General features: G+C 41.1%; 1 protein-coding gene across 2 annotated transcripts; it reads right to left on the reverse strand.

The window, feature by feature from the left end:
* Window positions 1-26,923: 26,923 nt before the first annotated feature.
* On the reverse strand, window positions 26,924-184,007 carry MERTK (MER proto-oncogene, tyrosine kinase). Of its 2 annotated transcripts, XR_010317984.1 has the most exons (20): window positions 183,619-184,007; window positions 155,743-156,163; window positions 148,112-148,212; window positions 146,855-147,028; window positions 127,887-127,973; window positions 124,168-124,283; window positions 98,131-98,314; window positions 79,830-79,981; window positions 62,255-62,408; window positions 59,799-59,952; window positions 57,191-57,276; window positions 55,177-55,272; window positions 54,424-54,504; window positions 51,278-51,370; window positions 49,835-49,953; window positions 42,219-42,328; window positions 39,929-40,088; window positions 37,771-37,907; window positions 29,719-30,370; window positions 26,935-27,362 (listed from the first exon to the last, which is right to left on the reverse strand). XR_010317984.1 is itself a non-coding variant. In XM_023557033.2 (19 exons), exons 1-19 carry the CDS (start codon window positions 183,671-183,673, stop codon window positions 29,857-29,859), a joined length of 2,994 nt encoding a protein of 997 aa, XP_023412801.1. In that variant the 5' UTR covers window positions 183,674-184,007; the 3' UTR covers window positions 26,924-29,856. The 2 variants fall into 2 exon arrangements, 1 of the variants encoding a protein (XP_023412801.1); XM_023557033.2 differs by having other exon boundaries at window positions 26,924-30,370.
* Window positions 184,008-202,294: the final 18,287 nt, after the last annotated feature.

The following is a 202,294-nucleotide window of genomic DNA, read 5'->3' on the forward strand; positions in this document are numbered from 1 at the left end:
GTCTGACAGACACTGGAGAAACCCAGAGAGTATGGCCTCCGGACACCCTCTTAGCAGAGTAATGAAGTAACTCCTGAGGTTCACCCTTCAGCCAAAGATTAGATAGGCCCATAAAACAAAATGAGACTAAATGAGCACACCAGGCCAGGGGAAGGATAAGAAGGCAGGAGGGGACAGGAAAGCTGGTAATGGGTAACCCAAGTTTGAGAAGAGGAGAGTGTTGACATGTCATGGGGTTGGCAAATCAAAGTCACAAAACAGTATGTGTATTGTTTAATGAGAAACTAGTCTGCACTGTAAACCTTCATCTAAAATACAATTTAAAAAATCAGAATAAATAAAAAATAAAATATAGTCAGTCCAAAGATACCTGGATTAGATGGACACTACACAGAATTTCACATTGATGACATCTCAGTAAATGCACTGGGTAAGCAACGCACTGGGGAAGCAAGAAGTGGCTAGTACAGGATTTCTCAACCTTAACACTATTGTCATTTTAGGCCAGGTAACTCTTTGTTACCACCACCTATCTATCAGTTTGTTGAACTGTGGTGGCTTGTGTGTTTTTATGATGCTGGAAGCTATGTCACTGGTATTTCAAATGCCAGCAGGGTTATCCATGGTGGACAGGTTTCAGTGGACTATCCAGACTAAGACAGACTAGGAAGAAAGGCCTAGAGATCTACTTCCAAAAATTAGCCAATGAAAGCCCTATGAATCACAACAGAATATTGTCCAACATAGTGCTAGAAGATAGGTGACCTAGGTTAGAAGGCACTCAAACTGTGACCAGGGAAGAGCTGTCTCCTCAAAATACAGTTGACCTTAATGACACAAATACAGTAAAGCCTTCGAGACTTCATTTCCTGATGAGGCATGACTCAAAATGGGAAGCAGCAAACATCCATCATTAATCAGAATGTGGAATGTAGGAAGTACGAATCAAGGAAAACTGGAAGATGTCAAAAATTAAATGGAGAGGCGGGGCCAAGATGGCGGACTAGGTGGACACTACCGCGGATCCCTCTTCCAACAAAGACTTGGAAAAACAAGTGAATCGATCACATACATAACAATCTACGAACCCTGAACAACAAATACAGATTTAGAGACAGAGAACGAACAAATACAGGGAGGCAGCGATTGTTTTCAGAGCCTGGAGCCAGCGTACCAGTCAAGTGACCTTCGGCGCCCGATTTGGGGCAAAGCCCAGGGGGGCAGACGGCACAAACAAGGGGCCTAGCCCCGGCCCCGAACTCATTCCGGGAGGGGGCCCAGCCGCTTAACGCAGGCGGTGTGGCAGCGCAGCCAGTGGGAAAAGTCCCCAGGAGGCAGTGACTGGTCTTGGAGCAGGGAGAGCAGCGTCCCAGCCGGGAAGCCGTCCCACCGGGATTTTGGCGTTCCACGGGCGCAGGGAGCTCCTCCACCGCCCTGAACTAACCCCGGGAGGGGGCCAGCCGGTTCGCACGGGCGGCGTGGTAACACAGCCGGTGGGAGAAGTCCCCGGGAGACAGTGACGGGTCTTGGAGCGGGGAGAGTGGTGTCCCAGCCAGGAGGCACGGTCGCGGCACAGGTGCGGGGAGCTGCTCCCCTCGCCTGGGCTGCGCGGCAACGCGGCAGGCAGGACGGGGAGTCCCCAGGAGGCAGCGACTGATTTTGGAGTCGGGAGTGCACCGTCCCAGGCTGGCAGCGGAGGATCTGACTGTGACTCCAGTGGGCCAGACCCCCCGGGGGCAATCTCCACACAGCCAGCACACATAGGCGACGCGCCCAGCGGAAATCTCAGATATAATAGTCATTCCAAGCAAGACAAGCAACTCTGGCTATATTCTGAGGTGCTACGCTCCTATCTCTCTGATCTCTCCCCCACCCTCCCCAGGCGGCTTCATTAACATCCGAATAGCCTGAGCCAGAGGGAGAACTCTGATAGGGATCTGACTGCATTTTTTTTTTAGCGGATTTTCTGGAAAAACTAGTTTCCCAGTGATGGCTCAGAGACAGCAGTCCATATCAAACCGCATAAAGAAGCAGACCATGACCGCTTCTCCAACCCCCCAAACAAAAGAATCAAAATCTTTCCCAAATGAAGATACAATCCTGGAATTATCAGATACAGAATATAAAAAACTAATTTACAGAATGCTTAAAGACATCACAAACGAAATAAGGCAAACTGCAGAAAAAGCCAAGGAACACACTGATAAAACTGTTCAAGAACTCAAAAAGATTATTCAAGAACATAGTGGAAAAATTAATAAGTTGCAAGAATCCATAGAGAGACAGCATGGAGAAATCCAAAAGATTAACAATAAAATTACAGAATTAGACAACACAATAGGAAGTCAGAGGAGCAGAGTCGAGCAATTAGAATGCAGACTGGGACATCTGGAGGACCAGGGAAACAACACCAACATAGCTGAAAAAAAATCAGATAAAAGAATTAAAAAAAATGAAGAAACCCTAAGAATCATGTGGGACTCTATCAAGAAGGATAACTTGCGGGTGATTGGAGTCCCAGAACAGGGAGGGGGGACAGAAAACACAGAGAAAATAGTTGAAGAACTCCTGACACAAAACTTCCCTGACATCATGAAAGACGAAAGGATATCTATCCAAGATGCTCATTGAACCCCATTTAAGATTGATCCAAAAAGAAAAACACCAAGACATATTATCATCAAACTCACCAAAACCAAAGATAAAGAGAAAATTTTAAAAGCAGCCAGGGAGAAAAGAAAGGTTTCCTTCAAGGGAGAATCAATAAGAATAAGTTCGGACGACTCAGCAGAAACCATGCAGGCAAGAAGGGAATGGGACGACATATACAGAGCACTGAAGGAGAAAAACCGCCAGCCAAGGATCATATATCCAGCAAAACTCTCTCTGAAATATGAAGGCGAAATTAAGATATTTACAGACAAACACAAGTTTAGAGAATTTGCAAAAACCAAACCAAAGCTACAAGAAATACTAAAGGATATTGTTTGGTCAGAAAACCAATAATATCAGATACCAGCACAATACAAGGTCACAAAACAGAATGTCCTGATATCAACTCAAATAGGGAAATCACAAAAACAAACAAATTAAGATTAATTAAAATAATAATAATAATGCACATAACAGGGAATCATGGAAGTCAATAGGAGAAAGATCACAATAATCAAAAAGAGGGACTAAATACAGGAGGCAATGAACTGCCAGATGGAGAGTGATACAAGGCGATATAGAACGATACAAGTTAGGTTTTTACTTAGAAAATAGGGGTAAATAAAAAGGTAACCACAAAAAGGTATAACAACTCCATAACTCAAGATAAAAGCCAAGAAAAACGTAACGACTCAACTAACATAAAGTCGAACACTATGAAAATGAGGATCTCACAATTTACTAAGAAAAACGTCTCAGCACAAAAAAGTATGTGGAAAAATGAAATTGCCAACAACACACATGAAAAGGCATCAAAACGACAACACTAAAAACTTATTTATCTATAATTACCCTGAATGTAAATGGACTAAATGCACCAATAAAGAGACAGAGAGTCACGGACTGGATAAAGAAACACGATCCATCTATATGCTGCCTACAAGAGACACACCTTAGACTTAGAGACACAAACAAACTAAAACTCAAAGGATGGAAAAAAATATATCCAGCAAACAATAAGCAAAAAAGAAGAGGAGTAGCAATATTAATTTCTGACAAAATAGACTTTAGACTTAAATCCACCACAAAGGATAAAGAAGGACACTACAAAATGATAAAAGGGACAATTGATCAGGAAGACATAACCATATTAAATATTTATGCACCCAATGACAGGGCTGCAAGATACATAAATCAAATTTTAACAGAACTGAAAAGTGAGATAGACACCTCCACATTTATAGTAGGAGATTTCAACACACCACTTTCGGAGAAGGACAGGACATCCAGTAAGAAGCTCAATAGAGACACGGAAGACCTAATTACAAAAATCAACCAACTTGACCTCATTGACTTATGCAGAACTCTCCACCCAACTGCTGCAAAGTATACATTTTTTTCTAGCGCACATGAAACATTCTCTAGAATAGACTACATATTAGGTCATAAAACAAACCGTTGCAGAGTCCAAAACATCGAAATATTACAAAGCATCTTCTCAGACCACAAGGCAATAAAACTAGAAATCAATAACAGAAAAACTAGGGAAAAGAAATCAAATACTTGGAAAATGAACAATACCCTCCTGAAAAAAGACTGGGTTATAGAAGACATCAAGGAGGGAATAAGGAAATTCATAGAATGCAACGAGAATGAAAATACTTCCTATCAAAACCTCTGGGACACAGCAAAAGCAGTGCTCAGAGGCCAATTTATATCGATAAATGCACACATACAAAAAGAAGAAAGAGCCAAAATTAGAGAACTGTCCCTACAACTTGAACAAATAGAAAGTGAGCAACAAAAGAACCCATCAGGCACCAGAAGAAAACAAATAATAAAAATTAGAGCTGAACTAAATGAATTAGAGAACAGAAAAACAATTGAAAGAATTAACAAAGTCAAAAGCTGATTCTTTGAAAAAATTAACAAAATTGATAAACCATTGGCTAGACTGACTAAAGAAATACAGGAAAGGAAACAAATAACCCGAATAAGAAACGAGAAGGACCACATCACAACAGAACCAAATGAAATTAAAAGAATCATTTCAGATTACTATGAAAAATTGTACTCTAACAAATTTGAAAACCTAGAAGAAATGGATGAATTCCTGGAAAAACACTACCTACCTAAACTAACACATTCAGAAGTAGAACAACTAAATAGACCCATAACAAAAAAAGAGATTGAAACGGTAATCAAAAAACTTCGACCAAAAAAAAAGCCCTGGCCCGGATGGCTTCACTGCAGAGTTCTACCAAACTTTCAGAGAAGAGTTAACACCACTATTACTGAAGGTATTTCAAAGCATAGAAAATGACGGAATACTACCCAACTCATTCTATGAAGCCACCATCTCCCTGATACCAAAACCAGGTAAAGACATTACAAAAAAAGAAAATTACAGACCTATATCCCTCATGAACATAGATGCAAAAATCCTCAACAAAATTCTAGCCAATAGAATCCAACAACACATCAAAAAAATAATTCACCCTGATCAAGTGGGATTTATACCAGGTATGCGATGCTGGTTTAATATCAGAAAAACCATTAACGTAATCCATCACATAAATAAAACAAAAGATAAAAACCACATGATCTTATCAATTGATGCAGAAAAGGCATTTGACAAAGTCCAACACCCATTTATGATAAAAACTCTTACCAAAATAGGAATTGAAGGAAAATTCCTCAACATAATAAAGGGCATCTATGCAAAGCCAACAGCCAACATCACTCTAAATGGAGAGAACCTGAAAGCATTTCCCTTGAGAACGGGAACCAGACAAGGATGCCCTTTATCACCGCTCTTATTCAACATCGTACTTGAAGTCCTAGCCAGGGCAAATAGGCTAGACAAAGAAATAAAGGGCATCCGGATTGGCAAGGAGGAAGTAAAGTTATCACTATTTGCAGATGACATGATCTTATACACAGAAAACCCTAAGGAAACCTCCAGAAAACTACTGAAACTAATAGAAGAGTTTGGCAGAGTCTCAGGTTATAAAATAAACATACAAAAATCACTTGGATTCCTCTACATCAACAAAAAGAACACCGAAGAGGAAATAACCAAATCAATACCGTTCACAGTAGCCCCCAAGAAGATAAGATACTTAGGAATAAATCTTACCAAGGATGTAAAGACCTATACAAAGAAAACTACAAAGCTCTACTACAAGAAATTCAAAAGGACATACTTAAGTGGAAAAACATACCTTGCTCATGGATAGGAAGACTTAACATAGTAAAAATGTCTATTCTACCAAAAGCCATCTATACCTATAACGCTATTCTGATCCAAATTCCAATGTCGTATTTTAAGGGGATAGAGAAACAAATCACCAATTTCATATGGAAGGGAAAGAAACCCCAGACAAGCAAAGCATTACTGAAAAAGAAGAAGAAAGTGGGAGGCCTCACTCTACCTGATTTCAGAACCTATTATACAGCCACAGTAGTCAAAACAGCCTGGTACTGGTACAACAACAGGCACATAGACCAATGGAACAGAATTGAGAACCCAGATATAAATCCATCCACGTATGAGCAGCTGATATTTGACAAAGGACCAGTGTCAATTAATTGGGGAAAAGATAGTCTTTTTAACAAATGGTGCTGGCATAACTGGATATCCATTTGCAAAAGAATGAAACAGGACCCATACCTCACACCAAGCACAAAAACTAACTCCAAGTGGATCAAAGACCTAAACATAAAGACTAAAACGATAAAGATCATGGAAGAAAAAATAGGGACAACCTTAGGAGCCCTAATACAAGGCATAAACAGAATACAAAACATTACCAAAAATGATGAAGAGAAACCCGATAACTGGGAGCTCCTAAAAATCAAACACCTATGCTCGTCTAAAGACTTCACCAAAAGAGTAAAAAGACCACCTACAGACTGGGAAAGAATTTTCAGCTATGACATCTCAGACCAACGCCTGATCTCTAAAATCTACATGATTCTGTCAAAACTCAACCACAAAAAGACAAACAACCCAATCAAGAAGTGGGCAAAAGATATGAACACACATTTCACTAAAGAAGATATTCAGGCAGCTAACAGATACATGAGAAAATGCTCTCGATCATTAGCCGTTGGAGAAATGCAAATTAAAACGACGATGAGATTCCATCTCACACCAACAAGGCTGGCATTAATCCAAAAAACACAAAATAATAAATGTTGGAGAGGCTACGGAGAGATTGGAACTCTTATACAGTGCTGGTGGGAATGTAAAATGGTACAACCACTTTGGAAATCTATCTGGCGTTATCTTAAACAGTTAGAAATAGAACTACAACCCAGAAATCCCACTCCTCGGAATATACCCTAGAGATACAAGAGCCTTCACACAAACAGATATATGCACACCCATGTTTATTGCAGCTCTGTTTACAATAGCAAAAAGCTGGAAGCAACCAAGGTGTCCATCAATGGATGAATGGGCAAATAAATTGTGGTATATCCACACAATGGAATACTACGCATCGATAAAGAACAGTGACGAATCTGTGAAACATTTCATAACATGGAGGAACCTGGAAGGCATTATGCTGAGTGAAATTAGTCAGAGGCGAAAGGACAAATATTGTATAAGAACAGTATTATAAGATCTTGAGAAATAGTAAAAACTGAGAAGAACACATACTTTTGTGGTTACGAAGGGGGGAGGGAGGGAGGGAGAGGGTTTTTTTTTGATTAATCAGTAGATAAGAACTGCTTTAGGTGAAGGGAAAGACAACACTCAATACATGGAAGGTCAGCTCAATTGGACTGGACCAAAAGCAAAGAAGTTTCTGGGATAAAATGAATGCTTCGAAGGTCAGCGGAGCAGGGGCGGGGGTCTGGGGAACATGGTTTGAGGGTACTTCTAAGTCAATTGGCAAAATAATTCTATTATGAAAACATTCTGCATCCCACTTTGAAATGTGGCGTCTGGGGTCTTAAATGCTAACAAGCGGCCATCTAAGATGCATCAATTGGTCTCAACCCACCTGGAGCAAAGGAAAAGGAAGAACACCAAGGTCACACGACAACTAGGAGCCCAAGAGACAGAAAGGGCCACATGAACCAGAGACCTACATCATCCTGAGACCAGAAGAACTAGTTGGTGCCTGGCCACAACCGATGACTGCCCTGACAGGGAGCACATCAGAGAACTCCTGAGGGAACAGGAGATCAGTGGGATGCAGACCCCAAATTCTCATAAAAAGACCATACTTAATGGTCTGACTGAGACTGGAGGAATCTCGGCGGCCATGCTCCCCAGACCTTCTGTCGGCACAGGACAGGAACCATCCCCAAAGACAACTCATCAGACATGAAAGGGACTGGTCAGTGGGTGGGAGAGAGATGCTGATGAAGAGTGAGCTAATTATATCAGGTGGACACTTGAGAGTGTGTTGGCAGCTCTTGTCTGGAGGGGGGATGGGAGGATAGAGAGAGAGGGAAGCCGGCAAAATTGTCACGAAAGGAGAGACTGAAAGGGCTGACTCATTAGGGGAAGAGCAGGTGGGAGTATGGAGTAAGATGTATGTAAACTTATATGTGACAGACTGATTGGATTTGTAAACGTTCACTTGAAGCTTAATAAAAGTTAATAAAAAAAAATTAAATGGAACACTTGAGATCAGTATCCTAGGCATTAGTGAGCTGAAATGGACTGGTATTGGGTCATTCTGAATTTGAGAATTAAATGATCTACTATGTCAGAAACAAAAAATTGAAGAGGAATGGGAGTGCTCTCACCATCAAAAAATAAAACATTTCAAGATCTATCTGAATGACAACATTACCAATGACAGGATAATGTCCATATGCCTAAAAGCAATACTAGTTAGTATGACTATTATTCAAATTTATGGACCAACCATGAATGCCAAAGACAGAGAAATCCAAGATTTTAATGAAATGCTTCAGTCTCAAATTGATAGAAAGTGCAATCAAGATGCATTGATAATTACCGGTGATTAGAATGTGAAAGAAACAAACAAGAAGGATCCAAAACCAAAACCAAATCCATTGCCACAGATTCAATTCTGACTCATAAACATGACTCATAGCAACCCTATAAGACAAAGTAGAACTGCCCCATAGACTTTTCAAAGGCTGTAATCTTTACAGAAGCAGACTGACACATTTTCTCCTGTGGAGTGGCTGGTGGGCTTGAACCGTCAAACTTTCAGTTAGCAGCTGAGTGCTTTAACCATTGTGCCACCAGGGCTTCTTCAAGAAAAATCAGTAGTTGGAAAATACGGCCTTGATAGTAGTGATGCTGTAGATCGCATGATACAATTTTGCAAGATCAACAACTTATTCATCAGAATACTTTTTTTTCCCCAACAACACGATCAATGACTATATATTGGACCTCAGCGCGTGGACTACACAAGAACCAAATTTACTACCTCTGCGGAAAGAGATGATGGAAAAGTTCCATATCAGCAGTCAAGACAAAACCAGGAGCTGACTACAGAACTGACCATCCATTGCTCACGTACAAGTTTAAGTTGAAGCTGAAGAAAACGAAAGCAAGTCCACGAGAGCCACAGTATGGCCTTGAATACATCCCACCTGAATTTAGAGACCATCTCAAGAATAGATTTGATGCACTGAACATTAATAACTAAACACCAGAAGAACTGTGGGAAGACATCAAGGACACAATACTGAAGAAAGCAAAAGGTCATTAAAAAGACAGGAGAGAAGACCAAAATGGATGTCAGAAGAGATTCTGAAATTTGCTCTTAAGCACAGAGTAGCTAAAGCTAATAGAAAAGACAATGAAGTGAAATATCTGAGCAGAAGATTTCAAAGGGCAGCTCTGTAAGGCAAGGTAAAGTATTACGATGAAATGTGCAAAGACCTGGAGGTAGAAAACCAAAAGGGAAGGGCAGATTGGTACTCCTCAAGCTGCAAGAACTGAAGAGAAATTCAAGCCTTGAGTGCAATATCGGAGGCTTCTATTCTACAGGGAAAAACTAAATGACACAGGAAGCATCAAAAGAAGATAGAAGGAATACAGAGAATCCCTGTACCAAAAAGAACTGGTGGATGTTCAATCACTGCAAACCAAAAACCAAACCAAACCCAGTGCCGTCGAGTCGATTCTGACTCATAGCGACCCTCTAGGACAGAGTAGAACTGCCCCATAGAGTTTCCAAGGAGCGCCTGGTGGATTTGAACTGCTGACCCTTGGGTTAGCAGCCGCAGCACTTAACCACTACGCCACCAGGGTTTCCTCAACCACTGCAGGAGGTGGCATATGATCAAGAACCATTGGCACTGGAGGAAGAAGTTTAAGCTGCACTTAGGTATTGCCGAAAAACAAGGCCCCAGGAATTAATGGAATACCAGTTAGGACGCTTCAACAAACAGACGCAATGCTGGAAACGCTCACTTATCTATGTCAAGACATTTGGAAAACAGTTATATAGCCAAATGGCTAGAAGAGATCCATATTTGTGCCCATTCTAAAAAAGGCAATCAAAAAGAATGCAGAAATTATTAAACAACATCATTAATATACATGCTAGAAAAATTTTGGTGAAGATAATTCAAAAAATGTCTGCAGCTGTACCTCAACAGGGAACTGCCAGAAGTTCAAGCTAGATTCAGAATAGGATGTGGAAAGAGGGATATTATTGCTGATGTCAGGTAAATCTTGGCCCAAAGCAGAGAATACCAGAAAAATGTTTATTTGTGTTTTATCCATTACATGAAGGCATTCAACTCTGTGGATCATAACAAATTATGGGTAACCTTGCAGAGAATGGGAATTCTGGGACACTTAATTGTGCTTATGGGGAACCTGTACATAGATCAGGAGGTAGTCCTTCAAACAGAGCAAGGGGATACAGTGTGGTTCAGAACTGGAAAAGTTGTAGAGCAGGGTTGTATCATTTCACCCTACTTATTCAACCTGTATGATGAATAACTAATCCAAGAAGCCAGACTATATGAAGAAGAACACAGCATCAGGTTTGGAGGAAGACTCATTAACAAACTGTGGTAAGTAGATGTCACAACGTTGCTTGCTCAAAGTGAAATGAAGAGGATTTGAAGCTCTTAACTGATGAAGGTCAAAGATTCCAGCCTTCAGTGTGGTTTACACCTGAATGTGAAGAAAATGAAAATCCTCGTAACTGGACCAATAAACAATGTTATGATAAATGGAAAAGAAATGAAGTTATCAGTGATTTCATTCTACTTTGATCAGCAATCAACTTTCATAGAAGCAGCAGTCAAGAAATCAAATGACAAATTGCATTGGGCAAATCTTCTGCAAAAGACCTTGTTAAGTTTTAAAAAGCAAAGATGCCACTTTGATGACAAAGGTGTGCCTGACCCAAGCCATGAATCATTTCAATCCCTTCACATGCATGTGACAGTTGGATAGTGAGAAAAAGAAAGACAGAAGAGGAGTTGATGTGTTTGAACTGTGATGTGGGCGAAGGTAGTTGAATATACTGTAGTCAGGGGCAGATTATCCAACAGGCAAGATAAGCATGATGCTTACCTCGCTTACGGTATTATCTGTAGTAAATTTACTAATTACATAGATTAGTAAGCAAGCACAAGTAAGCCCATGTTATCTTGCTTACTGAGTCATCCTCCCTCGTCAGGGACTGTAAGTTTGAAAAGAGGCTTTGATTCTGTAGGAAGGTGCTGTGCGGTTGGGAGAGAGACAGATCCAGCCATACCTAAAAGCAGAATCTTTGATGTGGTGGAAAATGTGAAATTATTCACTACAGGTGATTCGGTAAGCAAGGTAAGCACCATGCTTACCTTGCCTATTGAATAATCTGTCCCTGTGTGGACTATTAAAAAAAATGAACAAATCAGTCTTGAGAAGAAATACAACCAGAATGCTCTTTAGAAGCCAGGATAGGAAGGCTTCGACTTTCTAGCTTTGGACCACAAAAAAAAAAAAAAGCTTTGGACACATCATCACAAAAGACCAATCACCAGAAAAGGCCATCGTGATTTGTAAAGCAGATGGCCAACAAAAAGGGAAACCCTCAATGAAAGGGACCGACGCAATAGCTGAAATAGTGGACTCAAACAGTCTAACAATCATAGAAGATGATTCAGAATGAGGCACAACAAATAGAATTGTTTCCAGAACAGTAGCCAATCTTCACCAGTATGTGGCACTAGCAGACTGAAGATATCTTATATAAGATAGTGTCTACCCTAATGGTCTTTTTAATCTTGAGTATTCAGCCTCTAAATTCAAGTGGTGATGCTGCACGTATATTTAATTTAAATCATTAAAATAGTTTATTAAATAAATATCGTGTGCCTTATTAAGTGCTAAATATTGCACATTTGTACAGCTTACTGATAATGGACTCAATAGGAATTTTACATCATCAAAGGGTAATTACCTATGTTATTTAGGGTTTTGTTTTGATTTTCTATTCTATTTAACCTAGTTTTCAAGGAAGATTAGAATTAAAATAATTTACTTAATCAAGTCAAGCATCATTTGGAATCACCTAAATTCAAGAATTGTCCAAAAAAAACCAAACCAAACCTATTGTCGAGTCAATTCTGACTCATAGCAACCCTACAGGACAGAGTAGAACTGCCCCATACGGTTTCCAAGGAGTGGCTGATGGATTGGAACTGCCAACCTTTTGTTTAGCGGCCAAACACTTAACTAAGGATTGTCTAAAAAAGATTGTCTAGATAGGTATAAAGAGAAGTCAAACATAGCTGCTGTCATCACTCTGAGGAGATTCACATGTGAACAGCTAATCATCATACAAGGCAGAATGGGTAATGTCCTGAAACATGGATATTAAGAGTGCTTTAGGAGTAACTTGGTTATTTTTTAAAAGAATTTTGATATTTTAGAGGTTTTCTTATTTTGGGTTCCCTCAGAACCTGAGATAAAGATTTGAGTGCAAATAGTTTATTTGGGAGGAGTCCCTGGCTGGCATGAATGGTTAGGCACTTGACTACTAGCTGAAAGGTTGGTGGTTTGAATCTACCCAGAGGCACCTTGCATGACACGCCTGGTGTTCTCTTTCTGAAAGGTCAGAAGTTTGAAAACCCTATGGAGCAGCTCTGCTCTGCACACAAGGGGTCACCATGAGTCAGAATCAACTTGATGGTAAGTAACAACAACAAAGTTTATTTGGGAGTTGCTGGAAGCACTTGTAGAAGAGTGAGCAAATGAGACAGGGAAGGGAAGGGAAGGCAGACAATAAAGGGAGAGTTATCAAGTCAGCTACTCTGTGGGCAACTGGACAGTACTCACACAGAGAACCTCTGGGAAAGGTGTAGCACACACGGTTCAGCATCATTTCACACAACGAGTGACAGAGCTGAGCCATCTAGACTCCCCTCATATTCCTTGGTTGAAGACTGTCCCTGGGAGGGCATCACTGCCCCCAGCAGTTCCAGCCTGTCATGAGCAGGACAGAGTGGCTATTCCAGGCTTTGGAGAACCTTCAAGTACAGGAGGTGACGGAGTGAAGTCAGCTCAGGCACACCAAAGTGAAAAAACAGAAGGGGTATGTGCTGACATATCCACTCCAGAAACTCACCCTGGAATAGTTACAGATGAACTTAGATGGGATTTACTGCAAAAAATAGTAAGAGGGAGAGTAGTGTGTAGGGGCAGAGGTAAAACAACATCATGAGTTGGTGATTATTTAAAGCTTGGAGATGGATACACAGCAGTCACATGACTGCTCTGCCTACTTATATGTGAGTTTGAAATTTCCCATAATAAAAAGTTTGTAAAAAGTACATTGAGGACTTTTGCTAGATGAAGTAATAGGCACTGGATTTACTCTCTTGCCTAAAGTAACAACAACAACAACAAAATATATGCAACAACAGTTTTCAAAATACTAGACATCAGGAAATGAACAGTTATCTCACAGAGAAATAAAATAAAAGAGGTGAACTCTATCATTGCCCCAGCTTCCTGGCTTGAGGGAGTTTCCAGGCCACAGTGGGGGATAGAAAAACTCAAGCAGAGTTTGGCAGAATCTCTGAGTTAAAAAGACAAAGCTGAGGGTTCAGGGTGAGTAAACCAGCTAGAGTTTGCAGGACAGACTATGGAGAGAAGAGAGCTGTAGAGAGACAGAAATCCTGAAATTTTCAGAAGGTCCCCCTTAAATCTTCAGCAGTGAACTGGTCAGCCTTTGCATGTGAAGACACTGCCCAAGGCTGAAAGAATCACCAAAAATAATAAGAAAGGACAGTACCCATCGGTACTCAAAAAGACAGTATGCATCAGTACGCCAAAGAATAAGGAGGAATGGTACCACAAAGGGCTGGAAAATTTCCTATTCCACAACTCAACCTAGAAAACCTAGTTTTTAACAATGGATTTTTAGATATGATACCAAAATTATAAGCAACAAAAGAAAAATAGATAAATGGAACCGCATCAAAATTAAAAGCTTTTTTTCATCAAAGGACTTTATCAAGAAAGTAAAGAGATAACCTACAGACTGGGAGAAAATGCTTGGAGACCATATTTCAGATAAGGGCTTAATATCCAGAATATATAGAGAACTTTTAGGTTAGGCAAAGAGTTCCTAGACATGACAGCGAAAACATAACCTATAAAAGAAAAGAAAAGATAAATTGTACTTCACCAAAATTAAAAATTTTGCTCTTTGAAAGTGATAGGATTGTTACTAGACAAGCCACAGGATGAGATATAATATTTGGAAAGTGTATATCTGAGAGAGGACTCATTCAGAATATATAAAGAATTCTCAAAATTCAGTAACAAGGAAACAATTCAATAAATAAATGGAAATGGAACAACCAGAGTGGAAATGGGGAGGGTGTTCACATACTGTAACGCGTGTAGCCAATGTCACTGAACAGCTTGCATGGAGGCTGTTGAACGGGAGCCTAGGCTGCTGTGTGGGTCTTCATGAAAACACAGTTACACGTTATTGAAAATAAACAGGAAAAAGGTTTCATCTTTTTGACTACAAAACATATATAGATGATGAATTAGCACTGAAAAGATGCTCCGCATTATTATTCATCAGGGAAATACCAGTTAAAACCAAAATAAGATACTACTACTTTTTTTTTACACAACTACTAGAATGGCTAAAATTAAAAAGTCTGACAATACCAAGCGTTCACAAGGATGTAGAGGAACTGAAACTCTCATACAATGTTAAGAAAAACTTCATTAGGAGCAAATAGTATAAAGAAATTAAATCTAAAATCAAGAATGAAGGAAGGGTTTCTAGGTACGAATTAAAGTATCATAGGATTTTGAGAACAGTTGAAGAAACATCATCCTGGGAAATGGAAACAAAGTGAATGAAGTAAAAGCCTAGTAAAGGGCAGGATGTTTTCTAATAACCCTAAGGTACATAGTGGAAGGCTCTGCATGGCATGTGGTGTTATGTCTGGTAGCATCATGCTGGGGAGAAAAAAGGCTAGAAGTGTGCTAGCTTCATTTTGGGTGCCTATAGTCAACTGTGTTCATGAGAAATTTGTACATAGATCAAGAGGCAGTTGTTCAAAGAGAACAAGAGGATACTGTGTGGTTTAAAGTTGGGAAAGGTGTGCATCAGATTTGCATCCTTTCACTGTACCTATTCAATCTGTATGCTGAGCAAATAATCCGAGAAGCTGGAATATACGAAGAAGAATGGGTCATCAGAACTGGAGGAAGACTCATTAACAACCTGCAACGTGCAGATGACACAACCTTGCTTGCTGAAAGTGAAGAGGACTTGAAGGAATTACTGATGAAGATCAAAGACCACAGCCTTCAGTATGGATTGCACCTCAACATAAAGAAAACAAAAACCCTCATAGCTGGACCAATAAGCAACATAATGAGAAATGGGGAAAAGATTGAAGTTGTCAAGGATTTCATTTTACTTGGACCCACCATCAACTCCACGGCACCAGCCATTAAGAAATCAAATGACGTATCGCATTGGGCAAATCTGCTGCGAAAGATTTCTTCAAAGTGTTCAAAAGCAAAGATGTCACTTTGAGGACTAAGGTGTGCCTGACCCAAGCCATGGTATTTTCAATCTCCTCATATGTATGCAAAAGCTAGACAATGAATAAAAAAGACCAAAGAATTGATGCTTTTGATTATAGAGTTGGTGATGAATATTGAATATACCATGGACTGCTGGAAAAATGAACAAATCTTTCTTGGAAGAAGTACAGCCAGAGTGCTCCTTAGAAGTGAGTATGGTGAGACATTGTACTTCAGGATACGCATATGTCAGTTTGTTGTCCTGTGGGGGCTTGCATGTTGCTGTGATGCTGGAAGCTATGCCATCGGTATTGAAATACCAGCAGGGTCACCTCTGGCGGAAAGGTTTCAGCTGAGCTTCCAGATTAAGATAGACTAGAAACAAGGACCTGGGGTCTACTTCTGAAGAGAATTAGCCTGTGAAAACCTTATGAATAGCAGCAGAACATTGTCTGATATAGTGCTGGAAGATGAGCCCCCCAGGTTGGAAGGCACTCAAAAGACAACTGGGGAAGAGCTGCCTCCTCAACGGAGAGCTGACCTCAATGACATGGGTGGAGTGAAGCTTTCAGGACCTTCATTTGCTGATGTGGCACGACTCAAAATGAGAACAGCTACAAATATCCATTAATAATTGGAATTTGGAATGTACGAAGTATGAATCTAGGAATATTGGAAATCGTCAAAAATGAAATGGAACACATAAACATCAATATCCTAGGCATTAGTGAACTGAAATGGACTGGTATTGGCCACTCTGAATCGGATAATCATATGGTCTTGCCAGGAATGACAACTCAAAGAGGAATGGCATTGCATTCATCATCAAAAAGAACATTTCAAGATCTATCCTGAGGTACAGTACTGCCAGTGAGGATAATATCCATATGCCTACAAGGAAGACCAGTTAATACAACTATATGGGGGGATAGTTCAGATAATATATTGTAGCAACTCTGGATTCTGATTCGCTCCTCCCCCCGGGGATGGTTGTAATTGCTTTCTGCTTGTTTGGTGACTTGCCGGCACTAAATCCGTAGATTGTGTTTCTCAGTCAATGTGTGGCTACTTATGTTTCTGCTCAGTTGCTTTTTAAGAATTATTTTTTTTAATGGTATTCTCACCCCTGATTCAGCACAGCTTAGTAGTAAATCAGTGACTGGTCACGTGTTGCACTTAAGCATCTTGAGCCAGTAAGGCTTCTACCTTTTGCTGATGGATCTGTCTGTGACTTGGAGAATATATTGGGAGTTCAGGCACTTTACGAGTATGCCCCAGCTTTTACCCTCTGCATTCACAAAGCATGAGTACCAGTTTACTAGGACCCCCTCTGGTCCTTTCTGTACATATGTACAGCTTTGTGCATGCGTACAACATTTCAAATGACCAGGCGTATGTTGGATCTTACTAAGGCCCACTTTGGCTGTTAAATTCCTGACTGGTTGCTACTGTCATTTGCTTCAACCAGTACTGTGACCTTAGGATATCTTCAATGTTAGCCTACCCTGATTGTTTGTCCCTGAGGTTGGTATTGTTTTCAGCTAAGCCCCTGGGGATGGAATTTTCTGTGCTCTGATCTAAAAAACGGGCGTTGCCTGTGTCAGTGGCTCCGTGAATCTTCAAAGTCTGTCATGCCCGATAGAATTTCTGTGCAATGAAGCTTCTGAGAAGAAAAAGAAGCAACCCAAGTTAAAATACTGAGACAGGGAAAAGATCGGCCTGGCTGAATTAAATAAAGGCTATATTTCAAGGCCCTGTGTGCTTGCCCAGCTATAATTAAGTAGTCTCTGAATCTAAACCTAAGTACAACCCACCATATAACTTTTGCTGCTGGCACCCGAAAACTACTTATAATTAACAAACTAAGTGCTTAGACAAGATAACCCACCCAGTGCCATCGAGTCGATTCCGACTCACAATGATCCTATAGGACAGAGTAGAACTGCCCAAGATAAGGGGCTACATTTCAAGGCCCTGTGTGCTTGACTAGCTATAGATTACCGATAATCTTCCTGAGTTGTTTTTGCAAGGCCTCACCAGGTGCAGAGCATACACAGTAAAGATCAATGTGGCCTATAGATGAACTTCCACATGAGACAAACATGAACAGAGACCCCTCACCAGGGCTCGAACCAAGAGCCAGAGACATCATGCATGCACAACATCCCAGAATAGGTCCTGTTCGACATCCTGGCAGGCTTTGTGACAGACTCCATCTTAGTTCCAGCAACCTCTGCGAGGAAGTCCATCTTGAAGTCTGCGTGCGCATGTTATTTCCATAGTCCCTCCCTTCTCCTAGAAATCTCCACCCATCTAATGAGTAAAAGTAATGCGTTTTTCCTGCCTACGAACTTTTATAAGCCCTATGAAATCCTTTATCCGGAGAGAGACTGGAGGCTAGCGTAGGTGGAAACCCCTCTCCCTGTCAGCCTTTTTCTTTGTCTCTAATAAACCTTCGTTCGTGTGGAATCTCTGAGCCTCTCCTGGTCGTTCTCAGTCGGAAGAAGGAAAGAACCTAAGCAGGGCTTGGCCCCGAGCTAGGAAGTCCTATCCTGTAATAATACCACAGACGCCCCTCTTTTTATACTGAGATCTAGTAGATTTTCTTGAATAAAGACTTCTGAATTTATCGTATGCTTTTCGACAATTTCCAGTATCTTTAAATGGTTGCTTTGGACAATTCTGTCGGGTTTTACTATTTTTGGGGGAGGGGAAAGCATTTGCTGATCTCCGTACTGAGCTATTCTAGTAATCCCTCACTTTAATTTTTAAAGAATAGTTTTGCTGGATATAGAAATCTTGCTTTTCTTTTTTTTTTTCTTTTTAACTACTTTGAAGCCTTCTGACCTCTGTTTCAGAAAACAACAACCCTGTTGCCGTGGACTCCATTCTGACTCATAGTGACCCTATAAGACAGAGTAGAACTGCTCCCACAGGGTTTCCAAGGCTATAAATCTTTATAGAAGCAGACTTCCATATTGTTCTCCCACGGAATGGCTGGTGAGTTCAAAGCGCCAGCCTTTTGGTTAGCAGCCGAGCCCTTTAAGCACTGTACCATTAGGGCTCTTGTCAGACAACAATAAAAAAAAAAACCAAATCAACCCCTATAGGCCAGAGTAGAACTGTCTCATAAGGTTTCCAAGAAGCAGCTGGTGGATTTGTACTGCAGAACTTTTGCTTAGCAGCTGAACACTTAGGTGCTGCACCACCAGGGCTCCCTATAACAAGTGAACCACTAATCTCATTGATGCTCCCCTGTATGTGACGAGTCATTTTTCTCTTGCTACTTTCAAGACATTCTCTTCATCTTTCAGTAGTTTGACTATAACACACCTAAGTATGGATTGTTAGATACTTATCCTACTTGGGATTTGCTGAACGTCTTAGATAAGTAGATTAAGGTTTTCATCAAGTTCTTTTTCTCCTCTTTTTCTGAAACTCTCATTACTCCTATATTGGCATACTTGATGTTGTCTGACAAGTCTGAGGCCGTTCATTTTTCGTCAGTCTTTTTTTCCCTCTATTTTTCAGATAGAATAATTCCTATTGATTTATATTCAAGGTCACTGATTCTTCTGCTGTTTCAAATCTGGTCTGGAATCTCCCTACTAAAATTTTGATTTCAACTATTGGACTTCTCAATTCCAAAATTTCAACTTTGTTCTTTTTTAAAATTTCTCTTTATGGAAATTCTCCATATGTTGATTTATATTTTACTTTAATTCTTGGAACATATTTATAATAGTTGCTAAATCGAACATCTGGAGACACCCAGAGATAGTTTCTATTAGCTGCATTTTCTTCTGAGTGAGGGTCATTTTCCTGTTTTGTTCCTCAATTTTTTTTGCTGAAAATGGCATTTTTAGATAACTAGTTTGGATTCTGACTTTCCCTTCCGAATGTTGCTGCTGTTGCTTTGTTGTGTTTTCTTGTTTATCTATTTGCATGGGCTATATCCGTGAAATATGTCTTCCTCACATGTATGGCTGCTGCTGTTTCTGCTCATTAAAAAAATTTAGTCTTTTTACTTTTAAGCCTGGTTTCCTAAGAGTCATCCGTTTCTGCATAGCTTAGTGGTCTGCCAATAACTGGATAGAAGTTGTGCTCAAACGCTGTGAGCCAATAAACCTTTCCTCCTCTGCTGTATGTGTCTGTGTAGGTGACTGCATTCACATTTCAAGCCATTTTCAATTCTTCCCTGGCTTTGACTCCTTTGTACAGTGTGCAACCCCAGGTTTGGCCAGGAGTGTGTGGATATCTTTGGCATTCACCAGTCTCCATTTTACCTGCCTGCAGCCTCAGCCAAGAATATGGTTGCTCCAACAAAGACCACAAACACAGGATGGTAAAGCCATCGCTCCTCCCTTTTTATCTGCCATCAGGGTTGTCACTTCCATAAACAATATCCAGTATTCTTGGGTGCGAACACTGCTCACCACTCCAAATCAAGAAAGTCCCCATATATCATGGCAGAAAAGCAACGGGTTCTGCCCTTGTAGAACCTTCATGCTGACCAATCTGGGGGCTGGGAAAAGGTTGAGTGAAGGCCCAGGCAAGAACACAATGGGCTGCAGCTATTATTAGCCAGAAGAGCTGTTATGGACTGAATTGTGTCCCCAAAAATGTATGTCAATTGGCTAGGCCATGATTCCCAGCATTGTGTGGTTGTCCAACACTTTTTGATCTGAATGTGATTATCCCATGTGTTGTAAATCCCGACCTCTATGATATGAGGTTGGTGCAGGAGTGGGCAGTGTTTTTTTTCTGTTGTGCATTGGGCCTCTATGATTTGGAACCAACTCAAGGGCACCTAAAAACAACAACATGACGTTAATGAGGCAGGATTAGAGGCAGTTATGTTAATGAGGCAGGACTTGATCTTCAGGACTAGTTTGTATCTTGAGTCAATCTCTTATAAGATATAAAAGAGAGAATCAAGCAGAGAGGGGAGAGACCTCATTACCAGCAAGCAAGAAGAGTCAAGAGTGGAGTGCACCCTTGGGACTCAAAGTCCCTGTGCTGAGAAGCTCCTAGAAGGTTGATGACAAGCACCTTCCCCTAGAGCCGACAGAAAGTCTTTCCCTGGAGCTGGCACCCTGAATTTGGACTTCTGGCCTCCTAAACTATGAGAGAACAAATTTCTGTTTTTTAAAGCCATCTGTGGTCTTTCTGTTATAGCAGCACCAGAATAACTAAGACAGGAGCTTGGTGGCACATTGGTTTGGTGCTCGACTGCTAACCAAAAGGTCAGTGGTTTGAATCCACCAGCCACAGGAGAAAATGCAGCAGTCTTCTTCCATAAAAATTACAGCCTTGGAAACTCTGTCTTGTAGGGTCACTATGGGTCAGAAAAAACTCAACAGCAATGGTCCCAAAGCCAGCTATTTTTCAAGCATAAATTCTTCTCAGATTTCGTATGCCTTAGGTTGATTCTCAGAGCACTGAAATGTTTGTTTTTGTCAAGATTTATAGTTGATTTTTGGGAATAGAGAATTTTCCAACCCACTTGTTTGGCCATAGCTGGAAGTTTTAGTCCTCCAATAAAATTAATTTTTTTTCCAAAAAATATGGTTTTAAAAGGACGTTTTGAATTTATATATAACTCTCCTAATAATGATTATGATTACAAAAGTAAAAAATATTGGAGGGGTATAAATTTTTGTCATGAGAAACTATCTTCTTTCTTTGGAAAAGCTGCCATCAGTCCTCACGGAGTTAATGCAGCAGATTGTCTTCCTTTGACCAGCTCAGCCTATCTGTGGTACAATGAAATTTTGGTTTTCAAACCCCAACTAATTGGCCTTTAATTTTAAGCCATTTGGGGCAGACCTTAGAGCTTGCTTCCAGGGAGAGCACTTGATCTCTAGTTCTGAGGCTTGTTACAGAGCCTGACAGCATTCGCAGGCTTGGCTGGTCTGCTTCCCTGGTATTAAGGAACTTCAATGAAATGAGCACGTCAGGGCATTTTAAAAGAAGATGATTCATTTGAAGCCAGCTGTTCCTTCCTCTGAACTGTTATTAAAGACAGCAAGGCCTAGATTGCTGTTCTTTGCATGATTCCAGTGCCCAGAACAGAGCTTTTCCCTCAGTGAACAGTTGTGAATGGGTCAGTTGATTGTGTGTGACCTCATATGGCTGTTCTAAAACACTTTCTGGGCTACAATTTATCATTGTGTAGTCCCTATAAGACCACTATTTAATTAAAAGCTATTATGTCCTTAAAGCATTGTCCTTAGCTGCTGTTGAGTCAGCCCCTGACTCGCGGAGACCCCATGTACAACGGAACAAAATGCTGCCCGGCCCTGTTCCATCCCCATGATCCGTTGCAGATCAGATCATTGTGGTCCACAGGGTTTTCATGGGCTGATGTTCAGAAGTAGATCGCCAGGCTTTTCCTCCTAGTTTATCTTAGTCTGGAAACTCTGCTGAAACCTGTTCAGCGTCATAGCAACATGTAAGCCTCCACTGACAGATGGGTAGTAGCTATGCATGAGGTGAATTGACTGGAAATGAACCCAGGTCTCCTGCATGGGAGATAAGAATTCTACCACTGAACTGCCGATGCCTCATCCTTAACATTAAAAAAAAAAAAAAAAAATTTTTTTTTTTAGGGACCATAAAATACATAATTCTCATGTTTCACTTCCAAATATCCATACATGGGATCCCAGTTTATAAAAATATTGCACATAAAAATATTCTAAAGTAGTGGTCTGTGGGGTACAGTTTCTAGAAATAATTATCACATTTAAATATGAATAAATTAAGTAATTTAGAAACAGATTTTAAAGTTAAATAGAAAGGCAGTTTTGCCACTGTTCCTTCTTAGAGCTTTAAAAAAGAAAAATTAAATCAAAATATAGAAACATTGTACATTACCAAAATGTTCATTAAATAAAACAAAACTTCCCATTTTCCCGTTTGTCACCTGGGGTAACTAAATGTCTTTAGAGACGTTAAGTTACTGTTACAGCTGGTTTATTCTGGGGTCAGTTATTTTCCCATTGATTCAGCAGAAGTACCAATTTGCCTTTGCCATTGGCCAGGAGAAGTTACAGTGGTCTTGGCTTTCATGAATCAGGATTGTCTGGCCAGAATCGGCCTGATTCTTTAAGATAAGACTGTGGTTTGGCTGGTTTCCTGAGTGGGGAACCTCTGCTTAGTCTGGGGAATGTGGAGACAGACAGTGAATTTCCCCCCTCCTGGGTGGCACTGGCTATGAGTCAGAATCAACTTGACGGCACTGGGTTTGGTGTTTTGGGTGGCACTCTGACCGTCTCATGTCCCCAAACCCCATCTATAAAGCCACCACTTCTTGCCATAACCCATATTTGAGGGGAGAGGCACATAATTACTAACCAATTTCCAGGATCTGATCAATAGAATGACTCTTGGGCGTTGGTGTGTAGGGAGCTGCCCACTCTTAAGCCAATGGCTCCTTCCCCTTGCCAACTTAACGGTTTGCAATGCAGGCAAAGACAGACTTCTTTAAAAAAAAAATTTTTTTTTTATTGAGTTTCCAGCAAAAGTTTACACAGAAAATTAGGTTCCCATTTAACATTACTACACAAATTGTTCAGTGACATTGGTTGTATTTTTCACAATGTGTCAACATTCTCATTAATTCCATTCTGGATGTTTTGTTTCCAGTAATATGGTTTCCCTGTCCTCTTACCCTTTCATCTTTGCTTTAGAGTAATTGTTAATCATTTGGTCTCGTATAGATGATTTTTTAAAGGTGCACAGTACTCACTGGTAATATTCTTATTTTACGAGCCAATCTGTTACTTTATCTAATAGGCGGCCTCAGGTAGTTTCGGTTCAAGGTTTAAGGAGTATTTCAGGGCAATAGTCTTGAGGCGTCTTCTAGTCTCAACTGGTCCAGTAAGCTTGAACTTTTAAGAATGTGAATTCTGTTCCACATTTTTCCCCCATTTTATCAGGACCCATCTACTGTGACCCTGGTCAGAATGGTTGTTAGTGGTAGCTAAGCACCATTTCATTCCTCTGGTCTCAGGGTAGATGAGGCTTTGGTTTACATAGACTGTTAGTTCTGTGGACTAGTTTCTTCTCTGAGTCTCTGGTTTTCTCCTTTCTCTTTTACTCTGGACAAGAAAAGACTGTCCTTTTTGAAGTTTGCTTTTTAGTTGTATTATTTTGAAAAGAAGTGATGATACAATTGGGGAAAATATTTCTAATATGACAAAGGTGGGTCGGTTTGGGGGTTTGCACTACATAAGGAATGGCGCTTCAAACTGAGAAAAGCCTCTAATAGAAGCAAGAGGTCATTAAAAAGACAGAAGAGACCAAAATGCATGTTGGAGGGACTCTGAAAGTTGCTCTTGAAAGTAGAGTAGCTAAAGTGAAAGGTAGAAATGATGAAGTCAAAGAGCTGAACAGATGATTTCAAAAGGCAGCTCAAGAAGACAAAGTATTATAAGGAAATGTGCAAAGACCTGGAGAAAGAAAATCAAAAGGGAAGAACACGCTCAGCATTCTCAAGCTGAAAAAACTGGAGCAAAAAAATAAAGTCTTAAGTTGCAATGCTGAAGGATTCTACCAGGAAAATATTAGACAAAGCAGGAACCATCAAAAGAACACAGAGTCACTATACCAAAAAGAATTCCTCGACGTTCAACCGTATCAGGTGGTAGCATATGATCAAGAACTGATGGTACTGAAGGAAGAGGTCCAAGCTGCACTGAAGGCACTGGTGAAAACCTAGGCTCCAAGAATTGAAGGAATACCAACTGAAATGTTTCAACAAACGGATGTAGTGCTCAAAGTGCTCACTTGTCTATGCCAAGAAATTTGGAAGACAGCTACCTGGCCAACTGACCGGAAGAGATCCATGTTTGTACCTATTCCAAAGAAAAGTGATATAATAGAATGTGGAAATTATTGAACAACATCATTAATATCACACACAAGAAAAATTTGGCTGAATATCATTCAAAAGTGGTTGCAGCAGTACATTGACAGGGAACTGCCAGAAATTCAAGCAGATTCAGAAGAGGATGTGGAAGAAGGGATATCATTGCTGATGTCATGTGGATCATGGCCAAAAGCAGAGATTAGCAGAAAGATGTTTATCTGTGATTTATTTGCTATGCAAAGGCATTCGACTGTGTGGGTCATGGCAGATTACACATAACACTGCAAAGAATGGGAGTTCCAGAACACTAGTTGTGCTCATGAGGAACGTGTACTTAGACCAAGAGGCAGTTGTTCAAACAGAACAAAGGGATATTGCGTGGTTTAAAGTTAAGAAAAGTGTGGGTCAGGGTTGTATCCTTTCACCATACTTACTCTGTCTTTAAGCCCTGGTGGTGCAATTGTTAAGAGCTACGGCTGCTAACCAAAAGGTTGGCTGTTCAAATCTACCAGTGGCTCCTTGGAAACCCTATGGGGCAGTTCTACTCTCTCCTTTAGGGTCACTATATGTCAGAATGACTCAACAGCAATGGATATGGGTTTTATTCAATATGAATTATGGCGTTGGTGCAGAATATTGAATATACTATGGACTTCCAGAAGAATGAACAAATCTGTCTTGGAAGAAGTACAGCCCCAGTGGCCCTGTGGTGGTTGGGGGCAAGGGGCGGGCAGTTTCCTTTTAGGTGACTCTCCTCCTGGCTACACTATAGGGACCCTTCTGCAGGAGTTCGTATCAGTCTAGTGGCCAATAGTTACTGGATAGGGGAGGGATTGTCATGCTCTGAATGAGCTCCAAGGAGGTCTGCCTTGTGGCTATCAGAGCCTGCCCTGTAGTGTACTGACTGTGGTTGTAGCCTCCATTCAAGGTGCCTGCTTCCTAGGACATGGAAGGCTTAGTCAGCAGTTCTTGGCACTGACTGGAAGGGGAAGCAGATAAAGCTAAGTTGATCCCCAGGGAGGTCTATGCTGTGGTTTCAGAGGCCTGAGCTATGGGGTGCACAGGGAGACAGGTAGAGTGCTGGATACGGGATCAGACTCCACTGCAGTAGCTTTCTGTAGCAGTTTGCAACACCCTGGCAACGAACAGTTACCAGATGGCAGAGGGGGTGTCATGCTCCGGTTAGATCCTCAGTGAGGTCTGCCTTGTTGCTGTCAGTACCACCTCGCCCTCTCCCCCCCCGCCCCCAGTAGATGTTGGCTGTGAATGTAACTTCCACTCAAGATGCATGCTTCCTAGCACACAGCAGCCTCAGCAGTCCTCAGCACTAACTGGAAGTGGGGGCAGAATAACCCAAACTGACCCTCAGGGAGGTTTGTCCTGTTGGTTACAGAGGCTTGAGCTATGGGGTGCCCAGAGAGGAAGGTAGAGTGTTGACTATGAGAGCAGACTCTACCGCAGGGCACCTTCTGTAGCAATTCACTGCAGTCTCCAGGTGCTAGTGTCTGTGTGGGGGAGGGGCTGTCACACTTGAATGGACCCCAGGGAGACCTGTCTAGTTGTTATCAGAGTCCTCTCACCACCCTGGTACATTGGCTGTGGGTGTAGTCTCCACTCAAGATGCCTGCTTCCTAGTATACAGCAGCCTCAGGCAGCAGTCCTCAGTGCTGACCTGAAGGGAGCAGACAGCCCCAAACTGACTCCCTGAGACCTGTCCTGTTGATTTCAGAGGCCTGAGCAATGGGTGCACAGGGATGCAGGTAGAGTGTTGACTATGAGAGCCAACTCCACTGTAGGGGGCTTTCTGTGGCAAATTCACAGTAGGCTTGTGGTTGACAGTGTCTGGGTGGCGGAGGTACTGGCACACTCCAAATGGACCCCCTGGGAAGGTCTGCCTTGTTGATTTTAGAGCAGAAGCTTGGGGTCCTCTTTGTACAGGCAGGGGGCATGGTGGTTAGGGAAATAGGCTCTTTTTATGGCACAGATTTCCCAGTTCACAGCAGTCAGCGGCCCATGTGGCTAGGGGGAGGGGCAGGCATGATGGGAGAAGTACGTTTCCTACATTTTGTGACTTGTTGATTCATTGATTCTTGCCTGTCTAAAGTTTCTTGCTGCTTTTCTTTGTTCCCCAGTTCAGAGTCCCTCAAAGTCTACTGCCTGTTTCTTTGTTGTATTTGTGGCGGAGGGCGGGAACAATGTTCTGTTTACATCACCATCTTCCACAACTCTATATTAGGTTTTTTTTTTGCTTGAACTGGCCAAAGTCAGTTCCTGATCAAAACGACTGCTTCAAATTCTTGATAGTCACCATCAAGAAGAAACTTTGTTCTCACAATGGGTGATAAAAATTTTTATTTTATTTTTTTTAATCACCAAATTTTTCCAACAGAGGAAATAATTTTTACAGAATCTAACAGCCTTTTCTTTTTCCTCTTTCATTGACAAAACGTAATACTGGCATTTTTTGTAACAATGCAGATTCTTTTCAAACCCTCAGAATTTCTTCATATGAAACATTGCATGGTAATTGTCTTAGGCTGGGTTCTCTAGAGAAGCAAAACTAGTAAAGCGCATAAATATATAGAGAGAGATTTATATCAAGGAAATGGCTCATGCGGTGATAGAGGCTGGAACGTTGGTCAGGCTGGAGGCTTCTCCTGATTCACGTAGCTGCAGGGCCTGGCAAACCCAAGATCAGCAAGTCAGACAGCAGGGTTCTGGCTCACAGGCTGCAAAGACTGATGAATCCCAAGATCAGCAGGCAAGATAGCAGGTAAGCGGCTAGCTCATGTCCCAAGAACCAGAGGTCAGATGAACAGGTGCCAGCTGCAGGATCCAGAGGGAGCAAAAGCCCATGAGATTAACCAGAATGTCCGCTTATATTGGATGCAGGCCACACCCCCAATGAAATTCCCTTTCCACTGACTGGCTAATCACAGCAGATTCTCATTATGGAGGTGATCACATCATTATACAACTGCCAAACTACATCATAACAGCCAAACCACTGAGAATCATGGCACAGTCAAGTTGACACACAACCTTAACAACCACAGTAATGGTGAAGCCAGCACACCTTGGCAACTGGGGTGCCAGAGCTGGCAGCCAAAGATCAGGACTGGGTTGTGCAGGCCCACCTGTGGACCCCACATGGATGTTGCTCCTCACAGGCCAAGAGAGGCTCAGCTCTGCTGAGGAACCCAGGGGTGCTGCTCACGGGTAGGAACAACAGGCCCAAGGATGTCAGTGCCCTGAGGGCCGAGGGATCAACACTTCAACGGATGGGGAGCCCCATACTGCATCAGTCTACTGTCCTGACTATCAGAGTGGCTCTGGGTAAGTTAGCCTCTTCCTGCCTCAGTCTACTCATCTGTGAAATGGAGATAAGAATAGTACCTACCTGAGGATTAAATGAGTGCCACGTCTGGCACATAGTAACTGCTATATGTGTTTATTAAATAAAAAAAAAGGTCGAGGGTCTCTGGTGTAGATCCCCCAAATCACATGCTCAGAAATAGCCAGAATCAAATTGCTTGAGTCTGAATTCTGGCTTTACTACTCTCTAGCTGTGAGCCACAAGCAGCTTACTTAACCTCTCCAAGCTCTGGTTTCTTGGCCTATAATATGATGATGGCACTGGTAAGTGATGTAAGGATTAAATAGGGTAGTTCACATAAAATTCTTGAAACACAACAAGTATTCAACACACGATGGTGAACTAAACAAGAGGTACAGCGGGCAACTCCCACCTTCATTGCCAACTGTGTGGTAAGGATTAGCATTAATACAATCTGCAAAGTGTAGAAATGGGTCCAGTGCTCACCTTCCCACTTCTCCACGCTCATTGCTAGCCACTCGCACAGCACTCTTTTCAGCCCCAGCCACCCAGAGCTGGGTCAGAGCTCACAAGCTAGACTAATACATCTTTCAGACCAGCTGCCCATACAGCATTTTCCTGAAACTAGCCACCTGGAGATGGGTCAGAGCGCACATGTTAGAAGGACACCTTCTTTCAGACTGCCAAACAGGCAGATGCCAGCCCCTGCTGGCTCTCACTGCCCCTGTGAGTTTGTTAATTCGCTGAAATGACTCACAGAATTCACAGAGAGTACACTATACTTATGACTGCAACCAAAAAGGATACAAGAGACACAGGGAGTGAGGTCTGAGAGGGATCCCAGTGTGGAGCTTCTATGTCTCAAGGAGGAATGCGTTACCTTCTCCCATGCATGGTCACCAACCAGGAACTCTTATTGGCCTCCCCAAGTTGCCATGATAGATTACATTATGCCTCGTGAGGCTTAGTCAGCATTGGGCCCCCAGGAAGTACCCCTCAGTCTGTTCAGCCCTAATTCATTAGCCTCAGGTGTTGGTATGGCTAGAAAGAACTGAGAACAAAAAGCCAAATTGCTTTCTGCAAGGTAATATGTCACCTCACAGATGGCTATTAATAAATGGCGGAACAAGGACCTGAACTCAGGCATACCAAGGTCTGTAGCCTGTGCCCTTGCCCACGCCTACCTTCCATGAGTTATCTTCCCAAACAGAAAAGCACGTCACACATCAGACGTTCTTCTCCAATTTATTTTAAAATTTTCAATCTTTTAATATTTTTTCTTATGCATCTTTGGACTCTTTGGAGTGATTTTGCTAAAAGACAATGCCAAGAATGTTCAAAGCAATTGCATTGAAGGCCAAGCATTAATGAAATTCTTTTGCAAATGCACCGAGGCCAGTGACCACTGTCTGTGTAACATATCCTTCCTCATTCATATTTTATTAGGGAGTTATATCAAATAATCAATCAGTTATAAAACCTTAAATATTGAATAATGAATTATTATTGTAAAATAGATAATATAGCAATATCAGATTTTTCAAAAAGACCAGAAGCAAAATCAAATATGGCACTTCATTTTACAAATGTTTTTATATTTAATAGTCATAAAAAAGAAAATAACTTTAAAAACAATTTTGACTCTGTACAAATGTTAACACCATGGAACAGCTATAGAGATGAGTCTGTAAAAGTTTAAATTTTAAGATCTGCAAGATAAGAGAAATTAAATAAGTCACCTTTTGTTAAAATATAAAATTCATCTCTTCCTACCATATACACACAAATTATATATATATGTATATTTTAATAAATATATATTATATATTTCTAATGATGACTTACTTGACAACATTCATCTGGTGCTTTGGGTCTGCGGGGTTTATTCAGTAAGGAACACAAATACAAAAATATCAAGTTTAAGTGGATTCTCCTAAAGCAGAAGGATTTACTCAGTTCTGGAATGTCTTCTCTCAGCTCTCCTCACATTAGGACTTCCGAATCCTCTGAAGAGGTATCAGCAAACAAAAGTTCATCTGGTGATGCGTTCCCCGTGAGCAGAGTGCTAGAATGGGACCAGGTGACTCTGTTCCTCACAAGTCTGTCTTCTGGTAAAACATCATCCTTTCCAGATGTCACCATCGCGGGGGTGGCAGAAGCCAGATCTTCCCATTCCTCACTCCCCCCATTCAGGATGTACCTTCCTTCGTGAGATGTGTTCTCATGAACTTCCGCTGTGACCACGTTTACTGCACAGCTGGGAGTGCAAGAAGCAATTATAGAGTCAGGATCGATGTTCATGTCCAGCTGAGCAAAGGCAGGGCCCTCTGCCATGCCCTCACAGCTGCCCAGCGACTGTGTGTTGATATAAAAGACATCTGCTTTGTCCTGAACATGAGGCAAACTTTCTAAGAATTTCTCCAGCTGCAGTCTCAACACTGAAAAGGTAGGGCGGTCCAAGGGGTCCGCTCTCCAGCAAGAGTACATTATTTCGTACCTAAAAGTAAAAGAGAGTGAGTTATTGCCTGGCACAGGACCCACAGGGCCCAGATCCCTTAGAGACATCCATCCCTTTGTTCTAAACTCATTTTTATTTTTATTCCATCTTAATCAGCATTAGCTCTACTTTTTGGAACTTACTGAGATTTTCTCTGGGGACTAATATTTGTTAAACTTGTTCCATGGGTGTTTGACAAGAAAGCAGTGCTCTCATTACAGGAATGTGACAATTACATCTCCCTTCACAAAGGAGTATTTAAGGGCCTTTACTTTATATCAGCAGTTGGTAAACTGTGGCCTATACACCAAATCTGGCCCTCTGTTTTTGTAAATAACGTTTTATTGGCATGCAGTTATACCTATTCTTTTATGCATTTTTTATGGTTGCTTTGGCTATAATGGCAGAGTAGTTGCTACAAAAACCATATAGCCTGCAAAGCCAAAAATATTTACTATTTTGCTTTTTACAGAAAGAGTTTGCTGACCCCTGCTCTACATTATCAAGGTGGGTTTTCATCAGGACGGCTGAATTAGAAGGGCCTTAGGACTAGGGCTAAGCAGTCTAGGAGTGGGGTGGGGGTGGGGAGGGAACAAAAGATGGGGGCCTCACTGTGCTAGGTGTTTGGTGTGTGTAACTACATGTAATCTGTCACTTTGTAATAAAAAGAGAGTAGGTTCAGGGATGTCACAAAAGTTGCCAAGGCCACATGGGTAGCAGGGGGTAGCATGGGGACCAGACTCACATTGGACAATTTCTAAGCTTAACGCTCTTTAGGACCTTCTGTTGCATCTCTGTAGGGGACTGCTCTCTTCTGGGTGGTTTCTTCATTCCAAGTGTCCAATATAATTAAGAATCACAATGAAGGAACATTTAAATGAGCACAAAAAAATATTGAGAGATGACTGAATTGGCAACTACTAGACTAAGATGGTTTTTTGTTTAGACCGAGATGATAACAATAAAGGGAGAAAATCCTGAAGTTGTCAAGGATTTCATTTTATTGGGATCCACAATCAATGCCCAGGGAAGTAGTAGTCAGAAATCAAACAATATATTGCATTGGGCAAATCGGCTGCAAATTTAAAATGTTGAAAAGCAAGGATATCACTTTGAAGACTAAGGCACACCTGACCCAAGCCATGATATTTTCAATCACCTTGTATGCATGTGAGATAATGGACAATGAATATGAAATAATAGACAATGAATAAAGAAGACCAAGGAAGACCAAATAATGGACAATGAATAAGGAAGACCAAAGAAGGATTGACCTATTTGAATTATGGTATTGGCAAAGACTATTGAATGGACATGGACTTCCAGAACAAGAAAATCTGTCTTGGAAGAAGTATAGCCAGAGTACTCCTTGGAAGCGAGTATGGCGAAACTTCATCTCTCGTACTTTGGACACATTATTAGGAGGGACCAGTCCCTGGAGAAGGCCATCATGCTTGGTAATGTGGAGGGTCAGTGAAAAAGAGGAAGACCCTCAAAGAGATGGACTGACATAATTAATGGCTACAACAATGGGCTCAACCACAACAATAATTGTGGTTTGATCAGGACCAGGCAGTGTTTTGATCAGTTGCACGCAGGGTTGCTATGAGTCGGAACTGACATGACAGTTCCTAACAACATTCATTTTGATTCTCTCCTGTTTTGGGATAATGATTGATATTCATGTCACTGAATAAGAATATGACTCAAATTTAAATAATCTGACATATATAGCAGATTGCTGGTATCTTATAAACTAAATAAATGTGCAATTGCTATATTTACATTTAATCACATCATGTAGATTCTCTGGTGAATTTTACAAAGGCATGATACTTCACACAGAATGTACTGATCTCATTTCATGTAGGTATATAATAATTTCATTTGTCTAAATTTTCAGCCTTTATCAATACTTGCACATGCTTCCAGAAGGTAGAGACTTAAGAAGCTCAATGCATATGAAGGGACTAGTCGTGGACACCTGACACTGAGTTGATGGTGGGGCACATTTCCCGGTCTGACAGTTCTGATGTACATCTTGCTATGGATTCAATTGTGTCCTCCAAAGTGTGTGTCAACTTGGCTAGGTCATGATGTCCAGTATTGTGTGGTTGTCCTCCATTTTGTGATCTGAGGTATTTATCATATATGTTGTAAATCCTAACCTATATGATGTTAATGACACAGGATTAGGGGCATTTATGTTAATGAGGCAGGACACAATCTACAGGATTAGGTTATATCTTGAGTCAATCTCTTCTGAGATATAAAAGAGAGAATTAAGCAGAGTGGAGAGGGACCTCATTACCACCAAGCAAGAAGAGCCAGGAGTGCAGTGCGTCATTTGGACCTGGAGCCCCTGTGCTGAAAGGCTCCTAGACCCAGGGAAGATTGATGATAAGGAAGTTCCCCCAAAGTTGACAAAGAGAGAGAAAGCCTTCCCCTGGAGCTGGTGCCCTGAACTCAGGCTCCTAGCCACCTAGACTGTGAGAGAATAAATTTCTATTTGTTAAAGCCATCCACTTGTGGTATTTCTGTCACAGTAGCACTAGATAACCAAGACATACCTGTACTTCAAGTTTAGGGGCTTTTGTTTCAGTTTCTCTCTTTTTTTTAACCTCCATTAAATGGTCAGTTAGATTTGGAAAATAATTTTTGTTTCTATTTCTGAGGCTTCATGGCATAAATGAATTTTCATGACTCCTTTTTTTCTTCCCCACAAAGCCTGGATTGTTTGCATCCTGAAACGTGCTTTGAGAGAGTCTGTCCTTAGGGGCATAATCTCCCTTTTATTACTTCATCAAGGCACTGTGCTATTTGTTTTTATTTATTCCATGTCTTGGTAAAAAGTGTTTCAAAAATCTTTTTTTTTTTCCATACAGAACAGTAGCAATATCATTTTGAACATTATTTTTCTTTTACTTTCAATCAATTTTGAAATATGACTTTTAAAGGCACAGTAGGCATGTATACTGTCTAACCTATTCCCTTAAAAGGGCAATTTCATAGTAGTGAAACTGAGAATAACGAGAGGCCCTGTGCCTGAAGAGTAATAGGCAGACTGTGATGTTCAGTGATTTAAATTTTATAGTTGTAAAGAAAAAAATAAGTTTAGTAGTTCCCTGGATAAATGGTCATGTTTGTTTTTCTGGGTTTTATAACAATGTAGTCATGTACAATTGCTGAAGGATCTTCTCCCCGTAGTTGTCAGGTCCCTGCTTTGTTCCTGGCTCTGAGGATGGCTGAGGGCAGGATTTGATGTCTCTCAGAGAAAGGACACCTGCCTCCCTCAGCAGTGTGCGTTTCTCTACAGCACTAAGCCAGGGCAGTCCTAGCTCTGTTCCCAGGCCAACTGTGACGCAAATCCCACGCCTTCCTAGGAGAGATGGGTCAGTAAGTAAAGCAGGACTTCTGAGAGGGGAGTGGTGCTATAAGCTGCGGTACTCAAGGGAGATGAGCAGCAGACACGAGCCTGGGCCGGTTCAGCACCTGCTGTCATTTCAGGCCCTGAATGCCACCATGACTCAAAACTCAAGTTTAGTGTGGAGACGGTCGGGTCTATGAAGCCTGATGGGTGCTCTGTCGGATGGAAGGTGATCCCTGGTACTGTGGGAGCCCTGGAAAGGATCCCCTGATTCTGAGTAGCTAACACAGATAGAACATTATCACCACGTGCTGGCAGCATGTGGGGCTGATGTGTCTCAACCATTTACCCCTTACAGCAGCTCTGTGAAGGAAACAGTACAGTCTCACTTACAGATGGAGCAACTGAGACTTGGAGAGGAGAGTGACTGATGTAAGCCACACAGTCAGTGTCCATCTCACACCAGGGCTCCGCTCTCACTCATGACCTCTGTTATGGATTGCATTGTGCCCCCCCCCCAAATATGTGTTAGAATATTAATCCCTATACCTATGGATGGGGCCCTGGTGGTGCACTGGTTTAGCATTTTAGCTCCTCATCCAAAGGTCAGCAGTTCAAATCCACCAGCCACTCCTTGGAAACCTTATGAGGCAGGTCTACTCTGTCCTACAGGGTTGCTATGAGTCAGAATCAACTCAATGGCAATGGGTTTGGTTTTTTGGATACCTAATTTTTTTTTTTTTATGGATATAACCCTATTTGGGAATAGGATTTTCTTTTTTATGTTAATAAGACCATATCAGTGTGGGTGTGTCTTAAACCCAATCATTTTTGAGATATAAAAAGGGCAGATTAGGCACAGAAGCACAGATGGGAGAAGGAAGATGCCATGTCACATGAAGATTACCAAGGAACCGAGAGCAGAAGCTGAAAACAGCCAAGGGCCTTCCCCCAGAGCTGACAAAGCAAAAAGCCTTCCACTAGAGCCTGTGTCCTCAGTTCGTACTTTTAGCCTTGTAGCCGTAAAAGGCACCCATCTGTGGTATTTCTGTTATAGTGTACTAGGAAACTAAGGCAACCTCTATTTCCTTCACTAAAAATAATAATTGTCAACACTTTGTGCTACTATTTGATAGCCATCATGTTAATAAATACTTTTAGAGACATTAGCTTGCTCAATCAGCATAATCCTATCACACAGGTACTACTACTACCTCCATTTAATGAATGAGGAACCTGAGAGGGTAATACTTTGCCCAAAGACAAGGGTGAAGCTAAGTCTCAAATCAACAGAGCCGAGTGCAACTGTCTGTGTTCTTAGCCACTCAGCTACCCTGCCTACCATGGGTAGCCTGAAGGGTTTGGTTTTTACCCTATGAACAATGGGGACCACTGAAAGATTTTCAGGTACAGTGCATCGTTATATTATAATTCCAGAAAGGTTGCCACCCAAAGGGTATACTTAAAACCTGGGGGTGAGGAAAAGAATAAGGCAGGAGAGGAAGAGTTATGTTCTAGCAGGAAACGGTTCAGGCCCTGACCTGATCACCCACTTATTTACTCTTAGTGTTGTCTTATTAGACACGATAAGGAGGTGGGAGCAGATGACCCCAGGCCACATCCATCCTGGGCTTCTGTGATTTGACAGTGTCAGTGATGGCAATGGAAGGGGAGGTAGACTCTAAAGGACATCTGCTGGCTGATGGGGCCCAGTGGAACACAAAAAGGACAAGATGGTTCCTAAGTATACGCTGGAGGACGAGGGAGTGACTGCCAGTGCCATGAGCCACAGGGGTCAACTGGTGGGGGGCTCCTGGGTGCTGCAGCAGGGTAGCCAGGATGAGTGAAGCTGAGGAAACATTCCATGGGAGGCAAAGGTGAAGGGGGGGGGGGTGGGCAGGGGAAAGCAGAGGCATCCCGTAGCTCGGCCTCTGGACAATGGGCAAGGAGCCTGCAGCCTGGTCATTCAGAGGTGGGGCTGACAGGAGAGAAGTGGCAGCCGTCACAGAGGGGCAGGACTGGAAAGCAGGGCACACAGGGCAGTCTGTGTTTCCACCATTATATTTCTTAGCATTGACTTTAAAAAAACGGAGGTGAAATTAACAAAGGTGTGAACTCATCTCAGCTAAGTTGAGATGAGAAGCCCAGAAATATGTTTTGTTTTTAAAAGAAAATGCCTCACAAATGGATACACAGAGGCCTCTTTGGTGGACACCACTGCTGGCCAGAGAAGGCCTGGGAAGAAGGTCAGGTTCCCCAGGCCAGTGAGCAGGCCACAGTAGGCTCTTCAGGCTGGTGCGGTGGTCAGCTGGGCACGCTGGGACCGCAGATTTGTCTACCTCCGCTCAACTTCCCCAGTCTGTGTCCAGAATGTGTGCTGACTCTGCCACTCTTTCCCCTAAACAGCCTTAGAGAAAGCCGACTCAGCGTTCCTCCATGTTTCCCTGAGCTGGCTCTATGTGAAACATCTAAAAACCACAACGTGACACAGCTTAGACCTTGCTAAGGCCCAAGATAATCACCGCAAACGTCAACTTTCTTGGCACACAGAAGAAGCTAAGAAAGAAACAGCAACAAGACTCTTTTTATTCAACATTGAAATGTCTCCTCATTTTAAAAAAGCAAACATTCCATTAATGGGGCCATCTTAAAAACTACCAGGAAACTCCAGATCCTTAATTAGAATTTCATACTTTTTAAAAGGTTTCCTTGTTTTGTTTCTGTTCTTAATATTATACAGTGATGACAACAATAACCACCACCACCACTACCACCCAGCAGGGGGAGTTTCTGATCAAAACGGTTGCCTTCTGTTTGGCTTAGAAGGGACCTGGGAGGCCTGTGTGCAAAGGGACTCGAGGCCCCTCTTACCTGTGTGAGGAATCCGGGCCCCAGAGTGGCGGGTCCTACACTTGCTCACCTGTGCTAGTGCCCAGACTTGGCCTTCCACGAGAGGCCCAAGTTCCTGAAATGCTCCTGCTATGCTTGGTAAAAATGTCCTGTGCAAGCCATCAGCTCTGTTACGTAGGGAGGAGACCGCACATTGGGTAATCCAAACAACCAAGCTAGAGGCAGCACCGCAAGGAAAAAGGCCAGCAAGGAGCTTGGTAGAGATAATTCATCATGATCTACTCATAGTCAGTACCATTATGTGAGCCCTTACCGCCTGTGCCACGTGCAGGCTGACCATTCCACAGGTACTTTCTTATTTAACCCTCACAATAATTCTGTGAAGAAGACACAACTACACATTTTTACCTCCGAAGACACTGAGGCACAGAGTGGTAAGTCAGTTGCCATGGCCATGCAGCAGGCGAGCTAGGAGGCAGAGGCTGGCCTGTTCACGCCAAGGCCCTGGCGTCTTCCTGTCCTGCCCCATCTCGGAGAGGGGCCTAGTGAGACGGGATTCGCACCGTGGTCCTGTGTATGCTGGAGCTGGTGGCTGTCAGGCCTATTTCATGGGCACACTTAGTACCGAGAGAAACACAACCCCCACGTGTAGGGCCGAGGAGTCGCATTGTCAGAATGCTTCCCAAACAGTTCTGATAACCAGCCTGATCTTAAAGTCACTGGCTAAGAATTCTCAATGTCCTGTTTAAGGGTATTACTGCAACTGGTATGTCTGACATGCTATTTATAAAGAGAAGCATACCTGCACTGAAAAAGGGAAGGTGAAACTCTCAAGCTCTTCATGCATTATGAAGTGCCTGCTTATCTACGTTTCTCAGAGGGTCGCGAAGAGCTTCAGGGCAGGAGTTGTCTTCGAAGCACCTCTCTACCAAAGCTGAGGCCAGAAGGTGCAGCTCCCCTTTGGACGAGTGAGCCACTGGCAATGTGCCCACTCTATTTCCCACACCAGAAAAGGTCACAGCCTGTGATAGTTGCGTGTGCCACCTTCTGCATCTGCCTGCCTGGCCAATCCTGGCTCGCCAGCAGGCCTCCCCACCCCCTACCAAGCTGTGCCTCCCAGGTTTCAGCAGAGCCACCTGCCAGGCCCAGCGGAGTACTCAGGGAGACGGGAAAGCTCACTCACAGTTCATCCAGGCAGTCCTCTGGCTGCTTCAGCCGATGGCCATGGAGAAGATAGTCATACATTTCATGGTTCTGAACTCCTGGATAAGGAGTCATTCCCCGTGTCACTATTTCCCACATGGTCACGCCAAATGCCCACTGAAAACAAAGCAACAGCAAGTTAGGATGCAAGTCTTACCAGAAAGGCTGAATGGACTTTTTCACTGGGAAAGGTCATTTCCTTAAGGCCCTGTGGATTGCGCTCAAAGCTGACAATTGTGTCCCAGACACACGGCACTAACATGTGGTTAGAGGGTCACAATTCCCCACTTTTACTAATGCCATTCTGGGAAATTTGACAATGCAGATGTAGCCGCATCTCACATAAATACTCTGCTTAATGCTCTGCTCTGACGTTGTTCTGAAGCATTTTATTTTCCCAATCTCTGGTCAAGGGCATAATCACACAGCACCTTGTATACAGCATCGTGGTTCCAAAGAGTCACTGGACAAAGTCATTCAATTTAATGAGAATCTGAAATACCTTAGTTGTGGCAATAAGTCACCACATCATAGTAAATAAAGTGGGGATAAATTAAGGCCCCATGTAAAACACAGATCTTCTGGATGTCAGGGAGATTTACTAGAATCCAGGAGCCCTGGTTGCACAGTGGTTAAGCACTCGGCTGCTAACTGAAAGGTCAGCGGTTTGAACGAACCAGCCACTCCGCAGGAGAGAGATGTGGCAGTTTGCTTCCATAAAGATTATAGCCTTGGAAATCCTATGGGGGCAGTTCTTATCTGTCCTATAGGGTCGCTATGATTGAGAATTGCCTTGACAGCAACTGGTTTGGTTTTTGGTTTTTTAGTGTTCCACTTGAATTTTCTACCCCTGGATGGTACAAATGGTTAATACACTTGGTTGCTAACCAAAAGGTTGGAGGTTGGAGTCTACCCAGAGGTGCCTCGGAGGAAAGGCCTCGTGACATACTTCTTGAAAAATCAGCCACTGAAAAGCCTATGGAGCACAGTTCTACTCTGACACACGTGGGGTTGCCAAGAGTTGGGATCGACTTGACAGCAACTCGTTTGGTTTGGTTTTTCACAGAAGTAAAAAAGAAGTCTGAGCATGTTCCCCAAACCTCAGTTAATTAAAGAATAAAATGTCTTGGGACACTGTGGTGTAATGAATTGCTTAGTATGGTCTTTCTTAGCTATAGTCTTTGTGATTCACACACAATGATTGAGTGGGACTATGCAAATAAGGTATATGGAACCCTAACAAAGGCACTGGTCAGTTTTGCCATGCTGCTAGGGTTAAAATGAGCCATCCCAGAGGCGGGAAGAGAGGATCTCACCAACATCAAGAAAGAAGAGCCAGGAGTGGAGCACATCCTTTAGGCCTGGGATCCCTGTGCTGAGAAGCTCCAGGGACCGGGGGTGGAGGGTAGAAGGAGCTGTAATGCTGAAGATGGTGAGCTGCGGTGGCAACAGAGGCAGCAGAACCAGGAGACTGGCAGGAAAACGTCAGAAGATGCGACGGGCTTCTGGCGTCAGCGTGAGAAAGCTGAGCGCCTTCAGGCGGGAGGCTTGCTGGAGGAGTAGGTTGCCTCTGGCACTTGGTGGAGCTAGGTTTGCTGGCCCACAGAGCTAGAGCTGAGCACCTTCGGGCCGAGGCTTACTGGTGGAGTGGGGTGCCTCTAGGCACCTATCGGCAGAGCTAAAAGAACTTTGTAACACTTGCCTGAGCAGGGCAGAGGCCAAGAGCCAGGGAGAAGCTTGACTGTGAGCACAGCTGAGAAGATGCTGTTCTGATGGAAGAACCGTGTCCTGACTGTTCCTGAACCTGAACTGTAACCTGTTACTTCCTTAACAAACCCCATAATCGTAAGTATTGTTTGTGAGTTCTGTGTGACAATTACAACGAATTACGAACTCAGCAGAGAAGTAGAGTGTGCCATGGGAGAGACATCTGGTGTCAGAATTGGTAAAAAGTTTGGAGGGTGGAGGCATGTCTGACCTCCACCTCACAGGCATCAGCCTTGGGCTGTGGATCTTGATTTTCCTTCCCTCTTGTAAAGTCGGAGGAGGACAGATGCCTCCACCACGCCATTTTTACAGACACCAACTTAAGTCATTTCTTTTTAATGTGGGGCCCTGAATCAAAACTGTGAACATACCACGTCACTTTTACTTGTGTAGACTCGATCTGCAAGACTCTCTATGGCAATCCATTTCACAGGCATCTTGGCGATACGGCCTTGGCGGTAGTAGTCACCACTGTAGATCTTCTTGGAGAGACCAAAGTCCGCGACACAGACAGTCATGTCATCTCGCAACCTACAGAGAGCGAGTTCATGTCCTCAGCAATCTCAGAGACAGAGCCGTACATCACAAACCTGCTTAAGATACAGCTGAAAACATTTATGATGATAAGAAATGAATGGAGGGACCAATTGCTGGAGAAGGACATCGTGCTTGGTAAAGTCAGCGAAAATGAGAGATCCTCCACGAGACTGATTGACACAGTGGATACAACAATGGACTCAAACATAGCAAGGATTGTAAAGATGGCACAGGACATTTTTTCTGTTATACGTAAGGTCACTATGAGTTGCAACTGACTTGATAGCACGTAACAACCTAACAACAAGTTTCAGAAGTAGACAGTTCTTTCTTCCTAGTCTGTCTTAGTCTGGAAGCTCTTCTGAAACCTGTTCACCACAGGTAACCCTGCTAATATTTGAAATACCAGTGGGATAGCTTCCAGCAGCACCAGAGCTACATTTCAGCCACTACAGTACCACAAACTGAGAGATAGGTGGTTGTTGTTAGTTGCTGCTGGAGTCGATTTTGACTCATTGGTCACCTCGTGTATGCAGAGTTGAACTGCTTCATAGGGTTTTCAAGGCTGTGACGTTTCAGAAGCAGATTGCCAGGTCTGTCTTCTGAGGCACCGCTGAGTGTGTCTGAACCACACAACTGTTTGTGCCATCCAGGGACTCCCGTGTGTGTGTGTGTGTTATTTTCAAGGCTTGGCCTTAATCCTTGCTGAGGCACACCAGCCTAAGGCCCCTAAGGGGCCCCTTTCTTGTGCTTGTATGTGCAGCAGCAGAAAGTATCTAGTCTGTGTGGTTCCCCTTCAGGAGCACTGGAGTTAAGATACCAATCCAGGCTAAACTGCAGTTCAAATGCTGGCTCTGCCACTTATCTGCAGTGTGATCTTAAGCAAGTTACTTAACTTCACTAGATCTCAATTTTCCCAATTTGTAAAATGGGAATAATAGAATCGTTGTGAGAAACCTAAGCAAATAAACACAAGTGGTCATTTACCAAGTTCCACTGGTAAATGGAAAAAAAAAAAAAGAAGAAGATCTGGAATGGCCTAGTGGTGGGATGACTAATGCATCCCTGTGTGCCCATCACTGACTCAGGTTTAAAACTGAAAGTTCTGTGTCCTGGGAAACCTCATTCCTGGGAAAACTGGACACTTGTATACTACTTCAAAGGAAAAAAACATTAAGGAAGCATTAGGGGAAAAAGGTTTTCAGGATTTTCCATCCCTGGTCAAAAAATTATACAAATAAAAAACAAAATCTCTTCTGAGTTTTTCAAAAATGAGGTGAGAGGGGCAGGGGTCAGGTTGTAGGTGGGTTGGGAGAAGTGAGGGGGCAGGCCCACTGTCATATCTCCAACCCAGGAAAATAAACCACAATACATTCAAGGAGCACTCCCTCTTCTTACAATAGCAAAATTAAAAACAAGAAATATCTATTGATTGTGAAGATCTGTAGCAGATAACGGCTCTGCTGAAACAGCCTGAAGAAACGGGGAGAGCTGTCCAAAGTTAACCCCTTGGCTCTCTGCTGTGATAGGAAAGCTCGCATTTAATCAAAATGCATGACTTTTTTCACAAGGAAGCATCAGGAAAACTTAAGGAAAAAACCTTTACAATTTTCATTACTGACTCATACATAATTCTGGATCCCAAGGAAGCTGACGGTAGTAAGGAAAAGTCACACCTAACACTCTTAACTGATGGAAAAAAAAAAAAACCCTTCGCCATCAAGTCGATCCAACTCATAGTGGCCCTATGGGACAGAACAGAATCTCCCCATAGGGTTTCCAAGGAATGGCTGGTGGATTTGAGCTACCCACCTTTTGGTTAGCAGCTGAGCTCTTAACCACTGTGCCCCCAGAGTTCCTCTTAGCTGAGTGAAGGTGTGAAAAACAGATTAAAGTTTCAGAGACCAGTCAGACTCGCAGAGGCTGAGGCAGTGAAAGCCTCAGGCAAAAGCTCATTCATACACTAGAGCTTCAGAAATCCCATCTCCAGTGCCAGTTTCACTGTCCCCTCACAAAGTTAGCACTCCTCCATCTTTTAACAGCAACAGGCAATCCTCCATCCCCTCAACCCCTGCAATCAACCACCACAAGGCCCAACCCTTCCAGGATGGGCCAGGATCTTACATGCAGTTCCGAGCAGCTAAGTCTCGATGAAGAAAATTTCTGTTGCTCAGATACTCCATTCCCAGGGCAATATCCACCATGAATGTCAACAGCGTCTGCAGAGGAATGTGCTGCAGCGGAGGCAACAAGAAGGAAGACTGCTTTAAAAAGGAAAGCTCAAGAAGTTATTTTCATCTGAAGGAGAAATGGTGTTTTCATTTTCTTCAAAGCGTGGGAGTGAAACAAGAAAAAAAACCTTCATTTCCACATCATTAATCACAAATCTCAGCCCTGGTGGCTCAGTGGTTAAGAGCCACAACTGATAACCAAAAGGTCAGCAGTTGATTTCATCAGCTGCTCCTTGGAAACCCTATCAGGCAGTTCTACTCTGTCCTATAGGGTCGCTATGAGTCGGGAATTGACTTGACAGAAATAGTTTTTTGTGTGTGTGTTTAATCACAAATAGGAGCTCTGGTGGTGCAATGGTTAAATGCTCGTCTGCTAACCGAAAGGTCAGCAGTTTAAACCCACCAACTGTTCCACGGGAGAAAAGACCTGGCGATTTCTTCCTGTAAAGGTTATAGCCTATGAATCCTATGGGGCAGTTCTGCTCCGTCCTATAGGGTTGCTATGAGTCAGAACTGACTTGAGGACATACAATAACAACAGCATAAATTAGTGTTAGAAATAATACAACCAGAATGCTCCTTAGAAGCAAGGACGGCAAGATTTCGGCATGCTTGCTTAGACACATCATCAGGACAGACCCATAGCCAGAAAAGGAAAACATGTTTGTAAAGCAGAAGGTCAGCACAAATAAGGGAAACCCTCAATGAGATGGACTGACATAATAGCCTCAAAAATGGACTCGAACATACCAACGATCATGAAGGTGGTATAGGACCTGGCAACGTTTTGTTTCCTTATACATAAGGTTGCCACGAGTCACAGCTGACTTGATGGCAATTAACAACAACAGTACGAAAGAAGCTTTAAAAAAGGAACATAAAAAACAAATAAACAAAAATCCAAGCCTAATATTTCTTGGCAAATATTACATTATTTCCTCCTCATCCTTTAAAAGTATTTACAGTAAATAACATTGTTTTTTTCTTCATATGTTATTAAGTCAAATGGGATCCCCTGTATCCATCTGAGTGGATGTTGGAACAAAACACTGACAAAGGAGGGACAGGAGTGGGGTGTTTAATATTTTGGAGGCAAAAAGCCCTAGAGTAAGAGCTAGTTCTAATTGTGCATCCACATCTGCTATCGCTCTACTTTGAAATGTTCTGAAAAATGTATTTCCTTCTAATAGACAGAAATTAGGACAGTCTTTGCCCCTGCCATAGGACTGAAATACCACAATATTCAGAAATAATTTTCATTTTTGTTTTTCTAGGACCTTTCTGTGAGTTTCTAGTGTTTTCTCTATGTTGTAAAATTCAAACTAGACTACTGTGTTAGAAAACCTGCTGTTAGTATTGATTGTATTGTAAAAATGATCCAACTCAATGATTATGGAAACAATGACTAAATGAAGAACTCTTTTTAGTAACTGAATGTTTTACTGCAGTCACAGTCCTAAAGACATGGGTTTACCACAAGTTCCTGGCAGTCATGAATGGGTCCATTCATGACATGTACTTCCCAAGGCATTGGGTTCTTCATGGCTTGTTTTCCACGGAACATGAATTTTCCAAAATGGTACTCAGGAAGACATTGCATTTTTAATGATTTATATTTCCCAACTAAGACACATGCCAATCACATACTGTGTATATAACAAAATGCATTAATTATCTTTTACCTTTAAGTAATGGAGATTTAAAAAAAAAAAGTAAACAAATCAGGCATGAAAGTCTCTGCCTCTGTTTTGTATATATGGGCATTTGATTTCCTGGGTCAATATGCTAGGCTGCTAACCAAGATGTTGGAGGGTGGAGTTTACCCAGAGACACCTCAGAAGAAAGGTCTGGCAATCTACTTCCAAAAAATCAGCTACTGAAAACCCTGCAGAGCACAATTCTACTCTGACACACACAGGGTCACCATGAGTTAGAATCAACTTGATAGCAACTCGTTTTCTCGGCTTCCTAGATTCTAACTTCTAGGAAACGATCTGGGTGCCAAGAAACATCAAAGTCCATTGTTGTTTACAAGAAGTGTGATGAGTAACAGGTACTATTCATTTGTGTTATTTTCATCCAGAATGATTATGTTATTCTTAGAGAATATGACCAAAAGTTATTCAAAAAGGTAACACAAGTCTACAGCGTGATAAAATTTCACTGAACGATGCACAAGAAACAAAACAACAACAACAGCAACAAAAAAGAGTGCATATAAAACCTGGTGAACTTTGAATAACATCTGTAAATAAGTTAATAGTATTGAACCAGAGTCAGTGTCCTAGTTTTAACAATGCCCTATAGTTAGCGGGTTTATAGTTACATAAGATATTAACATTGGGAGAAGCTGGGTGAAGGGTGCACTCAGAACTCTCTGCACAATTTTCACGAATTCTTGTGTGTCTTAAGCTGTTTCAAAAAAAAAGTTATAAAAAATAATCTCTAGCCTGAAGTAATCTATTTCTCTTCTGAAGTCCCACTATGCTTCAGTTTGCTCTCTCTCTCATGCTACTCGACGATACTTGCTTAACAACAATTTATGTCTATGTCTTGTCTATATTAATAAAACTAAGGCATTACGCAATCCCAATCCAAATTCCAACATTTTTTAATGAGATGGAGAAATAAATCACCGACTTCATATGGAAAGTGAAGAGGCCCCAGATAAGTAAAGCGTTACTGAAGAAGAAGAAGAAGAACAAAGTGGGAGGCCTCATACTACCTCATTTTAGAACCTTGTTTACACCGCTACAGTAGTCAAAACAGCCTGGTACTGGTACAACAGCAGATACAACAGACCAGTGGAACAGAATTGAGAATCCAGATGTAAATTCATCCAACTATGAGCTGCTGATATTTGAAAAAGGTCCAAAGACCATTAAATGAGGAAAAGACAGGCTTTTTAACAAATGATGCTGGCATAACTGGATATTCATCAGCAAAAACGTGAAACAAGACCCATACCTCACACCATGCACAAGAACTAACTCAAAATGGATCAAAGACATAAATATAAAATCTAAAACGATAAAGATCATGGAAGAAAAAATAGGGACAATGCTAGGAGCCCTAATACATGGCATGAATAGTATAAAAACCATAATTAACAATTCACAAACACCAGAAGAGAAACTAGATAACTGGGAGCTCCTAAAAATCAAACACTTATGCTCATCAAAAGACTTCAACAAAAGAATAAAAAGGCAACCTGAAAAAAAAAGAAAAAAGAAAAAAAAAAAACACTTTGCCATCAAGTCTAGGTCTCAAGTTTTAATTTTTTTTCTTCGAGAACCTTCTCAAATTTTAGAGAAATGGCTATTTCTACAGAATGGCTTGTCTCCTGGAGTGAGGGCTGTTTTTTTGCATGTTTACTTTTGCCCTGAAGCCCCAGTCACCATTCTTGTTATCACTGTTTCATTAAAACTCTATAATCACCTGTGACCTGTGTTTGGCATGCCAGAGGGCGTGCAGCTTCAGTCTGGTTCTGTTTGGGTTCTCCGCGTTGTGGGGATTCAGGACAGAGTTTGCTCTGTTGGATCACTGCCCCTCTTAGGTGCACAACTGAAGAAAAGCATGTCACCCTCCCTCCAGTTCCCAACACGTCTGCCAATTCTGAGGATGAGGGGCTCACAATAGAAAGAAAGGTGGAGCCAATCCTCTGTGTCCCCAGAAAACTACTCAATGCAGTCTCCATCCAGGAAGTGAACTAGATCCTGCATCGAGAGATTTCACACCAAAAAGAGGGGACTCAGAAAGAAAGAGGTCACTCTGACAGCATACAGGGCCCACACGCCTGCCAGCAGAACAAGGCCCTGCCTGATCCAGTTCTAAACCAAGATTTCCAATGAGCTGGCGGATGAGTGAGCATTCTTTCTCTGCTCGAAGCCACAGAGCTCAAAAGGGACTTGGTGTTCTGATCAACAAGTGCAATCTTGGACTTTACACTTTCTTCCACAAGGGCAGTGGTTCCTCAGGTGACTGAGCCGGGAATTCCCTGCCACACCACGTGGGTCACAGGAGGTTCTCCACTTGTGAGCGTCAGCAGAAACACTCCACACAGTCAACTCACCCTTGCTGCATTCGCCCGACCTGCTTGGCTTTCTGGGATGCTCTGCATCTTGTCCCCAGCAACCCACCTCTCCTCTTTTACAATGAAGGACCAACTGTTTGCCTCCCTAACCTGGCACCTCGTCAACAGTGGCAGGATGGGAACTGTGTCTGTGGTGTCTCTCCCAGTGTCCACAGAGCTCAGCACCGTACCTGGCTCAGAGTCAGCGCTTGTTGACTGAATGAATCAGTAAACTTCCCTCAGTTGAGTTTAAGAATTTGTGCTTGAGTCCCCTGGCAAGATCCCTGGGCTGCAGAGGAGTCTGCAGAACTTCGCCACCATGTTCACTCTCAAGAACCTTTCCCCTCTTGGGTGTGTCTGTTGAGCCAGTGGGCGTGGGTTTTCAGTGCTCCTGAGAACTAATTTTTCTGCATTTCCTCCTGTGGACTTGTCAGACCATAAAGTGAAAGTATCAAGAAATCTTTCCAGGAGCCATCAGTAAACTGGTGAAGGCAGCTGGAGTTTCTAGTTTCACTAATCAGAGTCCTGTTATTGATGCTAGCTAAGGGGAGAAGAAGGGAAGTATGGCAGGGAACGCTGAAGTGGAGATTTGGTGGTGCAGTTCCTTCCTGCCTTTCATGGCGCTGATTCAGGGCAGTGTTGGCCGGTAATGACTTTTGCCCGAATAAAGAACAACTACTGATTTACTGACAGAGGCCAGCGCCACCATCCCAGCCATGTGTGCCCAACCCTTTCTGTGCTATGAGAACCCTGCAAGGCACTGCTAGCTTCACTGCAGGAAGAGAAGGTAGTGAAGGACAGAAAGAATGGGTGGTCAGCCAGCCACAAAGTCCAAACAACGCGCATCTCACACACGCAGTCCACAGGTCTGACCACAGGCACCCACCACTCTGGCAACATGGCAGAAGGGGTTATCTTTTTAGTTTCAGATAAGAAGGAAGCAGAGGAAATGAAGAATGCAATATGCCCATCAATTATGAGTGCTAAACCCAGCTTTACAAACCTTAAAGTCAGTATCGAAAACCGACCCTGAAGAGGGCAAGCCTCTATTTCTGTGACCCTATATTCTTAGGGTGAACCGAGATTGCCTCTTTCACAGGTACATCCAAAATTACCAGGGCTTTTTTTCATAGCCCTAATTGGCTGATAAGTCAACATAGGGAGTTGTTATGGATTAAATCATGTCCCCCAAAAAGTTATGTTGAAGTCCTAACCCCTGCACCTGTAAATATGACCCTGTTTGGAAATTGAGGTTTGATGTTAATGAGGTCATACCAGAGTATGGTGGGTCCTAAACCTAATCCCTTCTGAGTGGTGTCTTATAAGAAGAGTAGAACAGACACACATAGTGGAGTATACCACATGAAGGCAGTTCAGTCTACAAGCCTACTAATGACAAGGATGCTTGCAGCTACCAGAAGCTCAAAGAGACAAAGAAGGACCTTCCCCTAGAGCCAGTGCCCTGAATTTGGTCTTCTAGCCTCCGGAACTGTGAGGAAATAAACTTCTGTTCTTCAGAAATGTCTAATTGTGGGGGGAGGGGCCCAGACAGCAGAGTAGTCAGACACTTCTGGTGGTCCCTCTTACAACAAAGACCCGAAAAAACAAGTGAAACAATTATATTTGTGACCAGCTAGGAGCCCTGAACATCAAAGGCAAAGTTAGAAAACGGACTGAGGGGCAGGGGGAGGGAGAGACATTTCAAAAGTGGAGAGGAGTTGCTGAACCTGAATCACCGGGAACCCTCAGGCACCATTCCCGGGAGCGACTGTGGCAGGGCTGGTGGTAGCACTCCACACGTGGTTTCCTCAGGGAGAGACAGCCAAACACAGCCTGCTCACACCTCCGGAACCAGAGAAGAACATACTCTCGACACAAGCTAGGTACTTGCATTTTTTCACCGCACCCCCAGCCCCCAAGCCGACTTCAGCGGCTGATTTCCCTGGGCCTGAATTAGGTCTTGCTGCATGCCCTGAGCCATTCTCCTGGCCTTGGAGAAGGAATAAATTCACAATTAGGGGAAAAAAAATAATCCAACAGCCCCACTAACCTGGGGAGCTCAGGACAGAAGCAGCTCCTGTCCAGGCACAAAGGGTCCATGGACTTTGAATACCTTTCACCCCTGCATGGACCTGTGTGGGCCCATTTCATGAGAATAGGCCATTGTTGGCAGGCTGCAACTGTTTCAGCTGTGTGGTGGAGACGTGGGTGTTTGATGTTTGACACCGCTTTGCCTATTAAACAAGGTCCTCACCTACCCACATCAAGGGCCTAAGGATTGGTGGCTCCACCCATGTCACCTTGCCACGTGCAACAGGGGTCCAAGGATAACTGGTACCTCCAAGTCCTTACAACCAAAAGCATTTGGTGCCTGTAGGCTGGCTGCAGAACCCACCCACTTGTGTGTCCTAGGGAACACTGATGAACTTTCATCACAGAAACTTGGAGGACAGTTGTCAGCCCCCTGCCTTGTTCAGAGTGTGACCCCCTGCTCAACCAGATACCTGTACCTACACCAAGTTCCCCTGCCCCTCTAAGACTATAGGACAGAGCCTGTACCACACACTTGATGACCAACTACCTGGACACCTGAGCTGAATTCATACAAGAAAAGTGAATGGACTCCTAGGCTCATGTACCTAGTAATAGCTCTAGCCATCTGGTGACCGGACATTAGAGCTTCAAAGGTGAAAATAAGCTGACTCACTTAAGCAGCCTATTTGGGCATATCAAAACAAAACAAAGCAAGAAGCTAGGATAAGTAAGCAAATATAAAATAAACTAATAACGTATAGATGCCTCAGAAATAACAGTCAATATCAAATCACATAAAGAAATGTCCACTTGTGGTATTTTTGCTGTTGCTGTCACAGCAGCACTAGGAAATGGTGACAGGCGTCAAACATTATAAAGGTTTAAAAATATTTAACTTTTGCTGTGTGGCACTATTTGCTGAACAGGTTTGACTGTGAGTCATCTTAATAGATTAAGACTATAAAAAAAATCTGTTCACAAAGAATAAACAAAGCTCTTCAAAAGACAGAGAGTACCATAAATTCCAGAAGGAGCTCTATAAAATTTCTTTCAGGAGAGGTATTTTTAACGGCTTTTCAATGTCTGTGTGCTTGGGCCACAGGGGTTGTAAAGAGCAGGGACCAATGACCTGGTCCATTGGCCCCATATCCTGTGAGGTTCTGGCCATGAGATTATGCTCCTATCCTATTTCCTCCATCCATAAAATGGGAATGATAATACCTACGAGCAGGCTTGTTGTGAGGGCGGGTACTATATTTCAAACCCTGGGTGCACAGTAAGCATTGAACAAAGGTCAATGTCCTCTCCTCCTCTCCTTTATTTTTAACACTAGACACTAGGGTACTCTGGTTCCTTGTTGGTCACAAAAGTCCTGTGTAGAGGCAATGCAACTGGGCTATTACCTTTGATCCTGTATCCAGTCGGGAATAAAGTAAGTAGGTGTGTAGGTCCCCATATTTCATGTAGGGCAAAATAACCATTGGCTTTGGGATGCCATGAGTACCCATTTCTATACATACACCTAAAAGTAAAAAAAAAATAGAGCAAGTTACCAAGAACCCTTGTTACAGGTTACCAGAAGAAAACACAGGAGGCATGCTGGCCAAATTAAAACCATGTGTATCCTAGTTAACTGTTTAAGAAAACAAAAGCTCATAACTCATACACTGCATTCTAAAATATGGAACATACAAAGTCTTGTTGGTTTTTTTCCCAGAGTGCCAATCTTTGCATGAGAGTTCTCAAAACATCAAACTATAACTAGTTTAGTCATCTAGAAACCTATGGATTTTCTGTTACACTGAGTTTAAGTGAAAAGTGTCCTGCATTGGGATTCAAGGGCAAACTAGTTGGATGTGATAGTTAATGAATCGTATGAAAAATTCTATTGTACTCAAGCGCTTAAATTAATAACAGAATTTTGAGGGACTTATAGGTAAAAATACACGTCCCTAAATTTTAACAGTTATATTTAGGAAAAACTATAACACCATTTATCATAAGGTTCTAGAATGAGGACTTGCCACCTGATTCTAGGTGTTCAAAGTTCTTGTATATTGTGGTGAAATTACAAAGTGCATTTGTTCTCACAGTCTGTTAAAGTCAATAGCTGGAAATGAATAACAGTAGTTTCTTTGATATAATACTGTATCCAAACATTAGTTTTCAATCATACAAAACTATGACAGATTGCAAAAGAATTTACATGTATCAAGTCACAGAATAGCAAAAAAGGGGTCACAGAATATGCAATCATTTGCAGGGATGCCTTCCCTCTTGGAACAGTGTCACCTACACAGTACCCACTCCATACCTCATCTCATCTTTTATATTTTTTTAGCTAATGAAATTGCAAAGCCAAATTCTGGTTGTTAAATTACATCCCATAAAATCATCAACGTACCATGAGCATAAGAAATGAGTACTTTAAAATTGTTTAACTGGTTTTAAAAAGATGATCTACAGAACTTGACTACTTTTATAGCTTTAAACCCTGCTGGTATTTGATTCGTGGATAATCTTAAATCAATAAGAATTATAACATGATCAGCTCTCATGTCTTATCTTTGAGTAACAGGAGGCAATTATAATCCACAGGCATCTAGAACTCTGTGGACACACTAAACCTTTCCTCAGCCCATCTGTATCCAAGAAACGCAAACCCACGTTTACTACCTGTAAATGTAACTGTAAGGATAAATCTTCTCAGTGAAAACCCCAATATAATAAATTAATTTGGGGTTACATAAAGGGTAAATTTATCTGCACCACAGATTTTTTCTTTTGGCACAGACTAGATTAGCTGAGCCCCTTTGGCAAGTCAACCCAGCATTTCTCTGAAGTACCTAGAAGTCTGATGACGTTTGGGTGGCTGAAGTCTTTCATGCATGCTGCCTCACTGAGAAACTCCTCAATCTCTCGCTGCGAAAAGTTGTCCACTAAAGGAAAAGATGGCAAACATGAGACACAAATGATTTACTCAGTTAAGGGGAGAGGAACAAAAGCAATTCTGTTCTCTAAAACTAAAACCAATTTCAAATGACCCATTGCAAATATTTTTGCCTTAATAAAAGGAAGAATACTCTGTTTATTAGCATGAGTTCTCCAAGTCTGGTTGTTCAATCATACCTTGTGAATTGAATGCACTTTCATACCAAATTTTTGGAATTAAACCAACTTTAGAGAGACATTTACAATTCTATACCCGTTGCCACCAAGTCAGTTCTGACTCACAAACATCTGCCAGCTTTGTCCTTCTGACACAGCCAGGCAGGTGGAACAGAAAGGGTTGGAATCTGCTTGCAAACCCTTCCCAAGGGACAGGGCTCCAGGCACATGCAGGTGAACCTGGGAATTCTGAAGTCAGGGACTATTCTCTGAATCATTGATAATTATTGTCGCTGCTGCTATCAAGATGGCTCTGAGTCATGGTGACATTATGCACAACTGAAAGAAATGTTGACTGCTCCTGTTTCATAAAAAAAAAAAGTTTTTTTTTTTGTTTCATGGGCAACGTTAAATCAATAAGAATATAACGTGACTCTTGGTATGCTTGAGTCCACTGTTGCTGCCACTGTATATTGCGAGTGTGTGCATTCCAACCTAGGAGGCTCAGCGTTCAGCGCTATAGTGGACAGTTTTCTATTGTGATCTGTAAGGTTTTCATTGGCCAATTTTCAGAAGTAGATCACCAGGCTTTTCTTCCTAGTGTGTCTTAGTCTGGAAACTCCACTGAAACCTGCCCACCTTGGGAGAACCTGTTAATATCTGGAATACCGATGACACAGACTCCAGTGTCATAGCAATGTGCAAGCCAGTGTAACAAACTGACAGGTGGTGACATTAATAATTAACACGGATATAATTCATATACTGTACAGATGATTCTAACCAAGTTAAAAGAATAATAGAGCCAAGGCCAGAGAAGAAGCAGGGTCCAGGCCCAGCTCTTTACACTAGGCTTCTTAAACCTCTGCTTTATAAACTGTAAGTGGGGATAAAGAAGGAATCTCCTCACAGATACCAAATAATCCAAGAGGTAGAATGGTGTCAGGTCTGGCTCAGCACTCAGACCCCGGCTCCACACTGTTTGAGTACAGCTCGGATGAGCATTCTATAAGTTCAGTGTCTTGGTTTCTGAGGGATAATATTTCAACCTCCTTCCTAGAACTACTGTACAGATGAAATGCAGGAATAATTGTAATGCCCTTTGGTGCACAGGGCCCTGGTGGCATCGCGGTTAAAGAGCTCAGCTGCTAATCAAAAAGTCAGCAGCTCTAATCCAACAGTCACTCCTTGGAAACTCTATGGGGCAGCTCTACTATGAGTCAGAACCGACTCCATGGCAATGGGGGTTTTTTTTTTGGCATACAGTATTATATTAGTATTAGCCATTATTATATATGTAAATTTTATAACTGAATTAAAACATCAGCCTCCAATTTTGGTTAAAAAGTCTCAATATATGCTTGTAATCTAACTTATGCTTTATTTCCCAGTAAACAATGGATTTAAATTTTAGGAAGAAATTAACTTTGCTCCTTTATCAAAACCAGTGTTAAACATATATAGGGGGTTAATGAAGTAGCAACAGTAAAAATATTATCAAACTGAGCAACAGATAATTTTCATCCACATGAATTGTGATAAAGAAGGCAGGCAAAATGCCAACAGGTAAAAAACCACATGATTGCAGATGATGGGCTATAACCAGCTGCACACCTGAAGAAACAAATTTAGGCAGCAGTATGGCCTCAGAACTGGACATGCACTTCCCAAGAAAAAGATGTGGTGAGAAATGCTGCTGTGTTCTGCCACTGCTGCCTGGTCATCTTATGATGACCCTTATACACTCTTCTGGCTGTTTGATTCACACAAGCCGCTATGTTTCTAAGCCTTAGTTTCCTTGTGTGTATAGATAACTGTACAGATTCTGGAGTGTCCTAAATGGCATCTACCACTGTTTTTGTCAATGGTCTAATTTGTTCTTCTCAACACTGGCACCAAAGTGAGCCTTCTAGTATATAATCTTCTCTTGTTCTCCATTTGTTTAAGATCTTTAGTAGCCCTTTACTACTTGCAGCATAAAATAAGACTCTTGCTTCAGCTAACGACTTTCTTCCTGACCTGGCTACTGGCTCTGTCCAGCTTGCTTGGAGGATCTAGCTTGTGATCACAGCTCTCCATATGCCTTTGACTGAATAACATTTCTCTCCTCTTTGAGAAGCTCACATTGGAGGCAGCCCATGGCTTCCGAGGGCCATGCAACAATCCTCAATGAGGAAAGAGCCCCACTGAGTCAACCAGGCCTATCCCTGGAGTCAGGTGCTGCCACCAGTTCACCCTGGCCTCAGTAATTCATGCCATATTTTGGAGTCATTAGCTTTACCATATTATAGATAGAGGGATGGATGGGTGTTGTTGTTAGCTGTCATTGAGATGGCCCCGACTCCTGGTGAACCCAAGATTAGTTGTGAATCAAACTGCTGTGATCCACAGAGTTTTTACTGGCTGGTTCTTTGGGAAGTAGATCACCAGCTCTTTCTTCCTAGTCCATATCAGTCTGAAAGCTCTGCTGAAACCTGTTCAGCATCATAGGAACATGCAAGCCTCTACTGACAGACAGGTGGTGGCTGTGCCTGAGGTTCACTGGATGAGAATCAAATTCAGGTCTCCTGCACGAAAGGAGAGAATTCTACTGTTGAATCCCCAACATCCCCCCAGATAGTCAGACAGATAAATATACATATAGATACACATAGACAGTAAAAGTTACCAGTGCTATTGCCTTGAGTGTAAAGAATATATGACTCAGGTACGAAGGGTTCGTTATAGTAACTTTTCCTCTGTGACCAGGGTGTTCTCAACAGCCTTCTGACCCACCAGTGACTGAGATCACAACATAGAAATGCCACCTCTGGACTTATGGAACACCTGAAACTGAAGCAGCAATCCACCCGCAGAAGAATGGGTTTAATCAGTGATAACTCACACTTCATGGTCTTCACTGCTACTTTCTGAGAGGTCCCATTTGGCTGATTAAGAGTTCCTTCCATGACAGACCCAAACTCTCCTATGAAGTAAAACAACATCTATATTGACCTTGTGCAAAATCTCCCCTGGCCCCAGAAACACTATCATGCCAGAGCTGCTGCTTCCATGTGGTCAGAGAGTGACCAGTGCACAGGCAGCCGGGCTAAGCCTGCCGGGCTGCCCAGGCTGTATAGCAGAAACACCCACCATGCACCGGCCTCCTGTTTGTTATAAGCTTAGCTGGCTCAGCACATCACTTCATTAAGCATGATAACTAATCCAAGAAATTTATAGGACAACATGGAAAATGTTACAGAAGTTCATAAAGCACATACTCTTAATACCATTATCGTCCGTCCAAGATCAATTTAACAAATTACATACATATTTTCACCTTTGTTCCTCTTTATCAGGAAGGTGCCAGGAAAAAAAAAATTTAAGAATTGGAGGAGTAAGTCTCAAGTACAAAGGAGACAGACCAATGAATTGCATACTATTCAAGGAACAAAGGGAATTAATATTAATTATTTTTCAAGGGCCTACTGTATGTGTGAGTCCCTTTTCATATGTCAAATCTGAGTTTCAAAAATCACTGCTGACTTTATCCAACTTTAAATTATAAAGCAACTGTTTGTATTATAACTTGGTCATAAAAATGGTATTCTATTTAAGAAATAAATACATTTTAAAAGAATTACTCTAAATTACTTACCTTCACCCAGAATTTTTCCAAGAATTAAAAGATTTCTGTCAATGACAACATCTTCCAGCTTATTTTGTAGCTCCTCGCTGATGCCCAAGCTATGCACTATAAAAGGAGGAACAGTATGCATAAGAGTTGTCAGTATGCTTTCCTTCATTTGAATATACTTAAAATTATACTTAAAGTCTTGTAAAATAGTGAAAAACATTTTATTTTCATTCTGTACCCATTATTTCTCTATCAAAATTCAATAATAATATATCACACTTAATTCTACTGTGATTAAACTGAGTAAAACAAATCCTTCAGGGCAAGTGTAATTCTGAAGAATTATCGAGATTAGTACCCCTCTTCTTATCTTCTCGTTGTGTGGCAGTGGCAGCAGCGAGCCATCAGATTCACACAGGGGAGGTTTCCCCCTGACTTAAAGGAATAAGGAAGAGAAGTCAATAGGTCCTTTTGCAGATTATTTACTCTTATGTCCTTAACTACGATGGAAAAAACCATGAGGGCACATCCCCCTGTCCTCCCACGCTAAGGAGGCACATAAATCACAGGAAACATTTAGAGAGCTAGCTACTGTTCTATATGTGGTATATTTTTGTGGTTGTGCGCCATCGAGTCAATTCTGACTCATGATGGCTCCACGTGTTGCAGAGTAGAACCACTCCATAGGGTCTTCAATGGCTACAACCTTTCAGAAACAGATCACCAGGCCTGTCTCCCGAGGTGCCCCGAGTAGGTTTGAACAGTCACCCTTTTGGCTAGTAGTCAAGCGCTTAACTCTTTGCGCCATTCAGGTACTCCTACATATGTATGTAAAACCTCTTTACAGTGACATCCCATTGCCATTGAGTCAATTCTAACTCATCGTAAACCTACAGGAGAGAGCAGAACTGCTGCCATAGAGTTTTCAAGGAGCACCTGGTGGATTCGAACTGCCAAACTTGTGGTTAAACAGCCATAACACTTAACCATCACACCACCAGGGTTTCCTACAGTGATACAGATAGTGTTAATTTCAAGCCGAGGAACAGAAGAAAAAGACCTTTCATGATAAGACGCTGATATGAAACACTGACAATAAGTATTGTCAGTAAGAAGAATTCACTGGGAGAGAAAGAGAGACCAATAACTCCTTGGCAAATGACTCTGTTTGGGCCATAGTTAAGACATGAGCAAGACTTTGAAAGAAAAAAAAAATGTGGATAATCAGAACCATTTGTGTTATCCAGGGACTTCAGATAATTAGAAAGGTCACACTGGCTCTTAAAGAAAAAATTTTACCCAAATGGTCCTTTCTCATCGCCAATAAAAAAAGAGAGACAGAGAGAATAGAAATAGGTCTAAGTGACAAATTTTTTAAAATATAAGAACAGAGACATCTAAAAGTCGAAACTTCTAGATCACAAGTAGGATAAGGAAACGAGTAACATTCCACGTCACATAAATTTTTATTTCATGGCAACCTATACTCCATCACTCTTATAGCTTTCTTTTTTTTTTTTGGCAGGGAGGGGAGATAGACATTCATTTGATAATATTTCAACATACTTTCTATATTGTTTCTGAAATTACTCAAGAACACGGTTATCCGTTTAGTTCCACGCTTCAAACTAGTGGGTCCCACTCTCTGATTCAGCAAAGCTCAAACCACAATTGCTATATAGTCCTTTGTCAGCAAACTCTCCTGAGTTGGCTGCCAGGGAAACAAGAGGAAGTGAGGCTGAGACATGAGTTGTCTTACTGTTTCCTTCAAATCCTTGCCCTCTCCCTACATCTCCTGCCACTCCAGAAAGTTCCTTTCCCCTCCTTGTCTCATGGTATTATGAGGACAGTTCTAGATTTCCAGTAAGCCAGCCAGCAGGGATGCCCATGGCATCGCTGGTTGCTGAAGACATTCTGTACATTAAAAATACCCATTCTTTGACTTTTGCTAGAAATCTGTCAATTGGTTTGTTGTTGCTTCTTTGCTCTCAAATATTCTGACCTTTTGCCAAAAAGAAAATGAAAGCCAACTTACAAGTGAGCTCTATGGCTTGCCGACAGAAGGACTTCTTTGCGATATAATTCACGACTAATTCAGAATCCTCCTCTGTGAATGCGTTCCTGGGAGAACGAAGACAAAGACATCTCACATCATAAAAGCAGGGCAAGACAGGAAGGTGTTTCTACAAGGAGACTACATATACAAAGTCAAAGATGCTGCCTTTCAGCAGAGCCTCTTCTACAACAAAAGCATTTCCCATTAGAAGAGATACGTTTCTTTCCTTGCATCTGTTTTAGGCTTGCCCAGCAGTACCAGAACAACTCTGAGTGCCGGCAAAGGCAGCAAGTAACTAATGAGTTAAAGTTCACCTAAACCCAGTAAAAACCCAGTGCCGTTGAGTCGATCCTGACTCACAGCAACCCGGACAGAGTAGAATTGTCCCATACAGTTGGCAAGGAATGCCTGGCGGATTTGAACTGCCGATCCTTTGGTTAGCAGCCTTAACACTTAATTGCTACGCCACCAGGGTTTCCAAAGTTCATCTAGTCACTATTTTAGACTAACTGGTGGTAATATATGTAGAGTTAATGAGTCTAAGTTACAGACTTAAAGATAACTTTATCTTGGGTGCATAGATTATTTTAAAAGAGAAAATACAGCTTTGAAAATAATATGCACTCATGCAAAGTATTTGGAAGACACATGCCTGAAGAGTGAATGAGGCCTTGTGTGAGCTGTGCTATAGATGAGCTTTGCTCTTCATAGTCTGATTTTTTTTAATTATAAGAATGCTACTTTCGTAAGTAGAAAATAAAGCTATTCCTATTAAAAAAATGAACAAATAAAAGGTACCATCACATGGTCTTGTAATGAGGACCCATGGGAATGGACTTCAGTAAATGGATAAAAATAACCTGGGATAAGCCTTTCACCAAGCCACTTCTGCTTGGCTGAAAGACTCCTGTTTGTCTAGTCTCAGATTTTCCCTTCTGTATGCAGCTCCCTGCCACTACAGGGTCTTTGCATGTGCTATTCTTTCTGGACGGAATGCTCTTTCCCATCACCCTTACCTAGTTAACACCTGTTCTTTCTTCAGATCTGAGTCAGGAAAATCTTTCCTGATTTTCTTAAAACAGTCAAATTCTCTCATTTATATACTCTTACAGGCCCCTTTGTAGAGTTGCCATTTTATATTTATTTGTGCAACTGCCTGACTCCTGTTAACTGTGAACCCCATGAGGGCAGGTGCAGGGCCCACTTTTGTTCACTGTTATATCCTAGGCTACCCCACAGTGCCTGCCTGGCACCTAGTAGGCCCTCAATACATATTAATGAGCTAGGCTGGAAACTTCTTCAGAGGTTCTCTGTACTTATTTCATAATATGTCCACATGTCATACCCAAACTTTCATATCAGTGGCTTAACATTTCTGGGATGAATTCTAGTCAACTCTATGTTCAGGATTTAGATCAGATTTTGTCTACTTCTTTAAAATGGTCCTTCTTGGAATTTACGTATAATAGAATTATAGAGAGAGACTTATATTCATATATAATAGTTGCAAAGATAGAGTTGTAAGTACTGAGGGTAACTGACCCCCAAGACTGGGATAGACACTCTCAAGCCCCCTCCCCATGTCTGTGGGAGATCTTGGAGAAAGTTCTAGAATAGAATTCTTATCGTGGAGCAATGAAAGAGATCAGCTCAGCCCCCCAGAAACACAGCCGCCCCCACTCTGTCCCATTCCAAAGTGTCTCTTGACCCTTACAAAACACTTCTTCCTGTCCCATGAGTGATAAACTGATTTCAAGGAAATCCCAACTAGGTGCAGAACCCTGGAGTCAAAAACTGAGTTCTGAAAGAACATTTACACACACCGCCTTATTTTTATAGGCTGCTTTAACATGGTTTCTTATTTTTGTTGATATTTAACTATTGTTTTGCTATAGAAGAAATACAGAAAAGAAGGAAAATAGCTTCTTTTTAATTTGAATTTTAGAGCATAGTGTTTTCTTCTATTAGAAAATAACCAATCATTACAGAAAATGTGTAAAATATAGGAAAAAGGAAAACAGAATCACCCATAGTTATACCACCCAGAACTGCTAATGCTTTGAATTCCCTTCTAGCATTTTTATCTCTCTTTTTTTTTTTTTTTTAAAGTAATTAGGATCATTTTAAGGCTTCTAATAAAAACCTTCATTTTATAGCAACCCAGTTTGAGTAGTGAAGGCCTATTGATCTCTTCTCTGTAAAAGAGGTTTTCAGGCTTGGCTTTCTCCACCGGCACCTTTGTAGGCATTTGCCTAATTAAAGAAACTCCCTGACTCCAGACAAAACAAAAACAAAAACAACCAAACCCGCTGCCGTCAAGTCAATTCTGACTCAGCGACCCTATAGGACAGAGTGGACCTGCCTCAAAGGGTTTTCAAAGAGCACCTGGTGGATTTGAACCGCCGACCTTTTGGTTAGCAGTGAAACTCTTAGACACTATGCCACCAGGGTTTCCCAGGGCTTGCATAAAACAGGGCAACCAGCTGGGTGCAACGTGAGGTGCTGGGTCAACGGGACAGGCATTATTACTTGGCATAATAACCACATCAGTACTACTGGGCAAAACATTTTTAACAGGAAAACTTACCCAAATCTTGTTTCCTGGGCTCTTTTTCTGATGGCCAGAGAGATATAGAAGATCAACCCAATCAAAACGAATCCACAGATGCAGCCAAGGATTATGAGCACAGGATCTGGGTTGCCAGGCGCTGGGGTTGACGAGGGGGCAAAATCTACCCAAGCTAATAAACACCAATAGAAGCAATTCAAAACATCTCTTTTGGATTCAAAATACATAATATTGGCTTATAATCAGGGAGAACAGACAGTCAAAAGCGTCGGGAATCTAGTTAATCCTTTTATCTTTTGTGATCTACAGACAGAGGCAGCCCTCGCTTGAACCCTGCAAGTAGAAACTGAGCAATGTGATCTTAATAACTAACGGGAAATTTTCTTCACGCTGCTTATAATTGTACAGAAATGAAATTAAAATTAAATAAAAATATAATCAAATTAAAACTAAATTTTATTAATAGTAATAAAATGAAATTATAAATTTTAATTAAAAATATATAGTAATATTAATATTTATTTGGTGCACTGCAATCAAAACACTAGAAACCAATGAGAATTAAAGGGTTTTCTTTCTTTGCAAAATGTTTGTCAAGAGTAGTCTGAAAGGTGCTTGCCGCCCTCTTGTCCCGTAACTTTCGACAGAGAGAGAACACCTTTTCTATGCCTTGGTGAATTGTCATATGCCTTTCTAAGCTTGCATCAGCTTCAATGTTTTATCGTTTGTGCTTTCAATATTGTCACATATCTCCAAGAGTTCCTTTAATTCTGAGTTTTTTTTTTCGCCAGTGTCACTTTCTCTGAGGCATCTCCATCCTCTCTGTCACAGCTGCTTTTCTCATTTATGTTGGTAAGCTGGCCTTCACTAAGTTCCTTGGGCTGCATGTTTAGAGTCTCATGAGCAGAAGCAGTGCCGACATTCCCACAGTCAGCTATTTCTTCTCTAATGCCATTTATGTTCAACTGGAATTTCATTTCCAACATAATTACTTTTTGTTTCTTTGCTAAACTTGCATCTTTGTTTGTCAATTCCCTTTTTCAATTACCCATTTTTGTAAGATGTCATGTGGTTTTGCCACTGAGACACAAGGAGGCAACTCCATTGTACAGTTCGCTGTCTTTGTGCGTGAATGAATACCAGATGCACACTGCCTAATTGCGGGTAGACTCTGAAAGAAGGGACACGATTGGTCATGATCATGCTGTGCATCTGTGATTTCTGTAGTGGCTTTGGAATGAACGGTTCATGAAGTTTACACTTTGCGCAATTACTCACAGTTAATATATTAAAAAAAAAATTTTTTTTTTTTAATATATGACGGAAACTATAATTTGAAACGTGCTATTGGAGAACTGGTGTTATTTAACTAAATCGTGGAACCTAAAAATTATGCATATCAGAACTATGCAAAGCAAAGACTATCTGTAAAGTTTTTTAAGATTTTGGAGGGTTTATTGTGTGTGAGATGAAAATTCTGTAGTCTAACTTTTTAACCTGTGCCTTTAGAATTGGAATCTCATTGTCTTTGAATGTCTCCCTAGTAGACACAGACTGCTTATTCCCCCAACACCAGTTACTAATGTTCTCCTGGTACAGAGCCTGTGGCTGCAGAAACCATAACACGGTTCCAATCCAGCACTAAAAAGGAGCCCATGTCTGAGGGTTACTGGTAACAGACAGTTGAGAATTCAGTTGTCCACTCACCAGTCCTGTCTGCTACTGGGTGCGAAGGCCATGCTTGGTAAGAACTTGTAAATGTGTAAGTCATACTGATAAGATGTCTATGCATGGATTTGATGACAGGTGTTTAAACTGAACAATCTAGGGCAGCTCAGAGTCAGATGAAGGTGGTTTTATTGGTCTATGGAAGTCAGCACAGCAGTTAGGCTACCTGGGCCACCACACACAGTGGCATCTGGCTGAGGAAACTTCAATGACAGGCAAGAGCCAGCATGCATGGCTAGGCCTCTAGCTTAGTGAGCCCAGGGCAGTCTGAAAACAGCTTCTGTGGAAATACTTCATGTTATTTACAGATCAAATCACAAAGCATCTTACCCAAGACTGGACTGGATAATAACATGGCAAGTAGCACTGCTTAAAAAAAAGCAAGTGGGATGTCAAAACAAATACTAACAAATAAACAGTGCCCATTAAAGAGAGCAAAGGACTAGTCCTACTGCCTGTACAAAACTGTCACATGTATCAGTTAAACTATATTCAATAAATAAGGCAAATATGGTATTCTGAAAGGATGAATTTTTCTAGCAAGTTATCATCATTAATAGTACTGGGAGAGCAGGGCTCTGGTATCAGTAGCTTTGTCAAGTATGCTATCATATCAACTGTCTTTATCATTGCAAAATCCCTTTGGCCTTATTTTTCATTCTTAAACAGCCACAGATTATTCTTTAATTTGTGCACTGCCTGGACTGACAAGTTCTGTCAGCTGACCAGAGGGCCCCAGCTCTCACCGTGTGCAGGGATGAATATTTTCACTGGGTCACTGAAAGGCCCAATGCCCCCTTCGGTGATAGCTGCAATCCTCACTGTGCACGTGGCGTTATGGACTTGAACAGGAATCTGAGCACAGCTGCCATCCTGGCCAACTTCTTCAGAGAGCTCTTTCTGGGGGCACAGAGGAAAGAGGATGAAATGAAGTATAGAGACACGAAGGCATGTTACTGGCTTGCCCACATTTCTTTCTGAGGAAAGCATTCGCAGCCATACCCACACCCAACGGGGCAGCGGCCGAGTTTCCACAGCACCCCTTCCTCACTCAGGCCATGGCCAATGGAACCAAAGGCGAGCAGAGGGACCCACGACAGGCTGGCAGCAACCTCAGGCTGTAGGGCGTTGGTACACTAGAGCTGTGAGGAATGGCACTTAGAGTGACCAGTAAAGAAGCACCTGGAAGAGCGGGGGCATGTGGCAGGTGCACACAGATGACCAGAGCAAGAGTGGCTCCTCGAGGCTCCTTGCCCTCAGAACCACCCACTGCTGCACAGTGCCCGCCAGTCACACTGGACCTTCACTTGGACCACTTGCCAACCGCCGGTGCACCTGTTCCTTGAAATTACAAGACTTTTGAATAAAACATACGTTTAAGACGGCACTGTGGGGCAAACACACGACTCACTCCATTTTCAAAAATCTGCTTTACTTTTAATTTGTTTTAAAGCCACTTTGATAAAACACTGAGTCATGAACATGAGGCAAAAATGATGTTTCACTGCAGGTGGTTATGTCCAAAAATGATAACCACTGCAGGTGGTTATGTCCAAAAGTCCACTGAAAATATTTTTCACACACAGGAAGGAAACTAAATTCATAGCTGTTCAGATTTGAAAAAAGAAGTGAAAATGCATGATAAGGCATTCTTTTAATAGTGAATACTTAATGGAGCATTGTTTTTAAGGTTAACATAGTGAACACAGTGGGGTTTTTAGGTGTAATGATCCAATTTAGTTTCTCAAAGGGCTGGTTCCTATACCCACAGCATAGGACCTGTTTCTTTAAATTAAACTGCTACTCCATTGAAAAGTTTTACGACTTCCTTTTCAGACTAACCATATGGTTATTTTGAGTTGTTTGATAAGAGGGAACTGAAACACTTAATGTAGCCCCAGGGCAGGTAACGCTTCACTTTGTTCCCAGATATTACTTCCCTGGGAAATGTTCTGTCTCCATGGTCCAGGAGCTTAAAGACTGGCATAGTATTTTACCCTTTAATTTCTAGAAATTCAGTACTGGGAGTCTCAGGGAACAAACCATAATATGAGAATTTAATTATTTTGAACGAATCACAAACAAGTAAAACCTTCTTAGGTTCATACTTCTGTCACTTAGTCCGATCTTTATGTCTTCACTCCCTCTTACTTGGTCACAGTGAGGGACTCTGATAGCCAGCTAGACTCTGGATTCTTTGAGGCAACATCCTTTTTCTATTTGAACTTCATTTCTGTCCTTCAGTCTTGACGGCATGTTTCTTGCACTCTATTCTCAGAAATTCTTTTGGCTTTTATTCCTCGATCTACTTGTCAGTTTTGTCATTTCTCCCCCATCCTTCATGGTCTCCCTTTAAGCAAGGGAAGGTGTGTGATCACTCAGCACATGTGCCTTGTATAATATAATTTATTAGATTCTTTTTTTGCCCAAATATGGGACATGCTTTAATAATACAAAACATTTCATGATTTGGATAGGGATGGGTGCTTTTTCAGCAGGTTAAAAGGGCCTGGTACCTGTCCTATAGGAATGGACAGCCAAAACTTTGATGTGAATTAGCCTAAAGAAAGAAAAATCCGACATAAATCAAGAATAAGAAGGAAAATTTCTAGGGATTTCACTTGATGCACCTTACTTTTAAGAAAAATGTGGCTATTGGAATAAGTGAAGATTTTCCTGGATCCCAGAACTCAAACCATATTTATAAATGTATAATTTAGCTACTTTTAGGCTTAAATAGCCTTCGGCCAGTCTGGGAAATGTTACCATTTTTATTGTTTTCTATAAAGCAAATATTTTCCAGTATATTTATCAAACAATCCAATGGACTTTTAAAATACAACCCATTTTTAAGTTGGAGCTATCTGTACTGCACCTTCTCTACAGTTGTACATAAAATGCAGTGTCTTTACTGTGAAGTTGAGTTAACATAAGATACAGGTTTATGCCATAATAAAGACATTGGTACTATTTAAAAAAAAAAAAAATTAGAACTAAATGTTTATGTGACACTTTCCCTCTTTGTTTCCAAACCTTGACTATAGTGATGTTCTCTGGGGTAAGAAACTGGTTTCGTGTTTGGGGCTGGCTTTGTAAATGAAAAATGCAGGACTGTGAGGGCTGCAATGAAGCCCTAAGAAGATGTCTTTTATCTCTAAACTGTGGAAATTTGATTTGACAGAGAGAAAGTGAGTAACATCAGGTCATCTGGGGGCACAAATGTCATCAATCATCAATAAACAGCAAGGGTGTGGTTTTGGCAATAACTTTATTCCCTGGTCACTTGGTCTCAGGCTGGTCACTTCTCCTAGCAATGGTGCAGATGGAACCAGCTCAGCCCGTGGAGAGAGAGCAGTCCTATCACTCAGGACCAAGGGGCATCTGGGTCAGCCACCCATGGACTGTTTCTAAATATAAATCAACAACAACCACCAGGACTCAGAAATGCCCCAGCAAAGGAAGAAAGATGAAATACAACTTTAAAACCACTGCAGATTTTCTACTCCAAGGGACTCTGAGTCTATGAGACGTACCATAATTTTTTTTGCTAATTAAATGAACAAATTAATAATGAACAATTTTTGGTATATTCTGGCTTTATCTTTTTTAGAAATACAGCATTTTAATTATGACAAACTTAGTTTTGATTATGGGTTGTTCTGTAAAGAGCCCTGGTCGTGCAGTGGTTAACTGCTTGGCTGCTAACTGAAAGGTCAGCAGTTTGAACCAACCAGCCACTCTATGGGAGAAAGATTTGGCAGTCTGCTTCTGTAAAGATTTCCAGGTTTGGAAACTCTATGGGGCAGTTTTAACTCTGTCCTATAGAGTTGCTATGAGTTGGCATCGACTTTACGGCAATAGGTTTGGTTTTTTGGCTTGGTATTCTCTATTTAATTTTTAAGTGGAAAAAAATCATCACGTATAGTAACCCCATAGTCAAACCCACACAGTCATGGAGCCCTGCAGTGAGTCAGACCCACAGCTGAGAAATAATGTGCCTGTTATTAATAATGTGTTTATTAATAATGTGTACTACCCAACAGCTCCTCAAAGTACAATGGACCTAGTGCCTGACAAGGAACACTGTGCCTGTTTCTGGCTGCATACGATTTTCCTACAAAGACTCAAATACAATGCATTATTTATAGGGAAATTATCTAAAAATAAGAGGTAATACATGATTGGGAGAGAATTAAATGCCTAGAAGAACAGAGTTCCTCACAACAACAAAATTAACCTTTTTGGAATAAACATAAAAGAAGTGGATACTAACTATTCGGTAGGGCCTATGAGTCCTCGGGTGGCGCAAAGGGTTAAGCATTTGACTACTAGCCAAAAGCCTGGTGGTTTGAACTCATTAAGAGGCGCTTCGGAAGACAGGCCCGATGATCTGCTTCTGAAAGGTCACGGTCTTGAAAACCCTATGGAGCAGTTTTACTCTGTGCACATGGAATAGCCATGAATCGGAACTGACTCAACAGCAACTAAAAACAATAAAGTGCCCATGAAAACTCAGGGGAGTTACTTTTTATTTTTGCCTACTATTCTTAAGTTGGAGACCTGGTGGCACAGTGGTTGAGAGCTCAGGCTGATAACAAAAACAGGTTGGCAGCTTGAATCGACCAGCCGCTCCTTAGAAACCCTATGGGGCAGTTTTACTCTGTCCTATAAGGTCGCTATGAGTTGAAATCAACTCAACAGCAATGGGTTTTTATTCTTTAAATGAGTTAAGGTATGCAAAGAGCTAATCTGTGTAAAGTACTTGGAACAGTCCCAGGTCCAGATCAAATGTTACTCCAGTGCAGCAGTTGCTGTCCTCAGAGTTGTCATTGTTCTGAACCTTGAAGTATGTCAACAATGCTGGCCAATGCTTACCGGTAATGTATTTTGAAGGTATGTAAAGAATGATCACATTTGAAGTTGTGATTACAGGGATAAAACCAAAAAACCAAACCCACTGCTGTTGAGTCGATTCCGACTCATAGTGACCCTATAGGACAGAGTAGAACTGCCCAATAGAGTTTCCAAGGAGCGCCTGGTGGATTTGAACTGCTGACCTCTTGGTTAGCAGCCATAGCACTTAACCACTATGCCACCAGGGTTTCCGATTACAAGGGATATATGATAAATATTCCAGTGGAAGCTGGACAATTTTCTCTAAGAATATCCTTAAATGGTAATCTCAAATATTGTTTTGAAATAATCCATGTTTAAACAAAAAAAAGATGTAATTCATCCATACTGTCTTGATGCCAAGTATATAAAGAAAGGTGTATCTGTAGCCATATCCTCAAATGTTTATTTTAATTTCGAGAGTTTACAGAGAGATCTATTTAAAATCAGACACGCGTAAGATCTACCCTGCGTGTTTTATCTCCCGTGCTGGCAGGGTGCAGATTGCATACAGGTGGGCTCTTTCTCTGGCAAAAGGTGGTCTGGTCGGTCATAGGGCACACTATGAGCCAAATCCATTATTTCTCATTTAGTGAACTTTCATTTTTCATCAACACCAGGACCATATCCTCAAGGAACTTAAAATCCAAGGCCATTTTCAGGTCATGCAATCACATATATAACACAAAGCCTGATTACAACTTTATTGTCGTTGTTGTTAGGTGTCGTAGAGTCAGTTTTGATTCATAGAGACTCTATGTACAACAGAACTAAACGCTGCCCGGTCCTGTGCCATCCTAACAATCATTGCTATGTCTGAGCCCACTGTTGCAGCCACTGTGTCAATTCAATTCGAGGGTCCTCTTTTTCGAGAACCCTGTACTTTACCAAGCATGATATCCTTCTCCAGGGACTGTTTCCTCCTGGTAACGTTTCCAATATATGTGAGAGGAAGTCTCACCACACTCGCTTGTAAGGTGCATTTCGGCTGCACTTCTTCCAAGACAGATTTACAAGTTTACTTACATGCAAAACATGACATATTGAACTTGTCTGTGAGGAAAGTAATAGCATATCTGTGGGAATATAACTTCTTTTCTCTCATTTTATATGCTATTAGTCAGAACAGCTACAGTGATAATTTGTTTTCAGTTATCAAAAGGGCTGTTGTTAATAACAACCTATAACTCATAACTGTATTTAAGCATATGGCTCATTTTATTGCCTCAGACAGCAGTAATGTTCAGTGAGAAAAAGACTAGCAGATAAAAAGTTTCTGTCACGTTACAGCAACAAAGGTGACTTGTTCAAAAGCCTCCAAATTCATAGGTATCAATATAAAACTCTCATGTCTTACTCTTCAAAATGTGTCCTACTCTCACTTATTTCCACCAAAAGGCCACACGATGGAATCTGAAGTGAGAGTTACTGTATTATGAGAAAAGTTCGTGTCATCTGGGGGAATAATAGTGAAGCTTTGAAAAGCGCTGGCTTTGGAGTCAGCCAAACCTGAGTTCTTACCCAGTTTTGCCAACTGCAAGCTTTGTGACCCTGGGTAAGTTACTGAATATCTCTGAGCTTCAGCTTCCTGAAGTGAAAAATGATTATAATACCCTTCTCATTTTTTTTTTTTTTTAATAGGGTTAAGTGAGTTTCTTTATGTAAGGTGCTTGGCACATGGTTTGCCACACAGCAAATAACCAATGGTGGCTATTATTATTACTATATTGTGTTTAATAAGGTGCTATATTTGGACCTTCTTTTCCTATAAGACCCTCTTACGGAATTGACCTAGTGGTATCTTCTAAGCCCTGGTGCATTAGAGAAAATCATCAATGCTACATAGTGTCCCAAACCAGGAAGTTTATTTGGCCCATTCATAGAGTTTGCCTCCATTGCAGGTTTCTCCTCCAGGCAAAATGTACCCCTCTTTCTTTTTTTTTTTCATTTATTTATTGTGCTGTAGGTGAAAATTTACAAATCAAATCAGCCTCTCATACAAAGTTATATACACCTTGCTGTATACCCCTAGCTGCTCTCCTCTTAATGAGATAGCACACTCCTTCTTTCCACCCTGTATTCCCCCTGTCCATTCAACCAGCTCCTGAACCCTTCTTCCTTCTCATCTTGCCACCAGACAGGAGTTGCCCACATAGTCTCATGTGTCTACTTAGGCCACGAAGTTCACTCCTCACCATAGTCCATGGGCAATCACTGTCTACAGAGTTGGTTTCAGGAATGGTTCCAAGCTTGGGCTATCAAAGGATCTGGGGACCATGACCATCAGGGTCCCTCGGGTCTCAGTCAGACCATTAAGCCTGGTCTTCTTATGAGAATTTGAGATCTGCATCCCATTGTTCTCCTGCTCCCTCAGGGATTCTCTGTTGTGTTCCCTGTCTGGGCAGTGATCGGCGGTAGTCGGGCACCATCTAGTTCTTGCAGTCTCAGGCTGATGGACTCTCTGGTTTATGTGGCCCTTTGTCTCTTTTTAAAAAAAAAAATTTATTTTATTTTATTTTATTTTGTCTCTTAGGGTCGCTATGAGTCGGAATCGGCTCGACGGCAGTGGGTTTGGTTTGGTTTTTGGTTTTGTCTCTTAGCCTCGTATTCACCTTGTGTCTTTGGTGTTCTTCATTCTCCTTTGCTCCAGGTGGGTTGAGACCAATTTATGTATCTTACATGGTTGCTTCCTAGCATTTAAGACCCCAGTCCTGTCTCACCAAAGTTGGATGCAGAATGTTTTCTTAATACATTTTGTTACGCCAATTGACCTAGGTGTCCCCTGAAACCATGGTCCTCAGACCCCCGTCCCTGCTACTCTGCCCTTTGAAGCTTTTGGTCGTATTCAGGAAACTTCTTTGCTTTTGGCTTAGTCCAGTTGTGCTGACTATCCCTGTTATCTGTTGCCCTTCCCTTCACCTAAAATTTTTTGTCTACTATCTAGCTAGTGAATATCCCTCTCCCTCCCTCCCACCCTCATAACCATCAAAGAATATTCTCTTCTGTGTTTAAACCTTATCCAGAGTTCTTATAATAGTGGTCTCATACAATATTTGTCCTTTTGCAATTGACTCATTTCACTCAGCATAATGCCTTCCAGATTCCTCCAAGTTATGAAATATTTCAGATTCATCATTGTTCTTAATCTTTGCATAGTATTCCATTGTATGATATAACATAATTTGTTTATCCATCATCCGTTGATGGGCACCTTGGTTGCTTCCATCTTTTTGCTATTGTAAATAGTGCTGCAATGAACATGGGTGTGCATATATCTTTTTATGTGAAGGGTCTCATTTCTTTAGGGTATATTCCAAGGAGTGGAATTGCTGGGTTGTACGGTAGTTCTATTTCTAACTTTTTAAGGAAATGCCAAATCGATTTCCAAAGTGGCTGTACCATTTTACATTCCCACCAGCAGTGTATAGGTGTTCCAGTCTCTCTACAACCTCTTCAACATTTATTATTTTGTGTTTTTTGGATTAATGCCAGACTTGTTGAGATGAGATGGAATCTCATTGTAGTTTTGATTTGCATTTCTCTATTAGCTAATGATCATGGGCATTTCCTCATGTATCTGTTAGCAGCCTGAATGTCTTCTTTGGTAAAGTGCCTGTTCATATCCTTTGCCCATTTTTTAATTGGGTTATTTGTCTTTTTGCTGTTGAGTTTTTGCAGTATCATGTGGATTTTAGAGATCAGGTGCTGATCAGACATGTCATAGCTAAAAACTTTTTTCCAATCTGTAGGTAATCTTTTTACTCTTTTAGTGAAGTCTTTGGAAGAGCTTAGGTGTTTGACTTTCAGGTGATCCCAGTTATCTAATTTCTCTTCAGGTGTTTGTACATTGTTAGTTATGTTTTGTATACTGTTTTTGTCATGTATTAAGACTCCTAGAATTGTCCCTATTTTTTCTTCCATGATCTTTATCATTTTAGATTTTATATTTAGGTCTTTGATCCATTTTGAGTTGGTTTTTATGCATGGTGTGAGGTTTGAGTCTTTTTTCATTTTTTTGCAGATGGATATCCAGATATGCCAGCACTATTTGTTAAAGAGACTGTCTTTTCCTGTATTCCTCTTTCAAAAGTGTTTCAGACCCGTGGTTAGACTGTCTCACAAGATCCTTTCCTATTCCTCACACCTCAGAATGACACCAGCTCAAATTCTCTACCCCCCTTTGACAGAGCAAGGGAGAAACAAGGAAAGGAAGATCTGATGAGCATGTGCCAGTGTCCAGGCACACAACTCTGCTGCCTGGGAGCTCCAGGCAGGCCATTCCAAGCAGAGCTCTAGGCTCAAGGAGTCCTTCAGGGCACTGCAGCTTCCCTGGGTCTTCAAGGAAGTTGATTCTACATAGCTTGTTGTCTCAGGCCCACGATAATCTCTGCTATGAAACTTTCTTTTAATGTAAGATCTTACCAAATACAGATTTACCAACATTAATGGTACAACTCCAAAACAATAAGCTCCAAGTGAACCACACTTATAAAAATAAGTCTTTCTTTGCCTAATGTTTAGGAATTTCTGAGTCAAAGTTAAACAGGTTCATTTACTGCAGTATATCTAAGACATTTTAATTTGCCAGTGTGCACTGTGACTCTTCAAGAAGAGGGTATAAAACTAGTTGCTGCTGAGTTAATTCCAACCCATGGTGACCCTATGTGTGTCAGATGAGAACTGTGCTGCATAGTGTTTTCAATGGCTTATATTTAGGAAATAGATTACCAGGCCTTTCTTCCAAAATGTCTCTGGGTGAACTTGAACCTCCTAATTTTTTGGTTAGCAGATGAGTGTGTTAAATGTTTGCACCACCCAGGGACTCTAAAACCAAACTCAATGCCATCGAGTCTTTTCTGACTTACAGCGGCCCTATAGGACAGAGTAGAACTGCCCCATAGGGGTCCAAGTAGCTGCTAGTGAATTTGAACTATTGACTTTTGGTTAGCAGCCAAGGTCTTAACCACTGCACCACCAGGGTCTCCAAGAATGAGTTATAATATACAATATTTTATAAGCTTATTTGTTCACTGAATTCTTTTCTCATGGGAGATCTACTGACACTTTATGAGGAAATGTATGGGAATGGGTGGGAAATACTAACCCATACTAATCAAAAACTGTCCCATTCACAACGATAGAATCTCCAGCTGGTTCAGACAGTGTAGCTACTAGGTCCATGCATTGAGTGCGTGGTGCCATAAATGCCTACATAGCAAGTCCAAGGCCTTTTGTTCAGAAACCACATAAATGAGTAAAACAGGGCTCCAACTCAAGGAAAACAGATTGCATTTGCTCCTTATCTTTGGATTTTGAGCTCTAATTTGGAAGACAGGGGACATCAAGAAAAACAGTAGAAAAAAAAGTCAGTATCTTCTTCAAGATACAGGAAATATCCATAGAGTAAATATCAGAAATTTCTTAGTTTGAAAGTGATATAAGAGTCGTGGGATAAAAAGTTGAGGTGTTTGTTATCCAAAAACAGCTTCCAAGAAAGTTCTGAAACTACACACACACACACACACACAAACCCTGATTTGAGCTATCCACGGGAAAATATTTTTCAAAAGTATCCAATTCAATTGCCTTGCAAAAAGATGTAGCTTTAGTAACAGTTTCTAAAAAATGGAAAACGAAAGGACAATATTGAGAGATGACGTTGTGTCTAACTCTTACTCTTTAGGGAATCCATGTGATAGATGCAGAGATTATCTCAAGCTTCACTTTGGGTATGGGTTTCACGTTCCTCCAAACGGTGACCTTTCTTCACTGCTCTTACTCGCCTCCAGTTACAGATCATGAGCTGGAAGCTTAGCTGCATCAGGGAATTTTATCCAAAGTGAGCTACCAAGTCTTTTGTTGTACAAGACTGTCATGATGTAAAGAGTTTAGCGCAAGTACAATGCAAATGACCTTCTCGTGGAGATGGTCCATAGTGGTATTGCTCTTACTGCAGAAGGGACTGTTCTGGACAAAGGGCAGTGAGAAGGCACACCTAACTGGGTGTTAATGGCATTTGACCACCACTTGTGTATTGCTGTGATGCTGGAAGCTTTGCCACTGCCATTTCAAATACCAGCAGAGTCACCCTTGGTGGACAGGTTTCAGTGGAACTTCCAGACTAAGATAGACTGGGAAGAAGGACCTGGCAATCTACTTCTGAGAAACCTGGCCAGAGAAAACCGTATGAATAGCAGCGAAACACTGTCTGATATGCTGCCGGAAAAAGAGCCCCTCAGATTGAAAGGCACTCAAAATACGACTGGTGAAGAACTGCATTCTCAAAGTAGAGTCGACCCGAATGACATGGATGGAGTCAAGCTTTGGGAACTGCATCTGCTTATGTGGCACAACTCAAAATGAGAAGAAATAGCTGCAAACATCTATTAATAATCAGAACGTGGAATGTACGAAGTATGAATCTCGGGAAATTGGAAGTCGTCAAAAATTAAATGGAACATGTAAACATCGATATCCTAGGCATTAGTGAGCTGAAATGGACTGGTACTGGTCATTCTGAATCAGACAACCATATGTTCTACTATGTCAGGAATGACAAATTGAAGAGGAATGGCATCACATTCACTGTCAAAAAAAAATCTCAAAATCTATCCTGAAGTACAATACTGTAATGATAGGATAATATCCATACGCTTACAAGGAAGACCAGTTAATACAACTATTATTCAGATTTACACACCAACCACTAAGGTCAAAGGTGAAGAAACTCAAGATTTTTACCAACTTCTGAAGTATGAAATTGATGAAACATGCAATCAAAATGCATTGATAATTACTGGTGATTGAATATGAAAGTTAAAAACAAAGAAGGAGGATAAGTAGTTGGAAAATATGGCCTTGATGACAGAAATGATGCTGGAGAGTGCATGACAGAATTTTGCAAGACCAACTACTTATTCATTGCAAATACCTTTTTCAACAACATAAATGGCGACTATACCCATGGACCTTGCCCGGTGGAATACATGGGAATCAAATCGACATCTGTGGAAAGACATAATGGAGAAGCTCAGTATCATCAGTGAGAACAAGGCCAGGGGCTGACTGTGGAACTGACCATCAGTCACTTGTATGCAAGTTCAAGATGAAGGTGAAGAAAACCAAAACAAGTTCATAAGAACCAAAGTACAAACATGAGTATATCTCACCTGAATTTGGAGACCATTTCAAGAATAGATTTGATGCACTGAACACTCAGATGAGTTGTGGGATGACATCAAAGACCTCATACATAAAGAAAGGAAAAAGTCATTAAAAAGACAAGAAAAAAAGACAAGACCAAAATGGATGTCAGAAGAGCCCCTGAAACTTGTTCTTGAATGTTGAGTAGCTAAAGCAAATGGAAGAAATGATGACGTTAAAGACCTGAAAGGGGGATTTCAAAGGACAGCCTGAGAAGACAAAGTAAAATATTATAATGAAATGTGCAAAGACGTGGCGTTAGAAAATCAAAAGGGAAGAACATGATTGGCATTTCTCAACAGAAAAAGTTGAAGAAAATATTCAGGCCTTGAGTTGCAATGTTGAAGGATTCTGTGGGCAAAATATTGAGCAACACAGAAAGCCAGCAAAAGAAGATGGAAGGAATACACAGAGTCACTGTACCAAAAAGAACTGGTTGACATTTAACCATTTCAGGAGGTAGACTATGATCAAGAACCAATGGTACTCAAGGAAGAAGTCCAAGCTGCATTGCAGGCACTGGCAAAAAACAAGACTCTAGGATTTGACAGAATACCAGTTGAGATGTTTCAACAAATGGATGCAATGCTGGAAGCACTCACTCATCTGTGGAAGACAGCTGCCTGGCCAACTGACTGGAAGAGATCCACATGTGTACCCATTTCAAAGAAAGGAGATTCAACGAAATGCAGAAATTGTTGAATAATATCATTAATATCACATGCAAATAAAATTATGCTGAAGATAATTTAAAAATGGTTGCAGCAGTACATCGACAGGGAGCTGCCAGAAATTCAAGCCGGATTCAGAAGAGGACGTGGAACCAGGGATATTATTGCTGATGCCAGATGGATCTTGGCTGAAAGCACAGAATACCAGAAAGATGTTTACCTGTGTTTTATCGACTATGCAAAGGCATTTGACTGTGTGGATCATAATAAATTATGGATAACTTTGCAAAGAATAGGAATTCCAGAACACTAATTGTGCTCATGAGGAACCTGTACATAGACCAAGAGGCAGCTGTTCAAACTGAACAAGGGGATACTGCATGGCTTAAAATCAGAAAAGGTGTCTATCAAGGCTATATACTTTCACCACACTTATTCAATCTGTATGCTGAGGAAATAATCTGAGAAACTGGACTATATAAAGAAGAACAAGGCATCAAGCTTGGAGGGAGACTCTTTAACAACCCGTGATATGCAGATGACACAACCTTGCTTGTTTATAGTGAAGAGGACTTACTATTGAAGACCAAAGACTACAGCCTTCAGTATGGATTATAACTCATCATAAAGAAAACAAAAAACCTCACAATTGGATCAATAAACCACAGCATGATAAACAGAAAAGATTGAAGTTGTCAAGGATTTCATTTTACCTGGATCTATAATCAACACATTTGGCAAATCTGCTGCAAAAAAACCTCTTTAAAGTATTAAATAGCAAAGATGTCACCTTGAGAACTACGGTACACCTGACCCAAGGCACAGTATTTTCAATTGCCTCATATGCATGTGAAAGCTGGACAATTAACAAGGAAGACTGAAGAAGAATTGATGCCTTTGAATTATGGCATTGGTGAAGAATATTGAATATACCATGGACTGCTGGAAGAATGAACAAATCTGTCTTGGAAGAAGTACAGCCAGAATGTTCCTTAGAAGTGAGGATGTTAAGACTTTGTCTCATGTACTTTGGACATGTTATCAGGAAGGACCCGTCCTAGGTGAAGGACATCATACTTGGTAAAGTAGAGGGTCAGCGATAAAGAGGAAGACCCTCAACAAAATGGATTGACACAGTGGCCGCAACAGTGGGCTCAAACATTGCAACAACTGTGAAGATGGGGCAGGACAGGCAGTGTTTCCTTCTGTTGTACATAGGGTCACCATGTAACAGACTGAATGGATGGCACCTAATAACAAGAATGGCATCGGGTGCACTGGGCTTTCCACCGCAGCTCCTCATGAGGCTTTCCTCAAGCCTTCCCTTCAGCACGCCTCACAGTTCAAAAGGTCCACTTTAAAAAAGTAGCTTCCATTTAGGCTGAGAGTGGAAGTGGGATGATAACCTGTAGCTCTTTAAACAAACTGGTTTGTTCTTAGACTGTTCTTCTTTCTGCTGGGATTCACTATCTACTGACAACCGGAGAAAAGATAAAAATCCTACTGAAATGGAACATAATTACTGAACCTTCGTGCATGTATACTGAGCATTCGGCATTGTGCAAAACAGCCTTTCTCTAAGAAAAGCATTTGATTCTCCCATCTCAGCAAATGGGCAAATACAGTTCATCCAGACACCTTGTATGTATGCCTTGTAACAAACAACTTGGAAAGGAAAGGCTTCTCCTCTCGGAGCTGCTACTTCTATATGGTTTTTCTTTTTTTTTTTTTTTACTGGAAGAAATAGGAACCTGTTATCGTTTGCTATGAGGCAGAACAAACAGTGAACTTCTAAATTCCTCTTCCTTTCCCTCTACTTCCATCACCTACTGCTTCCAACAGTCTGCTTCCTGACAGGCAAACAAAGGCAGGAAAAGAATAGATCTCAACTGCCCTGTGGGAAAACAGTGCTTTTGGTAAAAGCTGGATGATGTGAGGTTGACAGGGACTGAAATAGGGTTTGGATATCATTAGTAGATTGCAGTTGTTCATTCTGTCTCCTTTTCCCTCCAAGAAACTGTATCACTCTGGTGTGATGGCCTATACAAAAGCTACGAGGATATTGAAATTTGGATCTACACAAAAGAGGCATGCTTCCATGATCAGGGTAAAGAAGAAATAGTCTTGATAATGAAAGCAATGTCCTTCCATGGATGCCTTGTGTCACAAAAGGAGTCAGTGTTACTTCAACCCTCTTCCTTTCTTTCTGGGAGTTGTCCACCCAGCCACACTCAGACATCACCACTCAGCTGCCTCCCTACTTCTATCTTAGGTCAGGTGATCTTTAGGCTTTAGATGGAAGTCAAAATCAGATGGCCCTCTGGGTTTGGCTGCAGTGACACCTAACAAAGTCATTTCCACTGGAAGGGCACTGGCTGGTACCTAGGGACAAAATCACTATTTCACACACAGAAACCTTTGTCATTTGTTTTTGCCACCATGAAATTAAACATTTATACCAAAGAGTCCTCTCTGAATTAAAGATCTTGCCAGCCTTAGGTTATAAAGAAGGAGCCATATCTGACATATGGGGGCATTGATACTTCAATTCTCACCTTCCATGCAGGAGATCTGGGTTCAATTCCTGGCAATCTACTTCAAAAACTCAGCTGACGAAAACCCTACGGGTCACAAAGGTCTGATTTGAAACCAATCATGGGAATAACACAGGACTGGGCTGTGTTTCTTTCTACTGTGCATGGGGTCACCATGAGCCAGGAGTCGACTTGACAGCAGCTAACAACAACATATCTGACATACTGACACACCCCTAGTTCCAAGCGCATGCTGGTATTCAAAGAACATTTGCTGACACTGATGTAGGTGCAGTGGGAAACTACTCTTGACTCTGCAGTGATAGTCCTCCCTCATCTAGTACTAGTGGCTTGATTTTTCTCAGGGAACCCCCCTTCCCCATCACAGCCCAGGTTTTCTGCTGGCAGTCATCTTCGGACCGTGAAGGGTTAATGGCCTAGGAGTGGAGTCCACACAGATAGTGAGCAGGGAGAGGAAGGACGGAGCCTGACTATATCATATGCACACCTGGGTCCATCTGGCCCCAAAGCCGGCCCAACAGTGGGGTTCTCAGTTATGTGAGCCACTCCGTGTATTTATTTCTTTTTGCCTCAGTTGTTTTTGTGGGCGACAGGGAAGTATAGTTTGGTGATGGCAGAACCAGATGACAGTGGTCTGGATTACGATACATGAGGTCTAACCAGAAAGACCCAGGAGATGGCTCATAAATGTAACAAGTTGTTTCTAAATATATCAGACTTAATACTCTAATAGGAACCAGACAAACTTGTCTCAGGTAAGTAGGTCTTTGTGAAAAGAAGAACCAAAAATATGTATTTTAAGGGAACACATGAGCCATTTCTCCTCCATGAACACATTCTTTCTTCTTTACTGTTCAACCAGGAGTCAATCTTTTAAAAAAACAGTCAATTAGTGGATGCAGGTGTTAATTTATCAATTAAACAGGCCTTTGGGAAGGGAGCGCAGTCTTATCAGGCTTTTATAGGAGGATTTATGTTTCAGAGGCAGCTCCCAACCCTTTCAGTTAGAGCACAGTCCCTTTAGAGTTTTTATCACACAGTGTCTGATAGGTCCACTCAGCTGCAGAACCTGGACATTCTACATGAGGTAACTTATTTCCCCATCTGTTATAGAGGTATAAAAGTCTTACTCTCTTTTAAGTGACCATTTCAAATGGCCTTAAAGTGGGGAAGTAAGTTACCTGAGAAAGAACTGAATAAAAAATTCTTGGCTGATTTCTATCAATGATGCCAATGGAAGTTTAGGGGGAGAAAGTGAGTTTCTTTTCAGTGCTGAGTGTGCCCTTCACAATGCCCCTTGCACTTTTCACAACCAGTGGATTGTTTCCAGTATTCTATACATTCTTAAAACACAAACAAAAAAAAAACAACCCGTTGCCATCAAGTCAATTTTGATTCATAGCAACCCATTCTCAGTGTGCAATAGTCTTCCTATAAAGTGGTTGGACAGTCACAGGGTGGTGAAAACGGTTGATGTGCTTGGCTGCTAATCAAAAGGTTGGAGGTTTCAGTCTACTCAGAGATAACTTGGAAGAAAGGCCTGGTGACCTACTTCTGAAAAATCAGCCATTGAAAACCCTACAGGGCAGTTCTCCTCTAAATGAAGTTGCTATGAATGAATGCCATCACTATGAGTTGGAATCAACTTGATAGCAACTCGTTTACTAGAGGGGGTGGCCGAGATGCACGGCTGAGTTACAGTCTTTATAGACCAGAGTTCTTTAATAGAATGTTCTAGAGGCAGATTTAAAGGTTACTTAAATCAATAAACTCAATTATCTTATTTGTAAAAGAATAATAATACAAACCATCTTGATAATATATACCTCTCAAATTGTATTCCTCGTTTTCAAAATTTTCGTCTATACCAAATTCAATCTGCCACCCTGGCCTAACTTTCAGGACTCGTCATACTGGGCTACAACTCCCCAATCCTGCTTTACCTCACACCACACCTTTATAGAAGAATTCATGTTCCAGGCCTTCACACAAATTATGATTCCCCCAAAGCTGTCACACTATGCCTTTCTTCATGTTATTTTTTTCTACCTCAAACTCTCTCTTCAGTCTTCATCTGTCCAAATTATTCCAGACCCAGACCGAGTACCACCTTTGTTGGCAGAGGCAGTCTGCCACGGGCCATGGGTGTCCTTGCATATTCTTGCTGAGCATGCCAAATCATAAGGACTAACGAACTTCTGACCCTGAGCCACTTCTGGGCTGGTCACATGGGCAATAACGTATTTCAAGGTGGTCACAGCATGACTTCTGTGAGGAAGGGGATAGGCTTGTTTGCTGATCGCTACCTAAGGTGCTCAGCCCTCGGCCCTGGGTCCCTCAGCTGTACCACCCACCATCTGCGGCCATTGTATCACCCCATGGTCCTGGGGGCAGAGGACCTGTCCTATCAGGCTGATGCTCCTGCTGTGCGCTGTGCTGTGTGTGATAAACTGCCTTGCTCTGGTCCACTGAATCTCGTGTCTACTTTTGGCTCCTATGGCTAGCCTACTTATGTACTCAATTACGTGTCTTCTTTGAAGTCTGTTCCCTTTGCCATCCTCTGTGAGGCAATCTTCTTCAGAAAAAAGGTTCCATGAAACATCTAAGAAGTTATGAATTGCCTAACTGCTAAGCCTTGTACCTCCTTGATGTTATGCAATGGTTATCTGGGTAGTCCACATTGTCTTCCTACATGATCCTAAACTGCCTAAAAGCAAGAATCAATGGATAGCAGAGGGCCTTGCCCTCAGAATGAGTTCTATGCATCTTTACTGAATAAATGGATGAATGAGCGAGTGAAGACAGCCCCAAAGACTCCTTGGAATTTTCTAACTACTCAGTCATCTCTAATTTTTACTACGCTGTTTATGTCTCACTGAAAGGTGCCTCGCATAACTCAATAAGATCAGGTCTTTCCAAAACAAAATCAAACTTCTAAAACAGTATTAAGTAAGCAAGTCTAAAGGAAACAAGTCCACTGTCTTAGGGTTCATACTTACAGAAGCTTCTGCATTCTGCCATGTGTGGGATATCTGGTAGCCTACCAGTTTTCCATTCTGCCGCCTAATTGGAGGTTTGATCCATCGGACTTCCACTTTATTATTAGATGCATTCAGAAACACTGTGACGTTCAAAGGTGCTACTGATGGTGCTGGAAAAGAAAAAGGAGAGAAAGCGGAAGAGTCACAAAGAAAAGCACAAATTCATTCTCTTAGATTGTGGGAGCTTGGTTTTCAAGTATTCTGTGAAAAGCATTCAAATGATACAGGGCTTTTAAATACAGATCACTGAGTTATAACACAAGTTTTAAAAGTAAGCTTTTTTTTTTTAATTGTAATTTAGGTGAAAGTTTACAGAACAAATTAGATTCTCATTAAACAGTTAATATACAAATCGTTTTGTGACATTGGTTGTCAACCTCGCAATGTCTCAATACTCTCCCCTTCTCCACCCCAGTTTCCCTGTTTCCATTCCTCCAGTTTTCCTGTCCCTTCCTGTATCTCATTTTTGCTTATGGGCTGGTGTGCCCATTAGTTTTGTACACATGATTGAATGATGAAGCACATCCCTCGCATGTGTTATTGTTGGCCCTATACGCCTGTCTAATCTTTGGCTGAAGGGTGAATCTCAGGAGTGACTCCACTGCTGAGTTAAGAGGGTGTCCAGGGTCCATACTCTCAGGGTTTCTCCAGTATCTATCATACAAGCAAGACTGCTTTTTCCCCCTCTTTCTTTTTTTTTCCTGTGTGTGTGAATCTGAATTTGGTTCTAAATTTTTCTCCAGTTTGATCTGGGACCCTCTTTATTATGATCCCTGCCAGAACAGTCGGTGGTGATAACTGGGTACCACCTACTTATTCTAGGCTCAGTATGGTGGAGGTTGTGGTAGTTGAGCTGCATTAGTTCTTTTTTCTAATTGTGCTTTGGGCGAAAGTTTACAAATCAAGTCAGTCTCTAATTCCAAAATTTATATACACCTTGCTATATACTCCTAATTGTTCTCCCCCAATGAGACAGCACACTCCATTCTCTCTTTTCATGTCCATTCCGCCAGTTTCTGACCCCCTTTGTTCTCCCATCTCCCCTCCAGACAGAGATGCCAACATAGTCTCATGTGTCTACTTGATACAAGAAGCCGATTCTTCACTAGTATCATTTTCTATCCCATTGTCCAGTCCAATTCCTGTCTGAAGAGTTGGATTTGGGAATGGTTCCAGTCTTGGGCTAAAAGAAGGTCTAGGAACCATGACCACTGGGGTCCTTCAAGTCTCAGGCAGACCATTAAGTCTGGTCTATTTACAAGAATTGGGGTCTGCATCCCACTGCTCTCCTGCTCCATCAGGGCTTCTCTCTTGCGTACTGTCAGGGCAGTCATCAGTTGTAGCCAGGCACCATCTACTTATTCTGGTCTCAGGCTGATGTAGTCTCTGGTTTATGTGGCCCTTTCTGTCTCCTGGGCTCATAATTACCTTGTGTCCTTGGTGTTCTTCATTCTCCTTTGCTCCAGGTAGGTTGAAACCAATTGATGCATCTTAGATGGCTGCTTGCTAGCGTTTAAGACCACAGGCGCCACTGTCCAAGGTGGGATGCAGAATGTTTTCTTAATAGATTTTATCATGCCAGTTGACACAGATGTCCCCTGAAACCATGGTCCCCAAACCACCGGCTCTGCTACGCTGGCCTTTGAAGCGTTCAGTTTATTCAGGAAACTTCTTTGCTTTTGGTTTAGTCCAGTTGTACTGACCTCTCCTGTACTGTATGTTGTCTTTCGCTTCACCTAAAGTAGTTCTTATCTACTATCTAATTAGTGAATACCCCCTTCCTCCCTCCCTCCCTCTCACCTCTCGTAACCATAAAAGAATATATTCTTCTCTGTTTAAACTATTTCTCGAGTTCTTATACTAGTGGTCTTATACAATATTTGTCCCTTTGCAACTGACTAATATCACTCAGCATAATGCCGTCCAGATTCCTCCATGTTATGAAATGTTTCACAGATCCATCACTGTTCTTAATCGATGCGTAGTATTCCATTGTGTGAATATACCATAATTTATTGATCCATTCATTGGTTGATGGGCACCTTGGTTGCTTCCACTCTTTTTGCTATTGTAAATGGTGCTGCAATGAACATTGGTGTACATACATCTGTTTGTATAAAGGCTCTTACTTCCCTAGGATCTATTCCAAGGAGCGGAATTGCTGGATCGTATAGGAGTTCTATTTCTACCTTTTTAAGGGAGTGCCAAATTGATTTCCAAAGTGGTTGTACCATTTTACATTCCCACCAGCAGTGTAGAAGTGTTTCAGTCTCTCCACAACCTCCCCAACATTTATTGTGTTTTTTGGATTAATGCCAGCCTTGCTGGAGTGAGATAGAATCTCATCGTAGTTTTGATCTGCATTTCTCTAATGGCTAATGATCGTGAACATTTCCTCAAATATCTGTTAAGCTACCTGAATGTCTTCTTTAGTGAAGTGCCTGTTCATATCATTTTCCCATTTTTTAATTGGGTTATTTCTCTTTTCGCTGTTGAGTTTTTGCAGTAAAATGTACATTTTAGAGATCAGGTGCTAACTGGAAATATAGCTAAAAACTTTTTTCCAATCTGTAGGTAATGTTTTGACTATTCTGGTGAAGTCTCTGGATGAGGATAGATGTTTGATTTTTAGGAGCTCCCAGTTATCTAGTTCCTCTTCTGCATTGTTAGTAATGTTTTCTATACTGTTTATGCCATGTATTAGGGCTCCTAATGTTGTCCCTATTTTTTCTTCCATGATCTTTATCATTTTAGATTTTATATTTAGGTCTTTGATCCATTTTGAGTTTGTTTTTGTGCATGGTGTGAGGTATGGGTCTTGTTTCATTTTTTTGCAGATGGATATCCAGTTATGCCAGGACCATGTGTTAAAAAGACTGTTTTTTCCGCATTTAACTGACTTTGGGCCTTTGTCAAGTATCAACTGCTCATATGTGGATGGATTTATGTCTGGGTTCTCAATTCTGTTCCATTGGTCTATGCATTTGTTGATGTACCAGTACCAGGCAGTTTTGACTGTGGTGGTATAAAAGTTTCTAAAATCATGTAGAGAGAGGCCTCCCACGTTGTTCTTTTTCAGTAATGCTTTACTTATCCTGGGCCTCTTTCCCTTCCATATGAAGTTGGTGATTTGTTTCCCCATCTCATTAAAAAATGCTGTTGGATTTTGGATCGGAATTGCATTAAATCTATAGATCACTTTTGGTAGAACAGACATTTTTACAATGTGAAGTCTTTCCATCCATGAGCAAGGTATGTTTTCCATTTATGCAGGTCTCTTTTGCTTTCTTGCAGTAGTGTCTTCAAGTTTTCATCGTACAAGGCTTTTACATCTCTGGTAAGATTTATTCCTAAGTATTTTGTCTTCTTGGGGGCTGCTGTAAATAGTATTGATTTGGTGATTTCCCCTTCGAAGTTCTTTTTGTTGGTGTAGAGGAATCCATCTGATTGTTGTATGTTTATCTCGTATCCTGATGCTCTGCTGAACTCTTCTATTAGTTTCAGTAGTTTTCTTGAGGATTCCTTAGGGTTTTCTGTGTAAAAGATCATGTCATCTGAAAAGAGGTAATTTTACTTCTTCTTTGCCAATCTGGATGCCCTTTATTTCGTTACCTAGCCTGACTGCTCTGGCTAGGACCTCCAGCACAATGTTGAATGAGAGTGGTGAGAAAGGACATCCTTGTCTGGTTTCCGATCTCAAGGGGAATGCTTTGAGACTCTCTCCATTTAGGATGATATTGGCTATTGGCTTTGTATAAATACCCATTATTATGTGCAGGAATTTTCCTTCTGTTCGTATTTTCCTGAGAGTTTTTATCATGAATGGGTGTTGAACTTTGTCAACATAAAAGCATGTGGTTTTGTCTTTTGTTTTATTTATATGATGTATTACATTAATTGTTTTTCTAATGTTGAACCATCCCTGCATACCTGGTATGAATTCCACTTAGTCATGGTGAATTATTTTTTTGATATGTCGTTGAATTCTCCCGGCTACAATTTTGTTGAGGATTTTTGCATCTATGTTTATGAGAGACATAGGTCTGTAATTCTCTTTTTCTGTGGTGTCTTTACCTGGTTTTGGTATCAGGGATATGCTGGCTTTGTAGAATGAGTTTGGGAGTATTCTGTCCTTCTCTACGCTCTGAAATACCTTTAGTAGTAGTGGTGTTAACTCTCTCTGAAAGTTTGGTAGAATTCTGCAGTGAAGTCGTCCAGGCCAGGACTTTTTTTTTGTTGGGAGTTTTTTGATTACCTTTTCAATCTCTGCTTTTGCTATGGGTCTATTTAGTCGTTCCACCTGTTTCAGTTAGTTTACGTAGGTAGTGTGTTTCTAAGAATTCATCCATTTCTTTTAGGTTTTCAAAATTGTTTGAGTACAATTTTTCACAGTAATCTGATTCTTTTAATTTCGGTGGGGTTTGTTGTGAAATTGCCCATCTCATTTCTTATTTGGGTTATTTGCTGCCTCTCCTGTTTTTCTTTTGCAGTTTGGACAATGGCTTATCAATTTAGTTAATTTTTCAAAGAACCAACTTTTGGTCTTGTTAATTCTTTCAGTTGTTTTTCTGTTTTCTATTTCATTTAATCCCGCTTTAATTTTTATTATTTGCTTTCTTCTTGTGGCTGAGGGATTCTTTTGTCGCTCTCTTTCTATTTGTTCAAGTTGTAGGTATAATTCTTTAATTTTAGCCCTTTCTTCTTTTTCTCTGTATGCATTTATTGTATAAATTGACCTCTGAGCACTGCTTTCACTGTGTCCCCATGGTTCTAATAGGAAGTGTTTTCATTCTCATTGGATTCTATGAATTTTTTTATTCCATCCTTAATGACTTCTATAACCCAGTCATTTTTGAGGAGGGTATTGTTCAGCTTCCAAGTATTTGATTTCTTTTCCCTGCTTTTTCTGTTATTGATTTCTACTTTTATGGCCTTACAGTCAGAGAAGATGCTTTGTAATATTTCAATGTTTTGGATTCTGCTAAGGTGTGCTTTATGACCTAATATGTGGTCTATTCTAGAGAATGTTCCATGTGCACTACAAAAGAAAGTATACTTGGGTTGAGTGTTCTGTATATGTCTATAAAGTCAAGCTGGTTGATAGCAGCATTTAGATCTTCCGAACCTTGATGGAGCTTCTTTCTGGATGTCCTGTCCTTCACCGAAAGAGGTGTGTTGAAACCTCCTACTATAATTGTGGAGCTGTCTATCTCACTTTCAATGCTGTTAGAGTTTGTTTTATGTATCTTGCAGCCCTGTCATTGGGTGCATAAATATTTAGTATTATTATATCCTCCTGGTATATTGTCCCTTTAATCATTATATAGTGTCCTTCCTTATCCCTTGTGGTGGATTTAACTTTAAAGTCTATTTTGTCAGAAATTAATACTGCCACTCCTGCTCTTTATTGTTGTTTAATAGATTTTTTTCCATCCTTTGAGTTTTAGTTTGTTTGTGTCTCTAAGTAGTCTAAGGTGTATCTCTTGGATGCAGCATATAGATGGATCATGTTTTTTTTTTTTATCCATTCTGCCACTCTCTGTCTTTTATTGGTACATTTAGTCCATTTACCTTGACCATTATTATGGATAGGGATGAATATTGATCTGTCATTTTGATGTCTTTTTGTGTGTTGTTGACAGTGTCTTTCTTCCACTTAATTTTTTTGCTTAGTAGTTTATCTTTATATATTGTCTTTTCCTCTTATTCGTCATTGTTGATTTTGTTTCTGCTGAGTTTCTATTTTTTTCTTGTATTTTATTTTGATGTGTAGGATAGTTCGTCTCCTTTGTGGTAACCTTAATATTTACTCTTATTTTTCTAAATTTAAACCTAACTTTTATTTCTTTATATTGCCTTGTCTTCCTCTCCATAGGAAAGATCTATGAGTACATTTCTTAATCCCTCTTTACTGTTTTAACGTTGTCTTCTTTTACATAATAACTTTGCTGTTTCCCTGTTTTGAAGTTTTTTGATGTTGATTTATTTTTGAGATTTTGCTGTCTGGGTTGACATCTGATTGCTCTGTCCAGTGTTCTAGTTTTGGGTTGATACCTGATATTATTGATTTTCTAACCAAAGAACTCCTTTTACTATTTCTTGTAGTTTTGGTTTTTTTTTTTACGAATTCACTAAACTTCTGTTTGTCTGGAAATGTCCTGACTTCATCTTCATATTTGTGAGACAGTTTTGTTGGATATATGATTCTTGGCTGGCAATTTTTTTCCTTCAATGCTTTATATAAGTCATCCCATTGCCTTCTTGCTTGCATGGTTTCTGCCAAGTAGTCCAAGCGTGTTCCAAGCGTGTTCTTATTGACTCTCCTTTGTAGGTGACTTTTCATTTACCCTTAGCTACTGTTAAAATTCTTTCTTTATCTTTGGTTTTGGCAAGTTTGATTATAATACGTCTTGGTGATATTCTTTTTAATTACCTTATGTGGAGTTCAATGAGTATCTCGGATAGATATCTTCTAGTCTTTCAGTATAACAGGGAAGTTTTCTGCAACAAATCTTCAACAATTCTCTCTGCATTTTCTGTTATCCGTCCCTGTTGGGGTACTCCAATCACTCATAGGTTATTTCTCTTGATAGAGTCCCACATGATTCTTAAGTTTTCTTCATTTTTTAAAAAATCTTTTATCTGATTTTTTTTCAAATATATTGGTGCCAATTGCTTTATCTTCAAGTTCAACAGTTCTGCCTTGCTGAATTCTGCTCTTCCAACTTTCTATTGAGTTGTCTAGTTCTGTAATTTTGTTAACCTTCTGAATTTCTGGATGCTGAGTGTCTATGGATTTTTCCAGCTAATGAAATTTCTCATTATGTTCCTAAATAACCTTTTTAATTTCTTCAAATGCTTTATCTGTGTGTTCCTTGGCTTGTTCTGTGTATTGCTTGATTTCCTCCCTGATGTCTTAAAGGGTTCTGTATGTTAATCTTTTGTATTCTGCATCCGGTAATTCCGGGAATGCACTTTCATCTAGAAGATCCCTTGATTCTTTGTTTTGAGAGCTTGTTGAAGCAATCATGGTCTGTTTCTTTATGTTACTTGATATTGACTGTTGTCTCCGAGCCATCTATAAGTTATTATGTTAGTTTATTTTATGTTTGCTTACTGTATCCTGGCTTCTTGCTTTGTTTTGTTTTGATATGCCCAAATGAGTGAGCTCGCTTGGTTATTTTCACCTTTGAAGCTCTGATGTCCTGTCACCAGATGGCTAGAGCTGTTATCAGGTATATTAATCTAGGAATCCATTCATTTTTCTTGTACGAATTCGGCTCAGGTGTCCAGGTAGCTGGTCATCAAGTGTGTGGTACGGGCTCTGTCCTACCATCTTAGAGGGGCAGGGGTGATTGGTGTAGGTACCAGTATCTGGTTGCTGCAAGGGGTCACACTCTGAACAAGGCAGAGGTCTGAGAATCGTCCCCCACGGGTGTCTGAGGAAAGCACATCCCTCTTCCCTAGAGCATACAAGTGGGTGGGTTCTGCATATGGACTATGGGCATCCAAAGTTTTTGGTTTTAAGGACTGGGAGGTACCAGTTATCCTTGGAACTCTGTCGCAGGTGGCTGGGTTACCTGAGTGGAGCTAGCAGTCCTTAGGCCCCTGATGTGGGTAGGTGAAGACCCAAACATCAAGAACCCACCTCTCAATTGCACAGCTGAAAGAGTTGTAGTCTGCCGACAAGAGCCTGTTTTGAAATGGGCCCAAACAGGTTCTTGTAGGAGGTAAAGGTACTCAAAGTCCACGGGCCGTTTATGCCTGGACAGAAGCTGTTTTGTCCTGAGCTCCCCAGGTTAGTGCAGCTGACAAATTATCTTTTCCCCAATTGTGAACTTATTCCTTCTACAAGGCTGAGAGGATGGCTCTAGGCGGCCAACAGTGCCCATCTCAGGCCCAGGGAAATCAACAGCCGCTGAAGGCATCATGGTCAAATATACGCGAGTACTTAGCTTTTGTTGAGAGCGCTGTTCTTGTCTTGTTTCAGGGGTGTAAATAGGCTATGTGACTGGCTATTTCTCCCTGTGGAAACTGTGGCTGAATGCTAGTACCAGCCCGCTGTAGCTGCTCCTGGGAATGGTGCCTGAGGGCTCCCGGCGATTCAGGTCCAGTAACTTCTGTTTCTGAACAGACCACTGCCACTGAGTCCATTTTCTAACCTTGCCTTTGATGTTCAGAGCTCCTAGCTTGTTATAAATATAATCGTTTCATTTGCTTTTTAGGGTCTTTGTTGTAAGAGGGCTCGCTGAAAGCATCTGTCTATTCCGCCATCTTGGCCCTGCCTCCTCCATTAGTTCTTTGGGCTAATCTTTCCCTTGTGTCTTTTGTCTTATTCATTCTCCTTTGCTCCAGCTGGAAGGGACCAGTAGATGTATCTTAGATGGCCGTTCACAGGATTTTAAGACCCCAGTTGCTACTCACCACAGTTGGATGTATAACGTTTTCTTTACAGACAATGTTACGCCAACTGAGCTAGATGTCCCCCAAGACGATGGTCCCCAGCTCTCAGCCCACTAGCTCGGTCTGTCAGTGCAATTAGATGTGTCTGTGAAGCTTCTATAACTTTGCCCTGGTCAAGTTTTCCTGACTTTCCCAGTATTGTATACTGTCTTACCCTTCACCAAAGTTATCACTTATCTATTATCTAGTTGGGAAACCCTGGTGGCATAGTGGTTAAGTGCTACAGCTGCCAACCAAACGGTCAGCAGTTCGAATCCGCCAGGTGCTCCTTGGAAACTCTATGGGGCAGTTCTACTCTGTCCTATAGGGTTGCTATGAGTCGGAATCAACTCAATGGCACTGGGTTTGGTTTTTTTGGTTATTATCTAGTTAGTGTTTTTCCCTCCGCACCCCTTTCCCTCCCTCATACCCATGAAAGATTGCTTCTTTCTGTGCGAAAACCTTCTTGTGGTTTTTATAGTAATGGTGTCATACAGTATTTGTCCTTTTGTGACTGACTTATTTCACTCAGCATAATGCCCTCCAGATTCATCCATGGTACGAGATGCTTCACAGATTCATCGTTGTTCTTTATCGTTGCATGGTATTCCATTGTGTGTATGTGCCATAGTTTTTTTATACGTTGAAGGGCATTTAGAGTGTTTCCGTCTCTTTGCTAGTGTGAATAATGGCACAGTGAACATGGGTGTGCATATGTCTATTCATGTAATGGCTCTTGTTTCTTGAGCATATATTCCTAGGAGTGAGATTGCTGGATTGTATAGTATCTCTATTTCTAGCTTTTTAAGGAAGCGCCATATTGTTTTCCATAGTTGTTGTACTAACCCAGACCCAGTGCCGTCGAGTCGATTCCGAGTGGTTGTACTAGCGGTACAAAAAAGTTCCAATCTCCGTGCAACTTCTCCAACATTTGTTATTTCTCATTTTTTGACTTGTGCCATTAATGTCAGGGTGAGATGATATCTCATTATAGTTTTGTTTACAGTTCTCTAATTGCTAGTGATCATAAGCATTTCCTCATATGCCTATGAGCTGCCTGAATGTCTTCATTAGTGAAATGTCTGTTTACCCATTTGTTAATTGTATTATTTGTCTCTTTATTGTAAAGGTGTTGGCTTTTCCTAAAGGTTTTAGAGGTTAAACCTTTGTCTGATATGTAACAGCCAAAAATAGTTTCCCAGTCTGCAGGGACTCTTTTTTCACTTTTGGTGAAGTCTTTTGATGAGCATAATTGTTTAACTTTTAGGAGATCCCATTATCTAGCTGAACTTCTGGTGTTTGTATATTGTTAATTATGGTTTGTATGCTGTTCATGCTGTATATTAGGGTCCCCAGCATTGACTCTATTTCTTCTTCCATGATTTTTATAATTTTCAGTTTTGTATTAAATCTTTGATCCACTTTTTTTGTTGAGATTTTTTTATTATCTTTTCAATTTCTTCTCCTGTTCTGGGTCTGTTCAGATTTTTGACCTTAGTTTGTGTTAGTTTAAGTAGATAATGTGTTTCCAGAAATTTGTCCATTTCATCTAGGTTTTCAAATTTGTTGCAGTACAGTTTTTCATAGTACTCTATGATCCTTTTTATTCAGTTGGATCTGTTGAATGTCCATCATTTCATTTCTTATTGGGTTATTTGCTTCCTCTCCTGTTTTTCTTTTGTTAATTTGGCCAATAGTTTGCAAATTTTGTAGATCCTTTCAAAGAACCAACTTTTGGTTTTTTGGATTCTTTGAACTGTTTTTCTATTCTCTATTTCATTTATTTCTGCTCTGTTCTTTCTTGTTTCTTCTAGTGGCTGTGGGCTACTATTGCTATTCTTTTTGTTTGAGTTGTAGGGCTAATGTTTTGATTTTGTCTCTTTCTTCTTTTTTGATGTATGTGTCTATTGCTATAAATTGACCTCTGAGCACTGCCTTAGCTTGTCCCACTGGTTTGGGTATGATGTGTTTTCATTCTCACTTGATTCTAGAAACATTTTGATTCCATCTTTGATTTCTGCTATTATCCAGTAGTTTTTAAGTAGGCTGTTATTCAGTTTCAATGTATGTGACTTTTTTTCCTTGCTCTTCCCATTATTAATTTCTACATTTATGGTGATGTGATCAGAAAAGATGCATTGTATCATCTCAATGTTTTGGATTTTGTTGAGGGTTGCTTTGTGGCCTAAGCTGTGGTCTATTCTGGAGAATGTGCATTGGAAAAGAATTGATACTTTGCTGTTCGGTGGCGTGTTGTATATATATCTATGAGGTCAAGATGGTTGATTGTGGCCCTCAGATCTTCTGTATCTTTACTGAGTTTCTTTCTAGATGTTCTGTCCTTTACCGAGAGTGGCATCATGAAGTCTCCTACTATTACTGTGGAACTGTCTGTTTCTCTTTTCAGTGCCGTTAGAGTTTGTTTTATGTATTTTGGAGCCCTGTCGTTGGGTGCATAGATATTTATTATGGTTATGTCATCATGGTAGACTGTCCCTTTAATCAGTATATAATGTCCTTCTTTGTCTTTTAGGTTAAATTTTGCCTTAAAATCTATTTTATCTGAGATTAGTATAGCCACACCTATTCTTTTTTGGTTGCTGTTTGTTTGATGTATTTTTTGCATCCTTTGATTTTCAATATATTTATGTTTTTGTTTCTAAGTTATGTCTCTTGTAGATATTAATGGGTCAGGTTTTTTATCCATTCTGTCACTCTCTGTCTCTTTAGGCGTGCATTTAAGCCACTTAAGTTCACTGTGATTATCAATATGTATGAATTTATTGCTGTCACTTTGTAGTGCTTTTTTTCTGGTGTTGACTTTTTTTTTTTTTTGCTTGTTTCTCTTACTCTCCTGTGCTAAGTTCCTTTTATTTCTGGAATTTCTCATCATTTCTTTCATTATTGTAGATTTTGTGTTTACTGAGACTTTGTTTTTCTTCATTTTGATGAGTAACTTTGTTAACTTTCTTTGTGTTTATCTTGAAATTTACTCTTATCTTCCTACGTTTGAACCAGTCTTTTATCACTTGATATTGCCTTGACTTTTTCTCCATTTGAAATTCACTCTTTCATGTGTATTCCCCCTTTTATTGTTCTGGCATTGTCATCATTTTCAGATTGATGTCTCTAGTTCCCTGTTTTGAATCTTTTAGTTTTGTTTTATCCTTGAGAGTTCATTTCCTAGATTGGTATTTGGCTGATACTGACCTGTGTCTTAGATTCACCTTTGTTGTCTGATGTTGCTGGTTCTCTAACTGAAGTACTCACTTTAATAATTCTTGTAAGCTTGGTTTGGTGTTTACAAATTCCTTTAAATTCTGTTTATCTGGAAATGTCCTAATTTCGCCTACTATATTTGAGAGTTTTGCAAGTTTATTATTCTTTATTGGCAATTTTTTCTTTCAAGGTTTTATATATATCCTCCCATTGCCTTCTTGACTGCATAAGGTTTCTGCTGAGTAATTAGAGCTTAGTCTTATTGTTTCCCCTTAGTATGTGATTTTTCATTTTTCTCGAGCTACTTTCAGGATTCTTTCTCTGTCTTTGGTTTTGACAAGTGTGATTATGATATGTTTTCGTGACATTCTTTTGAGATCTTATACGGGGTTCACTGAGCTTCTTGGATGATCAGCTTTTCATCTTTCATGATATTAGAAAAGTTTTCTATCAGCAAATCTTCAATGATCCTCTCTGTTTTCCATTTTCTCCTCCTTCTGGAACTCTGATAACATGCAAGTTTTTGCTCTTGATTGTACTCTACAAGGTTGTTAGGTTTTCTTCACTCTTTTCAGTCATTTTTCCTCAAACAAAGTGGCATCCATGGATTTGTCTTCAATTTCATTTATTCTGTCTTCCAGTGTCTCAAATTTGCTTCTAAAAGCTTCTACTGCATTGTCCATTTCTCAAATTTTGTTTATTGTCATGGATTGAATTGTGTCCCCCCAAAATATGTGTATCAATTTGGCTGGGCCATGATTCCCAATATTGTGTGGTTAGCCTCCATTTTCTGATTGTAATTGTCCTGTGTGTTGTAAATCTGAATCCCTGCCTGTGGTTAGTGAGGCAAGATTAGATTATGTTTAAGAGATTAGGGTGAGATTGTAACATCCCTGATCCAATGTAAAGGGAATTTCCCTGGGGTGTGGCCTGCACCACCTTTTATCTTACAGGATATAAAAGGAAGTGAGCAGAGAATGGGGGACCTCAGACCACCAAGAAAGAAGTGCCAGGAGCAGAGCGGGTCCTTTGGACCTGGGGTTCCTGTGTGGAGAAGCTCCTAGTCCAGGGGAAGATTGATGACAAGGACCTTCCTCCAGTTTTGACAGAAAAAGCCTTCCCCTGGAGCTGATGTACCGAATTTGGACTTGCAGCCTACTAGACTGTGAGAGAATAAATTTCTGTTTGTTAAAACCATCCCTTTGTCGTATTTCTGTTACAACAGCACTAAATGGCTAAGACATTTATCTTCTGGATTTCTGATTGCTGTTTTTGTATAATTTCTAATTTTTTATTTATTTTGACATTTTTTTCTTGTATTATTTTTCCTGAATTCTTCTATTGCTCTGTGTTTTCCTTGATTTTGGCTATGTTTTTACTGGTTTTATCTGTGCTTTCCACGATTTTGTCTGCATTTTCCTTGATCTCATTCCTAGTCTTTTGGAGAGCCCTGAAAATTAGACTTTTGAATTCCCTATCAGGTAGCTCCAGTGTCTTTTCTGCTGGTTTATTCTGGTCACTTACTGGAGCCATCTTGTCCTGTTTTTTTAAATATGTTTTGATGCTGTCTGCTGTCTCCAAAACATTCAGGTATTATTTTCTTTCTTTATTACTTGGAGGTTTGTTTGTATCATACTGCTTTTTCATTTTGTTTGGTTATGTCTGGGCAGGTGGGCCAGGCATGCTTTGTTGCTTCCTCATCTGTGTGCACAACAGTTCTTACACCCCTGTTCTGGTGTGCAGGGCCAGTCACTCAGCTGTGGTGCAGCACGGCAGGTCTAACACGAAGGGAAGGGTAGAGGTGGTCATTTGTCTGCAGCATGAACTGGGCTAGAACAGGGCCACTATGGTCTTTGGTGGGGGGTTCTGAGCCAGCAGGGAAGGGCCTGGGATCCAGGCCATTCCCCTGGTTGCTCAGGCATGCAGCGGAAGGAGTCCAGAGCAGGCAGGAAGGGGCCTTGGTTCGAGGTCGCATCCCTTGGGTACCAAGGTGGGCAGCTGGAGGAGTTTGGAGCTAGTACGATGGGGCCTGGGGTCAAAGCTGGATTCCCTGGTTGCTGCAGCAAGTGCCAAGAGGGGTCCGGAGCCAGTGGGAAGTGGCCTGGAGTCTGGGCCAAGTTACCTGGGTGCCGCCATGGGTGGCAGGAGGGGTCCAGAGCCAGCTGGAAGGGGCCTGGGGCCCTGGCCCAGTCCCCTCGGAGCCTTGGGCAGCAGTGCAGAGGAGAGAGGTGGGGCGAGTGAAGGCGGGGCAGAGGGGGCTAGATGGAGGAGGGCAATAGGGTGGGTTGATATTCTGGTTCTCAGTAGCCGGGGTTGCCACGATGAAACGGTTATAGTCACTGTTCACAGGAGGGGTGGCAGTTGTAGGAGCGTGCTCCTGTGGTTACCGGATGAGAGAGTCTGGGCTTCTCCTTGAGTTTCAGTCAGGAAACGTGGTCTTACTGAGTCCTGGGTATGTCCACAACATACCGCTATCTCCTATCGGGAATTCCTTTCTGTGTGTGGGGTCGTTGGCTTTATTCCAAGATGGAAATGCTGAGTCATGCTGTTTGGTCAGGAACCTCCATTTCGTATCCCTATTCCTTCCATGTTTTCCATTAGTTTCTTCTTCTCCTCAGTGATTTCCAATCTAATACTTTATCCTTTGTTTAAGGTTCAGGGTTCCAGGATTGATGTCTGTACCTGTTTTACTTGGTTTTTCAGGTCTTTGTTGTAGCGAGACAGCTACTATCTGCCTAGTCTGCCATCTTGGCTTTGCCTCTAAAAGTAAGCTCTTAACAGGCTACCTAAATCTTAAGAGTCATCAACTAATAAGTCAATAAATTAAAACTATGTGTGTGAATGTATTATACATATAATAATTTTGGGGGACAACGCTAGGTTATTACTACAGTCTTTTTTGGTTAGATGAACCTTGACTATAGTTATTAAAACAAAATAATATGCCCTTTGACCAAGTATTTTTACTTCCAGGAATTTATCCTAGAACACTCTCTCACGGCTCATGCTATATTAATTGCAGCATAATAAGGACAAAAAAGGAATAAATATAATGCTCAAACAATAGTGATAACACAAGTTTTGATACATTTATCCAATGGAATATTTACTAGGTAGCCACTGAAAAGGGTTAGGTATATCTACGTGTATTGATGGAGTCCCTGGGTGGTACAAATGGTTAATGTGCTCAGCTGCTATCCAAAATATTGGAAGTTCAAGTCAACTAGAGGCTCCTCAGAACAAAGTCCTGGTGATCTACTTCTAAATAATCAGCCATTGAAAACCCTATAGAGCACAGTTCTACTCTGCAAAACATGGGATCACGATGAGTTGGAATTAACAGCAAATGGTACTGGTAGTACAATGTGTATTGAAATGAAAAAACTACACGACGGAGAACAAAATCAAATTACAAAAAAAGTATGTATCAACGATCCATTTTAGAAATAAAAAATAAGTGATATATATAGGAAGAAGAAAAAAACTGGAATGCTACACATCAAACTATGACAGCAGGAGCCCTGGTGGTGCAGTGGCTAACCACTTGGCTGCTAACTAAAAGGCCAGCAGTTTGAACCCACCACCCACGCCACAGGAGAAAGATGTGGCAGTCAGCTTCCATAAAGATATACAACCTTGGAAACCCTATGCAGCAGTTCTACTCTGTCCTATAGGGTTGTTATGACCCAGAATTGACTCGACAGCAAAGGGTTTAAGATGACAGTAACAAATGAAAAAACAAAACAAAACAAAAAATATATAAACTCACAGGCAAAGAGGAGTCAACTATGGAAGAGGAATTTCAATACATTTTTGAAAGTTGCAAAAATGCTGAAGCCAGTGTAATTAACTAAGCAAACTGATTCTCCCGAAAGAATGATGGAGACACCCTAGACTAAGCACTGCTCTGGTCCTGCCTAAAAAAATCCTAAAAGATGCAAAAAGATCAAACTATTTCCAAGTAGCTTAACCGTGTTCCACAACAATACTCAATGCTTAAAGAAAAAAAAAAAAATCTAACACTCAACAAGGTAAAATTCAATGTGTGAAATCCAACCAAAGATTACTAGGCATGCAAAGAAAAACCAAAAAATACTACCTATAATGGGAATATAAATGAATCAATTGAAATCACCCCAGAAATAACACAGATGTTAGAATTAACATACAAGGACATTAAAAGTTATATCTATATTCCTTACAGTCAAGAAGTTAAATATAGGCATGAAAGATACAAAAATGGGTGAAAATTACAATATGAGAAATTAAATAACATATTGCCAGCGAGTCAATTCCAACACAAATGGACCCTACAGAACAGAGTAGAACTGCTCCATAGGGTTTCCAAGGAGCAGCTGGTAGATTCAAACTGTCAACCTTTTGGTTAGCAGCCATAGCTTTTAACCATTGAACCATTAGGACTCCGAGAAATTAAATACAGAGACATAAATAAGTTAAAAGTAAAAATAAACAAAAGATTTACTATGCTAAGATTATTCAAAATAAAACTGAGTGGTTATATTAATATTAGACAAAGTACATTTCAGAGCAAAGAGTATTATCAAGGATAAAGAAGGTCGTTTCATAAAGACAAAAGGGTCAAATTATCAGGAGTATGTAACAATATTAAATATTCATGCACAAAATAACAGAAATTCCAAGATATTTGATGCAGAAAATGGTGGAACTATAGACGCTGTTGGTTTTAGGTGCTATCAAGTTGGTTCCAACTCATAGCCGTATGTATGTACAACAGAAAGAAACATTACCGGGTCCTGTGCCAGCCTAACAATCATTGTTATGCTTGAGCCCATTGTTGCAGCCAGTGTGTCAATCCATCTCCCTGAAGGTCTTGCTCTTTATCATTGACTCTCTACCAAGCATGACGTCCTTCTCCAGGGACTGGTCCCTCCTGATAACATGTCCAAAGTATATGAGACGCAGTCTCACCATCTTTGCTTCCAAGAAGCATTCTGGTTGTACTTGTTCCAAGACAGATTTGCTGGTTCTTTTGGCAGTCCATGGTATATTTCAATATTCTTCTCCAACACCACAATTCAAAGGCATCAATTCTTCTTTGGTCTTCCTTATTCATCATCTAGCTTTCACATGCGTATGAGGCAACTGAAAACCCCATGGCTTGGGTCAGGCGCACCTTAGTCTTCAAGGTGATATCTTTACTTTCTAACACTTTAAAGAGGTCTTTTGGAGCAGATTTGCCGGATGCACTGTGTTGTTTTATTTCTTGACTGCTGCTTCCATGGGCGTTGATTGTGGATCCAAGTAAAATGAAATCTTGACAACTTCAATCTTTTCTCTGTTTATCACGATGTTGCTTATTGGTCCAGTTGTGAGGATTTCTATCCATACTGAAGGCTGTGTTTTTGATCTTCATCAGTAAGTGCTTCAAGTCCTCTTCAGAAAGAAATAGGTAAATCTACAATTTTAGCTGCAAGTTTCAATCCCTAGCTCTAGGTTATGTAATTAATAGAACAAGAATACAGAAAACCAGTAAGAGTACAGATTTGAAAAACACTACCAACCCAACTTGAAGTAACAGAATATATATTCTCTTCAAGTGGACACAAAACATTTTCTGAAATAGACCATTTTTTGAGCTATAAAACAAGCACCAATACATTTAAAAGGATTCAAGTTATACGAAGTGTATTTTCTGACTCTAAAAGAATTAAATTAGAAATCAATAATACACAGATCTTTAAATTCCAAAATATTTGGAAACTAAGCTACACACTTAAATAACTCATGGGTCAAAGGAAAAAATCAAAATAGAAATTAGAAAGTATTTTGAATTGAATAAAAATTAGAACACAGTATATCAGCATTAATTTCCAAAGACCTTCTTGTTATTTTGGAAAGACAAACTAGTTTACAATGTTCTGATCCAGACATACCCTATCCTCTATATTAAGATTTGAGCACTAATCATGAATAGAGATAAGGGCAGGAAAGTGGTTCTGAGTAACCCAAAGCTCCAAGCTGGGAAATGATGGAAACTATGACATTCAAATTGAACAGAACTGCAATTTTCATTCTAACATTATCTTGAAAAGGAAAAATCTCAGAAATCAAAAGCAACTCAGAGAAAATTGTTTAAAGGTTAAAGGTGTAAAAAAAAACTTTTGTGTTGAGCAAGATTATACAGATAATAGTACCAACTTCATAGGGTTGCTGTGAAAATATAATGAAATAATGCATGTAAAGCACCTAATAGGATCCCTGGCACACAGTAGGTGCTTGGTGAAGGTTAGCCATCTTCACCTGCATTAGTTTTCTTGAGTTTGATGCTAGTAGTCAAAACTTTTATATATTTTAATTAAAAAAGAATATATGCTTTAAAAAATATGCTGCTATTAATATCTTCCTATGTAAAAGAAAATAATTACCTATACACAGGAAGTACACTAAACCCTTTTAAAGTATATAAGGAAATAAACTCATTCCTGTTTTCACTGGCCATCTCAATAACATTCTCCTCCAGAGACAAAAACAAAACAGAACAAAGTTCAAATTCTAAATCAGGTGACTAGAAAGAGTCATGCCATCAGGGCAATATTCATTCTGAACTCAGAATTACCTCCTTCAGTTGTGCTGGCCAGAACCCAAGGGCTCACTGCTGACCAGCCTACTTCATTCATGCAGGAAACGCCAATGCTGTAATTAGCCAGGGCTTGCAGCTGCTCGATTTGATACAGATGTGGTGAAGCAGCAGTGTTAAAAATCATGAGTGAGCTATTACTCAGCAGATCAACTTCCTTGACCTGAATGAAGAATAAAAACGCGGAATGAGCATTAGTCAGGTGCTAGGAATAACAGACACGGGCATGCATGCATTGGGCGCACAAGGTCCTTCCTATCCATGGAGGGGATGTACCTGCTTCCTTTCAGGGCACACACAATTTTCCCGCCAGCATTACTGTGTGTTACTCATGCTACTTGAGTATGAGTTAAGGACCTGGGGAAAACGCCTAAGTGTTCTTAACATGGCAGGTAAGAGAGCACATAATCACCGTTATAAAATAAAACAAAGTAGCCCCTCCTCTCTCAGATCCACTTAGTGTGTGCTTCCTTCTTTGACCTGTTTCACAGACCTATCTCCTGACAGGCATCTGCAACATGACATGGTTTTCCATGATAAATCTAGGTTTTGGAACACAATCAAGGATTTGAACGGGCAACGCACACCACGCTTAGAACTCCCAGTCCATGGCAAACTACATCACCCTGCTACCTGTAGCCCATCCAGAAAGGGCTAGAGCTGAGTACCCGGCTGGGCCCTGACACTCTCACAACCCAAGCACTGGAAGCTCACATGGCTGATTTTGCAGACTGAAAGGAAAGAAGCTCCATTGTGCCATTAATGTAAGGTTTTCTGTTCATTTCTCTTTACATTCCCTCCCTCTGGTGATTTTTTCCCTTGTGTTTCATATAAAGCAGATATCTAAATGTAACCATAAACTAGTTTTTTCCTTCTTTTTAAAATGGTATTGCTCAAGCTATGAAACGATTACACTTTAACCTGTTTATAAAATAAATGAGACAGTAGGACAATAATTAGTATGTCATGGCAAGAAATCTTTTCATGACTGAGAAAGAAAATGGTACTGGATACCTAAAAGACCCCAGATTATTTGCAAACTTAAGAGATCGTCAATGAAGCACTTCCTAGTCTTCACTAACCTCCCTAAGAAAATCACCGTGTGTGGGATACACCTGACTCTATGCTGCACTTGCCAACACACACTCAAGAGTGAAGAGGTGTTCAGGGCCCCTCCCCAATTCACTCCCCCGCCCTACGACAGTGTTGAAATATTCAATATTGTTCTCAGCATTTTTTCACATTTAAAATATAGAAGTCTAGAAGAAGGGAATGCAGCTTCATACAAGCTGGAAAAATGCAAAATGGTGTAACATTTGTGAATGGCATGGTAAAATCCTTTTTTTTTTTAATTGTACTTTAGGTAAAATGTTAAAAAAAAAAAGTTAAAGCTCGAGTTAATTTCTCATACAAAAAATTTACACAGATATAGTTAGGTGACATTAGTTGCAATCCCTACAATGTGACAACACACTCCTCCTTTCCATGTTGCGTTTCTTGTGTTCATTCAACCAGTTCCTGTTTCATCCTGCCATTGGACAGGAGCTGTCTATTTTGTCTTGTGTATTTGACTGAATTAAGAAGCACATTCCTCAACAGTGTTATTTTTTATAGTCCTGTCTAATCTTTGTCTGAAGAGTAGGCTTCAGGAATCATTTTAGTTCTGGATTAACAGAACATCTGGGGTCCATCGTTTCGGGGGTTCCCCCAGTCTCTGTCAGATCATTAAGTCTGGTCTTTTTATGTGGATTTGGGTTCTGCTCCACTTTTCTCCCATTCCATCCAGGACTCTGTTGTGTTCCTTGTCAGAGCGCTCACTGCTGGTTTATGTGGACCTTTTGTTTCTTGAACTATTATTTTCCTTGCGTCTTTGGTATTCTTCATCGTCCTTTGCTCCAGGTGGGTTGGGACCAATTGATGTATCTTAGACGAGCACTCGCAAGCTTTTAAGCTCCGAAATGTCACTCACCAAAGGGGGATGCAGAATATTTTCTTAATAAACTTTGTTATGCCAACTGACCTAGATGTCCTCCGAAACTATGGTCCCCAGGCCCCAGCTCCAGCAACTATATCCCTCAAAGTGTTTGGATCTATTCAGGAAACTTCCTGGCTTTTGTGTTGGTAGAGCTGTACTAACTTCCCCCTGTATTATGTGTTGTCCTTCCCTTTACCAAAGATGATTCTTGCCTACTATCTAGTTAGTGAGTACCCCTTCTTATCCCTCCCCACCCTCATAACCATCAAAAAAATGCTTTCTTCTGTGTTTAAACCTTTTCTTGAGTTCTTATAATAGTGGTCTCATACAATACTTGTTCTTTTGTGACTGACTAATTTCACTCAGCATAATGCCCTCCAGATTCATCTATGTTGTGAGATGCTTCATGGATTCATCATTGCTCTTTATTGTTGCCTCGTATTCCGTTGTGTGTATGTACCATAATTGGTTTATCCATTCGTCTGCTGATAGGCACCTAGGGTGTTTCCATTTTTTGCTATTGTGAACATTGGTATAATGAACATGGGTGTGCATGTTCTTTCTCTGGGATATATTCCAAGGAGTGAGACTGCTGGATTGTATGGTATTTCTGTTTCTAGCTTTTTAAGGAAGTGCAAAATTGTATTCCAAAGTTAAAATCTGTTTTTAAATGCTCAGATCCTTTGAACTGTTAAACTTCCTCTTGAACGTAGAGTAGCTAAAGTGAATTGAAGAAATGATAAAGTAAAAGAGCCAAATGAAAGATTTCAAAGGGTGGCTGAAGAAGACAAAGTATAGTATTATAATGAAATGTGCAAAGATAGGGAGTTAGAAAAGCCAAAGGGAAAAACATGCTCGGAATTTCTCAAGCTGAAAGAACTGAAGAAAAAATTCAGGCCTCAAGTTGCAATACTGAAGGATTCTATGGGTAAAATACTGAACAACACAAGAAGTGTCAAAAGAAGATGGAAGGAATACACAAAGTCACTATACCAAAAGAACTGGTCGACATTCAACCATTTCAAGAGGTAGCATATGATCAAGAACCAATGGTATTAAAGGAAGAAGTCCAAGCTGCACTGAAGGCACTGGCAAACAACAAGGCTCCAGGAATTGATGGAATACCACTTGAGATGTTTTAACAAGTGGATGCAACACTGGAAGCATTCATTTATCTATGCCAAAAATTTGGAAGAGAGCTACTTGGCCAACCGACTGGAAGAGGTCTGTATTTGTGCCCATTCCAAAGAAAGGTGATCCAACAGAATGCGGAAATTATCAAACAATATCACTAATATCACACAAAAGTAAAATTATGCTAAAGATAAATAAAAAATGGTTGCAGCAGTACATCAGCAAGCAACTGCCAGAAGTTCAAGCCAGATTCAGAATAGGACATGGAACAAGGGATATCGTTACTGATGTCAAATGGATCTTGGCTCAAAGCAAAGAATACTGGAAAGATATTTACCTGTTTTATTGACTACCCAAAGGCATTCGACTGTATGGCTTACAATAAATCATGGATAACATTGCAAAGTGGGAATTCCAGAACACTAATTGTGCTCATGCAGAACCTGTACATAGACCAAGAGGTAGTCGTTTGAACAGAACGAGGGGATACCATGTGGTTTAAAATCAAGAAAGGTGTATGTCAGGGTTGTATCCTCTCACCATACGTATTCAATCTGTATGCTGAGCAAATAACCTGAGAAGAATGCAGCATCAGGACTGGAGGAAGACTCATTAACAACCTGCAATATGCAAATGACACAACCTTGCTTGCTGAAAGAGAACCTGAAGCACTTACTAATGAAGATCAAAGACTAGAGCCTTCAGTATGGATTACACATCAACATAAAGAAAACAAAAATCCTCACAACTGGACCAATAAGCAACACCATGATAAATGGAGAAGAGATTGAAATTGTCAAGGATTTCATTTTACTTGGTTCCACATCAACGCCCACAGAAGCAGCAGTCAAGAAATCAAAAGATACATCGCATTGGGCAAATCTGCTGCAAAAGAACTTTTTAAGGAGTTGAAAAGCAAAGACGTCACCTTGAGAACTAAGGTGCTTCTGACCCAAGCCATGGTATTTGCAATCACCTCATATGCACGGAACGCTGGACAATGAAGAAGGAAGACCTTTGAATTACGGTGTTGGTGAAGAATATTGAATATACTGTGGAGCCAGAAGAACGAACAAATTTTTCTTGGAAGAAGTACAACCAGAATGCTCCTTGAAGTGTGGATGGTGAGACTTCATCTCAAGTACTTTGGACATATTATTAGGAGGAACCAGTCCCTGGTAAAGGACATAATGCTTGGTAATGTAGAAGGTCAGTGAAAAAGAGGAAGACCCTCAGTAAGATGGACTGATACAGTGGCTGCAACAATGGGCTCAGAAATAACAATGACTGTGAGGATGGTGCAAGACCAGGCAGTGTTTCATTCTGTTTACACAGAGTCACTATGAGTTGCAACCAACTCAACGGCACCTAACAACATAACATCCTTTAAACAGCAATTCTGTTTCTATAAATTCTACAAGTATAGATTGTTATAAAAACAACTGGAGGTGTTTCCAAATTTGGATATAAAACTTGCTCATTCATGTGAAATTTAAAAAAAAAAAAACTTTTTTGTTTTGAAATAATTATAGGTTTACGAGAGGTGGTTAAAAAAAAACAAAAACACAAGGGGTCCCATGCACCTTTCACCCAGCCTCCATCAATGGTAACATCTCTCATAACTATAGCAGGATAGCAAAACTAGGAACCTGACTTTGGTACAATTCATGGCATTTGTTCAGGTTTTTTCAAAAGTACTCATTTGTGTATATAGTTCCATGAAATGTTATCACGTGTATAGCTTTATGTAACCACTTCCACAATCCAGAAATATAACTGGGTGGAAACAACTCAAATGTTAATTAACAGATGAATACATAAACAAAATGTGGTACATAGATATACTAAATATTACTCAGCCAAAAAGAGAAATGAAGTTCTGATACATGCCACCACATGGACGAACTTTGAAAATATGTTAAATAAGTCAGACAGAAAAGAATAAATACTGTTTGATCCTACTTATATGGAATATCTTGTTGTTGGCTCCTGTAGAGTTGGCCTCTGATTCACGGCAAACCCATGCACAACGGAACGAAATGCTGCCCAGGCCTGTGCCATTCCCATGATTGGCTGCGTATTGGACCATTGTGATCCATAGGGTTTTCACTGGCTGATTCACTAGGCCTTTATTCCTAGTCCGTCTTAGTCTGGAAGCTCGGCTGAAACCTGTTCAGCATCACAGCAATACATAAGCATCCAATGACAGACAGGTCGTGGCTGTGCATGAGAGGCACTGGCCAGGAATCGAACCCAGGTCTACCACGAGGAAGGCAAGAATTCTAGCATTCAGCCGCCACTGTCCTCATGTATGAAAAGCCTAGAATATGCAAATTAATTGAGACAACAGATTAGTAGTAGTTACTAGTGTCTGGGGGAAGAAGGGAATGAGGAGTTGGGGGGTGGAAAAAAAGCTGGTCTTTACCTTACTGACTTTGCCTGTACTTGATACAGTTAACCTTAATTTACTTAAATTCTCTCCTCCTCTGTTTCTTAAAAAGAGAGAGATACAGAACTGTCCATCATCACCAAGATGGCCCTCATGCTCCTTCCGTACAGGCACACCCACCTGCCTCCCCCCCACCCCCACTGAACCCCTGGCAATCACTAACCTGTTTTCTTTCTCTATAATTTTGTCATTTTGAGAATATTATATAAATAGAATCATACAGTCTATAGCCTTTTGGGATTGGTTTTTTTCAATCAGCATATAATTCCCTTGAGGTCCACCTAAATTGTTACATGTCTCAGTAGCTCAGTCCTTCCTATTGCTGAATAATATTCCATGGCAGTTCAAACGCACACAGCAGCTCTGGAGGATTAAGACCTGGATATCTGCTCCTATAAAGATTACAGCCTACAGACAGAGCAGGAGAAAAATGCAGAACAGACTTCAAATTCATGAAAAAAGACCAGACTTACTGGTCTGACAGAGACTGCGGGAACCCTTGAAACTATGGCCCCTGAATGCTCTGTTAACCCAGAACTCAAACCATTTCTGAAGCCCACTCTTCACACAAGGATTAGGCAGGACTATAAAACAAAAAATAATACATGTGAGGAACATGCTTCTTAGTTCAATCAGATATACAAGACTAAATGGGCAGCTCCTGTGTAAAGGCAGGGTGAGAAGGCAGGAAGGGACAGGAACAGGATGAATGGGCACAGGGAACCCGGGATGGAAAGCGGAAGAGTGCTATTACATTGTGGGGATTGCAACCAATGTCACAAAACAAAATGTGTATAAATTTTTGAATGAAAAATTAACTTGAGCTGTAAACTTTTACCTAAAGCACAATTTTTAAACACCCCCCCCCCGAAAAAAGAAAGAATTCACAGAAGGAAAACAATACATACCGCAAGTCACCAACCCTCTCAGAATCTCAGTTTTTAAATAAAATTTCACTTTACTCCTTCGGATTATTATATGGGATCACCAATCTATGGATGTTAATGAGTGTACAAACCAGATGTTAAAAAATGACACAAAAAAAAATAACTTCTCTAGGCATCAAAAAAAGTGAAAAAAAATTCCCTTGAAAATAAAATTCACGGTATTCATCAACTCAGTGTGGCTAAACCGGCTACCTGTTGCTGTCAAGTCGATTCCGATTTGTGGCAATCCTGCGGGAGAGGGTAGAACTGCCCCACAGGATTTCTAAGGCTGTAGGGTCATGCTATGAGTTGGAGTTGATTCAACAGCAACAGGTTTGGTTTTTTTGGTTTGAAATCTTCACAGAAAAAAATAAAAAGATTACAGCCTAGAAAACCCTTTGGGGCAGTTCTACTCTGTCACATGGGGCATCTATGAGTCAAAATCGACTAACGGTATCTAACAACAGTGCATGGATTTACCACAGTTTGTTCAGCCATTCACTCTCTGAAGGACATCTAGGTTGTTGCCATTTTTTGGTTATTATAAATAAAGCTGCACTGAACATTCGTGTAGAGGTTTTTTTCTTTTACATTTGGGCATTTTTTTAAATCAGTACTTTGAGTATTCATTCTACAAGCATTTATTGATCCCTAACGATACTATGAGGTAACAGTTGTAGTGCTAGGCTTTATGCTCAATTAAATGCTTTACATGTATTATCTCACTTATCCTCCTCATTTTACAGATTAAAAAAACAAGATTTGGAAGGTTGAGTACTGTGCTGATGCCTCATGATGGAATCAGTATATTAACTCAAGCTGTCAAACTCCAGACTCTTAAACTTCATACATATTATGAGTCAGGCTTGCACTGAGATGGGGGTTGGGGATGCCCACATAGAAGACATGCCCCTGTTCTCAAGAAGCTCACAGTGACTGGGGGAAGAAACACCATAATAAAAACATTTGAGAGCTAACTATGTGCTAGGCGTTGTTCTACGTGCTTGATATATATTAACACATTTAATCCTCATAACAATTTGATAAGATAGGCACTATTACAATTATCTCTAGTTAGCAGGTGAAGAAACTGAGGCACAGAAAGGAGGCTATGTAACTGGTCCAAGATCAGCACTTACCCCAAGCAACAGGACTCTGGAGACTGTGCTGTTCATCATTAACTCACGTACAGGTTTTTGTGTGAACGTAGTTTTCATTTCTCTGGTGTAACTGCCCAAGAGTGTGATTACTAAGTCACGTTGTAATTGGCATGTTTAGCTTTTTAAGGAAGTGTCGCACTGTTTTTGAGAGTGGCTATACAATTTTACATTCCCACCAGTGGTGTCTCAGCAATCCAGTTTTCCATATCCGCATCCTCACCATCACTAAAGGTGCTCCCAAATTTGGATGTACAAGTTGTTCACTTGCATCAATTTTAGGAGTGAAAAACTGGAAACAGCCTAGAAGTCAAATAGTAGGGGAATACTTGGTAGAGCCCTAAGACTACATACCATACAATCATTAAACTGTATGTTACAAAAATATGAACACACAAGTGTGTGTTACAGAAGTATGAACACATAAGTATGTGTCACACTTGGTGACATGGAAATCGTGGAGGTACAGTGCCACGTTTTAAAAAAAAAGCTGGTTACTTACAGTATGTTTAGTATAACTAAGAATTCTGCAAAAATTTTAAACTATATAAAAAAACAATGAATAGAAAAAATACGGAAAGGCTATGTTCCAAAACGTTAAAATGAGTTACCTCCAGATCAGGAGCTGGCAAACCGTGGCCTGTGTTTCAACTGCCTGAACTAAAAATGGTTTTCAAATTTTTTAAGGGCTGTAAACTATAATGAAGAAGAATATGCAACAAAGACAACAGATGCCATACATGGCTAGAAAAGTATAAAATATTTACTACCTGGACCTTTAAAGAAAAAGTTTGCCAACCCTTGCTCTGGAAGATGGGATACCGGATTAAAAAAAAACTGTTCTTTTCATTTTGTAACCTGAGGAACGCTGCTCTTGTCTTAAGGCTAGTTTTAGTAAGTCTTTTATTCTCCCCACCCCCAACAGAAATCCAATTCTAAAAAGATACACAGATAATGTAGATTTTACGACATTTTTTGGTGGGGAGACAAAGAATCATCTGCAGCTTACCCAGGAAACTTTTCTCCAAATCTCTTTTAAACATATTCATTCTTTCCCCTGCATAAATCTCACCAGTCTCGCCTCCATATCTTCTCCAAATCTCCTCTGTATACACAGGCGAGAGAGGGGAATTCGCAGAACAAAATCCAACCCTAAACCAAACTTCTAGAAATAGGGATATGGGCTACTTATTTTTTCAACTACAAGTCCCCCCCTCCAACACTCCCCGAATTTCTACAAGGTATAAGTACTTATGTGATCAGAAGAACAAAATCATATTGGGTAAAACAGAAGCAACAAAAAGCAATTTGGAAAAAAAAATTGTAATTATGGGTATGGATACAAATGCTATTATTCAGAATATGTGTATTTGAAATCTAGGCCAAGAAACCACAAGTAGACATTTTGGTTCCAAATTCCCTACCGGATACCATGAGGGCAGTGTTGGGGGCCGTTACCTCTGACACAGACCTGGCGGACTCAGTGGTTGGCAGGAAGGCATCGATTTGCCTGAAGGGTTCCAGAAGGAAACATAATAAACCACGGGCTTTATCTCAGGGGTGGTTCTTGGTAGAAATTCCTTTTTGTTTTTTTCACTTTAGAGTTTGTACCTACTTCCTGGTGACCAATCACCAAAATAAGCCTGAGGAAATCTCTGGCTCTCTGCCTCCACCTCATTTCCGGAATCACGTGTGGTTCATTTCCAGGCCCGGGAACACTCTTTGAGAGCGTGTTCCCAGAAGAAGATGGGGTTTCTGTAACAGTTCTCAGTGGGTTCTTAGGGAAAAGAGGGCATAATATGGTAAGAAGTACGTGGGGGAGTTAAAAATAGAAATGGAGTATGCAGCCCAAAAATGAGTGAAGAAAGGAAATAACGATAGGACCAAAGGAAGCAAGAGGGTGTGTCCTGCCAGTGCCTGGATTTGAATCTTGTCCAAAGCATTCATTTGTTACCAAGTCAGAGTTTAAAATTGTAATGAACTGGGAACATACTTGGTCCCTTCAGGATTGCCAATGCACTGTAAATCAACAGAATATAAAAGTATAAGTTCTAGAGTCAGTCCTGACTAACACAGCTAGGATTGCTGGAGAAACAAAATATACCCAGTTAAATCTGAATTTCAGATAAACAGCAAATAATTTTTTAGTACAGGTATGTTACAAAATACTTGCTTAATTTAACTGGGTGGCCTGTATTCAAGGAGCCCTAGTGGTGCAGTGGTTAAGTGCTCAGCTGATAACTGAAAAGTCTATGGTTTGAATCTACCAGAGGCTTTGTGGGAGAAAGATAGGCAGCCTGCTTCCATAAAGATTTACAGCCTTGGAAGCCCTATGGGGCAGTTCTACTCTGTCTTATAGGGTCACTAGGAGTTGGAATTGATGCAAAGCAATGGTTAAATGGGTTAATGGGCCTATATTCTTATTTGATGAATTCAGCAACCCTACCAGGGATGAAAAGAAGAATGGATGAAGGGAGGCTGAGCTAGCTGGTGGGGCAAAGGGAGAAAAATCCCATCTAATACCACAGCCTCCACAGAGAACAAGAGGGGCCTGCAATTTCCCTGTATTTGTATGATTTTCATATGTGCCAGGGCCACCCAACCCAAGGCAAAAAGAGAGGGCAGGGGAAGCTTGTGTGTAGTCATTTTCCACACTTAACGGTGGCCTGGTATTTTCAGACCCTCCAACCACCTCATTCCACATTACATCAGCACTGAAACCCACTCTCTCAAGGCTAGGGCAGTACTCGGTTCCCTTAGATTCCCTAAACAGCTCAGTAACTCGGTAACGGTTTTAAATAGGGCTGGTCCATGCTTCAATTGTGTTACACAGATATAAATGTCCACTTCCAGGGATACATGCTGATATAATTTTAAGATATGCCTAGTTCCACCTAACAGCAGAGCATCAAAATACAAGAAGCAAAAATTGACAGAACCAGAACCGAAGGTAGAAATAAATAATTTAATAATAATATTTGGAGACTTCAGGTTCCTGCTTTCTATAATAGATAGAACACCTAGTCAGAAGATTACCAAAGAAACAGAAGATATGAACATATACTATTGCCTTGGTTACCTAGTGCTGCTGTAATAGAAATACCACAAGCGATGGCTTCAACAAACAGAAGTTTATTCTCTCACACTCTCATAGTCTACAAATCTAAATTCAGGGTGTCACCTCCTAGGGAAGGCTTTCTCTCTCTGTCGGCTCTGGAAGAAGGTCATTGTCATCAATCTTCCTCTGAACTAGGAGCTTCTCAGAGCAGGTACCCTGGGTCCAAAGGACACACTCTTCTCCTGGCACTACTTTCTTGGTGGATAAGGTCCCCATCAAATAATAGAGGTCTTAAATCAACTCCAAGTCCAAAATCCAAAAAATTACTCTTCATTTGTGAAATCTAGAATATTAAGTTATCTGCTTCCAAAGTACAATGGTGTAATAGCACAACCTAGACATTTCCATTACTGATTGGAAAAATCGGAGGGAAAGAAGGGAAAAAATGCACCAAGCAAGTCAGCAGAACACATTACATTAGCCCTCAAGGCTTAAAAATAGTCCTCTGAGACCATTTAAGCAATGGCCCTTGCCCTCTAGACTCTGGGTGTTGGCCATACCCTCTGGATTCCCGGTGGAAGCCCCTCACCCTGGGCTCCAGCTCTGCCTTCCAGGCCCACTGGAAGGGCAACTATGCTCCCTCTCATTTGGGCAGCCCCATTCTCCTAGTTCATGTGAGTGGCAACCCTATGCCCTCAGCCTTGGCCATCCCTTTCTTCTGCCCCCTTGGGCATGGCACTCCTACCCCCTCAGCTTTGGGCAGTGGATCCAGCCCCATCCCATTGGCACTCAACTCTATGCTCTCAGCCTCAACAGCCCCTTTCTTCTGCCCCTTCGGCATGGCAGCCCCGCCCCCTCAGCTTTGGGCAGTGGATCCAGCCCCATCCCACTGGCACTTGAGAAAGGCATTCCCACACTCCAGAACTGAGTTGGTAAAGATCTGACTCTCTGAAACCTAGGAAGCTATGGCCCCATCATTTGAAACCCCAGAGGCCATGACTCTACCCTTTGAGCTCTTCTTCCTGTGTTCCTTGTCTCTTCAGTTTCTACTTCCTGGTTCCTTGGGCTCTCAGCCCCTCCGGCCTTGTCACCTGCATACGCCTTGCTGGGCAAGTGTTCCAAAGCTCTTTAGCTCCACCAACAAGTGCCTGGAGGCATCCCACTCTGCCAGTAAACTTTGGCACTCAGCTCTCTTGCTCCATGGGTCAGCAAGCCTAGCTCCACCAATAAGTGCTCAGAGGTACCACTCTGCCAGGAAGCCTCCTGCACAAAGGCATTCAGCTCTCTTGCTCCACTGGGTCAGCTCCAGCCCTGTCTTGAGCTGGTCTCCTGGTTCTGCTGCTTCTTGCCATCTGTGCCGTCTTCAGTGTAACACCCTTCCTCACTTCTTTCTGAGTCCTCACCAGAACTGTCTCTGACATTCATAATTCCAAGAGCCTCTTCAAGGCAATCTAGGCTTTTACTATTAGGTACTTTAAAACTCTTCCAGCCTCTATCCATTCACCATTTCAAGACAACTTACACTTCTCAGCACAGGGACCCCATGTCCAAAGGATGCACTCTTCTCCTGGCACTACTTTCTTGATGGTATGAGGTCAACCTGTCTCTCTGTTCACTTTTCTCTTTTATATCTCAAAAGAGATTGACTTAAGATACAACCTAATCTTGTAGATTGAGTCCTGTCTCATTAACATCATAGAGGTAGGATTTACAACACATAGGAAAATCACATCAGATGACAAAACGGTAGACAGTCACACGATACTGGGAATCATGGCTTAGCGAAGTTGATACACAACCCTGACAATCACTACTATAAACCAACTACACCTAACAGACATCCACACAATGCTTCACCCAAAAAGAGCAGACTATATATCCCTCTCAAGTACATCTGGAACAGTCTATAGATCAGACCATATGTTGAGCCTTAAAACAAGCCTTAATAAATTTAAAAGGATTGAAATCATACTAAGTATGCTCTCCAGCCACCAAAAAAAAAAAAAAAAAAAAACCCAACTCACTGAGTTGATTCCAACTCATAGCAACCCTATAGGAAGAGTTCAACTGCCCCCATGGGGTTCCCTCAGCTGTAAATCTCTACAGAAGCAAACTGCCACATCTTTCTCCAGTGGAAAGAGCTGTTAAAAGATTACCATCTAGAAGCTTGGTAAACAGGAACCACACCCTGTCAGCATGAGATAAGGCTGAAACAAACCTGGTGGCATAGTGGTTAAGTGCTCTGGCTGCTAACCAAAGGGTCGGCAGTTCGAATCCACCAGGTGCTCCTTGGAAACTCTATGGGGCAGTTCTACTCTGTCCTATAGGGCCGCTATGAGTCGGAATCAACTTGACGGCAATGGGATTGGTTTTCATTTTGTCTTAGTGTTTTTCTTAGTGTCTCAGTGTGACCACTGTTTAACCTTCGTTAGCCCTCCAAAGATGGTGACGTAGTGCTGAAGATCAGTGCACTTGTGCTATATCCCATAATAAGTGATGCCAAGGGCTGCCGAGAGGACTCCATCTTGAATATCAGTGGGTTCCATCTTGGATCCCAGATGCAAACGCAACCTAATTAACATGCACCGCCATCCTAAGAAGTACCTACTCCTTGAAAGAAGCCCACTAAATATTCATTACTCTATTGTCTCCATTGAACCCATATAAGCCCTAGCCTTGCTCCCCTTTTTGAGTCAGTCTTTTGGAGAGGCTTAGACCCCTGCTGACTCCTTTTGCTTGACTCAAGCAAGATAAAGCTTGCTGAAGATAAAGTTTGTCTTTCGCGTGTATTCTTCCTCGGGAAAAGACAAGGACCCTTTGTGTCAGATCGGCAATTGGTAACAAACCCTTTGGTTAGCAGCCAAGCACTTAGCCTCTGTGCCACCAGGGCTCCTTTATTCCAACCACAATGGAATACAATCAAAAATCAACCCAATGGAAGAACAGAAACTTACAAGTATGTGGAAATTAAAAAACACATTCCCAAATAACCAATGGGTCAAAGAAGAAATAACAAGGACAATGAGAAAACATTTGACATGAATCAAAACCTCTGGAATGCAGCTAAAGCAGTGCTTAGAGGGAAATATTTAACTGTAAATGCCTACATTAAGAAAGAAGACATCTCCAATCAATAACCTAGCTTTCTACCTTAAGTAATTACAAATTAAGAGCCAGTTAAACCGAAAGCAAATAGAATAAAGGACATAATAAAGATTAAAGCAGAAATGAATAAAGAATAGAAAAACAATAAAGAAAATCAATGCACCAAAAGTTGGTTCTCTGAAAAGATAAAATTGACAGAACTTTATCGAGATTGACAAAAAAAAGACAGAAGTGCCAAATTCCTAAAATCAGAAATGAAAGAGGGACGTTACTATTAATCTTAAAAAAATTAAAAATATTATAATGGAATTTCATGAACAATTTTATATCGACAAGTTAGATAAATAACTTAGAGGAAATGAACAGACTCCTAGAAACATACAAACTACCAAATAAACTCAAGGAGAAACAGAAAATCTGAACAGACCTATACCAGATGTTATGGACTGAACTGTGTCCTCCAAAAGATCTGTTAAAGCCTTAACCACTGATACCCATAAACATGACCTTGTTTGGAAACAGGGTCTTTGCAGATGTTATCAGTTAAGTTGCAATGAGGTCTCATCAGAGTAGGGTGGGTCCTAACCCCAGTTGAGTGCTGTTCTTATAAAAGAGAAGAGACACAGAGACTCAGAGGAAAGATGGCCATATGACAACAGAATTATACTGCAGCCGTAAAACAAGGAACGCCTAGGAAGGACTACCAGAAGCCAGGAAAGACAAGGAAGGATCTTCCCCTTGAACCTTTCAAGCGAACATGGCCCTGCTGACATCCTGAATTTGGACTACTAGCCTCCAACACTATGAAACAATAAATAAGTTATTTAAAGCCACTCACTTTTTGGTATTTTGTTATGGTAGCCATAGGAAACTAATACATCAGGTATAGAGAATGAGTTCATAATCAAAAACATCCCACAAACAAAAACCCAGGACCAAAAGGATTCACTGGTGAATTCAACCCAAAGTTTAAAGAAGAATTAACACTAATTCTTCACACACACAGAGAAAAAAAAATATATATATATATATATGGAGGAAATACTTCCTAACTCATTTTATGAGGCCAGTATTACCCTAACACCAAATCAAATAAAGGCATCACAAGACAAGAACTAAAGACCAATATCCCGTATCAGCCCAGAAGTAAAAATATCCTTAACAACATACTAGTGAACCAAATCCAGCAGCATATAAAAAGGATTATATATCATGACCCAGGAATATAAGATTCAATGTACAAAAACTGATCAATGGAATATACCATATTAATAAAGGATAAAACCACATGATTATAGAAAAACAAAACAAAACCACCACCACAAGATCATTTCAATAGATGTGGAAAAAGCATCTGAAAAAATCCAAAACCTTTTCATGATAAAAACACTCAACAAACTAAAAGTTTTCCTTGGCAAGAAGGCAATGTCTTCAACCTGAAAAAACCCATCTACAAAAGGCACATATACTTCATCAAAATTAAAAACTCTGTGTGTCAAATTATACTATCAATATGGGAGAATAGGAGAAAATATTAGCAAATCACATATCTGAAAAAGGTCAAGTATCAAAAATAAATACAACTCAACAGTAAGAAGACAATACAATTAAAAAATGGGCAAAGAATATGATTAGGTATTTTTCCAAAGAAGATATACAAAGGAACAAGCACATGAAAAGATGCTAACATTGTTAGTCATTGTTTTATTTTATTGTGGTTAGTTGCTGCTGCATTGGCTCTGCATCATGGTGACCTTATGTGCAACAGAAGGAGAAGTTGCCTAGTCCTGTGCCATCTTCATGGTCCTTGATGTCTGAGTCCATCGTTCTGGCTATCGTGTCAATCGATCTCATGGAGGGTTTCCTCCATTTTCACCAACCTACTACTTTACCAAATATGATGACATTTTCTAGCAATTGGTCTTTCCTGATGACATGTTCAAAGTACGTTAGCTGAAGACTTGCCATCCTTGCTTCTAAAGAGCATTCTGGTCATATTTTCACGTAAGACTGATTTGTTCATTCTTCTGGCAGTCCATGGGACAGTCAATACTTGTTGCCAACACTACAATTAGAATGTATCAATTCCTCTTCTGTCTTCTTCATTGTCCAGGTTTTGCATGTACAAGAAGCAATTGAAGAGACAATGGCTTGTGTGAGGTGTACATTAGTCGTCAAAGTGACATATCTGCTTTTGAAAAATTTAAAGAAATCTTTTGCAGCAAATTAGCCCAACATAGTTTATGGTTTGATTTCTTGACTGTTGCTTCCACGGGCATTGATCCAAGTAGAAAGAAATTACTGACAACTTCATTTTCTCTCCATTTATCATGATGTTGTTTATCAGTCTAGTTTTGATGATTTTCTTTTTCCTCACTTTGAAGCATAACCCATACTGACAGCTATAGTCTTCGACTTTCATCAGTAAGTGCTTCAAGCTATCTTCATTTTTGGCAAGAAAAATTGTCATCTGCATATTGCAGGTTATTAATACCTCTTCCTCCAATCCTGATGTAGCATTCTTCTTCATATAGCCTGGCTTCTTGGATTACAGATTGAATAAGTAAGGTGAAAGGATATAACCCTGTCACATGCTTTTTCCAATTTTGAAACATTAGGTTCAAAATGTTAGTCATTAGGGAAATACAAATCAAAACTACAATGAGATACCACCTCATATTCACTAGGGTGGCTATTAAATTTAAGAAATGGGGGATGATAACAAGTGTCGATGAGGATGCGGAAATTGGAACCTTCACGCATTGCTGGCAGGAATGTAAGATGGTGTAGCCTCTGTAGAAAACAGTTTTACAATTCCTCAAAAATATAATAACCATGTAACCCAGCAATTCCACTTCTAGGAAGCAACAGTATTTAAAACTGTGTTCATATAAAAATTTGTACAGAAACATTCACAACAACATTATTCATCAGAGCCAAGAAATGGAAACAACCCAAATGTCTATCAACTGATGAATGGACAAACAAAATATGGCATAACCATACAATAGAATATTATTCAGCCATAAGCAGGATATGAAGTGCAGGTAGTCCCCAACTTAGGACATACTCAAATTACGACGGACCACACTTACGACCATAAGTGGATCCAGAACACTGCATCTTCCTGGGAGGAGGTTATGGGAGAGTACATGCAGGGGATATGAAAAATATTGCTGAGTTATGTGAACATGCTCCAAGCATTTAATCAGAGTAATAGGAAAGAAGAGATTTGTGGGAAAATCATCCATATGGCAACAATGTTGAATTTAGAACTCAATATCACTGGTGTGGAACAGCTCATACATCACCAAGAAAGGACTTGATGGATTTTGAAAAGGAAGGAAATGCTGAAGAAGAAAGAAAGAATGAGGAAGAAAAGGGAGAGAAGTTGTCAAAAAATTTTTTACAGTGGAAGGATTAACTGGAGTTTTTTCCAAACTAAATCCGGGGCTTCAGATACTTGAAAACATGGACACAAATACTGATCGCTTTTCTAAAGTCAATAGGCAGATTCAGAAAGCAGTGAGATGTTACCTCGAAATGTATAAAGGAAAAAAGAAAAGGACCCGCATTAATTTTCTGACTAGAAACACCATTCTCACTCCCAGGAATAATCCAGATGATCCAGAGCCTTCTTCAAGGAATTTTGGAGTTATTACCACAACTGACAAAATGCCAACATCATCCAACTCTTCTTCATTGTCGGAGTAAATGTTTATGATTTGTGTATTTTTTATGTGTGTGTAGGCATGTATTAAAATATATCTGTAAGTTTACCTTTAATGTTTCCAATCCCCAAAGACAAATAAAGATTGGATTTATAAAGATAGTGATAAAAAAAAGGCAATAATAATGAAAACTAAAAAAAAAAAAAGGGTATTAGACTTAACGTCATAACCAACTTATGACAGAGTCATCAGAACGGAACCGTGTCAAAAATTGGGTACTGTCTGTACTGATCTATGCTACAACATGTATGAACCTTGAAAACAGTATGGTTAGTGAAAGAAGGCAGACACATTTATGTGACAGTAAATAGATTAATGGTTGCCAGGGAATGAAGGAGGAGAGGAACAGGAAGTGATTGCCAATGGGTATGGGGTTTCCTTTGGGGGTGATTAAAATATTCTACAATGAGAAGGAGGTTGCTTTAGTTACCTAGTGTTGTTATAACAGAAATACTACAAGTGGGTGGTATTAACAAACAGAAAATTATTTTTTCACAGTTTAGGCAGCTAGAAGTCTGAATTCAGGGTGCTGGCCCTGGGGGAAGGCTTTCTCTCTCTGCCAGCTCTGGAGGAAGATCCTTACCTCCTTGAGCTTCTGCTGCCAGGCTTTCTTCATGTGCCTTGGCATCTCTCTTCAATCATCTCTGCCTGCTAGCTTCAATTTAATCTCTTTTATATCTCAAAAGGTATTGACTTAAGATACACTCTAAACTAATCCTGTCTCATTAACATAACAAAGACCATTCCCAGATGAAATTATAACCGTAAGCATAGAGGTTAGGATTTACAACATGTATTTTGAGGGGATGTAATTCAACCCACAATATTCCACCTTTGGGCCTCCCAAAATTCATGTCCTTGCCACATACAAAACACTTTCACCACCTCACATCATCCTAAAAGTCATAAATCAAATCCAAATCCAAAATCTCATCTTCTGAATCATCTAAATCAAATATGGGTGAGACTTAAGGCGTATTCCATCTTGGGAGAAAATTTCTCTTCATCTGTGAACCTATGAAATCTAGAATACAAGTTATTTGTTTCCAAAACTACAGTGGTAGAACAGGCACAAGGTAGACATTGCCATTACAAATGGGAGAAATAAACCCAGCCAACCCAACCCAGTGCCGTCGAGTTGATTCCGACTCATAGTGACCCTATAGAACAGGGTAGAACTGCCCCACAGAGTTTCTAAGGTGTGCCTGGTGGATTTGAACTGCCGACCCTTTGGTTAGCAGCCATAGCACTTAACCACTACGCCACCAGGGTTTCCATGAGAAATAGGAGGGAAAAAAATTGGAGGGACTTGCATCAATCAAGTCCAAAACCCAGCAGAACAAATTACATTAGCTCTCAAGGCAAAAGAATAATCCTCTGTTCTCTGAGACCATCTACGCAATGGTCTTGCCCTCCAGACTCTGGGTGTTGGCCATGTTCTCTGGATTCTGAGTGGACGTAACTCAGCACTGGGCTTCAGGTCTACCTTACAGGCCCACAGGGATGGCAACTCTGCTCCCTCAGCTTAGGGCAGCCCCATTCTCCTAGTCCATCTGAGTGGCGACCCTGTCCCCTCAACCCAGGCAGGAACCAATCTTCTGTGCTGTGCACATGGCTGTCCTGCCTGCTCAGCTTTGGGTGGCAGTGGCCCTATCCCCCTGGCACACCTTAATGGCAACCCAACACTCTAGAACCAAGGTGGCAAAGGTCCGACTCTTTGAAACCTAGGCGGCTGTGGCCCCACCAATTGAGATCCAGGAGACCATGGCCCCGCTCTTTGAAGCTGAGAAGACCCTACTTCCTGCGCTGCTCCAGGGTTGGTCCTTTTCTTTTCTTGGAGGACAACAGATGTAGCTCCTTTAGCCTGTTTCCTGCCTGTAGAATTCCAAGAGGCAGACAGCATTCTTTCCTTTCATACTTTCTCTGTTCCCATCAGTCTAAACTGATGGTTTTTCTGCTATGGTAGTTGGTTAGATCCATCAGTCATATGCTTAATCTCTTTAACAAAAGATTGTGTAACCATCCTAGGATGTGTGTCCTTAGTTTGCACAAATTTTCCAAATCTGTAAGCTCTGTTTTCATTTTGCACAGTTCATTTTTAAGTCCATCTCTTTCCTCTTGCATTTTACTACAAGTGGCAAGGAGAAATCATGTGGCCCCATTAAGATCTTGCTTAGAAATCTCATCAGCCAGATATCCAAGATCATCACTTACAACTTCTACCCTCCACCAAACATTTGAACATAACTCAGACAAGTTCTTTGCCACTGTATAAAAAGCATCACCCTTTCTCCACTGTGTAATCACATATTCATCATTTCCTTTCAAAGCCTCGCCATAAGCATATTTAATGTCCACACTTCTAGCAACATTCTGTGGCTGAGGCCATAAGTATTCTTTAAGATGATCAAGACTTTCTCTATAGCTCTCCTCACTTCCTTCTGAGCCCCTACCAGAATCGCCTCTGATGTCCAGAACTCTACCAACATTTGCTTCAAGGCAATCTGGGCTTCTACTATTATGCACCTTAAAATTCTTCCAGCTACCTGTTACCCAATTCCAAAACTGCTTCCACATTTTAGGTATCTGTTAGAGCAGCACCCTACTCTTCCAGTACCAAATTCTGCCTTACTTATCTAGTGCTGCTGTATCAAAAATATCACAGTGGGTGGCTTCAAAAAACAGAAATTAATTTTCTCACAGTTTAGGAGGTTAGAAGTCCAAATCCAGGGTGCTGGCTCCAGGGGAAGGCTTTCTCTCTTTGCTGGCTCTGGAGGAAGGTCCATATCTCTTTGAGCTACTGCTCCCTGGTGACCTTCATGTGGCTGGTTTACCATCTCTTTGCCCACCTCTGCTTGCTAGCCTGCATTTAATCTTCTTTATGTCTCAAAAGAGATTGACCAAAGATATACTCTACACTACTTCTGTTTATTAACATAACAAAGACACTGTCTTAGTTATTAGTGCTGCTATAATAGGAATACCACAAGTGGATGGCTTTAACAAAAAGAAATTTACTATCTCAGTCTAGTAAGCTAGAAGTCCTAATTCAGGGTGTTAGCTCCAGGGGAAGGCTTTCTCTCTCTGTTGGCTCCGGAGGAAAGTCCTTTTCATCAATCTCCCTCTGGGACTAGGAGCTTCTCCATGTAGGAATTCCAGGTCCAGAGGACACATTCTGCTCTTGGCACTGCTTTCTTGGTGGTATGAGGTCCCCCCATTTCTCTGCTCGCTTCTCTCTTTTATATCGCAAAAGAAATTGACTCAAGACACAATTCAATCTTATAGATTGAATCCTGTCTCATTAACTTAACTGCCACCTATCCCACCTCATTGATATCATAGAGGTAGGATTTACAACACATAGGAAAATCACATCAGATGACTGGGAATCACGGCCTAGCCAAATTGATATACACATTTTGGGGGACACAATTTAATTCATGACAGAAACCCATTCCCAAATGGGATTATAACTATAACCACAGACACCAAAGTTAGGATTTACAACAAATATTTCTGGGGGACATAATTCAATCCATAACAGTGGTGTTTACACCAGTCCATGAATACACTAAAATAAAAAACAAAAAAACACTATACACTTTAAATGGGTGAATGTTATGATATGTGAAATGTATCTATTTTAGGCATCTAGTGTTGCTATAACAGAAATATCACAAGTAGATGGCTTTAACAAACAGGAGCTTATTCTCTCACAGTTTAGGAGGCTAGAAGTCAGAATTTAGGGTACCAGCTCTACAGGAAGACTTTCTCTCTCTGCTAGATCTGGAGGAAGGCCTTTATCATCAATCTTCCCCTGATCTAGGAGCTTCTCAGCACAGAGACCCTGGGTCCAAAGCGTGTGCTCTGCTCCTGTCTTTTCTTTCTTGGTGGTAATGAGGTCCCTCTTCTTCTCTGTTCACGTCTCTCTTTTATGTCTCAAAAGAAACTGACTCAAGAAACAACCTAATTATGTAGATTGTGTCCTGCCTCATTAAGATAACTGCTTCTAATCATGCCTCATTAACAGCATAGAGGTTAGGATTTACAATACATAGGATACTCACGTCAGATCACAAAATGTTGGAAAACCACACAATAATGGGAATCATGGCCTAGCCAAGTTGACACATATTTTTGGGGAACACAATTTAATCCATAACATTTCACCCTTTGGCCCCTAAATATTCATGTTCTTGCCACATGTGAAACACCTTCACCCTATCATATCAACCCAAAAGTCTTAAATCAACTCCAAGTCCAAATTCTATCCTGGGGCAAAATTCCTCTTCATCTATGAAATCTAGAATACCAGTTATCTGCTTCCAAAGTACAATGATAGAACAAGCAGAAGGTAGACATTTTCATTACAAATGAGAGAAACAGGAGGAAAAGAATGGATAATAGGCATCAAGCAAGTCAGCAGAACACATTATACTAGCTTGCCTTGCTTGAAAATAATCCTCTGTTCTCTGAGACCATTTAGGCAATCCTCTGTTCTCTGCCCTCTAGACTCTGGGTGTTGGCCCCTTGGCCCTAGGCTTCAGTTCCACCTTGCAGGTCCACTGGGATGGCAACTCTGCTTCCTTGGATTTCGGCAGCCCCATTCTCCTACTCTGAGTGGCGACCCTACTCCTCGGCCCCTGCAGGATGGGTTCTTCTGCCTCTTGGGCATGGCAGCTCCGTCCCCTCATCTTTGGGCAGTGGATTCAACCCCATCCCACTGGTACTCAAGAAAGGCAGCCTCACACTGTAGAACCGAGTTGGTAAAGATCTGACACTTTGAAACCTAGGAGGCTGTGGCCCATCCTTTGAGACTTAGCAAGCTGTGGTTCCACACTTTGAGACTCAAGAAATTGTGGCCCTACCCTGTGCTCATTGTTTCTTTAGCTTCTACTTCCCGATTTCTTGGCCTCTGGGCCAGCCTAGCATCTGCCCTGTTTGGGCAAGTGTTCCGAAGCTCTTTGGCTCTACCACTAAATACCTGGAGGCACTCCACTCCTCCAGGAAGCCTCTTGCCCAAGGGCACTCAGCTCTCTAGCTCCCTGGGTAGGCTCCCACACCATCTTGCACCAGTCTCCTGATTCTGCTGCTGTAATTTTGCAGCTGTTGCTTCTTGCTATTTGCACCATCTCTGGTGTTACAGCTCTCCTTGCTTCCTTCTAAGCCCTCAGCAAAATTGTCTTTAATGTCCATAATTCCACCAACGGTCTCTTCAAGGCCATCTAGGGTTTTACTATAGGCACTTTAAAACTCTTGGCCAGCCTCTACCCATTACTCAGTTCCAAAACCGCTTCCACATTGTAGACATCTGTTACAGCAGCACCCCTTCCCGGTACCAAATTCTTTCCTAGTTATCTAGTGCTGCTGTATCAGAAATACCACATGTTGGTGAAGAATGTATCATGGACTGCCAAAGAATGAACAAATCTATTTTGGAAGAAGTACAACCAGAATGCTCCTTAGAAGCAAGGATGGCAAGACTGTATCTTACACAGTTTGGACATGTCGTCAGGAGGGATCAGTCCCTGGAGAAGGACACCATGCTTGGCAAAGTACAGGGTCAGCGTAAAAGAGGAAGACCCTCAACGAGGTGGATTGACACAGTGTCTGCAATGATGAGCTCAAGCATAACAACGATTGTAAGGATGGCAAAGGACCAGGCAGTGTTTCGTTCTCTTGTGCATAGGTTCGCTATGAGTCGGAACCAACTTGACAGCACCTAACAACAACAACAACACTGTGTCATGAGAAGATGTCAAACATGGCAATACTGTCATTTGAAAATGAGATTAGCTAAGAAATATATTTATAAATTATTATTGATGAATTAGCTTCCCAGGAGACCCTGGGTAGTGCAGACAGTTAAGCAGTCAACTACTAGCCAAAAAGTTGGTGGTTCAAATCCACTCATAAGCTCCTGGGAAGACAGTAGTGGAGATCTGCTTCTGAAAGGCGGCAGCCTTGAAAACCCCATGGAGCAGTTCTACTCTGCACACTTGGGGCTGCTCTGAGTAGAAACTGACTCAATGGCAACTAATGACAACCACAAAGCCAGGGAAGTAAAATTGTAAGAAATGGTGGCTTTGGAATAAAACAAGAATTTTTTATTTTTATAATTTTAATTTTTTATTTATAAATTTAAAATAATGTGACTTTTAATATATCTACTTTTAAAGTTTTCACTTTTTAACTACTATAATATTGTAGGAAAGAATAAACATTAAATACTTTAACAAGAAAAAAAGAAATACCACAAGTGGACGGCTTTAACAAACAGAAATTTATTCTCTCACAGTCTAGGAGACTAGAAGTCCAAATTCAGGGCTCCAGCTCCAGGGGAAGGCTTTCTCTCTGTTGGCTCTGGGGTAAGGTCCTCATCTTCAATCTTTCCCTGGTCTAGGAGCTTCTCAGCATAGGGACCCCCAGGTCCAAAGGACACCCTCCGTTCCTGGCTCCTCTTGCTTGGTGGTACTGAAGTCACTTCTCTCTTTTATATCTCAAAAGAGATTGACTCAAGATACAACCTAATCCTGTAGATTGTGTCCTGCTTTATTAACATAACTTCCTTTAATCTTGCCTCATTAACATCATGGAGGTTAGGATTTACAACACATGAAATAATCACATCAGATCACAGAATAGAGGACAACCACTTAAAACTGGGAATCATGGCCTAGCCAAGTTGACACACATTTTAGGGGGACACAATTCAATCCATAGCAATATTTTTAGAAACTCTGTTAAAAAGAAAGCTATCCCTGATGAGGAATTTGTAGACAGCCAAATATAAGAATCCCTAACACTTAACAATAATTGGGAGGTTTACAAATAAAATTGAGGAACAGTTAAACAAGTACGGGCGTGGCAGGCTATTTGTGAATAATGCATGTTTTTATTCATCAGAGAAACAACAGCTGTAGGTCACGGGTGGGAGGCATTAGGAGCAGAGAAGCTAATTCCATCTGGTATTACAAACATGGGTTGTTAACACATAAAATTATTTGGAAGCCACTTCTCTAAGCTGAGGTGGCATCACTGGACTGTGTCAGGTTAAGATGTTTTTAACAGTAAGACCAGACATTTATGAAACTAAGAAAAATTCTCAACCCCATTGTATGATAAAGTGGAAGGTAGAATACATTCATGTTTTCAGTGGACAATCTACACATGTTCCCTTACCTGCTAACACACACAATGTCTCTTCTGAGATACCACAGAGCAGAGAGGTACAAGCACTGTTTTGGTACCAGAATTTCCAGGGCTTAAATTCTGGTTTCGTCATTCTCACTGTGAGCTTACAGTGCTAGTGTGGACTTTAAGATAATATTTGCAAAGTCCCTGGCCCATTGTGGGCAGTCAATAAATGGTAATGTTATTACTGTTGTTTCCACTTTTAAGTAATGAACTTTCAAAGCAGGGTCTACATCACGGCGAGGCGTCACTTTAGGACGTCTAACATATATTTCTATTTTATACCAATGTCAGGTAGTGGTTAAACGTGGCTGATGATCCTACAATGCCCAAAATCCCCACGTTTCCTCAGGGGCCACTGGCTAAGGTGCCACAGCTAACAGTACAGATCACCCATATTGTACCTGCCAGTCCTTCATAGCCACCAGACCAGGAGGAGCCAGCCTAGGGAGTGCTTGGGTTCCCAAACTCCTGGTCCACAAGCTAGTCCTAATTTGTTGTTATTGGTCGATGCTGTCAAGTTGATTTCAACTCATAGCAACCCCATGTGGCAGAGCTGAACTGCCCCATAGGGTTTTCTTGGCTGTAATCTTTACAGAAGCAGATTGTCAGGTCCTCCCAAAGAGCTGCTGGGTGAGTTTGAACCATCAACGTTTCGGTTAGCAGTCAAGCACTTAGCTGTGTGGACAGAATTTTTAATTCTTGTGAAATCCAGACTTTCTGGAGCCTCAGAGGTTTCAATGACCCATACTATCACCTGAGATCATCTATGAACCTTAGACTTAAACCCCAAACTGGTAGAAAGGGGAAGTGTGCTGTCACATTACAGGGACTGCAACTACTGTCACATAACAATATGTATATAAATTTTTGTGTGAGAAATTAACTTGAGCTGTAAACTTTCACCTAAAGCGCAAAACAAAAAAATAAAAAGAATTAATTCTCCCTGGTCTCATGATATTCTCCCTTAAAAACATGTTTCTCTTCTGGTTGGGCCCTGGATATCATGCACAGGAAGGAGGCAGGATTCTGGGGCAGATCACCATGAAATAGGCCCAGGCATGGTGAGCTCTGAGCAGGGTAGAGAGGTCAAGGGACTCTAACAGAGGTGGACAAATGCCCTCAGTGCCCATCCATAGAGCACCCTGCAGAGGCCCTCCCAGAAGGCTCACATTTGCCCCCTGGAGAGCAACAGACATCCCAAGCCCTTTCATCAAGAAAAAAAAAAAAAAAAAAGGTAAATCCACAGAGCACCAAACTACTTCCCACTTCATGTTAGAAGTTTACCTGAATGCTGCAGTTCTGGAAGGGAGAGTATCCATCAAAACCTGGGACCCAGGAGATCAGGATGCTGTGTGCAGTACTGTTATGGACATGGACTGCAGTCGGTGGGGAGGGGATTACTAAGTAAAAAACACACAGTACAGAAGCACAATTACAACCACAGGAGGCCACAACTAGTAAATTAGCACATTAATACCAAATCTTTTTCTAGGTTCTCAAGAGGAAGAAACTAGAAACTAGATAACCAAAAAACAAACCAAACCAGTTGCCATCGAGTAGATTCCCATTCATGGTGACCCCATGTGTCTCAGAGTAGAATTTGTTCCATAGGGTTTTCAGTGGCAGATTTTTCAGAAGTAGATTGCCAGTTCTTTCTTTTGAGGTGCTTCTGGGTGGACTTCAACTGCCAATATGTCGGTTAGAAGCAGCCATGTTAACTGCGCCACCCAGGGACTCCAGAAACTAGATAAGTTTTAAAGAGAATTCACCCTATGCTGGAGGAGTAATCATGTTAGTGCACAGATAAGACTTCTAGTGATAGAATGATCCTGCCTGGGCCAGGAAAATGGAATGAAGACCCGCTGTCCTGTCACTGACAAAGTTAAGCAAACTTTTAGCTGGAAAAATATATGGAAACATTCATTTCCTTTAATGAGCTCATGTTCGCTAGCCCTGCTGTGTGCAGGTGCTTTTGAAGGTATTAAGAGTCATAGCCCCACCCTCGTTGAGTGGAAAAGACCCACATTAACTAAGGATGAGAGCACCCTATCCTAAGAATAATGGGATGCCACAGGAGAGAGAGAGTGTGTGTGTGTGTGTGTGTGTTGGGGAGAGGTGGTGTCTTGATGGAGGAAAGCTTTTCAGATTGAGGAAAACAGGTGAGAGTCAGGTCAACCAGAAGAACCAAATGCACAACTGCAGCTGCTTGAATGATGGTGGGAGGTGGGGTTTGACAATAATCGGTGTGTGTTGACCTGAACCATATGCGGGACCTGGATAGCTACTTCGGTTAGTTTTTAAGAACGATCTGAAATTTGGAGATTTTATTTCTTTGGGCTAAATTTAATTTTTAATTGTTAATAATTACACTCACAATAAAAAGTAATGATGGCTAACATTTTGTGTGGAGGTCACTTTAAGAACTAAGATGCACCTGACCCAAGCCATGGTGTTTTCAATTGCCTCATATGCATTTGAAAGCTGGACAATGAATAAGGAAGATTGAAGAAGAATTGATGCCTTTGAACTATGGTGTTGGCGAAGAATACTGAATATACCATGGACTGCCAAAAGAATGAACAAATCTGCCTTGAAAGAAATACAGCCAGAATGCTCCTTAGAAGCAAGGATGGCGAGACTTCACCTCACATACTTTGGACATGTTATCAGGAGGGCGCAGTCATTGGAGAAGGACATCATGCTTGGTAAAGCAGAGGGTCAACAAAAAAGAGGAAGACCCTCAAGGAGATGGATGGATACAGTGGCTGCAAGGACAGACTGTAGCACAACAATGATCAGGAGGATGGCGCAGGACTGGGCAGTGTTTTGTTCTGTTTTACGTTAACGTCGATATGTTTCGTTCTGTGTTACGTAAGTCGCTATGAGTCAGAGCAGACTTGATGCCACCTGACAATAACAACATTTTACTTACTATTTTGCTACTATTTGTCAAGACACTTTATGGACTTCATACCCTTCAAACACTTGATACCCTATCCGAGAGGTATTCTTACGATCCTCATTCACAGATGAGGAAACTGAAGATCACAGAAGTTAAAAACTTGCCAAAGGTCACAGAGCCTGTAAGCAGTAGAATCAGGACTTAAGCTCAAGTGTGCTTAACCCTAGAGCTGTGTCCTTCAACAGGACACTGGGCGCCAGTTAGTTGCTTGGGACAGTAAGCAGACTCGCCTGAGCATTAGTGGGGACTGGGGAGTCTGGTCTACCACCTAGCCAGTTGTATGGCTCCAGACATACTTACAGGCTCTCTCAGTTTCCTCTTCTATAAATATAATAAGCCTTAGTTCCCTCTTCTATAAATGGAGATAGTAACTGCTCCACGGGGCTTTGGTCTGGATTTAAATGAGATAACACATGTAGAGGCCAATGATAGGTGTGGTGATGATGGAGGTGATAATGGGATGAGCAAGAGTTAAAAGGGGAGGTCCTAAACTCCTAAACTAAAGATATGCAACTGACTGAGTGGGGAAGAATTGGCATTTTGTTTTAATCACTTCCCTAAATAGATTATTTGTAGAACTATCCTAAAATATCTGCCTTTTCCAGATTATAATTTAATCACATATGTCATAGTAATAACAGATTAGAAGGATGTTTTGATTGCTTTACCATAAATTTTAAAATAAGTGAAAACCAAAAAACATCAGTTCTGGAAACAGGATTTACTAAAATAGCTAGGGTTCTGTAAGAAGCATAAAATTAAAGAAATACTTCTCATTTTATGGATTTCTAAATTTTAAAATGGCTTATACTTTATGAAAATGTCTTTATATACTTACTCCCACACAAGAATTCCTGAAATTCCCAACATTTCCTTTGAAAATTGTAATAATAGGATTCGTAATGAAGGAAGGAAGTTATACAGTTCCTCCAGTAATAACTTTTAGTTTGCACATGTTTGTATTCCAGTGAACTTTTAGGAAATGCCCTTTAGTAGCCCTCATCCAGTTGATTTGCTAAAATTAAACATCAGCGCCTTTTCTAACTTATTTCCTAATTTTCAGTTCCCTTCTGTATGATGCCCAGCATTTAGCTCATTATCGAACACTTCCTGTTTTTTCTTCGCACCGTTTCTCCAACGATAAGACTGAAAGGAATATGAACACAGTATTTACTTTTCGACGTCTAAATTCAGAGCAAATACTAAAACATAAAATTTGTTTAACTCCTCTATGAGATGGTAAGGAGGATGACTTGAAAAGAGATATAGTATTTACTTTTATACTTCCTTTCAAGTTTCAGGTTTAAATACCTTTGATCACACAGAAGGAGGACAAAGTTGATGGTTTAGATTAGAATGTCTCCCTTAGTCCAGGAATGTCTCTGAATCTTAGTCATTATAATTCACTGTGAAACAAGCTCAGCTGTAGTGAAATCTCAGCTTAGAGGAACATGAGGGAGAGGGAGGTTGGGAGAAAGAGGGTCAGGAGCAGTGGGCCCAGGCAGAAGACTGAATTCTGACTTGTTCTCTGCACCACTCTCCCTCACAGTAAGCAGTCGGCAGAGACTTAGCTCAGTGCTGGCTGCCCTGGGAAGCACAGAGCTCTTTCTCTGTTTCAATGCCCCCAAGCCACCCCCAACCTCAGGACCTCTCCAAGGCGTAACGAGGACTAGCTTAGGATGAAGAGGAAAAAGTAAAAATAGGAGCTAAGATGATCAAGAGTAAGTATTTTAGCCGTTTTCTTCTTGGGCTAAGCAGAACTAAACTAGCTAAGGTTTAAATCAAAGACTTATGTGCCAGGCATTATCTCATTGAACCCTCAACAATAGGTATGTTGGGTAATTAGCCCTACTTTATAGAGTTTTTTTTTTTTTTTACTTATTGAGAGGGACACTGAAGCCAGAGAGATTAAGTGACTTGTCCAAGGTCACACAGGCCATCCAACTCAAACCCAGGCAGCTGACTATGGAGCTCATGTTGGGCTGTGTGCCACCTACCAGTTCTCAGAACACACCTGAGGGGCCCTGGCCTTACTGCCTACCTTTGATGTTGATCTGCACACCCTTGGACACGGTCAGCCCTTTATCATTGTGAGCCTCACAGCTGAAGATCGCAGTCTCGGTCAGACCTGGAGAGGAAGGAGACTCATGAGACCAGTTGCAAAGAAACAGGTTGCTGTTTACCAGAATCCTACAATTTTCCTCAGTATCTTTTATTTCTTGGTTCATTGCCTCAACCCATAAATGAAAAGTTAATGTATACGTGTGTTGGCAACACACAACCAAGCCTGGGGTTAAACCCTGGGTCGCAGGAGCAAGGCAACCGTCGGTCCAAAAGACGGCTGTTCTTCATTCAGATCCTTATTTTTCCCTGCCAGTGAGGCATTAGATAACAAAGCAGTCTGAGATTTTTTAACTACTGCAAGGAGGTAAGGGAATTGCTGGCCCTAACATCAAAGAAAGTGGATTCTGAGAATCACCCAGACAATACCCTGCTGTTTAGCTCCCAGTTCATATGATGCCACTGTTCTACGAACATACATTTCAGAAAACCAGAAACAGCAGGGAAAAAGTCACATTTTAAAAAAAATTTCAGATGATCTGTTGTCATAATGGATCCTTTTTTAATAGTAAAAAGTGTCCAATTTATAATGAATTATTATAGAAACACAAGGAATTATTACCACGCAAAGAGAACTCACTGATGCTAAATGAAGAAAAGTTTCTATCATTTCAGAGATTTAAAGATGTCTTAGAGATAGAAAAAATACATATATTGGCTCATTAATGTAAATAGGAAAAGAGGTAGCCCAGAGAATTAGAAGCTAAGAGGAAGCAGGCTGGTGATGACCTTCCTCCTTGCCCAACATTCTTCTCTGGAGCTGGGCCATGTGTGGGAGGGATGAGCACATTGTGCTGAGAGGGGTACAATGAACAGAAACCATGGGATTAAGAAGTTGTTGAGGCCCCACAGAAATGTAATCAAAAGATTTCTGACAAAGTACAAAGGCAAGGAGGAAGGATAGTCTTTTCAATAAATAATGTTGGAAAAATTGGACATCCATGTGCTAAAGAGTAAACAAACACAGACCTTACACTTTTCACAAATATTAACTCAAAATAGATCATAGGCTAAACCCCTTTCAAGATCCGAGGAACATATGGTATCTCACCTACTTCTTTTTGCCTCTGGAGTTCTTTGGAAAGGGGGTAGCCCAATTTTAACGTGTTTAGCCTCAAGGTAGGAGCCTTTTGAAATACATGAAAGTCAAAAATCCTGAGCGGGAGCCTCAATTTTTTGTGTAGGTGTATAGCATTGCCTTAGGTGATGCCTCTCACATGTGAGAATTTTCTAAACTTTTGAAAGGTTTGCCTTTATTTCCGTGAGATAGGCCTCTTCACTACGTTTCCCAATTACTAATGTTCTCATGAGAATGTACTTATCTTGAGAATAAGCTATTGCCAGTCTTCATTCACTCATAGTGGCCATTTTCTCCTTTATATTATTGTTTCCAGATGTTACTGGCTCCCTTCTTTTGTAGCTTCTGAATAGTAAATAATGCCTTTGCAACAAGGAACAATGTATTGCAGTGGTACTTTTCAAGATATTGGAATCTCTGTAAGTTATTTTTACCCTGCATTCAAGCTTAGGGCCCAATCATCGCTTCCATGTGTAGCAGGTGAAATGCACCACTGTGAGCAATTCTGCAGTATTCCAGCAAAGGTGTTTCTGCTTTTTAGCTGTTAGTACTGCTTTTGTTATAATGAAGAATACATATTAGTGGTAATTTTCCTGAGGTTCAAATTCCCTTAGTTGGATTTATTTTGTCCTCTAAGCACTGCTTTTGCAGTAATGAAGAAAGCATTGTAGTGGTAATTTTCCTGAGATTAAAAAAAAAAAAAAAAACCCCATGGCTTTATTTGAGCTGTAAGTACTACTTATGCAATAAGGAAGGATGTATTGTACAATGTTCTGAGAATTTCATTAAAAATAATAACAAAGGCTAAAAAGAAGGGGGCTAGAATAATATTTATGTGCAGTCATTGCCAGGTGCCTTCAGGTTTTACTTTATGTTTTGCAAATTTTCAAGAAATAAAATTTAAAAAGCTGATTATATCATTGACTCATATGGGCAAGATTTACATAGTGCAGGGGCCACTGGAACAGATATGATCCCTCCCAGATAATGAGATCAAAATACATAACTCATAGCAAAATTTCTGAATTGGTCTTTTGATCAGCATGTCTTCATTACCGAAAACTCATAGTATCAATAAAAAATTCAAAGGAGAAAATAACTGGACCCTGAAAGGCTTAAGTGAAAAACTGGAAGAAAGCAAATGAGAAAAATCTCCTTGACCTCGGGTTTGATGCTAACTCTTTAGATATAATACTAAAAGCATGATCTATGAAAGAAAAAACTGTTAAGTTAGACTTTACTAAAATTAAAAACTTCCGCCCCACCAAAGACACTATTACGAGAAGACGAGGCATAATAAACTGGAGAAAATATCTGCAAAACATATACCTGATAAAAGATTTGTACCTAAAATATACAAAGAACTACAACTCAAAAATAAGAAAATAAACAACCCAATTTAAAAATGGGCAAAAGATCTGAACAGACACCTCACCAAAGAAGATATATAGGTGGCAAATAAGCACATGAAAGATGCTCACCATCATTTGTCATTGTGATGTTTATTTGGAATAGGCATAAATATGGCTCTCTTCTAGTGGCTTGGCCAGGTAGCTGTCTTTCAAATTGCTTGGCATAGACAAGTGAGCACTTCCAGTGCTGCATCTGTTTGTTGAAATATTTTAATTGGTATTACACCAATTCCTGAAGCCTTGTTTTTCGTCAATGCCTTCAGTGCAGCTTGAACCTCTTCCTTCAGTACCATTGATTCCTGATCATATGCTACCTCCTGAATTGGCTGAATGTTGACCAATTCTTTTTGGTATAGTGACTCTGTGTATTCCTTCCATCTTCTTTTGATGCTTCTTGCATCATTTAATATTTTTCCCATAGAATTCTTCTATATTGCAGCTTGAGGCTTGATTTTTTTCTTCAGTCCTTTCAGCTTGAGAAATGCCAGCATGTTCTTCCCTTTGGCTTTTTTAACTCCAGGTCTTTGCACATGTCATTATAACACTTTACTTTGTCTTCTTGAGCTGCCTTTTGAAATCTTCTGTTCAGCTCTTTTACTTCATCATTTCTTTCTTTTGCTTTAGCTACTCAACATTTAAGAGCAAGTTTCAGAGTCTTTTCTGACATCTGTTTTGGTCTTTTCTCTCTCTTATGTCTTTTTAAATGACTTCTTGCTTTCTTCATGTATGATGGCCTTAATGTCATTCTACAAGTCATCTCTGGTCTTTGGTCATACAGTGTTCAGGGCATCAAATCTGTTCTTGAGATGGTCTCTAAATTCAGGTGGGATACACTCGAGGTTATACTTTGGCTTTTGCGGACTTGTTCTAATTTTCTTCAGTTTCAACTTGAACTTGCATATGAGTAACTGATGGTCTTTTCTACAGGTGGCCCCTGGCCCTGTTCTGACATTAGGGAATTGCAAATTAAAACAACGATGAGATACCACTACATACCTATTAGGATGGCTAAAATCCAAAAAACTGACAACACCAGTTGTTTGTGAGGGTATGGAGCAACAAGAAATTTCATTCATTGCTGGTGGGAAAGCAAAATCATACAATCACTTTGAACAACATCATTAGCCATTAGAGAAACGCAAATCAAAACCACAATGAGATACCATTTCACCCAGACATTACTGGTACTCATCCAAAAAAAAATAAACAAAAAAATAACAAATTTTGGAGAGGTTGCCAGGAGACTGGAACACTTATACACTGATGGTGGGAATATAAAATGGTACAACCACTTTGGAAAATGATACGGCACCTCCTTAAAAAGCTAGAAATAGAAGTACCATATGTTGCAGCAATTTCATTCACTCCTAGGAATATGTCCTAGAAAAGTAAGAGCTGTCACACGAAAAGACATGCACACCCATGTTCACTGCAGCATTATCCACAGTAGCAAAAAGATGGAAATAACCTAAGTACTCAACAACAGATAAATGAATAAACAAATTATGGTACATACAATGGAATACTATGCAATAATAAAGAACAATGATGAATCCACAAAACATCTCACAACATGGATGAATCTGGAAGGCATTATACTGAGTGAAATAAAAGGACAAATATTGTATGATACCACTATTATAAAAACTCATAAAAAGGCTTATACACAGGAAAAAAAAACAATCCTTGATGAGGGGAGGGGTGGGAAGGGGAAGTCACTAACTAGACAGTAGACAATATAAGGGAAGTCAGCACAAGTTGACCACGGAAAAGTCATAGGCATTTCCTAGACATATCCGAACACCTTGAGGCACCAAGTTACTGGGGCTAAGGGGACCATGGTCTCAGGGGACATCTAGGCCAATTGGCATAACACAGTCCATCAAGAAAATTATTTACATCCTACTTAGTGAGTAGTGTCTGGGGTCTTAAAAAGCCTGAGAGGCCATCTAAGATACATCTATTGCCCCCATCCAATGAGGAGTAAAGGAGAATGAAGAATACCAAAGATACAAGGAAAATATTAGTCCAAAGGACTAATGGACCACATGAACCACAGCCTCCACCACCCTAAGCCCAGAAGAACTAGATGATGCCTGGCTACCACCACTGACTGCTCTGACAGGGATCACAATACAGAGTCTTGGACAGAGCAGGAGAAAAATGTAGAACAAAATTCAAATTCACAAAAAAAGACCAGACTTACTGCTCTGACAGAGACTGGAGGAACCTGAGACTATGGCCCCCAGACACCCTGCTAACTCAGAACTGAAGCCACTCCTGAAGTCCACCTTTTAGCCAAAGACTAGACAGTCCTATAAAACAAATAATAACACACACAAGGAAAGTGCTTTTTAGTTCAATCAAGAATAAGAGACCAAAAGAGCAACACTTGCCCAAAAGCAAAGACGAGAAGAAAGGAAGGGACAGGAAATCAGAAGGAATGGACACGGGGAACTCAGGGTGGAAAGGGGGAAGACACTGACACATTGTGAGAATTGCAGCCAGTGTCACAATACAGTTTATCTATAAATTTTTGAATGAGAAACTATTTGCTCTGTAAACTTTCACCTAATGTACAATAAAATTAAAAAATAAAATAAAACTTAGGACAAAACAGTGTCCATATATGCTATACAATTTTAAAGTAATTTGACTGAATTTATTGCAATAGTTGACTTATCCAAGTTTCCTTGATTTTGCCAGTTACCTGGGACTGGAGTTTCCAACAGTTTACCAGGACGTGCACTAAAGCATACCCTTGTGTTCGTATCATGGCAAAGAGAATTGCTGGCCCTCCTGGCTGAAGTAGACATGTATGTACAAGACGGTTCTCTCAAAACTGATCAGCAACCCGTTATCTATTAATATGATCCATCTTTGCCAGGTAACCGCTCTTGTTGGATCCAGTTGCATATTGGGTGAATGTACATGAGTTAGACTAGACAGCCCGCCCTCACCCCTGGTTTGTTAGAAATAGTATATTCCCAAAAGACCCACCAAGATAAGGGTGGGGACAGCAGGAGACAGATGTCGACAAAGGTGCTGAAGCAGTAGGGGCTTCGTACCTTAAAGCGCCTCTTCGTGGGTGACCTTGTGACCCTGAGTGAACTTTATTTCTGGCCAGCACATTCTCACACACTGGAGCTAGTATCAACTTATTTTAGTGCCCCTTCCCTTCCACTGTGGTGTTTGCTTTTCCTTGTGTCCTGTCTGCTTGGCATCTATGGGTCTTTGTTTTAGACAACTGGTGCCCCTGTTTTGTTGATGCCCTAAGTACATGCTTACCTTGCTTACTGGGTAATCTATTCCTGATCATCACGAACTGAAGAAAGACAACTAGCTAGATATAATTCTTGAAAATATTTGCTTCTTATCTGAAAAGCTTATTTTGTTTTCTTCTATCAATCTATTGCATAGGAAATTTTCCAACTGATATTTTTAAATGCAAAGCTTTTCACTAATGGAGTAACTAAATACTTAAAAAATGAAGGGAAGCAAAGCTGCTCTGGGAAGTCCAGTAGGCATCAGCCCACAAAGGCTGTGCCAGGATGTATGCCTGCATGACAAATGCTACACTCAGGCTGGGGCCTCCTCAATAATTTTGAAAACTGGGCTCAAAGGATCTTGAGATCAATGCATCTGAGAACTTCTTCCCGATAGTGATTGCACATAGGTGGGAGAGGTATCTTTTTCCTTTTGTAAAGTGAGGGAAAGATGATAGGGAGACAGGAGGTGAAAAGGAGAACTGGCAAAGCATCTGGACTTCGAGCTTTTTATCAGACACTGATTTTAGAAAAGGTGATGACACATACAGGCTGAGGATCAAGACACTGACCACAAGGACACACACAGATACACGTACACCAATGTTCATTGCAGGACTATTCACAATAACCAAAATGTGGAAACAACCTAAATGCCTATCGAGAGATGAATGGATAAACAAAACACGGTACATGCATATGATGAAATACTACTCAGCTAGTAGGAGAAAAGAAGTCCTGATACATGCTATGATATGGATGAATCTTGAAAACACCATGCCGCATGAAATAAGTCAGACACAAAAGGACAAATATTATATGATCCCACTTACACGAGATATAAAGAACAGGCAAATATAGAGAGATTAAAGTTTATTAGTAGTTCCCAGGGGTAGGTGAGAGGAGAAAATGTGAAGTTATTGCTGAGGGGATACTGAACTTCCGTTATGGATGATGGAAAAACCTTGAAATGGAATAATGGTGATGCTTGCACAACATTGTAAACATAATACCACTGAATTGTACGCATAGAAGTGGTTGAAATGGCAAATGTATTATTATCCATATGTTTTCACCACACTCACAAAAAGACATTGATCCCTGTGCTCAAAGCCCACTTGTGGACCACTGTTTCATAGCAGGGCCTCTGACACTTGGGTTTTCATGCAGCATCGTCACTTTTAACCTTCCAGATCATAAGCTCCCAGAAGAGATGTTTATTTCACCAGACTCCATAAATGTGCAAAATTTGACTTACATCTAGAAAAATCAGCTTTAGCTCAATCAGAAGACAGAGGGAGTTGCTAGATCACTTACGTTTTTTGTATATCTAAGTGGACATTCACAGGTTAAAACCAGTCATTCGAACTCAACTACTCTTGTAAAAACTCTTAGGAAACAGGTGAGGACAAACTACAAATCGAATTTCAAACCAGAAGAGCCAGTCCTATCATAAAACAAGGTTTTTTTTTCATTGAGATCCATTATCCAGTTAAAGATCTTAAAGAAAGACAACTCGCTTCTACTGTACTTCAGGTGGAGGAGAGGTTAAGAGCTGTGGCTACTAACCGAAAGGTCAGCAGTTTGAATCCACCAGGCTGTCCTTGGAAACCCTATGGGGCAGTTCTACTCTGTCCTATAGGGTCACCACAAGTTGGAATCGACTCGTCGGCAGTGGGTTTTTGGTTTGGTACTTCAGGTCTATAAGGTCTATCCATGCTGAGGATGAAACTGGTTATGGTGGGTCATTATTTTAGGTTAAGCAGGAAGTCATTTTTCCTCTTTATGCTTCTTTTCTAAGTGCACACAGGGTCAGGAAAACAATCTGTAACAAATACTATGGCATGATGAGGCACCCATACCAATGCAGGGGTGCCCAAAAGTCACCAAGCCATTCATTATAGCCATTTTTCCCAATGGCCCAAAATGATTAATGCCCACAGGCCAAACGGATGTAAGCAGAGAGAAGGTGAAAACTATTACAATCTTCTAATTTGTTCAAACTAAAAACTTTCTCTAAAACTAGATGGGCAACTAAGAGCAAGTATAGTCTTCTTTGTTTATTCAGTTAAAGGGCCCAACGTACCAGTTTGTTTGTTTAATAATACTATTTTCTTCCCAACTGGAGACTGAAATTTATAAGCCCGGATTGAATACAGCAACTAGCGTGCAGTAGGAAAAGACAGCTCCCTATCACCTTCTGCTCTTCTATGGACGAACAATAACCACCAGACTGAAATAGACCCTGAATTATACAGTTCAACCCCTGTGGCTTTCCAGGGAGAAAATAATCCTACCACCCACTCTATCCTGAATGCCCCTGGCACTGCAGCTCCAGGGTCTTCCTGAGCTGAGTCTTCTCCTAGTGGGCATTCCTCCCACAGTAAACTGTTCTCCTTTTCACCCCACGCAATTATGATTCACAACCTACTTACTTGGTCCTCTGCTTGTTTGAAAAAAGAGAGCCCATGACACAAGGTCTGAAAGATATTTTTAAGGAACATAAAGTAATGGCATGTTCCCTTGAAGGAAGGACGATCAGAATTGCTGAAGAAGTGAATTCTAAGGGCAGTTAGGCCAATCCTTTGAGCTCTGAATTAAGCAATCCTGCAAGTTAACTAGCTAAACAATTCTGTCCTTTTATTTTTGTCTAGTGTCCATCTTTCTACCAAAAAAGGCAACAAATAGAAGGATATTCTGCATAAGCGAAGTAGCTTGCTAACTTGGAACTCAATATTCGTTCACGCAACAAATATTTGCTGTTGTTGTTAGTTGTAATTAAGCTGATACCAACCCACGGTGACCCCATGTGTGCAGAACATAACTGCCCCATAGGGTTTTCAAGGCTGTGACTTTTTGGAAGCAGATCACGAGGCCTGTCTTCCGAGGTGTCTCTGGGTGGGTTCGAACCATGAACCTTTTGGCTAGTAGTTGAGCACTTAAACATTTGTGCCACCCAGGGACTCCTAACAAATATTTACTGAGTAATTATGTGTCAGACACTTTCCCAGGCACCTGGGACATATGCATGAATAAAACAAAGATCCCTGCCCTTATGGAGCTCACATTCTCATGAAGGGAAGAGGACAATTAATAATATCCTTAATAAAAAAGTAAGCTGCATGCTGTATCAGGAGGTACTAAGTACTATGGAAAAATACAAAAGGATCAGGGGTCAGGTGTGCGTGGGGAAGTAGGTTGTAGCTTTAAAGAGGAAGTCAGAGGTGGCTTCTTGAGAAATGCCCCATGAGGAAGGGCTTGGAGAGAAGGAATAGTCCAGGCTGATACTGAGGGGAGCGAGAAGGTTCCAGGCAGAGGAACAGATAGAACTGGACTTGGCCTTTTCCTCTGACTGGGATGGGAAACCTGGAACTTTGGGCAGAGGACTGACACGATCTTACTTGTATGTCATCAAGATTGCTCCAGTTGCCCTGTGAAGAACAGACCTGAAGCAAGTAAGCCCCTTAATTACTCCAAATACTTTCCTGATCTGTAAAATGGATATTAAAAATACCTAACAGTTTGCTATGATGCTCAATGTAAATCTTATAAAAAATACTGTGAGAATTATGAACTGACTTTATATAAATTCTGGATATTATTATTGTTACTGTTATCACTAAAATGAATAATAACTATATCCAACTAACTAAAAAAAAAAGCTTAGCTATTTTCTAAACGTGGCTTTAAATGCAAAATATTTTAAAAAAAATAAAACACAGAAAGATGAGCACAAGTCCACCACAGTTAATAGGAAAGCATCTCAAAATTGATAGTAACTATTGCAAATAAAATAACACAAACAATTTATAACAGGTAACATTCGACTAACTCCTATGTGTTGTCACTGTTCCAAGAACTTTATATGCATCATTTCACTGAATCCTCACGAACACCCTGTAAAGGAGACACTGTTGTTATTTTATATAAAGACACTGAGTAACTTGCCCAGGGACAGACAACAGCCAAGCTGCAGCAGTCTAACACACAGAGGCTGGGGATCCTAACCATTCCCCTCCTAGCGCATTCCACCATTAAACGGCATGCAGCACACTCTATCTGTGGCTCTGCTCTTTATATTGGGATTTGGTTTTGCCCATAACAAAATACTCCGTTTTAACGTTTTATTCTGAAATAATTCTAGAGTCACAAGAAGTTGCAAAAATAGTCCAGAGTTCCTGTGCACCTACACCCAGCTTCCCTCATGATAAATAAGATCTTATGTAACCACAGTACAAGGATCGAGATCAGGAAAGTGACTTTGGTACAATGCTATTTTTTTTATCGTACTTTAGATGGAGGTTTGGAAACCTTGGTGGCGTAGTGGTTAAGTGCTACAGCTGCTAACCAAAAGGCTGGCAGTTTGAATCCGCCAGGCGCTCCTTGGAAACGCTATGGGGCAGTTCTACTCTACAGGGTCACTGTGAGTCGGATTTGACTCGATGGCAGTGGGTTTGGTTTTTTTTGGTTAGATGAAGGTTTACAGAGCAAATTAGTTTCTCATTAAATAATTAGCACACATATTGTTTTGTGACCTTGGTTGCCACCCCACGACATGTCAACACTCTCCCCTTCTCGACCTTGTGTTCCTTGTTACCAGCCTTCCTGTCCCCTCCTGCCTTCTCGTCTTTGCCCCTGGGCTGGTGTGCAAGTTTAGTCTCGTTTTGTTTCGTGGGCCTATCTAATGTTTGACTGAAGGGTGAACCTCAGGATGGTGCAATACTATTAGCTAAGATACAGACCTTATTCAGATTTATTCAGTTTTGGGGGAGGGAGAAGATGGGGAGTGTACAGTTCTACGAAATTTTAACACAGGTAGAGATTTGTGTAACCACCACAGTCAGGATACAGAGCTGTGCCATTACCAAAAAGAAGCTCCCTCCTGCTACCCCTTTGCAGTCACACCCTCCCCCAATCTTAACTCCTGGCAACCACCGATTTGTTCTCTATCACTATAATTTTGCCATTTTGAAAATGTTATGTAATGTTATATAAATGGAATCATACAGCATGTTACCTTTGAAATTGGCTTTTTTCACTCAGAATAATGCCCTTCAAAGGACTTTGCTCATGGCTCTTAAATCAATTCTGGCATCATAGAGGGAAACATCTGTCATCAAAAGGGGAAAAGTTTATGACCTTCCTGTTCAGAAATAAATATGGTTGTTCAAAGTAATCCAAACAATCAGGGCTTTTTAAACCACTTCTTTACTTAGTATTTTCTCAGTAGAAGGGATCATCAGAGAAGTTAACTTCTGGGCTTAATTTCAAGACACTCACTGCTTCACTTCAACATATGAGGGGCCCCACCAGCCACTCCGTAAGAGAAAGATGTAGCAGTCTGCTTCCATAAAGATTTACAGCCTTCGTGGAGATTAACCAGGAAAGCCTAAATTAAGGCCATCAGAGAAATGCAAAGGAATAGATGAACACAATTGACGCTTGAGAAGAACAATGTACAGATCCTCGTGACTAAGTGTTGGATGGAGAAGAGAGAAGAATCTGGATAAATACCAGGTTTCTAGCTTGAACACAATTACATGGCCAGGCATTCACTTCATAGCACCAACTATGCCATTTCTAGAGGCCTGATGGCATAGCAGTTAAGAGCTCAGCTGCTAACCAAAAGGAGCGCAGTTCAAATCCACCAGCTGCTCCTTGGAAACCCTATGGGGCAGTAATACTCTGTCCTGCAGGGTCATTATGAGTCAAAACCAACTCAATGGCATTTAACAACAACAATGCCATCTCTGCCACCAAACAAACATTTAATAAACACTGTTACTAAGAATATATCAAAATTTGAAGCACGCACATCTTTTGATTTTTAACTCCCTTTCAAAAATCTTTCCAAAAGAAATACATGTGGGTACAAAAAATATGTGAGCTAGTACTGGTTGTAACAGAAAAAATTAAAACAACCTAAATGTTCACCAACAAGAGATTGGTTAAATAATTCATGGTCCATTCACACAATGAAGAACTATGAAATTGTCACAAACAATGAAGCAGGCCCCTAAGTACCTATGTGGAAAGATCTATGTTTTTTGGCAATCTGTGTGTATTTACAGGACTAGAAAAGACTTGGAAGAAGTGAACCAATGGTTGGCACTGGTTTCCTCTACACAGAGGAATGAAAGTGCAGAGAATAAAGGAAGACATTCATGTTTTGCTTTAATATGTTTGACTATTTCACAGTGTTTGAATGTTTTACAATGAATATGTAGTCACATATAACTTGTAAAATAAAAGGGTGAAATTAATCTGCACATGTGTTATAATTCTAATTTGAAGAAAAAAATCACATATATGTATATATATATATATACTTTTTTTTATATACTCATAGAAAAAGACTAAAAGGAAACACTAGTGTATCATTGCAACTGGAAATGTGTAATAAGATATAAATATACTTTTCTGAATTTTCTACATTTTTAACCACAAAATAACTTCACAATTATAAAAAAAAAAAAGGTTATTTTTACCTTTTAACTCTGAAATAATAATAGACTCAAAAGAAGTTGCAAAGAGTGTACTAGGAAGTCCCATGTATCCTTCACTCAGTCTCCTCCAATGTTGTTGCCTTGCATAATTATAGTACAATAGCAAAACCAGGAAATTGAGATTAGTACAATCCACAGAGCCTATTCAGATTTCACTAGTTACACATGCAGTCATTTGCAGCTCTATGCAATTTTACCACATGTGTAGCTTTGTGTAACCATTACCACAATAAAGGTTATTTAATAAAAAGTATACTATTGGGCTATGAAACAGCCCAATTCCTATTTTACTTCTATTGTCTCTCCCAAAGGAAAAAATTCTTCAAACTGAGGGAAGTGAAACATAACTTGTAAAGAACTATAAATCTAAAATAGGTCGTTGTTATAAGGTTTCATCAGGTCATTTAGAAAGGAATCAGAACTCTAAGCTGAGAGACAACAGCCCTGGGTATCTTAAAAGAATTTGCAAACCCTATTACAAAAACATGCTTATAACTTTAAGAAAAAAAAAAAAAAGAAAGAAAAACATACTTCTAATTTCTGAGAAAAACAGAAAAATAGGTGGTAGAAAAAATAAAATTAGGCAGATTTACTACTGGTGGAACAAGCGTAGCCAAGAGTGTCGATTTAATGTACTGATGTCCACTCAGAGGTTATCCTTATTAACAGGCCACTACGTTCTGCCTTGGTTAGATTAGAACCCACGTTTCCATCAGTGGCTTGGAAGAGACAAAGAAGGCACTCGGCACAAAACAGGGAGATGACTTGCTAATCCAATGAGAGAATCAAGATTCAAAATGGCATCAGTAGGTTGGAACAATTAACTAAATTTGAGTAAGAATAAATGTCAAATGTTCCACTGACATTCCAAAAATAATTAAGAATACAAGACACAAAAAAATTATTATTTAAGAGAGCCTTAGCTTTGCAGCAGTTAATGAGGAAAAAACCTAGAGATTTCAGTTAACCTCAAGCTCAAGATTAACCAACACATTAACCTTGATCAAAAACATAATGCAAACTTTGACTACATTGCCAGAAATACAGTGTCCAAAACACAAAAGGTGACATCCCTCACTGAACGTTACACATGCCTTTCTAAAATAATACCAATGTTACCAAACTTTTTCTGAAACCAGGAGAAGGAAACACCTACCAACTAGTGTTAGGAGGTCAATGATGCCAGGATACCAAAAACTGACATTACAAGAACAGAAAATTATAAATTAATAGCCTTTGTGAACATATTTAAAAATCATTAAATAAATATTAGTAAATGAACCTACCACCATCCATCATGACCAAGTAAAACTTACCCCAGGAATGCAATGCTGGTTTAATATTTGAAAATCAACCAATTAATTCATCATATTAAGAGAATAAAACAAAAATACATGTATACGATCATGTCAGTAGATGCAGAAAAAGAATCTAACAAAATCTGACAACCATCATGATAAGAAAATAAAACTCTCAGCAAACTAGGACTAGAAGACAACTTCATCCTAATAAAGGGCATCTACAAGATCCACAATTAACGTCATACTCGTTGATCAGGAGCAGAGAGGTATTGCTGCTCTCATGGCTTCTTTTCACTGGTCCTGGCCAGTGAAATAAAAAAAAAAAGAGAGAGAGAAATAAAAGGTTTAAAAAATGGAAACAGTGAAGTAAATCTGTCTCCATTTGCAGATGACATTATTATCTACACAGAAAACCCAAAGGCTCTGGGAAAAAAAAAAAATATTAGAACTGAAAAGTAAACTTAGCAGGTTATAGGGTATAAGATGGACCTCCAAATATCTACCTTTGTGTACTGGTAGTAAATGACTGGAAAATGAAATTGAACATGCTACTAGCATCAAAAACATACATTTTACTTTAAAACAAGTATAATAAATGACATACCAGACCTCTGCACCTAAAATTATAAAATATTGAGAGGGAAATTAAAGAAAAATTAAATAAATGGACAGATATAAAATGTTCATGAATTGAGAGTCTCAATATTGTTAAGATGTCAATTCCCCCTAAATTGAGCTACAGATTCAATAAATTGCAAACTAAACCACAGCAGGCATTTTTCTAGAAATTGACAAGCTGATTCAAAGATATATATGGAAATGGGTAAAAGACCTTAAGAAATACTTCACAAAAAAGGCTATGTGATTGGTCAACAAGCACATAAAAAAATGCTAAAATCACTCACATCCACTAGAACATCTGAAATTAAAAAGACTGATCATACTAGGTGTTGGCAAGCATGTAGATGGAGCAACTGGAGCTCCCACCCAGTGCTGCTGCAAATGTGATATGACAAAACCACTTTGCTAAGCAGCTGGGCGATTTCTGAAAAAGATAAACATGCACCTTCCGCCAAAAAACCAAAACCAAACTCGCTGCCTTTGAGTCGATTCTGACTCGTAGCAACCCTACTCTGGTAGAACTGCCCCATAGGGTTTCCAAGGAACACCTGGTGGATTCCAACTGCCGACCTTTTGGTTAGCAGCTGAGCTCTTAACCACTATACTACCAGGGTTTCTACACCTTCCACGTGACCCAGCAATTCCTCTCCTAGGTATGTATCCAAGACTAAATCAAAATATATGTTCCCAAAATGATCTGCACACAAATATTCATAGCAACTTTACTCATAATAGTCAACAGCCATAAATACCCCAAGTGTTTATCAGACGAGTGAATGGGCAAACTGAGGTACGTTCATAAAACAGAATACTGCTCAGCAATAAAAAAATAATACATCAGTGGTACATACAGCAACATACCAGTAGATGAATATCAAAAACATTATGTTGAGCCAAAGAAGTCTAACTCAAAATAGTTCACACTCCATAATTCCATTTATTTGAAGTTCAACAACAGGCAACACTAATATGAAATAAAACTACAAGTTCTGCGTTATAAAAACAGAAAGAGTTCTCTTATCCATGACGCTAAGGGTTACCTTGTTAAATGTTGTTATAAAAAAAAAAAAAACTACATACTAAAATAATCTTTAATGCCTATACCCAACCCACCCAGCCCATTGCCATCAAGTCAAATCCGACTCCTAGTGACCCTATAGGACAGAGTAGAACTGCCCCATAGGGTTTTCAAAGCAGTAATCTTCATGGAAGTGGGTTCTGTTAGCAGCCAAGCACTTAACCACTGTGCCACTAGAGCTCCTTTTAATGCCTATAGTTATGCCTTAAAATATAACTAACCTTTAGAAGTAGCTTGTCCGGTTTCATATAACTATATCTAGGTGATCAGACTTACTGAAACACTTGAAACTTATTTTTTCAGGAAACAAAGATTACTGAACATGTCCTGTTTCCAAGACTCCAGAGGTCTTGCAACCATGGCTCACTGATCTTGTGCTTCTTATCGACGTTTCTATTTAAGCTTTGATAATGTTTGAGCACATACTGCTCTCGTAAGATTTGTGTATTCTGACATAATCATCAGTTCATCAAAATATTTTTTCAAAGTTTGAGAAAACTGTATATAAGCACTTTGAAAGTTTTAATTAATCAGAGCCCTGATGTACTCTGTAAATGATGTACTGCTCAATTTGCAAACTGAATCTTCTACATAGCAATCAGCTGACGGTATTCTCAGTTGCTTATTTTTTATATTAATCTATAATGTCAGAAATTTTTATATTAGTCTATAATGTCAGAAATCAGAACAGTGTTGCTTGCCTGTAGGAAGTGGAGCCTGACTAGAGGAGAACATGAAGGTATTTTCTGAGGTGACTTTGTATGTTCCATATTTTGATTGAAGTTGTGGTTACATGGGTGTATACGACTATCAAAATTCACTGAATTGCACACTTAAGCTCTATAAATTTAATTATATGTCAGCTTTACCTCAATGAAAAAAAAATCTTTTTTATGGGACTCAGAGCAACCATTCTAGAGAGGGTAGAGTATATTTTTTTAATTGATCAATGAAGTCACTTGATTATCAAATCCTTGGAGAAACTCAAAGAAATCTCAGGTGAAGGCAGAGAAAGCCACAACAATCCTTCTGAAGTCAGGACTTAAAAGAGTGATCCAGAGGCAATACCTCCTGGCTGGCACTACTTGTTTATCCATTCTCTCCACAAACCCTGACTCAGGACTACTGTGAGTCAGGCTGTGCCGCAGGCTCTGAGAATGCAGAAGTGAAGAGGAGAGCCAGGGTGCTTGCCCTTTTTGAGCACATTCTGAAAGAACAGAGTCAAGGAGACTGTCATGGATTGAATTGTGTCCCCCCCAAAAATATGTGTCAACTTGGTTAGGGCATGTGTGCTTGTCTTCCATTTTGGGATTGTAATTTTATGTTGAGAGGATTACGGTGGGGTTGTAACACCAGCCTTGCTCAGGTCACCTCTCTGATCCAAAGTAAAGAGAGTTTCCCTGGAGTGTGGCCTGCACCACCTTTTATCTCTCAAGAGATGAAAGGAAAGGGAAGCAAGCAGAGAATTGGGGACCTCATACCACCAAGAATGTAGCACCAGGAACAGAGTGTGTCCTTTGGACTCGGGGTCCCTGCGCCTGAGAAGCTGCTCGACCAGGGGAAAAGATTGAGGACAAGGACCTTTCTCCAGAGCTGACACAGAGAGAAAGCCTTCCCCTGGAGCCAATGCCCTGAATTTGGACTTGTAACCTACTAGACTGTGAGAAAATAAATTTCTCTTTGTTAAAGCCATCCACTTGTGGTATTTCTGTTTTGGCAGCACTAGGCCATTAGAGACTGTGACAAGTATAATAAAAGAAAAACAAAGGAGCACGTGATTGGGAGTAAACAGAGGGTTTGGGATGACCTAAAACAGCTATCAGTGGTCAGGGGAGCCTTCTCAGAGGAAGTGTCATTTGAGTTGTATCATGGGACAAAAGGCACTTGATGAAGAGCCTTACAGGCAGACAGAAGAGAGAGTGCAAAGGTCCTGCGGCAGGAGTGAGCATGATATTTCTGAGGAAGTGAAGCAACATCAGTGTGACTGCAGCTGAATAAGCAGGAAGGAGAAAGAGTGGGCTGGGACAGGGCTACAGTCAAGTGGGGCCAGGGCATCTGGGCCTGTGGACAAGGGCCGGAGAGACTCTGCGTCACAGTCTAAAGCAATGGGAAGCCACTAATGGGCTTTCAGCATGCAAACGACGTGATCTGCACTGAGGAAAATTGATTAGAGTAGGTACAAGGCTGGAAGCAAAGAGACTAGTTAGAAAGCTACTGCAGTAGTGTTTTCAAGAGTGGGTGGTGACGTGGACCAGGACATTGGCAACAGAGACAGAAAGAAACAGATTTCAGATACATTGTGGACATAGAACTGACAGAACTTGCTGATGAATTCAACGTGAAATACGAGAAAAAGGAAGGATGGGCAAATATTGGCATCACTTGCTAAAATGGGGAATTCTGGGGGTGGAACAAGTCGAAAGGAAAATCAAGAGTTTCATTTTAAGATGCCTTTTTTTTTTTTTTAATGTACCAGCGCTGAGCTCTCAGCCACAGTGGTTTAGAGCTCAGCTGCTAACCAAAAGGTCGACAGTTCGAATCTACCAGGTGCTCCTTGGAAACCCTATGGGGAAGTTCTACTCTGTCCTACTATAGGGTCGCTATGAGTCAGAATCAACTCGACAGCAACGGGTTTCAGGTTAATTACATACCCAGCAAGCGGAAATGTCAAGGAGGTGGCTGGATACATGAATCTGAGTTCATTGGAGAAGTCAAGGCTGGAGATATAAAGTTAGAGGTCATCATCACACGGACGGTATTGAAGCCATGTCCAGAGGAACTCACCCAGCAGCTCAGGGTGAAAAGAAACAGGCCCAGTGTTGTGCCCTAGGTACCCCGACATTCTGAATGTCTACCAAGGACAAAGAAACAGTGAGGGAGGAGCAGTGAAGTGGGAAGAAGGCCAAGATGACAATGTTTTCCTAAGTTCCCACTGTGCTCGCAGTGCCTAGAAGAGCCTCTAGCATACAGCAGTCCCTCCTGAAATACTTGCTGAATGCATGAAGAAAGGAAGGAGGCTAACCATACTAGATGTTGCTGATAGATGCAGTCAGAGGAACCAAAGTGGAGCCCATGTTTTAGCAGCACGGGTGTTAAGAAGAACAGAGTCCCTGGAGTAGCAGAAACAAAGGCAGGATACTTCCATTTGGATAGAAATCAAGACAACCGTGGAATGTCAATTCAGCCACAAACCCACAATGATTCAGTCTTCCCACAATAGCTCCCAGTGACAAACGTACTTTCCTTGCTGTCAAGCCTCACTGAGGTCTTTACATCAACGAGTCCTTAAGTGTAAGAGGGGGAAGGCCAACAAACCCACAGCTGCAATGGGAGGTGCCTGTACATTCCCAGTGCCCAGACTTGGGTATTCTGGCTACTTAACCAACTTAACTGCTGACATCCTTGACAGGCACTTACTGACTACCAAGCCCTGCCATGTGGGGTCCCCTGAGCCTGTGATTCCCAGCTGCCTTTCCATCTACCTGGTCCCCTAACCTCGCTTCCATACCTGTGTTTTCATCCTTCTCTGTTGTCCCCCGGTGGTACAAAGCAGGGGTCCCGAAGCTTTTGATCCCTTCCGTTATCAGCAAAAAAAGAGAAATATTAAGCATACAACATGGACTTACCCGGAACAGTTAGAACAGAGGGGGATTTTTCAGGCCGGTCGTTAACACGGCTGCTATTTTGAACCCAGAAAATGTTGACTGGCTCAGGCGGGCCCACAGCCTGACAGGTGAGGTTGAAGGCTGTGTTTCTGGTGACATTCATGCTCTCCGGCTGCCTCATAAAGTGAGGAAGCCCTGTGGGGAAAGAATTAAAGGAATGAATGTTCAAAGCAAAAGCTAAGTTAGAGCCCAAGGTGAGTGGAAACTGTAACTTTGCAGTTGGATATTTCTTTATGTGTCACCTCCGGTCTGAATGGCCAGATTCCACCTACTAAAAGTCAAGTAAGAAAAAAAACAGAAGCTAATTTCTACCAGTCTAGCTCAAACTCTCTTTCCAGGACACTTTCCCAAAGAGGATGTAAATGGTAACAGAACTGGTTGTACCAGAAGGGTGGTCAGGCAGTTCTTAAGCCAGGGGTTGCTCAAACTCCTAGGACAGGCTGGCAGGTTTTCAGTATTCCTTACCGAAATAAACACAGAGTAAAAACAAAGCTATGTAATAGGTCTGCCCACGTTTGAGGACAATCTACTGTGTGTAAGACTTTCAGACACGTGATAATAAATGCACTCACTGCTAACTGAAAGATTGGAGGGTCGAGTCTACCCAGAAGTACCTCAGAAGAAAGGCCTGGTGACCTAATTCCAAAAAATTAGCCACTAAAAACCCTAAGAAGCACAGCTCTACTCTGACACACATGAGGTGGCCATTGGTTGGAGCTAATGGCAACTGGTTAAACAACTGGGTATGGCTGAATACTTTCACAGCCTGTTCTCATGACAACAGCGTCAACTTGGTGTTACACAGTTATAGCCCTAAGATCTCCTACTGTGATTCCACGATGGAAAAGCTGCTGGATAACAGGCAAGGAACCATTTGGCCAGGTGAGTGATATATGACATCAGCAGTGAGAACGTGAATAATGGAATGCATTTTCTTCCCTAAAAAAGTCTTCAGCCTTTCTGATTGTAAATAACTCGAGGACAAGGAAGTCCACTATCTCCTTTTTTCTCACCCCTTGGCCTAGGATAGTCAAGACTTTTAGAAATAAATTCATTGGTTACCGAAAATCTAAAAAAGAGGACTGCCTTGGAAATTTCAATGCCGATGGATTCGTAAGGTTTGTATACAGAGGTACAAACTCCACAAAAAGCAATTCAAACAGACTTTAGAACAAATGGCCTTGTAGCAACTGGATACCTTGTGGCCTCTGGACTTACCTTGCACCTCGATGTAGATGGGATCGGACACAATTTCTTCATTGTTTATTTTCATCTTACAGATATAGGATCCATTGTCTGAACGCTGCACACTAGTTATGCTTCAAAGAAACACACACAAAGATGTTACCTTTTGGATTAGTTACCCTTTCAAGTTCCTACTATGGGAATACAAAATTCTTCAACTTCTTTGTCACTTGCTGTTACATGTCTTGACTTCCATCTTACGTGCCACACCAATGGTCCTCTGTTTCGGGGTACTGGTCCCTCAGGGCATCCTGGAAACATGCAGGATTGTTTTTGGTGGTCACAATGACAGGGGGCACCATGGCTTTTAGGGGCCAGGGACCACTGTTTCGTATCCCAAGTGATCTTCTGAGACTAGGACCTAACTCCATTTTACATAGACACAAAATACTTTGCATGGTTGTAATAGCCACCAAAAGAGCCCTGGTGGCGCAGTGGTTAAGTGCTCGGCTGCTAACCGAAAGGTTGGTGGTTTGAACCCACACAGCATCTCTGCAGGAGAAAGACCTGGCCATCTGCTCCCATTAAGACTAAAGCCAAGAAAACCCTATGGGACAGTTCTACTCTGTAACATGCGGTGGCTATGAATTGGAATTGAGTCGATGGGCACCCAACAAGAATATTTTCCAGGACTGCAACTACCAGGAAAATGAAGGGCTGGTACCCCTTCATCCTGTTAAGAACTTTCCCGTGACTCAGTCATCACTTTGGAAGACTGACCACTGACAGCACCACTGCTTCTGCAGCTGTCATGTGCACGGGGACTCGCAGGGTACGAGTCCCTGAATACTTCATGATCTCCCCTGGTGTGCTCATGCCCAGCATTCACATGCTGAAATTCCTATTATTTTATTATAAACCACATTTCTCGTGTTTTCTTTATATTAGAGTTAAAACTATTTGATATAAAAAGGTAGCCTTGGCTCTAAGATGTCGAGACCCTGCTTCTTACCTTTCCAAGGTGTCTACAACAGGAAGTTACACAATATATGTAAAACCTGCACTCAGTCAGGGGTGGGAAGAGGAGAGAGACTGAGGAATATTTTGAAATGCTCTAATATGCTCTCCAACATAGGATGCCTTTATTGTCCCAAAGACACTTATTTCTTCTCTACTTATCAGACACAGGAAAGAAGACCATGACTTGGGGGAAAAAAAGAAAAATACAAAGGGGTCTGCCATTCTTCTTAGCAGCTTGCTTCCTTGATTCAACTTATCCGAAAGCAAAATAGAGCCCATCCCCCAATTTGCGAAGGCCTAAGGCTTTTTAAGGCTTAAAGGAGACCAGGAAGCTGTCAAGTTCGGAAGGGGCTCCGTGCTGGCTGAGGGACCCCACAGGCAATGGGTGGCAGTTGCCGGGGGTTAGCACAGCACGATCAGCATCCAGAGCAGACACGAAGCAGTGAGGTGGGTCCCCAGGTACCCAGGAGCCACAGGTCCTGTGACCCGGAGTTCCATTAGGCTTGCGGCCTGACTTAGAGAGGCAGGGATCAGAGAGAAAGTGAAGGCCAGAGAGGGATACAGAGCGCAGTCCCAGGAAGACAGCCCAAGGACCTCTTCACCCAGCTCCCCCACCCAGAGCACAGCTATGCAAAGGCCACCAGAAAGCCTGAGAAAACATTCGGCGCAAAAAGCAGTTTAGCAGAACACCCTTGGACTACAGAAATCTGACTGCACAAAATGTCCAGGAGTGCCTGCCTAAAGGCAATCAATCAGAAGGAAAAGTCAGCCCAGCAATAGAAAGGAGAAAGCAGACCATAAAGGGAATATAATAAAAACTTTGTCTTTAGTCATTAATGTCAGGAGGAGTTTAGCAGTCACCTGATGAGAAGGAATATGTACTTGCATTATAAGTAAGTTAAGTAAAGACCCATTTCACCTGTATTACAGTAAAGATTTCTCCTAAATAATTCCACTGTTGATCTCTAGATATGCAAGTAAAGGCTCCCATTCAGAAGGCTGGGTGTGGGTAGAGCCGGAGACAGGAGGATTGGTTGCCCCTCTTCTAAGCAGAAACAGGAGGTTCCATCTCTGTGGAGGCTCAAGTGGAAAGGCTCTGAGCTCAGAACTGCAGTCTAGGCATTCCAAAAACAGAAAAGGAATCCCAGAAAGAACAAACAAGAAAATGCAGGAAGGTGGAAGTGGGAGGAGAGGAGGAGGAAAAATAATTCAAGAAAATGCGCAGGAACTGAAGATATGGGTCCTTCCTGGCCAGACCTACCACAAAGGGGCTTCATCAATGAATGTCACAACACTAGAGAAAAAGCGAAGATTCCAAAAGCTTCCAGAGAGAAAAAACCAGGTCATTTATGAGACAATCAGAACAGCATCGGACTTCTCAATAGCAACTCTAGAAGCTAAAAGGAAACATATCAATACATTCAAAATTACGACAGGAAATTATTTTCCCGTTGAAACTACCCAGACAAACTGCCTCGAGATGGGTGTTAAAAAAAAAAAAAAAGGGCATTTTTCATACATGCGAGTCCCAGGAAGCTAGTGGAAGATGGGCTCCACACCAAAGTGAGGGAGTAAGCCACCGAGAAAAAAGGAGGGCCCAGCCCCAAGAACTAGAGCCTGGAACTTAAGAGAAGGTGGGTGTTAGTCCCAGACTGACGGTAAAGACAACTTAGCTGGGCTGCAGGCCTAGAGAGCAACCTGTTCAGATTGTAAAAGAGGAAGGGAGAGATCCAAGACCGGAGTCTCCAAGAAAAAAAATCAGTCCTGATGATTTGGCCATTTTGAGAACAGATGTACATTTTAGTATTTAGGAAAGAATGAGTGACCAATGCTTAGAAAATTAAGCAAACTAATACACAAGGGAACTACTAAATTCAGAGAAATTAAGAAGTTATAGAAGAAGTAAAACATAATTAAAATAGACATGATTCAGGCTGAAAACAGTATTTACATAGCCATAAAAATGTGAATTCTGGCTACTGATTTAACCACAGTTGTATCGCTCCATTAGATTAACACATCGATTCCAACTCATAGAGATCCTATAGGATAGAGAAGAACTGCCCCAGAGTTTCCAAGGAGCAGCTGGGGGAGTCAAACTGCCGACCTTTTGGTTAGCAACCAAGCTCTTAACCACTGTGCCACCAGGGCTCCACACACCATACTGGGACCTGGCAAATGCAAATACATGGACACATGCACATGTGTGCACAGACACACATACACACACACACACAACTGCATATGGACTGAATATCTCTGGAAAAATACCCAAGAAATGGGTAATCTCAGCTCTCCCCAGGGAAAAGACCGGAGGCTGGAGTGGGACAGAGAATTTTTGAACAGTTGGAATGTTTTCCCACATGCACGTACTGCTTTTTACATTTTTTTTAAAAAAAGGATAAACATCTCGTCAGATTTTGGTTAAATACAAATGCCTGAACCAAGAAGGACCCACAGAAGCATACAGACTCAGCCTCAGTGTCTAGACAGGAGCCACCTAGACAGAGCTACAAGGTCAGCCTCAGCTAATTACCCTGGGACTCTCTTCAACCATACAGCTGTTCTCCATTTCTAAACCTGTTACAACTAGGCTGGCTTGTACAGAAATGGCTGGTTAAGTATCAGTTAAGCCCTAGAGTTTTCTTTAAAAAATACAAAAATCTACCGATAAACTTGTTTTCACCTGTCAATTAAGGAGCCCTGGTGATTAAGTGATTAAATGCTCAGCTATAGTGTCGCTATGAGTTGGAATCAAATCAGTAGCAATAGATTATCCAAAAGGTTGGTGGTTCGAACCCCCCCAAGCCACTCCCTGGGAGAAAGACCTTCAGTATGATTACAGCCTAGAAAACTCTACTCTGTCACATGAAAAAAAAAAAGGTCACTATAAATCAAAATCAACTAGATGGCACTAACAACATGGCTCAAATGGTGCTGAAAGGATACAGTGGAGACCCAAGTACAGGAATCTTGTATAAACTCTGAGCTGAAAGGAAGTCTTCTGAGAATGAAATAAGCCAGAAAGCGTCAGGCATCTGTGGCTAATAATAACTTTTACAGCTGATGTTTTGTCTAAAGAAATTATGTTATTATTTTCTAGATGATTTATTAATTTCTCATGTACTGTTCCATTTTCTGTGTCACCAACAACAGTAGAAAGAACAACCCCTACCAGGCATCAGTCAGACCCACATAACGCAGGATACGAGTAAGGAGCTGTCCTTCTCCACCTCCACACCAGCACACACAGCCTTCGGGCAGGTGGGCAAAAACTCGGGCATCTCACCACACCAGGAACCTGCATGGGGGCAAGAGGAGGCCTCAAAGGGCACAAGAATCTTAGGAGACCCAAACTACCCACTTAACGTCTTCACAAAGAAAATCTACTAAGAAAGTAAAATCTTAGTAGCTTTAGCTACTGGGAACTATGCCATAATTTAAAGAGCACTGGGAATCCCTAGACTAAACAGAAAAAAGAAGCAACAAACACTTCACCACAAATCACACAATAACTAAATCAACACGGCTTGCCAGCTTATGGAGCCTCAGTCTCTATTTTTGCCTGAGTTGGGCTTCTCAGTCGTCTGTTCTGATGGCCATACCTTTGTGGGGTGCTTTACCTGAGAGATGTAGTGGTTAAGCGCTACGGCATGCTACAGCTGCTAACCAAAAGGTCAGCAGTTTGAATCTACCAGGTCCTCCTTGGAAATCCTACAGGGCAGTTCTACTCTGTCCTATAGGGTCGCTATGAATGGGAATCACTTAGAGGGCAATAGATTTGTTTGTTTGTTTGTTTTGGTTTACCTGATAGGGGAGCTATACCAGACCTTCGAGTTCATTAGAGTTAATTAAACTACCAGTTACCCGAGAGTTAGAGTAGAACTGTACCCCATAGGGGTTTCAATGGCTGACTTTTTGGGAGTAGATCATCAGGTCTTTCTTCCAAGGTTCTTCTGGGTGGACTCAAGCCTCTAACCTTTGCAGTTAGCAGCTGAGCTCATTAACCATTTGTACCACCCAGACACTTCTAGAGTTAATTACACAAATTATACCCTCCTTTTTTGGAGATCCTAGGGAAAGGTCTTGGCCAAGCAGTGCCCCGGGGCCTGGATGTGCTACATTTACAAGCTGCCATCAGATGCTGACAGGGCAGGTTACTTGTTGGGGTGCTAAGGAGGAGGCCCAGCCTGGTGACTCGAGTCCAGAAAGGAGGCCTGGTAAATGTTACATAACTCTAGAGCAATGCAGCCTGAGTCTCACACCATTCAGTATTCACTGGGGGATAGGGGGTGGGGAACACACCATTTTCAGTACTAATCACCTAGCCCTCAATTAGGAATACCGCAATCTGTTGGCAGATACTGAGTGTTTTCTACACCTATTGATGAAAGACAACTCTTTCATCTATCGATAACAGATGCCCAGGTTAAAATTCTGACTTATAGTGACCCTACAGGACAGAGTAGAACCGCTCCACAGCATTTCCTAGGCTATAATCTTTATTGTGGTAGATTGCCAGGTCTTTTCTACCATGGAACGGCTGGTGGGTTCAAACCACTGACCTTTCAATTAGCAGCCAAGCACTTAACCATTGTGCCACCAGGGCTCCTCATGGTCCATATAAGTACTGCAGGCAACTCCAACAAAATTGCAGGCTAATGAATTCCGAATAAAATTGCATATATTGAAAGCCTAGAACTATTTTTTAATTTTTTTGCTCTTCCTCAGAACCAGAGTAGATCTCCTTAGGGCCTCTGAGATGTGAAAAGAGAGGACATTGCAGGTGTGCAAATCAGGCTCCCTGTTTAATTACTGACTAGGTTCCTATGTACTAACCTCAGGTGAGTCACACTGGTCATCTAAAAGATGTCAAGATTAGGTTCTGCAACATACTTCTCACTTGCCAGGAAATTACACCAATATTTATAATCTTAATTAAGTCACTATAATTTATGTCATTGAGTTACTCTATAACCATCCTGAATACTACCTTAATAAAGTTGAAGAATATTATAAAGGTAAGCTGGGTAGTATACTATAAAAAAGCAAAAAACAGAAGTAGTTTCTGCTGTGTCAGTTCCAACTCATGATGACCCCATGTGTACAGAACAGAGCTGTACTCCATAGAGTTATCAAGGCCGTGACCCTTCAGAAGCAGATCACCAGGCCTTTCTCCTGTGGCACCTCTGAGTGGGTTTGAACTGCCAACCTTTTTGTTGGGTTGGCATGTGGTTGTTAAAGGTTCATAATGAGGTCAGAGCCATCAGAGTTGACATGAGAACCTTTTCTCTGTGATCCCTCCCCTCAGGAGTGGAAACCTCTTGGTCTGTTACGCTTTCACTTTCTCTGACCTGATGCTGGGTGCAGTTCCACTCTATGCCAGGCATTCTGGTGAATCACTGTATATTTCATTTACAGAAAACCACCTTGGAGTTACCACAGGCCTAATGACTTGGTTAGAGTTTAGCGTGTCAGCACTTTTACAAGACGTGCCTTCTTTTGTATTTTTTTCCAATTCTAATACTGTACCCATAAAGAAGTACCAACACAAAACAACACAAAGCACACACACAAACAACCTCCTGTCCAAGAGAGGAAACCCTGGCGGTGTAGCAGTTAAGAGCTACGGTTGCTAACCAAAAGGTCGGTGGTTTGAATCAACGAGGCACTCCTTGGAAACCTTATGGGACAGTTCTACTCTGTCCTATAGAGTTGCTGTGAGTTGGAATCGACTTGATGGCAGTGGGTTTGGCAGTGGGTTTGTCCAAGAGGAATGAAGAGGGGAAAAAAAGGTGGTAAAAAAAGAAAATACCTCACTGTCTACAGTACTCTGAAGTATGATGGCTCAATATTTGGGGCAATGGCGTATTCCAGATACATGTCCTGACTTTGCTTATCCCTGTTACCTCCCTCCAACTCATTTGGCTTACCACTGCCAAAATAAAGTGGAATACTGAGACAGTGAAGGAGCCCTGGTGGCACAATGGCTAAGCGTTCACGGCTGTTAACAAAAAGGTTGGTGGTTGAAACCTGCCCAGCAACACTAAGAAAGAATGACCTGGGGATCTGCTTCCATAAAGATTACAGCCAAGAAAACCCAGTGGGGCAGTTCTACTCTGTCATGTGAGTCAAAACCTACTCCCTGGCACCTAACGACAACAACTAAGATTCTGAATCAAGTGTCTGAGGGTTCATCCCTTTTCCCCCGACTTTAGATTCTTCATCTTTTCCTACCCAATATGCATTAGGGCTACGTCAGTACTGTGACTCAAGCAGGAGGGAGTGTTGGGGAGGGGTGGAAGGGAAGAGGGATAGGGTTATCGGAAAGAGATAAGAGGGCTGGACTGTTTTAAAAGCCCCATGCCCATTGGGTGATTTTGATGTCACCCTACACCCTTTAAGAAACACTACATTCCCACTCAGAGATTCCTGAGTAGAGCTATACATGGTAGGTTAGCTGGGAAGTAGCCTCCATCCCCAGAGTATCTGTTAACAAACAGTTCCCGTGGGGCCAAGATAAGTCTATAAGAGGACAATACAGACTGCCAGCTATTAATCTACACTCTGCCTGGACCAGGGCGTACTCAAACAGAAAACAAAAGGCAAGAGCATAACAACATTAAAAAAGAAAGAGAATTTACCTGAAGGAAGCAATGATTGCTGTGACTTCATCATCTGGATAAAACTGAGTAATTGAATGATGTGCCCCAAGCAATTCCTTCCCATCTTTCCACCAAGAAATAACTGCAGTGTCCTGGTATATATTAGGTATGTTAATTGAACAATTAAATTTGACATTTTTATGTTCAGAAAGTATTATATGTCCAACTGTGTGATTAAACGCAAGAGGCAGATGAAACTTTGACCTGGCAGTGGTCATCCTGGGAACGTCTACGTTTCCTGTACGTGGTCTTCCAGGCTGGGCTGCGAAAAACGTCAAGGCTGACTGGTACCCACTGGTGTGAGGAAAGGAATATGATGCGTGGTCAGCTTGCAGACTCCCTGGGAGAGGTTCTGGGACTGCCAGGTAGGGCTTGGTTTCTTCCCTCTGCTCAGTGATAGCTACAAAACAGAACACCCAATTTTTAGCCTTTTAAATAATGGAGAAGTTTTCCAAGTAGGTCCCCAAATTCTTAGGCCAGAAGTATCCTGAGTGCCCTCAGAAAACACGCCCATTGCTGACGAGTTGATTCCAACTCACAGTGGCCCTATATAGGACACTCTGCCCCATACGGTTTCCTAGGCTGTAATTTTTACAGGAGTGGACTGTGACACCTCTCTCTCATGCAGCAGCTGGTGGGTTCAAACCACGGACCTCTCAGTTAGCAGCCAAGCACCTAGCCATTACACTACCAGGGCTCCTTCTCAAAAAACATGAGCAGTATTTATTTAATACACATCTAGACACATGTATATTCTCGTTCATCAGTTTCATTTGCTCCTTCTAAAGTGTTTAAAAGAAACATAATTCCCAAAATGTTGCGAGTTTTTTTCTTTTTTTTTTTTACTAAATGGTGACTTATTCCAAGTCCTTTATGCTCAATTTAGCAGCATAAACAGGAGATGACAGCACAGAACTTGGGATCACTTTTTGCACTGCTCAGCCAACACTATGCTGCAAATTTGGCCAACAGTCTTAAAAAGGCTGCTACAGGTCACAAAGAGAAGCGTTTACAATTTTTGTGCCTCAACATAACTCATCCCTAGCTGTGGGGAAAAAGAACTGTAGGGGTACAAATGGTTAAGCACTTGGCTGTTAACCAAAAGATTTGTGGTTCAAACCCACCCAGTGGCTCTGCAGGAGAAGGACCTGGCAACTTATCTGCTTCTGTAAAGATTAAAAAAAAAAAAAAAAACAGCCTAGAAAACCTGATGGGGCAGTTCTACTTTGCCACATGGGTTCACAATGAGTTGAAAAGGACTCGACAGCACCCAAGAACAGCAGCAACAGCTACAGCTTTGAATAATCAAAGTGTACGTATGTTACAGTCTATAGAGTGACTTGGAACTTACTATAAAACATGTGCTTTCTGGAATGGACATGGAAATGTTTGTATTTCATCTGACCCATAAGTATTTCTAACAATAGAGACTCACAATAGTTATACATTCCAGGCTGGTTGTTCTTTATCCAAATATGTTGACAGCGAGTGGGCCAGGCGGTGGGTAACACAGACATGGCCTAGTCAGTGAAGACAACTAAATTTTATGTTGGGGGTTGGTGACTAGGGGTATACAGAGGCACCTCATTCCTTCTTGGGGGCTGTGCCTCTGCCATGCTCAGGCTGTCACACCTTCCTGGGCTCCTGAATGTGTATACAGAGAGCCAGGTGATCTCCATTTAGGATTCCAGAATTAGCAAATAAAACACAAGATACCCAATTAAATTTCAGATAAGCAAGTAATTTTTAGTAGAGGTATTCAGCTAAGTGCTTATTCAGCTAATGGAGGGTACAAGCAGGAGACGTGAGGGCAGAAGGGAGGGGATTTGGGAATTTATTCCTCTGGCTCCCTCCCTGCCAAGGCACTGTGGACTGACCTCACATATTCCTCAACTGAAGGCCATAGCTCCCGTCTGGAGTCTCCTCCATTACAGCTTCTCCACTTCCGGGAGAAAACTGCTGGCTCCCCCGACTCCTTCCAGCTCTAGGGGTGGGCTCTCATGATTGCTGCCTTTGGGAACTGCCTCCTTGAGCAGTTAGGCTGAGCGCCTGGGGGAGGGCAAAAGACTTCACTATAGGAAATCAGAAAAAATTGACTGCTTTTTCTTAGCCTAAGGTATATTTATACAGCACCTCCTGGAGCCCTGGTGACACAGTGGTTAAGAGCTTGGCTGCAAATCAAAAGGTTGGCAGTTTGAACCCACCAGCTGCTCTTTGGAAACCCTTTGAGGCAGTTCTACTCTGTCCTGTGTGTGCTTCGGGAGAGGGCTACTTGGGCCAGATGGCCTTGAACTCAGTCGTCCACACAGACGAGTGTGCTGCGATGGGAGCGTTCATTTATTCCACTGAGTAGAGAGCAGGGTGACTCAGCGGAGAGGGGCCCTTGCTCTCCTGTTGCCCCCCACATAAGGCAAGCCTTTTCCACAAGTGGGGGCTCCTGCTCTTTGTAGGGGAGGGGAGGCTCAGTCCCTGGGTCCCCTTCAGCTCCCCCATCTTCCTCTGATTTGGGGATGTTTTCCATAGTATTGAATGCTCTGTTTATTTTAAACCTGCTCATCCCATTCATCTCTGCAAGGATGATCTTTTTGTGAAGGCTCTGAAGTTTTTACAATTCACCTTTGCTCCTTGGATTGACAAGCTCACCTATCCCCATAGCCACTGAGTTGATTCCAACTCCTATCAACCCTATAGGACAGAGCAGAACTGCCCCATAGGCTTCCGAAGGAGTGGCTGGTGGATTCGAACTGCTGACCTTTTGATTAGTATCTATAGCTCTTAACCACTGCACCACCAAGCTCACCTATATCCCTTCCAATTCATTGAGCTCCACCAGACTAAAGAATCAGGGATTTTGTCTAAAGAACTATTTTTTTTTTTCTTTAAATTTATGTCCCTTTCTTAGAAGGCAAAATGTGGGAGTGGGGGAAGCAAATAATAATTTCTTTGGTTTATTGATTTACCAAAAACACTTAAAATTTCTAATTATAAAGGCAACACAAGTTTGTTGTGAAAAAGTCCAATTTTATAGAACCATATAATGTATAAAATGGGAACCCATTTTATAATCTTCACCCTACACAATCTCTGGTAACAGTTTAGGGTACAACCTTCAGTTTTCTGTGAATTGTGTGATTAACTGAACAAACTAATGGCAAGACCATCCACTCTGAAGACATCACTGAGTGGGAGAGCTGCCAAAACTACCCGCAATCACTCAACACTGTAGATAGTTTAAAAGATAGCTAACCTCCACAATTTGATTTTCCAGAAGTGGGTAGATGATTCAATTGTCCACAAACATTTATATAGCACCTCCTGCAGCCCTGGTGACACGATGTTTAAGAGCTCAGCTGCTAGTCCAAAGATCAGCAGTTCAAACCCACCAGCTGCTCCTTGGAAACCTTTTCGGCCAGTTCTACTTTGTCCTATACGGTCACTATGAGTCAGAATCAACTCGACGGCAATGGGTTTGGGTGTTTTTTTTTTCCTGGGTTGACGATTCGGTGTGACAGTATAATGGAATAAAGACAGGCACAGGATCCCAAGAGGTTAAAGAGAAGACAGCACACAATTAACTGGAGGGAGGGAGGGAAGGTTGTCCTCAGGGAGGCCTTCCTTGCCCCACTAGTTAGCACCCCCAGGTTAGGCATGGGTACCCTCCCCTTTTGTAACATCCCTTGTGATTACTCATTCAGTTCTTTCTCTGCTGCTGGACTGAAAGCCCTGAGACCTAGGACCTAGTTACAACCAGTGAATAGGAGGGGCTCAAAATAGGTTTATTGAATGAATAAGAAAAGACACGATGACTTTGAGGAGGGATACAAAGAATAGCTAGGGTTTCACGGGGCTGATATGGTTGGAAATTGGAAAGAAAGTGGCCAGAATAATTTAGGAAAACCAATTTAGCTGTAGAATGGAGCTCCTACAGTAGGACAAAAATGAGAGATGAGCTGGAAAGCTCCATTAAGCAGCATATGGTGAGTTCTGAATCCCAGCTAAGGCAGTAGGAAGTCCTGGAAGGATTCTAAAAGGCGGAGGAGATGGGATCAGTGTTGTGCTTAAGGAGAGGAATTCTCATTGAGTAGGAGGAAGGAGAGTGGCCAGGAAATGGAAAGGATACAGGAGACTGCAGAGAAGGAGCCAACAACAACAGTACCCTTATTATTACCATCATTTTATAAAAGAAAGGTCATTCTAACACTAAATACTTAGGAAGGACATAATCTTGGAATGAAGGCTAGTTCTCAGGAGTAATAAACAAAAAGGAGAGTCAATAAGACTAAGCTTGGACTACTCAGCAGAAACCAAGCAGGCAAGAAGGCAATGGGATGACATATATAAAATGTCAAAGGAAAAAAATTGCCAACCAAGAATTATATATCTAGCAAAACTGTCTCCCAAATATGATGGTGAAATTAGGGCATTTCCAGATAAAAAGAAGTTAAGGGAGTTTGTAAAAACCAAACCAAAATTACAAGAAATACTAAAGGAGTCCTCCAGTTAGAGAATTAATAATATCAGATAACAACCCAAGACTAGAACACAGGACAGAACAACCAGATACCAATCCAGACAGGGAAGTCACAAAAATAAGTCAAAGCCAAAACACTGAAAATAGGGAAAGAGAGTTGTCAATTTGTAAAAGATGACAACATTAAACATAAAAAAGAGGGACTAAACAATGTAGTCAAAGAACTTTCATATGGAGGGGAAGTCAAAGTGATATCAAGAAATAAAAGATTGGTTTAAACATAGAAAAATCAGGGTAAATATTAACATACTACAAAGGAAACTAATGAGCTTACACATCAAAATAAAAAACAGAAACATAAAGACTCAGCAAATTCAAAATCAACAATAATGAAAAGATAAAAAGAAAATACCTAAAGAAAAACGACTTAGCACAGAAAATTAAGTGCAACAAAGAAACTCTCAACACAAAAAAATACATTAAAATGACAGCTCTAAACTATACCTATCAATACGCTGAATGCAAATGGTCTGAATGCACCAATAAAGAGACAGAGAGTAGCACAATGAATTTTTAAAAAATGATCCATCTATAGGCTGCCTACAAGAGACACACCTTAGACTCAAAGACACAAACTAAAAGTCAAAGGATAGGAAGAAATATATCAAGCAAACAACAATCAAAAAAGAGCAGGAGTGGTGATATTAACCTCTGACAAAATAGACTTTAAAGCAAAATCCACCACAAAGGATAAGGAAGGACACCATATAATGATCAAAGGGTCAATGCACCAGGAGGACATAACCATAATAAATATTTAAGGACCCAATGACAGGGCTCCAAAACACATAAAACAAACTCTAACAGCACTGAAAAGAGAAATAGACAGCTCCACGATAACAGTAGGAGACTTCAACATGCCACTTTCGGTGAAGGACAGAACATCGAGGAAGAAGCTCAATAAAGACATCGAAGATCTAAATGCCACAAACAACTAACTTGATCTCCTAGACATATACAGGACACTCCACCCAACAGCAGCCAACTATATTTTCTTTTTCAACGCACATGGTACATTCTCCAGAATAGACCTCATATTAGGCCACAAAGCAAGCCTTAATGGAATCCAAAACATTGAAATATTACAAAGCATCTTTTCTGCCCATAAAGCCATAAAAGTAGAAATCAATAACAGAAAAATCAAGGGAAAAAAATTAAACACATGGAAACTGAACAACACCTTGCTGAACAACTACTGGGTTATAGAAGAAATCAAGGACGGAATAAAGAAATTCACAGAATCAAATGAGAATGAAAACACATCCTACCAGAACCTTTGGGACACCACAAAAACAGTGCTCAGAGGTCAATTCATAGCAATAAATGCACACATCAAAAAAGAAGAAAGGGCCAAAATCAAAACATTAAGCCTATAACTCAATCAAATAGAAAGAGAGCAGCAAAAGAAGCCCTCGGACACCAGAAGAAAGGAAATAATAAAAATTAGAGCAGAATTAAATGAAATAGAGAATAGAAAAACAATTGAAAGAGTTAACAAGGCCCTCTGAAAAGATCAACAAAATTGATAAACCATTGGCCAACTCACAAAACAAAAGCAGTAGAGGAAGCAAATAATCTGAATAAGAAATGAGAGGCGTGGTATCACAACAGACCCAGCTGAAATTAAAAGAATCATAATAGAATACTATGAAAAATTGTATTCCAACATATTTGAAATCATAGAGGAAATGGACAAATTTCTAGAAACACATTATCTACCTAAACTAACACAAACAGAGGTAGAACAACTAAATAAACCTGTAACAAAAGAAGAAACCAAAAGGTAATTAAAAAAACTCCCAACAACAACAAAAAAAAGCCCTGGCCCAAATGGTTTCACTGGAGAGCTCTATCAAACTTTCAGAGAAGAGTTAACACCACTACTAAAGGTATTCAGAGGACAGAAAAGGATGGAATTTCTGAACTCATTCTGTGAAGCCAGCATAACCCTGATACCAAAATCAGGTAAAGACACCACAAAAAAAGAAACTTACAGACCAATATCCCTTATGAACATAGACGCAAAATTCTAGAATTCAACAACATATCAAAAAAATAATTCACCATGACCAAGTAGGATTCATGCCAGGTATGCAGAGACGGCTCAACATTAGAAAAACAATCAATGTAATCCATCATATAAATAAAAGATAAGAACCACCTGATCTTATCAATTGATGAAGAAACGCATTTGACAAAGTCCAACACCCATTCACGATAAAAACTCTCAGCAAAATAGGAATAGAACTGAAATTTCTCAACATGATAAAGGGCATTTACACAAAGCCAACAGCCAACATCATTCTAAATGGACAGAGTCTGAAAGCATTCCTCTTGAGAATGGGAACCAGACAAGGATGTTCTTTATCACCACTCTTATTCAACATTGTGCTGGGGGTCCTAGGCAAAGTAACAAGGCAAGAAAAAGAAATAAAGGGCATTTAAATTGGTAAGGAAGAAGTAAAAGTATCTCTATTTGCAGATGATATAATCTTATACAAAGAAAACCCCAAAGAATCCACAAGAAAACTATTGGAACTAATAAAAAAGTTCTGCAAAGTATCACAATACAAGATAAACATACAAAAATCAGTTGGGTTCCTCTACACCAACAAAGAGAACTTTGAAGAGGAAATCACCAAATCAATACCATTTACAACACCCCCAAGAAGATAAAATACTTAGGAATAAGTCTACCACGGATGTAAAAGGACTGTATAAAGACACTACTGCAAGAAACCAAAAGAGACCTATGTAAGTGGAAAAAATACCTTGCTCACAGAAGACTTAACATTCTGAAAATGTCAACTCTACCCAAAGCAATCTACAGATACAATGCAATCTCGATCAAAATTCCAATTACATTTTTTAACAAGATGGAGAAACAAATCACCAACTTCATATGGAAAAGAGAAGAGGCCCCAGATAAGCAAAGCATTACTGAAGAAGGACAAAGTGGGAGGCCTCACACTACCTGATTTTAGAAGCCTATTATACCGCCATGGTAGACAAAACAGCCTGGTACTAGTATCACAACAGATATATAGACCAATGGAACAGAATTGAGAATTCAGATGTAAATTCATCCACCTATGAGCAGCTGATATTTGCCAGAGCCCAAAGTTCATTAAATGGGGAAAAGATAGTCTTTTTAACAAAAAGTGCTGGCATAACTGGATACCCATGTGTGAAATAATGAAATAAGACCCATACCTCACACCATGTACAAAAACTAACTCAAAATGGACCAAAGACCTAAATATAAAATCTAAAATGATAATGATCATAGAAGAAAAAATAGGGACAATGCTAGGAGCCCTAATACATGGTATAAACAGAATACAAACCATAACTAACAATGCACAAACACCAGAAGAGAAACTAGATAACTGGGAGCTACTAAATATCAAACACTTATGTTCATCAAAGGACTTCACCAAGAGTAAAAAGACAACTACAGACTGAGAAAAATTTTTGGCTACAACATACCTGATCAGCATCTAATCTCTAAAATCTACAAGATACTGCAAAACCTCAACAACAAAAAGACAAATAACCCATTTAAAAAATGGACAAATGATATGAACAGGCACTTCGCCAAAGACATTCAGGTGGCTAAAGGATACATGAGGAAATGCTCACGATCATTAGCCATTAGAGAAGTGCAAATCAAAACTACAATGAGATACCATCTCACCCCAACAAGGCCAGCGCTAATCAAAAAAACACAAAATAGTAAGTGTTGAAAAGGTTGTGGAGAGGCTGCAACACTTACACACTGCTGGTGGGAATGTAAAATGGTACAAACACTTTGGAAATCAATTTGGCACTTCCTTAAAAAGTTAGAAGTACCATATGATTCAGCAATTCCACTCCGAAGAATATATCCTAGAGAAATGAGTGGTCACAAGAATAGATATCTGCACACCCACGTTCACTGCAGCACTGTTCACAATAGCAAAAAGACAGAAACAACCTAGGTACCCATAAACAGATGAATGGATAAACAAATTATGGTATATACACAGAGTGGAATACTACACAATGATAAAGAACAGTAGATCCATGAAGCATCTCATAACATGGAGGAATCTGGAAGGAATTATGCTGAGTGAAAGAAGTCAGTCACAAAAGGACAAATATTATACGAGAACACAATTAAAAGAACTCAAGAAAAGGTTTAAACACAAAAGAAAACATTCTTTGATGGTTACAAGGGTGGGGAGGGAGGGAAAGGAGAATTCACTAACTAGATAGTAGATAAGAATTATCTTAGGCGAAGGCAAGGACAACACACAATACAGGGGAAGTCAGCACTACTGCACTAAACCAAAAGCTAAGAAGTTTCCTGAATACAACCAAATACTTCAAGGGACAGAGTACCAGGGGCAGGGGTCTGGGGACCATGGTTTTGGGGAACATCTAGGTCAATTGGCATAACAAAGTTTATTAAGAAAATGTTCTGCATCCCACTTTGGTGAGTAGCATCTGGGGTCTTAAAAGCTTGCAAGTGGCCACCTAAGATGGCATCAATTGGCCCCAGCCCACTTGGAGCAAAGGAGAACGAAGAACACCAAAGACACAAGGAAAATATTAGCCCAAGAGACAAAGGGGCCACGTAAACCAGAGACTCCATCAGCCTGAGACCAGAAGAACTAGTTGGTGCCCAGACCAATGACCGCCCTGATAAGAAACACAACATAGAGCCCCTGATAGAGCAGGAGAAAAGTGTGGTGCAGAACTCAAATTCTAGTAAAAAGACCAGACTTAACGGTCTGACTGAAACTAGAGGAATCCTCGAAGACATGGCCCCTGACTCTCTGTTAACCCAGAACTAAAACCATTCCCAAAGCCAACTCTTCAGACAAAGTTTAGACTGAACATAAAATAATACTCATGAAGAGTGTGCTTCTGAGTTCAAGTAGATAAAAAAAAATCAAGTAGATACATGAGACTAAATGGGCAGCTCGTGTCTGGAGGCAGGATAAGGAGGCAGAAAGGGATAGGAGCTGGTTGAATGGACACAGGAAGACCAGGGTAGAAAGGCAAATTTACTGTCACATTACAGAGATTGCAACTAGTATTATATAACAATACATGTAAAAATTTTTGTATGAGAAATTAACTTGAGCTGTAAACTCACCTAAAGCACAATTTTAAAAAAAGGAAAAAATTTTAAATAAATAAGTATTTAAAATTAAATAAACATCTTTATTTTTAAAAAAATTATTTTTGGTGAATAACGATGGCAGAAGGAAATCTTGTGGTCCAAGGGTTAAGTACTCATCTGCTAACCAAAAAGTTAGTGGTTGAAACCCACCCAGCAGCTCTGCTGGAGAAAGACCTAGCGATCTGCTTCAGAAAAGATTATAGTCTAGGAAATCCTATGGGACAGTTCTACCCTGTAGCATGGGGTCGCTATGAGTCAGAATTTACTTGAGGGTACTAAGAACAATGGTTGGAAGAGGAGATCAGACCAAAAAGGCTTACTTTTACAGCAAAATTGTCATTAACATGTTCCTGTAAATTAATCTTAAAGATAACAAAATTAAATGTTATGGGTCTGTTTGACGATTGCCATTTTGGAGACAATATTCAAAGAAAGTCAGTTCGAGGCGTTATTAAAAATCCACAATCAGAGACTTTATGAAAATGTGGTCCTTTCTAAGCTGGCTGCCTTTGGCTATAATTTGGATGGAATTCACAAGAAATCTTCAGCTCCTCTTCCCTTCTCCCTCCCCCCCCCACCTCCTTTCAAGATTGTTTTCTTGTGTAGGTTGGATAAGAAGCCAAAGTTGGACATTTAACCTCATAAAAACAAATGCTACTAAGCAGCGTTGCATATATCACCTCCCCACCAGAGTCCAAGAACAGCTGTCCATGTGCTCCAGTGGCTGCATTTGCCAGTCCCAGGGGACTGCTCCTATCCAGTCCCTGGAGTTGTGGTGTGCCCACATTTCCCATCACTGTGCCACGTGCTAAGGTGTTTCCAATCACTACTCGGCCCTTGATCAGATTCCAATGTCAGCTTAAGGGCACAGCTTATGTCTCTGCTATCTCCCCCAGTGCACAGCACAGGGACAGACCTTTGGAGAAGATTAGCAAATGCTTACGGATCTAACAAGTAGCTCTGGTGGTACAATGGTTAAGCACTCAGCTTCTAACTGAAAGGATGGCAGTTCAAACCCACCCAGTGGCTCCACAGGCGAAAGACCTGACAATCTGCTCCCATAGAGCCTAGAAAACCCTATGGGGCAGTTCTACTCTGTCACATGGGGTCACTAGGAGTGGGAATTGACTCAGTGGCACACAACAACTACAAGGATCCAACCAATAAATTAGGTACCTTATATAGTCCATTGTTCCATGTACGCTTGGCTTTTTTTCAGAACAATTGTGTGCACATTCCTTGAAGGCTGGGAGCATCCCCAGAACCCAGCGTGATGCATAGCGTGGAGCTGATGTGCTGTGAACACCTGCTGCGTAATGGCTGTGATGCGAGCAGGGTTCTGCAGGGTAGCAGGCGGTGTAGGCAAGAGCACTGCTGAGGCTGGGAGTGGTACTGCAGGGGGACTACTGGCGTGCCTCTGAAGTGGCACCTCTTCCTCCACACACTGCTGCAGTAGGTCAGACACTTAGGGACTGAATAGTTAAGTCTCAGACTCAAACTGATCAACTGGGGATGCTATTAAAGAATCTATTTTCTGTGTGATCAACTAGTGCATCCACCTTTAAACTCATGAGCATTTGCTCATGAGATGGAAGCTGGGCTGGTGGGGCTGTGCTGCTCAATGGTTATCCAGCAGCTCTGTAGTCAGAGAGCCAAAGCCTACATCCAGTGTAGCCCCTCAGTGCCTCATAGCATGACCACAGAGAAGCTACTGAACCTGAGTCCTACAAAGATAAAAAGTGCCCCTCAGGAACAGGAAACGTGTGTGGGGTTTGCCAGCCCACTCCAGAGATGTTGCCTTACATTGTTGTTATTGGCTTGCATCTGAACTCTGGCCAGTTGGCATCCATCTGAAGAAAGGATTTCTGGGGCCACGTCTGGGCTCTGTGAGCACGAGTGCTGAGACTAATCAGTAATGTCTGTTTTGGACAAGGCATGGGGAGTGGTGATAGTGGAGCAACAACACTGGCAGCCATAAATGACAGGAAAAATACTTTGGCCTTGTGATGGCAAATGGACTCTCAGCTCTAAGGAATCTCTCTTTAGAGCGGGCCTCTACAGTCCTTTCCTAACACAAGCTAGTTTTGGTTTTCTTGGAGCTTGTGATCACAGCCCAAGGTGGATAAAATAAGTGGCAGTTGCCAAAATTATGGCTTCCCAGGTGACAGGTGGAGTGGTAGCCTTAAGCAGCCTCACTGCCCCTGGAGTCCAGGCAAGCTGGGAGAGGGCTGGGCAGGGCAATAGCCCTGCAGGACAGAGTGCTGGCTGGTGAGCCCTGTTTAATTTGATCACACCCCTGGATGTTATGTGCCATCAACTTGCTTTAAGATTCCGCGTATCTAGGAAAGGAGAGGGGAAGAATTCTGGCCAGAGTGTTGGAGTAAGGGCAGGACTGAAATGCCAGCTGATGGGGCCCACTGCCCAGCCTCTTCCTGTTCTTTCTCAAATGAAATGGACTGAGGTATCAGCTGAGCTCTAAGTAGTTCAATCTCAAAATCAGGAAGCCCAGAGGACTCTGCAAGGATAAGGACTGCTCCTGGAACTTTTAGGGGTTTTTGGCTTTCCATCCCTGGGTGGTACATGAGGTACGGCAGCAGCTGCCAGACCAGGGGAGCAGCAGCGGAATTTGCTACCAAGCAGCCCCTGTGCGGTTGGAAGGAGAAAGACCTACTTCTGGGGTGGGTTTACAGAAAGGCTTTTGTATCCAGGATCCCTTTTATGCCCACGCTCCCCCTACCTCAAATTCTGCCAGCTAAGTCCCAGGAGAGATGGTGGTGCCCCACATTCCATGTATGCCCCCTGGGCCAACATTTGAATCACATCCCCGAGAGCATCTAAGTTAAGGGCTCCTCCTCCTCAATCCACTCCCTCCCCCTACACACAGCTGACAAAGGCCAAACCCAGGACAGATACTTTATACTCAGTACTGTTTCACTTTCAGCAAATGTAAGAATTCCTAATTGATAGAGTAGCAACAACACTTAATGAGAAATAAATGATAACCTTCAAATCTAAATCTCTCAGCCTGATTATTCTTCCACATTACCCCAAAATGAGTAATGGGAAATGTATAACTTCATGGAGTGAATGCCCTTAGGCCTCTTGGGAAAAGTAAAAGAAAGGCCATTTGTGGGATGAAAGAAGTGCATCGGCCCTGCAGCAGGAAACCCTAAGTCTATGCCAGAGAAAAACGGAGCTGGGGCTTTACAGAAAGGAAGGTAAGTGGTCAGGCAGCCTGTGCCCAGAGGGGGCCACAGCTGCTGTGGATCAGGATGGGAGAAACAGAGGTGCCTGTGAAAATCCACTGAGATGACTGCAGTGTGAACAAAGGCAGGTATAAAAGATGGTGTTGGAGGGGTCGGATTTTCCACAGAGACCATAATGGTGACGGGGGGGTGCCAGATAAAATATAGGATGTCCCATCAAATCTGAATTTCAGATTAACAGCAAATATGTGAGACCTAGAGGGATAAGTGTAACTTGGTATCATTACTCAACTGCAGTCAAAGGTGAGGGAGTTCACTGCTATACTCCCCACAGGTTGGCCCCCAGGGTATACAGCAGGGTGAAGAGCAGATCTGGAGGAGCTAAGGAAGCACTTCAGGTCAAGTTGCCCTACTTCCCAGCCCTGCCTTGGAGGAACATGAAGGGGTTCTGATAACTGAGCAAAAACCACATGGGGATTGTCTTCAGAGCAACTGTCCTACTCTTCTAACCTCCATACATTCTTTTTGGCACAAAAATGAGCAGAGCCCCACTTGTTCCTCTCCCCTTGGCCTTGAGCACACATTTCGGTAGTGGAGGCTGAAAGGGTTTCAGGCAGCCCCTCGTCAACCACTTCAGCTCATTCCCACTTTTTGACATGGGCATTTAACTTTTTCTTGACAGAGTGCTTTGCAAACAAAGCTTCCCAAGCATATTACACACCCCATGTCCCTTCTGTACGTGTGCTGGGGGGACAGTATTACTGCAATCAGAAAAGACAGTTCCAGAATCTGATTGCAATTCTTCACCATGCACTCTAACTGCTCTAACCGTGGAAGCTCTCGTATGAGCAGCCCCATTTGCCGATGCTGCATGCTAGGACAGGCTCTCAAACCCAGCAGAACATCAGAATCTCCAGGAGAGGTTTTAAAGCTCTTGATATCTGGTTCCTACTCAGAGCTTGAATGTATTGGCCTAGGGTGCAGCATGGGCACTGGCAGTTTTAAAAATCTCAAATGAATCCAATATGCAGCCAGGGTCAGAATCACTGTTCTAGGGAACGGGTCTGGAGGTCCAGTTAACCTGGAAGGCTCTTGAGGGTCCTGGCTGATTTTAAAGGCTGAAATCCCCACCCAGAGGGCCCAGGCATGACTGCAGGTACGTCGGGAGATGGGGAGGCCACAGGAGGAACATGGTGAGAGCAAGTGCTCTGGAGTCAGAGGAACAAAGTTTAGCCCTAGCTTAGGCAAGCAGAGGTCAGATGACTTTGTCCAACCTAGACTCAGTCTCCTCATCCCTAAAATGAAACAGATAACAACTACTTCTCTCAGAGATAAGAACAGAATACTGCACCTAAAGCACTTAGCATAGTGCCTGGCATGCACAGAAATGCCATAAACGGTAGTTATTTTTATACATGAGTCATCTAATCCGTCTTATTTTAAAAGTACAACTAGTCATTCCTGAACTATCAATGCCAAACATGTGGAACCAATTATACTGAGATAGACCATTTCAACCCCTTGCAGTGAAATATGAACATATACTGTTTACTTAATTGAACGTTTTCCTTTTCTTTCCCTTTGGCAGCGGACAAGTGTCACAAATAAGCTGAGGCAACACTTTCTGGCCAGGGGTGTTGTCTTAGTCTGAATTCTCTAGAGAAGCAAAACCAGTAAAGCGTATAAATATATAGATAGATTCATATCAAGGAAACAGCTCACGCAATTGTAGAGGCTGGAATGTCCCAAGTCCACAGATCAGGATAGAGGTTTCTTCCGCAGGGGCTGGTGAACCCAAGATTGGCAGGTCAGAAAACAGAGCTCTTGCTCACAGGCTGTGAAGGTTTACAAACCCCAAGATCGGTAGGCAAGACTGCAAGGCTTCTCCTGATTCACGTAGCTGCAGGGGCTGGTGAACCCAAGATCAGCAGGTCGGAGAGCATGATTGTGATGGTTAAGATTGTGTGTCGGCTTGGCTGGGCCATGATTCTCAGTGTTTTGGCAGTTATATAATATTGCGATCACTTTCCTGTTGAAATTTGATATGTGATCACCTCCATGATGGAATCTGTTGAGTAGTACGAGCAGACGTGGAGCCTGTGGTGGCTCACCACCCCCTCAGCCTTCATCTCTCTGCCTTCCACTGCCTACTTCCTTCCTGCTCACCTTGCAAAGGTTGTTGGCTTATTCTGGATCCAGCAGCTGTCTCTTGTCTGACCTCTGGTTCTTGCAACTTGAGCTACCAGCTTACCTGTCCATCTTGGGATTTGCCGATCTTCATGGTCTGTGAGCAAGAGTCCTGCTTCCCGACCTCCCTATAGTGAGTTCACCAGCCCCTGCAGCTAAGTGACTCAGGAGAAATCTTGCGGTCTTACCTGCCGACCTTGGGGATTCCTCAACCGTCATAACCTGTGAGCAGGATCCCTGCTTCCCAACCTGCTCATCTTGGGTTTACCAGCTTCTGCGGCTCCATGAATTGGGAAAGGACTCTATCCTGATCCAAGGACTTGGGACATTTCAACCCCTACAATTGTGTGAGCTGTTTCCTTAATATAAATCTCTCTCTATATATTTATATGCATTACTGGTTTTGCTTCTCTAAGAGAGCCCAGCCTAAGACAAGGACTCTTGCTCACAGGCTGTGAAGATTGACGAATTCCAAGATCAGCAGGTAAGCTGCTAGCTCAGGTTCCAAGAACTAGAGGTCACATGAACAAGAGGCAGCTATAGGATCCAGAACAAGCCAAAAACCCTGGCAGGGAAAGCAGGAAGGAAGTATGTGGCTGAGGGTGGAGAGATGAAGGCTGAGGGGACCATGAGCTGCCCCAGGCCCTGGCCCAGCTGGTACTATTCAGCAGATTTCATCATGGGGGTGATCACATATCAAATTTCAACAGGGAAGTGATCACATTATATAACTGCCAAAACACTGAGAATCATGGCCCAGCCAAGTTGACACACCATCTTAACTATCACAGCTGTGAAGAAGTTTTTTCCCCTATGTGTCTGGAGTTGGTCCTCCCCAAATACCAGATGTGGTTTTCACAAGACCCAGTAGAGACTTTCAGCTTCCAAATTTAACTTCTTTCTCACACTACCCCCAAAACATATTCTCCAGCCCACCAATACCTAAAATTCATTACTAAAAAGTCATTCTCTTAAAGAAAGAGATTATTTCATTTTAAAATGTGACTATCTCTAGGAGATGAAACCTCTTAGCAAGAAGAGTTTGTCAAAGTCTTTCCAAAGTGATTAAGGGGAAAGATTTCCCTTGAAAAACAGAATAAATATAGTTTACCCTATTCTTCCCACTAAGTACAACTAAAAACACCGGACATTATATGTAAAAGAAACATAAAAAAAGAAACTTCCAAAAGGTAGAAAGAAGTCAGGCCAGCTAGGAACTTCAGGACCCAAGAAACAATACAGTGGTGAATTCCCTGGATTTTCTTTTTGCCCCATATATCCCAGACTTGGAGCTGAAAAAGCTAGCAACCTAGAAATGCTAACAGGTGCTAACAACAACAACAAAAAACTTCATCAAAAACCTGTTCTTTCTAGGCTATGGGGACCATGGTCTCAGGGGAAATCTGGCTCAACTGGTATAACATAGTTTATAAAGAAAATGTCCTACATTCTACTTTGGTAAGTAGTATCTGGGGTCTTAAAAGCTTGTGAGCAGCCATGTAACATACTCCACTGATCTCACTCCATCTGGAGCAAGGGAGAATAAAGAAAACCAAAGACACAAGGGAAAGATTAGCCCAGATGACTAGTGGACCACTAGTACTACAGCCTCCACCGGACTGACACCAGCACAACTAGATGGTGCCCAGCTACCACCACTGATTGCTCTGACAGGGATCACAGTAGAGGGTCAAGGACAGCTGGAGAAAAACGTAGAACAAAACTCTAACTCATAAAACAAACAAAAGACCAGACTTACTGGTCTAAGAGAGACCGTAGAAACCCTGAGGGTATGGCCCCCAGACACCCTTTTAGCTCAGTAATGAAATCGCTCCTGAGGTTCACCCTTCATCCAAAGGTTAGACAGGCTCATAAAAATAAAACAAGGCTAAATGGGCACACCAGCCCAGGGACAAGGATGAGAAGCCAGGAGGGGACAGGAAAGCTGGTAATAGGGAACCCAAGGTCAAGAAGGGTAGAGTTTACATGTCGTGGGGTTGGCAACCAATATCACAAAACAATATATGTACTAATTGTTTAAGGAGAAGCTAGTTTGTTCCGTAAGCCTGCATCTAAAGTACAAAAAAAAAAAAAAAAAAAAAAAAAAAACCCTGTTCTCTCTAGGCAAAGGACTGGGAAAGTGGTACCCTAGCAAGACACAAAGCTTTTAGACAATAGCCACGCTACGTAGGCCAAACACAGAAAAACACATGGTTCCTTCCCTACCCATGTCAGGAAAGGCCAAGTGTGGTGTCTAGACTTCCACCCTTATCAGGTTGTAAATAGGTGTCATAATTGCTCCACCTGGGTGATGTCAGAGAAAGCCAATAGCTGAGACTTTCATCCACATTGGCTGCTTTCAGTAAAGATTATGACTTCCACCTTAACATAGCATTAATGAGGTATCACAGGGGTACTAATAAGGAGTAACGGCTTTCACCATCACTCATGAGGCCAGCCCTTTTCCCCCACACCTGGTGTCAGTGGCGGGCATGTGGGGAACAGTACCAAGGCATTCCTATCACACCCTGCCAGGGAGGTATCAGTGGAAACCTAGTGGGAGCTGGAACTTCCATTCTACCTCCCACGGGAAGTAAAAACGAACCCCTCTCAATCAGAGGTCAATGAGTATGCATTGTAACAAGAATGCATACACTCTTTCCCTGCCAAAAGAGTTCAGAGGAAACCAGGTAACAGAAGGTTTAAATAAGATACACAGTCTCAGAATATACAGACTATGTTACATAACATAGAGACGCAGAAACCCCAAATATCCAGGTTTCAATAGAAAATTGCAATCTAAAACTGAATGAAATCCCTATACTGAGATGACAGAGAATTACTTAAAAAATATTTTAAAGAAGCCATTGTAAAAATGCTTGATGAACAATTACAAACATGCTTGAAACACATGAAAGAATAGTAAGTCTCAGCACAGAGATACAAAATCTCAGTAAAGAAAGATAAGATTTAAAGAAGAAACAAATAGAAATTTTAGAACTAAAAAAAAATACAATAAATCAAACAAAAAACTGAATGGATGGGCTAAGCAGAAGAGTGGAAGGGAAAGAAGAAACAATCAGTGAACTAGAATTCAGAACAAAAGAGACTGGAAAGAAAAAAAAAATGAACAGAGCCTCAGGAAACTGTAAGATTATTACCTTATGTTTTACACAAATAACACATGTTATACTTTTGTTTGGCAACTATGCCCTTCCCCCATGAGGTATTTTTGTAAGCACGCTATGCCAATTTTTTTACATGCATTATTTGTGAAAAAACATGGTACTAAAGATCTAATGTTCATAGAAGTTCTGGAAGAGGAGGAGAAAGAGGGTGGGGCTCAAAGAGTACTTGAAGAAATAATGACTGAAAACCTCACAAATCTGGCAAAAGACATTTGTTGTTAGGTGCCGTCAAGTTGGATTTCAATTCATAGCAATTCCACGTGACACAGAACTGCCCCACAGGTTTTTCTAGGTTGTAATCTTTACAGGAGCAGATCTCTATATCTTTCTCCTGAAGAGCCACTGGGTGGGTCCAAACTGCCAACCTTTGGTTAGCAGCTGAGTGCTCAACTGTTGCATCACCAGGCTCCTTGCAAAAGACATATACCTACATATTCAAGAAACTAAGTAAACTCAAAACAGGATAAACTAAAAAAATCTACCCTAAGACATATAATAGTCAAGTGTCTGAAAACTTTAAAAAAAAAAAAAAATTTTTTTTTTTTTTAAAGCATTGAGAGAGGAGCAACCACTTACCTATAAAGGTAACTTGAATGACAGCAGATTGCTCATCAGACACCAGAAGGCCAGAAGGAAGCGGCACAATGTTTCTCAAGTGCTGAAAAAAGAGAACTGTCAACTTGTCAACTCAAATTCCTTCAGGAATGAAAGGGAAATCAAAACATTCTCAGATGAAAGAAAACTAAGAGAATTTGCCAACAACAGACCTACCCTAAAAGAATAGCTAAAGAAAAGACCCGAAAGTGAAAGAAAATGAAAAAAGGAATCTTGAAATATCAGGCAGAAAGAAAAAACATGGGTAAACGCAACACACTCTCCTTTGATGGGTGGAACAAAAGTTATTACACTGTCTGATGTGGTTCTATACATGAAGAGAAAATATTTAAGGTAATTACAAACAGGGGAGGGGAAAGAAGGTAGGAATTCTACCCAGGGGCATAGGAAGGCTAACAAGCACCCAGGGGCAATCTCTAAGTTGTGCCCCCCGCCATTTCAAGATGAATAGATGTTGATAGTGGCGATGTGCCAGCAGAAATGTCTAACCCCCTCTTGTCCAGCTGCCTCAGTCAGGTGCCTTTCATATTTATGGCACCTCAAAATGTCAATCCATGACTCATCTGGAGCCTCCTTGGACTTGCTTATGCCTGAGAGCAAGTCCCCCACTCCTGACCTTCCCCTCACTACACCCCCAATTCTACAATTCACTTAAACTGGTAAAATGTCAACACATAATATATCAATAATTACATTAAATGTAAATGCTCTGAATATATCTATTAAAAGACAGAGATTGGCAGAGTAGATTAAAAAACATGACCCAGCTATCTGTTGTTGACAAGAAATTTACTTCAAGTACAATGATAAAGGTAGGTTAAAAGTAACGAATGAAAAATGGTGTATCATGCAACCATTAATTAAAAAAAAAAAGCAAGATGGCTACATTAATATCAGATAAGAGTAGACCTCAAAGCAAAGAAAATTACCAGAGACAGAGAGGTACGTTGTCATGATTGAATTGTGTTCCCTGAAAATATGTGTATCAATTTGGCCGGCCATGATTCTCAGTGTTGTGTGATTGTCTGCCATTTTGTCATCTGATGTGATTTTCCTATGTGTTATAAATCCTATGTCTATGATGTTGATGAGATGGGATTAGCAGCAGTTATATTAATTAGGCAGGACTCAATCTACAAGATTTGATTACGTCTTAAGCCAATCTCTTTTGAGATATGAAAGAGAGAAGTGAACAGAGGGACACAGGGGTCTCGCCACCACCAAGCAAGGAAAGCCAGGAGAATAGCGCATCCTTTGGACCTAGGGTCCCTGCACTGAAAAGCTTGTAGACCAGAGGACGATTGATAAGGAACTGATGCCCTGAAATTTGGACTTCTAGCCTACTAGAATGTGAGAGAACGAACTTCTGTTTGTTGATGCCATCCACTTGTGGTATTCTGGTACAGCAGCACTAGATAACTAAGACATACATTATATAATAATAGAGTCAATCCATCAAGAAGATATAGCAATCCTAAACAAATATGTGCCAAAGCAAAGAGCTGCAAAATATGTGAAGCAAAACTGATAGAACAGAATGGAGAAATAAACAAAGCAACAATTATAACTGGAGATCTCAGCATCCCTCAACAACTGATACAATTAGACAGAAAATAAGCAAAGATATAGAAGCACTAAACAATACCACCAACCAAGAAAACTTAACTAACATCTATAGAACACTATCCAGCAACAGCAGGATAAAACCCAGTGCCGTCGAAGTCGATCCCGACTCACAGCAACCCTATAGCAGGACACACATTCTAAACGACCATGAGACATATACCAAGATAAACATATCCTGGGCCATAAAGTGAACCTCTATAAATTTAAAAGAACTGAAGCCATACAGTGTATGTTCTCTGATCACAATGGAAAAAAACTAGAAATTAATAACAGAAAGATAACAGGAAATACTCCAAGAACACAAACTAAACAACATACTTCTAAATAATCCATAGATCAAAGAAAAAGTCTCAAAGGAAATAAATATCCAACTGAATTAAAATGAAAATACAATATATCAAAACTTGTGGGAGACAGCTAAAGGAGAGCTGAAGAGAAAACTTATTGTACTAAATGCATATATTAGAAAAGAAGGAAATTCCCAAATCAGTAATCTAAGCTCCCATCTCTATAATCTAGAAAGAGCAAGCTAAACCCAAAACAAGTAGAAGGAAGAAAATAATAAATAGATCAAATTGAAAGAAGGAAAGCAATAGAGACAATCAATAAAACAAAGAACTTGTTCTTTGAAAAGATAAATAAAATTGATAAACCTCTAGCAAGACTGGAAAATAAAAAAGAGAAAGCAAAAGTTACTGATATCAAGAACGAAAGGGGCTATCACTACACACTCTGCAGACACCGAAAGAATAATAAGTGAATACTAAGAACAATTCTACAGACATAAATTTGAAAACATAGGAAAAAATCTTCAGGATCTCAGACTAGGTAGAGTTCTTAGACCCGACACCAAAAGTAAGATGCATAAAAAGAAAGTGTGATAAATTAGACTTCATTAAAATTTTGTTCTGTAAAAGACCCCGTTAAGAGAATAAAATAAACAACAACATACTAGGAGAAATTATTTGAAAACCTCGTATCTGACAAAGGACTAGTACCTAGAATATATAAAGAACTCTCAAAATTCAACAATAACAAGTCAATTATAAAATGGGCAAAGCAAGAAGAGGATAAAGAGATGACACATAAGCTCGTAAGAAATTTTTCAACATCATTAGCCATTTGGGGAATGAAAATTAAGGCAATGTGGTATCACTACACACCAGTCAGGACGGCTAAAATAAAAAATAGTGACAACACCAAATGCTGGCAAGAATGTGTAATGACAACAGTCCCTAAAAGTGAAAGAGGACCACAATGAGTGTAGCACTTAACCACTATGCCACCAGGGTTTCCATATATATATATATATATATATACGCTTCACTGGTTTTACTTCTCTAGAGAACCCAGGCTAAGACAGCACCTAACAACAACAACAACAATGTGGGACAGAGGTTTTCTCTTGGGGCGGGGGGAAGGGATGTGACTGGTGAGAGTGCAGGGGGACTTCAACTATATTGGCAATGTCTGATTTCTCATCCTGAGTGGTAAGTACATAGGGGAATTTATTACCCCTTATGTCTTTTTTGTGTATCCTAAATATTTTTCAATAAGATTTTAGCATAATGAAAAAAGAGTAGGTGAGGAAGAAAAAAATGTAATGGTAAAAAAAGAAAGTTAGGCCTTTAGATTTACTCATTGGCCCACCTGATTAGAATGAAGGAAGCCCCTTCAGGTGGCTCACCGAAAGAACTTTACTTCCACCTGCAGGTCCTAAAGTCCTTAAAAGCAGTTAGCTTAGGGAATAATCCAGCCCCACAGTTCTCACTCTGGTCAAGACTTGTCACATTTTGGGACAAACCAGGGGTTCAGACTGGTTCGTTCTGGTTTGAACTCCTGCTAAGAATTTGCTTTTCCATCCCAGATATACTGAATCAGAACCCATGGTTTAACAAGACCCCCAGGTGATTCTTATGTACAATACATTTTGAGGACCACTGCCCTACTAGTGGTTCTCAGAACTGATGGCTAACCAGCAGCATTAGCATTACCTAGAAACTTGTTAGAAATGCAAATTCTCAGCAGGGGTTCAAACCAGAATGAACTGGTTCAAAGCCCTGGGATAAACAAAACCATTTCATTGCTACCCTTGTTGGCCAGGTTCTAATACATATTCCTCCTCTGAGGAGAAGGGGGAAGCCACCCAACTCCTCCCCAAGAATCAGGCACCCTGGATCAGTGGAGCTGAATAAAGAATGTGACGTGTGCAGAACAGCCTGGACACACACAGGGCAGAGTGTACTCCCAAAGACTGAGTTCAGAGGTCCTGGGTGGGGCCTGGTTCTAAGACACACCTCCGTTGAGAATCCCCACCATGAACAGCTGACTTTCTACTTGTTCTCCTAGCCAAAATGCTTAGGAGCTTTACAGCCTACAATTTGTATCACAAAATATTTTTTTAAATGCCCAAATATAAAATTACATCATAATATTTAGTGAAAAGAATCCTTAAAATGACATCATTCCCCCTTCCCCAGACCCTGGAGATTCTACTTTGCACCCTCCCCTCACCCCAGAAGGACCAGTGGGACAGTCCCAACAGCACATACCCTACTCCGCTCACCCCAGAAGGACCAGTGGGACACGTCCCAATGGCATATGCCCACTCCCCTCACCCCAGAAAGACTGAGTCCATCCCCCTGCCTCCCAGGAACCTCAAGACCCCATGCACCTAGCAGATGTTGATAGTAAGACATCATATTTTGTTTTGGAAGGTCCAGTCTTCTCAGAAATTCACCTTCGTATTTCCAGACTATTCTACTGCCCCATATACAGCTCAAGGAGGGGGACCTCATGAGGCCCAGAGGAGACAGCCCAGGCAGTGGGGAATGGTAGCTGTGAATAGTAAAGAATCTACAGCGTGGCTCACTCTTTAAGAAACTTGTAGCTGGACCTCTGGCCCTATTTCTAGGTGTATGCCTAAGGATGCTTACCCTGAGAGGGACCAGACTCCTGGAAAGGCTATGTGTCTGAACCATACAGTGAGAAACTGGCTTATTTTGAGTCTCCCTTTCACATGGAATTTGTTTTCTACCCAAAAGGGGCCTCAGAATCACCTATTTGCCCTCTACTTTGACAAATTAGGATTTAAAACAAACCACAACCCAGGGGTATCACCAAGTTAATATCAAAACTGGGATGAGAATTTACACCTTTTGACTCCCCACGTGGTTATTTTTTAACTAATGCTAAATCTAATGAGCTTCCTTTTTTCTTTGCTCCAAAACTGTCAAATAACATTTTCATCAATAAATCTTCAAATCACATGCCAGGATTGTAAAAAGGCTTCATTAAAACCTGGCTTCACTTCCTGTGTAGAGGCAGCCTGCCATGAACTGCTGCAAGTGGAAAACAATGGAAATACGGGCCGCACTTCTGAGTCCACGATGTTTATACCTCGCTGTGTACTTAGTAAGCAGTGACCCAGAAAACAGCTTGCAGCAAGTCTGAGTCTACCTTCCAATATTCTCCTTTAAGACAGCCTGTTCTTGTGAAAATGATCGTTTTCAAAAGCTTAATGAGGCTAGTCTACTATGACTAGCTTTAAAAGAAGGCCCTAGGGTTTAAAATAATAATACAATCCCTTCTCCAAAATAAACAAGGCTTTCCTTTGTGTGTCTAATGAGAGGCAAGACCACAGCTGAGGCAACTTCTAAGATGTTTACTGTCCCTGAATGCTGAGGTAACTGGAGCCCCAAAGAAAAAAGCGATTACACAAGGGATCTGTCAGAAAGCATTCCAATTTAACTGTTAAAGGACAACCTGAGACCTAGGTCCTGAGGATGGGCCTCCCTCCTTGTGAGCTAGGGCGGCTGCACTAACCCTGTGATGATCAGATCCTGCTGGGGCTGTGGCTCGCTCTGCGGACACTATAGAGCACTTTTGAAGAGACTGAGTTCAATGAGAAACATGTGACCACAAAATTTGCTGCCACAAAATTCCATGCACTGAGATTATGCTACAAAATGTTTTTTCTCCAAGCATAAATCTCTCAAACATTCTTGGCTTCTGGTGTAAAATTTCTTATATATGATCTTGATCCAAACGTAACACCTGTTCGCTTCTCTCTCTCTCTCCTCCCCAACCCCTCAAGACTCATGGAAAATCCATTTTACCATTAAGTGAAAGAAGCACTGACAGGGGAAGAAATGTGGAAGAAGGATGAAATAAAATGCTTTAGAATTGAGTGTGGGTTTCTCAACAAAATGCTTAAGACATAATTACCCTTTCTTCCTTTTCACCTTAAAACCCAATGACCTGAAGAGGTGACCTGCACATGGCAGCCCGCGGTCAGCCCAGTGGTCCCCATCTGCCTCTTGCCCAGCTCCCTGCCCAGAGCTTCACGAGAAGTCCATACCCAGCCAATCCTGCAGGACTGCTAAACTGCAAGGTATCACAAAACTGGGGAAGACCTGGCCCTCACTGTGCTTAAGAATTTCCCAACCGGTTCAACAGCCACCTTTCAGATAAAGAAAACAGAGGTGGGAGAAAGCGCCAGGTGGGCAGGTACTCTCAGTATTATAGTTCTCCAAGAGGGCCCAGCAGTTCCTAATGGAATCATTCTTAATTCCTGCCAGGCTGCATTTCAGCATTTTGACTGGGGACAGGAGGGTAGCAACAAGGAAAAGATAAGGAGGAAGAACAGGCTTACCTCCAGGTCAGGGGGTTAGAAATGCTCAAAGTTCAAGAGGCAGAGGAGTAGGGGCTCCTCCCTAGGATATCTGGGGGCAAGGGCTGGGACACACACACACGCACACGCGCGCACACACACACACACGCACATCAACACAGAGGCATGTGCTTTAGGTTAAGATTAAACTAGAAGCAACCAGCCAGAGTCCAAGCACTAAGGGCCACAACTACCGGGGCTATGTGGCAACCTGCCCTGGGGAAACAGCTGTTAAAACTGTGTTTTTAACATGAAAACAAATGCTTTTTTCAAAAAGCATTTGAGGCCATTTATAATAAAGCACTTAAGCAACGCGATAACTTGAAGTTAGCAGCGGGGAAACAGTATTATTTTTTTTTTTGTTATGGCGTCAGTTTGGGAGAGAAACGTGAACATTAAAGAATTATAAAAGCACAATTGCCTAGCTTGTTCTAAGGATGGTGGTTAGCTGCCCAAACAGTCTCATCATGGGCGAAGTCCTTGTAATGCCTTCACTCCTGCCTGCTTTTATGTTTCTCCTCTATTCATTCTCTCCTTGCCCCTCCAGGGAACCACGCTTTGCCTCCATTTGGTGCTCACTGGCACCCCCATCAGAGACGAGCCAAAAAGGAAGGATTTGAAAGCACTGAAACCCCTTGCGCGGCAGTTTCGGGGTGTGTGTGTGGGTGTATGTCGTGTGTGTGTGTCTGTCTGTCTGTCTGTCTGTGTGTCTGTCTGTCTAACAGGGGGAGGGAGGATTGCTCCAAGGGGAAGGCAATGTTTAAACCATTCCTACAGTGTAGTCTTCACACATTCATATCTCTTCCTCTCTCTCTCCCTCCTTCTCCCTCTCCCTCTCTCTCTCATCACCAAGCCACCTGGACCCCACAGTACACAATATGAAAATCTTAAAACTAGACTCTCATTTCCTTCTTTCTTCCTGCAGCCCTCTTACTTCTGCTCTAATTCTAACAGTGAATATTCCGTTTTTTAAGCTTTTCACAAGGCAAGAGCTAACACTGTCATCTCACTGGTAAACTTCAAGATAAAAACCAAATGATAAAAGAAGAAAAACTGTAAAAAATTTTTTACTTTCTGGCTGGGTGGATTTTTATGGACCTTTTATGATTATCTGACAAAGCCGACTTTCAGCTACAAAAGTTTTTTGTTGCAGCTTTTAAAAATTTACTAAAATAAGAACACTCCACTTTTTTTCATATCTTATTTTATACCACAAAGTAACATTGCCATTACTTTCCACATGATTTTAACCACATTTATTGTCCTCAAGACTATTTATTGCCAGCCTTCACTAGCAGCAAAATACAACAGATTTGCAGTGGATTATGAAAAATGGGTCTGGCAGCAATGCTGAGGAATTTTTGAAGGTTGGGGGGCAGAACTGCTTTAGTTCTATGCTTGGTTTTGGCTCGTGATCTTTGTTTCAAATTGTTATGTTGGCCCAAATTATAAATTGCTTATGTAATTATCGTGCAAAAGAGGGCACACTGTTCAAAATTTTTTTCATTTAAGCAACTGAGTTTTCAAAGGAAAAATCTCCTAAATCGCTTAACTGTAAATGGAACTTTCCAGGTGTTAAAAAAAATCTTTGACAATAAAAGATGAAACCTATAGCTACACAGTCAACCATATTCATGGTCAAGAGACAAAAACCACATGCTGAATGAAAGTAGAAACCTTTTAGCTAAGCCAAAATGTCTGGGATGTTCATTTAGCATTACTCTTTTTTTCCTGCTTTTTTTTTCTTTTTGGTAAAGCCTGGTAAGTTTTCTTCCAGCTTCCCCAAGATGTACATCAGCAATCTAACTTACAAACGTGTCAATCACCTACCCTCCAAACAAGCCGGTGATGCAGAAGGAAACTTGCCCTACTTGCCTCCACTTAACCAGTCCAGGCTCTTATATTGAAACGCCTGTTGTACGACTTGAGGCAGAATCGGGATGAACCTAGACGCTGCCCAAGCACCTCAGGGTCTGTTCAGCCACTACAGGTGGTGAAAAGAATGCTTTCCCCTTTCCAGGTCCTCCAACCTAGCTGGACGTCCCTGCAACGGGACGCCAAAGTTGCCCATTAAGGATCGAGTAGGAGCAGCCAGGATGGCCGTTCCTCTCGCCGGACTCCCGGCCTTGGCTGGTCGCGGACAAGCGGACTGCGACCACAACCCTGGCAGCCTGCTAGTCAGCCGGGAGCCGGTCCCTCTGGAGACCCGGTATTTGGCTCCCAGAACTCTCGCCAGACCGGGGGTCCACCCACGCAACGATGTGTAGGAAAAGTTTTCGGCGCTCTCCAGAGCAGACATGAGACCTACGTTCCTCTCGGACGAAAACTTTGGGAGTTTAGCGCGCCTGGCCGGGCTCGATTTCTTCCTGCGCGGTAAAAGAGGTCTCTCGGTGCCCACTCTTAGCCAGTTCCACCAGGGCGCGCACCCGCAACGCAGCATGGGTGCCCTCGGGAGACTATATGGCTCTATGGATGGGCAGCGGTCAGTGGTTGGGCGGGTGCCCCTGCACCCTACTCCTCCGGCACCTCTGGGGAGAGGGAGCGATGTTTGCAAACTTGCCTAGCAGCCCAGGGCGCCCCTGTTGGCGCGCTCCCTCTTCAAGGTCCCGGCCGCGAACTCCTCGTCCCCGGCCCCCGGTCCCCAGCCCGGCAGCACTCACCTCCACCCCAGAGTGCGGAGAGAAAGAGCAGCAGCCGCAGCCAGGTTCGCCCCATTGCGGGGTCGTAGATCTGGAAATTTCCTCCCGACAGACAGAAGGACTAACGTCCAGAATCCGCCCCGTAGCCGGCCGAGCGCACCAGGGAAGTGTCCCAGTCCCCGTGTGGCCCGGACAGCTGCCGCCAGAGGGGCCAGGTCGAACCACAGGCTGGAAGCACCGATAGCCGAGAGCGGCGGGCCGGGGCCGAGCCCCGGCGGACTGAAGCAGGTCAGGGCGACAGAGCAGAGGAGTGAAAGGGAAGGAAGGGGAGGGGGCTGGAGAAAAGGGGCGGAGAGGGGGTGACCAGTGGCGGAGGCCCGGCGGACTGAGGCTGGAAAGTATGGGCGGGCCGGGGGCAGAACCCAGGCTGATCCGAGTAGGTTGGGAGGGAAAAGGAGGAAGGGAGGGGCCAGGAAGGGAAGACAGGGGAGAGGACAGGGGAGGAGAGGCGAAGAGGGGCGGGTGGGAGAGGGTGGGAGAGGGCGAGCCCGGCTAATCTGGAGGTGGGGGAGAAGGGGAGAGGGCTGAAAGAGAGGGGAGGGAGTTGGAGAGAAGTGAAGGGGAGGGGCGAGCCGGAAGCTTGGGGAGAGTGGGGCTTTCCTGCTGTGGGGCCCACGTCCAACAGGTATGGATGGGAGGGAGGCAGGAGAGAGGAAGGGGTTTTAAAGGAGCACAGGGCGCCAGAGGCAGCCCCTAGACCCATGAGGAGAATTCAGCGGCCACCAGAGGTGATTATGGAATGGGCAAGATAAGCACGGGGCTTACCTTGCTTAACAGATCATCTGTAGTGAATAATTTCTTGATGTGGTAAAATTATTCACTAAAGATTACTAAATAAATACAAGTAAGCCCATGTTTACCTTGCTTACTGTGTCATCCACCTCTGTCGGGGATTGTAAATTTGAAAAGAGGCTTTGATTCTGTAGGAAGGTGCTGTGGGGGTTGGGAGAGAGACAGATGCCAGCCATACCTAGAAGCAGGATCTTTGATTTGGTGAAAAAATGTGAAATTGTTCACCACAGATGATCTGTGCTTACCTTGCCTATTGGATAATCTGCCCCTAAGTGGTGCTCCAGGATTCCTGGCATAGCAGACAGGGAAAACCCAAGCAGGAATGCTTCCAGAGGCCAAAGCCATGTGGCCACACTCCCTGCTGAGCATAGCTCCCATTCTGCTTCTCAGCAAATGCACCTGGGTCCCTAGCCGGAGGTGTGAGCCTGGGTCCTGGAGCGGAGTTGCTCATGGTTTCTGGGAGAGGGGTTCCTTGGGAAGAACACTCTGCTGTGGCCCTTGACTAGTCAGAAGGAAGTGATGGTTATGGAGAGAGATGAACATCAGTGAGCAGGAGTGGCAAGAGGCAGCTTCTCAGCCATAAGTGTGGAGGAGAAAGTTAACCGTAGAAGAAATGTAAACCACTTCTACTGATAATTACAATAACTTATGTACATAACTTCTTAAAGGAAACAATTTCTGTGGATCAGAGATTTAAATAGAGCATAGGGAAGATAGTTTGTCTTTGCTGGGACCTCAGACTCAAACGGCAGGGACTTGAATAGTCTAAAACAGGGGTCAGCAAACCCACATCCTGCTCCTCTTTGTCCTCTTGGCCCCTGCCCTTTTCAGCCTTGTTGCCAGTGTGGCCTGTAATTTACTTCCCCCTCCTATCTCCAGTCTACTACTTGGTCCCCCAACTCACAGCTGGCTTCCCTTCCACCTTGATATTCCTCAGACTGCCCAATATTCAGACATCTAGCTTGGCTTTGGGATATTCTACAATTGACTATGTGCTGTGAAAAGGCCTCGTCTTAGTTCCAATACTGGAGAGGCATTCATTAACTTACCATCCATTCCACAGATATCTAAAAAAAAAAAAAAATTTTTTTTTTTTTTTACAGATATCTACTGAGCTTTAAATTTTTTTTTTTTTTTTTTAACTGAGCTTAATTCCAGTATATGACCAGATACTCGGAACTTATCACTGAGACAATAGCGCCTCCACCAGGGAACTTCTATCTCATAGACTCTAGTAGCCAGCCAGTCAAGGCTTAGACAACATTGACTCTCACCAGCCTAGCATCCCTTACCTAATTCTCCAGTAACACCATCCTGTTTTTCCTTTGAACTGTGCCTTTCACACTCATATTCCCTCCTGGCCCTAAACCTGGAGGTGGGGTTCTCCTTGCTGCCCTAAGACCATTCCCTCTCACTTCTTCCTAAAGTCTCCAGCTTTGAATCATATATCATCAAACTGTACCACTCCTGCTTGCTGCAGTCATCTACAGACCTCTGAGTCTCTCTCTCTAATTCTGTCTTAGTCATCTAATGCTAGTATATCAGAAATACCACAAGTACGTAGCTTTAACAAAGAGAAATTTATTTTCTCACAGTAAAGTAGGGTACAAGTCCAAATTCAAGGCATCAGCTCCAGGGAAGGCTTTCTGTCTCTGTCAGCTCTGGAGGAAGGTCCTTGTCCTCAATCTTTCCCTGGTCGAGGAGCTTCTCAGGCACAAGGACCCCGGGTGCAAAGGACACGCTTTGCTCCTGGTGCTGCTTTCTTGGTGGTATGAGGTCCCCAACTCTCTGCTTGTTTCCCTCTCCTTTTTGTCTCTTGAGAGATAGATGGTGGTGCAGGCCACGCCCCAGGGAAACTCCATTTACATTGGATCAGGGATGTGACCTGGGTAAGGGTGATGTGACAATCCCACCCTGATCCTTTTGATATAAAATTACAGTCACAAAATGGAAGAACACCACAATGCTAGAAATCATGGCCCAGCCAAATTGATACACGTATTTTGGGGGGGACATAATCTAATCTCTGACATTCCACCCTTTGGCCCCCCAAAAATCACATCCTTTCAACATGCAAAACATATTCATACCATCATATCATAGCAAAAGTCTTAACTCCATGTCCAAAATCCAAAAATTCCTCTTCATCTGTGAAATCTAGAATACAAGTTATCTGCTTCCAAAGGTACAATGGCAGAACGGGCACAAGCTAGACATTTCCATTACAAATGGGAGAAACTGAAGGAAAAGAAGGGATAACAGGCACCAAGCAAGTCAGCAGAACACATTATGTTAGCCCTCAAGGCTTTGAAAATAACGCTTTTTCTCTAAGACAATTTACACAATAACTCTGCCCCCAGCCTCTAGATATCGACCACATTGTCCAGATTCTGAGTGGAGGCCCCTTGTCCCTGGGCTTCAGCTCTGCCTTCCAGGCCCACTGGGACAGCAACTCTGCTACCTCAGCTTTAGGCACACCATTCTCCTAGTCCATCTGAGTGGTAACTCCACCATTAGAAACACCAGAGGCTACGGCTCCAACCTTTGAAACCCCTGAGGTCATGGCTATACCTTTTGAGACTGAGGCAGCTTGGCTACTTGTGTTCTTTGTCTCTTCAGCCACTGTTTCCTGGTCTTTAGGCTCCTTGGGCCTCATGCCTGCATCTGCCCTGCTGGGGCAAGCGTTCCAAAGCTCCGTAGCCCACTGATAAGTGCCCAGAGGCACCCCACTCCACCAGAAAGCCTCCTGCTCACAGGCACTCAGCTCTCTCGCTCTGTGCGTCTGCTCCAGCACCATGTCTTGCTGGTTCTCCTGCCACTGGTTCTCTGCTGTTGCTGCTTCTCTGCCACTGCAAGTTCTCTTCTGCGCTGGTCCTCTGCCGCTGTCTCTCCTCAATCCATTTACAGTTTCAAAACCGCTTCCACATTTTAGGTATCTGTTAGAGCAGCACCCTATTCTTTCAGTACCAAATTCTTAGTCATCTAGTGCTGCTACAACAGAAATATGACAAATAGATGGCTTTAACAAACAGAAATTTATTTCTTCACAGTAAAGTAGGCTAAAAGTCCATATTCAAGGCATCAGCTCCAGGGGAAGGCTTTCTCTCTCTGTTGGCTCTAGAGGAAGGTCACAAAATGGAGGACATCCACAATGCCAGAAATCATGGCTTAGCCAATTTTATACACATATTTTTGGGGGGACATAATTCAATCCATGACACATTCCTTTAAGATTTTAGTAGCTACATCACTGTCATTCTCTTCACACTATTCCTGTCATAATCCTTGGTAGTTGCAATACCATATAAATGACATTCCAATACCACTGATGCTAAAACTTTTGACCTCTTGCCCTCCATTCAATGTGCTGAGCACCATGTAAGAAATATAAGTACCACGTTTTTTAAGTTCACTGAGAAACTGGAATGGTCTCTGTTATGGGTTGAATTGTGTCCCCCAAAACTGTGTCAACTTGGCTAGGCCATGATTCCCAGTATTGTGTGACTATCCACCATTTTGCCATCTGGCTCTTGTAGTTTCTTGGGGATGACTGACTATCTGGTGATCTGCCAGGTGGGAGACAATAGAAAATCTGATTGATAATAATTTTTTATTGTCTGTCTTGGCCACTTTGCTATATCCTGGAATACTCTGTGGTGTTTTTCTTCTTTGGTTGCCACTAGGAGCACAATTCTGTCAAAAAAAAAAAAGTGTGTGTGTGTATGTGTGCTGGAGCTGATGAACTGGTAAATTTCTGAGTTCTGTATTTCCTTTTGATCCATGGATGAAATTGTAAAATCCAAGCTTGTAGTTCTTTTTGTATGTGAAAATTTAAAGAGAAGAAGAAGAAAAAAGGCTTTCCCTTCACACAAAGCAAGCACGTAATTAATCTTTTACAATGGTTTGCTTGCTTATCTATAACTCTGTATCTTTCTCTGTCTCTTAGTTCTGGGTGATAGATAGGTCTTAAAAGTTTATCAATGCATATGTCAACTTGGGACAACTAGTGCAGACACAGATCTTCCTGATTCCTTTGATAAGGGGAAAAAAATGTATACAATGATTTAAGGAAATATTTTAACTGGTTTTATGTATTATGTTAAACAAAGATACTTTTAAGGGAGTTTTGCTTGTTTTTCTGTGTTTGTTTTTCAGGAAGTTTGGTTTGGTTTGGATAACAACTGATTGAAGGAGCCAGAATATGTGATGGTCAGGGAATGATTGCTCCTGGCTTCTTCACATCTCAAGCCCTTCTGAGAAATCTACAGTTCTGAGAACATGGCTTTCTCTGTCTTTTCTCCCAAAAGAAATTAGGAAGGTCCCAGAAATGTTCAAATGAGTCAGTTCGGGATGTGAGGAAGAGCTCCGTATGCTGAAAATAAAGTGTTATTAAATCTTTAAAGCTATGCCTCTAACCCGAGTCACAATCTGCCTGCACAAGCACTACCGCGAGTAACATGTAACAAAATAGAGAGACTACAGCTATTAACTACTCTCGAGGGCCCTAGCTTGCCTGATAATAATTGGTCTTTTGGAAGAAACATCAAAAGAGGTGCAGTTAGGTATAGGCTTCCAGAATGAGCTGACGCTAACAACACAGACAGCTGTCAGTCTGTACTGAATGACTGAGTCAGAAGCATCCAGTACTTCCTTTGGTCCAGAAGCAAACTTCATGAAGGTAGACAGTTTAACCCAAGAGCCACGAAATCTGCTTCAGATTTATTCTGGACAATGTTCTGTTGTTAATGAGCATATAACAAGAAGAAGGAAAAAAAAAACCTTTTTACTTCATCTCCAGCCATCTGTTTAACAGTTACAATTGTTCAAAACTGTAATGAAATGTCCTTTAAAAGGTATCTTGTAGTGATTCTCAAAATTCAAAAAGATATTAACAGATTATGAGTGAAAAAAAATCAAGAACGTAAAATAATGATTCTGTTATAATTAATGACATATCTTGATTAGGTTCATCTACAAACCACTCAGAATAGTGTTAACTACGGTTATATGAAGTATACAAAGTGTCTTTACCCAGTTCTAATTTTTAAATGATCCTAAAGTTTTTTTGCATAGTTTCAATAAGAGTCTGTCCTCCTTCCTACTAGGTTATAACTGTATATATCAAATTTATAATCATGACTATGACACAAATCTCATTTAAGTATGATAAGTCTTTTGCTGAGTTTTGAGAATTCTTTATACATTCTGGACAAAAGTCCTTTGTCAATTATGTGATTTGTAAATATTTTCTCACTGTCTCACTGTCTGTGTCAGAGCAAAAAATATTAATTTTGATGAAGCCCAATTCATTAACTTTTTTCTTTTATGGATTGTGCTTTTGGTCTCTTATCTAAGAATTAAAAAGAAAAACAGCTTTTTGAAATACAATTCACATATAATTTGCCATTTTTAAATGTACAATTCAGTGGTTTTTAGTATATTCACAGAGTTCTGAAACCAATCCAAAGCAAAAATCAAACCCCTTGCTGTTGAGCCGATTCTGTCTCATACTGACCTTATAGGACACAGTAGAACTGCCTCATAGGGTATCCAAGGAGTGGCTGATGGATTTAAACTTCCGATCTTTTGTTTAGCAGCCATAGCTCTTAATCACTGCAGCACCAGGGCTCCAACAGCACTACCTAATTTTAAAACATTTTTTTAAGAGACACAGTTGTCTTAAAGCTGTGGTACCTGCTTTCCCAGAGTGGGATCCTAGGTCCCTACCTCCAGAGCAGACTATATTCACAAATTACTGTTGTGTCTGTTCTAATCTGTCTGGGGACTACCTGAAGGACTGACTCAACGTGTTCATCTCCCTTTCACCTATCTGAGAGCTCACTTACGTTGAGCTATACCTGAACACTAGAACCACCTGGGGCTAGAGAGTGTGATTGAGACATACAATAGATTCCTAAGGACTAGAAAAGAGCCCAGGAAGAGAGTTTCTTTGGGAATCTAAGGCATTCAAAAACAGCTGTGTATATGCGGGAATTTAGAAAGCTACACACATGCCCAGGGCAAGATGCATGCTCGGAAAATACCTGAGAAGACCCTATGCTTCTAACTTGGGCCAACCTCTAGACTCACTACAAGCCTGGATAAGTGTTGAAAGAGTGCCTCAGCACAGAGCCAATCTGCAAAGACTGGGAGATATTTCGTGTTATGTTTTGTTCTCTGTCAAAACATTAACTAAACACAAGCTAAAGAACAGAGGCTTCAGTGACAACATAATCCAGGATGGCAAACATTACAAAAATAGAAAGGAAAAGTCACAAAACAAATAGACTATCTTTCAACAATTTAAAAATAAAAACAAACAAAACCAGAAAATCTTGGGGAACAGGTAGAACATGACTTCCAGAGTTACTACATTATAATATTCAAATGTCCAGTTTTTGCAAAAGTCAAAAGGCATGCAAAGAAACAGAAAGGATGGTCCACTAAACAAACAAAATAAAATGGCAGAAATCATCGCTGAGGAAGCCCAGACAATGGACTAGATAAAGACTTTTAAAACGCTGTATTAAATATGTTCAAAAAGCTTAAGGAAAAGATGAACAAAGAACTAAAGTAAACTAGAAAAATGATGTATAAATAAAATGAGAATGTCGGTAAAAAGAGAGAAATTTAAAAAGGAACCAAACAGAAATTCTGGAAATGAAAAGTACAATAACTAAAATGAAAAATTCACTAGAAGGGTTCAACAGCATATCTGAGTAGGCAGAAGAATCAGTGAACATAAATATAGAACAACTGAAATTATAGAATTTTAGTAGTAAAAAGAAAAAAGAATGAAGAAAAGTGAGCAGAGCCTGAAGGACTTCTGGGACATCATAAAGAGGACCAACATATGCATTATGAAAGTCCCAGAAGGAGAAAAGACAAAGAGAAGAAAAATATTTTTGAAGAAATAATGGCCAAAAAATCTCAAATTTGAAAAATAATGAATCAATGAACTCCAAATAGGATAAATTTAGAGATCCACACCAAGACACATTACAATCAAACTGTTGCAAGACAAAGAGAATTTTGAAAGTAGCAAATTAAAGCAAATCATCACACTCAGGGATTCATAACATAACATCAAATTTCTCAGCAGAAACCATGAAGGCCAGAAGGCAGTAGGATAACATGAAGTACTGAAAGAAAAAAAAAAACTGTCAGCTAAGGATTCTCTATAGCCAGCAACACTTTCTTTCAAAAATGAGGGCAAAATTAAGACATTGCTGATAAAAGCTAAAGGAGCTCATTACCACTAGACATGCCATAAAAGAAATACGAAAGTAAGTCCTTCAGGTTGAAATGAAAAGACACTGAATAGTAACTCAAAGGAATATGAGGAAATAAAATTCTTTGATAAAGTTAATTACATTGGCAAATATGAAAGTCGTTATTATTGAATTTTTGGTTTGCAACTCTCCATTTTATGTCCAGCATGATTTAAAAGACCCAAAACCAAACCCAGTGCCATGGAGTCAATTCCGACTCATAGCTACCCTATAGGACAGAGTAGAACTGCCCCATAGAGTTTCCAAGGAGCACCTGGCGGACTGAAACTGCTGACCCTTTGGTTAGCAGCCACCACACCACCAGGGTTTCCAATTTAAAAGACAGATGCGTAAAAAATAATTATAAATTTAAGTTACTGGGCACACAATGTCTAAAGACATAATCTGTGAAATAAACAACGTAAAAGGGGGGCAAAGCTATATAGGAACATAGTTTTTGTATGCAATTGAAGTTAAGTTGGAATCAATTCAAACTAGATTATTATAAATTTGTTTTTATAGATGCTTTCAGGATGTTGTTATGGATTGAATTGTGTCCCCCGAAAATATGAGTTGTAAATCCTAACCTCTATGACTGTGGTTATAATCCCATTTGAGAATGGGTTGTCTTTGTTATGTTAATTAGGCAGGATTAGTGTAGGGTGTCTCTTGAGTCAATCTCTTTTTTTTTAATATAATTTTTATTGTGCCTTAAGTGAAAGTTTACAAATCAAGTCATTTTCTCACACAAAAACCCATATACACCTTGCTACACTCTCCCAATTACTCTCCCCCTAATGAGACAGCCCGCTCTCTCCCTCCACTCTCTCTTTTCGTGTCCATTTCACCAGCTTCTAACCCCCTCCACGCTCTCATCTCCCCTCCAGGCAGGAGATGCCAACATAGTCTCAAGTGTCCACCTGATCCGAGAAGCTCACTCCTCACAAGCATCCCTCTCCAACCCATTGTCCAGTCCAATCTATGTCTGAAGAGTTGGCTTTGGGTATGGTTCCTGTCCTGGGCCAACAGGAGGTCTGGGGGCCATGACCACTGGGGTCCTTCTAGTCTCAGTCAGACCATAAAGTCTGGTCTTTTTATGAGAATTTGTGGTCTGCATCCCACTGCTCTCCCGCTCCCTCACGGGTTCTCTCTTGTGTTCCCTGTTAGGGCAGTGATCGGTTGTAGCCAGGCACCATCTAGTTCTGGTTTCAGGATGATGTAGACTCTGGTTCATGTGGCCCTTTCTGTCTCTTGGGCTCATAATCGCCTTGTGTCCTTGGTGTTCTTCATTCTCTTTGATCCAGGTGGGTTGAGACCAATTGATGCATCTTAGATGGCCGCTTGCTAGCGTTTAAGACCCCAGACACCACCCTTCAAAGTGGGATGCAGAATGTTTTCTTACTAGATTTTATTATGCCAATTGACTTAGATGTCCCCTGAAACCATGGTCCCCAGACCCCTGCCCCTGCTATGCTGGCCTTGGAAGCATTCAGTTTATTCAGGAAACTTCTTTGCTTTTGGTTTAGTCCAATTGTGCTCACCTCCCCTGTATTGTGTGTTGTCTTTCCCTTCACCTAAAGTAGTTCAAGAGATTAAATACAAGCTAGCAGCAGAGATGGGGAAGTGAGATGCCAAGCCACATGAAGATTGCCCAGGAGCAAAAGCTCAGAAGAGACAAAGACCTTCCTTCAGAGCCAACAGAGAGAGAAAGCCTTCCCCTAGACCTGGCAGTCTGAATCCTGATGTCTAGCCTCCCAAACTGGGAGAAAATAAATCTCTGTTTGTTAAAGCCACCCACTTGTGGTATTTCTGTTATAGCTGCACTAGATAACTAAGACAGATATTAAATGTAATCCATCTGGTAACCACAAAGAAAGTATCTTAAAAATACACATGAAACGAAAAGAGAAGGGAATCAAAATGGTTCACTACAAAAAATTAACTAAACACAAAAGAAGCTAGTATTTGAATAAATGAGGGACAGAAAGGTATAAGACATACAGAAAACAAATAGCAAAATGGCAGAAGAATGTCCTTCCTTGTCAGTAATTACTTTAAATGTAATTGGATAAAACTCTCTGATTAAAAGGCAAAGATTCATACAATGGACTAAAAAATATGATCCGAGGATATGCTATCTACAAAAGGCTCATTTTAGATCCAAATAGTCTAAAAGTATGAGGATGGAAAAGATATTCCGTGCAAATAGCAACCAAAGGAGAACTGGGGAGACTATACTAACAGCAGGAAAAAGTTGTTGCAACAGACAAAAGAAGGACAGTATATAATCAAAAAAGGACAATTCATTAAGAAGATATTATAATTATAAACTTATACTCAACAAACAACAGAGCACCCAAAATATATGAAGCAAAGATTAACACAATTGAAAGGAAATATAGATAATTCAGCAATAGTAGTTGGTGACTTCAATACACCATTTTCAATAACAAATAGAACATCTGAACAGAAGATCAACAAGGAAACAGAGGATTTGGACAACGCCGTAAAGCCCCTAGACCTAAAACACACACAAACCACTTGTCTGTTGGTTTGTTATACTGTGATGGCTTCTGTGTTGTTGTGATGCTGGAAGCTATACCACCAGTATTTCAAATACCAGCAGGGCACTGTGGTGTAACTAATTACTTTTGTGTGTGGCCTTTCTAGCCATGGTCTTGTAACTCCCACCCAAGTGATTGGGCAGGACTGTGTGATAAGGTAATTGCGGCCCACCAAGGGGATTGGTCAGTTTTGCCTTAAAAGAGAGCCAATTCCAGAGCAGAGAGGACAGCCCACCACCACCAAAGAAGGAGAGACCCACAGCAGAGACCTGCAAGGGATGGCACAGTGGGCTTTCCAACCTATAGAGCGAGAAAGCTTACTGCCTTTGGATAGAGAATAAGGGCCAGGGAGAAATCTGCACCTGACCCATGAATTTGGGACTCTTCAGCACCCACAACTGCGTGAGTCATTTCCTTTATATAGTTTGTGAGTTCTGTGATACATTGCAGTGAATTAGGGAACCCAAAGACAGGAGGAGAGTATCAAGATGAAAGGGAGTAGTTGATGTTAGAGATGATGGAGTGGTACAGCAGCTTGGAAAAGTTACACATACTGGACATCTTTAACCTTGGCCTCATAAGAACAAGCTTTGTGCTGATCCTTATAAAAGAAATTATTGATTTAGTCACCCATGGTGGACAAGTTTCAGCTAAGCTTCCAAAGCTAGGAAAAAGGAAATTAGCCAGGAGAAAACCTTATGGATAGCAGTGGAACATTGTCTGATATCTAGGAAATAAGTTCCTCAAGTTGGAAGGCACTCAAAATGCTACTGAGAAAGAGCTGCCTCCTCAAAGTAGAGTCAGCCTTAATGATATGAATGAAGTATGGCTTTCGAGACCTTAATTTGCTGCTGTGGCATGACTCAAAATGAGAAGAAACAGCTGCAAACATCCATTAGTAATTGGAACGTGGAATGTACAAATCAAGGAAAATTGGAAATCATCAAAAATGAAATGGAACACTTAGGATCGATATCCTAGGCATTAGTAAGCTGAAATGAACTGGTTCTGGCCATTTTGAATCAAACAATCATATGGTCTACTGTGCTGGGAATGACAAATTGAAGAGAAACAGCATCACACTGAAATGAACATTTTAAGATGTATCCTGAAATACAATGCCATCAGTGATAGGATGATATCCATATGCCTATAAGGAAGACCAGTTAATACAACTATTATGCAACTTTACACACCAAACCTTGATGCCAAGGATGAAGACACTGAAGGTTTTTGCCAACTTCTGCAGCCTGAAATTGATCAAATATGCAGCCAAGATGCATTGATAATTACTGGTGATTGGAATGTGAAAGTTGGAAACAAACACAAAGGATCAGTAGTTGGAAATATGGTCTTGGTGATAGAAACGGCACCAGAAATTGCATGATAAAATTTTGTAAGGCTAACGACTTCTTCACTGCAAATACTTTATTTTTTAACAACGTAAAGAATGACTATATATGTGGACCTCACCAGATGGAATATACAGGAATCAAAGTGACTACATCTGTGGAAAAAGACAGTGAAAAAGCTCAATATCATCAGTCAAAACAAGGCCAGGGGCTGACTGCAGAACAGACCATAAATTGCTCATATGCAAGTTGAACTGAAGAAAAGTAAAACAAGTCCACGAGAGCCAAAGTATGACCTTGAGTATATCCCACCTGAATTTAAAGAGCTTCTCAAGAATAGATTTGGTGCACTGAATACAAATGACCGAAGACAAGATGAGTTGTGGGATGAAATCAAGGACATCATACATGAAGAAAGCAAAAGGTCATTAAAGAGACAGGAAAGGAATAAAACACCAAAACAGATGTCAGAAAAGACTCTGAAAACTTGCTCTTGAATGTAGAGTAAGAAAGGAAGAAATGATGAAATAAAAGAGCTGAACAGAAGATTTCAAAGGGCAACTTCAGAAAACAAAGTATTATTATGAAATGTGTAAAAACCTGGAGTTACAGAACCAAAAGAAAAGAACACACTTGGCATTTGTGAGGATGGTGCAATATTGGGCAGTGTTTTCTTCTGTTGTACATAGGGTCGCTACGAGTGAGAACTGACTCCAAGACCTAACAAGCTAACCATGTATGTATATATATATGTGTGTGTGTGTATGTGTATGTATATATATAACCCACCAAACCCACTGCTGTCGAGTCAATTCCAACTCATAGCGACCCTATAGGACAGAGTAGAACTGCCCCATAGAGTTTCCGAGGAGCGCCTGGAGGATTAAAACTGCCAACCTCTTACTTAGCAGCTGTAGCACTTAACCACTATGCCACCAGGGTTTCCATGTGTTTGTATAGTATGTATATATCTATATCTTCTCTGACCATAGTGGAATAAAACTAGAAATCAATAATAGAAGGAAAGCTGGAAAGTTCACAACATGTGGAAATTAAACAACACTTTATTAAACAACCAGTGAATCCAAGAAGAAATCATAAGGGAAATCAGAAAATTCTTAGAGACAAATGAGAATGAAAGTGCAACACACAAAGTCAATGAGAGGCAGTGAAAGTAACATTCAGGGTAAAATTTATAGCTGTAAATGCCTGATTTTAAGAAGAAGAAAGATGAATCAATATCCTAACTTTACACCTTGAGAAATTAGAAACGTAGAGCAAACCAAATACTTTTTCCCTTTCTTCATTTCTCAGTTTCTCCTCTCTACTTACCTTCTTTTCCTGTCTCCTGAATACCTGGCACTGTGTGCCATCTCTGCCCCTTCTACATGGGCTGTCCTGTGAGGCATGGGAGCTACTTTCCTGGTCTGCACACCTGCACCAATGGGATTCCTGGGGGCTTTTCTTTTTCCTTTTTTTATTTTTTTTCTATTTTCCTCTTTTCTTTCTTCATTTCTTAGTTTCTTGTCTGTCTCTACTTACCTTCTTTTCCTATCTCCTGAATACCTGGCGCCGTATTTCATCTCTGCCCCTTTGAGTCAGGCTGTATCATGCAGCTTGGGAGCCACTTTCCCAGTCTGTGCAGCCACGCCAGTAAGATCTCTGACAGCCTTTTATTTATTTTCTCTTTTCCTTTTTGTTTTTCTTCATTTCTCAGTTTCTCATCTCTCTCTGCTTTCCTTCTTTTCCTGTTAACAGAATACTTCGGAAACGCTGGTGGTGCAGTGGTTAAGAACTACGGCTACTAGCCAAAAGGTTGGCAGTTCGAATCCATCAGGTGCTCCTTAGAAACCCTATGGGGCAGTTCTACTCTGTCCTATAGGGTAGCTATGAGTTGGAATCAACTTGATGGCAAGGGGTTTATGGGTTTTGGTGTTGTATGCCATCTCCCCCGCTTCTAGCTGGGCTGTGCCTGAGGCCTGGGAGCCACTTCCCCAGTCGTCGCAGGGATTCTTGGGGGCCTTTCTTTTTTTTTCAATTTTTACTTACTTTTTTTTTCTTTTTTGTTTTTCTTCGTTTCTTGGATTCTCATATCTCCACTCCAACAGCAAGCTCCCTCAGCACTTTTTTGTTTGTTTGTTTGGCTCCCGCTTCTTGCTCCTCTCTCTCTTTTTTCCCATGCCCATCTTGGCTCCACACATCATGACCTCTCCCTTCCTCCTGCCTACCTGCACCATTCACTGAACATCACACCCCCAAGCAGCACACACACGGCCTACCATAACCTGCCCTGGGCTGACCCCTGGCCTACCCTGTTGGCCCAAGTATGTGCCACATACAACTCATCCCAGCCCCTCCTGCTGCACCATAGCTGAGCAACTGGCCATGTCCATTGGACAAGGAGGTGAAGCGTATCATGCCCAGAGATGAGCAAACAACAAAGAATGCAAAACCCACCTGCTCACACATAACCGAATAAAACAAAAAAGTAGGATGAAACAAACAAATCTACAGTGGATAACTGAAGAAAATAATTACCGAATGTCCTGAAGACAGTAGACAATAGCAAAACATATAAAGAAAACAGGAAAGGATGGTTCCAGCAGGCATCCAAAATAAAAGACCAGATGACTTTCCAGTAGAAGAAAAGGCACTAGAACTACCTGGGAAGGAATGCAAATATCAAATATTTAGAGCTATCCAAAAGTTGAAACAAAAAGCAGAAAAAAATGAGGAAAAAATAGACATATTCAGGAATAAAGAAAAGGCAAACAAATTAACGGAAAATACAGACAGAAAAATGGAAGCATTCAGAAAAATAATACATGAACAAAATGTCAAAATACACAACTAGAAATCTACAAAAACAACAGTTAGAAATTCAAAAGATACACAATAAGATTTCAGGAATGGACAGTGTCATAGAAGGGCTGAGGAACAGATCTGAAATCATGGAAGATAGGATCAGTGTAATTGAAGGCAAACACTTGGATGCAACTTTGTGTGAGGAAAAATCAGAAAAAAGAATGAAGAAAAATGAAGAAACCTGAGAATTATGTGGGATAAATCAAAAGCAAAAATGTTGCGAGTGATCAGAGTTCTAGAACACAAAGAGAAAATGGAAAACAGAGTTCACTGAAGACCTGCTGACAGAAAACTTACCTAATATCCTGAAAGATGAAAAGCTGACCATCTAAGAAGCTTAACAAATCCAGTATAGGATAGACCCCAAAAGAAAATCACCAAGGAATATCATAATCACACTCATGGAAACCAAAGACAAAGAAAAAAATCCTGAGAGCAGCTCAAGAAAAACAAAAAAGTCACATACAAAGGGGAAGCAATAAGACTAAGCTCTGATTATTCAGCAGTAACCCTGCAAGCAAGAAGGCAATGGGATAACATATATAATACCTTGAAAGAAAAACATTGACAACAAAGAATAATATATCCTGTGAAACTCTTGTTCAGATATGATGGTGAAATTATATTTCCAGATAAACAGAAATTAAAGGAATATGTAACAACCAAACCAAACTTACAAGAATTATTAAAGGGAGTCCTTTGGTTTGAGAAAAAAAAACATGAAACCATAGCCTGAATCTAGGATGCAAGATCAAACCAGCCAGATATCAACCTAGGAAATGGATTCACAAGGACTTTTTAAAATATTTACAACAGGGAACCAAAGAGGTTATTCTGCAAAAGACAACAATGTAAGAACAATAAAAGAGGGAATAAATGGTGTAGGTATAGAACTTTCTAATGAAGAGGAAGGCAAGGCGATACCAGATAATAATAGATGGGTTCAAACCTAGGAAGATAAGGGTAAATTTCAAAGTAACCACAAAAAGCATTGACAAACCTGCTCATCAAAGTAAAGAACAAAAACATAAAGTCTCAGTAACAACAAAATTGACAAAAACAAAAGAAATAGAAAAAACCACAAACAAACAGAATTCAGCAGAGAAGAATAAGAGAAACAAAGAAAACATCTGAATCACAAAAAAAAGAAGAAAAAAAAAGGACTACAAAATGACAGGAATAAACTCACACCTAGCAATAATTATACTGAATGTAAATAGACTATATGCACCCATAAAGAAACAGAGAGTGACAGAATGGATTAAAAAACAGAATCTATCAATATGCTGTCTACAAGAGACTCAGGAAAAAAGATGTAAAGTTATTAAAAATCAAAGGACAGGAAAAAAAAAATCAAACAAACAGCTACCAAAAAGAGCAGGAGTGGCAATACTAAGACATATGTAGGACACTCCACCCAACAGCTGTAAAGTACACATTCTTTTCCAACATACATGGAACATTCTCCAGAATCAAAACAGAAATTAACAACAGGAAGAGCAAGGGAAAAAAAATCAATGCCATGGCAATTGAATAACACCCTACTTAAAAACCACTGGGTAACAGAAGAAATCAGAGATAGAATCAAAATATTGATAGAATGAAATGAGAATGAAAGCACATCACACCAAAACCTTTGGGACACAGCAAAGGCTGTGCTCAGAGATCGATTTTTAGCAATGGCTGCACACATCAAAAAAGAAGAAAGGGACAAAATCAAAACATTAGCTACACAACTCAATCAAATAGAAAGAGAACAGCAAAAGAAGCCTACACCTACCAGAAAAAAGGAAACAATAAAGATCAGAGCAAAAAGAAATGCAATAGAGAATAGAAAAACAACAGAAACAATCAACAAAACCAAAAGTTGGTTCTTTGAAAGGATCAACAAAATTGACAAACCACTAGCCAAAATGACAAAAGAGAAACAGGAGAAGATGCAATTAACCTAAACAAGAAATAAAATGGGGGACATTGCAATAGACTACACTGAAATAAAAAGGATCATAACAGAGTAGTATACTCCAAAACATTTGAAAACCTAGAGGAAATGGGCAAATTTCTAGAAACACACTACCTACCTAGACTAACACAAAATGATGTTGAAAATCTGAACAGATCCATAATAAGAGAAGAGATTGAAAAGGTAATAAAAAAGCTCCCAACAAAAACAAGCCCTGGTCCAGCTGGCTTCACTGGAGAATGCTACTAAACATTCAGAGGAGAGCTTACACCAGTACTACTCAAACTATTTCAGAACATAAAAAGGAAGGGAGACTTCCAAATCCACTCTATGATGCCAACATAACCCTGATACCAAAAGCAGCCAAAGACATCACTAAAAAAAGAAAATTACAGACAATATCTCTAATGAATACATACGTAAAAATTTTCAACAAAATTCTATCCAATAGAATTCAGCCTCATATCAAAAAAATAATACACTGCGACCAAATAGGATTCATACCAGGTATGCAAGGATGGTTCAACATTAGAAAATCAATCAACATAATCCACCACATAAAGAAAAGAATCACATGATCATCTCAATTGATGCAGAAAAGGCATTTGACAAAGTTCAACAGCTATTCCTGATAAAAACCCTAAATAAAAAGATATAAAAGGGAAATTCCTCAACATAATAAAGGGTATCCATGCAAAATAAAAAACCAACAGCATTCTTATTGGAGGAGAGAGGCTGAAAACATTCTCCTTGAGAAGCAAAGAACACGAGGGTGCCCTTTATCACCACTACTGTTTAACATTGTGCTGGAAGTTCTAGCTAGAGCAGTAAAACAAGAAAAGTAAATAAACAATTTTTTTTTTTTTTTATAAACAGCATCCAAATGGGTAATGAAGAAGTAAAACTGTCCCTATTTGTGGATGATATAATACTATACATAGAAAATCCAAAAGGCTGCATGAGAAAACTATTGGAACTGATAGAAAGATTCAGCAGAGTAGCAGGATAAAAGGTAAACATACAAAAATCAGTTGGATTCCTATACACCAATAAAGAGAATGATGAAAAGGAAATCAGGAAAACAATACCACACATAATAGCCCCTGAAAAAATAAAATACTTAGGAATAAATCTAACTAGGGGGTAAAAGACCTGTGCAAAGAAAACTATAAAACACTATTGCAAGAAACCAAAAGAGATCTACATAAATGAAAAAACATACCATGCTCATGGATAGGTAGAGTCAATATTGTGAAAATGACAATTCTACACAAATAATTTGCAAATACAATGCAATCTCAATCCAAATGCCAACAACATTCTTTACAGAGGTACAAGAACTAATCATTAACTTTATATGGAAAGGAAAAAGCCCAGAATAAATAAAGCACTATTGAAGAAGAATAAAGTAGGAGGACTCCCACTACCTCAGCTACAGTAGTCAAAACAGCCTGGTACTGGTACAACAACGGATACACAGACCAATAGAACAGAATTGAGAACCCAGATGTAAATCCATCCACCTATAGTCACCTGATCTTCAAAAGGGGCCCAAAGTGCATCAAATGGAGAAAAGACAGCCTTTTTAACAAATGGTGCTGGCAAAATTTGATGTCCATCTGCAAAAAAAAAAAAATGAAACAGGACCCATAAAATGAAAAAAAAAACAAACCCACTGCTGTCGAGTCAATTCCGACTCATAGCGACCCTATACCTCACACCATACACAAAAACTAATTCAAAATGGATCAAAGACCTAAATATAAAGCAAAAAACTGTAAATTCATACAAGAAAAAAAATAGGATCAACGCTAGAGGCCCTAATACACA

This window comes from Loxodonta africana, chromosome 15 (genome assembly GCF_030014295.1).
Source record: "Loxodonta africana isolate mLoxAfr1 chromosome 15, mLoxAfr1.hap2, whole genome shotgun sequence".
In the NCBI taxonomy this organism is placed as follows: domain Eukaryota; kingdom Metazoa; phylum Chordata; class Mammalia; order Proboscidea; family Elephantidae; genus Loxodonta; species Loxodonta africana.

Excerpts from the sequence above, each read along its gene's own strand:
- MERTK (XM_023557033.2), bottom strand. The coding sequence starts at position 183,673 with ATGGGGCGAACCTGGCTGCGGCTGCTGCTCTTTCTCTCCGCACTCTGG. Across the intron at positions 62,409-79,829 it reads GGCAGAATGCAGAAGCTTCT|AAAGAGCTCTCTGAAGAAGT; the intron begins GTAAGTATGAAC and ends CTGTGCCCCCAG. Across the intron at positions 57,277-59,798 it reads GCCCAGGAAACAAGATTTGG|GAACGCATTCACAGAGGAGG; the intron begins GTAAGTTTTCCT and ends TCGTTCTCCCAG.